The following is a 248,540-nucleotide window of genomic DNA, read 5'->3' on the forward strand; positions in this document are numbered from 1 at the left end:
CTCCGATGACAAAGTGTAGTTTGAGTGTAATATCTTTGCTTTGGGGAAAAATTCCTGGTGATTTTTCTCCAGTCAGCCTTACAAGTAATCGAAATGTTATCTCTATTGTATGGTGTGAATATTAATACTCTTTCGTTAGAAATTTCGTGAAATGAGAGCTACTGTCTGCTTGAAATCTTTCTAAATTATCCAGCGTTATGCCGACGACACGACCTGCCACTCGTCTATTAAAACTGTATCGCAAATCTGACTACCCCTCAGTAACTCGAAATGTCAAAACGAAATTGCTCGAAAATTTGTTAAAACTGGCAACTCGATTTGATAAATTATTGATTTCGAATAACAGATACCTTGGATACTGTTGTTCAAAGGCATGTTTATGTAGATAAACAAAACTAACTCCGAATCGATATACCAGTCGCGCATTTTACCACTGTACCTAAGAACAAGAGTCGGCCCTTAAAAGTTAAGTGAAGCGCTATGTTTTTGCGATACCGATATATATATCATTTTATTTGCACTACCAGTAATTGTATGCACCGGAAATTTGATAGCATAGCAGTTACCAATCAACTACATCGGCATCTCACACCATCTTCATTAGAAACATTCAATAATGTATTGTAACTATTACATAGTTTTCATAATATATTCAAATTATGCGACTAAAACTTTCCTATAAGTAGATCGTATCGTCAGTATTACTATTTTTTCACGCCATTGAGACAAACTTTTGTTTTATGACTTTTGCTAACCCTAGAATAGTTTTAGTATGACATCTGGATAATTCTTGTAAAATTCTCTTGAGAAGACTTGAAACACCTCTTCAATAAAAATTTTCATGAATAACAATTAAGTTTTTTAGCATGATTTAGCAGAGAAATAACATAAATAAATGCATTTTTTCGTTACTGACTCAATGTATAAAGGATCTTTGAAAATAGCTTAAATTTAATAATGGTGTTTCAAATCGACATCACAGAACGCAGGAATTTCATTATCGTTCTTTTTCCATTGATTTAAACTTCTGTGAGGGTTCTTCTAGTGTTACGAAATAATATTTTTGGTCTTAATTGAATGCATAATAGACGAAATAAACATCCTGCTCCACCTTTTTTTTTTCGAGTTCTAGAAACAGTAATTTTACTTGATTATTAGCAAATATACATGATTGAAAATTCAGTTTCGTGTTGTGTTGCAACAGATTTGGAATTACATGACTGCATTTTCGTGGATACTGACAATGGATCGGGATATTTTTCCTATTTGTTTGTTTATTTCTGTAATTGCGGTTTCTTGACAAATAACGCATAGCAACCAGAACAGTGTTGCCTAAAAATATTAATTTTATCATTATCAAGGGGTCGCTATATTTGTGGTAACTGACGGAAAATCACTCACAGACACATTTTATTCCAATTTTTCTTCGGAGTGCCTGGTCGTGTCGTCGGTTATGCTGTCTGCAAACATTTACATGCATGTCCAATTGAAGCCTATGCATATGTTTTTAATATGAAACCCTCTTCTAATTTAAACAACTGAATTTAAATTCATTTGATCTTAACAAAATATCTTTCGGCATATTGTAACGGTTAATTCAAAAAATATTTTCCTGGTTGAATCGTCATTCCTTGGTGGAAAAAAAACCTAATATTACGGCGTTTTCCGATGTCGTGTAATGTCGAGCTCAGAATTTTTGACACTCGATCATCGATATTTCCGCTAATCGATGAATCAGAGCTGTCAGCTGTTTTTGATTGTTGCTTTCCTGCTCATGCGTTGAAAGTTCTGCATTAGCTCTCTGTCATTCTTTGTTCGCGTTCGGTTGATCGACTGTGTTCACAAGCTGCTTCATAATAATTTTATTTTTCTTGCTATCCATTTTGAAAAGCAAAAGTCTCTTACATTTCATTGCTCGTAAAACGACGAAAAAATACCTTCTTCAGGTGAGAATTTTCGGATTGATTTTGGTATCTAGTGTTAGTTTATGTTCCGGGAAGTGTTTTCCGATAGTTGACAAGCAGCAGTGAGTGTTTTAATGAACGGAATTCATGGCGTGAAAAATATATTTTTCCAACTATAATACGGTTTGTGTGGTGCTTCCTGCTTCCTTCGCTGTTTTTGCGTGTTGCCTTCTCACAGCCATTCAGTTGCCGTTTCGTTCATGCTGATGGAAATAACACCAGTAGAGAGAAAACGCCATCTGCGTCTTTCGTTTGCGATTATTATTATTATATTTTGGAATCGAGCTGCAGAATGTGTATGAATGAGTGAACAGATTGTAGCAAAAACGGATAGTTATCGTAGGTTTTATTCATTGATAGTTCAAAATTCATAGTAACTCATTGATCGGAGACGTAGAGAAAAATAACTTGTTTAAGCATCTCACGAACAACCAGTGAAAATTTGTTTATATTATTTTTAACACTCTGGGTTTGGTGTTTTATTATCGTTTGAACTCGAGTGTACTCTGTTGTAATAAGTAATTATTTACACCTAACTTCAGGATTGCAATGACAAACATCAGTATGAACTTTGCCTGATTAGCGCATTGAAAAAATAGGTTGATTTCGGAACTGCGCGATTGCGATTTAATCCCTGCACAAGCGAGTGATAGTAACGAGTCACTGCTGTACGATGTTTACAAATAATTCCGTCTTTGCAAATTTGTCATCACCGGTTGTAGGCTGACAGTGCAATATAATCGTCATCAACCGTGGAACGGTGAAAGAAGTACACTCGAACAAAGGATCGACTGGTCGTAGACGTGATATTGTTAAGTGGCGCAGAAACTGGTGACCGTGTCTCAGTTGGAAAGTAAATAGGATTGTAGTGTGTTCAACGTCGGGCCCAATATACACGACAAACAGCTGTTGACCGTAAGTACTGCAGCCGCGGCGGCGATAATGAGGAGAAGTGATCAATGACGACGAATTCGTTGAATTTATCGCGCATATTTTGTAATTGGAACGTAACGTTTGTGAGAATTCGTTATCATGCGCGGCATGTACAAATACGCAGACGTGTGTGTTGTTCATGTTTAATATTTGAATAACGAGTTATGTCGTATGGATCCGTTTGTGAGTCCCTTCTCCTAGTAGAATGATGCAACATTTTGATCAGCTTTCGCTAGATTCTTACGCTTGTGATTGATAATGCGTTAATGAATTGTATTGACCGTAATTTTACAGTTGATTTGCGAATCAAGCGAAGTTGTTTACTGTATTGAATTTTGAAGGACGCTTACTACTTAGGTATTCATATTCGTCATTACGAAACATAAGTATTGAGACAGACAATGTGCTACCCGAATGTTGGTTGTATTACTGAGAAATGCAGAACACAATTGAGTAGTGTGGGTTTTAGTTGATTTTCCGCGTAAGAGTAAAGAATTATTTGGGATCTGATATCATTCAATTAACGTCACACGGTTCCTGATGTGATTATTTTGAGTAATCGTTAACCTAAATTTACCACACCGTTTTTGAAGACGTAATTCAACAACGTGGTATTGATAGCACAAGTTCTGTTTACTCGATACGTTTTATTCTTTATAACACTGGGACTAAAAAATAGAAACATTATACACTAATACGTTGTTTTACTCACTCTACCTGATATACTAGAGCTAAAACGAAAAAAATCGTCAACATATATCAATTATGGGTATTGCTATGACATGTGGCATCTGCCATCGCAATGCAGCATGGAAAGTCAAACCATAACTGAACTTAAGCTGTTTAAGTTTTATGGTCTATTCAAACCTTTTCCGAACCGGTTCAGTTCCGGTACGGCGCCGTGCACGTGGACACCAAGCCTTTTTCACTCATTTCAAATGAGTATGTTCATACTAGAGTGCCTATTGAGGTTTCTATGCCCGGTGAAAAATTAAAAGCGGCCCTATTGTAAAATGGGTGGCCAACTCGTTTCTTGATGAAAACAAAACAATATGTAAAAGCGATTCACACGCAGCATCAAGCGACTATCACCTGAATGGAACGATTACGGAACAACAACATTAATTCAGCTGTTTTTCAAAGAAGGACGTATCTTACAAAAGTAAACAAATCGAGGTTCTCTCTCCTACCAATAAATGCTTCAAAATCCTACAATTTTATCTAAAAATTCGTATTCTACAAAAATCCCAATCTTAGTAATACAAAGAACTATAAAAGGTGAAACTGTCATTCCATCTGTTTACGCAAGTTTCGCCCTCCGTGTTCCATGCCAACAAACAGGGCGATACTTCAATTGCTAGTAAGGAAGGGCGAAACTATATATTTTCTTTATTTTAGATGGTTACCGAACCTTTTATTACTGGAAATAGTAAGAGACAATAAAACTACTCACATATTTGTCTTAGTAGCGAAAACCAACCAATTTCATGAAAAATGCGCAAGGGCGTATCTTTATAATTCACACAGCAAGTATAAAAGTAAACAAATCGAAAAAGGGCGAAACTCTTTATGATGATTTATTCAGTGGATATAGAAGGAAAGTGGTAACATTTGCGTGCCTTTTGAAGACTAACAATTCATCGACTAATCATAAATTGATCAGAGAATATACGATAATTTCTAAACACGATTTGAAACCAAAGTCGAAACATTCATCGATGATTTTCTCCATTTGCTGTCAATGTTAGATTCGCCGTTCTTTGAAAAACAGCTGAATTGTAAGTAATCCATATGAAAGGACGCTACGTCGAGTTCACGGAACATTTTAACGACGGATACGTGAGCAATAGCCAGAGTGGAATGACAGCTTTGTTCCAATCGAGCAAACTACACGCTTAGAAAAAGTTACTCAGAGTTTGAGTACTAGTTACTCATTTTCGAACTATACATGGAAACGTCAAAAATTGAGTAGTTACCATAAATAATAATGAGTAACTCTTACTCTAAATTTGAGTTTAACGTAAAAACTCGTTTTATGTTACTATTCGCAAGATCAGTCTAAAAGCTGTAATAACCACTTGTAGCAACAAGTTCTATTTTTTGTTAGTGAGATCGCGTATTTCAAGAGTGAGTCGCTTAATACAAACGGTGTTGTTTCTGCAAAACCACAATTTTTAGACTGTCCTCTTGGTTGTGCCATCGACGCAGTTATCGTGTCCAGAAGGGATCCGTACTGTGCTTCAGAATGGAAACAAATATGCTCAAGTGTGTCATTTATGAGGAACAAGTGTCTGATTGGTATCTGAACAGTACTGACATGTATGTTTGACACACTACTCCAAGCGATCGCCACTTGATATGATATCTCGAAGTTAAAAATCGGAATAATAAATAAACACAGTATGATTATTTTATGTATTGCGTGTCAATTAACTAAATATTTTAATACAATACAATTAAAAAAAGAGCAATTTTACGCAAATTTGGTATATGTGGAATAAATTTTCATTCAGAATTTAACTAATTACTCTATTTTTGGCTCATGGGCAAATAAAGCATTACTCAGTAAATGAGTAGATTTTACCCAAAAATCGTTTCCAGTGGAAGAACTCAAATTTGAGTAACTAAGGAGTTACTCTAAATTAGAGTTGTTCCACTTTTTCTATAGATGAGTGGGATCTTACTCATTTTTGAGTAACTATTTTCAAGCGTGTACATGTCGAATACAATCAGAGATGCCATTTATACAGATTTATCTGTATTATACAGATTTTTACATGCGCATACAGATTTAATACAGAGTACAGATTTTATACAGATTTCTCAAATTAAATACAGATTTATACAGATACCACAAAAAGTAAGAAAGAAATAATGAAACTTTTCCGTCTGAGCGTGTTTGATTGCCCATGTTAAAATGAAAATTTTTTCGTGCAGCGTCATGAAACTTTATTGTCAGACTGAACAGTTGTATGACCTGACTTGACGTTGCGTATTGGGCGTTTGAATTCCAAGTCATCATTTTCAAACGAAAAAAGTATATGGATTTACAATTCAATTGTGGTTGATACCAAAAACAATTAAATTTCGTCGTTTAATGTTCTTGTCAGTGCGGCAAGGACTTACGATATAAAGGAATGCTCCTTGCATCTACCATTCTATAACAATAACCTAATGGAATAACATCTTTAAACATCATTTTATTTCCGAAATTTCCTTCCTTTAGTGAATACAGATAAATACAGATTTTTTATACAAAGCAATACAGATTTTCTATGAAAATATCTGGCATCTCTGAATACAATGTAAAGCTGGTGGAACTACCAACATTTCGGATTGAAAGTTTTGAATTGTTGCCAGCATTACGGATGAGATGTCGTTACTCTGGTTATAGGCACTCTAATTCATACTAGTCCGTCGTCGTTTCGTGTCGGTCATGAGCCGAACAAGTGTTTAATGAAAGGCGCGGAACAATATTATCGTCCGTTCACGGTGTCGTGCCACTGAAACTGACGTGGATCGGAAATATTTTAATTTAACTTTTGTAGAGGAGAAAATTGACTAGAACTTAACACGAAATGAGATGGTTTTTCATTTTGCTACCTTGAATATTTCTAATTTCTTGCATTAGTTTGAAGGACTTTTCGAACATTTCCGATCTGGTTCAGTTCAGGCACGGCGCCGTTATAATATTCTTACACTTGGCCGACACAACTACCTATTATAAAATCATCGTATGCTGTTGTGGTCGCGTGGTTGTCACCAGTGTGTAATTACGCTACAATGAGAAAAGAACCATAGTAACCGCAAACTGTTTTTCATTGTCATTTCTACTATACGCTAAAATAGTAGCAAAGAGCATGATATATGACTATTCACCATCAGTATTGTATAAATTACTAGACAACAAAGACTACGACTTGACTAAACTATTTGTATTTATGACTTTTCTGGCATGGTCATACTGACAATGGTAGTCATCTCAAATATAAGAACAAATAGTTAAACTCACAATTTCTAGTAAGGTGAAATTGCTCTTGAGCCTTGATATATGAGAAGCGAAATAGTTATTGCTACCATGTGAATATGTTCACAGTATAATAATGTTACCATAAATAGATACATGGTTTGATAGACGATTATGAAGTTTGAAAACACTATTCATGTAGTCCATATCAACAGAATTTATGTAGTAATCACATTATCGTGTATTTTTTGTTTTTTAACCGACTATGTATTTCATTTGTGCTGACTATACAAATTGTCAATAAATGAATGTTCTATGTTATTGTCACATAAAGTTACAATATAACAGCAAATTTCGTACGTGGGTAACACATCAGTGATTGATATGAAAAAAATATTTTATATGATGACTTTGTGTAATTTGGTAGGTCTTGCAGGTGAGTAAAGTTTGTAGCCTTAATAGTTTCCGTCATTGAAATTCAATTTTTCAACCATTTTTCCGGCAACGGCTACGTTTTCCAGTGAAATCAACGTCTCGTATACGATTTATTATTCATTATCGGTCGCTGTAGCAATAACATCCAACATATCGCAGGTGGGTAACGAGGTTTACATCTGGACTTGGCTATTAATTTCTTTCATGCTGCTCATTCCTGCTTCAGGAAAAAATCCACCGGACATCAGAGCCTTTGACCAACTGCTGCTACCAAACAATGCTCCTCAGTGTCCACGTTGCTATTCAACATTTCACTGGGCATGTCATCATTTAATATGATGTGAAAATAAAATAAAATTCCATGAAACTATTTTGTTGTTCTTGTTCTAGAATTCAAATTCATAAAACTTTTTAACATTAGCTCATGTTCTGCTGATCTTCAGCATTGTTGAATCAACCACTGCCTTTAGTTTCGAAATAACTAGAAGTGAAATGTTAAAAATACCATGGCTCTGGTTATAGCGAAAACTACAATGTAAATAAAGATTCGGTCATGGTTAGCCTAACCATCTCAATCGTATTAGTTATTCATACAATATACTGTTCAATATTACTATTCTAGAGCCGATAACATTTATAGTAAACATGAACTTGACTATTGTTGAAATCATCTGATTTAATAGTCGGCTGAAAACCACTATACTGGCATGGTCAGGTTGACCCTCTATATAGTAACTGTTACCATAATATTTTTCTGAGTGTACGTTCATAGTATTTAAGGCGCGCACTACCTATATGATAAGAAAAATGTTGAAAATAGATACGCCACTGACAGTGACAGCCACTTAACGGAAGTAAGCTACTGAATTAGTTTTTCTGTGGATGTATAAAATCTAATCTCTTTTAACTGTAGTTCCACATCCGAATTCCTGGAATGCATTTCCTACTGGAAGAGAAAGATGCTTCCCGGATGCAGGATAGATTTTGCTAAGGACATTACTGTAGAACTGCCATGGATATTTGATCTACGTAGGTAGTTACTTATGTATTTAACCTTGGCAACACTAAGTGTTGCCCGGTGGATTTGATGTTTCCATAATGAAGTTTGACATTTTTAACCATTACCATCTTCAGAACATTCTGTCATTTAAGCGCTATTTTTTTGTTTACAGTAAGTTGAAAATGTTAACCCAGCAAGAAAATGGAATAGAATCGTGAATATTTTCGCGCAATGATTTATTACGATTTTCGTCATGGATTATTAAGACAAGAGTGCTCCAATCAACTTAGCTCGACTTTTGGCAGTGTAGCACCATCCTATGCGACTGTAAAAATTGGTATAACGAATTCAATCGTGGTCGTAGTTTGCTTGCCGATGAATTCAAAGAATCTCGTCAAAAAACAGTCGTTTTACCAGAAAACATCCATGCTGTGACAACTTTGATAATCGAAGATTGGCATGTGACGAACTGTGCGATGGAGTCAGCCTTGGGCATTGGTGTGAAAAGTTTATATTTTATTTTGCATGAACGTGTGGTTGTGAAAAAATTTGTTCATGTTAGATCCCACATAATTTGACAATCGCTCAAAAAAGACTCGTGTTGATTGGTGCAAAGAAATGTTGGAAAAAAAATTCAATCGGGGTGCTTAAATTTGGTGTATACATCTACACAGGTGACGAAACATGGATTCACTCATATGAGCCCGAAACTAAACAGCAGTTGACTGTATGGATGTTCCAAGAAGAACCAAATCCAGAAAAAGTTGTTCGTGATCGAAACACTTCAAATAAAATTGTGGCTTGTTTTCTCAGTATAAACGGATAAATATTTAAGCATCCAAAACGTCGAATTGATGGGCCACCCGCCGTATAGTCCTGACTTGGCACCTAAGGACTTCTATTTTTTTCCCTTCCTTGAAGAATAAACTGCGTGGAGAGAGATTCAATACTTCGGAAGAAGCTGTTGAAGCGTTCAAAAACTATGTTTTAGGAGTACCTCAAGAATAGCTTAGCTTAGTTGACCGCGCGTGAGTTTCCCGTGATTGATTAGAAACCAGTTGAAATTGCATATTGAACCAAATGCATGATACTTGGGGAGTCGTAGATCATGCTCAACGTGCAACCTTAACTGACTTAGAACATGGACAAATCAATAACGTAGATGGCCACGCCCATACAGGTCAATATGGGAAGGGAAGGAATGTTAGTTCAACAATTGTTGCTACTAATGACCGAGGAATTCTCTGCATCATCACAAGTGTTACAGGAAAGGAGTGGTATAAGTAAGGCGAGGAAATGATCAGAATTTATCTAGGTATATAATGTGATCTACTTATTACTTATAATATTATCATGCGTTTCTTGCTCTGGATAGCCGGCTACCAAGAATACGTTATCGCGTTTTGTATCAATATGTGCTTTCTACTAAAATACGACATTTCTTCCGAAACTCGTAAAACTCCGGACAGCCGACTGTCGGGAGGTTCACTATCAATTCATATATTTATTTCATTGTGTTCTGTTTTGTTGCAATAGACAGCTATAATACTGGCAAGATATCACTCGATCATCATCAATCGAACAACAACGCCTTACACGATACGAAGTAATAATAGGTCTTACAGTTCTACAACCTGTTATTGAAATTCATCCGGTTCCGAAAGTCAGCAGGGTGGAGTGTGCTTAGAATCTCAAACCATCACTTAGAGTAACGATGCAAACAAGGACATTGTTTACAAAATTTGACTCAAAACAGCTTCAATTTGTAGGTTATGTTACTTTCTGGCCATGCGAACCGATTTCGGCTAAACTGGTTCCCAAGTAGAGTCGGAAGTACCGGAATTAGTGGTCAAAAAATCAAAAACAGATTACACTTGATTTCTCTGGAAAAAATCTGCAAAGTTCTTCAAATTTAGCTTGGTTTTTTTTAAATGAAAAATGTTATGCTGGTTTATGCTGAGCTGAGCTGAAGTAGATCGCCCGTAGTTGCACTTCGTGATTGAGCGAATAAGTGGAAATGTACAATGAACCAAGAAAATGAAGCTTGGGAGAAGCAAATTATTTTCACTGTACACACCCACTCGTTCCTTACTTTTTATTAAATGATCAATAACGACGCTGGCTATGACCAAAGGCTGTGCTACTGAGGGAAAGGAAGGAATGTTAGTCCGATACTTGTTTCTAGAGACCGCTGGTACCACTGTATCTCCACGAGCATCACGGGATAGGAGATTTGTTAGTAGGGAGGGAAAGATATCCGGATATGTTTGGATAAACAATATGATCTCAACAAAACATGATTTTCGATACTCAGGAGAAATATAATACGTAAGAAAAGTATAAAATATCTCCAAGGAACGATCTCACCAGTATCCTTTTCGCCCACTCGCTCTGCTGTCAACAACGCGAGATGAAACACGATCACTGAAAGAATAAAATAAAAACAATCGCGAATGGGTCCTTTGCAGAACAAACCCTAGACCTTCAGTTTGAATGACACGATCGACTTGTAAAGTTTCACACGCTCCATAGAAATCCGCCAACACCGAAAATGACATGCAAACGGGGCTTCGATCGGTTAACAGGTTAACATCATTGAATTTTGGGCCGGTAAATTCTCAGTTCTCGCCGCTTGAGCATCTTTAGATTCGCGGATCAATACTATTCAATAAATAGAACTCTCACTACTAAACAAACACTTGCCACATCTGCACTACCACTAAAAATAACTTTTTAAACCAAATATTTAACTATACGTATCAAACAACACATTGAAATTATACTTTTTTGAGAATAGCACTAGGACACCGCATCGCACCCAAATAACCTATTCTAAAATTTAATTAATAGTTTTTTGAAGAACTTCTTAGTATCATCAATTGCTCTACTATGGGGATAAAAACAGGTTTAAAAAAAACAAAAAAATTTGATTGCTAAAAATTTACGATGTATACATTTTTTAAAGTTCATGCACTTGAGACGAGCCTCCTGATAAATTTTATAAATAATTAATTTTATATAGAAAATTTTTACATAATTTACATTTACTCCAAATTCGAACGAAATCGCGTAGACGGGAAGACGATTTTTTTACATCCAATATTGATTCATTTTATTTATAAAAGGCTTCCGTCTACTGATTTTTTTCTGTAGAAAAAAAATCATTTTTATAACGTTTCGTAGAGAGCCCTCTCATGGGCTGAGGACAGTACCGTAAAGTGGTAGGTTTTTTGCTATTTTCCCGTTTCAAATTAAATTTTCTTGAAAACGGTGCAGAATATAGAAAAACCCACCGGACAATGTCTTCGAAATTTAGTTGATTCACGACCGCTAACGTGTTGTATTTCTTTCTGACTGAAGAACTGCTGAAAATTGGAACGCTCGGAAATGCATACCTCTACTTGTTCATCGAATATCTCGGCTTCGAAGGTTTGTATCATAAATCTACCGTGACAAAGTCTAGATAATTTAGTTTAGATGCGATTAGTACATAAAAACATATATGTTACCGCGATAAAAATAGACTTGTATTTTTCTGTGAAACAAAGTCAGTTTCAATGCATCCTCCATTTTTTTTCGTTTTGGTTTCCTGATAGCATTCCGAAAAAGGAGAGAGAAATAAAATTGACTCGACAAGGCTGCCAAACACACATACATTCAATCTTTGTGAAAGTTGAATATTTTTTCATTGTTCATTGGAATCCTGTATTTTTCTGTGAAACCATACGATAGAATAATGTGATAAAACTTCTCATCAAAATAATAAAATGTATGCTGGCAACCCGGTACAGTTTGCTCATATACGAGAGAGTACAAGAGAAATACGATGCGCAAAGGGAATTGAGCGAGCCACGTGGTCGATTTAAAACTCAACACGTGGTCCTCTGTCCTCAGACATTAAGGTCATCATCCAAGTAACAATTTGGAAAATTTGCCAAAACAAAAACATACAGAGCTTTGAAAGACTTTTATTTTCCTGCAGAGCTGAAATGATTGGAGAATTCGGAAAATTTTCCGAATGTTATCTAAATTCGCTATGAAAAATGTAATTATCTTGAAAAAAAATGCGATAGCATAGTATGTTTTCTTTAAATAAACTAATTTTTAGTCTATGGAGAGTTTATTCAGATAAAATTTTCTCAAAAAATTTCCACACACTTTTCAGAAATAATTCAACAATTTTGATACACTTTGCTATACTGATACAATTTGAAAGCTCTTAATGAAACGGAAAGTATAATTACAAAGTTGTAAATTCAATTTACAACTTAAAACACGTTCAATTTTTTTAATAGTTTTCTTAGTTTTTCACTATATACAGTCAGTTTTTCAAGCAAATGAAAATATCCAAGCCGTTGGAAATGTGTGAGGGATGTCGAAAGGCAAGGCAAGTAGTATTCAATTTTTGGATTACTTCGATAGTTGCAGCATTCTAGGCTCTAAAAGTATTGAGTTCAATATAGAACTAAAAATTGTTAGAAGTGAAAAACCAGTACAATCCAAAAGAGTGTTTTTCTAAGAAATTTGTTGTAAAGGGTGATTTTTTAAGAGCTTGAGAACTTTTTTAAACAATAAAACGCATAAAATTTGCAAAATCTCATCGGTTCTTTATTTTAAACGTTAGATTGGTACATGACATTTACTTTTTGAAGATAATTTCATTTAAATGTTGACCGCGGCTGCGTCTTAGGTGGTCCATTCGGAAAGTCCAATTTTGGGCAACTTTTTCGAGCATTTCGGCCGGAATAGCCCGAATTTCTTCGGAAATGTTGTCTTCCAAAGCTGGAATAGTTACTGGCTTATTTCTGTAGACTTTAGACTTGACGTAGCCCCACAAAAAATAGTCTAAAGGCGTCAAATCGCATGATCTTGGTGGCCAACTTACCGGTCCATTTCTTGAGATGAATTGTTCTCCGAAGTTTTCCCTCAAAATGGCCATAGAATCGCGAGCTGTGTGGCATGTAGCGCCATCTTGTTGAAACCACATGTCAACCAAGTTCAGTTCTTCCATTTTTGGCAACAAAAAGTTTGTTAGCATCGAACGATAGCGATCGCCATTCACTGTAACGTTGCGTCCAACAGCATCTTTGAAAAAATACGGTCCAATGATTCCACCAGCGTACAAACCACACCAAACAGTGCATTTTTCGGGATGCATGGGCAGTTCTTGAACGGCTTCTGGTTGCTCTTCACTCCAAATGCGGCAATTTTGCTTATTTACGTAGCCATTCAACCAGAAATGAGCCTCATCGCTGAACAAAATTTGTCGATAAAAAAGCGGATTTTCCGAATGGACCACCTAAGACGCAGCCGCGGTCAACATTTAAATGAAATTATCTTCAAAAAGTGAATGTCATGTACCAATCTAACGTTTAAAATAAAGAACCGATGAGATTTTGCAAATTTTATGCGTTTTATTGTTTAAAAAAGTTCTCAAGCTCTTAAAAAATCACCCTATATATGAGCTGATATACCAGGTTTGAAGCAATAGAATGGTGGCTTGTATTTTAATTGATTATGAAAAGAAACATTTTACTGCTACACTATTCAACTAATCTGGTTTGAACAGTACGTGTTTTTATAGCGTATCTACTTTCAAGTCTTTTTATGCGGTGCAAAAAAAATCGCTTAAAAATACAGCAGAGTTTCGAACATTCGCATTAAAAAACTGCATAACTTGGAAAGTTCGCATAAAAAACCGCATAAATTCAAAAATTTACATAAAATACAGCATAATTTTGGAAATTCGCCCGAAAAATCGCATAACTTCGAAATTTTACTTAAATAACCACATAACTTAGAAAATTCTCATAAAAACAACCCATAACTTTGAAAACTCGCATAAAAAACACATAACTTTGAAAATTCGAATAGAAACCCGTATAATTTTAAAAGTTTTCATAAAAAGAATCGCATAACCTTAAAAATTCGCATAAAAAAACCCATAACTTCAATAATTTTCAAAGAACCGCATAATTTTGAAAATTTGCATAAAAAACACATAATTTTGAAAATTCGCATAAAACTCGCATAACTGATTGAAAAAGTCGCATAACCTTGAAAATTTGCATAGAAAAAAAAGCAGAACTTCAAAAATGTTCATAAAAAACGCATAATTTTGAAAATTTGTATAAAAAACGCATAACTTTGAAAGTTTACATAAACACTTTTATTAATCCACCTAGTAGCGTAATGATGCCTTTCTTATATTACTTATATTTCCAAAAAATATCACTAGAAAATTCTGTCACGAATCTTATTTTTTCAATCTTGAATAAAATAAGAAACTTTCTTTGGGTATGAACTAACATAACCTTTTCAATTTGTAGACAGTTATATCAAGTTGATAAGAATTTTTCTTTATTTTGCATCTTCATACAAAATGATTAGAAACACTTTACCCCATAGATCTGGAACCGGAAGTGGCACCCTGATGAAACATAACAGCAACCTATGGTACTATAGAAACTTTTATTTGAGCCTAAGTTTGTGGAAATCGATCAAATGATGATCACTTAAAAATTTGAGTGAGTCTCGTTGCAGAGTTTTTGACCACTATTGAATTTTTATTCTATGAGTGACATTATTTGTCACACACTCACACACATACACACACTGATATTGCTCAGCTCGATGAACTGTGTCGAATGGTATAGAACATTTAGCCCTCCGGACCAATTTTCACTAGTCAATTTTTCAAGTTTTGCATCGTCATTTTGAAAGGCGATTTATATGTTTTGACACTCATCGCCCTATAATTCTGGAACCGGAAGTCGGATCTGGATGAAATTGCCAAACATATTTTAGGACAATGACAGCTTAAATTTGAATCACACACACATTCAAATAGAAGCGGATTTCTTTCAGTTGACTGGAAAATTCTATTCTGTGAAAAGATTTTGGGGTTTGGCTAAAAGCCGTTTTCGTGCTATGGGCACATCATTGTTTTTAATATTCTTTACGTTTCGTCTTCGACTTGTCAGTGCAGAACAGTTCAAATTAAACAGCTCAATTAGAACCACTAAGCAGGCATAAAGCAAAGACATAATATTAACAAGATATCCAGCTCTCACATTTCACGAACAAATCATTGACAACATCCTTTTTAGCGAGCATGGCACCCTCAAGCGAGTCCGCATCGAACCTCGTACATAGAAGTAGGGGAGAGAAATGTCAAATACGTGCACGCCAAAATAGCAGCACTGCGCGCCCATACAATTTACATCATATGTTGAATGTGATGCCGTGCGATGGCGTTGCTGGACTGAAGATTGATTTCGCTGACAGGGTCCGCATAAAGTTAACGTTTTTGCGAAACACAAATATATTCAAATTGCACTAAGTAGTTCAATTTGAACTGCTCTGCACTGACAAGTCGAAGACGAAACGTAAAGAATAGATAAAAATTAACTTTACGAAACTGTCTTTATTTTGAATAAGTATAGTAGTAAAATAGTTTCTAATTCATTTAGTGCTTTTAAATAGTCAAAAGACAACGAAATCGCTTCTATGAAAATCGTTTAATTTCCATGAAAAGCGGAGAAAACTTTCCCAAAAATGTGTCTGAATGTAATCCTTGTAGCCCAAATATGGTTTATTTGAAAAAGTTTATCATGTCGTCGAATTGTTTTTCGAAATAATTGTGAAAGATAACAAAACTACTCGAAGTTATTTTTGAAAACTTTTGAAAAATCCTCCGAATTTTCCAACCATTTTCGCCATGCAGATAGATAAATGTTTTCCAAATGTATTGGTAAAATTTTCTATTTTTTCATAGAAAATTTCCTGGTACTTGGATGATGGCCTTAACAATAGAGGCTTGTGAAGTACGTCAAACTTTGGGATTCCTTTAACCGAAATAACGGCAAATGTTTATAACGATTTTGGCATCATGTAATATATTGCGATTCTGTTGTTTCTATACTTTATCTTGCCATCAGAACAAACGTAGCGACAATTATTTAGGTCAGCGATAAAACCCTTATCAGTTCAACCATAAATAGATTCTGCTGACCGAATGCCGTCCGTTCAATTATCGCAATGGAATAGATCTGATATTTTTTGCAAGCTATGCGCGTAAAAACATCTACGCATAAGAAGAGAAGGCATCTAATAAAGCCTCTCGGCGGCCCATTTACCACTTTGAACCCTTTGAAATTTTGAAATTTACTCATGTTGCACCATGTTGCACTTTGAAATCTACTCATGTTGCACCATCGGTAATCATTCTGATCGGCCTGTAGCCTGATGCTCCAGCAGGATTGAACAAAGAATAACAAAACCGCCAGTCACAGCGCATTTTGTCTGAGTTATGAGTGAACCTGCGCTGCCTGGTGTCTTGCCGTCCCGCACGTCGCGAGCAAAAACAAAAAAAAAATATATTGCGGCTGTGAAGCATATGATTTTTGTTGTCTGCGATGCGGAATGAAATCATCATCATCATCATCATCATCATCATCAGCGTGGGGCCACAAAGTCCGCGGACAGGTGATTGACGTCTCAGAAGCCCCGCAAACAGCGAGCCGTATGAGCTTACAGGAAATAGCCGCCAACGAGGTCGAACGGAGTGTCTGGCTCGGGAGTTTTGTTTGCGGAACAGAGGAAGTACGTTTATCTAGTGGCACGTAGGCGTGAGGGTGTTGATCGAGCGCCCGTAGCACCGATAAACTTCGAAAATAGGTCTCCTAGGATGCTTTTTCGGATGTAAAATATGATGTAATGTTTTGGTCTATTTGTTGAAAACATTTATTCGCATATGCTATTGATTTCTTGTTTTCGAGCAGGTGAAACATTGCATTTCGAGGGGGTTTTTCAACATTATGCCAGCAGTGAGTAATGCATTTTGTTTTTCTTTTTCAGGTACCACAAAGCACCAATATATGTAGGCGAAAAAGCCTGCAAAAATACTACTACATTCGTGTGCTTCTCAATGGCTGCTTTGTACATATAGTGATAATGTACGTCCTATAGCAGAAAGTGAGAATTAGGAAACCAGTAAGGATTAACATTCACCAAAAAGGAAGAGGAATAGATAGCACTGATTGCACGGTAAACTACGTCGAGCCCCTTTTAAGTTCACTACTTCCATTGTTCACTAGTGCTATTCACCGGATGGAAGATAAGCGTGTTAACCTCAATCTGCATTAGGGTCTCTAGAAGTGGCCCAGTGGCATCCTACCTAGCGAAAACGCCTAGTAAGAATAAATGTACGCAAGTGTATTTTATCTGCGTACGGTGTAACGACAACTTCGACGGTCATCATCTACGAGCGACCGGTGCGTTTCCAACGCCTTCAATGCCTCAATACGCTTAGCGGTAGTTTCTGCTAGTTGAAGGCCTATTGACCGATCTGTGCCACTGTTTTGGGACTGAATCCGGAGTGAACCCAAACCGCTAAAATGTTGTACGTATTCCACGTCGATATCGGGCGCATGCTGACGTTCGAGATGAGCAAAGCTCTAGAGAAGTACGTTGTTAAAAAAAAGTGCGTTTTTTTTCTTCAAAAAACTAACACGGTTTCCTGTTTGTATCTTGTTGCAGTGTACGCTCGCTCAAAGAAACAATTGAACGGCATCATGGCATACCACGTCAAAGTGTTGTACTGCTCGTCAGTGGCGGTGAGATACTGCTGGACGACAACCGAGTGTGCAACTATCCGGCCGGCACGGACACTAACCCGATTTACATGTTTAGTACGGATGCCAAAAATCAACCGCAACCGTGGCCAAGTATAGAGGCTGGTGAGTGTACTGTTGCCAGATTTTTATATCTTAGCTCCATTTGATGTTACGGTTTCTGTTATGGATTCTCGAACAACGCATCGAAGATTTTCGATTTGTATGAAATATATAAATCAATCCTTTAGGTGCTCCATTTATTAATTATTTAGGGATCCACTCACTATCAATGAAACAAAATCTAGTTTATCACGAAACTATTCGTAAGTTAGTGGACGAAATTCGTTTTTAGCTATCCAAGAGGCGCTCCATTTAAATGCAATTTGCAAAGTCAGTTCTCTAAAATCGTACATTTAGTGGTTCTTCATTACGAATTAACTTCTGTGCAAAGCACATATAACATTCATTTTTGTCACATCTCATCTTCGACTCATCAGAGCATTAGCGGTTTTAATTGAACTGACATTGGCAGTTCAGCTCAAACCGCTTAGCAGATACAGTTTTAGACAATTGAGCCACAATTTTGGATTACTAATGTCAGGCTGAATCGAAGACGAAAATGTGAAGGCTGTCAATGGATTTAAATGATTTTTTTGTACAAAACTGTTGCTTTGTTACCGTGGCACTCTAAATGCTCATTTTCTATTGACGACCAGTTCACGTCTGAGACATCAGAAAATCTATTTAGGCAAAGTAAATTTTGGGGTTGTGTTGGACTGCTAGCATGGCAATTAAATTCGAACTGCTAATAAGGACTGTACTCAAAAAAAGCAACAGACAAAAATGATCACAACAATTCATTTTAAGCCGGATATTGTTGAAACATTCAGGAAATAAACACACACATATTAATTAGCTATATTTCTTGCATGGTTGATTGTTTCCTAGGTAAATTCCTAGGGTAAATGGCCGCACTTTTCATCGACTCTTTCTTCAAATTCTTGTCATTTTGAAAAATCTTCCCTGTTTGCTGAAGTTTTAATTTAATAATCACCCAGAACTTTGGCGAATTTGCCTCCATTGGTTTAAGAACATCAACGTTAGCTTGACACCTTCGTGGGACCGAAAGAAGGGCAGCAGGTGCTTCTGGAGGCATTCTTTTTTAAAATTTGGCTCTAGATGGTGCCGAATTTGGGTGTGCGTCATTTGGCCGAAATTTGTTTGGCATAACTTTTGTTAGGCATAAATCTGTTTGGCATAATGTCGGAAGCGGCGGCCCCGCACACAAACAATCCCGGTCTATTTAAAGCTAGGAGCTATCGCTTGGCCTCGCATTAGAAGGACGCAAGGCGGCGAGGCCACCTTTTTACTTTATTTTCTAGTTGTTATACCACAACGAGGTAACGCAGTCCGAGTCGTCCAATCACTAATCGAAAAACCTGCAATTCAAGTGTTTTCGGCCGTTATGCATTTCAGCCTTTTAAAGTACTCTCAGAACAAATCGAATTTGAAAACCGACCTTCTTCTTTCAAAACATCTCCGGGACACCCAGGCGGTCCTTGTCCTTGTCCCCTCCTTCAAGCAGGGTATGTGGTTGGTGCTCACTTTAATGCAGGGTGGTAAGTGACCGAAAATATCGGGAAAACCGGGAAAAAATCGGGAATTTAGTTTCACCGGGAAAATCGGGAGTTTTAGTGAAAACTCGGGAAAAATGTTACTAGCTCAAATATGAGTAACAGCATCATGATTTTTTTTGACGTGAAAACGTATTAATTTTACTATGGGACGCCTTTCCAAAATTAACCCTTTGGAAGAGTGATAAGTTTTTAATCGTCAACATCTTTTGTAGTATCCAACGTATTAGGATAATTTTTGCTGCATGCCAACGGAAATGTGATCAGCAATTTATTATGATTTTCAGTTATATGACACAACCAAAATCAAAGCTTTCTGAAATGTATGGTGTCAAACAGTGTCAGAGGAAAACTTATGAAGTGTGTTTACCTTTCTTTTTTTTTTGAAATAATAAGGAACATTTCGTTTCTGCCTTATATACTGAGTAAGGATAAAAGATTACATTACATTGTGTATATTGGTTTGGTGACTTCAGGATACGCAAGTAGTGTTAGATACTTTCTTAGTGTCAGTAGGATCGTAGTTAAAGCCATGCAATGATTCTGTACGCTATGAACCGGCTGCGAAATCTGTTCAAACAGAAAGGTTAAACTTCACAAAACGGATGTAATGCCAAGACTTTGCTTTTTGTGAGATACTTTTAAATTAGCGTAATTTTTTCATATTCACGTCAATCCGATTATGTCTCTGACTTTACCTACCCGCACTTTTTCATAAAGTGGAACATGTCTCGTCCAATGATTTTTAAGATTTTTAAGGCAGTTTTAAACCAATCAGGAAGCATCAGAGCTTTCAAGTGTCAGATTTCAACCAAAAGTTAAAATTAACCGCGAAATGGTTCACAGCCTTAGTTGTTATCAATAACAGCACAATGAAAGCTCATTTGGAGAAATAAGGATAATTTGGACGCTTCTGTTGGATTTTTATTAAGTTTTAGACAATAGGACTCACAAAATTGGAGAAGTTATCGACTTTGATCTTATCCACCGTTTGCAAGGAGTTTTTGAGTTCCTTTTTTAAGAGCTGAGACTGGTTTCTGAGGACCAGTATTGAATCTTAGGCTGTGAACCATCGTAGCAGCCGAATCGTTTTTTATTAATCTTAGAAATATGTACACCTAAGAGCAAATTCAGCAGCTAGAAGTTCTATATGGAATATCTATAATAGAGCAGAAACTGGAATAAACGTATCCCCAGCAAGCCGTTCTAGTTTATTTATTCGACCAGTTCTTCTGTCAAATTTAAAACTGGTCTACGATGCCGTTCTATTTTTTGTGTATTTGAAACACGAGTAAAACACTGCTGGAGCTGCCAGTTTTGCTTGTTATAAAATCCAGATTTAAATTTTGTAACTGACATAAATTATGCATCTAGAACTAAAACACTCCTGAACATGCCCTAATGATTTTAAAATGAATTTTATTACATGAGAATTCAATTTTTTGGTCTATTAAGACGTAGTTAATAATTAGTTTTATGATTTCCATCACAATAAGACAATTCATCTGAGGTTCACAGCCAGCAAGCGTTCATTGAACAGCAAGCGAATTATCAAAATTTAAACAGCGTATGTCCATATGACAATTTGTTTTACAATGGCCGAAGCCCTGGCATAATTTATGTTTATAACTTTCCCACCGAACTGAGATTTCCACTTTCACTTCCGGAAACAACGAAAATAGCTTATTTTTATCTCGAAAAAAAAAACAGAAAAGAGAAAGTTTCATTTTAACACTGGGTATGCCACCGAGCGCACTTCTTCTCAGTGTCGAATAGACAGCATTTGAATGTGTGATTGTAGTTAAAGAAGCTGGTGTGGCTCTCTTCGCATAAACCGCTCTCACGCGCTCTCGCCTAAATACACCCAAGTGACCACTGCTGCGTGCTAGTGAACGAACACTTCTGTGATTTAATTTTTAAATTTATAGAAGGTAGCGTTGGCCTTGCTGTGACAATCTTTTTCGCAGCAAGGAAAAACTTAAATTTGACGATAAATTATATTTTTTCTGTGCCTTTCGCTTCTCTTATGAGAACCGTAAACCAGAGTGTTCACCGGCATGGACACTTCGGTGAAAATATCTGCATCCACCTCAGAGAGTTTTAGAGCTCTGCTCTAGCGATTTAGTGTGATCCAGTGCTAGAGGTGAAAGAAAATTTTGAGAGGATCTTCTCTCAACAAAAAGTAGATTCTCGGTATCACCTTTTCTCCGATGAATTTGATCAGTTTGTTTTAACGGACTTCGCCGCTGATTCTTTACTTACAAAACCATTGCATGGCTAGTGTGACGATCCTACTGACACTAAGAATCCTTCCAGGTCAGGGTTCTAACATACAACCACTGACTTGTGAAGACCAGTTTCCTATGCAATGGAAATTAGTTATCTTCATTTAGTTATATGTTCAATCAACCGACACAATGTGGTCCTAATAAGTGCGGTAAAACTTCATTTCAATCGAATATTATTAGATGAAAATGAAATTCATGCCCGTCGACTGTCAACAAATTCCTTCTCATTAATTTTACGTTTTTAGCTGAGGCTCTCAGAATTCATCGTCAATTGAATAAACGTACCTAGTCACTTGAAGTTTTGCTTGCTCAGTTTGTAGTGCAAATTAGTCTACCTGTTCCATTGTATTCCTTGTCTTCACTGTGGGTAGTGAGCAAGTGCGAATAAACATCAACTCGATGACACAAAACTCTCTCCGACCATAATGATAAATAGAGGGTGGCGGCGATGTTGCTCGAATATCAAAAATGCAACGAACGCCAATGATCATCGTTCGCTTCCCTTCGCCTTTGTTCGATAATCGCTCTGATATTCGTTCGATGATCACTCCGTATATTCGAGTGCGAACGAAGCCGACGCTGCTTCGTTGCTCGCATGAATATCTATTCTTTGCAGAATGACTTAACGCGAATGTGGAACAAATATTCATGCAGCGATCATCGTTTAAACCTAACTCACGACAAGCAAATTAAGACGTTTTCCTCTGCATTAGTACTCTGTATTAGTCTTATGTGTGTGTTATGAACTATATCCAGCACTCCCCCATTGCTGCTACCTCACGGAATATGATGAATTTATTAGGTCTCTACGATGATTGCTTATTCATTTTGACCTTTCTCTATTTCGTGTAGTGAATAGTTCAACGTTATTCGAGATGGGTGTAAGTAATAAAAGGATATCCGCGCCGAAGGTGGATGACTGAATTAGTTACACGAAGCATATGTGCAACATTGGGTGATGGTTCTCATTTGAGTCTTCAATTATCACCAGTAAGTTGAAATCGATCATTTCGACTGTTTGAAATGTATTGAGATGCGTTTCGAAATATTAAAAATGACAACTGAAAGAGGAAACAACTATTTTTTGTTTAGTTTGTAATTGATATTTCAGTTATCATGACTAGTTTACCTCTCATCCATTATCTTGAACCAATTTGAATGTTTACATGAACCTCACTTGAAGGCCGCTCTCTCATTGAATTGTAAGAGATATTTTGTTACTTGAAGAGATAAACTGACGCTGGTTAAACTGAGTTGCAGTAGAAAGATAAACGAATGAAGGACGGGATGATGTCCCTTCGCTGCGACAGCGAAGATAGTGTGTTAGAACGTAAAGTTTACTGCAGTAGAGTGATCGTCAGTGTGTGTACATTCGATTTCAATTGAATTGAATGAAATTTCACAGCACTGGTCCTGATCATTATTATAATATACACAAAATTAGCGTGTATTCTATTGCGTAACAGATTAAAATCAAAAGCAGATGACAAACGATTAAATGATCTCTGAAGACCAATAGCAGAACTGTTTGCATCGTAAGTCGGACATTGATATGGATTTCCTTGAGCAAAGCGGAGTAGTCAGTCCTATCCCATGCCATATAGTATTCGTCGTATTTGAGGTGTGTCTGGACCAATTAGTAACCCGAGATTTGAAGATTGGCGCGAATCCAATCATACGTTAGTAAACCACGATAAAAGCTTCAAAATACTTTTCGAATTTGTAAATCGTTTTTATTCCTTGCAATCTTAACAGCTCGTTACGATTACAAAGAATAGAAGTGATTTCCAAATTCGAATAGTATTTCGGAGGATTCATCATTAGTACATCGACATAACGTTAACCCGAGATAGCGGTTAAATGCACTGATACTGATCGTACAAGTCAGTACTTGTATGTTTGAACCCGACCTGGAAGGGATGCTTAGTGTCTTAGATGATTAGGATCGGCTGCGAAGTCTGTGAAAACAGAAGGTCAAATTCCACAAAAGGGATGTAATACCAAGGCTAGGTTTTTTACATCGACGTGCGTCAATTATCTCGGAGTTTTCCTAGATGCACAGCTAACATTCAAACACAAAACCAACTGAATTACAGTTAAAGCTTCTCGTTTATTGCAATTTGTTATGACAACGGCTAAGAAGTTAGGCTATTCACTCGTTCAATTTAGAATCCTCTCTACCTTAGTGGCTTTCATAGAATCAAGAAGAAGATTTCGGTTTCCTTCTTGGCCGACAACCTTAGAATTATTCGCATCCACTATTGAGCTATGAAATCCCCAGACTGTCAAACGGCGTACGAGAGTTTAATTGACAATGCTTCGATTCTACCGATACTGAAAATCTTCCCAGTTTGAGGCTTGATCATACGATAACTGGCTTTCGACTCTAGTACCTTAGATTCGGAATCACCAACACCTTGTAAACACCATACCCTAATACTGCAAAAGTCAATCAAGGTCTTAGAAGGCTCGATTTCTAAATGTATGAAATTGTTTACAAAGATTTAAAAGATTGAATATGAGTCTGTTTAGAGGATTGTATATATGTATGATCCATAGTCTATAGTTTATCCATAATCCACCGAAAATATAACACTTTTTTTCCTCTTCCAGACAATGATCTGAAACTGCAGGTGGACAAGTGCCTCGAGCTACCGGCTGCGTACAGTACGGTTGTGAGCCGATCCCAATTAGCCCAGCAAATTTGTGAAATGGCCAAGGAGGAAGCTAAAACCTGCGATACGTTGGTGCACGAACAGCACCTGCAGCAACAAGGTTGGGCAGCTGTGGTTGCCAACATGGAGGATGTGGTGGCCGAATTCCAGGAACGGGTTACCGATTTTTATCGTCGATATGACGAACATCGACAACATTACAAAGAGAATGTGGCAATTTTATCCGAGTAATTTGACTAGCTACATAGCTCTTGTTGAAATTTATTACCTATTATCATCTGCCATTGTAGATTTGACAAGGATCTGAAACAGCTGTCCGAGGTTCCAATTCTTTCGACGCTAATGAAAAATGCTGATTCACGTCCATTCGGTGCTTTCGATGAAGTCTACGCTGACGCTAGCAATGCGATCACAAGCTCATCTACCACCAGCAGTAAAACTGCTAGCAATCATGATCCAACGAGTACTAGTGCTGGGAGCGAAACCAGTGGAGTCCCGGAGAAATCTCCTTTAGTATCACCCGAAGAAAACGTTTCGAAAGAGTTGGAAAATGAGGCGCCTACTGAAGAAACCAAACTATCGGAGAAAGATAAGGCAAAGTGTATTTCGCTACTGGACTGGATCTCCGCTTCTGAAGGACAGCGTACATTAAAACGTATGGCAGATGAATGTCTCCGCGGGATGGAGCAATTCGAGAATGCCACCATGGCGCAACTCAAGGAAAACATCGTTAAGGCGGTAGAATTGTCTCAAAGAGTGAGTATCATATTTCAGTCGGAGTCCAGACTAGATATTTTAGTAACTTGCTTCGCATTTTTTTGCTATGTAGGAAGATATGAAAGAAATCAAAGGCCTAGAGGCACGTCTTTGTGGATTGGAGCGATTGATGTTTGATGCAAAAAAGATCGTGCAGGATCAGAACGAGCTTGCTCAATCATTCCAGCAGAACCAAAACCAAGCAAACAGGCTGGGTGACACGTCAATTTTGCCGGATCTTTGTTTGTATCACCGTAAACAGCTGATGTTGATGCAGGAAAACCACAATCTTTTGCGTGATATACGGCGTCGTTGTGCCAAGGCAAAGGAAGAACTGGGTAGCAACCTCTCTCATCGATTACGGTAAGTTAACCAAGGCTAACAAAAAGGTGTAGCAGAATTTTTCACGTAATATTTTTCGATCAGGTATATCATTCACGTCGAAACAAGAGTGTATGAAATTGACAATAGTCTGCTGTTTTATCACACTGGTTTGAAGCGTCTGCAAAAGCATCTGGGAATAATCGAGCAAATTCACATGGCTCCCTGTATGTACGTAAGTGCCGTGACTGAAGTGGTTCGTCGTAGAATATTCTCAAATTCTTTTCTAAGAGTAAGTTGAATGTTGTGCGTTTCTTTCGCAACCATGTGACATATAATGTTCGTTTTCAGTGGGCTTCCGAATTAGCGTGCCGACTTCTGACAATCCACAACGAGGAAGTCATGCGACGGCACGAGTTTACCTCGCAATTTGAGGGCCACTTTCTTAGCACTCTTTTCCCTGGTATGGACGACATGCCGCCATCGTACGCTATCCAGGCCCCACCTACTTTTGATTCTAGTCTACCGAGGTTGAACAAACAAGGTAAGCTAATTTCATTTTATATACAAACCAATTTGATCGACTATTTTTCTTGTTTTTCCTTTGCTACAGATATTCAGGAGCTTTCATGCTTCTTGCCTGAGCTCACAGAGAAAAATCAACTACCGAATATGGATTCTGTGATAGACTTCTTCTCATCTAAATCGTCTGAGACCAATCAAAGCAAAAACAGTGCTCTGCAGGAGGAAGTCAAAGAAGATGAAGCAGCATCTTCTGGTAATGCTGAACAAGCACAACCGAAAGACGAAGAAAAGTACGCTATTGTATTTGGTAGCTGAAACTCTGACTAATGGTACACTGAATTTCAGGGGATGTGAATCGGAAACCGATACGGAGGAGTTTGAAAAAGTGGGACAAAGTCCGATTGATCGCCGGCATAAAACTAGATCGAAAGTGGAGACTTGCAGCATGGCCACCTCAACCGAACGAGTGCTAAAGACGAGCGCAGAAACACTGACAGAGGTGCGACTAAACAAAAATACTGCCACTACTAATCCTAGCTCTCTTACTGAAACTGCATTCGCTAAGCAGTGTAATTCTATTCAAACTCAATCAACTAACACATTTTTGTACACCAGTCATGATACTAGAGATAGGAATAGTAAAATCGAAAGTGCATCGTGTCCTGGCGGTAACATGGCTTCTCCGAATCCGCCAGGAAAATGTGCTGAACACAACATGACCTGCGGCAGTGGTAGTGTTTTGCCTTCGCTGTCATGTTCTAGCAGTAAAAGCGCCTCCGCTAGTGTTCGTACGACAGGTTCGTCGATAGAGCGATCCAACTCGCAGGGCCGAATGTTAGAGTTCGGCTCTGCCGAGGATGGAGAATTTATCAATTCGGAATTCTACATCGATGAATCGTTGCCTTCAAGCGCCACAAGTTTTAATGAGCAGTATCAGCGACAGCTATTAATGCAGCAGCAAGAAATCAGACAGAATATTGCAGATAGTTTGAACAAATCCCATCCAGGGCACAGTTATGATGAGGGAACCGTCATTCTGCTGCTGCAGGTACATGAGATTCGTTATCAATGGTTTAGTTTAGTTCTTTTTTTTGTGGCGCCATTAGCTAGACCACGTGGTAAAGATCGAGTACATATTTCTATGGCTATAGTAGAGCTACATGTTTAGTCGTGGAACTCGATTTCGTTTGTCTGGCTAGGTTTTGCTTCTATATTTGAGTAACTATATAATGACCGAATCGGTTCTCATATATGGTTTATCTATATATAACTATGCTACACCAAATGAGCACTCACTCGCACTAGCAATCGTACACATATAAAATACAGGTACCACTTAGAAGAATTGAACGCATCTGCAGTGTAATAAATTACACAAAAATACTTCCGTGACGTGAGATGCCATGGATTTTATTTTGACAGAATGTTGTTAACGAACCTATGGCGAATCACAAGCATGGAATAAAGTAACAATATTGAGCAGAATCGTGTAATATCAGACCATTCGCTCAGCGATTTGTTAACAATTCACTTATTTTGCCCAAACGAATCCTTTGCCATAATCTATATCTACATTCGCCATGGCGGACGAAAACATGCACGGGGGTATTTTTTGAGTTCTTTCCTTGTTTTATTAATCAATTCCCCTTCAGTTTCGCGACAAAATTGTTGGAGTAGATGATAGACTTCATGTTAGTCCAGAAATTTTCGATGGGACGCAGCTGGAGGATGTTAGGCGGGTTCGCCGCCTTGGGTACCACATCGATATTCAGCCGTTCCATTTTCTCCAACGATCGCTTCGAGCAGTGGGCCAACGCCTGATTCGGCCAGAACACCACGTCTTCGCCCTTATAGTATTTCTTGATTAACGATGCAACTTATGGCAGACATTTCTTACTAGAAATTTTTCCGTTCACGACCAGTCCGGAGCAAAAGAAGAGCCCTAGTGGCCCCTTTTTGTGGAACTTGGTGTGTGAAATGAACTTCAATTCGGAGCTCATTCCGTCATTGCCATCCAGGGTGAGATAGGTTTAGATGTCCATCATCATCGCCACGTCATCATTCGCCGGGAAAATCGAGTTGATCATCTTCTTCATCCGCTTCAGCTAAGTCATTGCACGCAGCTCCAAAACCAATGGACGCGACTTCCGCTTCCTGACATGTATGTTCATGTTTGCCAGGTACTTTCTCATTGTTTGGGTGGTTGCATCGACCTCCCAGCTAAGCGTACGCAGCGATGTAGCCACTTTTCTCTCGTTCTTCTTCTTTAACTTCATTTGGAGCTTCTCGTCGCTCAGGGTCGTCGGCCGTCCGGAATTGGGCTTTTTTCGGTGCTCTGATTATTGCCTAATAGTGCCAAAATGTTGTAAATGCCAGAACGGACGTATCCGGTGTTCACAAAGTGCCGCACGATGTTCGTTTTCACGTGGCTCTTTGAACGCGCACAATTCTGGATGGAGTTGCTTCATTGTTTTTGCCATCACGGATAGAGTTCGACTGATATAGCTGTAAAATTTTGTCTACTGATTCATGGGTTATTATGATTGATGCTGCATGGGTAGTTTCGTCAGTGCGGGAGAAGGTAAGCCCTTGAAAAATCAGTAATTTTTGACCATTTTTTGAATGCAAACGTTATTTATCCTCTACTCGAATACCCATAATCGTTCATTCCATAATCCAGAAGCCAAAGTTATTGCAGTAATTGAAAATATGATCAATCATTTAGCAAAAATCGATTGTGAAATATATCAAACAGAAGATGGTTCGTGGTTCACAAGCAGTAATATGAAGTAGGGCTATCTCTAATCTTTTACATCTTAAGTGACAAACGCCATGCCAGACGGATTGCAGACGAACGTAATCCAAACGGATTTTTTTTTATTTGGATAATATTAACAATGCTATAACATATGTAAACCAGATGATGGCAGCATTTTCGAGTTGAAAGCAATTCCATAATTATATTGATTTAAACTGTTTACAGCAATAAATGCTGGGAGAACATAACACCCAGATTCGTCGAGATCAGCAAATGCGTGTGTGACAAATAATTTCACTCAACGATGATTCAGCCGTTTTCTACAAACTCAGATTCATACAAAAAGTCGTATGCTCCCAAACAAGGTCCCTGAATTATGTTTGGTTCCGACCTCTGGTTCCGGAACTACAGGATGATATGTGAAACGAAATTAAAATTGTGTAACTCATTTTTCTCGTAGATGGCTGAACCGATCTACGATTCAAATGAAAAGTTTTAAGATTCTATATAACATCTTGCTTTTCAGTCAGATCCAACTTCCGGTTTCGGGGATACAGGGTGATTAGTATAAAAATGTCTATTTCACATAAATTAATCAGGTTTAGAGGGTTAGCAGATTTGGATAGTCGTTAACCAAATAAATTTATTTCAGTTTTAGTGGTATTCAGTTTTCGATTCGGAAGGTATCCAAAAATTTAATTCGCACAACGAACTCGGCTACACCGATTTTAGAATTCCGGTTCCAGTATCGAATCGTTTCTCAAAGCTCAATCATTTTCTCAAAAAGGCCAAATCGAACCTCAAAACCAAAATTCAAATTAAAGGAGGTCCCATACAAAATTGGTGAATTTTATCCGATTCTGGAATTGCAGATGATGAGTTTTCAAAACTCATACCAATATAGAAGATGTAAATTATTTGGCGTATTAATTTATGACCATTCGAATCATTTTGGGTTATGCTGGTTCCTGAATACCAGCTCTGGAAGTACCATAGATAATAAAACTCTAAAGTGATTGTCACACGTTAAGATTGAAATTCGATACGATTTGCAGTTTCGACATTACAGGATAATGAGTGATTGAAATCTCAATTTGCCGTTTAAAACGACGATAATTAAAATAATGTCATGAGAACTAAAACACAGAAGAAAATCCATGCAAAAAACACATGGTGATTGATAAAAAATAGGTATCATCTCACTACTAGGTGGATTAATCACGTTTTTCGTATAAACTTTGATTTGACCGACACGACATTCAAACTGTATATACTTATCGGTCGTATGATGAATAAAACTTACCGAATACTGACAGACAGAATCAAAATTTTTATCATGGATTTAAAAATATTGTTAGTATAAGACGAATTTCGCGCCAACTTGAACAACTGCTGGCCGCACCCTCTCAGATCTCAATGAAACTTTCTGGTCATGTAATCTTTGTCATAAAAAGCCACTTTGCATACTTCTTTTTCAAAAATTGATCTAGACTGCTTATTGTACAAGGCCAAACCAATTTTTACCAATTGTTTTCTAATGGAAAAACCTTTCTGAAAAAGCTCATCTTGCAATATTTGGACGGTCGGACGGTTACCTTTATCGGGACAAAATTTCATTCAAAGCAAATAACGCACACTTCTGAACGGAGTTGCTTCACTGTTTTTGCCATCACGGTTAGAGTTCGACTGATAGAGCTGTCAAATTTTGTCTACTGATGACTCATGGGTTAATATGATGGATGCTGCATAGTGAAGGTGTAAACTCATGGAAAATGGGCTATTTTTGTCCATTTTTTTAATGCAAACATTATGACGGTCTTTTTCAAAACACAGTCTAGATCAATTTAAAAAAATAGTGTACAAAGTTTCTTTTTGTGACACAACCTACATGCCCAGAAAGTTTTAATAAAATCTTCGAGAAAGCTGCGTACTTCGAATCCGATTTGGCTCGAAACTCGTCATTTTTAGATACAACTTGGTGCGATGTAAAAGCTAAAAATAAAGAATACTACTATCTGCTCCTTATCAGATATCAATTGTTCTGATTATTGAAAACATCAAACTTTTTCCAGGAAAATCTTGGCACCACACGGTTGGAGGTGGAAAAGTTGAAATCCCTTCTGCGAAACGTGTACCAGCTGTCGCAGTCATCGATATCCTTCCTGCGTGGACAGTTGGTCGACATGAAGACGGAGAATTCCACGAATCGGGCTGAATTCCGTAGCCAACTGGAGGCAATTCATCGATCTTGGGTCGCTATTCAGGATGCGGCACGCAACCGGGAACGTGAAACCATTCAACAGTTGACGGTTGACCACGAGCTAGAGATGAACGATCTACGGAAAAGCGTACACCAGAAGGATGATGAAATTCAGTCGCTTCGGTCGGATAACTCGATCATGAAGGGCAGTCACATTGAGACGGTTTCCAAGTATGAAAGTGAGAAGAAAGAACTGAATGAAAGGATTGCCGAAATGAAAGAGGTTGTTAGTAAATTGGAAAGGCAGCTAGCGGATGTAGACATCGACAAAAAGAAAGCTATTCAAGAAGCTGTGGATCAACTAGAACATAAGCACAAAACCGAGATCGAATCGTTGCGATGTAGATACAAATTGATGACCAGTATGGATCGGTCCCCGTCGGATACTAGTTTGGAAAAGATCGAAAGGCCAGACATGATAGACATCGTCAGTCATGAGCAGTTGCTTGCGCAGGCAAGGGAAGATTTTAATCGCGAGAAGGAACAGGCAATTAAAATTGCTGTCGAGGAAGAACGGCTCCGATGGGAAGGCACTCAATCTGCGAAGACACAGCCACCCGTTCAATCGCAGCGTTCCATGGGTAGTTCGCCGGGAACACCTCTCGGAAGTCAAGATGTATATAAGAGAATTTTAGAAGAAAAAGAACGTCAGCTTGATGAGTTGCGAGAGAAGGAAACACATTTGTTAAAGGAAAATCGGCAATACATCGAAACCATCCAATCGCTGACGGATCCGGAGTTGTGCACTAATCAAATCAACTTCAAGGAACGAGTCGAAACATTGGAACTCGAAAAGCAGCAAATTACGAAAGAGCTGGATAAGCAACGAAGCCGACTCATCGGAACAGTTTCTATTGAATCGTGTTCTAAAGGAGACACTGTGATGATTATTTACAACGCAACCTACGATCAGTACACAATTTATCAGGTAGCTAAGGGTGTGGTTTTAAACTCAACATATATATTTGCTAACGATTCGATCGTATTTCAGAATGCTTCGGTGTTGTACTTTTTGCATGCGGATAGCTACGCGGCTTTCAACTTGTCGCAGCTAGTGGCCGGGCATGCGCCGAAAATTATCTGCTGTGTTGGTACAGTTATAGATAAGGACTACTGCCATGCTCGAAAGGACGAGAATAGATACAAGGTATCACGTGGTACTCGTTTTTACCGTGTTAAGGTAAAACCTTTGCCAAGCAGCGGCAGTAGCGGTAGCAGTACATTGAAAAGTGTTGATCCAGACAAGCACTCGCATAAAAAGGAGAAAAGTAAGTTTTGGTAGAGATACTATTTTATTTTCATAGACAAAGTTCTGTATGTATTGAATGAACGGACTTTTCTAATGAAGTATATCTTGTATTGAAGGCAAAATGGCGGAATTGAGCCGTTCGTCATCGACTATTACGGATCAAAGTATAACAGCTGGTACGCCCGGATTACTGATCGACTCGTTCGCACAAACCGAACAAATTACCTCACAGTTGATGGAAGATTCGGCAATCATCAAAACCAGTACCAGCCGGGATATGATTGACTCAGGTGTGGTGGAACAACAGAAAAGCACCTACAAGGAGCGCAATATCAGTGTGACGGATGATGAGGATGTGGCATACGGCGCTATTGCCGGTGTCGGTATTGATGACAGTGAACCGGACCGGCTGCGCTATCAGAGTGTTTGCGAAGAGGAGCAGGATGAGCTGACCGAGGATGTTCAGCCGGAAAGCATCAGTAGTAATACTACGGTAAATTTTTATTTGTGAAAAGTACAACTAGTATTCACAATTTTTGCACACATAAGAATCACTTACACGGTCACTCATTTGCATCTACGGTAGAGCCATTAGGGATAGGATGCTTTTGCTGGGATAGAATTCATACAAAGTTTGCATTGGTTTGCTTTCATTAGACCTGAAAAGAATATCAATGTGATCATTGATGGACTTGATTTAATCATTCTCAGTCATTCTATTCATTCTCGCGTCATCATACATCAATGAGCTTATGCGCATTTATCAACCAATTTCACATTTTAACTAAGCTTTCTACAAGGGTAGCAGGTTGTGACAATATTACAAAATATTTTCTTTTGTATTTTCGTTGTATCCATCTTTCAAAGCGTAGCTTGAAAGCCTTTTACGATATCACTATTTGAAGTTTGCTTGTTGGCTTCATAGTATTTTCCTTTTTTTTTCTTCGTTCTTTTTGGCGCTCGTCTTACTCGATGCAACCTACGAAAACGTTAAAAACCATACGCAAACAAAACTAAACGATTTCGGCAGCTGATGCTGTTGAGAGCTTTTCTTCTACTCAACGATGACGAGTGAAAGATGCCGAGAAAGAGAGCAAAGTTGGCGAATATGCTGCTTATTTTGCTTGTGCTTCTTTTTTTAAAATTATCAATCCGGCAAGGTATATGATAGATAGAGCAGCAGCTGAAAAAAAAAAACGTAGTGAGACATGATTAATTAAGGGAAAGGACTTACATTTTTTATGTTATATTTAGACAAAATTCATAAGAAAAATAACGAAACGTGAAACAAACGAAAAATGCAAATAAAGTTTTGACTGTTTAGAAAACAAATTTCATGGCTATATTATTCATTACTTACAAGTCCTTTTGCTTAATGCTGCCCATTGCCCATTCGCTGCATGGCTTTCATTTTCTCTCTGTTCAATAGTCGTCCACATGGCCTTGTTAAACATTGTGTTGCGTCTTGGTTTGTCTAGTCGATTGCATGTTTTGTTACTATCATCACAGATAACAGATGTCCAATCCGAGTTTTTGATACGTGTCCTTCAGTAGAAATAACAATCGCTATACGATATTATCAATCGATACACATTTCATCTTTCTCTCGTGGAGACTAGTGTATGGAACTGCACCACCCTTGATTGGCAACGCACATGAAAGTTTTACACGGTTTGTTTGTGGAAAATGGTTTTCAAGGAGTCTGCACTATTTCACTACACGAATAGAAATGTACGAACTGTGAATGTAACTAATGGCAACAACAAAATTATTCAATTTAATCCAAAAAATTAAATTAAAAACCTGAGTGCTTCAAATTCATTAGATTTAAACAAGAGTCAACAACAACGTTAACAAAAATGTTGTTCGTGCGTTGTAGTAGTAATGTGTATAAGTTAACATGTCATTTTACAATTCAGATTGCGAGAAAAAAAAACACAAAATCAATTGAAATCAATCGTACTAATTTGTTTTTTAATTGAAAACACATAATTTTGGCAGAGATGAAGCTCGAAATGTCAACTATTATGATTTTGGTTAATTAAATACTACGTTCTTTGATTTTTTTAGAAGAGGGTACATGTGTGAGTACGAAAAAAAATAATGGTTGCATAGCATTCCTTCTTTACATTCGTATTCGAACTCTTGTACTGAAAAAAAAAGTCAACGGTCGCACTTTGAGTGATTTCTTTTCTCTCTTGGTGGAGGATGCCGGAATTCATAAAAGTCAACGTTTATCTACGAGGGGGGGGCTTTGTTTAAAGTCTAAGTAGTCATACTTTTTTTAATTACTGCGAGAATCAGTCAGTTCAGTCAAAAAAAAATTTTTATCAGCTTAGCTCTTTACCAAAGAAAGACAGATTCAAAAAAAGGTAAATGTCATGCATTGCGGAAGTACAAATTTGCGAAAAATTCACCTCAGAGGCTAAATTCCAGCATGCAAAGAGATAGTAAACTAGTCTAGTAAACTTGTTCATTTGATCCGCTTTACGAAGAAAATCCATTTTATTTTCCATCATTCTCCCGATAAAGACGTTTAGAATCATTGCCACTTGCGGCTCAGCGGTTTATGTTGAACCGTTAAATGGCGTTAGCAGTTCAACATAAACTGCTGACGCACTGATGAGCTGAATGCGAAACGTAAAAAATAAAAACTAGTCATGTGCACTTTAGCACAAACGGTACACATGAGGGACCAACGTATTTAATAGATTTTGATAACTTCTAGAGAAGCTTTAGAAATTTTTGGTGAATTTAGTAAAAATGCAAGAATAACTCAAAATTTGGGTGATAATTATTAGGTCATTAATTGTATATTGTTGTATTATAAAATGTACAAACTTAATAAAAATAAGTATTATTAGTATAAGTATTATGATCGATTCAATTCCTTTCTCTATCATGAGGTGTATCCAGCAGTCCAAACACAGAAAACAGATATACAGGCTCAGTCGGTGTTGAACAGTCGTTCGCACCGCACGCGTATAGCTCTTGGCTCCTGGAATTTTTTTCTGGCTACCTAGAGTTTCATTGATTCAAGGCTTCAGTCTTTTTCAAGGCTACCTGAATCACTAACTAAGTGATTAAGTGATACAAAGAGTGATATTAGAGTGACTAAGTGATATTAGAGTGACTAAGAAATTAATCAGCCTTTTTTAAGGCTAGCTAGGAGTCTAATCGAAGACTAATTTAGCCTAGTTAATTTAATTTAAAATTTCATTAATTTCAAAAATGCCTGCGTCCAACCGGAAAGGCAACAAGCCTAAGGCTAAAAATAATTCAATACGGAATAAATCACAATCCGTTATTCAACATTTTTCTAATAACATTCACGATCTTATAGAATCTGAATGTAAAAATAAAAGACAACGGACGGATTTCCCTTCCGTTGATCCTATGCCGTCTAACAATATTTACGAGATTCTTCCTGAATCCGATTGTAGTGACATAGAAGAAAATTCTTCAAAAATTCCCAAAATGGACGCTTGTCGTTCTGGGAAGAAACATCAATCTATGCCACCAGTGACGGTGATGATTTCCGACTTCAAAGCATTCCGTACTGAGCTTTCTACTTTTCTCCCGGAAGTAAAAGTCTCATTTCAAATCGGACGAAGAGGAGAATGTCGAGTCTTGGTGGATGGATTGGAAGATTACGAACGTCTTATTCGATATTTGTCCGAAAAACTTCATAAATTTTATTCATATGATATAAAATCAGACAGACCCTTCAAGGCTGTCTTGAAAGGATTATCAAATGATCAAAGTATTGATGAAATTAAAAACGAACTAAAAGAATTGCTTGGTTTTGCCCCTTCCCAAGTAATACTTATGAAAAAAAGAGCGAATGGTACTTCTAAACCACGCTCTGGAATTTCCCATGAACTTTACCTAATACACTTCAATCGAAGTGATGTAAACAATTTGAAAACTTTAGAAAAAGTACGTTTCATTTCCCACATTAAAATTCATTGGGAACATTATAAACGGCATAATCGTATTGCTAACTTAACGCAATGTCGTCGTTGCCAAGGCTTCGGTCATGGAACCAAAAATTGTCATATGGATATACGGTGTTTGAATTGTGGTGAATCGCATTCGAAAGACGTTTGTCCAATGAATGAAACCACTGATAAATTTTCATGTTCAAATTGCAATGGAAATCATAAATCCAATTATTTGAAATGTCCTGTCAGGGAAAAAATTTTAAACGCTCGTTCGCTTAGACAACAAGTCAAATCAACGACCTTAAATTTACAGAATATACCTGAAAATTCTTCTAAGGCACCTGCCAATTCGTCTTCTAACGAAAACAATTTATTGACAGGTAGATCGACCTCGTCATCATCTTCTTCTAATGTCAGTTATGCTGGTATATTAGGTAGAAATCTATCTCCTATTTCTTCTAATGTAAATAATCAAAACACAGGACCGCCTTGCAGTTCTTCTTCTAACGAAAACAATTTATTAATAGGTAGACCGGCCAAATCATCTTCTTCTAATGGCAGTCTACCTACAAATATTCCTTCAATGCCATTCGCTTCTTTAAATGAAGTCGATTTAGGCGATATAACTGAAAATAAAATGATCTACCTACAAGATCAACTTTTTCAAATGATCATCCAAATGAATTCGACTTCATCACTTTTTGAAGCATTTCAAATCGGATGGAAATTTGCAAATAATATTATAATGAATTTAAAATTTAACAGTGATGTTAAATAATTATTTGAATATTTTAAATTGGAATGCTCGATCTTTGAAATCGAGTGAAGATGAATTTTATAATTTTCTCAAAGTTCACAAAATTCATATTGCCATTGTGACAGAAACTTTTCTTAAACCAAATGTAAAATTGAAAAGTAATCCACATTATGTGGTTCATCGATTTGACAGGTTTACTGGAATTGGTGGTGGAGTTGCCATTTTTGTCCAACGGCAAATTAAACATCGAATTTTACCTTCTTTCAATACTAAAGTTATTGAAAGCTTGGGAATCGAAGTTGAAACCATTCATGGAATTTATTTCATCGCTGGAGCATATTTGCCATTCCAATGCACCGGCGAACAATTAAATTTCTTTAAAGGCGATTTGCAAAAACTTACAAGATATCGATCGAAATTTTTCGTAATAGGGGACTTAAATGCTAAGCATGTCCAGTGGAATTGTAGGCAAAATAACAGTAATGGTAAAATACTTCATAATCAACTCTCAGCTGGTTACTTTACAGTTCTTCATCCCAGTAATCCTACTTGTTTCTCTTCCGTGAAAAACCCGTCTACAATTGATCTGGTTCTAACAGATCAAAGTCACATTTGTAGTGAACCGATTACTCATGCTGATTTTGACTCAGATCATCTTCCTGTAACATTCAGACTTTCCAACGAAGCTATAATTAATCCAATTAGTTCTATTTTCAACTATCATAGAGCTAATTGGTTGGATTACAGATCTCACATTGAAAATCACGTGGATCATGAAACTATTTTAGAAAATTCTGCGGACATCGACACAGCAATTGATAATTTGAATCATTATATTATCGAAGCTAGAAATCTTTCAGTTCCCAAAGCTCAAACTAAATTAAATTCTCCTATCATCGATGACAATCTTCAACTGCTCATTCGGTTGAAGAATGTTCGTCGACGACAATATCAACGTTCTCGTGATCCTGCTATGAAAAACATAGTTAAGGATTTACAAAAAGAAATTAAACATAGATTTACTCTTTTGCGAAATGAAAATTTCGCTAAAGAAGTTGAACAAATTAAACCATATTCTAAACCTTTCTGGAAACTTTCTAAGGTTCTTAAGAAACCTCAGAAACCAATTCCTGCTCTCAAGGAAGGAAATCAAATACTTCTTACAAATGGTGAAAAAGCACAAAAACTAGCTCAGCAGTTCGAGAGTGTCCACAATTTTAATTTAAACGTTGTGAGTCCTATTGAAAATGAAGTCTCACTGAAGTATGATCATATTTCAACCCAAGTGTTATCACACGATGACATTATTGAGACGAATTTTGATGAAATTAAATCAATTATTAGGAAACTCAAAAACATGAAGGCTCCTGGTAATGATGGAATTTTTAATATTCTTATTAAAAATCTTCCCGATGTTGCCTTGAGACTCCTGGTTAAAATTTTCAACAAGTGTTTTTCATTAGCTTACTTCCCAAAAAGATGGAAAAACGCTAAAGTAATTCCTATCCTAAAACCTGATAAAAACCCAGCAGAAACATCAAGTTATCGCCCAATTAGCTTACTTTCTTCTATCAGTAAACTTTTTGAAAAAACTATCTTGTTAAGAATGATGACTCATATTAATGAGAATTCAATTTTTTTACCAGAGCAGTTTGGATTTCGTCATGAACATTCAACTACTCATCAACTTGTCAGAGTAACGAACATGATAAAATCAAATAAATCTTCTGGGTTATCCACTGGAGTTGCTCTTCTAGACATAGAAAAAGCATTCGACAGTGTTTGGCACAAAGGTTTAATAGCAAAAATGTCTGATTTCCAGTTTCCTATTTATTTGATCAAAATGATTCAAAATTATTTAACTGATCGTACTCTTCAGGTTAGCTATCAGAATTGTAAATCTGAATTGCTACCCGTACGAGCCGGTGTTCCGCAGGGTTCGAGTGTAGCTCCAATCTTGTATAATATTTTCACTTCTGATCTTCCAAATCTACCCGTTGGTTGTCAGAAATCGCTATTCTGTGACGACACAAGTCTGTTAGCCACAGGTAGAAATCTAAGAGTGATCTGCAGTCGCCTACAAAGAAGTTTAAATATTTTCAGTGATTATCTGTCAAAATGGAAAATTAAACCAAATGCAGCAAAAACGCAATTAATTATCTTTCCTCACAAGCCAAGAGCTTCTTTTCTAAAACCAAACAATAATCACATTCTCAAATTGAATGGCTTGGAATTGACATGGTCTGATCAAGCTAAATACTTAGGTTTAACGTATGACAAAAAACTCACTTTCAAGGATCACATTGAAGGAATCCAGGCAAAGTGTAATAAATATATTAAATGTTTATATCCTCTTATAAACAGAAATTCTAAGCTCTGTCTAAAAAACAAATTGTTAATTTATAAACAAATTTTCAGACCAGCCATGCTTTATGCGGTACCAATTTGGTCAAGCTGTTGTTCCACCAGGAAGAAAACGCTTCAAAGGATTCAGAATAAAATTCTGAAAATGATTCTGAAGCGTCCTCCCTGGTTTAGTACAAATGAGTTACACAGACTCACAAATATAGAACCATTAGATGTAATGTCACATAATATTATAAGCAAATTCCGACAAAAATCGATGCAATCTTCAATTGAATCGATTCGCTCTCTGTATTAGTTAGTAAGTTAGTATATAAGTTCCTTTTCCCCATTACACAATACAAGTAGGTTTAGAATTTTCCCTACACAAAAATCTCAGAATTGCGGAAGCAAATGATGTCTTCATGGTAATAACCAAATCATATATATATATATATAACAGGGCTGAAAAGTCACCACTTGTGGCTGAACACCCAATTTAAATCTTAATAATTTAATTTTAACTCATATTCCAATAAATAGTTATTTTTAAAAAAAAAAAAAAAAAAAAAAGATATACAGGCTCGCATATGAACTGTGTGCGAAATTCGCTCACTCAGCGTGGCGGACAATTGGTGAATGGCGGTAAGGAGCTCCTTATTTTCAACGTATAAAAAAATTTGACATTTACACAGGATTTTGAAAAATTTTGTTCTATCCTGTATATCTGTTATTTGTGGATGAAATTATTTGTAGATCAAATCCAAACAATAAGATTACGCCTGCAACAATATAAAAGTAATTGAAAATTTTTGTTTTCGAATGAAATGATAATATATTATAATTGCGTTAACATTTGGAAAGATTGATCGGTTGTTGGAGAGGTTGGGGTTCTGTGTGAAAATTTGCTGCTTGTGCTTTAAGATTTTGCCCGATATTTTCGTGGTTGTCGACTAGCGTTCTCCGAACATTTTTATTACGTTGGTGACTGTTGAATCGACAACCTTCAAAATTTTGTCAACTTCTCGTGCGAGTAGTTCGAATTTTCACGGCGTGCGAACAACTTTTTGACGCGTTGCTTTGAAGTACAAATCTGGAAGTCAAATAGTGGGCTTTATGCTACATACACATCTTTGAAATGACGGGTATACAGGTTTTTTTTCAGTCCACAATGAAAATAGTGCGTTAAGTTTCGGGTTGAATTTTTGACTGTAATACCCTTTCGTTGTTATTTTAAACATAAAATTTCTCATAATCGGCTCTGTAATAGTAATCACCTTCATTCTTGTTTGAATTCGAACGCTACTCGTTTGCCACGAAATATTCAAATATCAGTAAACTTCTTCAAATAAATGCTAAGCCATGATGAAATCACTCAAATTCGGTTGATTAACCATATACCAAACGCTAGAATGTACACCGGTTTACTTTCGAACGATACGTGTATTTTAATATCATTCGTACGAATGAAAATGCGTTGGTTTGGATTCGTCAGTTTAATGTTGCGAACAATAGTTCGAATACATTGAAAACAGTTCAAACAATTACCAACAAATCCCTTATCAAATGTGAAGGTGATAAATTTGTATTTTGAATAAAACATTAAGAAAATCATAGAGCCTTCGAACATGTAATAAATATGTACATGGCAAAATTGCAAGTAAAATGCAACATATTTTTTTTATTTTGCACGAAGTTTAATTTCAAAATTTTATTTACCGACATGAATTAAATTGATCTTGAGTACAATATTTATTTATTATGTAGCATTCGTCACTTTTTTGATGCTTGGAATCTTGCTAATAACTACCTGCGATGCCGATCCTTCTTTTGCATAGGAATCGCGTTCGTACACATTCGAGTGAAAACAAGAATTAGGGTGGCAAGTGACCAGAAAATTCGGAGCAACAATCGGGAATTCGGTTTCGTCGGAAAAAAGTCGGGAATTTTAGGGCAAATCCGGGAAATAATTCACTAGTAACGATTTTCAGTATCATGATTTTCCTGATCCAACAAGTAAAGGATATTTTGGAAGCTTCTGCTGAATTTCAGAATAAGCATGCATAATATGATTGCAAAAGTAATCTCAGGTAACATGTTTAATCAAATTATTAAAAATTCTTAAAAGTCTTCGTCTTTTAAGAGGGCTAATGATTGTTGGATACGAATAAAATTAGTGGCGAAGTAAAGATGACATTGAGCTGGGTGGTGCTGTCGGTTCAGAAGATGAACGTTTGAACAAATTGTGGATGAGATTTTCAAACGTAGTTCCAAGGATTATTGATATCTTATATCTTCTATCAAACAAATCCTCTGGAACAAAAACGTATTGAAAGTATTGTATTGGTAATAATGCTATGTTGAATGCTGGGAGCGTAATTACCAAAACAGCACTCAATATCACTTTAATTTCGCTGTAAACAATTCACAAGTGTTAGATATTCAAATTTTATTCGATATACTGATAATATTAGACTACAACAACAGAACATTATTCTCAACATTTGCTACTTAGCCATTGTAGACTAGCTGGCGCACCTTCTTGCGAACGTTCCTCAATAAATTCCGTACAGACTTCTTGGCGACAAGTTTTGACACTTTTTTCCAATCTTTTTCGAACTGTTGAATGGTGTCGGCTGCCGAGACATGTTTTCTAAGATGTGCCTTCGTTAATGCTCAAAATTCCTCAATTGGTCGAAGTTGCGGGCAATTTGGTGGATTCATGTTTTATAGGACGAAAGTGACATTTTTTGTAGTATACCATTCTACCGTTGATTTCGAGTAGGGGCAAGAAGCAAGATCTGGCCAGAAGACAACAGGATCCTTGTGGCTTCGAATCATGGGAAGAAGTCGTTTTTGTAAACATTCCTTGATGTATATTTCGCTGTTCATTGAAGCAGTGGTGATGAAGGGTTTCGAAATCTTACCGCAACTACAAATTGCTTGTCAGACCATAGCTTTCTTACCAAATTTTTCGACTTCAATCGATGTCTCGGACTGGTTTAACACTTACTCTTTTCGCACCGTATAATGTTGTGGACCCGGCAAGGTTTTGTAATCGAGTTTCACGTAGGTTTCCTCGTCCATGATTATGCAGTTCAAATTTCCAGCAAGAATCGTATTGTACAGCTTTTGAACCCTCGGCCTGATCGATGCTTCTTGTTACGGACTACGTGTTGGTTGTTTCTGCTTCTTATAGATTCAAAGATTCAAACGTTCTTTAGCACGAAGAACATTTGACTTCGAAGTGCCCACTTTTTGGCCACATCCCGAACTGAAACCTCCTTCTTTTGCTCGAACGCCTTCAGTATACGTTTATCCACCTGAGGGTTAGCAGGACCTTTTTTCGACCCGTTTTTGGTTTATCCTCAAAGTTGTTATCCTCACCGAACTTCCTGATTGCATTTCGCACGGCTTTTTCACTTGCTCCTTCCATTTTTGCTATTTTTCTCAGTGACAGTCCGCGTTCTGTGTACCATTTGTACACAATTTTTCGACGTTGTTCTGCTGAAAGTCCACGCATTTCGAAACAAACTAATGAAAATGAATAAACAACTGCACAAGTGGTTAGAGAAGAGTGTAAACAACAGGACGTAGCCATAAAAATTGACAGATTCTGAACCATTGCGAAATGGCAGCGGTTTTTGGTTGCGTCCATACTTTCTGGGACAGTCTTTATCTGAGAAAATTTAGTGCTCAAAAATGTTATATACATACATACACACATACAGACATTTTCTGATCTCGATAAACTGATTCGAATGGTATATGACGCCCTCCGGACCTTGGAGGTAAAATCGGTTTTCACTGTGATTGCATAACCTCTTTATATGACGGATTTTTTGCCAGTGTTATTTGCATTTGTCATAATGAATATTTCCTATTTCTATATTGAGATACCGGAAAAATACTTCATATCTCAACTCTCGATGATCTTTTGGACATGGGACTTCTCCTTGAAGCTTGAATGTGAGAAATATATAAAAATACTGAACATAGACGATTTGAGACTGTTCCAAAAATCGGGAATATTTATCTCACACATCGGAAAAACCGGGAAAAAATCGGGAAATTGACATCGCAATCCACTTGTCACCCTGAAGAATGACTTGTTAGCATTTGTTCGATAGTATGTGTTTGTCGAACAGTCGATACGGACGTAAACTATTTGGGAGTATATACTGATATTTTAATCTATCTCATCGTCAAATCCAGTTTATACTATAGACAAATATTGATTATTGTTTTAAATTACTGTTGAACCGAGCAATCATATCATTACATTTATTTAGAAAATCTAATCAGATGACATCTCGTGATAACATCTATAATAAATCAGAACATATCCAGACTAATCTAGGAGGGTGATTAAAATAGCGACGGTAATTGTTAGCATTTTCTCAGTTTAAATATAGAGCTTTTTTACTGCATGACTATATTCTATTGATAGTAAATATGACTTATTTCGAAGTCGATCATTTTTAATACGGAAAATGAAATTAAATTGTGAAAAAAATATTCTAAAATAATTATTTATCAGTTTTATCGGTAAATTGTAACGAATATAATTATGCTTGCTTCACAAATTACTCCTCACTTACACGTTTCATAAGTCTAATGTTGGAATAAAGGCATATTACAATTGTCATCGTTTGTACTAACCCATTGTAGTAGAAGCACAGACAGTCAGCATTAACATAACGCCCTTCGACAGGCTCCACTGCCAAGCACGGCTCTCACCCGTCATACAGACCAACGGGTTTCATCGATCCAGGAACCGATTGGAGCAGTTGACGTTGTTGATGGTGCTTTGTCCACCGCTACACTGTCCACCAGTACCGGTAGCAGTATAGTCGATTCCACTGTTGCACTGGAATCCGGAGTAATACCGGCTGTTGTTGTGGTTGGATGTGGTGATAGCGTGGTGGAACTGATGGCTTCAGCAACAGGTGATTCCCTGGGCGCGGATGACGTCAGCGACTCGGCTGAATCGGAGTATCGCTCTTTCGAGACCAAGGATGATGATAGCGATATACTGAACGATTGTATCGAATAATAGGGAGACATTGCGATTGACTGATTTTATTTTTCCTTATTCATCAGTTATGGTGTTATAACTTTAATATGCAGTGTACTCTTTCAAAACATGAATTTGGATTAGTTTAAAATACGTCAGCCTAGGATGTTTTTCATTATCATATCACTGTGAATATACTTCTACTAAATTATTCAATAGACAATTATTTAAAAAATTCGTATGGTTTTTATCTTACTCTAATCTTTATTTCGACATGCACATTTTCTAAGTTTAAAAATGAGAAAAAAACTTACGAGTAAGGATGTGTTATACTATAGTTTGGTATAGGAACCAAAAATTTCTAATTCCAGTACGCACGTGGTATTCTTGTAGTACACTTCAATCACTCTTTTTGATTATTTTTCACTCGCACAGGGTGTGATTTTATTACTCGCAGAAGAAGGCAAATAACTTTTTTGAGTAATTGAGAAGCGAAAACGGAACGGCTACATTGTTGGGCCATGTAACAGTTCACAATCAGTGTTAAATCAGAACGTAGAACTTCTCAAAAAAATCGAAATAGAAACGGTCCAGTATTCTGAGATGCTCTACGAAGAATTTTCTTGCTAATAATGTTACTAATTTCATGCTTTGAACTAATATCATTCCTAACGGAAGGGAATTTTTCAAATTCTCAAATGATTCTTTAACAAATTGCCGCAAGTATCACCCGCTCATCAAAAATAGGAATCGTGAAAGGCTTTGCATCCAACTTCAAACAAAAAAAAATGGTTTCAAAACGCTCATACAAACGATACATTTTATTGGATTTAATTTTTGAACAGAATTATACTTCGCTAGTTGCGCTCTTCTCATTTGGAATTTTAATCAATTGGTTACGACAATAAATCAAAAACGAGTAATAGTTCTCTAAACTACTATTCAAGTGTTTTAGTCCTCGATTGTATGGTTACTAAACTAGCGAAATATGACTGTATAGCAGTATTTTTGCGACTATTGGCACAATTTTGATTCACATTTTCACTCGTAGGTGTCGACATTGTCTTTTGGAGCGCTACTGCTGCATTACTTGATGCTTCCAAAATGTAAGTGATTGGTGCTTTTGGAAATGATCCGCAATGCAATTATGATGTGTTGATTGAAGTTTTTGCTAATATTGGAGTGTTGTTGTTTATTTAAAGAGTGAATTTAATGCAAAGTACTATACACTTGATTACCAAACAAAAAACTAACAAATTGTGAAAAAAACATGAATGAAATGCAAAACAATTACAATGTTATGAATCGTGGATAAAAAAAGGAAGATTTCTGGCTACTTCTCATCACCTTGAAAACCTTTACACAACGCAAAAATGTTTGCTACTTAACACATAACACATTTGTGAAATGCTTGCTTGCTTTCACACGGAACCACCCGCGATCCCATTTCAACCAGAATATTAGTTGATTTTCTGAATTCGAATGGTTAAAATTTGGTACAACTAATCGATTGTTGTTTTAACTAAACTGTCATTTTTGTTTTTCGATTAGCAGAAACGATGGTTGAAACAACTAATTTAACTGTTTGAAAAAAAATGCTGTCAATTAGTGAGGACACATACCGTTCAATTTCAACAACTATTTTAGTTGAAATAACTGGTGTTGTTATTGAAACAAAATTCTGTTAGTTGAAAAATAAATCGGTTTTATTTGTTTGTTTGTTTTGAGATCAGTAAAGATCTAAATTCTAAAAAAAATACTTCTGATTCGATCGGAAATGATCGATGTAGAAAAACGTTTTTAATCAGCAAAAGTGCCCGGAGGGGCGAGTAAATTAGCGAAATTATTAAATTTACCTAAAATGCTGCCTTCAAACGGTTGAACTAAAGTTATGCACTGATAATTTTAGTCAATTTATATGAGCTTGTGTGTATCAACCGCTGGGAATTGGAATTTTGCGACGGCAATTCAAACGCGCCATTCAATCGCAGTGCGTTCTGTGCGTTTGAAACCCTTCGCTCCTGTTACTTTTATAAATTAAATTCATGTCAAAAAGCGTTTTATTGCTAATCGGTAACAAACAGCTGGAAGTAAAACAGTCTGCTGGAAGTAAATCAATGATCGAATTTGAAGCATAAAATTTTTGCGCATACCTGAAAGATTACGAGATGATCATTCATTAACATTTTCTAATTTGTAACCAAATCTTTTTCATCTCAAACGAGGTTAACTTTATCACAACACCGCTGTTAGATAAACACTTGTTATCATAAAATTCTGAAATCGAATGAACACAATTTCACCAAACGCTTTAACCATCGATGTTGTTTTCATTGACATTTTTAAGCGACGCGAACAGATTTCAACTAAAAAAGTTGTTGATTTTGCATTGCAATTATTGTTTTGCTTTCAACTGTCTCCGGCATTTGACAGCATTCAAAACAACATATTTTTCAACTACTTGAATATATGCAAATCAAAAACCATTTTGGTTGAATCAAAAAGAAATTAGTTAAATCAACTATCGCAAAAATCAAAAACTGCGATATCGCAATTTTATGATCGGAGAGTTCTCCGTGCAGAAATCTATTCGGATATTTCCTCGATAAACATTAGAAAAGGTACCAAGTGTAAATGACAGCTTCTCTTTGTTTACTTTCTCTTTCAATTATTACGGTATATTTTTGCATTTTTCAACAATTTCTTAACTACAGATCGAAAGTCGTTATTATATGTAAAAAGTTAGAGAGAGGGATTGCCTATAGGACCGTAACAATCGACAGAGAAAGTAAACAAAGAGAAACTCTCATTTGCCCTTAGGACTTTTTCTCGTGTTTGTCTTTCGTTTTTCAGCGCAAAAATAGGAATAAAAATCAGCAGAAAACGAGCTTGGATTTTTCAGTAAAATATTTGTTGAAAATACCTTCAATACCAGATCCGGACAAAATATAACAACATCATATTGGCTACAAGAAGCAACACCCATATCAGGGAGTTGATTAAATCAGTTTATCTTTGCAAATAAAGACTGTCCCAGAAAGTATGGACGCACTTTGATTTCGTTGTAAATAATTCACAAGTGTTAGATATTCAAATTTTATTCGATATACTGATAATATAAGACTACAACAACAGAATATTATTCTCAACATTTGCTACTTAGCCATAATGATAACTATGAATTTTACAGGTGACATAATTCTACAAAACGATACAATTCACAACCATTAACTTTTCAAATGACGCAATATTTACGCGAGTTCGAGTTCAAGCCATGTAGTTTCCAAATCACACAATTTTACATGTTCTTGAATATAAATTTGTGTGAATGTCATGTGCATCTTATAGGATGTAAAATCACAAGATTTTTTCGAACTGTGTAGGTTTTTTTACTCATTCTTCCAGAATAATGAGTTCCTTTGAGCCGATGGGTGATCTAACGTTGTGTTTCACAGCTAGAGGCGCGTTTATCTGTCAAATACAAGGGAAATCCAATTTAGACTCATTTACAACTTATTTACAACGTCATTTGTTCAAGCGAAAAGTTAATTTTAGTGTGAGGAAAATTATTTTCCATCTCTGTTATTTTTGCAGCACCTAAGATTCTGTTTTAAAAGATGAAAACTTGCAGTTCCAATTTTAGCATGGGAGAAAATGTTATGTTGATCATTTTAAAATGATTCTATTCGTCGCGTACATCATGAAATGTTACTTGAAGGACCGTACAGATGCGCAAACTGAACAAAATATGCGATATTATGATGAGAAATAGTGTTTTTCGCGCATTCAAATTAACCTCAACCGAACCGAAACAAATTCCGGATCTCGATATTTATCTACATATCATCTTAAGAAATCAAAACATGACCGTGTTATCAAAGAATTAATTTTCTTACATTTCCAAATGATCAGCTCTTGTAATAGATCCTAAGGTTCAAATATTGAGGTTTAGATGGTCAGGAAAAAAATAGTTTTGTGTTAGATTGCCAATCACTAACGAATTGCCCATCTCTACTAGAGATTTTGCAAATGCTTTGAATTAAATTTAAGTCAAATGTTGGTTTTCATAACTAGTTTAAAACAAAATAATATCCAAAAATATTAATGATCCAATTATATTTTTTTTGTTAGTTTCCAATTGTTGAAAAAGTAGTGAATTCTTTTTCCAATGTTTATATAGGGTAAAAGTACCCCCTTAAATATCAGTTCTAGTAGTCATCTCATATACGAAAACCATTAGTTAGAGTAAAATCTGCTGTGTCTGATCGATAGATGGACTTTAAGGGTAAGATGGAAATAGGTTCATTCGCTTCAAATTTTCGCGTCACCATAACAGCAATGTTGAACAATTGTTGAACTATTTTTTCTGCGATATTGTTAGAGTTGGAGCCAAAGCTAAGATATTGTATCCAATTTCATCAGATTTTAACAGATTGAAGTCGAATAATCTGGAATATGTAACGTAGTAACTCCACTAATGAGATGACTATTGGTACGACCGCTCAATGTATAAATAGTGCTCAATTGATCAAAGGCACAAATCTCCAAATAACTAGGGGAACGTGTCACTTGAGCCAACTAGTTCTGATTCTGATTTTCTTAATCGATAAATTTGCTGGTTTCACTAATTTAAAGGATTAAGACAGCACACCTAGAAAACTAGAAAAAATCGTGTAAATTTACATCTTCTGAGCCCGACATATGTATATGGGCGTCAAAAATGACTCAATTTTATAGGAAATGTAACTTATATTTAATGCATTCTGGCATATTATTATGTGCTAAAATTCACACGTTTTCTTGGAAGGTGAGGTATGCTTGTTATTCTTGTAAAATTCAGTTGTTTCATGGATTACGTTCTTATGAATTATGTCATATGTGAATTTGCGTCATCTGCAAATTTCATGATTTTTGCTGTGCATGTGCGTAATATTCTTGGCCAACACACACTTTGATTTTATCGGATTTCTACACTCGTGTAAAATTACGTTTTCTGAGACCGACATATACGCGCGTCAAAAATGACTCACTTTTACTGTGGTTCTATCACAATTTAAATGCATTCTGATATATTTTTAAGGGCTGAAACATGTAAATTTTACACGTCTGCTTTAAAGGTGCGGTATGTTTGATACATATTTAAATCATTCTTGTAAAATTCAGTCATTTTACGAATTACGTGCTTATGAATTGTGTCATATGTGAATTTGCGTCTCATATAACTTTCATAAATTTGTGCTGTGTATGAATTCGCTATCCTATTCATTTTGGTTTTTTCAGGTTGAGAGCTGCGGCACCTGTTTGAAGTTGCTAGCCACATAAATAGGGAAAGTAATTTAATTTTAAAATCATAACTGCCCACATTACTGAATTTATAAAAAAACATAATTTGTGCAATGATTTGAGTTTACATAGGTGACTTAAATCTGTGACAAACATACCCAACCTTTCTCGCAGGCACGTGAAATTTCATGTTTCAGCCCATAAAATATATCGAAATGCTCGAATCTTGTGTTAAATCAATCATAAAAATGTGTCAGTTTTGACAGTGGAATATGTCGGAAGACGTAAATTTACACGATTTTTTGCTGTGAAGATGAATAATGGTAATTACGCTGTTACCAGATGTGCCAGTTAATAATGCGAAATGCGTTTTGAATGGAAATGAATGTTGATTGTAAGTAAGAGGTCCAAGATACAATACTGAAAGCTGTTACCTTGAAAGGTTAAGCATTTGTTTTTCATATGTCAACTAACTCACGAATACCACATCGAAGGAACTATTCATCTTTTGAAGTGATCCAATCGTGAATCAATTTTTCCACATCTCCATAACTAGTGAAGTGCTGCTCAGCAAGTGTGTGAGACGTCGATAAAAACATATGATAGTCGGGAGGGTCCAAGCCTGGAGAGCATGGCGCGTGGGGCGAAAATTTGATGTATTAGATGTGAGGAGGCGTTTTCGTTCTGCAAAATTACTTTCTCCAGTCTGGTAATCGTTTTTCGAGCAATGCTTGATTTAATTTCATTATTTTCTTTTGGTTACCATTAGTATTTACTGCCTTCCTTGATTTGAGAAGCTCGTAGAACGTGATATTTTTTCTGATTCTACTTTTTTTCGAAACAATTATGTTTTGCAGTTTCTGTTGATGGACAGGGTCAACCCATGCGATACAGAAACCCCTCACCCTTTTTGCGCGTTCTCTGCTGTCTATCATTTTGCTCATGAGGAATCCATTTTCTTACATTCGGATTTTTTCCCGTGTGTAGATGATGTGTAGATGATCAGAAATAGCATGGCGAGTAACGTTTAATTATTTCGCTACTTATTTTTGAGTTTGGATCTTGCCTTCGTTTAACAATATTGTCAATCTGGATTTTTTTTCCGTTGACCTGTGCTTTTTAAATCACTTGAACCAACGCACAGTCAAAACACGCGTTTTTTTATTTTTGCTTCGGGGGTTAGTTTTAGAGCTTTCATGTCTTCAGAAGAATTTCTGTTTGAAAAATTCCACTTCTTTTAATATAATCAAAGTTGTAATTATCCACCTACTAGGGAGTTAAAAAAATTATTTTGCATACAATATAATATGTCCTCATAAAAATTGTAGATCATGTTCAAACAAGAAAACATGCCGAAGAAATAAACACTTTAAAATGCATTGGTGTAGAGATATCATGCACTGTTTATTAGAGAACCGTAGAATAAGCAGTGCTGTAAAACTTCATTCAATCCAATTGAAACTGAATGTGGAACACATTGACGATTTCTCTAATGCAGTAAACTTCACTCTCTGACACACACAATGTTTGCTGACGGCCCTAACGGGCAGCATTCAATTCATCACTCGTTTCTCTTCAATCGAGGCTCAGTTTAACCACCGTCAGTTGATCTCTTGAAATGACAAAATTTCTCTTTCAATAGTGTGAGAGCGGCCTTCAAATGAGGTTCATGTAAACATTCGAATTGGTTCAAGATAATAGATGAAATACCAACCAGATAGCTGAAATATCAATCACAGAATACACTTAAATTAATTGTTTCCTCCTTTAGTTTTCATTTTTAATACTTTACTCTATTTATAATTCTATTCGTTCGAATTTGCTTACTACCAAGAGCGAAGGCATTGAAGCAGGTAGACTACTTGGCACTCGAAATTGAGCAAGCAAAACTTCAAATGACTAGGTACGATTAATCAACTGACGATGAATTCCGGGAGCTTCACTTGAAAATGGCAGCAAAAGTCAAATGAATTAGTAGGGATATGCTGACTGTCAGCGGCCATAAATTTCATTTTCATCTTATATTATTCAATTGAAAATGAAATTTTACCGCACTGGAATTAAGTATTTCCATCATAACTTTTTTCAATGAATTTTCAAAATTTTTAAATGTTCTTCAATTAGATTTTAATTATCAAAATACATATTTTTGCCAAAGACTGCATATTTTTAAGTTCTCAAACTAAAATGTTTTTGAGCAATTTAGTTATAAAATACTACATAATCAAATATCAATATCTCGAAAATGTGGAAATATGTGGAACCAATTTAACAAAGTTTGAAAGTGTGATCAGAACATTATCAGAAAAATTAGTAGTCACAACTTAAATTCGCTTACGTTTGTATGTAAACACACTTTTAAAAAAAGCATGTCCTAACATTCCCTAATATATATTTAACACCCACACAGTATTCATTAACTCTTCACCTTACATTCAATATTTATCAAAGTAAGCGAGAAAATAAGAGCAATTGAAAACTGCAGACAAAAGCAAAAAGAATTTCCCAAAGTAGACGAAGTTTTCAATGTTTTCTTCAATTAGATATTGTAAATCTGTTTAGCGGTTTGTATTTCATTTTTGATTGTAAGCAATTGTAATTGGAGATCTTTCGTTCTTGTTTATTTTGTTTTTTCTGCTCCTATTTTCTCGCTTACTTTGATCAATATTGAATTTAAGAAGCAAGGTTAATTAATACTGTATGTTAAGGTGCTACATACATATTAGGTAATGTTAGAACATGCTTTTAAAAAGTGTGTTTTCATATAAATTGAAGTGAATTTAAGTTGTGACTACTAATTTTTCTAAAAGTGTTTTGACCATACTTTCAAACTTTGTTGAAATTGGTTCCACATATTTATACATTTTCGAGATATTCATACTTGAATATGTAGTATTTTGTATTTAATTGGTCAAAAACCTTTTAGTTTGTGAACCTAAAAATATGCAGTCTTTGACAAAAATATGTATTTTGGAAACTAAAATATAATTGAAGAACATTTCTGAAAATTCATTGAAAAAAGTTATGATGGAAATACTTAATTTTGGAGTTTTCTAATAAACAGTGCATCATATCTCGACACCAATGCATTTTAAAGTGTTTATATCTTCGGCATGTTTTCTTGTTTGAACATGATCTACAATTTTAATAAAGACATAAATGCTCTATCTGGTATTGTATGCAAAATTATTTTTTTACTCACTTGTAGGTGGATTAATTACAACTTTGATTATTTTAAAAGAAGCGGACCAGTTCAAACAGAAATTCCTCTGAAGACATGAAAGTTCCAAAACTAACCCCAAAACGTGTGCACAAATAAAAAACGTGTGTTTTGACATGATTGGGACCACTGTGCAACGTCGCAATCGATGGAGCATGTCCTCCGTAATCTTCAACAAGACAATAACTAAACTAAACTTCATATGACACAAACTTTTTTGGTTTTTTGGAACAAGATGTTACTCGTACAGTAAAAAACGTGCTTTATTCATCTAGCAGTGAGACGATACCTTTTTTATCGATTCACATGTTTTTTGCATCAGTATTCGTTTGTATCTCAGAAATTGTGCCTAGAAAGTATGATAATCGATTGCTTTATTAAAATAAATAATATATATGAGTGATATGGAAATTTCGTGCTCTCGATGGCTGTAGTTGAAGATAGTTGCAGTCGATTTAGTTATAAAAATGTATTGGTTATAATAAAAGGATAATGCAGAATTTCCAATATAAGGATTAAGGACTATTCACACATATCCGGTCCGGTTCAGTGCCGGCACGACACCGTGCACGGATACTGATATTATTTCATTCGTTTTCTATGCGCGCATTCACACCTATCCGTCACCGTGCCGTTTCAGTGCAGCTCACCGTCAGTGTAGCGTCCATCCGGCAAACTCAAATTCGTCGTCACCGATATTTTTTATTTTCTCTGAAGTCGGTATGTCATTGCATTTGCTGTGCCGGAACGGAAACAGCACGGAAACGGAACGGAAGGGTTCCGATAAAAAAACGACTGACGTCGCACTGAAGGCACTTTAACTGAACCGTCACGGAACTGAAATATGAGAATAGTCCTTTAACATGTTACAGTCGAATAATTTTGTTAATCAAAAATCAACTATGCTGAAAAAACAAATTGAGTCAAAAACTATGCTGAAGAGTCCTGTATTCAATCTTTCAGTCACTCAGAAACGGTTGTATTGAAAATTGTGTCTAATTTTGATTCCAAGCGTCATTTCATCGTGCCTACTATTGGGATATGGCGGAAAAATCGATTACACAAAAATCGGATTCTTACAATCTATCGCTTGTTTAATTGGTATTACGATAAGTTGTCTACATTTGAAACTATATTTAATTTTTAAAGTCAATTTTGAAAGATATAAGTAAAGACTGCAAATTTTGTCATAAAAGTTTGTATAACTCGAAAAGTAATCTAAAAGATCTAAAAACAATAGTGTAGATACTTCCAAAGAGCCACTACTTTGGTTAAAATCGGTTCAACCGTCTCTGAGATCCACGTCTCTTTATATTGCACACACACATACAGAGACATTGGCTCAGTTCGTCGATCTCGGAAATGTTTTCCAAAGTTTGAGCGAATTCTATGCTTATTGTTATATTTATTAAAAAAAAGAAAGGTAAAAATGACACAATAGTTCCGACGGTTCCCTGTTTACAAGGACATCTCTTGACAAAATCTAAATCTATATAGATGAAAATTTTGCACGTTATAAGGCTGTGATTATCGTCTTTTACATTTTATCTTACCAACGGTGCTAGGTTATAGTAACCTGCATTGAAATTCGCTTCGTGAACTAAAGATCGATCCAACCGATCTGATCTATCCGGCACCTGACTTTTTTGTGCTCGGATCGGCCTAGTGCGGATAGACCTTGAATTATCATTTTGATATCACTGATTTAAAGCTGTAAATTTAATGTCTCAAGTGAAATTTAAAATTTCTGTTTTAAAATAACATTTAAAATATCTCGCTTAGTGAATGCTTGTAACATTACTTTCTAACACTTATCAGCACACTTCATTAGTATAGTTGGACACTAGAATTTATGTTAACTAATTTCACATATTTATTTTCTAAGAATAAAACGAATTTCACATTCAATGTACTCACAAATATTTTACAATACGTTACGCTAACCGTAACACTGGAATTATTATACTGAAGTGACTAATCAAACCAATCCTTCTATTTCAGCTCACTGAAAATTACTTTTAGTACCTTATGTGTAAGGCAGGACCTAATTTATTTTGCGAACCTACATGTAATTGTACAAGCGATGAAATTCATTCTTCTTCAGTTGTTTACCTATCGATCCAGTACAGAAACTCAACGCAATGGTGGTCGATTGAATCAACCGTGATACAAAAAGTGTAATTTTTTATTTGTATGTACTTGGTGATAAGGATTTCTAGAAATGAGAATAAGCTTGAACAACGGAAACCGTACTGAACAAACAAATCAACTAAACATTTTTCCTTCTTCAGAAGAAGTCATTTTCTCTTATAAACATAGTCGATATCGTTATAATCGCTTATATTTAGTATGCAGAAATAAGATTGAACGACCGGAACATAACTTCTAAAAAGGATGCGAATGGACTAGAGTGACTATGTACTATGCATTATAAGAGCTGACATGAATGACGTGGTCTGTAATTAATAAAACCAATCAGAGGTGATATTTGTTATTCAATCAATTTTACAGTTTGTTAGAGAGCATGATTGAACGCTTTTGTCGTTGAAAATAGCTAGTAAGATGGAATTACGCGATAGTAGTCAAAACTTTGTCAAACGACTCAATACGTTTATATGAAAAATAAATAACTAAGAAAAAAATAACCCCGGCACTTCGTGGAAGCAACTGAAACAGTGAGTACGGAAAACGATTATAAGCTACTGGCAGACATTAGTAGCAACTAATTGAAAGCAAATAACGTTTAGTGTACATTGGTTTTGTTCGAATTTGACGTCCTTTTACATCTTGTGATCGGATTTTCGAACAAACAAATGTGCCGTATTTTGCCGATTAAAACATTGATAGAACTCTCGACCACTGTAAATCAAATGTAATATAATATTTTGGTATCGAAATGAAAATGTAGATAATAAAGATGCTATTAAACACGGAAAGATGTGTAGTTTTACTTCTAGATTTACTTTATTATTCAGCCTTGCAGGGATTTTTTCCGAGGCATAATATACTACTGTGTCTGAAAAATACCCAGAATGTGATTATAAAATGAAAAATCTTCATTTATTTTTCTAAATCATCAACGTTTTTTTCAGTTCTCGAAACATGTAAAATAGTCCTCCTCCGGTATGACCTTCAGTTTCGGCTCTTATCTCTTTAATCGACTTGAAACGCGTTACCCGCAGAGACATTTTGAGTTTGAAGAGCAGCCGGCAGTTTATTTATTTATTTATTTATTTGTTTTGAATCATCGGACATTGCAGTCTAAATGATTTGAGTGGGAAAAAGCCCATTTGAGTTTACCAACACATCCAATGGCATAGTTCTCAAACAGGCATAAAACCACTATCTTTTCAACTATACTAAAAATAATGACATAATACACATAACACTAATATAATTGTCGTTGATTAAAAGCAGAATACATACAAAAATTAAATAAAATAAAATATATCACAGAAATTGTAGTCTGCGTATGATGGATGCAAATTTTTTTGATGAGTCGCCAAACTCGAAGACACTATCTACTTGTGAAAAAGTGCGTATCATAGAAGTAACTGGCTCGTGATATCCAAAACTTGTGCGATGAAATCTTGTCGATAGTAACGATACATCGCGAGTTCTCCTAGAGGTTCGTAGATCTATACGGGATAGCAGTTCGGGTACATCAATTTCACCATTCAGGATTTTCACTACTGTTACGGCTTGTTGTATACGACGACGACGTTCTAATGATTCAAGGTTTAGTAGCTGACAACGATCTTTGTATGGTGGAAGGTTCTGCGGATCACGCCATGGTAGATTCTTGAGCGCTAATCGTATGAACCTTTTCTGAATTCTTTCAAGTTTCAAGCTCCAAGTTAGCTGATGTGGATTCCAAACTGGCGATGCAAACTCAAGTATTGGCCTGACTAAAGAGCAATAAAGTGATTTCAAACAATATGGGTCAGTAAAGTCGCGGGATATTTTTGAAATGAATCCCAGTTGCCTATACGCTTTTTTAGTTATGTTAGCTATATGAGAGTTAAAATTCAGTTTGTGGTCAAAAATAACGCCGAGATCGCTGATTTCACTGACTCTATGTAGGTTTATACCATCAATACTGTAACTGAAGATGATCGGATTGCTCTTCCTATGAAATGTCATTACGGAACATTTAGCGATGCTAATGATCAGCAGATTGGAGCGACACCACTCCACGAAACTATTTAATACGGTTTGTAATCGATAGCAATCTTCAATCGACTTTACTACTAGATAGAGCTTGAGATCGTCAGCATATATAAGCTTGCATCCAGCACCCAAAACCGTAGCCACATCATTGAAAAAGAGAGTAAACAGCAGGGAACCCAGATTACTACGAGCTTTTAAGTTTTTTGATAGCATTAAGTACCATATCCGGTGACACATAAAAGGTACTCAAATCAGCAACATTATGCGGTACAGTAGCTAAGGCAGAAGTCAACTCAGACTCGGTAGCAGAGCAGGAAGCGAAAACAGAGGCAAAGTGTTTCGCAAACAATTCACAAGCGGTCGCAGTTGAAGATGCAGTCACATCTTCAAAGTAGACATTAGGAGGTATTTTTGATGTTTTCCGTTTAGAGTTAACGTAATTCCAAAAGCCTTTAGGATTATGTCGCAAGCCTGCTTGAACTCGCAGAACATAAGATCTGTAAAGGACAGCGTTAAGGTTCCGATAAGCAGTGCTGGCGGCATGAAAATCATGGGTAGTAACAGTCGAACGTCTACGGCGAAGTTTGCGCTGGCATGCATTTCGTTTTCGGCGCAATGAACGCAAAAGTGGCGTACTCCAAGGCGGGGAGTTCGGTCTACGTGTGACAGGAAGATTAGCTCCAAGCCAGTCTTGTAAAATACTACAAAACATAATTGCCATTGTATCAGCGTTAGATGATCCTAATAATGATTGCCAATCAAGGCTGAATAAATACTCTGCCAACTTTGAATAATCAATTTTGCGGTAGTTCAGCGGCTGGACTTCACTAACTCCAACACTTAATGAGGGTGCTGCAGTAGGTTGTTGGAACGAAATAACCAATGGAGGGTGGTGAGCATCAATGGGTAGAAGTGGAGCAGCTGATTCCTCAATACATAGTTCCTGTTCATCAGAACCGAAAACCAAATCGAGCACACGCCCTAGGTGATTAGTATGTAGATTGAACTGCTTTAGATTTAAGAAATCCATTCCATCTAACAAGGCAGAACTAACAGGCGATAACTGAGATATGTTGTCAGGAAGGATGTTATCATCATCAGATATCCAAATTAACCGTGGTTGATTGTAATCTCCGCAGACCAAAACCATGTCGTCAGTAGAGCCACTGTCGCATAACTCTTGGACTGATGCAATATGAGAGTCAACAGTAGGAACATCTCTACTTTTATCCGGTGGAATATATATTGCACAAAGTAGCAATTTCCGGCTTCCAATACAAACCGAGACACAAACCTGTTCTAAAGTTGACTCATGAGTTACATGTACACGTATACTAGTGAAGCGATCCGATACAGCAATTAGAACTCCACCAAAGCTAGATTTAAGGCTGTTATTTTCGTTCCGGTCACAGCGGAATACGTTAAATGAGCTGCCAAATAGCTGTATAGACTCAATCCGATCGTCAAGTCCAGTTTCCGTCAACACAATGATATCGAAGTTGCTGTCGCATATAGCTACAAAAGCAGCATCAATTTTGGAGCGCAAACCACGAACATTTTGATAATACAGCCAGATACCGTTTAGGTTGTTGTGTGATGCAGGCTGCAACGGTTTAATTCTTTTTAACTTATGTGCAGTATCAAGGCTAGCTTCGGGAAGACATATACGTTATTGGTTTTTACCTGACAAACCAGGGTTGGCACTGGCTTCCTTATTACTCTCAGGAAAATCGACAAATACTCCTGGACGAAGTGAACAGTTTTGATGTAACATCTGTAATTGAGACATCTCTTTCAGCGATGGTGCAGTATCAATCCTAACTTCGGGGGGACATATACGTGCAAGAGTTTTACCTGACAAACCAGGGTTTTCACTGATATACGAACATGAGGAGTCCAGAATATCAACTAATTGCTAAGAATAGTCAATTCTCAGCTTGGCCATTTTTAGGCGCTTCAGGAGAAGCGGGCATTCCATGCTCCATACAGGGTGGCAAGCTACAGTTGCTTCGACGGTAGATTGTGACGATTCGATAGATTTTATACAATTAACACATTTCTCGTAATTAGAGTTGCAATCCTTAACTACGTGGTTTTCGGCACATTTTGGACAACAAATAGGCTTATTGCAGGTGGACGCTTTATGACCATACTCGGAGCAATTGTAACAACGGAAAACATCGACATCTTCATAAATTCGGCAACGATCCCAACCGATGAGCACATATTGCATTTTCAGCAAGCAATTATAGGTGCGGGCGTCAGTTTCAAAAACTACTGCAACAGAATTATTCCGAATATGCTCTCGTTTATAAAATTTAATGATTTTTATAGTACACGATTCAGGCAGACTGTTTTGCTTTTTTATTTTTTCAGTAAATTCATTTTGGTCGAAGTCTTCAGATATTCCGATAATTTTTATCCTAGGCTTCAGTGGTTTTTGAATTTCGATGTCATACTTTTCTGATAACCGATCTCTAGAAGTAGATGCAAGTTTTGAGGCATGGTCACTGGAGATGCACCTTACGGCCACCGCTCCATGATCTTTGGGCTTCACGTTGGTTACAGAAAACGTGGTTGGATCTAAATTACTTCGAATGTCAGTTTTGGTTATGTCAGCAATCTGTGATGTCTTAGGTTTAAAAATAACAGTTTGTTCCAGTTCTTTCACCACTTTTGATTTTGAACTGGATGTTTTCACAGTGAAATCGGAGCAATTGGAATCAAATTCAGGGTCGTCTGCAACATCTCGATCAATTCTACGGCGTTTTCCAGATCTTAATAGACCACCTTCAATAATTGTCGGAAAACCATTATTGCTGTGCTTTGTTAAGTTGCCAGCTACTGTTTTCGTACTACTTCGCTTCGGTTTAGAGCAAGATAAATCAGTTTCACCAGATACTACGTTAGCATACGAATTATTTGTCTTGGAGATATCTGTTTTGGTGGCACTCACTTCACTTTTTACTGCTTTCTTGATAGCGGATTTCACATGCGTGAGCAGAGATCGTTCAGCCTCTGAAATACCAGCTTTTACAACATTGTGAAGCTTATCTTCGAAGCCACCAACAGCATCACCAAGAACTTTGATCATCTCAGTTAGTTCAGCACACTTTATCAGAACATCATTCAGACTGAGTTGTTGTTTACGACACTCGAAACACATGAATTTTAGAGCAACGTTACGAATTTAGTTACACGGAGCCAAAATAAACCGAATACGTTGATTATGGAACGATATTTGTTATTTTTACAGAAAAAATCTACTACCGAGGTTTGAACAGCTAAGAGATCGTTTTCGCTTGATGCCAAACCTAACCCAGTTTTCACAATAACTGCTGTCAAACCGTTTGTTTGAAGCCATTTTCGAACCTTGTTATTTTATCGATTCCGGGTATTTTTCGGACACAGCAGAACGTGAAAAATCCCGGTAATGTGCAATTAGATCCGAGCCTGTCTCAATTTTCTATCCTTACTAAACTTACTACCTGTAACTTATAGTTTTTTTCAGCTTTCTTCACGTTTCGCCTTCGGCTCAACAGTGCTTAAAGCAGTTCAAATTGAACTGCCATCTGCGCCTAACAGTTCAATTTGAACCGCTAAGCAGACGCAAAGTTTACACTATTTGTGTAACGACTTTTTGGATATTGCACCGAGATTCAATATCCTATAGTTTTTAACTTCTTCTATATTATAATTTTTAACTTTTTCTATATCAAATGCAAATCTAACAAACTCAATTCAATTTGTTCTATGGCGTGTAAGAGTGGATCCAGGTTTCCAAATCAGCAACCAATCGACGCTAAAAATACACATGATCCCGTTTCAGCATGGCCGAACAAGCTTTCGAAGTGAGCTCGCATTCGTGTTTTTGCTCCGGAGTCAGAATGCGCGGTTCCCGTTGACCTTGGTACTAATCCTTTCGACGTCAGCTACCTAGACCATCTTCATTTTCCTGTCGGCCAACACACCATTCCATGTATTTTCATGCATTGTCTTGCGTAACCACATCGAAGGGCCTGTCGCTGCGGACACAATCGGCAGTGAAGTTTCGGCCATTGCGGTACTTTCGAAATCAACATGTCACGGTTTAGTCTGAAGGAACACTACTTCCATAATATTTAACTAACTTTTCATCGTTTTTTTGTTTCGATTATAGAGGTTTCAACCTTAAGGTCATTCGTCTCTACGGGCCAGAAAATGTTCTGGCCCTTTGTGCGGGTTTGAGAATCGAACCCAGGTGAACTGCGTGAAGGGCATCGACTTACCCATCACGCCATACAGCTTTTGAATATAATATCTGGATTCGGGACTGAATTTTGGATTAATTTCTGGAACTGAATTCTGGAACTAAATTTCAGGTGTAGAATTTAGTTTCTAATTTCTAAATCAGTATCAGAATTTACTTCCAGAATGCAGAGCCTGCATGCCGTAGCTGAATTCAGTTTCGGAATTCAAATTCAGAATTCAGTTCTAGAACTAAATCGCAAATGAATCTTAAGCCTGCTTAGTTGTTGAACTCAAGTCCAATTCCTGAATTCTATAAATTGGTTCTTTTTAAAACTAATAATAAAGACTGTCCCAGAAAGTATGGACGCAACCAAAAACCGCTGCCATTTCCCAATGGATCAGAATCTGTCAATTTTTATGGCTGCATCCTTTTGTTTACACTCTTCTCTAACCACTTGTGCAGTTGTTTATTTTCATTAGTTTGTTTCGAAATGCGTGGACTTTCAGCAGAACAATAAGATACAGAAACAACGAATACGTAGTCAGAAACAAGAAGCATCGATCAGGCCGAGGGCTCGAAAGCTGTACAATACGATTCTTGCTGGAAATTTGAACTGCATAATCATGGACGACGAAACCTACGTGAAACTCGATTACAATTCCTTGCCGGGACCACAATATTATACGGTGCGAGAAGGGCAAGTGTTAAACTAGTCCGAGACATCGATTGAAGTCGAAAAATTTGGTAAGATAGCTATGGTGTGGCAAGCAATTTGTAGCTGGGGTAAGATTTCGAAACCCTTCATCACCACTGCTTCAACGAACAGCGAAATATACATCAAGGAATGTTTACAAAAATGACTTCTACCCATGATTCGAAGCCACAAGGATCCTGTTGTCTTCTGGCCAGATCTTGCTTCTTGCCATTACTCGAAATCAACGGTAGAATGGTATACTACCAAAAATGTCACTTTCGTTCCAAAAGATATGAATCCACCAAATTGCCCACAACTTCGACCAATTGAGTAATTTTGGGAAATGTTGAGAATAATATTTTGTTGTTGTAGTGTAATATTATCAGGAATAAAATTTGAATATCTAACACTTGCGAATTATTTACAGCGAAATCAAAGTGCGTCCATACTTTCTGGGACAGTCTTTATATTTCTAAAGAACTATGAGATAATTCATACTACATAAGTCTACAATAATAACTATAACTTTGTTGTATTTTTACTGTTTGGACGGCCCTTTTGTCGTGAATACGACTTACTTTACTATGGGGGGCGCCATACTCACCCTGTACAAGAATGGGTAGAACTAAATCATGAATATCTCTTTTGGTTTTTTTTTCTGCATTGAGGTAGTCCTCCAAAAGTATACTATACTGATCCCAAAAAACCGATATCGTGATCTTTCCGTCCCATTGAGACGTCCTTCGAGACACTCGTGCTGACTTCAGTCTATTGTCGGGTAATCATTCTTTTCTCTGGCGTATAATAATGGAATCAGCCGAAAATGTACTCGAAGTGCGCTAACGTTCGTCTTTCTAGCCTTAAATAAGTATGTGCGGGATCCATCAGCAGGATATCTTTCTCATCTGCAGAATCTTGCTTAACTAAGGCAATCTCGCGTAAATAAAAATATTGAAACCGTTGAATCATGCGAAATAACATTTGAATTTACTGAATACTCTCATATCAAGAAAATAACTAATGATTCCTTCATGCTATGAATAGAAAAATTAATTCCATTGTATAATCTTTATGCTCATTTTCCTTTAAAATGAGATAAAAGTTTTCGTTTCGATAAGATATGTCATCGTGTTAATTTTGATCAGTGTATTCCATGTTGTTGTAGAATCATTTCTAATCATTTCATAATTTTGACATTACCAGTAGACTTGCAAATATGTGACTTCTCAATATGTTAAAATTGGGATACCGATACTCTTGTAACGCTTTTTAATACCTATAACTTACAAAAAGGAACGCTTCGTAACAGACAAAACTTACAAAACAGTAACGGATGTAACATCTCGTATCGCTGATACCTTTTGAAAATGGAACACATGTAACGTTTTGTAACACCTTAAACTCACAAAAAAGTTTCGCATGTAACGATTCGTAACGCCTATAACTTACAAAAGAGTAACGCTTGTAATGCTTCGTAACGTCTAAAACTTATTTACAGTAAATTTAACAAACGCTTCGAAACTTCTCTAACTTACAAAAAAGTAACGCATGTAACACTTTATAACTATTGTAATTCACAAAAAAATTACGGACGTAACGCCTACAATTCACAAAAAACTAATGTATATCAGGCGTTGTGTAAATTTATACAGAAAAACACATGTCACGTTTCGTAACACCTGTAACTTACAAAAAGTAACGTTTCGTAACGCCTAAAATCTAATAAAAAGTAACGCATGTAACGCTCCGTAACGCATATAATTTAATCAAAAATTATGATGATTCACATTTAATATGATTCACAAAAAAGTAACGCATGTAACGCTTCGTTATGCCTATTATTTACAAAAAAACGTGTTTAATCCACCTAGCAGTGAGATGATACCTATTTTTATCAATCCGCATGTGTTTTTTGCATGAATATTCTTCGGTGTTTAAGTTTTCATGACATCATTTTAATGACCGTCGTTTTAAGCGACAATTTGAGATTTTAATCACTCATTACTCTGTAATGTCGAAACTGCAAATCGGATCGAATTTGAATCTAGAAGTGTGATAATCTATTAAACATGCCATGATATGTAAGTTCCACTCTAGAGTTTACGGAAATTTAAGGTACTTCCAGAGCCGGTATTCAGGAACCAGCATAACCCAAACCGATTCGTATGGCCATATGACGAATAAATTACAACAGTTTTGAGTCCAACTTTGAAGCTTTTCGGGATTGTCATCTTCTATATCGGTTTGAATTTTAAAAATTCATCATCATGTAATTCGAGAACCGGAAGTCATAATTGGATAAAATTAATTAATTTTTATACTGGAACCGGAATTCTAAAAGCGGTATGGCCGAAGTCAGATAAATTCACCTGAGTAGCTGTACAGTTTACATTTGTTTCAAAATATTTGAAAATCAGTTAAGACATCTTTGAGAGATCATAGCACGAATTAAATTTTTAGGTGCCTTCTGATCGACAACTGAATACCACTAAAACTGAAAAAAGTTAATTTTTTTTATCGACTATCCAAATCTGCTAACCCGATAAACCTGATTAATTTATGTGGAATAGACATTTTTATACTATCCCCGAAACCGGAAGTTGGATCTGACTGAAAAGCAAGATGTTTTATAGAACCTTGAAACTTTTCATTTGAATCTTAGATGATTCTTAGATTTCATTTGAATCTTAGATCGGTTCAGCCATCTACGAGAAAAATGAGTTACACAATTTTGATTTCGTTCGCATATCATCCTGTAGTTCCAGAACCAGAGGTCGGAACCAAACATAATGCAGGAACTTTGTTTGGGAGCATACGACTTTTCGTATGAATCTGAATTTGTAGAAAAGAAATTTTCCGAGAAAATTAAGTGAAATTATTTGTCACACACGCATTTGCTGATCTCGACGAACTGATTCGAATGGTATATGGATGTTATGTTGTTCCAGGATTTATTGCTGTAAGTAGTTTAAAACAAAATAATTAAAAAAAATTCTGCCATCATCTGGTTTATATATGTCATATTCGAACGATTATGTTGCCAAAAACGAGCCGTGCCAAAATCGGTCCGAGGCTAAATGTCATGAAAAAGGATGCTGTACACAATCCTTTTGGTACTTAGAAACAATTGTATGTAACAGTATAAAAAATCGTGTTTTCCGTTGCTCCCAAGCATTTCTTTGTCATACAGCGCTCAAAACTCCTACTGCTGGAATAGGGGGAAAAGTCGCTTACAGAAAAATTTCGATATCTCCGTTAAAAATGGACGGATTTTAACATTCTATGGCTTGTTGGATAGGTATTACCGTGCGGAATCTAAGTCTTAAAACATATTCTGTTTTCAAGGTCAATTGTGACAGATACTGTCAAAAAAAATTTTGACATAAAACTTTGTATAACTCAAAAAGTAAACATCCGATCTCAAAACCATTCAATAGCGTTTTGGGTGACGGGGAGACCTTTCATTTGCGACTAGTTTGATCAAAATCGGTTCAGCCATCTCTGAGATCTCGACCTCTTAGTTGACAACACACATACAGACACACACACATACACACACACGGACATATGCTCAGTTCGTCGAGCTGAATCGATTGGTATATGTCATTCGGCCCTCCGCGCCTCGGAAAATTTTTCGAAAGTTTGAGCGAATTCTATACCTATTTTTTATATATATAAAATAGGTAAAAACGCATATAACGCTTATAACTTAGAAAAAGTAACGCATGTAAAGCTTCGTAACGCCTCTGATTCACAAAAAAAAGTAACGCATGTAACACTTTGTAACTACTGTAATTCACAAACTAGTAACGCATGTAACGCCTACAATTCACAAAACACTAACGCATGTAACACGTTGTGTAAATTTATACAAAAACACATGCCACATAACGTATGCAACGCTTCGTAACGCATATAACTAAAATAAGTAACGCTGCGTAATGCCTATGATTCACAAAATGTAACGCAAGTAACGCTTCATAACGCCTACAATTAACTAAAATGAAACGAACAAAAAAGTAACGTAAGTAACGCTTCGTAACATCTATAATTTACAAAAAAGTAACGCTTGTATCGCTTCGTAGCGCTTATAATTTCGTAACGCCTGTTTTTCACAAAAAAGTAACGCATATAACGCTTCTTAGCACCCATGATCCACAAAATGTAACGCATGTAACTTTTCGTATCACCTGTAACTTACTAAAAATTTTATGTAAATAACGCTTCGAAACGCCTACAACTAACTTAAATGTAATGCATGTAACACTTTGTAACGCCTATAACTTACAAAAAAGTAACGCATGCAACGCTTCGTAACGCCTATCACTAACAAAAATGTAACGCCTCGTAACGCCTGATTTACAAAAACGTAACACATGTAACGCTTCGTAACGGCTATAACTTACTACGAAGTAGCACATGTAACGCTTCGTAACGCCTATAACTAACAAAAAAGTAACGCTTCGTAACGCCTATTATTCACAAAAAAGTAACGCATATAACGCTTCGTAGCACCCATGATCCACAAAAAGTAACGCATGTAACTTTTCGTATCACCTGTAACTTACTAAAAATGTTATATAAATAACGCTTCGAAACGCCTACAACTAACTTAAATGTAATGCATGTAACACTTTGTAACGCCTATAACTTACAAAAAAGTAACGCATGCAACGCTTCGTAACGCCTATCACTAACAAAAATGTAACGCCTCGTAACGCCTGATTTACAAAAACGTAACACATGTAACGCTTCGTAACGGCCATAACTTACTACGAAGTAGCACATGTAACGCTTCGTAACGGCTATGACGTACAAACAAGTAACGCTTCGTAGCGCCCATGATTCACAAAAAAGTAACGCATGTAACTTTTCGTATCACCTGTAACTTACTAAAAATGTTACGTAAATAACGCTTCGAAACGCCTACAACTAACTTAAATGTAATGCATGTAACGCTTCGTAACGTAACTTACAAAAAAGTAAGGCATGTAACGTTTCGTAACGCCTGATTTACAAAAACGTAACACATATAACGCTTCGTAACGGCCATAACTTACTACAAAGTAACACATGTAACGCTTCGTAATGCATATGACTAACAAACAAGTAACGCATGTAACGCCTATAACTAACAAAAGAGTAACGCATGTAACGCTTCGTAACGCATATGATTCACAAAAGGTAACTCTTCGTAACGCCTATAACTTACAAAAAAGAAACGCATGTACAACTTCCAAAAAGTAACACTTCGTAACACCTATAATTTACGAAATAGTAACGCCTGTAACGCTTCGTAACGCCTATAACTAACAAAAAAGTAACGCTTCGTAACGCCAACGATTCACAAAAGGTAACACATGTAACGCTTCGTAACGCTTATAACTATCAAAAAAGTAACGCATGTAACGCTTCGTAACGCCTATAACTAACAAAAAAGTAACGCATGTTACGCTTCGTGACACCTATAATTTACAAAACAGTAACGTTTTTATATAACGACGTATATAACTCTTCGTAATACATATAACTTTCATAAAGCAATTATTGAATAAAAAAACTTTCATAAAGTAATGCATCGTAACTCGGTTAACCGCAACAATTTAACCTTTTATAACGGTTTTTAACATTCTTAATTTCCACAACATAACTCACACAATTTGTAACCTGATGTAATGTGATTTGTTTATATATTCTAGAAATCAATTTTGTCAGTTTTGTCAAGAGTTGTGTAGTTTTACGTCAACAGCTCGAATATTGGGGTTGTCTCTTGTAGTTTAACTGCTGAATGAATCTCAGTGGAATATGGAATGATCACCTATCGAAAATTTGCAGTTCTTTCATAAATGCGAAGATTTTTTACACAATCTACATCAGTTTATCTTCGCCGTAGCATCCACAACATATAGTACTTTAAACTTTATATATTTTCAATATAGGCACAACGATTAGTGTTTAATAAAACATATTACTACTACTTTTCTCAATCATCATATTGATATTTCGCTATTCATTAGTTAACCTACTCAAAAACACTGTTTTTTTTATCAAACATACATGCGCTTCTCGGACAAAATGTACAAATATTTATTAATACCCGCTAGAAGTCCATGTTGGTTGAACTTGTCCGAAAGAACATAGGATTATATAGCTCTACTTCCGGTAGAAGTTCTGACACTAATTTATCGATTTTGTGACGTTCACTTTTTTCATTAAAGAACGAAATATCCTAGCATTCTATTGTCTATCTTATTGGGTTCAACCGTATGTTTCTAAAGATCTATCCGTGATATACTTTACAGTATTTCTTACGATAATCAAATCCTACATACGCAATCTATGAAGACTATTCGCAACGTGCTCTAATACAGTTCGATATCGTAGCAGTTCTCAATCATCTCGAGCTGAGAGACTAATCTTATTTGAAGAGAGGTGAGTGTATCAGCATAATTTGAGAGTGAGTTACTTCTGCATCACATAAACGACACAATCAATTCTGGAAAACACTTCTCTTCAGAGCAGCACTGGATGTCGATCAGGGTGGTAGAGCTTTTCAGAAGTGATTTAGCAGCATTGGCCCATGGACAAACCGCGATCGCCGCCGCAGTGACCGTTGCTGTTGTTATTGGCACAACAGTTCGCTCTCACAGGTTGAAGGGGTCAAGATAAGGTCCTTGCCTCGATCCGGCACCATACCATACCAGTCACATTACGTTTCGTTTGACGGTGGAATACGCCGGGAAGGGAAACAGCGAAAATGGCCAATCGAGATGTATTGATAGAACGTGAGTGAAACAAGTTGAAAAATTTAATGTAAGGCGTGGAAGAGAAATAAAAATTAATTTAAACGAAAGTGTATGTTGCGGGGAAGAAGATATTTAATGTGATGTTGTTTTAGGATAATGTTTCATGAGTATGTACGTACCAAGAAGGAGTAGTATGGCGGAGATTTTTTGAGTCATGTGTTATCTGAATAATGCTGCATCTACTTCAACTAGTATTTTGATTATTCGGTTGTCGTTCTTTAAAAGAAAGATCTCGTAATCACTGGCAATATTGAAACGACTGTATGAAATACACCGTTTCGAAATAACAAAAAATGAGAGATGATTTGCGGTTTAGTCTCACTATCAGAATTTCATAATTATGGTTGAAACAGGAAAGCTGTAGGTTGTTTGGGAGAAGCCGGATTTTCATCATCGAGGGCGTGTTATTTCTCAACTACTATGCTTTATCAAGGATTTCGTTCTTTAGCTTCCAAAACTAAATGCAGAAATTAGCAGAATAATTTCGGCGCTAGCGAAAAATTTTTAGCTGATGTTTCAGATAAGGCAAAACTCTGTGGGCTTTGTTTTAGAAACAGTGGTAACAATGAAAAGGTATAAAATTTTTAAATTTCAATAACTTTACCAGTTAGTAGAAGTAAGTTTGGTTTTGATAGGAATTAACTTGTTTTGCGTCCAAAAGCAAATTATATTTATTGAAAACAATGATTACTGATAAAAATTTAAAAATGACTTGTTTTTGTTGAATTTCCTTGAAACACATTCGGGAAACGAATTAGACGCTGAGACGCTGCACTACACATTTTATTATTTTCTAGTGCTATCAAAACCTTTCTTTCTTGTAATACTAGTTGGGATGGGGAGACTTTCTCGGTCACTAACAGAATCCAATGCACAAGAATTCGGGTAATTGAACACGTGGTCAACTACTAGGTGAGGTGAAAATAGCCGCCAACATGCTCTGCAGTGATAATCGTGAACATGAACTATCAGCCCCTCGCGCAGGAGTCATTTAACACTGCTGTCAAAATCCGCAGTGGCAGAACATCCGATGCGGCGAGTAATGGTAATATGAAATAAACACCATTTGAATCGAAAACGTAATTGACGGAGACATTTGCATAATAAGTGAGAAATTTTAAAACAACTCAATGTTGGTCACATAATGTATGAGAAGATTAAGAATTATGAAGCAATCTTATATTTAATTTTATTCTTGTAATATGTGCAATTTTCGAATATTTGCGTAAATCCCCAAAATATTCTTAATTGTGCAGGGCAATGTCAACAAATACTTGAAATTGAGTTGGTCAGTCGATTCTGTAGAGGATTCTGGAGCCTCAATTAGCCTGCCGTTGGGCTACCACGCATGCTGACTCCGGGGCGAACACTCGAAAGCGAGCGCACTTCGGAAGCGTGTTTGGTCATGCTGATGCGTAATAGGCCGGACTTTCGGTGTCGACTGGTAAATGTTCACGGCTCCTACGTCTAAAGGGCGAGACAGAAAGTCTAGGAACAATTTCGATGGGACTATATTGTTTTTAGATGACGTTTCAACAGCTTTCGATTAGTATGTATTATTGCTGTAAATCTGCCAGTCTCAAATTCCGGTGCATTTTGTTTTCCCCAAAAGAGAAGACTGCGAAAAAGCGCAAGAAGATCGTGAACTATCCCCAACGTTTCACTGAGTGAGTTTGACGACAATAAAATGTTTGAGGATCGGAGTAGTTCTTAATACGATTCGGACATAGGAAAAATGTAAGCGTAAATCTGGCCCTCCGAACCAAAACCTGGATCAAACAATCGTACATGTTTTCATTCGCGGAGAGGGTAACGATGATGTGACCAAACAGCAAGGAACCTCCAAGAGTTGATTGAGTAAAGACACGAAATGATCTGAGAGCTTAAAAAACCAAAAAGAAGTGAAAAACGCATCTGTCGAATACGTGAGATTTGATTATAAGCCCCTTCCGGGTGTGTAGCTCTGCACGGTCCGTGCTGGACAAAGTATTGAGGATGCCGGTGAGTTAATTTTTCACTGGAAAAATTGGTAATAAGGTAACGATTTGTCAAGCAGTTTGTGTGTGTGGCATGCTTTCGGATCCAATTGTGATAGCAGATACGATGACAGCATACGGGAATGCTTACAGCAGCGTCTACTACCCATGATGAAAACATCCTAATCCAATACATTTTCAGTCTGGATTTGACATCAGTGCATTACGTACGTTGTCGTATGTTTGAACCCCTACCTGGAAGGATTTGTAGTGTCAGTAGGATCGTAGCACCAGCCATGCAATGGTTCTGTACACTGTGAATTGGCTGCGAAGTCTGTTGAAACAGAAGGTGAAATTCCAATAAAGCTTTGCTTTGTATTACGTAAATGACACTGTAGTCTTGTACAAAACCAAAAGAGTTGAAATGTACGAGATGAATCAGTTGAAACTGTCTGGGCCCTGATAAAAGCATCTTTGTAGAAACATGTCAGCGGATTCCGTTACAACTGTTTAAAAAGACTGGAAAAAGTATTCAAAATCGTTAGCTAACAGTCTATGCTAAAGATCCTTGGCGTATTATATGGATCTCAGAAATGTCAAGTCGAACGGTAATAGAGTATTTTGAAAAGAGAACAAACAAATTGATTTGCTAAAAACCACATTTCACACCAGAGTACACTGCAATCGACTGAAGCCAGCATTAGTGCTCCGAAGGGGTGGCTCAATGGGTCGATAAGTTATCGGTTTTCTGGAAATGTCATGGCATACTTTTCGTGAACTACCGCGAAAAAAGGTAAAACCATCAACAGCTCGGATTACTTTGCATTTTTGGAACGAATGAAAGCCCAAATTGCTCGAAAAAAGGATTACATAAATTGAAAAATAATGAAATTTTTTCTAATTCATATGTTTCGTGTACGTATGTTTGTGAGTGTTTAGTATATCACGTTAGTTTGTAAGTGCATCATGTATGTAATTATGATTAATTTTTGTATCATTTGGATGTGAATAATTTATTGGTACAAATAATGAGGAGGTTTCATACCTGCTGGAGAGATGATCAACTCCAGTGGGCTCTTCTCTGCTCCAAGTGCATCAATAAATTCATTAATTAAATAATTAATAAACGAAGAAACAAATAAATAAATAAATGTAATAAAAGATGAATAAATAAATAAATAAATTAAAATAAAAACTACAAGGATCAGCCCCATGGGGTTGTTCGAGCCATTGATGTGGAACAAGACAATCAAAATTTCTAATGATCTACAATCAAAAAGTTCAATCAATCCGAACCAACACCGAACATCATTTGTCTTGATTTGCATTTGTTTTATAACCGACGAAATTACACCATTATCCCAAATGCATGCAATTATATCTTTGTACATACTTGCGATTTCGATAATTAAGCTTCTCTTCGCCAAGCTTGTGTTCAAGTTTTTTATGCAAGCAGTTTTTTTAGCGTTAAGTTTCTCTGCCATTCTGCGATTTCGGTTGAAGCGATAAACTATTTCTCATTATCAATCGCGATCATCTAATATAAATTAGAAATTAATCTTTAGCATCCTAAATTTATCCAGGGGTAGTTGTCAATTTCTCATGGGGAAACGACATAACATGGAATTCCGAGCTTGCATGACACAAGATCAGAGCATACCAATTAAGGGCTGAGGCCAGTGTGTTTTAGGCTGTTTTAAAGGGCTATTTTCACGCTTCAAATCTGATTTTCTCAGAAACGGTGACGAATATAAAAAAACCCAACAGACAATCTCTTAGAAATTTAGTTTAGATTATTCTGTGAAAATTTCAGAATTATTGTTTGACTTTAGCGGTCGGGAAAGTCTTTTTTCTGAAGAAAGAATTGCATAACTGAAAACGGCAACTTTCAACTTGTTCATTGAATATCTCGCCTTCAAAAGCATGGATCATAAATCTATAATGACAATGTCTAGATAATTTAGTTTAGATGCGATTAGTGCATAAAAACATATATGTTGTCGCGATAAAAATTAAGTGAATGTTATTTTTGTAATGGTAAGTCCATTTCTATGGCGGCACCATTTTTTCCTGCTCTTGTATCCTGGTAACGTAACGAAACATGAGAGAGAAATAAAATCGGCTCAGCAAGACTGCCAAACAAGCGGTAGCTTTATTGGATTTTATGTGATGTAGTCAAACTTGTAACCGAAAATATCAAAACTTTCTTGGCTACTCGGCCACATCGAGAGTCTTTTTACACATTTACGAGAGAGCAGAGAAATGTAATACGCACAGCGAGCGACACGGTTTTACGCTAACAACTGGCCTCAGCCCTTAAAGCTTCAAATCGTTTTATGGCACGTTTTTATCTTGCTGTCTAGCAACCGCTGCGCAATTCGCTCGGATGAGGGCTTAACAGGCTATCCGCATTATGCAGATCCGACCGATCCGAGCTCTCCCGCGTTGATTTTTTTCTGCTTCGGCTATGGCTGAGCTGCACACGCATTCTTTCATTGCTCGAAACCAATTTTTTCAAATGTGTAAAAAATTTGAACAGTGACGAATATTTTAATAATTTGCGATTTTGCGGAAAATTACGCCTTCGTTATTCAAAACGCCATAAATGGTTTTCATAGGAACAACCCCCAATGTTTTCTATTATAAAATAAACAGCAAAATCGATCATAAAACATTAGTAATTATTTCTGATTGCAAGAAACATAACGCAATAGCTGTGTATGTTTTTCTCGAAGCTCTTAATCAATATTTTTCACAATACTATCCACATATACGCAAGTGCATCTATTTTTCTGACGGCGCTCCTCAGCAATTCAAAAATGTAAAACACTGCGAATATTTTTCATCACGAGCATGATTTTCATCGTTTAGTACAGTGGAATTTTCACGCGACAGCTCATGGAAAAGGGCCATGTGACGGTGCTGGAAGAAATAACAAAAGAAGGACACGTCGCGCAAGTTTACAAATGATCAATGATTGTCAAATTTCGACCGCGAATGAATTGTACGAGTGGGCTAGGAAAGCATCTTCTCTACTCATTATTTCAGTCATATACAAATGTTCGGAAGATTATGTACAAGCACAGAAATTTCTTAAAAATCGTTTCGGAACATGTAAAACTATTTCTAGAACACAATCGTTTCACCGCACGGAGCAAAGCAAAGTCTTGGCATTACATTCCTTTTGTGGAATTTGGCCTTTCTGTTTCAACAGACTTCGCAGCCGATTCTTAGTGTACAGAATCATTGCATGGCTAGTACTACGGATCCTACGGAGACAAGGAATTAAAAAAGAAAGTTTTCTCTTCCCAGGACACGTTTGAAGTATTTTGTTTTTGTAAACCAGTTAAATCAAATCATAGAAAAATTGAAACTGTGCAAAAACTTTATGTCACCATTATTTTATTCCTTACGTAAATCCTTTGTGATAATTTTTCTCGCTTTCTGCCTGAAACGTTGCTGACAATAAACTGACAAATTTAGGATTCGATCTGTGGCGCGACATGTGTCTACACGTTAAGCCCGTATCCGTATCCGCTCCACGCGTGCGGGTCGTAATTGAAAAACTCACTGTTCCTAAAGTATCGATCTTTCCACTCTGAAACTTTGCCAAGATCGAGTTAAACCCCTAAGGCTTCTTTTTTCAACAAATAAAAAAAAATTTTATACCCAAGTTTGATTTTTTTTTGTTTATTAATTATTAACTTCTTTCATTATATTAACTTTAAAGGTTGTTTTATGGAATCTCTTATTTGAAAGCTAAGGAAAAGGTGCACATTTCATGTCTTGGACGAATTTTTGTATCTTTATTAGATTTTACAGTATAGACTGTTGAATAAAGGCTCTTTTTTGAAAACGCGAAATTTCAAAAAATCATATCTCGAAAATTCCACGTATCATATTGAAATAAAAAAACACGTGTTTCGTCGGATACGTCTTAATCAGTGGCCTAACAATAGCTTCGAAACGTGGCTAGGCTTTTTAAAATCGGTTTTGCCATCTCCGAGAAACATGCGCGGTAGAAGAACAACGCGTTTTGTCGGTTACGTCATTTATCTCCGGAACCAAAAGTCACCGCGATTTGATCTTCGAACTTGATCAATGGACTGACAGGAGCTTTTGAACGAAGTTTAATTTTGTTGGAATCGGTTCAGCCATCTCTGAGAAAATTGAGCTGTAAAAATATCTTGGAAAAGTGCACACACACATACATACAAACACACACACATACACACTATGGGTCTTCGAAGCTCCGTTTGAAAGTCGGGTTTTCTAGCAATTCTAATACCTTTCTATAGAGAAAGGCAAAAACACAACTTTCAAAGGGACACATTTTGTAGCACATTGAACGCGACAAACGATAACAACCAAACGTAAAAAGTATTTTAATTCCTAAACAAAAATTCCAAAAACATAGATCACAGAAAAAGAATGAATGTGAAAAATAATTATCAAACTACATTCGTTTTCGTTGGAACGCTGATGTAATAAGGTTAATGAGCTTGTCTTGCATGAGCTAATTGCAGACTGACGTCTCAGTAAGCGCAGTCTGAGCAGCTAACTGCTATGTTAGTATGGACGGTGCACTCAGAAATGCTCGTGCTGGCTTGTTGTACAGAGTTTAGTCTGAGTATCTATTAATTCATTAGCTATAATAATACAAAGTGTTTCACTCCATTCTTCCTGGTGTTTTTCATTATGTGCGAATCAACTTCACCCACTGATGATTGATAATGATGCCTGCACCTTTTCTTCCATCATCGGTCACGGAAGAAATTGCATCTTAGTGCCAACCGGGAAGAGTACGAACTGCACTTTGTGGCCAGCCATGCATGGTTTCGCTTCTCTTGCGTTGCGTCCGAGGTTGGGTGTTAATGATGGGGTTATTTTCTTTCTTTTCCCGCCGCTGCTGCTAAGTTGCTTCATCGGTTGTTGATGCTGGGCTGCATGCCATCCTATTAATCATGAGGAAATTGATTCGCTACACGCGTGCTTGCGTACTTCGAGTAAAGATTCGAGCAATAAACATTAGGTAACGTTTAGGGTCGTATGCATGTGTTTCGGTTGCAAATACGTAAGAATACAAAAATCTTGAGCATATCGGTTATCACTGCACAATGCGACTCGTAAACCGAAATCATTGACTTAGATATTTGCATATTTGAATTCTTACACTTCCCAAAGTGCTCCTGTTTATGATCCAGGGCCGGCTTGATTCTAGGCAGTGCCCGTGGTAAGAGCACTTCAAGTTTATAACAGATCTGTATAAAAAGTATGATCCATATTTTTTCAAATTCTGATTTCAGTCTCGTCTTAGTGATACCATTCCGCACGCAAGCACTAATCAAGCATATTCACTTATCTAATCTCTCTTCTAGTCTACCGATTGGAATGTGAAATAATGTTGCGAAATGCACTGTTTCATTCCATCCTAATATTTTTCGCAATTTTAATTTCATCAGTCATTTTATAGTCTATCTTTTTGTTGGGTACTGATAAACAGCTATATTCAGAAGTTTCTTCTTTACGTGTTCTCTTTCAACTGAAATGAAAAGGAAATCTTTGGCGATTACTACTTCCATCAACAATCAAAAAACCTGTGTTCATCCACCTAGTGTTATGATGACGTCTTTCTCATTTTATTCATATTCTCGTATGTAAGACAGCGGAATTCTTCACACTATTTTTCTTGACCATCAACTTATAATATCTTCAAATTGAAACAGTTTTGAGTCTAATTTAGAAGAGGTTTTGTGTCGTCACCTTGAATAACGGATTGAAATTTCGAACACTTATAAACCTATAATTCCGGAACTGGAAGTAGGATCTGGATAAGGGATAATAAGATCTTCTATTTCCAACTTTATATTGAATTATATTACAAATATTGAAGCAGCCAAATGAATGAGAAACTCACAGCAAAGATTATACCCTCAAATGCTGGACTCGAACCTGCGTTCTTATGCAATCCGTGCATACGCGTTTTACCATTTCCGCCGCCCTGAGCTGTGGTAGACACAGTTATACAGCTGCACCGTGTTGGTAAGCGTACATCGAACAATGATCTAAATCCTAGCCGCCTCACGACCGCTACTCTATCTCCAAACATCTTCTCTGTTCATCAGACAACAAACACTAGTCTTCTCGGTCAATAGGGGAGACCGGGGCTAGTTGGCCGAGTTTCGCTTTCGGAGTTTCTGTACGCTTTCTGGTTAGACATTTTGATAAACGCTTTGCTCTGTCATAAAGATACCTTCTGAGCGCATGTGTAATTTTTTTCATTCCTGTATGAAAATCAGGAAAATAGTTATTAAAAATCAAATGCGGAGAAAAAATCGGTCAACCAACTTCAGAGCCGGGGTAGGTTGGCCGAGTTTTAAAAATATGTGAAACACATCAATTGTATCAATAAACGTTTTCATTAGTTAAAAAAGTGTGTATGCATCATTTTTATTATGTAAGTACGTGAAAAAACTTCCCCATTTTGGTTTTTGAGTCTTTTCAACTAATCTGGAATTAGTTTCGACCGCATCAGTGAACCTTTTCAGTTTCCTTTCTACCTTTTTCTCCACGAGCGTTCGCGCTTACGCTTGGGTTCATTTTTTACTCCCCAATGCTGCTTTATTAGAGAATTGTTAAAATTTTGGAATAATTCGGGATTCACGACTTCCACGTTCCTCCGAATCAGCCTTGGGAAGAGGTCTGTTATTTTTCAGGATTGCTTACATCTGCAGTAGATTCTATACTGATGGACGAGTTTTGTTCGGTGTTGGGTCAATATGCGAGAAATCCTGTCAGGAACTTTAAATGCTAAAAGTTTTGATGGCATTTGATGCATAAAACATTGGAATCATATTTTCTATCGACAATTTCCAACTTTTAATGATTCTAATCTCTTATTTATATTTGTCAATGATTTTAATTTATTTTCATTACCTATTTCTCATGTATATTTTTCCTTATGATCATCAATATAAACATACAATCCAATTCCGTCCAAAAAAAGGATAACATTTCATCATCTGTTTTAATACCCCTAGGGGTACATAGATATATTATTTGTTTAGCTAAGGAATAATATTTCCTTAGTGTAGCATACAGCGCTGAGAAAATAAAGTTCAAAACCTCATCAAATCGAGATCATTGCCTAAGAAGATCGCTTGTGATCTTTCCCAATAAAGATAACCTCCGATCAGTGATCAGTGATCTTTAAATCACATCGATCAAAATCGGTACGGATCTTCCGTCACACAAAATCGATAGTGATTTTGAACTAAAATGATTCTTGATTCATGTCAGTTCAATCATTGGATGATCCGATCAGCTTTGATTTGAAAATCACATATGATCAAGATAAGACATGACATGATCCACGTCTGAAATCGTTGATCCCCCGCTGAGGAGTGTGAAAATTAGTAATAACAGCAATCCTCCAGAAATTTATAACTAAGGATTACGCGTGTCAATGAGACTTTTCCAAAATCATGGAACATTGTCAATTTTTTAGTTTTGGGAAATGCTCTTCTAACACTCCTTATCAACAGAGTTGGGGAAAATACCGGTTTCGTTACGGCACGGGTTAAGTAGTTTCAACATATATTCTCGTTGGATGCATCCCATGTTCGATTTCACAACCGTTGTTTCATTCGCAATAAAATGAATACTAGATTAATACCGTTTTCGTTTTTGAACCTAGACGCGGGCTACTCTGACTCCGAGTAAAACGAACACGTGGTACGTACCCTAAACAACAACTCATGAAAAAAAGAAAAAATAAACAAACTCAGCTGTATGCGTGGTGCGACCCGAGAAAATATTCAGAGCGAAACTAAGCGATTGGAGTCCGATCTAGAGCGACCTCAGGTTGCTAAAACAAACATATCAAACGTTGTTTGGGCGACTCTGGGTCAGCTTTCGGGGTGCTCTAATCAATAAACGAAAACGGTATAAGAGAAATAAATGCTAGATGAAAGTTTCATGAAAATAATAAGTTTGGATCGACGACACGACCTGCCACTCGCTTTTAAAACTGTATCGTAAATCGAGCTACCCCTCAGTAACTGGTAATGTCAAAATGGAATCGCTTGAAAAAATGTTGGAACTGGCAACACAAGTTGGTAAATTATTGATTTTGAATAACAGTTACCAGTAGCCTTGGTAACCACAAAATAAATGTAAACAAAAACAAGAGATTCTCACTTAAAACGAAACCACTGAGTGTAGTTGGCCCGCTGGCAGGTATTAAATTTATTCTTTCAGAGATCTGCCATAGCTGCATAATCTGCAGCTTGGCAGCTGCATAATCATCAGCTTTGCAGCTGGCGCGTTGTATTCTCGACACTTTTCTAGTACTTGTCTCATAACGAATATGTAATTCGTAGTGGCGTACCGTACCGGCAACGCAAATTATTCACTACTAAAAATTTGATTTTGGTTGTTTAAGGCAATAAAAAACTTCTCGTGTGTTATCTTCAGGGGGAATATATTCATTTAACTAAGCAAAAAAACTAAAACTAGTTCACCAAGCCGAATGAATGTAGATTTTTTGATAACTCGCTTCAGGCGACTTGTAACTTCACTACTAATGATACTAACCGAATAATCATAATCCATCATAATTTCTTGGTGTGAGGGCAGTTTTGAACGCCGTTAATAAGGCGTGGACTTGCACTATAAGGCATTGTATAAATGTTTCCCCAGCTTCATACGATGCCAACTCTTCCTCAGCGAGGTTGTGATTGTGATTGATAAATTGGTCAACCCACGGATGCAAACGAGGTTTAAAAAAATTTTGCACGTGCCTGTTCAACGTCACTAGTTTGTAATCGCCCTTGCTAAATTGAACTTTGAAGTGCCGATTGGGCTAGACCTACACACTTAAATTTTTTAGCTGAGTCTCGGCAAAAAAATGCCGAGATTCGCACAGCCGAGTAATCAGCAATCATCTCGGCAAAAATAAAATTACTGAGCGTCTCGGCATCCTAAAATTTGACAAACGTCAAATATTGCCGAAATCGTCAGCATAAGATTTACTGTTTGCTCAGTGAAACGTTCACTGAATATTCGGCAATCCAATAAAACGAAAAAATGAAAAAAATAAATTACCGAATCATCAGTAATTAAAAATCTAGTCAATTAATTTTGTTTGTATTTTCTCAACATTATAAACACGCCATTCAGGATAAAAAATTCATTTTATTACAACTTAAAGGAGGCTTACAAATTTGTTGCCAGTAGTGCTTAAAGCCTACCTGAAAACATGTAGCATAAATAAAAAGCGGCGTTTCCAGATGCGGCCACCTCGAGTCGAGCTGGAAATATGAAAATAAAAATATATATTGATTTTTGGCTTACAAAAATGTTCAATATTTAATGATGCATATACGGTATTGTTCAAAAAATAAACTTACTTTGATCTATTGAATTATTCCATGCATTGGGTTATTTTTTCGCATACCCTTCAAAGTTTTGTCTCGAGAACGCTTTGAGCCCCGTGTTGGGTGTTTTTCCCTTATAATCGCGAGTGCTCTGATAAAGTCGCTTTTTATAAAGCGAAACATGTCACTATATTTATTCAATATTTTTACTTGCAAGTGGTTCTACGCTTCTTCGAAGATTATCCATTTTTTCACTCGAGAATTTTCTTAGAAAATAATCGCACAATGCGAAGCGAAAATGTAACGCGGCAATAAATGACAGCTGTCGTGCTGAATCTCGGAAACAGCTAGCGCATATTCCGAAATCTCGGCAAACGTCTCTGCTGATGTCGGCATATCTGTTGTTTACTGATAAATTCAGCAAGCAATTATGCCAAATTTCAGCAAAGTGAAGCATTTTACCGAAATATCAGTGAATGCATTTAACGAAGCTCAGAAACATGCGTATTGATTACTGAGCAATCAGCAAATTTACGTGTTGCTGATCAGTTTCGGCATTTTATTATGCCGAGCTCAAGAAATGGTTTTAAGTGTGTATGTAACCGGTAGGGTAATCAGATTTCAGAGGTGATTTCAAAGCATTTATGAAGTCTAGTTCCAAGCAACTAGCAGCGTTATTAACAAGAGCACACACTCCGTCTAGCGATTGCGTTCCACGTTCCACGTTCCACGTCGAATGCACTTCCGAATAATGAAAAATACATCATCCAACATGCTGGAGCATTGCTGCCCCGTTTCAATGCTGTACAAAATTATCGCTTTCAGGACGCTTTCTTCCATGAAATAACGCTCTAAAAGTAAATATGTCCCAAGTATTTTCTGCATTTGCGTACTCAATCGGGACTTTTCAATCTCATTTAAAGTTTTTAGCTTTGCTTCCTAAGTATTTGGTTCCAGAGAACTTTTTTCGAGGTCGAACTAAAAACACAAAGCGATTAGAAATTCATTTATACGAATTAGAATATCATTTACACTCACCAAGCATCGGCGTTTGACAAACTTCATATACAATTCAGCCCTCGAATGAATTATTGTTATTTTTAGCAGTTTTTTGCAAGATTTTTAACAACCATGAAATGTGGAATTATTCCACAACTCTGCATAAAATGTTCAAAGCGACGTATGTGACATTTCAGCTGAACCGAGAAAAGCGATGTTGAAAAATAATCGCACAATTTTAAATCCTATTTAAAAATGAGTAATTGAAACAACTTCATCTCTTCACTAAATCGTCCAATTTGTATGCGTGCAACGTATCATAGTGACTAATTCACAATTTTCAACTACAAAGATAACTTTTAGGCAAAAACGACACTTACGTCGTTTTGTAATTTGATCATGTACATTGGACAGTATGATAGGTCGTTTTATCCTTGTTGACTTGACACATAAGTCGTTTTGCTTCTGTTAGTTACGTCGTTTTGCGAAAGTCATAGTGTTCATTCGTCGTTTTGTTACTCGCACTTGTGTGAGAGCCAGTTTTGCTCGAAAACAAGAGCTAGTTTTGCATATCAAGTGGAAAAAAATGACAGTCGACTCGTTTTTAGTGTGTTTTGATAATTTACGCTTTTGTTTGAAGAAGGATTCATAACGGTTTCTACGATTGGAAACAAATCAGTTTCTTTCCAAATTAATCAGCGTATTTTTCAACAAGCTTAATAGCAACACGATCCCAATAAATATCTCCAACTCTACAGCAAGTCTCACTTTCATAATATCACACTAGATCTGCTTTTTCGTGAAAAACTATTTTGTCGTAAGTCCGCGCATACACTTTTGTTGATGCTTCGGTAGATTGGTCAAAACATTGCCAATTGACGAATGTAGCATTAATGATTATTTTTTATTGATTTCGACATACGTCAAATGTGTTGACAGATTTTTTAGTGAATCTATAGTGAATCGAGAAACGGTGTTCGGGTAGTGCGTGTATTAGGACATTCCTAACAAAATGCAATAAAAATCTCGGTTTGTTTACTTTTGTTTCTTAGGTCGTAATGAACATTTTATACAGAACTGTTTCAAACTGTTTGTTTATTTATCCTGGTGCTCCTTGGTAACTAGCTCATAGCAACTTAAACAGTGTTGCTCGAATAGTTAGTTTTTGTCATTTTCAAGGGGTCGCTATATTTATGGTAACTGGTGGTAAATCGCTCACGAACACTTTTTATTCCGATTTTTCTTCGGAGTGTCTGGTCGTGTCGTCGTTTGGATCGTAATCACATTGATATTGTTAATTTGACAGCATTCTCTACTCAATAGCAATGCTCCATGCAAAATTAGTTTAAAAAAATATTTCACACCACATAGTGATTAGAGCGACAAAAGACTTTGCTTTACTTCCAGCTGGTTGATGCTGATGATGATGCACTATTTTAATTAAACTCAATAAAACGCTTTTTGACATGAATTTAATTTATGGAAGTAACAGGAACACAGGGTTTGAGTACACAGCAGGCGTTGCGTTTGAATTGCCCTTGCAAAACTTGCACTCCTCCCGAGTAGATGTGAATAGTAAACGAAAATCAAAATAGTAACAAATATTACCATCATATCTTGTCTTAATGTTCCTGTGCTGTCAAAGCAATACTTCATATTTTCTTGATATTTAATCGAAGGAATGTTCTTGATAGATTAGACAAAATCGTCTTCTATAAATGTTTTGCTCTTGCTTTGAAGTTACAATGGTAGAATTTTATATTTTGTTGTTCTTTTCTCATGTAGACTTTGCAATGATTATTGGTATTTTAACCCTTATTTCAAACTAAATAATGTTATTTTCAAGCATTGAGATGTTTGGTTTTAATAATTGGTTTGCAAATCACTTCTACCCGGGCTGTTACTTCTGTGTATGATATTCAAGCTAAATAGGGTAAGTTAATCAGCTGCATGAAATGCTTTATGATTGAACATGTTTTTCTTATCATTATAATTATTGATAATCACAACATATCAGGTGTACAACTTTGCTTCCGCCGTTTTCCGATAGGTGGCTGTACCGGCTGATTCTGGTCATAGATGATAATGCCTTTAAAATGAGTGTGTATAGTGCCTAACGAATTGTCATCGCCGTTTCAGTGACAGTTGTTCTTGTTTTCATATTATTCACGCTCGAAAATGTCTGTTTATGTGCCAATTCTCGCCATTTGCGGGAAGTTTTACTTTTCTGTTACAATTCGAAAAAAAATGCAACTGAAGCGCATCGAATGCTTTCAGAAACTTTCGGTGATGCTGCTCTGAGTAAAAGATCGTGTCGGGAGTGGTTTCAACGTTTTTTTTTTTTTCATAAATACGTTTATTTCTTAAGGCAGTTTACATAAGTTTTTCTTCGCCGTAGCATCACTTTTACATAATATTCTTATCCTAATTTAATTCTAACATAGTCACAACGTTTTGAATTTATTAAAACATATTCTCTTATAGCTTAAATATCATCTTAGGTAACTCGTCATTAATTATGAAATCTACTCGGAAATATTATTTGAACCAAACGATTAACTTATATAAATTATAAAATAAGCTGTTATTTTCAGACATTTTGTTGATAATTTCATAAACTGTTTCGAGTTTGTTTGTATCATTACATAATTTTTATTCTAATTTAGCTATTGGTTGAACTCATGGACGCAGCTGGGATCAGAACTAAGTCTTAAAAGGGGCCTTTATTAAATTGAAACTCCAATTTTCTTTATGAAATGATAAATAAGTTTCATGTATGAAAGGTCACGACAAGCAAGAATGTCTCGAACTGGGATATTGGATAGTTTACCTTGGGTACGCAAAGAATTTATTAGTTGAGATCTGACATCACGATACTCCACGCATGTCCAAACGACATGATCAATATCCCGGGTTTCAACGTTTTAAAAATGGTGCTTTCGATGTCGAAGACAAACATGATGGTGGAAGAGAAAAAACCTTCAAAGATGAATAACAATTTACTAAGAGCCGGGTGAAACCATCACAGGAGATCGCTACCGAACGCAACTGATGCGCCTTATTCGCGCGCTAAAAGAAAAGCGGCCACAGTATCAAGAGCGACATGGCAAAGTCATCCTCCAACACGACAATGCTCGGCCTCACGTCGCAAAAGTGGTCAAAAAGTACCTGGAAACGCTGAAATGGGAAGTCTTGCCTCACCCGCCGTATTCCCCAGATGTCGCCCCTTCTGACTTCCACCTATTCCGTTCGATGGCACACGGCCTGGCAGATCAACATTTTCAATCCTTCGAAGAGTTGGAAAAATGGATTGCTTCATAGATAGCGTCAAAAAAGGACTCCTTTTTTCGAGCCGGGATCCGAAAATTTCCGGAAAGATGGGAGAAAGTTGTCGCTAGCGACGGACAATACTTTGAATAATACATCTGTAAGCACTTTTTCGCAATAAAGCTGTAAATTTTGAAAAATAAAAACGGCGGAAGCAATGTTGTACACCTAATATATGTTAATGATATTTACTGGTTTAATTGATATTACTCCGCCAACATGGTATTGCTGAATGAATTTTAAATACATCAAGAAGCATGAAATTTCGATGCGACCGACCAAACAAACTTTTTGAAATTCTTTCATTCTTTGTGTGGTTTATATTCCACATCTGCTTACTACCTATCCAAGCGATTGGTGCACCCAAATTCTTATATATTGACTAAAATTGTCACTGTATAACTTAAGTTAAACCGTTTGAAGATATCTTTTTTTTTACTCATATAAGGTAAAATTGATTAATTTCGCTAATTCACTCACCCCTCCGTGTACTTTTGCTGATCACAACAGAAATGATTTCCTGCATCATTCATTTACGAATTTACAAGAAGAAGCTTTTACATCAACAAATACACGTTTTCCTATAGAATGTAAACGTTTATTGTGGAGAATTTTTCTGGAAATAGGGCAAAGCAATAAAATAATTAGGTGCTTCAAAAATGCGCTCATTGAAAATATTTAACGTCACATTCCAGCAACCCTCCCTCCTTCCCCTTGTCACAAAAGGTCACGTTTTGTGAAACACCCCCCTACCCCTTGCGGCGTGACGTCTTTTATGGACAGGCCCTGATGGAAAACAATCTGTCAAATAACAGCGGTAAAGTTGAAGTTAAAGTAAAAGTTGGTATCTTTAAAAGTGAGTTGAATTGTTTTAATTATGTTGATATCTTAAAGCGTATAGTACGTAGGATATTGAAAATTTAAAATTCGTAAGTACAGAAAATGAAATGTAGAATTGCAATATAATATCTAAAACTACCACCACAGGTACTCATCACAGCTAGATTTCACTTAATTCAGTATCACAGACAAGTCGTATTTATCGAAGAATTAGTTTGCAATCAAATACTGTAAAATTGAACTCTCAAATCTGAGTTCCAGATTTCAGGAGGTTGCAAGAAGGACACCAATTAAGGTAAGAAAACACATAAAATTGAATTTTAACGTTCAAATAATAACATATTTGCAGCTTTGATCTGCTATCAGCTAATCCAAAGAGTGATACTTCACGTTACGAACAGTGCTATATGAATACATTGAATATATGAATGTAGTGCTACGTAATATATTCTGTACATGAAATTGAAAACAGAAAATATTAAATATGCATACTATACAGAAGTGTTAAAACCCTTAACTTCTGAAATATCTACCAAAGCTTTCATTAGCGCGGATTGCAAATTGTCTGAAGACGGTCCTGACAATATACGAACCGATCAGCCGTATTGTAGTGACGGAACTTTTCAATTAATCTCTGTTGCAGACAACTACTCATTGCAAATCGTTAATGCAAATTTAACATCTTGTTCGCCGCAAGGATAATGATTTATAACTTGCTAACATGTACCGTTCGCGTATTTGGGGTGTAGAACCTACCGGGGAAAAGAAGAAGCGGTACGGTTTAGTGCCGGTTTTAATCAATCGTTCCGTATTCGTTTAAATTTATGATCTGTTGCTCGAAAGCCGCAGTGTTTCGTGGCGCTTCACCTGCGCACGCACAGCAGTTGACCAGAGCAGCCGCAACACGTGATTATCAAGAGCATGTTGAGTTTGACGACTCCATCAGACCTTCACCGTATAATGTACAAAATAAGGTTATTTCAAAAACTTCCAATAAAGGTAAAACGATTTTGTTGATATAATTGTGCGCATATTAATAAAATTTGAATAAATTTAACTAATATCGAAATTTTGTCTCGAAGTATTAGAACGCTACATTTTTTGAATTTATTTATATCGTTTACAATATAAATAACAGCTTGAATCTATTTTGAACAAACGACGGGTTTCATGCGGGTCACTCACCAGGCTTTCAAGACCCGGGGTGTTTCCCGAGGACCCACACGGACAGAAGGATGCGGCTACTATCGATATGTGCCAGCATCATCGAGATAAATTCCAATCCATCAACCATTGCCGACCTCCATCTGGAGGCAGGATTCCCCAGAGTAGATCACTGTTACCCCAATGCGACATCACCACAACAGTTGAAATTATACTAGTTTTAAGTAAATAGTTATTTAAAATTAGAAAATGCCCTCGGCGTCTTAGAGCCTAAACTTATGTTATTAAATTAAAAAATTGAGACGGGTTCGGTTGACGACACTGTGGTATTGGAAGGATATTTGCACAAAATATGTAAGAAACGAAATATCAGGAATGAAGTTCCGCCATTCAGTTTTTTTTTGTATTCACGAGGAAAAATTGAACAAGAACACACAAACCTTAATCGTGCTCTAATGCTTCTACATTAGATTTAACACTATTCAAAAGGGATCGAATCATTTCACCGAAAGTTGTTACGCTGAAAGGATCATTTCACCCGAAGAGTAATTTCAAATACATCACATTATTGATTCACAAACTCTGGCTGCTCATCAAAAATATGTATATCTTTTTATGTCTCCTGGATAATTTATGTGACGCAACCACACAACCGAAGCCAAGATGACTCGGTGGCACCAGCTCAGTTGGTCGCCGATCCTCCGTCGGAAGCGGCGGTCTCCCGCATACAAACCTGTAGCCACCTCGTTTACAAGGCCCACTCAAACTCTTTTATTTGTCTTTATTTCAAATTAATTCTAGTTACGAAATTAATACAATAGAAGAATTCGGCGAAACGGCTTTTAAGGAAATGGCCTTCGGCGATATGTCTTTCGTCGAAATGCCTTTTGGCGAAATGGCGTTCGGCGAAATGACCCGTCCAACAATCAACCGTTTAACTTCCAAAAGTAAACCAAAAGCTAAAAACAAATGTGAAATGGCTTAGAGACAGTATGTTCGATAATAGACTTATCCGTAATTTCAGTTGTTTAAATGCTGTTTCTGTTCTCTAAGATTTAAAATTGTTGTGACAGTATTCTTACATGTTTTCGAGAACGGAGAACGATTATTTGGAAGTGCTCAATCACAATAAGCGTCTTAGTGAGACTTGCGATCGACAGTTGCATTGGAAAGTACAATTTGAGCGAACCTAGAACTCTCAAATGATGTTACTAGAATTTTACTTTTTGCGGATTGGTATAGCTTGATGGGTAAGTTGATGCCTATCACGTAGCCATCTGGGTTTGATTCCCAGCCCCGCAAATAGGATCAGAAAGTTTTTCTAGCCCGAAGAGGTGAATAATCTTAAGGTTGAATCTTCCTAATTGAAAATAAAAAAGAATTTACTAAGCCGTTTATTTCCCTTTTATATACTGGCTTATGCAAACATACTCTTGAAGTTGGAACATTTATCTCTTATAATCCTTTAATTCAGGAACAGGAAGTTCGATTCGGATACAAACAAACAAAGCCTTAGACCATAGGAACTTATATTTGACTCGAGTGTACATTCGTTTCATGCGAAGGTATATCGTTGTATCGTATAATCTAACCTTGCGTCTTAGTGAATTTGCACATGAAATCTTAGAACAAATCGCTTTGATTATATATTGAAATGAAGAAGCATATTAACATGAAGTGCTGTTTACAAATGAATCGATCGTGCAAATTTTTATCAGTGTAGGCTCGGGGGGACTCCTCCAACAGATATACATTTGTTTCTACTGATAAGTTCCTCTGACAATTTCAGATTTAACTAGCTATTTGTAACTGCAAACAAAAAACTCAGTATTCGTTATAAATGAGTGTATGAACTCGAAGCTTAACCAGAAAAAGTGTCTGAAAAAACTCATTCAATAAAACACATAACGGCTCTAGTAAAGCGTTGGATAGATTTAGTTAGCTACCACTACAGTGACCCAGTTGCTTTTAATTTTGCATGATCGACGAATATTGGACGATCGTTAAGCTGCTGCTGAATAAGACTAGAAAAGTGGTTCGAGATGCTCGAGAGATGAAAAAACAGTAAAATGAAGTGGCCTCTTAAAATGTCGAGCACAGTGTCCATTAGGGTGCCAATATTTTGGGTTCATCTCTAATTTTGCAATTCAATGCAACACCTATCTTAAACATGTATGGCACTGTCGTTTCAGTATTTCAATAGCACACCATTGAAAAATGGTTTTGAATCGATCATTTTTTTCACAAATCATTCGCAGCATACCGTAATGATATCATCCATCAAATTTTTCTATCACGGCGGACGGTTTCGATCGTTGCTTTACAACTTGCATTTTATTCAGTAGCAGCTGTGCTTCGATCAGTAGGATTTACGTAATGCATGAAAAAAGTATTACTCCGTTCTTCACAGTATAAACCTTCGCACAAAACGCTAAATATATGCTTTGTCCAAATTTCCAGTTCCGTCGGTGGCTGCCTGCGAACGAAACAGGGAGCATGTCTAGTGAGAGGGTGACAAAATTGAAAATTACATGAATTGAATCTCGGTGATCTGTCGATGGAAACTTGATTCGAAAGCTACTTCAATGGTGTACACGTAAAAATGAATTTATGAGTCCATATTTCCGATCAAAACTTGTCTTTTGATTGACAATTTATTCTAAAACAAAAATCACAATATCTCGGAAATAAGTTATTAATGGTCATAACTAAATCAAGTAAATAATAGAATAGAAAAGTCGTTACATTGGTAGAGTTAGGGTGGTTCTTCTGATTTTCATTTTATTCAAATTTTTCAAAAACCTCTTTAGCAAAACAATAAATCAGGAATATTTTAGGAAATATGGGAAACCTTTCTTATTTTTTCTGAATTTTTTCAATATATTTCATGTGTTAAAAAACGTTGAAGGCTTTCATGTTTTTTTCATTTGCACTTACAATTTTGGTACCACTCTAGATTTTACATCAAAAATAAACCATTTATGAGTACGTTACGCTTTTTAAAAGTTTTTTTTCAGATTTTTAAAAAATGCGGACGAGTATAATATCAGACAAATTATCATCATCGGTTGGAGACGCATAGTATTTAGTTCTAAAATCATGTGCACATGCCCTTAGAACTAAATACCATGCGTTTCCATCTACAACTTGAGTTCAGGGCTTAAGAATTGCATTTCTAAAATTATTTACAGACACCCGTATGTCTGTCTCGATTTATTTTTTTTTTTTCATAAATACGTTTATTTCATAGGCAATATACATAAGTTTTTCTTCGCCGTGGCATCCACAATACATAGTAGTTTAAACCTAATACATTTCGAATATCATATTAGTATGTTGGTACTCATTAGTTAATCTAAACACTGTTTTTATCAAGCGAGTTGCTATTTTAATTACATTAAATAAAATACATTTATTTTGTACATGATCTTATAACTATTTCAGGATTGTTTGTATCAGTTCACCACTTATATTCAATATCCTATAGTTGGCTATTGGTTGAACTCATGGAAGAGAAAACAGTTTAACATAAAATAAAATTTAAATTGGAACTCCAATGGATTTAATGAAATGATAAAGAAGTTTCATGTATGGAAGGTCACGACAAGCAAGAATGTCGCGAACTGGGACATTGGATAGTCTACCTTGGGTACGCAAGGAATTTATTAGTTGAGATCTGACATCACGAAACTCCACGCATGTCCAAACAACATGGTCAATATCGCGGTAACCTTCGCCGCAAGCACAATGATTAGTCTCGGAAAGTCCAATTCGAAGGAGATGTGCATCTAACGTGTAGTGATTGGACATGAGTCTGGACATCACACGAATGAAATCTCTACTCACATCCAGTCCCCTGAACCATGCCTTTGTCGATATTTTAGGAATAATTGAGTGCATCCACCGACCCAGATCATCTTTATCCCAAGAAGCTTGCCAGCTGGCAAGTGTTCTTTGGCGAGACGCGCTATAGAATTCGTTGAAAGCAATCGGTCTCTCATAAATTTCACCCTCAATAGCACCACGTTTGGCTAAAATATCGGCTCTTTCATTGCCTGGAATGGAGCAATGAGCCGGAACCCAAACTATTGTGATTAGATAATTATTATTCAATATGTCGTTCAGACACTGTTTTATTTTACCCAAGAAAAACGGTTCATTTTTGCCAGCAGCGTTTGAGCGAATGGCTTCAATTGCACTCAGACTATCTGTGAAGAGGAAATAATGGTTTGGAGATAATGTGACGATTACATTCAAGCTATAATGAACTGCTGCTAACTCTGCTATATAAACAGATGCAGGTTCTTGAAGCTTGAATGAGGCCGAAACATTATTGTTGAACATACCAAACCCTGTCGCTTCTTCCATTCGCGATCCGTCCGTGTAAAACATTTTCTCAGAGTTAATATGCCTGAACTTACTTGAAAATATTTTTGGGATTTCCATAGAGCGTAGGTGGTCCGGGATTCCACGCACTTCGCGCTGCATGGATGTGTCGAAAAATAAAGTTGAGTCAGGTACATTTAGGAGGCTGACACGGATAGGAATATATCTTGAAGGGTTGATTTCCTGTGACATATGGTTAAAATATACTGTCATGAATTTTGTTTGAGATCGAAGCTCGACTAGTCGTTCGAAATTATTAATTACCATGGGATTCAGCACATCACATCTTATTAGCAGGCGTGATGAAAGCTCCCAAAATCGATCTTTTAATGGAAGAACTCCCGCCAGAACTTCAAGACTCATTGTATGTGTCGAATGCATGCAGCCTAAAGCAATTCGCAAACAACGGTACTGAATTCGCTCAAGTTTGATAATATGAGAATTTGCAGCGGAACGAAAACAAACGCATCCATATTCCATCACTGAAAGTATCGTTGTCTGATACAATTTTATTAGATCTTGCGGATGAGCACCCCACCAAGACCCTGTTATTGTTCGAAGAAAATTTACTCTTTGTTGGCATTTCGTTATCAGATACCTAATGTGTCCTCCCCACGTGCATTTGGAATCAAACCACACCCCGAGGTATTTGAAAGTCAAAACCTGTTCGATTATTCTTCCCATCATATGAAGCTGAAGTTGCGCGGGATCATGCTTTTTTGAAAAGACGACCAGCTCTGTTTTCTCCGCAGAGAATTCGATACCAAGATGAACAGCCCAAACGGACAATTTATCTAAGGTATCTTGCAATGGTTTTTGCAGATCAATAGCTTTGGATCCAGTAACTGAAACCACGCCATCATCTGCCAATTGTCTTAGTGTACATGGGGTTACTAGACAGCTGTCAATGTCATTCACGTAAAAATTATAGAGGAGCGGACTGAGGCATGAGCCTTGCGGGAGACCCATGTAGCTAATTCTGATTGTTGCCAAATCGCCATGTGAAAAATGCATGCGTTTCTCTGACAAAAGGTTGTGCAAATAATTATTTATAACCGCTGGGAGTCCATGTTGGTGGAGCTTGTCTGAAAGAACATCAATGGAAACTGAATCAAATGCTCCTTTAATGTCTAAAAATACAGATGCCATTTGTTGCTTTTGAGCGAAGGCAATTTGGATGTCAGACGAAAGTAATGCAAGGCAATCATTCGTCCCTTTATTTCTACGGAAGCCAAACTGAGTATCTGACAACAAACCGTTCGTCTCGACCCAAGTGTCGAGACGTCGTAGAATAATTTTTTCGAACAATTTTCTGATGCAGGACAACATCGCAATGGGTCTATATGAGTTGTGATTGGAAGCTGGTTTCCCCGGCTTTTGAATGGCGATAACTTTCACTTGTCTCCAGTCAGGTGGAACAATATTTTGCTCAAGAAACTTGTTGAACAATTCCAACAAACGTCTTTTTGCGAGGTCGGGCAGATTCTTCACCAAGTTGAATTTAATTCTGTCCAATCCAGGAGCGTTATTGTTACAAGACATGAGTGCTATGGAAAATTCCATCATTGAAAAGGGGCTATCAATGGAATCATCATTTGAAGAAGACTCCCTAACAATGCTATGCGTAGGAACGGAATCTGGACAAACTTTCCTCGCAAAATCAAATATCCATCGATTCGAGTACTCCTCACTCTCATTTCCTACGTTACGATTCCTCATTCGTCTGGCCGTATTCCAAAGAGTGCTCATTGAGGTTTCTCTTGACAAACCTTCCACAAAATGTCTCCAATAGCTGCATTTCTTAACCCGAAGTATGTTCTTGTACTTGGTTTCTAAAACCAAGAATTTTTCAAAATTCTGAGGAGTTCCTCCTCCTCGTTTTAAAAACGTCTTGAAAGCATTTTGTTTCGCGTGTTTAGCATCTGAGCACTCTTTGTCCCACCAAGGATTTGGAGGTCTTCTGTTAGACGATGGACCAAGAAATCGTTTGGTTTGGGCTTGTTCTGCGGCCTCCAGAATCGAACAAACGAGGAAGTCATATTCTTCAAGTGGGGGAAGCTCTTCCATTGAAGTTAAGACACTTGAAATATTACTTTGGTATTTAATCCAGTCAATATTTTTTGTCAAATCATATGGAATATTAACTGAATTAGCAATGCCTTTGTTACTGCTAATTGAGATGATGATTGGTAAATGATCGCTACCATGTAAATCAGGAAATACTTTCCAGGTGCAATCTAGTCGAATTGAAGTCGAACAAAGAGATAAATCTAATGCACTTGGACGTGCAGGAGGTCTTGGGATCCGTGTCATGCTACCCATATTTAGTACCGTCATGCTAAAATTGTCGCAAATATTATATATTAGAGATGATCTGCTATCATTGTAAACGGAACCCCACATCATTCCGTGCGAATTGAAATCTCCTAAAATCAAACGTGGAGCAGGAAGGGCTTCGACAATTTCATTAAGCTGTCGTTGTCCAACTTGAGCTCTTGGAGGAATATATACCGAAGCAATGCAAATGTCCTTTCCTTTAATGTTTATTTGACAAGCAACAACTTCTATACTAGAAGTCGAAGGAATGTTTAATCTATAAAAGGAATAACATTTCTTAATTCCTAAAAGCACTCCACCATACGGGGAGTCTCTGTCGAGACGTATAATGTTAAAGTCATTAAAATTTAAGGCTATGTTTGATGTAAGCCATGTTTCGCACAAAGCAAATACATCACATTTTTGACTATGCAACAAAACTTTAAATGAATCAAGTTTTGGCATGATGCTTCGACAATTCCACTGCAGGACAGTGATTGAATCATTTGCGGCGGATGATAAATTATCCATCAAATGATACAAAACCTGAAAGAGCTGGCCATTGAGCTGATAACTGTTTCAAAAAAGTTCTAGCTATTGGAAGGAATGCTGTTATGATGGTCTTTAGAGGTTCAGAAATATTGAATGCAGCGAAAATCCATTCTACAATTTCCGAAAATTTCAGTAATCCTGTTGGTGAATGTGAAATGGAGCCCACTGGATTATTGTCTTTTCTTGAGCTAGTTCCTGGATTGGTTTGTGAATTTGACAAACCAGGAGGCACAGTTTTTGGTTTTAAATTTGGCTTTTTAGCTTTAACACGGGGATCTTTTTTTGAAGGTATAATTTTAGGTGTCTTTTTTGGTATTTTGTGGTTTGTTAATCTCCTCTTAACAGACCCTTGAGGAGTGACAAACGAGGTATCTTCACTATTTCCGTCAGAGTCAGATTCCTCTGGCTCCGCAAGATTTGAAAAACCGTTTTCGGTTTCCAAAGGGGAGACATGTATGACCGTTTTGAGCATTTCTGCATATGTGCGCTTAGACCGTGCTTTTAAAGAAAGCTTCATTTTGTCTTTACGCAGCTTAAATGCAGCGCACACTGAAAGATCATCATGAGGGCTTTCCCCACAATAAACACATTTTTCAACATCTTTATCGCAAAGATTATCCTTATGAGGCCCTTGACATTTGATACATTTGGACTTATTACTACAGTAAGTAGCTGTATGTCCGAATTTTTTACAGTTCGTGCAATTCATAACATGCGGTACGAAAAGCCGAACAGGAAGACGAATTTTATCGATATAGACATGGCTAGGCAATGCAGATCCGGCAAATGTTACGCGAAACGAATCTGAGGGACGATAAGACTTTTTTCCATCGACAATAGATGCTGAGTACAATTGTTTGCACTCGAGTATCTTAACTCCCTCAAGCATGGAGTTTTTAAAACGGCCAACTCCATTTTTAAGTAAATCATCTGCTGTCAGACTTGCTTCAGTCACAACACCGTCAATTTCTACCTCCTTCGATGGAATGTAAACTCGATATTCAATAGCAAATAATTTACAGGTTACAATATCGTTTGCCTGTTTCAAGTCGTTAACTACAACTCGAATTTTATCTCTATTAACCTTACAGATTTCTTTAACTTCAGAGAAATGTGATGTCAAATCCTTTGTAATTTGCATCAAGTTTAAAATCTTTTCTTTTTTTCGAAGATAGACTATCCATGGCCCAGTGGTACCCTGTGGATAATGTTTAGCCCTCGGAGTATTTAAACTTTTACTAGTATCCGGAATCGGATTCGGATGATCTTCCATGAGATCATCCATTACATTAAATTTTTTTTGTAAATTAATAATACCAAAATAAAAACTTATGTTTAGTAAAATTTCAGATATAAGAAATAAAAAATAAATTAAATTAAATCTACCTTGTAGCTGATGTCTCTGTTCCTTTATCGTGAAGAACGACGTGAAGCTCTTCCAACGATTTCCAATTGGCAGTCTTTTGCTGTTTCCAATTGGCAGTCTTCTGTCGTTTACTGCTATCTCAGTTGCTCTGCCGTCGTTGTGAACACCACTGCACTTGCTGTACCTGACCCCAGGTACAGTGCTTTTGCTCTTGGTGGCGATCAAATGCGATGCTTGCAGTGTAGCACCTCGCGATATATGCCGTCTCTTTTGATCCTACGCAGCGTACAAATTCTGGTACCTGGTAGATCAGCACTGGGTTGCTTTAGCACCTCTGTGCCTTTGCACCCCTTCGTCTTCGCACCTTTATGCGATGGCACCTCTGTGACTCGTCACTTCTATGCTCTCGCACCTCTGTGTCTCTACACCTCTGTGCGTATGAACGGGATGGCCTTCGTTGCTAGCTTTCCAGTCGGGAAACGCCCCGAATATTGCGTTTGCTATGGGCAGTTTAACTACCTGAAGCTTAGAATTGTCTCGGTAGCAGCCGTTAACTCACGAGCCAGTACAATCGAAACACAACCTCTTCGCTTGAATGGTTTTTACTGAATGACTGTCTCGATTTAGTTAGTGATGATGTAAGGAAACAGTTCGTTTGAACGCATTAGTGAACATGTTGCCAGCGGACGGTTGTATTTCATAAGGAAGGACCAGAGAAAGAAACATAAAACAGAACTAAGGAATTGACAAATATTTAGGTTTTAATATACGGTTTAAAGTTTTTATTTATGAACTGATAAGTAATTTTACATTTATTTTACATTTATTGTATTCCAATCAAATAAATCAACAAATACACTGTTGTCATTTTTAATCTCACATTTTTGCTATATTTAGTTCTTTTGCAGAAACAAGTATTTCCAGATACCAAGCGCAAAATAAAAAAATTCGAAACCAAGCGAAATCTAAAAAACTATCAGTTTCAGGGTAAACTGTTCATCGACGTTCTGTATCACATGGTATGAATAGCCAAGTTGTCTTAAACTGTTCAACAAGACAGTTGAAGTCAAACGGCTTAAGCTAATACAGTCGGATAATTGAAACTGGGATCGGACTGACAGTAAATCCGAAACAAAATATATGAGAGAAGAAGGCTTTAAAATATAACACCTTCCTACTCGAATAATGGTGCGTGGCGACGATATCGTGGTGGTTGATGAATTCGTGTTTACTTATGACCGCAGATGCGGATACAAGAGAAGTAATACGTCACCACAAGAAATTAACTAAAGGTGTATAAACCATAGTTTTCAACAGCTACTTGGAGATCTACCTATCATACGTCCAGCTGAAATTGGACAGCTACGATCGGCAGAGCATGTCATCAGGCAAACATTTGAAAATGGTTCTTGAATGTGATTCGGAAGGCTCAAGAAAAAGAGAAGCATAGCGATCAAGGTGGATCGATCAGATGGAGGCAAAGAGTGGTCATAGTCTGAGCTGTAAGGAGACGACTTCTAGACACAGAATAGACGGGCTTGAGCTGATACATGGGAAAAATACCCAATAAAACACCTGAAAAAGACCACTAAGTGCAAGCAAATGCGATAAACTATATTTTTATACATAGCTTAGTTTCTCATTCATTCTTAGTTAATAAATATTTCGATTAAAGTAAGCGCTTCGACATTTCTATCTGCTTATAGTATTTTTAGGACTGCTAATAGCTAACCTCGAAACCTCCAGACTATTCTGCAAGATGTTGAAGTTAGGAACGAATTACAACCGTCCGCTGGCACCCATGTTCACTAATGCATTCCCTACATCATTATTATTTACGTCAACACTCAAGCCCTGAACTCAAGTTATAGATAGAAACACATGGTATTTAGTTCTAAGAGCATGCGATATAAGATTTTAGAACTTAATACCATGTGTCTTCATCGGAAAATGACAATTTGATGGAGACGCATGGTTTTTGGAATGATTTATCCACATTTTTTTTAAATCTGAAAGCAATACAGCATAATGTACTCATAAATGATTTATTTTTGATGTAAAACCTAGAGTGGTACCAAAACTGTAAGTGCAAATGAAAATAAATCGAAAATTTTGAAAATTTTTTATCACATGAAATACATTTAGAAAAATTAGAAAGGTTTCCAATAATTCCTAAAATATTCCTGATTTTTTTCAATTTTTTTGCTAAAGAGGGTTTTGAAAAATTTTCATAAAATGAAAATCAGAAGAACCAAACTAAATCCACCAATATGGCTGTTAAAGGGTTAAAATTTCGGGAAAATCATCTCCAATATAAACTCTTTCAAACAGAGTATATCAATTTTTTGCCTTTCTCATATAGAAAGGCTATGCAACTGTGAAAACCAACCTTTTAACCGAGGCCCGGAGGGTCGAATGTCATATACCATTCGACTTAGTTCGAGCAAATCTCTCTCTCTCTCTCTGTGTATGTAAAAAAATATGCACTCGCTTTTCTCGGAGATGGCTTAACCGATTTTCACAAACTAAGATTCAAATGAAAGGTCTCATGATCCCATAGCCTGCTATTGAATTTCATTTGTATCTGACTTCCGATTCCGGAGTTGCATGCTAATATGCGAAAATTAGAGAAAAAAAGTGCATTCAATTTACTCTGAAACAGCTCAACCAATTGTCACCAACCAAGATTCAAATTAGAGGTCTTATAGTTTTCTAAAAACTTCTACAAGATTTTATCCAGATCCGACTTCCGGTTCCGGAACTAAATCGTGATAAGTAGAAAACTACCAATTTCATTAGTATTTTTTCACAAAGGATGGCCAATAACAGGCACAAATCCCATAAAACTGTCTGATAAATTCTTCTTGTTTGCAGAGCTTGTTAGTTTGTGGGCATAAAAGCTTAATTCGGCACTACTGGTCCCTCCTTTTCCTGTTCCGGAAGCACCGAAAGTGGTGCAGAGAAACATAAAAAATTCAACTCACTTCGATTTCTCTGCGATGCTGGAACCGATTTTCCAATATCTTGATTTGAATTAAAGTTCATATTGTCTTTAAAGCTACTGCGAAATTTCATTAGGATCTGACCTACGGTTCCGCAGTTACAGGGCGATGAGTGTGAAAGTGTACATATCGCCATACAATGACAATATGTACCACACCGAAAGAAAAAGAAAACACAAATCGAACGATGCGTGCTTTGTTCTATTTCGTACACGCTATAAAGACATCGAAATGGTTAGGGATGTCTGCTACTAGTATGTAATATTGGTGAAAGACGATGCTGCGATTGATAAAAATTATAGCTATTTTATGGTCAGTATGACTGAATGAATAAACGAATAAATGAATTAAAATTTATTTGAAAAAATATGAAATTTTCACAGCCGGTAGTGCAGTAATACCGTGCCGGTGGTGTAATGATGTGAATAATAATAATAATAATAAAAGTAATAATCCTACCACATGTTTCATGCTGCTGATTCATGCTGTTTAGCTTGACTTACATATGCAAAAGTAACAGAAACGCAGGTTCGCTTCGTTTGTTAGATTTCGTTTAATTGATTTAATCAAAATGAGCATGAGGTAGTAGGTCTAGGTTTAACTAGGTTCAAAATTGTTCCAATTTTTAGGTCATATTTGTTGCTACAAACAAACCAACTTCGGCTATACCGGCCATCTGAATCCGGTTTCGGAAGAATTGGAAATGGTGATTAAAAAAGGCGGGTGGGTAATGTCAGAGACATAACTGGATGTCGTGAATACGAAAACAACTGACATGTTCCCTCACACTTCCGAATATCAATTAGTTGATCAATTGTATGAATTATGCAAGCATTCCCCTTTCCACATTTTTCGCAAAAACAAAGATTGCTGTGAATTTCACACAACGAAAAGTGCACAAATCTAACCAAACTGTTCTAGATTTGCACTAAACTGAGGATATTTACCTTCGATTTGCGAGCAAGAAATAGTAATAGTTCTTTAGAAAACTTTTAGAGCCATTAGAAGGGCTGATTTTGTGTAATGCTCTCCACCGTTGTTTTTTCACCAATGCAAATGACTGGCAGCTGTGACGTAATCGCTCTTGCCGAAAGCGAAACTAGCTTTGCAAACGACACAAAATACATCTGCTCGCAGTGGCGATAGAATCCAAACCGATCCAATTTTTGTTGATAGATTTCTTTTTACGTGATTTCGTTTGTAGCTTTTTCTCTAATGGGCGGTCCTAACAACTATAAAAATAGCAGCATATAGAATTTTAATTTCGATTATTTCATTTCGGATTTGCATTTCATTGAAAGAAACTATCCGGATGCTGTACGGGATTCATTCCTGCCTTTCAGAAGGACCAAATTGTGGAACTCACTACGATATTAAACACTGTTCGGATCATTTTCTCGAACGATTTGTTGTACAGCAGCAGATATTTTGTTCTCTTCCTCAGAACACGTTCTGATTGGCTGGTGTGTACATGGGTCGAAGGGGACAGGTTTTTCAATAGTGTACTATTGAAATACTTAAATGCTTTTTCTATACACGCTTAAGTTGAAAAATTTCGATTCTATTGGTAGTTAGATCATATAAATCCTTTCACAGATCACTAAGCTATGAGCTTTAAAAATACGAGAAAGGCAAACGCGCCTTATGAATGATCCTCTTTGATACTCGTTTATACCAAACATTTCAGAAAAGTTTAATTTTGAATTATTTGAGATTAAGTCACACAACTGAATATTTTATCATGAAATTGTGATCATATTTCCGATGGCATGTAGCAAAAATTATGTTGATTCGTTAGATACAACAAGAGATATTCACGATCGAAAACTTATCACTCTCTCAGAGGGTAAATTTTGAAAAGGCACCCCATAGTAAAGTAAGTCGTATTCACGACAAAATTCGAAATGGTCTCACTCACTTTCCTTCAATATGGCCAAATCGATTTTCACAAACTTATAGGTTCAAAGGAAAAGTCTTACAATTTCATACGGAATTCTTAAATTTGTTGTGAACACTACTTCCGGTTCTGGGACTACAGGGTAAACAGGATTTGTGGAGTTTGTTAGATTAAATCCGAACAAGCTTTCCTATTTCTAATCAATGAACAATTGTTTTTGCAAATTCCACAGTAGTATTTTTGATGTTAAAGGTAATATGAGAAGGGCATCATTACACCACTAGATGGATTAAAATAGGTTTTTCTGTTTGGGGGCAGGTTCTATATGCAAACCCGGCTTCACCCTTTTCAACTTACGAATAGGTTTATCAGATTTGGATTTTTCACAGAAACTAATGAGTCGTGGCTATGGTTTTATTTGCACGAAAAAATAAAAATTATCGAGAAAAACATGTCCCGGTTAACCGGAATTATGAACGCCTTCCAGACTCTGCACAATTCGTCGAGTCCATTAGAAATTACCTTCTAACGATATGTGTTGTCAACAAGTGGACAAGTGATATGAAATTATTTTCTGCATATAAGTAAACACTGACAGTTAATTTTCACGACGATTGGAAAATAATTTTATTGGAAAATAATTTTATTGGAAAATAATTTTGCCATACTGACGGTATGATTTTTACCGTATTCGGCGACCATTTAAATTTACTGCATGAATTTAATATATATTTGCAGAATTCTGTAATGAAAACTTGCCGAAGACTGATCTTCCGGTAAAAAATTGCATAACTTTTATGCAATTAAATTCATCGTCCGAAGTATTTATGTTATTTCTATTTATTTCCGAATGCTTTCGTAAAAAAAAAAATTACCGAACAACGGAATCAAATCTCAGAAAGTATCAGTATCAGTTGTCATTCAGTAGATAAAAACAGCTCGTTTGCGGTTTGTTCATGAATATAACAGACAATCAGTTCCACCTTCGTTCTAACTCAGATTCAGTTTTTTTTTATGAATTCACCTGCTGCAGCAGTTTCACCAAAACTCGGTAAATTGGAAGCTTCAACAATATATTTAAATAACCAGAGAAAAAGTGCCTGATCTGGATTCCCATGCGAATAAACCCAAAAGGTAGCTGCTTTTTATAGCCTTCTTCCAATGTTACGTTTGGATTTGGATCAGTTCCAACCAGCGATGCCAACCCTACGGATTTATCCGTAGATCTACGGATTTCTGTCTTTTTTACGGATCTGCTGATAGACCACTCAAAATCTACGGATTTAACATAATTTCTTCAAAAAATTATTGACCATTAATTTTTTATTGTTTCTCTAGATAACAAAAAAAAAATTATTGAATATTGTCACCTAGTTGTTAGAGATATGTTTTCCTCATGTCTAATTATCAAACATCTATCGTCACCGATTACTTATTTTTTAAGTCTGCCTTTATCGCTTGGAATTCAAAACTATTAATTTTACGCACTTTTTGATTTTTTTTGTATTTGGTACTTACTAATTTTCATTCTAAACATGTAGACGCATTTAGTGAGTTGTTTTGTCAGTCGAAAGAGTTCTGCACGGAAAGCTCGTCTCAATGGAGCATATACGAGCATAAGTAGACTTGAAGCAAAATCTACGGATTTAACTTCAGGGAAAAGTGGCATCACTGGTTCCAACCTGAACCCGTTGCGGGTAAGAAGTAGCGGTGTAAGAGGGATTTGCTTTCTGGTAAGCTCTTTGAAGCGGTCTCCCTACGTACTCGGTGTGACGACGAGAGGTGTCATGCAGCAGAACGGTTTGCGATTATCGGTGCGATCTACATGAAAAATACATACATTTTAAATATATTGTCATTATGCGGTCTGCTGTGACGGTGGCAATCCACGGACAGCAAGCCACTTTTTGCTATGCAGTTTCGTTTTTCATTTGTAAATTCTCGAATCGGTAAATATGAAGTGAGAAAGACATGGCTTTACAAACACCTGTTGCCATCAATTGGTTCGTTGGGTCCCTTCAAAGTAACCTATCAACAGAGAATTCAGAAGTAGAAACGGTGAAATTAGATGTAAAAAAGTGTGAAGAAAATGTACTCGTCTAGGTTGAACGATTGACGATAGATAAGGTTTAGGAAAGAAGTGTTTCCGTGGGATATGATATAATATTCGATTGTCGATTGTCGATTGTCAAAAAGTTTTTTTTCTGATTTCAGTATTTTAGATATCTAAGTTTCTAAGTGTTCTATGGACTGTCTATACTAGCTTCTACACTGAAAATCTACAAAATCTGTGTCATCTCCAATGAACATCACTGGTGTTCTCAAGAATTAAAACAAAACCATTCATTATTTGGTTCATACTATGACGGATATATTCATAGACCAAGAACGATGTCAATCTTAATCATCGTTCAGTAAAATGCTACAGAGTCAAAAAAAAACAAAGATATCTTAATCACTCACCGCCAGTGTACCTTGATGAGTACTTCAATGGGAAAAACAACATCGTCCTCCCCGCCACAAATCCAATGTTAATAGAGTTGTTTCTTAGCCATTATTTCATTCAACCGAGTAAGGCTGTCAAACTAATTCAGTCAGTAGCACACTGATTACGATAATTGTGCCGGTAAAACCTGATCCACTTTCCTTTTTCATCGCCGCCCAGGGAGTGTACCTCTGTCGTGGTTGTCGCAGCGTGGTCCATTAGCGACGGGAATCTTGTAGTTCCCTAGTTTTATGACTTGCCGTTAAACATTGTTGTTATGTGAAATAAATTCATCCCATTTTTCACCCGACTTCAGTTTGGGCATGAAATCGTTTGGACTTTAGAAAACATTGCACACTGCGCAGTTCGGCAGGAAACATCAAAGTACATAATTGATGGGAAAAAGTTGGGCTATAAATTTTTAGCCCAATGGTCACGCAGACGATTAATGTAATTATCAGTCCACAATCTTGGTTCAGCGTCACGGGTTTAGTTTTGAATGCCCTGACCGCTTAATCCGTGCCGGACGCTTTCGTCTATTATGGATTACGCGTCGCTTCACGGTTGGAGTACCGCGGGTGGCATTAGTTATGAATCTAGGAATCTAAAACGGAAGTTAGGTGTTTATTTCAACCGAAATCATGCAAGCTTTAGTTCAACACCTTATCTAATTGTTGGTGAAAGCCATGAGATTGACTGGAACGAGAATTGTCAATCAAAGTTCTTCACATCACTTCGTTACTGACTGGTTTACTGAAATGCAAATTTAGACTAGAGATACATTTGTTTAAATATCTTAGTCTCAAAAACAACACCTTCAATTAAGCATTGAAGCAATTCGTATCGTAAGTGTTGACAACACGCTTACTGCAGCTCTTTCTCAAACAATCAACAAAAATAGCGGAAAAATGTTCCCATAGTCCGAATGACCAAACGAGCTGTCCTGAACTGGAACTAAAGCAACAAGAAATGAATTGAATTTGATAAAAACTTGAATGGCTTCCAGTACGCGATTATCGTAAGTCGTTCTGGTGGGCAACGGTTCAGCACACCTTTGCAGGCGCAGAGATGAGCGACCGAAGACGCGAAAAAGATTGAATGAACCGAGGAAAGGAAAATATTTGTAAAGAATATGCACTATCACGGGAAATAATTTATTACCGAATTACGCATCTTATTATTGCCATAATTTATAACTTTCAGCCGAACAATCTGCCGAACAAAAGAGACACTGGCGAGAGCTTTCGACGCATTACCGCACCAAATTGGACCGCAATGGGAATGGACATAGCGGCAACTTTTTGATGAGTTCTACCGGGCTCCATGAACATAAACGTTGATATAGCTTTGGTCCAATTAAGTGGAGTTCTTCGATTGTCTATTGTATATGTTCTAACTAGCATTGCCATTAAAAAAAACTCTTCTTAATCCACCTAGTGAAGTGATTATGCCTTTCTCTTTCTTCAAAACAGCCTCATTAATTTTTATTTTATATTCTTATTAAATAATTTTTGACACTAATTTGGGGCCATTTTTGACACCGAATAATTCAGATTGATTCACAAAAGTTCACAAACGCATGCTTCAGTGTTTATGTCACATACTCGGCAATATTTCTCAAACCAAGCGCTTGACATTTGCGTTGCCTATTTGTATGAGAAGAATAATGCTAATCTAAAAAACCTTTTTTAATCCACCTAGTGGTGTGATGATGCATTTCTCATATAACTTATATTTTCAAAAATATCAATAGAATAAAATAACTTGAATAAAATAAGAAACTTTCGTTGGGTATAAACTAACATAACATTTTCAATTTGTAAACAGTTATGTCAAGTTAACAAGAATTTTTCTTTATTTTGCATCGTTGCACTAAATGATTAAACACACTTTACCCTATAGCTCTGCAACCGGAAATCGGACCCGGATGAAATTAAATAGCAACCTATGGGACTATAGGAACCTTTATTTGAGCCTGTTTGTGGAAATTGATCAAATCACCTCTGAGAACATTAAGTGATTCTCATTTTAAACTTTTTGACCACTATTTCTGGTACTTCGGAAACTTAGAACTAGTATAGCCAAAGTCGGTTCGTTAAGTAAGTAACTAATATAGTCTAAAATTTGAATCAGTTTTAAACCAAATCTAGAAGAATTTTTCCCTTCGTCGCTCTAAATGACGGTGTGAAATTCAATTGCAACCTATCTGATGCGACTAAGTCCAAACTATGTTGCAACAAAATCACGAATATGTTTGTTATGTTATACTGGTTAAAACAAAGTGACAGCAATGTTTTTTCATAACATAACACATGGATCAATAAGTCCCGAGCCTAACAATGGAAACAACATTTTTTTTGCGAAATTTTTTTTTAATCATTAACATAATCACCTTTTAGGGTGATACAATGGTTCCAACGTTTTTCCAATTTTTCAATACCATGTTTATAAAATCTATCTTTCGCTTCAAAATAAGCTTCAGTTTCAGCGATGACCTCCTCATTTGAGCCAAATCTTTTTCCCTGGAGCATTTTTTTACGATCAGCAAAGAGCCAGTAGTCACTGGGGGCTAAATCTGGCGAGTATGGGGGGTGGGGAAGCAGATCAAAGCCCAATTCGTTCAATTTCGCCATTGTTTTCATCGACTTGTGGCAGGGTGCATTGTCTTGATGAAAAAGGATTTTTTTCTCTGCATGTGCGGTCGTTTTTTTGCGATTTCCTCCTTCAAACGCACCAGTAAGTCAATATAATAATCACTGTTGATCGATTTACCTTTTTCGAGGTAGTCAATGAAAATCACACCATGCGTATCCCAAAAAACTGACGCCATGACGTTGCCAGCTGACTGCTGCGTTTTCGGACGCTTTGGACGGCTTTTGCCAGCTGTGCGCCACTCAGATGACTGCCGCTTCGACTCTGGAGTGTAGTGATGTATCCATGTTTCGTCCATGGTCACGTAACGACGCAAGAAATCTTTTTTGTTGCGAGTAAATAGCGATAAACTGCTTTCTGAATCATCGACTTGTTGCTGTTTTTGTTCCATCGAAAGCAATCGCGGCACCCACTTGAAAAAAACCTTTTTCATGCTCAATTTTTCATGAAGGATAGTAAATACACTTCCATATGATATATGTGTCATCTCAGCAATCTCACGGAGCTTCACTTTATGATCTTTCATTATAATTTTTGTCACTTCACTCACATTTTCCGGTGTAACGGCTTCCACAGGTCTACCCGAGCGTTCCGCGTCATTTGTGTCGGTACGACCACGTTTAAACTCGGCGAACCACCGACAAATCGTTGCTTTTGATGGACAAGAGTCCGGATAACAGTTTTCAATCGCTGTTTCGCTTGCACGGTGTTTTTACCCATTAAAAAACAATGTTTTATCAAAACACGAAACTCGTTTTTTCCATTTTTTAAACAAACTACAAAACGACTTTACTCCAACATCGATAACTCAGCTGTTTCTGGTCGGATCGACTTAAAATTTTGACCCGTTTCAAGCAAAGGTTAGTACTCTAGAAAAACGTGGTTACTGGTTTACTACGAGCGCCATCTCTGCTTTAGTCTCAGGGCTTATTGATCCATGTGTTATTGTCTTGAAAAATGCTGTACAATTTCATCCAGATTCGACTTTCGGTTCCTAAATTATATGGCGATGAGTGTCAAAACTATCAAACTGTCAAACAAAATGATGCAAAACCGGTACGCATCGGTTCGTGCTGGTACGGAAGAGGAAAACACCACCGGCTAGCACACAGCGTGCTTTGTTCAATTTTGTATAGCATGCAGGGTTGTCACATTTAAATTTTTGTTAACTTGACATAACCGTTTACAAATTGAAAGGCTTATGGTAGTTTATACCTACAGAAGGTTTTTGATCTTGAGAGAATCTTCTGATGATGTTTTTGAAAATATAAGTTGTATGAAAAAGGCATTATTACACCACTAGGTGGATTAAAAAAAGGTATGATTTTAACTAACAAAAGCGTATATTGAAATACTATTCATTTTAAGGTTATATCTTATCATTCATTTCAACTGCTAAGTTTATAAATTCAAAACACCTTCATCTAAAGTAAATTTATTTTAAACTGATTCTGCAAGTTTAATTCACTATGAACTTGTTTGTCAAGAAATTGATTAAAACGCACGAGTAAAATTTTTAATATTTTTTTAAACAAACCAATTCGCTGTGACAAATTAGATATCTAGTTTTGTAGTTTCAAGTAACAATATTTGCTATATTAAACTATTTTTTTTGCTGTCACTATTTCAGACCAAAATTAAGCTGCTTTCATAATATTTTTCTCTGTGTGATAAGCAATTTCGTCTTTAGAAAATGATATTTGAAACTCATGCATTATACCGTTTTCGTATTTGAACCTAGACGCGGGCGACTCCGACTCCGAGTAAAACGAACACGTGGTACGCGCCCTAAACAACAACTCATGAAAAAAAGAACAAATAAACAAACTTGCATGGATGCGTGGCGCAACCCGAGAAAATTTTCAGAGCGAAACTACGCGATTGGAGTCCGATCTAGAACGACCTCGTTGCTAAAACAAACATATCAAACGTTGTTTGGGCGACTCTGGGTCAGCTTTCGGGCTGCTCTGATCAATAAACGAAAACGGTATTAGAGATCACGACAAACCAGAATGTCTGAAGTTGAATTAAATATACACTTAGAAAAAATCAATTGTTAGTGATATAATCTCTAACTATCTATTCGGGCATAGGTGTTCAGTAAATTACATCTCACAAGTGCAGACATTGCACAACGGATATATAAAAGAAGAAATGAACGGAGTAATCGTTAATTTGTGTCTCCCAAATACCTACTATGCTACACTGCCCATACTCGCATATCAGTCCCATGTCGATTTTCGCCAATTTTGAGTTAGCTTGAGGAATGAAATCTATCCTCAATATACTTTCAGAAATTGCAATAAAAGTTGAGGGTTTGTTCAGTAAAATGTGAAAAAAATATCAACTCATGTCTGTCCCAGTGCAAATTTCAATAATTTCATTTGTTGCAATATTGGAATAGTAAAGATGTATTACCGATATTTCAAGTAATAATACCATGATTTAACATTATGGGACTGATATGCAAGTATGGGCAGTACAGTAGCTGTTGAATGTTATGTAGATACTGAAGACTAATCGTAGAAATTATTTTTTCGACAATTTCGTTTGTCACATTTACCAAAAATTGAATCCGCACAGCATGTTCTTGAGCTCCAAGTACTGACACAACTTCCCCAACACATGAAACTATCACGTGCCAGTGACTTATCGGAGTTTGATCGTTGTTTTCATACGAAAGAAAATAAATACAGCAAACAGCTAAAAAAATACTCTCAGATCAATGTGCTGATTCCACTGAGCATAAAAGAGTGAGACGTACAAAAAGACGAGAATGAGTGACGGAACCAAAAACGACTGAGCAAGAGAACCAGTCAGAAAAAGAATATCACGAAAGAAAATTTTTGATACGCTTTTCTTTAGATAGTCGCAAGACGTTGGTCAACGCGGACGGTTTTATTATTGTTGAAGGTTGTTTCATTTCGCTGATCGTGCCCTGCGTCGAGTGATCGCGTTATTTTGTTGTTGTAGGAAACTGCTAAAAAGGAAACAGATTGTGAGTGTATGTGCTGTTTCTGGTTGTTTCGGAAGCCGACGGTCTTCAAGCTTGTGGGGAACCATACGGATTGGAAAACTGTTGATGAAATACGGGGAAATACTTGTTTGGTGTTGAGAAAAAGTTAAGATTTATGAGTGTGAAGCGAAGTAAGAAAAATTGTGCACCGGATCAAAGGTAGAAAAAATAAGACGAAGAAAATGTTCCAATAAGAGTGTATCGGAAGAAATAAAAAAGTGTTTAAGATTAAGCTGGATTAAAGTGCGATACTTTTAAAAAAAGAAGGCTATTTAAAAACAAGAAGTACAGGAATGCAAGTTGAGAGCGACACGAGGAAAAAAGGGTTTCTCGACGGATTTCATCAGTGTCTACGGCTGCGTGAGAGGTCACGCCGTGAACGAGATTGGTGCCGGTTGGAAGTGAGCCGCGCAAGTGCATCATAATCAGTTTCGAGAAATTGCAACAAAGTGCATGATGAAAGACTAAGGCACGGCTCGAAAGAAATTAAAAGTTGTTTTAGCGACGTGTTGGTAACGCTTTTGGAAATAATGACTAGTCTCAGAACCAGCCCATAGGGTTAGTATACAGTTTAAGTAATCAGGATCGTATCTCTACTATCGCCTTGAATTTGGTTTTTATACTTTACTAAATACTATATACGCACAGTAGATTGTAATTATGAGATTCAAACTGGTCCACTAAAAGTGTGATTGGCGCATAATCGATCAGAAAGTAATAACAAGTTATCGGTAAAAAGTCCTTTTCAGGTTACATTAGCTAAAACAATCAAAAGATGTAAAAAATATGAGCGAAAAACACATTATTGTTACTATACTATTAATCACAAATAACTTGTCTGTTGCAACTTCACATATAGAGTAAGAAAGGAAAGCCGTAAGAGCCGAAAGGATCATATTTTCAAAATAATAAAGAATAATAGTTTTAGCTAGGTTGATTTTTTTCACTTTGAACAATGACTACAGTTGTATTCTGTGTTTTCGATCTATTTTTGCTAGAATTATATTTAAACGATCCATGCGTAAATATTATGGTAAAAAGACATACAATGGTCAAATCTATGTTTCGCCACAAGGTCTTGTGGTCACAAACAAAATTCCTGAAATGCATTATGCCATGACTTCCGGTTCCAGAATTTCAGGTAGGTGTGTACCAAAAAAATTATTTTTTTCTTCGGGTTATCTTAACCGATGTTTACAAGCTAAGATTTATAGAAAAAGTCCCATTTTTCCACAGAATGCCAATGAATTTTTTCCACTTCTGCTTTTCGGTTTCGGAATCATAGGGTGATATTGACAAAATTTTGCAGAAATTACGAACTAAATTTTAAATTTTTAAATGAAAGATCTTGCAATCCCAGAAACCTGTGTTAATCATTCTAGTGGTGTAATGATACCTTCCTCATATTATTCATATATTCATAAATATTACTGAGAGATTATTTAAACAACTTACCATTGACTGTACCTATATTTAAAAAAAGCTTAGAACTGTATAGTAACTTTCCATTCAATTGCCTGCTCCAAATATGTGCATACAAATTGATGTAAATTCACAAAATATTTTTATCTGTGTAGCTTATTAAATGCGGCTCAGCCATAGACTTTTTTCGGTACCACCAGAAACGGAAACTGAGGTTCACACACCGGGAACCGGGAATAGTTTTTAGCACTGACCCGAAGATTGCTTTTTCTTGTTTTACATTTCTCAATAGAAAGGTAATAGAATTTCTGGATAACCCGACTGTCGATCGGAGCCTTGGGCACCTCTAGTATTAGATACCATTCGACTTAGCTCGACGAGGTCGACAAATGTCTCTGTGTATGTTTCTTTTTGAATATGTGAACCTTTCAAAGATTGATTCTATACGCTCAATTTTTGCGGAGATGGCTGAACCGATTTTACCAAGCTTAGGAGGAAAGCTACTATTGAATTGTGCATCAAGCTCAAAGATCAAGTCGCTGACACGTTCAGTTCCGGAGATATGATTGTATAAGTGACGTAACCGACAAACCGTGCTTTTTATCTTTTTCAACAAGCTTAGGCGAAAGATGTAAACCGAGTATGAAGATCAATTGGTTATCAATTCCTGTTCCGGAGATATAATGGAATAAATGATATAACCAACAAAACGCATATTTTTATCTCCGCTCAATATGGCTTAATCGATTTTAACAAGCTTTAGTACATTTGAAAACAGCTATAGGATTGTGAAGCAAGCAAGATCAATGGGGTGTCACTTCCTGTTCTGGAGAAATAATGGAGACGTAACCGATAGAACGTGGTAATTTGATGGGGAAAAAGCTTGTTTTTACCCCCACATTTATGCTAGGTGCACATAACCATTTTCTTAAGTTTACGTTTCGTCTTCGACTCATCAGTGCGTCAGCAGATTATGCTGACGCAAATCCCCGGATCAACATAATCCGCTGAGCATACGTAAAGTTAATGCTATTTGCAAGACACTTTTTCATTACACAAAGGAGTGTAACGTCTAAACTGACGTCTCGAACGAAACAAGTTTCGGCTTACTGGCCGTACAGATTGTGGTAATTTGATGGGGAAAAAGCTTGGTTTTACCCCCACATTTATGCTAGGTGCACATAACCATTTTCTTAAGTTTACGTTTCGTCTTCGACTCATCAGTGCGTCAGCAGATTATGCTGACGCAAACCCCCGGATCAACATAATCCGCTGAGCAGACGTAAAGTTAATGCTATTTGCAAGACACTTTTTCATTACACAAAGGAGTGTAACGTCTAAACTGACGTCTCGAACGAAACAAGTTTCGGCTTACTGGTCGTACAGATTGTGGTAATTTGATGGGGAAAATGTGGGGGTAAAAACAAGCTTTTTCCCCATCAAATTACCACAATCTGTACGGCCAGTAAGCCGAAACTTGTTTCGTTCGAGACGTCAGTTTAGACGTTACACTCCTTTGTGTAATAAAAAAGTGTCTTGCAAATAGCATTAACTTTACGTCTGCTCAGCGGATTATGTTGATCCGGGGGTTTGCGTCAGCATAATCTGCTGACGCACTGATGAGTCGAAGACGAAACGTAAACTTAAGAAAAACTGTTTATCCACCGCTGAGAAAATTGAGTGCAAAAACATTCTACATACCATACATACATACACACATACACACAAAGATACTGACATTTGCTGATTTCGACGAACTGAATCGAATGGTATATGAAACGTGGTTTCAAAATCGGTTTTCACAGGTTGTATAACAGCAATTGGAAATTATTTCGATTGGGTACCATATCAATATTCAGCACATGGATACCACATCGATTACATAGTGTCGCACGACGTTTTCGACGCGATGGGTTTCCGTTCATTGAATGCGCACACTTCTGAACGGAGTTGCTTCACTGTGTTTGCGATCACGATTAGTGTTCGACTGATAGAGCTGTCAAATTTTGTCTGCTGACTCATGGGTTACTATGATTGATGCTGCATGGGTTGTTCCGTCAGTGCGGGTGAAAGTAAACCTATAAAAAATCAGAAACTTTTGTCAATTTTTTTAAAGTTCAAATGATACGTTAGACTATTTTGACCAACTTTGCTGCACTGAGCAAGTAGCGAGTATAGAACTAATTTCGATTTGGTGATAATTTTCTGACTTAACATGAATTTTCTGATTTGATTTTATTTTTAGTTTTTCATATTTTTCTCTCGTGAACCGAATAATAACATACAAAAAATATGTAGAAATTTGGTAAAACCCTCGATCTTTAATGTCTCTATAAGACTTTCCGTAGGAGGTAAGATTGAAAAAAAAATGAAATATCGAATTCGAATAAATGTGGGAAATTTTTTGTTGTTATGGTGGGATTTAGATATTTATTGATAAATAATTATTGTAATTCATTTTATCCGTCAATTTGCACATGCCATTGCTTGAATAATTAATTTTCGTCATATTTGCAAGGTTTTACCATCTGCAGTCTTTCTAACTCAAGTAAATTGAAAAATTCGTCAATATATTTACAAAATGCATGGGTTATTTTAAAAGCATCTCCATGTATATAAAAATTTGTGTGATTCAATTTAATGTCACGTAAAATAATAAGCACTGTGGAAACAGTTTGGAGTCTCAAAGTCATTTTCTAGAATTAGCTTACGGAACGTCAATGGACTACTGTGGGCAAAAAATTTTAAGACTTTGTTCATAATTTCAAAATTCTTTATTTATTCTTCCAAAACTATTTCGTCCCCCCCCCCCCCCCCCAAAGTAATCCTCCCCAGCCCTAATGCATTTGTACCGACGTTTTTTTCCAATCCTTGGAACAGTTGTTAAAGCCAATTTACGGATGTCTTCAATTGACTCAAAACATTTTCCCCGGAGCGGTCGTTTGAGTTTTCCAAATAGTCAGAAGTCACACGGAGCTAAATCAGGCGAATACGGTGATTGCGGAACGATATTGGTTGGCCGGTCGAAAGGATTTCGGAGTGCACCGCACCTCGTGTGGTCCTCGACGTGATTCGTCGCCAACGCGTTGAACAACTTGTATCAATCAAATACACTTGCTTGCGACATACAATAATCACCGAGAGGCTTTTGCAACATTCTGAACGTTTCGGCACCAGAAATGATTCCGCACACAAAATTTAATGGAACTTTATTGTTGAATAATTTCACTCATTGTAAAAATCACCAATTGCATTTTTAATGCTTCAGAAAGACAGACGTACACTAAACGCTAATGAAAAATTTGACGTGACACTTGGCACAGATGTCACTGACAGTCATACCAAACTAAGAAAAATATTTCGACGAATAAGGTTTCCGCGCGAAATATAATTCAAAAGTCATTACCTTCTGCCCACGGTAGTATAAAAAGTATTCAAATTACTAAAACTTTTCATTATAAGGTTCTGTTTTTATTTTCTATTCCGGCATCCAAAGAAGCTAACAAAAACATTTTTAATTGAAAATGGTTACTACAGAAGAAACGAGTAAATATGATTCCTGCAAATCATGTTATCGAGTGACGAGAAATAACTTAAAGTCAGAGAAGGAATTTTGCAAGATCAACCAATAGATAAGAAGGAATACTTTCGAAACATTAAGAATAAATAATTAAACAAAAAAAAAGTAATTTGGACAAAGTGATAGTGTAGTAAGTCTCCAGATTTGAAATATTGAAGGCATCTAATAATCAAAAGCAGGAAAAGCGGAACTCTTTCAGTTGTCGCCTTTTAAGCAGTGGATCTATTCTTGATTATTTTTCCGCCGGATTTCACACGGCCTCGAAACTTGTCCTTGATTTTTGTTTTTCCAGTTTTGGCATCCAAAAGAAGAAAGAAAAAGGCGACACCAGCAGATTTCTTCATTTTCATTTGATGCATAAATAGCGGTATCACAGAAATCAATTTTCAAACGAATCAAGTATGGCGTGACTTTTAGACCGAAACATTATGCGAATCTGCCTATTCAGTTATGTCACCGCAGCTCAATGTGAGTAACAGCTGTGACCTCGCCTAACCAAGGTTGAGGTGTAAGGTTACGCTCAGGTGAATTTGGCCAATAACTTGGCAAAACGGAGCACCTCGAAAGTGTGATTCACTGCAGCCGGCTCGAATAGCAACCTTTCGCTGGCATACGAATGCAATGGCAGATCTTCACGGTCGCAAGATTTATTACCCATTGCATGGATCCGTTCGCTCGCTCATAATCTGGCTTTTACCCGATCTGAATGCCGCTGCTTCCTGTGCAGTAGAGGGTGGTGGTCGGCGCGCAAGTAATTTCATTTATTATTTTCCCATCATAAATCTTCCACTTGGCTGGTTGGGATGAATCTGCCCCCAACAATCCAGCGGAAGGTTTTAGTCATTGCGACTGGCAGTTCACATCGTCATTACACGTTTGCTGATGATCCTGCTCGTACCTACTCGTACATGAAAGAGATCTCGTACTCCTCGTCCGGCAGCAACGGGTTGCAGTTACTGCAATCCATATACTATCGTGTCGTATTTCAGATACTCATAAATCACCATGCACGGTATGTGCTTCCCTTGAAGAGATCGGTCGTTTTTTGTTTTGTTTTGTACACATCACGAATCAACAGAAAATAACATGTTTTGGAAAAGCTTTCCGATGTTGCTTATGTCTATCAGCTAAGTAACAAAAAGATGGATTGAAATTATAGGTTGCGCAAACAATAAATAATAACAAGACGCATAAACCGCGTCGGGATCAGTTAAACTAAATTGCTTCCCGAGTGTTTTGTGGCCAATGCAAGTGTTTTTACACAAGTAAGTCATCTCGTTTCGAAAGAACCATTGATCATAACAATGTTGAACTTAGTGCCGTAGTATCGGTTGCTCCAGTATTTATGTATTATATTGCCAGCAAAATGTAATCAATTCGAGTAGTCTTTTGAACGGCATGACTTCTTCAACGAAACGGGCTTCGGTGAAACGTAAGTCAAAACACCCCGTCCATGTTCTATCATCATTCTTTATCTTCTCTCTTATGCGGATCACTGTCGATTCGTCAGTGTACCAATTCTGGAAAACAGATGTGGAGTACTTCAAGATTTGATTTAATAATTAACAGCATTGAGTTGTTTTGCAGAACATGTTGATCAATTTCCATTAGTCGTTTGTTAAAAAGTATCCATTTCACATCTTGGAAATCGAAAAAAAAAACGTCCATTACAACCAGGTTTTCACCCAAGTTATTTATACCGCTGTGTAGCTTCAACCTTCAGCTACAATTCCCAATTTGTGATTTGAAAAAATACGCATTATTTTTCGTATCAAGTGGCGCTGGAGTGACCAACCCAAAATCCAATATTTCTGGAACTGCGGGGTAAAGCGTACTATAAAGTTTTACACAAAAATAAAGAACGAAAACAGAGTTCTTATTGAAGGCTTAATTAAAATGCTTAAAATTTTAATAAATATAGTTTTAATAAGTAATACAAAATACCTTCAGAGGTATGTTTTAAGAATCTATTAAGAATTTTAAGTCGAAAATCATGTGTCCGGATGAGTCTCATTTTTTGTCCGGTTTAGCCCCACACAGACAATTCATTTTCTAAGTGCAATAATAATTTCATTTTTCATGCATCAGACATCACTTAATAATCACTGAAATCAGCTAGAAATAAACTTTTAAAAATACTAACCAGACTGTCCTTACAATGCACAGATATTAAATATACAAAAAAAAAACAGAAAATCAGAAGAAAAAATCTCTGTAAAAAACGTACAAGTTTTGATATGAAATCGTTTGACTCAAAACTAGTCTACAACCCCTTCTGTATACGAGCCTGGTTGATGGCCGTATGAATCGACTTCGACCGTTTTCTTAGAGAACTGAGTTAACTGATTTGTGAATTGTTGTAATATGTAGGTTATACCACATAATAATTTAAACATAATTTCTTTCAGAAATTTCATTTCGAACTTATTTTTTTTTATATTTTTTGTCATGTTTTGTATTTAGTGTATTCGAAATTGCAAAGGTCTTTCTTATATCATTCAGTGTTATATATCAATGAACCTCTTGTTTAAAAAGACGACGAAGATTGAGACTGCTAACATCGGTTATCATATCTTTATGAAACAGATTTGAGATCTACAAACTTCCAGCAAATTGTAAGCCCTTTCTTTAAAACCTTTTTTAATACACCTAGTGGTGTTATGATGCCTTTCTCATACAACTCATGTTTTCATTAGTATTACTACGGCATTCTTTTTTTTAATATTGGATAAAAACAAAAAAGTTTGTTTGGGCATATACTAGCAGAACTTTTTAAGTTTTTAAAAGTTTTGACCCAAGTTGCTAGGATTTCTTCGTTTGCACTAAATGATTAAACACATCTCACCCTGTTGTTCCGGAACCGGAAGTGATGTCCGAACAAAAGTCAAAAGCAGGCCATTTTTATAGACTTAGACCCTTTTAGTTGAGTATAAGTTTGTGAAAATCGATTCAGCTGTCTTTAGAAAATTTAAGAGAGTTTCGTTTTTGAGTTTTGACTACTATTTCCTAGGCCGAGATGTCCATCTTCTCTGTGTGACGAAGAGCAAGAAAAATTTCTCCCCTCGCACTGACGACTTCAACGCGAGCTCTTCTCTTTCACATATATACACCACTGTTGTATAAAGTGTGCACGCATCATGAGTGCGTTTGTTTATTTCTTTTTACCTCCTCCACTGAATCGCTCCAAAGTGCTAGAGCATTAGCTAATAAATTCTCTGAGGTGGATGCAGATACTTTAACAGATGTATACACGCCGGTGAGCACTCTGGTGTATGGTTTGCGTAGAAAAAGCGTGGGCACGCAAAATCAGCAAAATAAAACAATTTATCTGTAAATTTTTGGTTTTCATTGCAAATTTTTCATAGCAAGGCCAGATCTACTCACTATTAATTGAAGTTCACAGAAGTGTTCGCTCACCATCACGCGCCAGTGATCACTTGGGTGTTTTTAGGCGAGAGCACGTGAGAGCGGTTTGTGCGAAGAGAATGTTATTCTTCTTTCAACACAAGAACGCACTCAAAGTCTGTCTGTCTGGACACTGAGAAGTGCGCTTTCCGCTTTGTGTGGAGCGGAGCAAATGTATCCGCAGTGTATAATTGAAACCTACGCCCTGGTGTATCACTCTAGTGAAATGCCATCTCTGTTCCTAGGGATGTCCGATACTGAAAATCGATACTTCAAGGTATCGATATTTTCTTTCAAGAATCGGTTATTTTTATTATCGATATCACATCAAAGCGATACTGTTAGTATCGACTATTTTGGTCTCGATACTTACAGTATCACAACAGATTGAAGTCAATTCCCATTACGACGGAACATTTTTTTTAAACTCAACTATAGAGGCTATAACCTTAAGGTCAATCGGGCCAGAAAAACTTTCTAACTCTATGTGCGAGGTTGGGAATCGAATCGACCGCACATGCAGAGAAAAAAATCATTTTTCATCAAGACAATGCACCCTGCAACAAATCGATGAAAACAATGGCGAAATTGAACGAATTGGGCTTTGATCTGCTTCACCACCCCCCATACTCGCCAGATTTAGCCCCCAGTGACTACTGGCTCTTTGCTGATCTTAAAAAAATGCTCCAGGGAAAAAGATTTGGCTCAAATGAGGATGTCATCGCTGAAACTGAAGCTTATTTTGAAGCAAAAGATAAATTTTTTTATAAACATGGTATTGAAAAGTTGGAAAAACGTTGGAACCATTGTATCACCCTAAAAGGTGATTATGTTGATGAATAAAAAAAATTTTTGCAAAAAAATGTTGTTCCCATTGTTAGTCTCGGGACTTATTGATCCATGTGTTAATAGCAATAGGAATTGGCTTTTAGTGTCATAGCACAAAGGTTATGACATGAAAATTTTTGAGCAAATAAGTGAAATGTTAAATCATCATGGCTCCAACACCAAAAGTTGCGAAAGGCGAAGTTTCTATGCCCGGTGAAAAATGAACGGCGACCCTAGTGAAAAATCGGTGACCAAAATATTTCCTGATGAGGGATGTAAGAGCGATTCACACGTGGCATCAGGGGACTATCACCGGCATGGAACGGTTACGGAACATTAATTCTAAGCAATTCATATAAAGGGACACAACGTCAAGTTCATGGAACATTTTGACGTCGGGTACGTAAATAATAAAGACTGTCCCAGAAAGTATGGACGCACTTTGATTTCACTGTAAATAATTCACAAGTGTTAGTTATTCAAATTTTATTCGATATACTGATAATATTAGACTACAACAACAGAATATCATTCTCAACATTTGCTACTTAGACATTGTAGACTAGCTGGCGCACCTTCTTGCGAACGTTCCTCATTAGATTCCGTACAGACTTCTTGGCGACAAGTTTTGACACTTTTTTCCAATCTTTTTCGAAACGTTGAATGGTTTCGGCTGCCGAGACATGTTTCCTAAGATGTGCCTTCGTTAATGCCCAAAATTCCTCAATTGGTCGAAGTTGTGGGCAATTTGGTGGATTCATGTCTTTTGGGACGAAAGTGACATTTTTGGTAGTATACCATTCTACCGTTGATTTCGAGTAGTGGCAAGAAGCAAGATATGGCCAGAAGACAACAGGATCATTGTGGCTTCGAATCATAGATAGAAGTCGGTTTTGTAAACATTCCTTGATGTATATTTCGCTGTTCATTGAAGCAGTGGTGATGAAGGGTTTCGAAATCTTACCGCAGCTACAAATTGCTTGCCAAACTATAGCTTTCTTACCAAATTTTTCGACTTCAATCGATGTCTCGGACTGGTTTAACACTTGCCCTTCTCGCACCGTATAATATTGTGGTCCCGGCAAGGATTTGTAATCGAGTTTCACGTAGGTTTCGTCGTTCATGATTATGCAGTTCAAATTTCCAGCAAGAATTGTATTGTACAGCTTTCGCACCCTCAGCCTGATCGATGCTTCTTGTTTCGGATTACGTTTTGGTTGTTTCATCTTATGATAGGTTCGAAGATTCAAACGTTCTTTAGCACGAAGAACATTTGACTTCGAAGTGCCCACTTTTTTGGCCACATCCCGAACTGAAACCTCCTTCTTTTGCTCGAACGCCTTCAGTATACGTTTATCCAACTGAGGGTTAGCAGGACCTTTTTTTCGACCCGTTTTCGGTTTATCCTCAAAGGTGTTATCCTCACCGAACTTCCTGATTGCATTTCGCACGGCTTTTTCACTTACTCCTTCCATTTTTGCTATCTTTCTCAGTGACAGTCCGCGTTCTGTGCACCATTTGTACACAATTTTTCGATGTTGTTCTGCTGAAAGTCTACGCATTTCGAAACAAACGAATGGAAACGACTGCACAAGTGGTTAGAAAAGAGTGTAAACAACAGGACGCAGCCATAAAAATTGACAGATTCAGATCCATTGCGAAATGGCAGCGGTTTTTGGTTGCGCCCATACTTTCTGGGACAGTCTTTATTCGGATAAAAATTATTAAACTAATCTTGACATCGACCGAAATTGATTGATCGTCTGAGTCGGGTTTAATACAGCCGTTTCCTGATGAAAACAAACGAAGCCGGAAGCTGAGAACCGGTGTAGCTGAAATCGATTTGTTTGGCCAGTAACTAGCATAACCTACAAATTGAATCAATTCTGAGTCAAATTTAAAAGAATTTTTACATTTTTACATTATAACTCTATATGACAGATTGCGATTTCATACACACTACCCTATATTTCCGGAACTGAAGGCCGGATTTAGATAAGAAATTGAAGTTATTCCCGGTTATGAGCACACGAGCACTTTTCCGGTACTTTCGGAACCACGAACGATGATCCGGTAAATCCAAAATCAACGCATTTCATCATTATCTAACCAAACCAATGTAATCGCTGTTTGAAGGCATTTCTCTCGATTTTTCTGTGTCATATATAAAAACACGCTGCTGAAAATTAAAATTTTATACTCATCAGCCTGTAATTACGGAACCGGGAGTCGTATCCGAATATCAGGTAGAGCTAAATTATATCGTAAGGCCTTTCATTTGAATCTAAGCTTGTTAAGATTGGATAAGCGGTCTCAGAGAAAATCGGATGCACTTTTTTAGTTCATTTTGCCCATTTTACCCCGTAACGCTGGAACCGGAAGTTGGATTCATATGAAATTCAACAGGAGGCTGTAGGTTCTTTATTTATTAGGTGGTCTCTGAGAAAATCGACTGCCTTTTTTTTAAACATTTTACCTCGTTACTCCCAAACTGGAAAGCCGATCCGGATAAAATTCAATAGCAGGCTATAGGTCCAAGAGACCTTTCATTCGAATCTAATGGTGTTTTCGTTTTTAATTTGCACTACACCGGTGCAGTGCTACACTGAGGCATGAACAAACGAACAAAAATGACGAAAACATAAACAGTAACCATTGACTACAATTAACGATTCCATTGCACAGAGCTACACCAAACTTTTGATGAGTGCTACACACGTGGTATCGGTGCAGAAAAAGTGTAGCACTGGTGTAGTGCAATTGGTAAAAACGAACGGTTTAGGTGCAGCTTTCGCTACACCGGTGTAGTGCAATTTAAAAACGAAAACGACATAACGACATTTTCATAGTGATTGCATAGCTTTTCTATATGAGAAAGACAAAAATGATTATTTACAAAACATCAGACCTTAGTGCTAATCTGATCGTAAGAGATCTTCGTTCAGGAAGATTGAGTTTTTGATTTATTCCATAATTTTGTGACGCACCTGGCTTATTCTTACGAGACTTATTCCAAACACAAAGTAAAGCAGAAGCTCGGAGCCCGAATTTATCAAAGAACAATAACCTGCACAAATTTTAACTGCTCAACTTCAGGCGACAAGAATTCCTCGAAATCCCCTTCTTCTTTTCATCAGTCATCATTCATAATCCGACATCATGCCTCGATTTCGATACACGGCGGATATGTTTACTGTCAGGTCTTATTAAATCGTATGACAGATTTGATGATTGTGTCTGCCGTCTGATCCATCACGACCTGTTCGTTTGGCATTGCGTCGGTATCAATGGATACGACCGTCGATCCAGGTAGAAATATACTCCAACGCATACTATCGCATGGAATGCCATACGTAGACTGGGTTGAAGATGTAGAAAAGTGGTAGACGCCACCGCTCCAAGAAAACGGAGCCAGGAAAAATAAAATAGGCTTACGTCGGTCAGTTGCGAACGTTGAATTGCGTTGACAAACCTTATCGGTGAATTAGTTGAGGTGGATTGACATTAAATATTTTCTCCTGTCCGATGGAATTGTGCGTGAAAGGAGAAACGTTTAGTTGGGTTTTTATCGCCAGCGAACTCTTAGAGAATTGGGTCAATAAACTTTTAGCGTGTTTTATTTCCATCGGTATTGAATTTCAGAAAAGAGAGTGAAAAATACACTGACTTTTGATGACAGGTTCTGTTGTTATTTTCAACTATAGATAAGTTTGTTGGAGAAAGACCGATCGAAAGTTGAACCAGTTTCACAGGAAATCGGCCACAGCACAAAAGTTGATTGATGGTCTCCGAATAACGACACGTACATTTATGATTGAAGGTCCCAGATTCAGTTCCACGGTGCATACGTCAAATCCGACACGATGGAAGGTGATACATCAACACACTTGACATTTTTGTCACAATTTATCTGATTCTATCCAAACACGACAACTTTCGAATAACAGTTTGCTTTGGTTGTGGTGAAAATAAGAGCTACGGTTGCTCTAATGTAAAGGTTCCCCGAAACATTCTGGTCGCGTGATGTCACTGTTGAATACTGTTACTGAAATTGAATGAATAGCATCAGTAAATTAATATGTATCTGTTGGCACTAGCATTAGTGTTAGTGATAATGAGGTGTGTACCTTAATATTCCGATTACAAGGTATTAGGCTCAACCAGACCCACGTAATAAAGTTGATGCAAATTTGTGATATTTTTATTGCTAAATTAAGTTTTTTAATGTTGTCCATTAGAAATCATTAGCATTTCATTTTACATGCATAATAGTGGAAGTCCATATGAATCATGAGTTTAATCTTACGATTTTTGATGATTAACTAACACAATGAAAAATCATGTTAACCGATTGAAAGATGAAATTGAATTGATCTATTCTGCTCCCTAATCGATCTCAGCACTTCAATACACCAATGCAGTAACCTCTGTGCGTCCACTTGTGCGGTACGCACTGAAGTGTTGAAAAATGATTATAATTAAATGCGAATAGTAATTGAGCGATAAAAGTGCTGGGCAAAACTCATTAGCACAAATCCTTTCACAAGCCAGGTCGCGCGCAAACATAATCAATTTGGAGTTTCTGAGAGAGTCCGAGCGTTTGTCCGTACAGGCAACCTACATGGTGTCCGATCCGGATTAAATTAATTCATTCGTTCGACCAATTGCTCGATCAACCAGTTTTTTTTTCATACCGGCTGGCTCAACTGATCGACCAATGAATCTTACGGGCAACGTTGTCGTTTCGCAGTTCCGAATCTTTCCCGTGACAGTTCCATAGCAATCAAATACTCTGGTAATTCTGTAAGTAGGATAGTGGACAGGTTTGTTTACCTGTTCGTCTGATGGGTGGAGTTTTCAGACATCAGTGACAGATTAGCGGATCACTTGGTGACATATCGTAACCATGTGAGAAACGAATTGAATCAAGTCGAATAGAGAGACTTGATCTGTGATCGATGTTGGTAACTCTCTTATTCGATGGGTGATGATGTGGATTGTCGACGCCTCTCACATGTTCGTTTTGGGATTATAAATACACCCACGACGGGCACCTTTTACCAGGAACTCGAAAAATAAGCTGTCGATTTTGATTATTGTTCATAGGAGTAATTGAGGTAAAGCGTGAAATGTTACTTTCCGGGTAAAGTATCAAAGTATATTCGCTACTAACATATAGTTATAACTAAATCTTTATGATATTCCGACTTGCGAAGAAAAATGTTTGTCAAAGTTTTTTAGTGATGTTGAAAAGTCATTTGAAAAATTTTCTACATCGAGTATTACTGTGTTTGGGCAGTGTTGGTGATTGCCGATAGCTTGACAGAAGCTGCTCGATATTTTCCTATATTGTATACAACATTTTCAATCCGCTAGAACATGCTACAAGAACTCGTGTCTCTCAATGCATGAACCGTGAGAGATTTTTTTTACATTTCTTCGCTCCCCTCTGAGTATTTCACGGCCCTTAAAAAATTGCAGTCTGATAATGATCGGTGCTGTGTGGAATTTACCAATAGAGAATCGAGAAGTTGACAATTATCGCAGAAAATCGAATCGATGATTCGACTTGATGATTCTCATACTAAGTTGCAATATTTCAAAACCCTTGTGTGGAGCATTCACATATATTTTCATAGACCAAACATATACAAAGGTTATATGCACATAGTTAGAATAATCAGCAATTATAAAATAATTCCATCGTATTTATCAACTGCTCGTATAGAATCGGATCGCGCGAAACGAGAATAAGCGGCAATTTGTTACTTCAGAGAGAATCTCCACATCAGCGTGCTAACTCGTGATGCTCAGACGGGTCATTGAGAGAAATTCGCTCTCGCACTGGTATCTATTCTATGTTAAATGTTGCTGCGATGGTATCCGTCTCTCTTTGATGACACTGATTGAATCGTATGAAGAGTTGCTGGAGAGCGTTTTTTGATACGATAAAAGCTTGTGTACAGAATATTGTTTTATGTATCAGGTGTACACTTTTCTTCCGCCGTTTTCCGATAGGTGGCTGTACCGGCTGAGGCTGGTCAAAATGCATAGATGATAATGCCTTTAAAGTTAGTGTATACAGTGCCTAACAAACGCTCGAAAATGTCTGTTTATTTGCCCAATTCTCGCCATTTGCGGGAAGTTTTACTTTTCTGCCGTACGAGTTGAAACCGAGGGACATCGAGCGCCGTCCATTTGTATGTGAGCAACTGCTTCAAAGACAAAATCGTAAGGGGTTTTTACATCGAATCGTAACCGGTGATGAAAAGTGGGTTTGATACGATAATTCTAAACGCAGAAAATCATGGGGAAAGCCCGGGCATGCTACTTCGTCGAAGGCAAAACCGAATATTCACGGCGCCAAGGTTATGATTTGTATTTGGTGGGATCAGCTCGGTATGATTTACTACGAGCTCTTAAATCCGGGTGAAACCATCACAGGAAATCGCTACCGAACGCAACTGATGCGCCTTAGTCGCGCGCTAAAAGAAAAGCGGCCACATTATCAAGAGCGACATGACAAAGTCATCCTCCAACACGACAATTCTCGGCCTCACGTCGCAAAAGTGGTCAAAAAGTACCTGGAAACGCTGAAATGTGAAGTCTTGTCCCACCCGCCGTATTCCCCACATGTCGCCCCTTCTGACTTCCACCTATTCCGTTCGATGGCACTCGACCTGGCAGATCAACATTTTCAATTTTTCGAAGAGTTGGAAAAATGAATTGCTTCACGGATAGCGTCAAAAGAGGACTCCTTCTTTCGAGCCGGGATCCGAGAATTGCCGGAAAGATGGAAGAAAGTTGTCGCTAGCGACGGACAATACTTTGAATAATACATCTGTAAGCACTTTTTCGTAATAAAGCTTTTAATTTTGGAAAAAATAGGCGGAATGAAAGTTGTACACCTGATAAGTACACTAAAATATTATTTGAAGCCATACATTGGATTATAAATCCATCGTAATTAATGGATTTCTAAACAAATGATAATAAAGTTTTTGCAAAATGTGGTGCCGTGGTCAAGTGTGGTAAAGTGGGAAATGTCTAACACTTATATGCAGGTGTAAAAAGACTTGTATACAGCCCGGATACTTGTATACAGGGAGGTTGTCAATACATTCTTCATGATCTAAGTAAGTGTAGCGAATTTATCGACCAAGGTCTTGACCATGTTCTTACTGTTATGGCTGAAAACATTCCGTTTGGTTTGTTCAAAGAAGTCTCCATCACTTCAGAATCCGATAATGTCAATTTGAACTTAGCTGGTCCATTGGTTGGCCAAGCGAAGATCTGCATAGTTGATTATGTAACACACTTATGGGTATTGTCCATTTTGATGGCTTGGACGAAAGTGTTAAATGAATTGTGTAACCTTTGCCTCTCCTTAGTGGTTTAAATTAAACTGCTAGGCGCAATGGCAGTTTAATTTAAACTGCTTCAAGTCTGAACTGATGAGCCGAAGATAAAAGCAAGTAAAATTTATAAAATTACCATTTCGAGTATGGTCGATCGAAGCTGCGTAACTCAAGAGAAAAGCAATGTTTTCGGTTTGTTTCTTCGGCAATAGCCTATTCCATTTGGTATAGTAAACCAAACCATGAAATTAGTTTTCGTTTGAGTTCCGAAAAAGAAATCCTTCTCTACCCCAGTTACCCCTAGTTATATCAATAATCTTCGTTGTTTGTCAACCATGAATTGCAACAATACCAGCTACTTAAAACTATGCGAAAAGAGCCTTAACTCGTATTAACTCTTCAGACTTTCGATGCCATTTACAAATATTTCATTCCTGCCAAAAATATGAGATGGATGGGATTATTTTCAATGATGTACTCTGTCGTCCGCTACGCTGATAGCAGATTGCATAATGTCTTTTTCGCTTGATGCCAAACCTAACCCAGTTACCACCTTAACTACTGTCAAATCGATTGTTTGAAGCTAGTTGAACCTAGTTTCAACGTTGTTAAACTGAAAATCGAGCCAGTTTCGAATCTTGGTTTTATATCAGGTTTGATAAAATCCCCGTTGCTAAATGCGAAACTAACACAGTTGCGTGAAAAGTGTTTGTTATAACACGGGAAGTCGGTATCGTATTTATAGTTGCCAATATAGAAAAGACAACCGCGACTGCAAAATTCTTTTCGGTAGTAGTTGTTCATCTAGTGGCTGATAGTAATTACAGTGTTCACGTTTTTTTCGGTGACAGTACTTCATATAGCTGCATATTGCAGAAGCTAATTTTGGTTGTTATAATCAAATAAAAAATTTGACAGTCGTCAACTGTTTTAATGTAGCTACTTCATCATTCATCGAAAAAGATGGAATCTATTATGAACGTACAGTTGGTTGGTCCTAATTCGACTTCCCATCGTACACTCCTCTGAAAACGTGGAACAAAAATTTGGAATTTTGTTGTTATGTAAGATTTGAGTATTACTCATGAATGAATAACATATACTACTGAAAACTATTACAATTCTAAAATCTGAAATGCCTCAGATTTTGTCTTCAAATTAATCTGATAGGTAGGAAAAATCAAACCTATTTTATCTGATTTCATTGGAGTTATAAATTATATTTATCAGATGATTTAGTCTTATTTTGTAAAATCAAAATAATTTCTATCGATTTATTCACCTATTTTGTTTGTTGACATTTGTTTAATTCTACTATTCATTTATCGATGTAATCTAATTCCGTAGGGAAGGATGTCGATAAATTGATTTTCTGCATCGGATTCAACAGAAGACTTTCTGCAATGTTATTTAACTACTAACTGTTAGTTTCCGTCTCTAACATTGATTGATTGAGTTAGAAATTTCTATAATCGTAGAATCTGAAGACGGATGATTCAGCCGACTTAAATCGCTTTAGTAGCTGAAAAAATCATTTTTTCAATTTTGATGAGATAGTTTTGCTTATGTGAACTTTGTCAAATGTACAGCATGTACCCGAGTTTCATTTATTCAAAAATAGAAAAAAAAGTAATTTCTACATCAAAACAAGTGAAAAAGATGTGTCCTGGTCATCGAGTGTAATTTATAATTTGATTATTTTATAAATAAGAGATTATAAATTGATGACCGCATCAATTATCGTTTATGGCATCCGAGAAGATTGTTATATCATTCTATCGTCTTCTATACTAGCTGTATATATCAATCTATTTTATGTAGCTACTTTTCACAAATTGATATATAATATAATAATGTAGTACCTTATTTGTTTGGTAATTCATTATGAATACCAGTATGGATGATGTAAAAAACTGCCAATCCAATTAACATAAAGATAATACATTTCCGTCCTCTGTGTTTGCTTTCAACAATTTAAACAACAACCAAATGAAATTCTCTTATATAATATATGGGATTGGATCAGTGCATTAATGACCGTGAAAATTAGCGAGTGCGCTACTCCATCATTCATAGTGAGCTCTATCGTTCCTCAGGGAAGCCATTCAGAACCGTTCATATTTTTACTATATCTAAATGATATGTATTTCTCATTGCAATGAATGAATCTATTTATTTCGGCGGTTTCAAGCTGTTACATCTTATCAAAGATCCGAAAGACTCAAATTTCTTGCGGTTACAGTTGAATGTATTTTCTAACTTGTGCAACATTAACAGAATAGTACTGAAAGCCTCTAAATGCTCCGTTATCTCTTTCTCTCATAAACGAACCACGATCACGTATGATTACACTATTTTGCAAGTGGTACTAAAACGGGAGACACCAAGGATCTAGGAGTGTTATTGGATTCAAAACTTAGTTTCAAAGATCACAAAGAATATACCTTCTCTAAAACCGTTATATTGCGCTCTAGTTCGCTCTACACTGGAGTATGCTGTTGTTGTTTGGGCACCATATTTTCAAACTGATATGCTGTGCATTGAAACTGTTCAACGCAAAGTCATTCAGTTTGCTTTGCGTCGCCTACCCTGGACAATCTTTTAATTGTCGCGTATTCAATATTTGCTCTGATGAATTTGATAACAATTTATCTCGTAACACCAATCACGTACCCAGAGGAGGGGGGCCTGGCCCCTCCCAAAATCAAAAACAGATATATAATTATTTAGAAGATCTCAGACATGTGTTACAGAAATAACAAGACAGTAAACGTATAGAAATGTAAAAAAATAACAGCTTCAGTGGGAAAGTTTGAAGAGTCCTTTAAAACCACCCGTAAAAGGTACACCGAAAATTAGGTACATAAGCAATCTTCAGTAACATTATTTTTTATTTGGGCCCTTCCCGAAACGAAATCTTGGGTCTTCTCCGAAACTTATCCCACTTGTTTTATTAAGATAATTAGTCGATATGAATTAGTAGTTAGTTAGCTTTGTAGTTGAAATAAGGGTAATTTAAGATTGGGTTTTGTATAATTTGGACAAATGTAATCTGTTGATACAAATGATGAGAAAGTTTTATGCCTGCTGGAGAAGGAGAACAAAAATCTCAGCTCAAGCGGGCTTTTTCCATGCTCCTAAATAAATGAATTAATAAATAAATTAAAACATGAGTGTTTTGTAAGTCAGAGACATATACTGAAAAATATCGTCAGCCCTATTAGAAATTTCAGTTGGATTCTAATATCAGTTGAAATAAAGCAAAATTATACGAATTATTGAAAATGGTGGTTAAGGTCAATAGTTCGATTTATCTAAAATCAGTGAAACTATTACTAAACCGCAGAATGATGATTGCTAAAATCTACAAAAGTTCAAATAAAAACAACATAACAGTTAAGTTACATTGAGTTTTTTTTAACAAAATGTAATCATTAAAACTAATGCCAAAATCAAAGATTATTTTAAAAATCTACTGATCGTTTCAATCGAAATCAACAAAAATATTATTGCATTCATAAACACTTTCTGTTGAACTAAACTATTCATGCTAATTTTATTTTGCTAGTTCAATTAAAAAAATAGTTGAATGGAAATGGATTGTGTCTTAGCTAAGAAATGACAGCAAGTTTATTTGGTGAATTCAACTAAAAAGCTAGCCATTACCTCTAATATCATATATCATTATCAAGGAAATGAGAGTTAAAAAACCTGTTTTAATCCACCTAGTGGTGTAATGATGTCCCGGGTTGGCGGCTCAATGCATAGGGCGCTGGTCTTACAAACCAGTTGTCGTATGTTCGAGCCCCGACCTGGAAAGATACGTAGTGTCAGTAGAATCGTAGCACCCCAGCCATGCACTGGTTCTTTACACTCTTAATCGACTGCGAAGTCTGTTGAAACAGAAGGTCAAATTCCACTACAGGAATGTAATACCGAGGCGCTTAGGTGTAATGATGCCTTTCTCATATCAATCATACTATCATATATAATACTGTGATATTCTTCAAAATAATTTTCTTCGATTCTTGGAAAAATAGCCGAAATCGGTTTGTTTGACCGTTTTACCCCATAACTCCGGACTCGACAGTCCGATTTTAACGGAATTCAGGAATTTAGTATGAGACCTAAGGAGCTTTCATTTGAATCTATGTTTGAGAAAATCGGTTCAGCCATCTCTGAAAAAAGTTGGTGCACTTATTTTAACAATTTTTTGCACATTTTACTCCATAATTCCGGAACCGGAAGTCGGATCCAGATAATATTCAGGAATTTTGTATGGGACTACAAGACCTTTCATTTGAGTCTAAGTTTGTAAAAATCGGTTCAGCCATCTCTGAGAAAAGTAAGTGCAGAATAATGTTACATACACACAAACGCATATACACACACATACACACACACACACATACACACACACACACACACACACAAACACACATTTCGCGTACTCGACGGATCGAGTCGAATGGTGTATGAAACTCGGGCCTCGGTTCAAAAGTCGGTTTTCACAGTGATTGCATAACCTTTGTATATGAGAAAGGCAAAAATCTTAGTTAGCAAGAGTAAGATTTTATTAGTTGTCCCCTTGAATAACTAACTCAAATTAGAAAATCAATTATTTTTTTCGCAAAAATGTTGATTTCGGTCTTTCTGTCTGGTTTAAATGGTATGAGAACGTATTGTGCTAGAGCAAATAATAAGTGTAAAGGGAAAACTTAGAAAACATGAAATCTGAACGATAACAAAAAGCAGTTTTGAACTCAATTTAAGGGGTTACACCACTGTAGAAAAAAAAGAAGGACTTTTTTGGGGAATTATTTTGCGATTCAAAAAATTTAGTAATCCGAATTTTGTATAAAGCTGTCTTTAATATGTATATTTAAGTACAAAAATATGATCAGTTTTAAAAATTGAAAAACAAAATGGCGGCTTGGCGGCATTTCCGCGAAAAGTGATGTATTTTTGACAGCCCGAAACATAAGTCCGGTAAATCTTGACCACTCGATTCAATCTTGACCACTCGATACCTCTGTGGAGATAACTATCGAGAATATTATGTAAAATTTTTGAATCGATTGGTCAAGATTTACTTGACTTATGCTTCTGACCGTCAAAAACGCAGCACTTTCGCGGAAATGCCGCCAAGCCGCCATTTTGTTTTTCCACTTTTAAATTTGATCATTTTTTGTACTTAAATATACATATTAAAAAGTGCTTTATACGAAATTCGGATTACTCCATTTTTTGGACCACAAAATAATTTCCCAAAAAAGACCTTCCCTTTTTTTCTACAGTGGTACCCCTTAATTCTGATCGTAGCAGACCCGAATTATTTTCATCTTTTCTCCCCGTCTGTTGTTCGATTGTAGTGTATAAAATTGAGTTCAAGACTGCTTTATGTCGAAACATAAACCCCAACCTAGTTTAAAAAAGATGTTTTCACGTGCTTGTTCATACATGCCAAAAGTTTAACGTGTATAACGATTTGTGTTGTATTCTTTGAGGATGTGATAGAAGAAAATATACGATGGATCTCGCTCTTACCTTCCATGAATAATGCAAGAGTTGTTACAGACGGTTCTTATCACAAAAGGATCACTCGAACGTGAATTGTCGAGGTATATTTCAACTAACTTCAAGGGAAAGTGATAGCTCAAAACTAATAGAGGTTTATTCTCAATAGGAAGCAAAATTTAAACAGTATCAAATACAAATTCAGAAATTAGCTATACACTCTATTATTCAAATCAAACCATTCCATTCGCATCCTCTCATTCTGATACTACCGCAGAAGGCGATAGAACCCAGTCGTCGCAGACCTATTGACCAAATGTCATAACAGATAAACGGAGAAGTATGAAAAAGGGACTGGTGAGCACTTAGTTCTCTCGCCCTTCGATGATCAGCATTTCGAAGAAAAAATTCTTACGACAAAACCCTAAATATAATGAATGTTCAATTTTCTAATACTCTATCAGGTTTAGTCTTGTATCAGTGTGAATGCACATAACTTATATTCTAAAATGTCAAAATGTCGTTATAGATCACCGTACAATTATAAATAAATGATTTCGCGGAATCATTGTTATATGCCATACTCAAAACGATTGATAATTTTGCCAAATTAACTTCACGATCTCCCATCATTAGGCAAAAAAGACCGCCAACAATACCAGAAAAGTACTTGCAAACGTGCAAAAGTAATTTTCTTGTTTTTCCTCATGTACTGATCTCCGGGTTATCTTTCTCTTCTTCGGTTCTGGCTGTTCGTCGTTGGACGCTGCATCGTGAGATGTAATACCGGCAAAGTATACGTTTCATGCAAATTATTTAACCACACTCTATTAATGCACCCCCAAGTAGTTCACACGCTGTACGAGAGAACGAATTGAATGTAGCTTACATGACTTCTGCTCCGATTTACCACATGGTGCAATGCGTGGGGAGTACCGGAGTGTTAAGAACCAACGCGAAAAATCGAAGTACCATGTGCTAGGATGATCGCGAAATCGCGCGTAATATTGAACTATACAACTTAATAAATGTGAAACTACGCGCATGATTATACGCATACACTACACACACACTCCATAACCAACGAGAAGTATATCCCTATTACAGTGATTTATGTTAATTTCAGGTTCCTACTAGCATCGGTTTTGTACCAGGCGCACATTACTCGTCACACGGACGTCCAACCGATTTGAAGACGATTTTTTTGAAAGGATTGGCCGTGGCTGAGATGCGGTCTGGCGGAAAGTTGTTTGTGTTGTGTGTTTTCAATGAGCCGAGTTCGGAAATAGGTGCCTATTAGTGGCTTCGTTTGAAACCGGAAAGTGAAACAGTGAATTCAAAGTGCGATTAAACGGAATTTGAGGAAGACGCAATAAATTTTGCAGCTGCTTGATTTAGCTCTTCGGCATTAGTGATACATTAGTGAAGTGATAATTGCATTCGGATTGTGTTTGTACTGAATGTTACTGGACGAATTGCAGTTTCTTTGGCTCTCTTGAATATCGTGATAGTATCGTGAGAAAACATTAAATTGGCTGTTTTTAAATGTTAAGGTACGTGTTAGTTTATCATTTCTTATGGGAATATGCTTAATAGAAGTATATTTAAAACTCAATTTAAATCTTGATATTAGTTTTTACTAATTTTTATTCAAGAAAGATTATACAATCACTGTCGAAAAGAACTTTCCACCTAAGACTATATATCATCCGAATCAATTTATAGAGATCGTAAAATGGTTAGGTGTTTGCATAAATGTTCTAGAAATACATGAAGCTATAAAAATCTATTGGTATCATGATTTTTAATCATAAAATCTTGAACCATATGGCTTCTCATGGAATTTCATGAGCAAATTGATTGATATCATTTTCATGATAAATGTGTTATTGTTCATGATATCAATCGCTTCGATCATGAAATCATGATCATGATAGTCATGATTCATGATTTTATGATTTTTAATCATAGTCCCAGGAATAGATTTTTTTCCATGTAGGATTTTTTTGAATCTGAATTTCACCAATTTTCAACCTTAGACGGGATGTCTTTCCCACGGTGTCTTATTTACACAATTCAAAAGAGCCACATTAGGCACTTCGTAACTTTATATTACTTGATTTAAACTTTCTAAAAAGTATATGTATGAGCCTTTTGGTATGTGACCCTGCTTCCTAGAAGTAGTTAAAGTTAATGTATATGAAAGTTAAAATGTTAAGTAACTTTTTAAAGAAACGGCCAAACAGTTTTCAACAAAAATGTGTAATTTTACGTTTTTAGTAATTGTTTCGAACATAGTAGATATTGAAAATAATTGCGAAAAATGTTATGTACAAAAAAAATGTTTGTGTTTTTTTACGAAAATGCCTCATATATCCAAAACTTTTGGCGTTAGACCTAAGCTTCTTCGGTGAAGTTTTTTTCTCGTTAGAAGTTCTAATTGTAGAAGACATCGTTTTTCCATTACTTAAGGGAACAAAGTTGTTAAAATAAATTTTTATCATAGGGTAACGGCTCCCTATTTCATCTGAGCTCTTATTTCCATCTCATCCCGTCACCTCATTACTTTGAACATGAATAATATTTTACAACCTACCTGAACCAAACTGTGAAATGTTTTATAATGATTATAAAAGCTATTGTCACACTTTTCCATTGAAAGATATGGTTTTAAATTCTTCAGTGATCGTTTTTTTCATTTAAAATAAACTCACTTTTCAATTTAGGACACATTTTCGTCGTAAGATTTACAGTTCGTCATGTTTCTGAATATCTACTAATCGATTCGTCTCAAAACATGATCACTATTTCGCACAATTACACTACCATTGAATGCTGGATGACTTCATAATTAGTAATGTTCACTAGCCACTTGTTTAGTTAACGATTAAAAACTTCAAAAATTACCCGACAAGCAATAAAAGTCTTCAAAAATATGAGATGAAAGTTTTTCACTTAGTTCACTTGATTGCGCTTTGGTTTCATCTCATTTGGTTTCGCAAAGTTGCCAGGTTTTATCATAATGTTATAAAACAAAATTGTTTATTTTCTTCTAATTATCATCAACAAGTCTAGTAGCACTGGTTTCTTTCCGCTATATATCAACATAACGCTGTTAAATGTATGTGTTTCATCGGCTGTGCACAGAGATGCCAGATATTTTCATAGAAAATATGTATTACTTTGCATAGAAAGTCTATATCTGCTCTAAATATTTGTAAATATGAAAAAAGTACATAGAAAAACTGTATAAAATCTGTAATCTGATTTAAATCAGTATGCGAACGCAAAAATCTATACAATACAGATATATCTGTATAAATGGCATCTCTGGCTCTGCGCTTTGTTTTAAGAAGGGCTAATGCCTAAATAGTAACAATTACTTTTTTGTTTTTATTTAAAGTTCACCAAATAAACTGTTTAAACTATTTAAGCAGTATTTTATATTGACATGTAATATCATTAGGGCTGGGAAAACCACCGATCTTAACCAAGGAATAAATTGTCATTACGAAATCAGAACTGATCTGATCACTAAGTGATTTTGATTTTTGTATGATCATGATCATATCAAGTCGAGATCAGTAAAGATCTAAATTCTAAAAAAATATTTCTGATTCGATCGGAAATGATTGATGTAGAAAAACGTTTTTAATCAGCAAAAGTGCCCGGAGGGGCGAGTAAATTAGCGAAATTATTAAATTTACCTAAAATGAGTATTGAAATATGATGCCTTCAAACGGTTGAACTAAAGTAATGCACTGATAATTTTAGTCAATCTATATGAGCTTGGGTGCATCAACCGCTGGGAATTGGAATTTTGCGACGGCTATTCGATCGTAGCGCGTTCTGTGTGTTTGAAACCCTTCGCTCCTGTTACTTTTGTAAATTAAATTCATGTCAAAAAGCATTTTATTGCTAATGCATGAACATCATCATCGGTATCAAACAGCTAGAAGTAAAACAGTCTGCTGGAAGTAAATCAATGATCGAATTTGAAGCATAAAATTTTTGCGCATACCTGAAAGATTACGAGATGATCATTCATTAACATTTTCTAATTTGTCACGAAATCTTTTTCATCTTAAACAAGGTTAACTTTATCACAACACCGCTGTTAGATAAACACTTGTTATCATAAATTTCTCAAATCGAATGAACACAATTTCACCAAACGCTTTAACCATCGATGTTTTTTTTCATTGACATTTTGAAGCGACGCGAACTGATTTCAACTTAAAAAGTAGTTGATTTTGCATTGCGATTATTGTTTTGCTTTCAACTGTCTCCGGCATTTGACAGCATTCAAAACAACATATTTTTCAACTACTTGAATATATGCAAATCAAAAACCATATTGGTTGAATCAAAAAGAAATTAGTTAAATCGCAAAAATCAAAAACTGCGATATCGCAATTTTATTATCGAAGGGTTCTCCGTGTGGTTCTTAAAATGTCGTATGTTGTCTCATAGTTGTCATTAGGCCTTAGAATTCTAACATTTTGAACCTGAATTCCTGAATTAGGTTAGAATTCTAACATTTTGAACCTGAAAGTGTAACAGTGGAATATTTTGTTTTGATTGCTGTCGCCATTGCTAATTTATAGGATGAATAAAGGACCAACGATAGGATGGATAAAAATCCATTGAGATGAAATTATGAGCAGAGTAGTGAACACATCATAAGTGTTTTTAGCTGTTTTATGAATATTGGTTAAATTTTCAAGAAATGTGAATCAATTCTCAACGTGGAGCAATGCGAATGAAGTAGTAATATGAAAAAGTTATAGTGATTTTAGTGTCTAAATCGGGGTTTTGAGGCGACGTTCTTACAAATGAGATGAAATAGGGAGCCCTTACCCTAGCAGGCTTTGCACATTTTTTATTGTGATCAAATCACGAGGTATATTGTTGTGAATGAGTTCTCCAAAAAAATACGTATATCGGATCAACGATTTAGCAACTAGAGAATTAATTTCACGTTTTTGTCGATTCAAACCACTGTACATTGCTTAACATTTTCTTTGAATCATTGCAGTAGGTTCATCAATTAACTAGAAGATACTCTGGATGATTTTCAGCACTTGAAAATATTTTTACACACAAAAATGTAATTCCGACGTAAACACCTTTTGGCTCGCTTTTTCTGCTGTGTATGAAATTCATAAATATTTTTTCGTCAGTGTAAAATTGAACCCCGCAATATCCGTATACACTGCATCTATGTGCGTCGTCTATATTTGTGTGATGAAAAATTAAATAAATTAAATGATACCATCGAGCAGAAACGGCCAGAACGCCGGATAGAAAAGATGTCGTATTCCATCACAACAATGCCACATCCCACATTAGTTTGGTCACTCGCCAGAAACTGTCACAACTTAGATGGGATGTGCCACCGCATCCATCATATTCTCCCAATCTTGCACCATCGGATTGTTGTTTGTTTCGGTAGTTACAAAATCCATTAAATGGAGTAAACTTCTATCTAAATGAGAGAGAGAGAGAGAGAGAGTTAAGAATCGTTTGCTTCAGTTTTATGCTAACGGGACTAGACAGGGGCTACTATAAGCGTGGAATTTTAAAATCACTAGCATGATGGCGAAAGATAGTGAAATAAAATTTTATCGAAATTTGAAAAAATCGTTTATCTTAAAAAAAAAAAAAAGAAACTTTTTACTTCCCGAATCACCCAATGAAACAAATGCAAACAATTTGGTGGTACTTTACGTGAAAGTAAGAAATTAGAACATATTTTATTTTATTTTTTCTAATATAAAGTTCGTAAAATACCATCTGACGATGATGATGATGCACTGTATCTTCTAATAACCTCACTGCATACCTCAATTATCACCATTCATGGAGTAACGATTTAAATTGCCGGTGACACTGGTCGAAGCTGCGGTAGTTCAATTGCACTTGATCTACTTCACGATGACAGCGCACTCGTGGGATCTACAACAAAACAGGTTGAACGAACTGCTACCAAACGGATTGGAACGATTATTACTAACTGTTCAGTACCAGTGTGTGGCGGTTTTGTGTGAAATCTGATCTTGTCTTGCATACCACCTAGCATAGATCAAATTATAGAAGCTGTTTGATCAGTATTCAGTCCATATACAAACTGATTTTACCGATACGGACGTATGCTGACCGACACCGAAGGGGAGCTGGGTGAGTTTTCCATTTCATTGAACACAAGACTGCGACTGTGTGTCGAAAGGGAATCCGGTCAGGTGACTAATCATGGCATCACCGGCAGACGTGCGGACGGACGGACGGACGAACGACTGGAAACCGTGTTACACGTACTGTGTCGGCGTGAGTATTGACGTCGAGGTGATGGTCAGCTTGGTTTCTTTCTCGTATGTAATTTTGTCGGGACACTCAAACAGGTGACAGTTTTCCCCCTTTACAGCATAGCATGCGGTTGGTTACTGATAACAAGCCACTTTGTGGACGCGCAGATAATCGAAAGTAGAAATGTCTTATTTGAAAACTGACATTTTGATATCCCGCTGACAATGATTTCCGCTAGACGATCAGTTGGTTCCTTCAACGGATGTGCATGTGCAGGGAAGACCATCGACGGCCGAGTGTATCCATTAGGGTGGGACAAGGTTGTATGGAAAAAAATGGATAGATTTATTTTCTCACTCCACAAAACTTTTCGTGTTCTTTGCAAACCGTTAAGTCGATCGGTGAAACTATATTTTCGCGTCCGAAGTTTAAAGTTTGTGGTTTAAAATGTGTATGGGATTTAGTATGTGTCTTTACAGTAAGTATTGCAACATGGTTTGTCACCTAAAAAGAATCTTCATACTAAGCTGAGTAATTATCCTGAAGACATCAAACAACTCAGATCAACCGTTATAGCATAATAAAAGAAAGTCAAATCATATTATGGCCACTAGCAGCAGTGGTGCTAGATAAATTAAGTAATGAGCCATTGCTCGGACCTTGTATTGGTTTTCTTTCAATAACTTTTTCTATATGTCAATAATCGTTCTAATATGGTATACCCATATATTAAAAAGATGGCCGTCTTTTCGAATTCAAAACATATATAAAATTCCATATATATATATATATATATATATATATATATATATATATATATATATATATATATATATATATATATATATATATATATATATATATATATATATATATATATATATATATATATATATATATATATATATATATATATATATATATATATTGAGTTAAACTGCTTTCAGTAATAATTACTGAAAGAACATAATTTATTATACCTATTTGGGAAAATCATGGTCAGAAAAAGTTCATTTAACTACCATTCGTGAAAAAATTAATTCGAGAGGATTTCTAAAAAATCTTAGTGACTGAAAAAATCACTTTCGACATTTTTATTCATGAAACCAGCATCCACAAAACTCTGATCCTCGAGGATCACAAGTGATTTTTTGTGTCAGCGAAATTTGATGACGAATTTTCATCCAAAGAAATATCGCTAAGAAGATAATCGAAAGGGAGAAGAATCTCCGATGATACTTCGATGCTAAGTCTCTACTACGCTTTAGTTCGCCACCGAAGTGATTCGTGTAAGATTTAATTATTATAGTATAAAAATCTCTACTGAATAAGTTCGCAAATAATGACTGCAATATTTTCGATGCACGTAGGGTGGTTAATATGAACCAGGGCCGCTTTTACATAGGGCTAGTGGGGGTTAGTGCCCCTGGGCCCATTAATACGTAAAAGCGGCGCTGATATGAACAACATATTTTACCACATTCCAGATAGTCATTATAGCGACGAAAGACTGTTTTGATTCCAGCTAGCTGATTACACTGTACTATTTAGATTAAACCAAATAAAACGCTATTTAGCATGAAATTGAGCGGAGAATTGTCAGCAAGTCACGAACACACAGTAGGCGCAATGTTTGAACGGCTCATTTGAATTGACAGAGCGGTAGTCTGCTTTCTTGTGACTTCTGCGTACGTTTTTGAATCTAAATGGCATGGAATGGTAAATATTTTTTTATCACCTGCATAAAAAGCTTTGTGATTGTTTTTATTAAGGTTTTTTTTATCATTACAAATATTATTTATCATAGCACTTTTTGCTTTTACTAATGATATAGTGCCGAAAAAATTTCAAATACACCAGCACTATTGATCCGATTGATTACATTTTTTGAACATTTTCAGAATGGTTCAGTTTTTGTTCATCTACGAATTTATTCATCATGTATTCTGCAAAGGGCTGAGATACAACGGCTATGAAAATTCATTTCCAAAAATCTTCTGTTCAAGAATCATATACGATATATTCAATGTGCGAACTTTTTTCTTGAATATCATCGAGTAGAATGTTTGCTAGTGAAATTTTTCAACTGATTTTTTACCATGCGAAATCATTTTTAGGGAGAATCGCGTTGTAAAAAAATCAGTACTGAACTTTTCTGCAGTGAGTTTTTTGATCGGTGATTTTTTGTCTAAAAAACTTTCAGTCGCGATTTTCGAAATTGTGATTTTTTCCAACACTGCCTTTCGAACCAGGTAGTCGAAATCAGCAAATGTGTGTGTGATCAATAATTTCACTCAATTTTTTCGGAGATGGCATGACCGTACTATGCTCCCATACTAGCTTACTATTTTTTTTGATCCGGCTTTTGGTTCCGGAACTACTGAATGATGTGTAACAAAAATAAAATAATGACAATCATTTTGCTCGTAGATGGCTGAACAAATTTCCTCCATCTATACATAATTCAAATGAATAGTCTCAAGATCCCATTAAAAAAGTCGTGATTTTTAATCAGATCCGACTTCCGGTTCAGGAGATACAGGATGATTAAAGCAAAAATTTCAAGTTCTCATAAATTAATCGGGCTAATCGGGTTTGATAATTTGGAAGTCGATGACAAAATAAGATTATTTCAGTTTTACTGATTTTCGGAAGATATCCAAAAAAAATTATTTGGAATGCACTACGATTTCTCAAAGACGGCTACACTGATTTTCAAATATTTTGAACCAAATGAGATGGTTTTCAATACTTTAGGTGAATTTTACTGACTTCACCTATACTGATTTCCGAATACGGGTTCCGAAAGTGTAGGGAATACAGGAGCTCAATCGTTTTCTCAAAGAATGCCAAATCGAATTTCATAAATGAAAATTCATATTAAAATACTTATGGCCCCATACAAAATAGATGAATTATATTCGATTCCGACTTCCGATTATGGAATTACAGTATGATGAGTTTTTAAAATTCGAACCGAGATGACGATAAAAAAAAGTCATCTAAGTTGGGCTCAAAACTATTCAAATTTATTAACCATACAAACCGTTTTGTGTTATACCGGTACCTGGGTTCCGGTTCTGGAAGTACCATAAATAATGACGAAAAACTCTAAAGTGGAACTCACTTCGACATCTCATGGAATGCTCAATCGATTGTCACACGTTTAGATTCAATGGTATGATTTCATGGTTTCATGTCGGATCATGCAGTTCCGAAATTACATTGTAATGAGTGATTGAAATTCCAGACTGTCATTTAAAACGATGGTCAATAAAGTAACGCCAAGAAAACTAAAGCCACCGAAGAATATTCATGTAAAAAACACATGCGGAGTGATGAAAAAAAGGTATCATCTCACTGTTAGGTGAATTAGGCATGTTTTTTTTTGTAAAACATAAGTTTTTCTAGACTGAAACCTCTACAAAAAATATAGTTTCACTGATCGAGCTAAAATTCTTCATAGTTCTTATGGGACCTAAAAGGAACACGAGAAGTTTTGTGGAGCTGAAATCTGAATTTTGTCCCACCCTAGTCTCCATCCAAGGAATTTTAATGCAGCCCACTTCAAATTTTTTCACCGATAACGTATGATTGTCGCTACCTGAATCGCCGTAAGCTCATTGTAATCATTGACCAAAGGCAATGTTTAAAACAACCTTCGTGGCTCTTTGAAAAAACATTTTATTACTATCAGAACAATTTCAAGCATTCTCTGAGCTTGACCAAATGTTTTGTTATGTGAACGTTCTCTCGTTCGTTGCCATGGATTCAGTTCTGGGAAGATTTTCTGCTAACCGTTGGTTGATAATACTGTGTTCCTTGTACATGATCCTGTTCGTTTTACCTCGTCAGTTGTTCCTTCCACCGATCATGATCCACTTGTATTCCTGACATTTATCTGACTCGGAGAGTCTCGCCTATCGCTTGTTCCACGGGCGCTTTGAAGCGGACACCACCAATCGGATCCAGAAAATTGCAATCATCCCATTATGTTGCGGTTTACTGGCGGGCGTTGCAACAACTGCAAAAATAAAAATAAAAAGAAAAATAAAAAGGAAACCAAAAGCTAAACACTGTCCGCGGAAAGCCTGCGAGGGCGAAAATAATGATATTATTGAGATGCGATCTGATGTGTAGTTTGGCCGCAGTGCTAGCGAATAGTGACGGGAAGGCTTTCTTTCCGCGCGTCACGGTTTTTCGTGGACCGATTACCGCTGCCAAGCATGTGCATTTATTGTGCAGGGCTGTGTCGGTCAGCGAGTTGGGTGGAACAATTGATGATCGAACTGGTTTGATGGGATATTAACAATAGCCGCCGGATATTCGTGAGATCTTGGTTGATGTGGGGGTCATTTCTTGCAAGGGCCGGCGATGCTCGCTCGTCTAGTCCGTGCAGCAAATATGCTCGACAGATTATGCACCGCTACAGATTTCCTGCAATAAGATTGATGAATTTAATGGTAGTGTTTCGGAATATATTTTCCAGCCATGTTCGGGAGCAAAAACCAGCATTTTGTTGTTTTTATTATGTCGTAGAGAGGCATTCCTAAAAAAACTGAAACAGTTTTTCCTTGAATGTCCTAAGGAATAAATTCCATGGGTTAATTGGTTATTGGATGATTGGATTGGATTGATTTGTACAAGCAAGTTCGACGTGTAATGCAATAATACCTTTGGAATATGATCAAAAGAAGTTCCGTTCATTACCGAAGCTCACTGAAATTAAGCCATATTGCTGGAATACGTCTTCGGTTAGAGGGCTTATATTATACGACTTGGTTATATAAATCTCTTCATAGAGTAAATTTAAATTAACAACGTAAATTGATGCGGACGGTAGTGAGATAGATGGTTCAATAATTTAGCCTGAAGGTAAAGTTGCATTAGCTCGTCTCATCATTAAACTACATTGTAATAACTGTATCAATCGATTTGATTTTTATAGTTGCAAGGCGTTAAAATTTCGAAAATAGTACAGATAATTGTACTGTGAATGGAGCAGTTAGTCGATGATTTAACAAGTAAACATGTTTAACTCAATATTTTTTACAAATGTCATTAAATACAACAATCGATTTAGAACAGTCCACAGTAGTTCGAAATGGACCAAATATATCAAAAAATAGATATCTCAATTAAATATTATTTTTGGTGGTTTCTGTCTTCCGTTTTGCGGTAAAAGGGTTTGGGGAAAGTATTATAAAGAGCTCCAGTTCGCCAAATCGCCACCCCGTCCCCCCACCCATTTTTGAGCATTCCAGACTTTTCTACACAAATGATTTATCACTAACACTATCTTTTCGTAGAATCTTTCTGCTATGCCAGTTTGGCAGTGTCGTTTGCCGGAAAATATGAATAAAACTGAAAATATCACTAGGCAGCTTTTCGATGTAGATTTTTGCTTCTACTAAATAAGCATTTTATCCGCATAAAACGTCTAATGGTCGGTAGCTACTTAGTAACTAACTTTTAGCAGTGCTAGTGTCTCTATTTACGGTACCAGTCACTATACGCCTAATTATTGTTTTAAAGATTACTAACAATTTTTAAAACAAAATATAGCGTTGGAAGAATTGAAAATGTTGCAATGTTGCCCGATTAATTTGTTGCAAACAGGTGGAGCAGACCACATGGCTTGCTTGGGTTGGTGATCAAAACATTTGCAGCGCCCTCACAAAAGTCTTTCATTGAATCTCATTGAACTTGCAGCACTGCAAGAATAGCAACCCCTCCAATCCTCGACGCACGCCGCTCGAACTGCGCGGCAATATAGGCTATTCGGGAATATAGGCTATGCACATTGTAAATAGTTCGGTATGACAGCATATATGTAAAATAGACATGCTTCGATTCAATGCCACCGGTGTGAATAAAGCAAGCACGTGGCTTTTAATTTCACTTGGCTTGCTGATGCAAAGCTAATTTCACTAACACAAAAGAGTTATGTTTGCCTCACCTGTTTCTACCTCAATGGATGGCCACGTTCATGTAGTATTATAGCGAAAAAAGTGGTGTTAGTTGGAAGAGGAAATGATCAGGATTTATCTTAGCGGATAATATGATCTAATTATTTGAAAAATAAATTATATATATTATTTGTTATTACACCGATTAAAGACGACGTCTAGCTCCGCGATATTTTAATGCTGTAATATATCTATTTAGAAAGGACATAAGTCAGGTACAGCTCAAATTCGGTAGTCAATAAGTTTAGAACCAACCGAGTCCCCAATCGTACTTCGAAAAGCAATATCAAGGACAATTATTTTATAAGAATAATCTACAAAAATGGAAATAACAACTTTTTCGAAAAAACGTATGGTTTATAATAACCAAAATGCATTGCTAAGGCTTGAAACATATATTCACCTTTAAACATATAGTATAGCTGTTGCCGAGAGAGAAATAAGCAAATAAGACGATAGTTAGCTTATTTGAAATTAATTTGGATTATTTTTGCATTTTATTATGCTCTGTAGCTACACTTATCCTGCCAAGGCAAAATTTGAACTTGTCTTGTACTGATCTTCTATCTCATATCTGGCTATCGCCATAGATAGCTAGACAGTTTCAATTAAATTCAATTAAAAACATCTAAGACGTCTGAGCTAAGAAAAATTTAGACTTGGCCATTCGAAGGACCCGAGTCCCACTCAGATTATATAATTCGTATTTCCCCCGGACAGAATCATACAAACACTAAACAAAGCATCATATTTAGTAAGAAGATATGTGTGCTAGATAAATAAAATTATGCATATTGTTCTAGTGGAACAGTTCTACTGCTAACGAATCGCCATATTCGAAAAGAGACAAAAAAACGCGTGTTCTGGCATCACTGTACCAATTCAGCGTCTGATGCAGTTGACAGTTTGTGTGACTGACAGTGCGGTAACATTTCAGTTTCAATCGAATAATATCAGAAGAAAATGAAACCGTCTGCATATCGACACACATTTGTTTGACATTTGCTGCCATTTTCAAGTGAAACTCTCAGATTTCATCGTCAGTTGAAAAATCGTTCCTAGTCATTTGAAGTTTTGCTTGCTCAAGTTCAAGTGCCAAGTAGTCTAGCTGCTTCGATGTCTCTTTGCTGTTGGTAGTGAGCTATTTCGAATAAATAGAATTACAAATGGAGTAAAGTATTAAAAATGAAAACTGAAGGAGGAAACTATCAATTTATTTATATTCTGTTATTGATATTTCAGCTATATGGTTTGTCTTTCATCATTTATCTTGAACCAATTCGAATGTTTACATGAATCTCATTTGAAGGCCGCTCTCACACTATTGAAAGAGATATAGATTTTGTTACTTCAAGGGATCAACTGATGGTGGTTAAACTGAGCTTTGTTTCGAAGAGAATTGAATGAAGAACTGAATGCTGCACGTTCGGTACGTCAGCGAACGTTGTGTGTGCGTCAGAGTGTGAAGTTTACTGCAGTAGAGAGATCGTCAGTGTGTTTCACATTCGGTTTCAATTGAATTGAATGAAGTTTTACTGCACGGGTGACTGTTCGAGATCCGAATAAAGTTGACGGGAGTTATTGGATCGGAGTGGTGGTTGTTTATTCTTATTCTGCAAGTAATGTTGTAAAGTCATTTTTATATTTTTTTTTTAAATTATTTCTATTTATTGAAATATTTCTATTAATTTTTTAAGAAGTCGAAATAAGTTTTATTTTTGGAGTTTCGGTGCTTCCAGAACACTACTTTCGTCGTCTTCCGTGGAGAGACCCATTAAACATTCCGAGCTACGAAGATCTTTGCTAGCTGATTGACCTAGATTTACTCTCTGTTCGACGTGACGTCTGTAAGGTCATCTTCGTCGCTGATTTACTACAAGCTCGTATAGACAATCGTTACACTTAGATATTCATCGCCGTACTCTTCGTTTTCACCCATTTCTTAGAATACTCTCATCTAGAACTAACTACGGTTACTACGAACCTATGACTAGTATGTGCCGCTTATATAATAATTGCTCAAATGTATTTGACCTTCATCATTCTCGTAATGTTCTAAAAAAGCTGTTTCTCAGTCACCTGTCTCGATCTGTTCTAGTAACTAAAATAGTATATTTAGCATTAGTTTTCTCTCATCATTGTATAATTTCCAAGTTTTAGTTTCAAGTTATTATGTATTATGTATCATTTGGATCATTGTAATCTGTTGATGCAAAAGATGAGAAGCATTATACCTCCTCCTGTTGGAGAAAAAGTTTTAACTAAATAAGCTCCACTGGGCTTTTCCCTGCTGCACAATAAATAATAAAGTTGAAGTTTTATGAGATTTGTACATGTTTTTGACCATCGTTCGGGAAATTTTTTTTATGAAATTGGGAAATTTTTTCTCTTATTCTCTCTCCAAAACCGAAAGTTATATCCAAATGAAATTCAATAGCCATAGAATATGAGTCTAAGTTTGTGAAAAATCACCGGGAACAGTGAGTACACACACACACACACACACACACACACACACATGGCCTTTTACGACATGAAAGCAAGAACCCAGTGGATCTACTCTTGGCTAGAATGAAAATTCGATCGAATGAAGTACTAAATGTATTTGAAAGTATGAAATTCTTTTTATTTTCTCTAGGTAGCCTACTTTTTTAAATTGAACAACTTTATTATATTGAACATGAAACATTTCGTTAGAAATATACCAATATAGCTCGAGTATAGCAAATCAGACACCTGTTATAAATAGGTTGTCTTATCTTTTTGACGTAGGACTATGTCTTTCAGAACTGTGCTCGTCTGGGTGCATTTAGACAATTTCACAACACGAACACTTTTTCTCTGTTTGAGTATTTTCTCTAATTCTTTCACGAAACGAATTGAAGAAGGTGTGAGATTGTTGTTAAAATCACGGTTATTACGTAAACATTGTTTAAATAGTAAAAAAATAGGTTCAAACTAGAAACATCAAAATCAACCGAATCTCTAAATTGACCCTGTTGGGCGTTTGCTAGCTTCAGTCTATGATAATCTATGAAAGGAGACTCATAGAGTGCGCAGGACTCCGTCTAAAGACTGTCCCAGAAAGTATGGACGCACTTTGATTTCGCTGTGAATAATTCACAAGTGTTAGATATTCAAATTTTATTCGATATACTGATAATATTAGACTACAACAACAGAATATTATTCTCAACATTTGCTACTTAGCCATTACAGACTAGCTGGCGCATCTTCTTGCGAACGTTCCGCATTAAATTCCGTAGAGACTTCTTGGCGACAAGTTTCGACACTTTTTTCCAATCTTTTTCGAACTGTTGAATGGTTTCGGCTGCCGAGACATGTTTCCTAAGATGTGCCTTCGTTAATGCCCAAAATTCCTTAATTGGTCGAAGTTGTGGGCTATTTGGTGGATTCATGTCTTTTGGGACGAAAGTGACATTTTTGGTAGTATACCATTCTACCGTTGATTTCGAGTAGGGGCAAGAAGCAAGATCTGGCCAGAAGACAACAGTATCCTTGTGGCTTCGAATCATGGGTAGAAGTCGTGTTTGTAAACATTCCTTTATGTATATTTCGATGTTCATTGAATCAGTGGTGATGAAGGGTTTTGAAATCTTACCACAGCTACAAATTGCTTGCCAGACCATAGCTTTCTTACCTAATTTTTCGACTTCAATCGATGTCTCGGCCTGGTTTAACACTTGCCCTTCTCGCGCCGTATAATATTATGGTTCCGGCAAGGATTTGTAATCGAGTTTCACGTAGGTTTCGTCGTCCATGATTATGCAGTTCAAATTTCCAGCAAGAATCGTATTGTACAGCTTTCGAACCCTCGGCCTGATCGATGCTTTTTGTTTCGGACTACGTTTTGCTGGTTTCTGCTTCTTATAGGTTCGAAGATTCAAACGTTCTTTAGCACGAAGAACATTTGACTTCGAAGTGCCCACTTTTTTGGCCATATCCCGAACTGAAACCTCCTTCTTTTGCTCGAACGCCTTCTGTATACGTTTATCCAACTGAGGGTTAGCAGGACCTTTTTTTCGACCCGTTTTCGGTTTATCCTCAAAGGTGTTATCCTCACCGAACTTCCTGATAGCATTTCGCATGGCTTTTTCACTTACTCCTTCCATTTTTGCTATCTTTCTCAGTGACAGTCCGCGTTCTGTGCACCATTTGTACACAATTTTTCGACGTTGTTCTGCTGAAAGTCCACGCATTTCGAAACAAACTAATGAAAACGAATGAACAACTGCACAAGTGGTTAGAGAAGAGTGTTAACAACAAGACGCAGCCATAAAAATTGACAGATTCTGAACCATTGCGAAATGGCAGCGGTTTTTGGTTGCGTCCATACTTTCTGGGACAGTCTTTATGTGAAGACACCCGGCATTATTCAACTGGTGCTTCAGTCAATGGCGAATATGTGGTTCCGTCCCTCAAACCTAACAACTAGATCTTCTGTAAGCACATCTGCTGTTGGACATTCGCAGTTTGTTTTTCTCTTTAAGCAAGAGCGATTGCGTCATCCAGCTGCTGGTTGTTAGTATTGGAGAAAAAGAAAACGAAAAGTGGACAACGATGGGTAACATTATACAAAATCAACTAGTCTAATGGCTCTAAATGCTATCTGAAGAACTATTAAGAATACACCTTTGCAAATCGGAGGTAGAAATCATTAGTTTAGTGCAAGTCTAGAATAATTTGATTAGCTTTGTGCACTGTTTGCAGTGTGAAATTCGCACCAAACGAGCGTAAATAAAGTAAGCATTTGTCTGCATCCCGTTCTAGAAAAAATGTTCCGAAAAGTTTTTAATATCGTAGAGAATTGTGGAATTTGGCCCTTCTGAATGCCAGAAATGAATCCCGTACAGCATTTCGATAGCTTCTTTCACTAGAATAGTGAGACATATGAAAGGTTGAGCGATTGTACGACTTGTGATACGATTATATTTATGTAATGATTTATTCTTCCAGGTCAAGGCTCAAACTTATAAATGACGTCCTTCTTCCTCTAACATAAACATAATAATAAGTAACAGAATAATTCTGTTTAGGACTCCAAAGCCACTAACGGCCCTTTTCAGGATCCGAAAAGTAATGTAACACATGGATCAATAAGTCACGAGACTAAAGCAGAGATGGCGCTCGTAGTAAACCAGTAACCACGTCTTTCTAGAGTACTAACCTTTGCTTGAAACAAGTCAAAATTTTAAGTCGATCCGACCAGAAACAGCTGAGTTATCGAGGTTGGAGTAAAGTCGTTTTGTAGTTTGTTTAAAAAATGGAAAAAACTGAGTTTCGTGTTTTGATAAAACATTGTTTTTTAATGGGTAGAAACACAGTGCAAGCGAAACAATGGATTGAAAAATGTTATCCGGACTCTTGTCCATCAAAAGCAACGATTTGTCGGTGGTTCGCCGAGTTTAAACGTGGTCGTACCGACACAAATGACGCGGAACGCTCGGGTAGACCTGTGGAAGCCGTTACACCGGAAAATGTGAATGAAGTGACAAAAATTATAATAAAAGATCGTAAAGTGAAGCTCCGTGAGTTTGCTGAGATGACACAGATATCATATGGAGGTGTATTTACTATCCTTCATGAAAAAGTGAGCATGAAAAAGGTTTTTTCCAGGGTTGCTGAAATTCGCCTCACGCAACTCATTAACGTTCATCGCCTGCGAACGATTCAAGAACGGAGACAGCAAAGCATGTAATGCCGGACGAGGCAAAAGCTATGCTCAATATGTGACTGCCTGAGCGACTCGCAAGAGAGAAGAGATCTTGCTTTTCATGCTTGTTGCTATTCCGCCGTGAGCCATTCTCTACCATTTCAAGAGCAGGTATCATCAGGCACGAGTAGCGCTTACATTGAGTCAATTTTTGACTCACTGCGAGTCAAAATGCCAGCAATCATGAATGCAAGTGTACGAAAAAAATTGAAGACAAAAATTAGCGATGCGATGGAAGCAATTTTTTATTTTGCTTAGTTTAATTGTCTCGTAGATATTTCCCTGATAAAAAGTGTGCGCTGAACATCACAAATTAGCTTGGAAAACTTTAAACGTAATATCATTACTTATTATTGGAAGATGGCGAAACGATTGGGTTGGATAAAAATTAAACTGATAAATAAAACTGATAGTCTACTTCAAAACGTCGTTTAAAATCGTATACTAATGTACATATAATGTACTTCCTACTGCAATAAAACTAATGAAACAGTTTATTCAGATTTCACCGAATACTATTCTCACGTTCGTACTCCGTGCTTTTGAAATTTTGCGGCAAGTAATGGCAGATAGATTTTAAAAAAGCTGGAGTTGAATCACCTGAGGGCAATCACTTTTGTAAAGTGAAAATTTTGCAGTTTATATGGCTTATATAAGAAATAAAATAAAAGGAATTATTTTCCACATATAACTGTAGCAACACTTTTGATTCTCTTTCGGGTTGGTTTGATATTTATTTTATTTATGATTTTGAAAATGGACTGAAATATCTACAGTGATATTTTTTAAAATCACATATGATTATGAATGATCAAGTCCAATACGCAATATCAATATGCAATGCAAATAGAGTGACAAAAATATATTCTGAATATTGATTATAGAGGCAAGTCTAATCTTTTAATTTCAGGGATGATTTATTTTCTCATGTTTTTATTATATTAAACACAATTTAACACTTCTTCGCATAGATTTGATTTATAGAAGTAATAGGAGTGCAGGGTTTTCCACAACGTTTGAACCTACTGAGACGCCATGTAATAGCTTGCTCTGCAAAAATCAAAGCAATTAAGAAGAATGGCTAACAAAGAAATAGTCATTACTAACTAAATACTCATTCAGCATCTTTTACCATACATCTACGCAAATTATCGATTAGAATAACTGTACTACGATCAGGAAATTAAGACTTTTAAATTGAGAATCACGGTTGTGGTTCCGGCCAACTGCCACAGGATGTCGAAGCATTTTGTAAAACGCAACATAAAATTGGAGGAATAGATGTTCCATTGAAATTTACTTTTGCATTTTTGTATCGCCTTATTAACTTAGTCCTATTTTAATGCATTCATTAAATTTTTGCATTTAATATTATCATTTTTGGAGTTTCACAAAACTATTGCCTCGTAAGTTTTGCTTCCAAAAGCAAACAGCAAAATAATAACGTAATGTGATATCAGTTGAGAAATTGATGAGCTGAAATCAAATTAAGATTACAATCTGATATTGCTGTCAAAAATGTATTGAAAATAAAATGTTCTACAATTGACTCCCGAAGTGATCGGTTTAGCTTTTTTTTAAAAAAGAACATCCGCTAGAAGAAATTGTAAATTCAATTTCATAACATTTTACAATATTCATATTACAGAGGAAACGATTTCAATTTGAAAAATAACACAATCCGCGTGGTTTATCGATTTGTCAGATAGTGCGATTTAGAATTTTTGTTACTCATATCACACATTCAGTTTTGAAACTACTCATTGTATTATTTACCTTAAAACTGTGTTGATCAAAAAAATTTTTACGTGAATACTTCAAGGATCACATACAAAGAGTCCAAATGAAATATAATTCTGTTATCACATAATCAGGAGATAGTAAGAGAATATAGGATCAAGAAAAAAATATGCATTTAATTCCACTTTATTTAACGTCACTAATGTCACGAGACAGATAATTTTGTTGTGTTTGATTGTATGATACTTGATTTTTAGATATTTATTTCGTTATTGGAAACTGCGGAAGGTCTTCATTGCACGATTATCCATGGCACAGTTTCCAACAAGTAACTGTAGAGAGTTTGTTTGTTTTTGATAATAATAGAAATATCATTCTTCAGTAAAATCTTATGTTGGCCTCCAAATTAGTGCCTTATACAAAATTATAGAAGTTCTATTTCGGTTTTAGTTTCTATTATATTGTAGCTCTAACGCCCTGTATATTGAATGTGACGGAATTATTTGGTGTTTATGGTTCTTCTAGTATTTGTACGAACTGATAGTGTTTATCATCAAAGTTGGTCTCAACTTTTTTGGTAGTTGACTTGGTTCGACACAACTTGTCTCGAAGTTAATACAAATACTATTAGTTTATTATGAATGATTAACATGAAATTAAAAGCAATCATCACATATGTTTATAATTATTAAGGAAACGATCGTCGAATGGCTTTGTAATCGGTATATAAATAGTGTCACGATCATGAGAAACAATAATAATTGACAAAAACTTGGGACTATTACTTCTCAGGCATAATAAACAACCCTACATTCGACCGAATGAAAAATACCAATTTGGCATTTCGAATGAGGTATAATTTGTTTGGAAAAGTCGAACTCGATCGAAACACAAAATGAATTTATTATAGAACTACGGAATAGGAGTGAAAGTTACATATTTACGACACACAAAAACGCTCCATTAATAACCCTTTACAGTTTGATGTTTAATCAATAACATATTCTGGTAGGTATCAAAGTTGTCCCTAACGCTACAAATCACGATTAAAGTATAGCAAACACCGAAGAAATGTGCAGTGAAGACAATTCAAAAAGATTCGACATCTTTCTTATAAGCTTTATACAGGAATAAAATTTCATCCTGGGCGGTCATTCAGTTGTACCGCCATACGTCGTAGAGAACGAATCACCGTGAGTAGAAAATTCGACTCAACGCGAGTCATCATCACCACCGAATAGCTTTCTACCTAAATGCTTCGAAACGAACTCACTGTGAGTCAACAGAGTGCATATAAGATGCTTGCTTGCTTTGCCAAGCGGTTCAATTCTCTGAGTGGAAGGAAAGAATGAATAAAGCAGACACGGAATATATACAAACTGCTCGCCGCACGGGTAGCATCGCCGGTGAAGAGAATAGTTCACGAGTAATGTTTCATTGATAGGATCAGCAACCTTGGTTTTTTCCAAGTGGGTGCCGCGATTGCTTTCGATGGAACAAAATGCACCCTGCCACAAGTCGATGAAACCAATGGCGAAATTGAACGAATTGGGCTTTGATCTGCTTCCCCACAACCCATACTCGCCAGATTTAGCCTCCAGTGACTACTGGCTCTTTGCTGATCTTAAAAAAAATGCTCCAGGGAAAACGATTTGGCTCAAATGAGGAAGTCATCGCTGAAACTGAAGCTTATTTTGAAGCGAAAGATGTTTTTTTTTATAAACATGGTATTGAAAAATTGGAAAAACGTTGGAACCATTGTATCACCCTAAAAGGTGATTATGTTGATGAATAAAAAAAAAATTTCAAAAAAAAAGTTGTTTCCATTGTTAGTCTCGGGACTTATTGATCCATGTGTTGAAGAACATATTTAGAAAACTGTCTTAATCTGCCGCTCTAATTCCTAGAACACAAAGGCAATCTTTAAACGGTCAAACGGTATCAAATCAGTTAATATCTATACACAGCTCGAATGCAGTCCTATGTCAATCTTGCGGCTATGTCTCTGATATTACCTACGCCAAGTTTTTGTTTAATTAAAGGGTGATTTTTTAAGAGCTTGAGAACTTTTTTAAACAATAAAACGCATAAAATTTGCAAAATCTCATCGGTTCTTTATTTTAAACGTTAGATTGGTACATGACATTTACTTTTTGAAGATAATTTCATTTAAATGTTGACCGCGGCTGCGTCTTAGGTGGTCCATTCGGAAAATCCGCTTTTTTATCGACAAATTTTGTTCAGCGATGAGGCTCATTTCTGGTTGAATGGCTACGTAAATAAGCAAAATTGCCGCATTTGGAGTGAAGAGCAACCAGAAGCCGTTCAAGAACTGCCCATGCATCCCGAAAAATGCACTGTTTGGTGTGGTTTGTACGCTGGTGGAATCATTGGACCGTATTTTTTTAAGATGCTGTTGGACGCAACGTTACAGTGAATGACGATCGCTATCGTTCGATGCTAACAAACTTTTTGTTGCCAAAAATGGAAGAACTGAACTTGGTTGACATGTGGTTTCAACAAGATGGCGCTACATGCCACACAGCTCGCGATTCTATGGCCATTTTGAGGGAAAACTTCGGAGAACAATTCATCTCAAGGAATGGACCGGTAAGTTGGCCACCAAGATCATGCGATTTGACGCCTTTAGACTATTTTTTGTGGGGCTACGTCAAGTCTAAAGTCTACAGAAATAAGCCAGTAACTATTCCAGCTTTGGAAGACAACATTTCCGAAGAAATTCGGGCTATTCCGGCCGAAATGCTCGAAAAAGTTGCCCAAAATTGGACTTTCCGAATGGACCACCTAAGACGCAGCCGCGGTCAACATTTAAATGAAATTATCTTCAAAAAGTAAATGTCATGTACCAATCTAACGTTTAAAATAAAGAACCGATGAGATTTTGCAAATTTTATGCGTTTTATTGTTTAAAAAAGTTCTCAAGCTCTTAAAAAATCACCCTTTATATTCGTATTAATTCTCTTGCCTTACTAAGATCAGTCCTTTCATGTTTCATTTGTGATGGTGCAAAGAACCGGTGATCGATGGAACGTTGAAAAATAAAATATATCTTTACTGAATGGCCTGAAATGGTTTTCCGTAAAAGGCAATACTGGAAAAAACCGCGATTTCAAATATATATATTCCAGCTTGATTTTATTTACGTTTACCACGTTTAAAGCTTCTACCGCCGTTGAAGTTCATTGTTCGCGATCTGAAAATCTTCTCGATCTGAAATCCTGTCCGGCATAAGCACCGAAAAGACAGATTCGGCGTGGAAGATCAGATTAGAAGCAACGCGAGAAGAGAAAAAGAATCAATTTCTATCTTGTTGGCGTTAATAGCTTCCGGTGAGCGTTGGTGTGTTTGTGTGCATTATCCATGTATCTTTCGGGTGCGGTTTGCTCTAGGGCGAAGACCTGCTGGTCGCTGGAATTCTAGCGGCCTGTCTGAGCTACAATTATCTTCTTAATGGAAAGGTTTCCAATCCGCAATGGTTTGGCTATAACCGGATGATAGGGCACGGTCTTACATAAAAAGAAACATGCACACTCCGGTGGAATTAGTTCTACCGGATTAAGAAAGAAAGCAAGTAAAAATTTATTACTTGAATTCCGTTGTTGAGACTTTTGTTTCCCATTCGGGAGACGGGATGCAGTTCCATACTTGCTATTGTTATCATTTCTTCGTGATCAGTAAATGACCAGTATGGCGTTAAATGGACACACCGAATCGTTTATTTTAAAAAAAAACGTCAATGCTAGACCTTACTTCCAATAAATTGGCTGTAAAAATTTGATTCAATTTAAGCTTATAAAATGAAAAGGGGATTCGATTTCATATCTCAACTATGGGTTAACCGTATCCGTAACAGTTGACTCTATAATATTGAATCAATTGAAAGGAAACACGAGTGCGATGCCAGCCGGTTTCGTATTGCCGTCCGAGTTTGTTGAGGGTCAACGAGGCTCCAATCTGATCGCTCCACGAACGTGTCAATCGTGGAGCGTGTCCAAAGTGCATTAGTCTTGAAAATTGATCCAGTCATTTTTTGTGCATTCGTAGACGTCCTACTTGGGAGAGAGTTGTGATCGACCTGTACGAATGCGCGTATGGAGCGACAGTGCAAAAAAAAGGCTACTAAATGTCAATCATGTCACTTTGCAAACTGCACTCGTCAGTCGTGGCCTTGCTGGCGATGGATTCCATGCAAGTTTACCCCCGGACTAGCACAGTGATCGGTTTGGAGACGGTAAAGGATTCACATTGGTAACGGAGAAAAATTCACTTTCTGTGCACTCTTTTCCTCTAGTGACTTGTATGCCCCCTCGTGAGAGCGGCGGAAGCGACGAACCCTTTTATGGAAGATTTTATTTTTACAATTCAACCGATAAAAAGTAATAAGGAAAAGTCAGACCGTCAGCATGGGGCAACGTCGGCCGTCTGCAGTTTGTATGGACGATAAGTGAAAACTTCAGAGCCGTAACTAAATGCGTCATAATGTAAACACTTGTAAAAGTAAAATGCATAATAACGGTTTCGACGTGGATTGCAAGTTTTTGTGCATTTCGATCTGCACGTTTTTTGAGTTTCCTTTGCGGTACATTTTTTTTATTGCGAAAAGCTGAGAATACGGATATAACGAAATTGTTCTTTCCGCCACTAACGTTGATGTGAGTGTTAATAAAACGAATTATTTGTTTTATGAGTCCGTTTACGTTTGGCGCTCAATGCAGGTAGATTCTGCGATGATATTTTTCTTTATCATCACCAGGAAATGAGCAACGAGACATCAAAAAATCAATTAGGGTCACATAACCATACACAGCAACCGTTCCCGTGTTCATATGTTCACAGGATTAGTAGCTTCGAAACGAGAAGCGTAACACGTTTTATGACCACCATCTAAATTCAAAATTATGTTTTTATACTAATTATTTCAATTTGAACCGGCAATAAATTTTAGGTGGAGAAATACTTTGCCTTGCCGGGCATTCTAGAGGTTAGCTCTCTGGACTACCTGGGATTGTGAATGGTACAGCAAGCTTCTCGTTTCGATGGTTACGCACATAATGTGTTAATTTTTATCGAGACTGATAGTTCGCTTCCGGTCCTGAAACAGTTCTCGCCCTCGATTCCACCGAAAAAAAACGTTCTTCGGGTTTCATCGTTAGCTCTGGCATGGCTGTCAAGATTTGTGAGTCTCGGGCGTACGACCGACGGTGTTAAATGTTCAGCTTCGTTAATGAGCGGAACCCGTTGACTGACGACGTAAGTATTTCTTGCAATAATGGTGCTCCCCGGTGAGAATATATTACGAAATGGGTTGGAAAGTGCTTGATGCTCGGATTTCAGTTGTAATAGACTGCGTTATTGATTAAGGTTGACTGCCATATAATAGAGAAATTACTGTTTTGATTGTGCTGGTACTGGAGCTCAGGTTGAGATTTTATCTATAAAGTTTACTCAACGAAAAATTTACACATACTTAATATGTTATTCGGAACTACAGAGAATGATTACTGAACAAGTTAATCACTTAAATAACATTTCCCTCAACCCTTGATCATCTACTTCGGGAACCTAGAGTTGATTCCAGAAGAAAATCTACAGCAGCACATGGGACCATCGTTTTTTGTTTTTAACTTGAACCAACTTTTGTGGACTTTAATTTGGAATGTTTGACTTGTAAAACCGGAGTTTGTAAGGCACAAATTGAAAACAGTTCCCGAGCACGATATTTTTTTCATCGCATGATTACTTCAAGTGACGGTATAACATTTTCAAAACTTATCATCTTGTATCATTTTCCAAACTTATCATCTTGTATCATTTTCAAAACTTATCATCTTGTATAAGTCAGATTTGAATAAAATTTTGGAGTTGCAAGACTCATAAGGGCGGTTAATGAATTAATTTTTGCTCTTCTCTGTAAAAAGGTAATATAATTGCTGGAGAAAAAAAACATTTGATCGGAGCTTCAAAGACACCTAGTGTTGTATACCATTCGAATCAGCTCGATGAGATCGGAAAATGTCTGTGTGTACGAGGTCTGTTCAAAAAATTCCCGGAAATTTTTAATTGCGCGCGTCTGGGAGTCCGGTGGTCAAAAATTTTTTTTATTGTGTTGGTACATATGTCCCTAATGTATGGTGAAATTTTCAGCTGTATTCATTGTTTACATTCTGTCTTGTAGCGGCTGGTGTAAACGTGTTTTTTTGAGCTCGGCGATTTTTGTTAATTCAAACAATGGAAGAATTGAAGAATTTGTATTAAATTTTGCGTGAAAAATGAAATAAAGTGTAACCAAGTGTGCTAAATGTTACAGAGAGCCTACGGTGAGTCTGCTATGAAAAAACAAGTATTTACGAGTGGTATAAGCGTTTCCAAGATGGCCGCGAAGACGTTGAAGACGACGAACGCTCCTGTCGACCCAGAACGTCAATAATCGATGAAAATGTGGGAAAAGTGGAAAAAATGATTATGGATGATCGTCGAATCACTATTAGAGAAGTTGCTGATGAAGTTGACATATCAGTTGGCTCATGCCGTCATATTTTTTCAAATGTTTTGGGCATGAAACGAGTGGCTGCAAAATTCGTTTCAAAACTGCTGAATTTTGATCAAAAAACAAACGCATTACCATCGCTAAGGAGCTGTTAAACGACGTCAACGACGATCCAAATTTACTTGAAAGGGTTATAACTGGTGATGAAACATGGGTGTATGGTTATGATGTCGAAACAAAAGCACAATCGTCCACGTGGAAGCACCCAACGTCACCAAGACAAAAATCCCCGAGCTCAAAAAAACACGTCTACACTAGCCGCTACAAGACAGAATGTAAACAATGAATACAACTGAAAATTTCACCATACATTAGGGACATATGTACCAACACAATAAAAAAAAATTTTGACCGCCGGACTCCCAGACGCGCGCAATTAAAAAATTCCGGGAACTTTTTGAACAGACCTCGTAAGTGTGTGAGTGCATCTTCCAAATACGTTCCGCTCAATTATATCGGAGCTAGCTGAACCGACTTTAACAACCTTAGGCTCGTCATTGACCAAGTCCAAAGATCAAATGGCTTCATCTTCTGGTTCTAGAGACACAATGGCAGGCCCGTGCGCAGGAATCATCCATGGGGGGGGGGGGGGGGTTTCAAGGGGAGAGGGGGGTGTCCAAAAATGTAAAACGAATTCTGACAGGATCGTGCGTGGGGGGGAGGGGGGTTTTCAAATTATGTCAGTTTATAAATTGATAAAAAATATGAATTGTCAAGTTATTTACACTTTAATATAATAAGTACTCCATTGTTCATGAAACTTAATTTAAAAAAAAATCTTCATGGGGGGGGTTAAAACCCCCAAAACCCCCCCTGCGCACGGGCCTGCACAATGGTATAAGTGACGTAAACGACGAAACCCACTTTCTTTTCGTATTGCTTGATTTTCTTGGAGATGGTTGAACCATTTTTGGATTGATACTTATATTGGATTATGGATAGAGTTCAAGATCAAATGGTTGTCTCTTTTGGTTCCAAACATATTATCGTACAAGTGATGTAACCGACAAATCATTTTTTTACATCCGCTCAATTATTTCAGAAAGTTACCTAAGATCAAGTTAAAATATATTAGTGCTGCTACATTTGGATTGGGGAATCTAACCGAATATGTGACGTTAGCAATGAAGCATACTTTTGGGAACTATCCGAATCAATCTGAATTAATTTGTATCAAGAATTAATTTGTATTAAGAATGAGTTTATTACACGGAAAGACCGAAATTACTTTTGCTAATTTAGATTTTCTAATTCTAATTCCCTTAATAATAATAATAAAATATTTGTTGAAATGGCTATTTTTTTAGTGGAATTCACCAATTTAACGTGCTGTCATTTCTTAGCTAAGGCACACTTCATTTCTATTCAACTAATTTTTTAGTTGAATTAGAGAAATAAAACGTTGTTTCCAACCTATATGAATGGTTGAAATGGCTTCTACAATTTGCAGCTACATGGCGCTCTGTCATCGAGAAAATGTTAACACCTTAATGACTACTACTGGATTGTTTTGCTTTGACACTTCTCATGAGTTTTTGGCTAATAAACTTGTTAATTAAACCCATTTCATTTTTGTTTTCTTTGTGCTGTCCTTTAGTGATGATGGTGATAGATAAAAAAAACAAATTTTCTGATTTTAATAACAAAATTAGTTGTCAAAAAGAATTTCGTGTTGGATTGAAATATTGCTGGTTTGTGTCCAGGATATTCGCCAACTAAACACATTCTCTAAAAATAAGAGTTTTTTTCAGCAAAGTAAATTCTCAATTTCAACTAATTTTATAGTTATTTTGGAAATTTTGTTGCTAAAATCAACTAATTCAAAAACAGTAATACGAATTAGGCGCAGAGCTAATTTCGGTCGTTCCGTGTAAACAAGGAAAAAATATTTTTATGAGACTGTGTCAATGACAAGAGAAAGACATTATCACACCACTAGGTTACTTAAAAATAATATGATCAGTATCTCAAGGGGAAAACAGATGGAAAAATTGATATATGAACACAATGATGTAATGAAAACAGCGAAAATGTTACCACAGAGACGGGACTCGAACCCGTAGCTAACTCCTAACCGCGGTTTTCATTACATCATTGTGTTCATATGTCAATTTTCCAATCTGTTTTCCCCGTTAGATACTGATCATATTAGAAGTAGCTCAAGACGGCTCTACATCTTAACAAAGACTAAAAACAATTCGTACTTAAGAATAGTTCTTATTTTATTTTATTTATTTTTTTCATTGAATGAATAATAGAGGAATGTAGTATAAAGCGTCTCAATTGGCTAAATCCCTTTTTTCCATTCTAAAATATTTAGGACTTTTCCAAATAAAAGTCTTATCACTAACATTATTTTTTGTAAGATCTCTCTGCTATTCAAGTTTGCCAATTGTCGTCTGCTGCAAAATATGAATAAACTGAAAATATCATTAGGCAGCTTTTTGATATAAGATTTTTCGTCATTTTATCCGCATAAAATGTCCAATTGTCGGTTGCTATTTAGTAACTAAACGGTTTCAACGACGACACGACCAGGCACTTCGAAGAAAAATCGCAATAAAAAGGGTTCATGCGCGATCACTATCAGTTACCGAAGTATTGAAAGACCCCTAGGTAATAATAAAAATATATTTTACAAGCATCACTGCTGTGGTTGCTACGAAATAGTAACTATGCACAGCATAATAAACAAACAGGTAATACTTTAAAAGATGTATTATAAGTAAAACAGTTTATTTCAAGTTAGGCTTATTATATTGATTGCAGGAATAAACCAGTTTTCATGGCGCTAACAATAAAGCTATGTAATGATGATCGAGCTAAATGGAACATATCCGTATATATTCTCCACTGAATTTTTCGTTTGCAATTTACGTATCTATCAAAAATATTTGAATGACAACAGGAATGATAATGTCGTTTCGGGATTTTGGTTTTTTTGCTTAATGTTCAGAATCGCGATTTTGCATTTCATTCTAATAATCAAAATACCCTGTCAAGTCGTTCTCATGGATTGTCTCGTCTTCTACTGGCGTTTAAAAAGAATTTCAGGTCCTAATAACCGTTCTCACTTCCACTTTCACTGTCACTTCACACTTATATCACTTCACTTGATTTTCCCTGTTACCAGTATCACACACACTGAAATAGTCACGTAGTGAAAAAAATCATTTTTCCAAAAAAATGATGTGATGTTCGTAATAACCACAAGCTCATAAAAGTAATTAATTTTTCCTCCGAAGCAACTTTCGTGATAAATATCTACATTCACTTCACTTGATTTTCACCGTGAAGTGATACCGGTAATAAGGGCCTCATTATATGAATTCTATATGAGGGAAGAATTAAAAAGATACACTCCGTTTCCGCATTTTAGCGTAGGCCACTCGACCTACGGTTTCGTCCACTTCTTTTGGTTCTTTCACACAACGGCATGTAGCTACGTACATATATCATTAAATGCAATCCATGTCAGCGAAGCGCAGATCACAGTTGATTGAAATTGTTATCAAAGCATATTTCACCGGTAACTAAACATTTATTTTTTGTAGGACTTTTATATAATTGAAATATTGGTGAAAAAGTCATATAAAATTTGTGAATGCTGTACGTACATTTCAAAGAATATAAATAATTGCAATCACGATCGAAATGATCTAACAAGTAGCAACATCATCAAAATTGCAGCATAACACCAACATTAGCGGTCATACTGTTCATCTGAGTACTACAATGCAATGGTTTGAAGATCATTCTGGTCTCACGGTGAGATTTTCTTCACCCTCTAAGCATCACGCCGTAGATAAACGCAAAAGCGGTTAGTTTCGGGTCTTTACGCACTTTGAAGAGAGGCTACAAGAATACATATTATAAGTGAACAGAATATATAATTAAATACAAAATTAGCAAGCCATAAAAACTCTCAATTCCGATTTAGATCTGCAGTCGACGATGAGAATTTTTGAGATGCTCTAGATTGGGCATGTGCAATAATGAAACCGAGAACGATTACCTTGAAAATATAAACAATGGTAACTAGGGTTACTGTAACTGTTATTTCGAAAACAACAATTTCTCTGACCGCGTTCCCAATTTTAAACTTTTTTCATAAGATATCATTTTGACATTACCAGTTACTGAGGGGTAGCTCGATTTGCGATACAGTTTTAAAAGCGAGTGGCAGGTCGTGTCGTCGGTTTCAATTAACTCAAGTTAGTTTTGAAGCTACTTTTGGGCAGGGCTTGCAAATTGAAGCAACGAATATTAACAAAAGAGTTTCACCCTCTGTGCTATTTACACACACATTGTCAGGTAAAATACACAGCGCAACCCAAGCAAGGAGAGCTGCTTTTGTCTTGGTATTCTAACATTATTTTCAAAAATGATTTCTGTAAGCCTACACTGTTAAAACACCGTAAACAATGACTATATGACTTTACTTCGCGTCTTGTAGCACGCCGTGAAGTGAGACCTTCTTTCTCGTACAATACCTACGAGAGCGAACCCTTCATTTCATCACATTGCCATGGATTGCTTAGTTCATGTGTTAACTGAGCTCTCAGCACAGACAATTTACTAGGCAAGGAAATTGGTCTGCTCAGTAGCATATACTCTCACGTATCCAGTTTCTCTCTAATATAGGTCTCTCATTCAGCTATGTCAAGCAAAGTGTTCACAGCAGATGTTTTTTTTTGTTGCTTCGTTCGTTTGAGGATTCACAATACAAGCCCTGCTTTTGGGCCATTGTTTTTTTTACTGCTCAATTTTCTCAGAGATGGCTGAACCGATTTCAACAACGCTAGGCTTGTTTGGTCATTTTGTCGTGAATACGACTTACTTTACTATGGGGCGCCTTTTCAAAATTTACCCTCTGAGAGCGTGATAAGTTTTTGATCGTGAATATCTCCTGTTATATCTAACGAATCAACATAATTCTTGCTACATGCCATCGGAAATATGATCACAATTTTATGATAAAACTTTCAGTTGTGTGACATATTCTTAAATAGTTCACAATTAAACTTTTCTGAAATGTTTGGTATAAAGAGGATAATTCATATAGCGCGTTTGCCTTTCTCGTATTTTGAAAGCTCATAGCTCAGTGATCTGTAGAAGGATTTATATAATCTAACTACCAATAGAATCGAAAATCTTCAACTTGAACGTGTATTACAACAATATTGAAGTTTTTCAATAGTACACTATTGAAAAACCTGTTTGATTTAACCCATGACAGCACCAGCCAATCAGAACGCGAGATGTCTGTATCTATACAAGAGCATCCATATAAAAGTTGAATGGTTTACTTTTCCTATCATTTGATGAGCAACTCTTCCCGAAACAAGACACACGACAGCAACATCGAGGACCTGTCGTCTCATTGTTTCCCGATATGAATGCACGAGACACCGTCAGCACAATGACACCGAAAAAGGCAGCCAAAAAGTCCAGCAAGGCTCATTGCCGAAACAAGACACACACGAGAACCATCTCAGATCTCAATATTTCCTACCAAAAGATTCATCAAGATGGGAGTTAAAATAATTTGCACCGTCACTAACACATTCAATTACGAACGGCAATGCGAAAGCGAAAGTGATGATTTTGAACACATCTTTATACTAGTTTACAAATATGCCGTGCGAAACAGAGTTGCCACAGATCAATATGTATTTTTGTCGCGAGTACTTTAGTATGCGGCCGAAAACAAAAATTGTTAGAACAAATGTTTCCACTTGATTTGCGCATTCTACTTTCCAGGCGTATCAGAACTGGCTAAACTTAAAGCAATTCTAAATATTTCTTTATCACAGTGATGTGGTCATCCTGAAAAGGACGGGGTTTTCAAGAGGATGGCCAGCTGCAGATGGCGAGGGATGATTTTCGTTTTCGTTGTCATGGGCAGCGTTACCGGTCAACTCCAACACTTCGGCAACCAAGTACTCCATCACTGCCGCCAGATAGACCGATGCACCAGCACTGACACGCTCGGCGTAGTTCCCCTTCCGAGGCAAACGATGGATTCTGCCGCCAACTGGGCACTTCAGACCAGCACGGTTTGAGCGGGACTTTACCTTGCCCTTAATTGTTCCTCCATAATATGCTGTTAACAGCTCGACGACCCATTCAGTATTACTGGCTGCTAGAGATGGGCAATTCGCTCCTGAGCTGTTCCAGTGAATCGAATCATTGAAGTGAGCTGACAGCTCACAACTCTTTTCAAAAGAACCGCAGCTCATCAGCTCACTCATTTGCTACCCAGTTCACTGCATTATGACGAAAGGAACACGCTACGAGCTGATCGGATCTTCGGCTCTTTAAGAGATTCAATTTAGTCGACATCAATTAAAGATAAATTAATTCGCATTGCATTCATTGCATCATTGCGAATCAATGAGTCAATTTCGATCATGCATATGAAAGAAAACCGGTGCATAAGAAAAACGGCGCACAAAATGAAATTTAAGTTCAAACTAAAAGAGCTGATGAGCTGATACATCGAATCGATTCACTTTGGTGAGCTGATCGGTTCGGAGCTGTTCACTAAAATGAGCTGTTTTGCACGCCTCTACTGGCTGCCGCTCTGCTAACTCTCTCTTTTATATCGTTTCACTGTTTCCCGTTCTGCGTATAGGAAAGGAATTCTAACAAAGGGGACGTCCTACCGTGCTACCACTAGCACGTATAAAAGGAAATGTGATGTGAGAAATAGCGTCATTTAAGTTAAAGCAGCTACTCTGTACGTACGAGACACCGTCAGAACGATGGCTCCGAAAACAGGTAGAAAAGCAGATTTGTACCGTCACTAACACATTCAATTACGAACGGCAATGCGAAAGCGAAAGTGATGATGTTGAACACATCTTTATACTAGTATGGGGTCGTGTGAAAATATGCCATGCGAAACAGGGTTGCCATATATACAGGTTAATCTGTATTATTATTATTACTATCATTATTATTATTAGAATCACTCTTGCATACCGAAGATCGTAGATACATTTCAGACCAGGCCATTGCAATTGTCTCGTACTGAAATTTCGAGAAGAATCAGATATCTTCGAACTTCATAGCTTCAATAAAAATAAACTACAAATTTGTCGTACCTAGCTTCCTATATTAGCAAATTAAAAAGGAATTGTTTCAAGTTTGGAATATATAGTTGTAAAATAGTAGCTGTTTAATGTAACTAATCTGTACTTTAATGTAGGTGTATCGCTTCAAATTCTATTAGTGAAAAAGAGGAAAGCTTGCACAATTCATACAATCAATTAACTAACTGATATTCGGAAAAGTGATGGGAGCGTGTCAGTTTTTTCGTATTCACGACATCCAGTTATGTCTCTGACATTACTCACCCGCCTTTTTTTACACGGTTTTTTCGCATGGTTTTTTTTAAACACGGCTTCTTTTTATACGGATTCCGGAAATAACACGGATTTCTGATAAAAGTTTGAAAACCACTCTTACATTATTTTTAAAAAATTTTAAAAAATGGAACAGGTTGTCTATAGGGAAACGATTATGAGAGCTAGTTTTATAAAAAGGTTTAAGGTTCACAAATATCATTCCATAAAATGATGATTCAGTCTTCAGCTCTGCAATCCCTGTCGTAAATCCCACGACAACGACTCCTTCGCTCAGTTGTGGTGTATGATATATTGTCAGTATCATCAGTTTCGTTGACGTCATCGAGATTGTCACAAAGTTGAAGAACTAGCCTATGGAGCCGTTGGATTTACTAATTTCTATAACTCCTCATCATATCGAACAGTACAGTAATTTATTCCACTTTGAATGATATAGCTCTAGCTTGCTTCAGCATGACACGTAGCAATACCGTTTCTAATTGCACCGATCTTCACCCAATACCCATGTCTCCCCACTCAGTTAAGTAGAACATGACTATTAAGATCATTGCCGTTTACTTACTACACATCGCACTTTCGGAATTGAAAAGAACTTTTTCTCAAGCTTTATTTATAGTGAAAGTGCTTATGTGTGGTGTTAATTCGCATATCACTGTAGCCGAGGTCAGTTATATTCACATGAAGAATTGTAAACTATTCCATTTAATTCGAAATTTTCAAAAATAATTGTAACCATCTTTGAGAAATCGTAGTGCGTTCCAATTAAATTTATTGGGTACTTTCCGGGATTGAAAGTCGAATAACAATATAACTGAAACAGAGCTGATATCCGTCACTATCAACTAGCTACAATGTACGATAAAGATTGGATAGCTTATGTCACTAGATAGCTACCAACCAGGCTCTTCAAATCACCATGTATTGAATGTCAGAGAGCCGGTATGTCAACCCTACAGTTCTCTCGATATTTCACTCGTCAGGACGCTCATTGATAGTCGATGCAATTGATATTATCTTCATTTCTCCTGTCACAGTTTGATTGCGATGTAACTAAACAATAATGTCTTTGACTGAGTACACTTCTACTTGGTCATAGAACTATCGAGTATTTCATTTGACAGTCGCCTCTACGGTACAGATTACAATTGACGATGATTTTAGTCAGTCTGTCAATGTCATTCGACGTGACTGACAAATTCGACGTCAACATTTCAAAAGGGCCTAAAAACAATTGACAGATTCTCTTTGTTGACTTTCTCTTTCGACTATATCTGCGTTATTAAACAAACGTTCGTTACATATTAAGTACTGTTGGAAACATGGGGATATTGTCTTTCATTCTACACGAATACTTTGTAGGTACACGTGAAAATTAAGGAAATATTCACAAAAGAGAAAGTAAACAAAGAGAAACTCTCATTGGTTTATGTGCCCTTATGAAATGTTGACATCGAATTGCAACTTCAAATTGAAAAAAATTTATTTGGTTATCGTCTTTCAAAATAAATTGATATTTTCGCACTAATTACCCTGTATCTCCTGAACCGGAAGTCGGATCTGATTGAAAAACAAGAAGAACAAAATCAATATAAATAACACATGGATCAATAAGTCCCGAGACTAACAATGGAAATAACATTTTTTTTGCAAATTTTTTTTTATTCATCAACATAATCACCATTTAGGATGATACAATGGTTCCAACGTTTTTCCAATTTTTCAATACCATGTTTATAAAAAAATTATCTTTCGCTCCAAAATAAGCTTCAGTTTCAGCGATGACCTCCTCATTTGAGCCAAATCTTTTTCCCTGGAGCATGTTTTTAAGATCAGCAAAGAGCCAGTATTCACTGGGGGCTAAATCTGGCGAGTATGGGGGGTGAGGAAGCAGATCAAAGCCCAATTCGTTCAATTTCGCCATTGTTTTCATCGAATTGTGGCAGGGTGCATTTTGTTCCATCGAAAGCAATCGCGGCACCCACTTGGAAAAAACCTCTTTCATGCTCAATTTTTCATGAAGGATGGTAAATACACTTCCATATGATATCTGTGTCATCTCAGCAATCTCACGGAGCTTCACTTTACGATCTTTCATTATAATTTTTGTCACTTCACTCACATTTTCCGGTGTAACGGCTTCCACAGGTCTACCCGAGCGTTCCGCGTCATTTGTGTCGGTACGACCACGCTTAAACTCGGCGAACTACCGACAAATCGTTGATTTTGATGGACAAGAGTGCGGATAACATTTTTCAATCCATTGTTTCGCTTGCACGGTGTTTTTACCCATTAAAAACAATGTTTTATCAAAACACGAATCTCGGTTTTTCCATTTTTTAAACAAACTACAAAACGACTTTACTCCAACCTCGATAACTCAGCTGTTTCTGGTCGGATCGACTTAAAATTTTGACCCGTTTCAAGCAAAGGTTAGTACTCTAGAAAGACGTGGTTACTGGTTTACTACGAGCGCCATCTCTGCTTTAGTCTCGGGGCTTATTAAACCATGTGTTATATTATACTTCATATAGCTCGAAAAGCAAACTGATCCGATCTCAAAAGCATTCAATTGAGCTCAAACCGCCAAGGAGACCGTAAATTTGCGACTAGTTAAATCAAAATCGGTTCAGTCATCTCTAAGATCTCAACCTCTTTGTTAACAACTCTAATTCTAAACCAATTTTTTTGTGTTCATAAATGATCAAACACAAAAAATGCAAAAAAGTAAACTCAGAAAGAATTTTTAAAATGAGTTTTTTTTTGCATTTTTTATGAATTTTCATTTTCAATAGCAAGATATACCTTCATTTGAATCTAATCGGTTAAGTGGTCTCTGAGAAGTTTGATGCAGTTGAAATTCAATAGCTGTCTATAGGACCAAGAGATCTTTCATTTAAATCTACTCAGGTAACCAGTAAGCACTAATAATAACATTAAAATAGCCTTTTATGAGCACCGGAAATGCTTTTAGCTCTATATCAGAACTTATCTTTAAGAATGCACACTTGCCATAAATAAACATTATCTATAAACAGCCGTATATTTTGCCAAAGCCTGACTTAATTCAGTCGCAAGTGCGATTAAAATGCCAATTAGTGATTATTTGCTGTCATAATGCGGCATTAGTATGTGCTTATTGGTTACCGGGGTAAGTTAGTGAAAATTCGTTCGATCAACTTCGAGAAAAGCGACTTCATATTATTGTAACATACACGCATACATAACATACATACACACACCTACAAACTGATTCCAATAGTATATGACGAGAGATTCGAATGTTGATCTTTATAGTAATTTCATAACCTGCACTGAAAGAACGAAATCAGCATTTTGCCGAAAAAATTAGTTATTTTCTGATTCTAATTAGTTATTTTTTCAGACAACTAAAAAAATCATACTTTTGCTAATTTAGATTTTTTAGTTCTCATTCCCTTAATCAGGCCCGTGCGCAGGGGGGGGGGGGGGGTTTGGGGGTTTTAACCCCCCCCCCCCCCCCATGAAGATTTTTTTAAAATTAAGTTTCATGAACAATGGAGTACTTATTATATTAAAGTGCAAATAACTTGACAATTCATACTACGTTTTCAGAATTTTTTTTACAGTTTCAATATTGTGGATGACGCAACTTTCTTTTTCAAATTTTGGCGCCTTTCCCACTTTCTGTCAAGTGTTACTGGAAATGCAGTCATCGATGTTACGCATTTGTATAGTGCGTGCCCAAAGTACCGACTAACACCGCTCTCAATAACGCGCATCTTTTCTCTAGAGTAAAGCCCAATACTCACATGCAGGGGTTGACCCCCCCCCCCCCTTTAATGATTTCTGCGCACGAGCCTGTAAGAATTCGTTTTACATTGTCAATATAGTGGATGAGGCGCCTTTTCGCCTTTTGGACACCCACCTCTCCCCTTGAAACTCCCCCCCCCCCATGGATGATTCCTGCGCACGGGCCTGCCCTTAATAATAATAATAAAATATTACTTAAAATGGCTATTGTTTTAGTTGACTTCACCAATTAAACGTGCTGTCATTTCTTAGTTAAGGCGCACTCCATTCCCATTCAACTACTTTTTAATTGAATTAGAAAAATAAAATGTTGTTTGAATTGGCTTCTGCAATCTGCAGCTCTATGGCGCCCTGTCACTGAAAACACGGTAACACCGTAATGACTACTAGCCACTAGATGGCACACTACTACCGAAACGAAATTTTTCAGTCGCAGTTGTCTTTTCTATATTGGCCAGTATAAATACGATGTTGTATTGGAGGAAAAGACATAAACGAAACATAAACTTCTTTTTACAAATTTTTCTTCTAAATAGCTGTTTTCTTCATTCGAATTCGCGAAATCGACTCTCTCACTGAAAACTTTGAGCCCTCGGAAAACATAAACCGAATACTAGTAGTACAGCAGACGGCGTAGTCCGGAAGGTTGGAAGATACAAAAATCATCATTTGACATATACAATTAGAGTGCAACATTAGAAACTCACTTTACTGTTCCACGTAAAAACATTATTACGCACAATCGCTTCAAAGGCGCACAAATTCTGAATAAAAGCACTTTCCGCTAAGAGTTTACGGAATTTTTAAATGTGGGTTTAGAAATTAAGGTATGGACATATCGTAACAAATGCGAAAAACATCAAAACAATTTGCAAGCAGTTTCGACAAGACTATCCGTTGTAGCTTTTTAATGGATTGCTTTGCTTTTCCACTTCTCATGAGTTTTTGGATAAGAAACTTGTTAATAAAACCAATTTCATTTTTGTTTTCTTTGTGCTGTCTTTCAGTAATGATGGTGATAGATAAAGAGTGTCATATTTTCTGATTTTAATCACAAAATGAGAACTAAACAAAAATTTTTTTCAGCAAAGTAAGTTCTAAGTTTCAACTAATTTAATAGTTATTTTGAAAATTTTGTTGTTAAAATCAACTGATTCAAAAACAGTAGTACGAATTAGACGCAGAGCTAATTTCGGTCGTTCCGTGAGCCAAGGAAGCCATTTTATAATCTTCAATTGGTCTTAATCAATAACGGTATAAGTATATAGATATTGGTTGCTGTTACTGATAAGAATCGGAATAGAACAGTTTGAGCATTCCGGCCAATGTTTGGTCACGCCCCGTTTTACTGCATCAGTATGCGATGGTAGGAGCGAGTTTCTTGTCCAGTCGATTTATTCCATAAGAGGACACGCTCTCAAACAATATTAATTACTTATCATTAAGGTTCATATTGCCTCAATGAGATAATACAAGCTAGGATTTCTACACGGGAAAGAGCACAAGATAGGAAGAAAAATTGAAATATATTTTTTTACTCTTTCTTGATTATGCCGGAGATTGCTTGCATGGACGTATTCCCGACTGCCGCACGGTGCGTGCAAGCTAGGCGCGACGATCACCTCAAATCGAATTAATAAAAATCTAATTAGATAGCCAACCGCAGTACAACGTGTGTCGCGTGCAGTCCAGGAATTTCTTAACTACGGCTTAAAGCTTTAAAAAACAGGAGCCGTTACCGCAGCTCCGTTGGATGTAGGTTATGGGACCAGTGGTTGCCTGCGGTACCCAGCAATTTGTCTTCGGTTCCCATGGGGAATTAATTGTGTGACATGTGATAGATTGCTTACGCCTGATTCAATGTTGGGTTAATCAAGATGAAACTGGATGACGACTAGCTTCTGCTTCTGGATGGGGCAAGAAGAATATCTCTGAATTGAGTTGCAGAATGATTGATTGGGGGGTGTTATAAATTATGTTCACAACGATAATAGCGAATTTCTCGTAGCTTAGTGGTGTAACCAGAAAATTGATCGAAGATTTCACTGGCTTCAAATATTTCTGGTTTTAGAAATAACCGTGTTATTCTACTAGACCTCACATGTCGTCAGTGGAAATGATCATATTGCGCAACGTGATTACTTGGTCATTTATATACGAAGTTTGTTAAAAAAGTATCGCTAATTTTGAATTTTCACGGGCTTTTGATCTTTTGGTAACGTTATGTTGGTACTGATGACTCCCACTTATGTTGACAATTCCAGTTGTTTTCAGTGCTTGTGCGTGTTTTAGCTTGTATTCGATTGTCGTCTGTCCCAAAAAACGGATCAAAGAAGGCGAAACGTAAAAAGTGAAACTAGTTGTGTGCACTTAGCACAAAACTGGTATCCATGCGGTACCAAAATCCAAATAACTACGATCTATTGACGGCCAGAACGTCGTCACTTAGTTTCCTTTTTGTGTCGGCACGTTAGTAAAGACAATGCACTTCGGTGCAATAAGTATTTTGCCAATAACTTTATGTTTGTTCAGTGGTTTATGTTGAACCGTTAGGTGGCATTGGCAGCTCAATATAAACTGCTGATGCTCTGATGAGCCGATGGCGAAACGTAAGAAGTGAAATATCAAATATTGTTCAACTTTGTCATAACCAATAATCTTGCTAAGATTCCTCCGATAAAGATCAAAATCATTGACCGAAACGTTGGACTGTATGAAACAACCAGTCTTTTTCAAGAGAACAGTAGAGCCAAATACGCCACGCTTATTACCTTTACAACTATTTCATCATAAGTATTACAATAACCACTATGAAAAAGAATAGCAGTTCCAGAAAATATCAGCAAGTCATTAGACTTAATTTGGATGGAAGTTGTGACATGTTTTCAGTATGGCTTTTGTATTTTCTTCAGATTTATGTAACTCTGAAACTGTTGATTGTACGAAATATTATATATAAGCTTTAGGGAATCGATGAACCCAGGATTTGTATTTATTTCAATCTGTAATGCTCGTATTGTTCAGGTAACAATCAAGAGCGTTTAAAATGAAGGTACTGCCTACTGTCCCTGTCACCGACTCATCAGATCGTGATCGGTTGAATTTTTCACACCTACCCTCGGCACATTCATTGTACGGAACGACGCAGGCAATCAAAATATTCTCGACCGGAACGTGAGCAGCAAAAGCGGTAGCCGAGTATAATGTGGCGAGCTATGTAATCAAGCATTTCTACGCTATCATCAATTTTCCTTGGAAGGTGGTCGTGGCCAGATCGGAGCGCGGGTATAGAAACTTTGTGCAACCGCCATGCCAGACCAGACCTGTCCAGGAAAAAAAAGCCGACGAAGGATGATTCGGCGGTGCGTTCAGTTCGCTGTGACCATTATAATAAAAAGTGTGTGTGCTTTAAGATCGGACACGGTCCATCGGTTCTACGGGAAACGGGTTGCCACATGAGCCAGTGATGGCGGAGGGACGGCACGGCTATTTGTCCGCTAATGCATGTTGCTCAAGAAGCTACACCTCGGCTGCTGCCGTGTAAATTGTAGGTTCTCTAATTATTTACAGTTACTGTTCGTTTTTCTGTACGATCGCCTACTGTAGCATTACTTTCGGACCATTAACTCATCATTTATTGTGAATTGGAAAAGTACTTCATCAACAAGCGGTAAAATGATAAGTTAAGCAGCAGGGTTCGCTCATGATGTGAGGAGCTAAGATCGATATTGGAAACTACTCTAGGAGGTGAAAGTTGATGTTTATTGAAGCTGGTGTCTGAAAGTGGGGTTCTTCGAAATGTTTCAAGTATTTTTAGTCATTCAAAGAATTTTAACGAAGTAATTAGTCATGTGCTTCTCCTTTTAAATGTTCAAATATGAGTTTTGTTGGTATCCTATAACATGTGATCGTTGTTTTGCTACCTTGAATGCATATTTCATTGAATCCACCCTGTTGTTAAATTATTAAACAATTAAATTTCTTAAATTATGAAATTTCGTTAACAACCAGCAAATCTCAAAGCAATTCATATTTACTATTCATATAAACCAAGGAAATAATATAGTATGATCTCTATAATATTATCGATTATAAAGTACAACTGATTACAAACTGGAAACAAAATGAAATTTATTTAATACAATTTTTCTAAAAGTGATTTTTAATCCGGGGTAAAACAAAATATGTTCATTCGTTATCCGTTTCCCCTCGTGAAACTTGAGTTCAGGGGGGAGGTCAATGGTTTGCTATTCCCGATTTCGTCCTTTGATTAGGCGTCGTGTCGAAAACCTCGTTGTGGGGGTTTCCATTCTTGTTGTTGTTTTTTTTCAGGCGTTGGATCAATTGCTAACCGAAGCAGACGTACCTAGTTGGTTGCAAATGATATTCCTGTTGATATGAGTGGTTCATTTTTGTTAAGTTAAGTTAAGTCTTATAAGCACTGAGGTTGGTTGGGGACGCGGTAATAGAAGCACCGTTGTCCTTGGGTGTAGATGATTTCTTGTCCAGTTTCCCATATAACCCACCGTAGCGACATGTTGCAGTTGCTTGTTGAATTGATGCTGGAAGCGTTTTTGAGGAAGAAGTACTTGGTTCACTAGTTACCGTTGCTGAACGGTTGTCCTTGGTTTTGGCTGATTTTCATAGGTAATCAGCGTTTTACACGGATGTATCGCACCTTGACCACAAATGATGTAAGATGGAATTGCCTTACGCAGTTGCATACGTACCACTCGCACGCCATTCCGGATACCGGGGAAAAAATCGTCATTCTTCCCGTTCGATGGAAAGAATTTCACCGTACTACAATATATTTTCCCGAACTAACTTAGGTCATGCACGCGTACTCCTATGGCATTGTCCATCATGTACACAGGGATTTTGTATTGAATGTTGTCCCACTCACCGCTGTGCACTTCGTTGTTAACTGAAGCAAATGCAATTGCATATCTCTCACATTTAAACATAATGTACACACAACTAGATGCCTTGGTGAATTGAATCTCAGTTACATTATTAGCGTCTAGATGCATTCGTCCTTTAAGTAAGATATCAATTTCATTAATTGCTGGACTAACTTTGCAGCGGTTGAAATCAATACAAATTGAATTAGGTCTTGTAGGCCAAGTTTCAGACGTTGTTAAATCGTGTTTTCCTATTTCATACACTCTATTGCTCACTACATACTGTATTGTCTTTGTTACTGTCGTCTCGACCGTAAGAAATTTTCGACTGTGTCGGATGAGATGCGAGCACGAACTGTGATTGTTGTCAAACTTATCACTCTGTAATTCTCGAGCTGGAAATTGGATACAAATAAAATTCAATAGTATATCACGGGAAAATACAACCTTTCGTATAAATCTAAGTTTGTGAAAATCTCTACTGCCAATTCTAAGAACATCAAATCCAATTCTAACAATCCAATTGTCACGCACACATTCACACACAAACATTTTGCGATTTCCACGAACTGATCTGCATGTTTCATGGCACTCGACCCAGTGATTGCATATCCTTTCTAGGGCTATTGTACCAAGAGGCATATCATTAGTAGATTCTTCATGTTATTTTGCCGATTACTCGACTGTGATAAAATCGAAAACAATAATTTTGCTTCGGCCCTAAGAAGCAATACCGTAGAAAAAATAGTTCGAAAATTGTGAAATGATATAGCGTCGCGAAAACTAATGGAGCTGAAATGAATAAGGGTACTATTACCCTATATGAGGAAGGCAAAATTTGGCTATATAAAGAGTTTTTTTTTCTTTTCTCTATACAAATATTGACCCTAAACACAATTTAGATTTGAACAGTGCAAAGATTCTAGACCAAGATAATAGAATCAACGCACTTCAAATTTAAGAAATGTGCCACCTTTTCACAGATGGTTCCAATATTAACTGTAGAACCGATACACCAAATTTGAACGCAGCACATTCTGGTTTGTTGTGCTTTCTCTCTCATTAACAACCAGTAGCTTTATTTTTCTAGTTATGCATCTCCTCATTTTGCTGTCTATTACCGCTCATCTATCTCTTTCTAATTTTTGCTCTATTAACAGCCATGACTGAAACATTTCAATATTAAATCGGGTTTGATGTGCGAGGGAAGTGACTGTATAAGTTAGAATCAGCATACAAATTTAAATCATAGTTTGTTGAAAATTAATGTTTTTTACACCGTTTGTGCTTTTACTGTAGAGTAGCCGTTCCTGTTTTCGACATTATCAACTTTTCAATCCTCTTGATGAAAAATATGTGTGCTCTTTGAGAGTAAACAATTTATATGCAATTGTATAGAGTTAAAATTTTAACCATTTTATGTATAAAAATGTTATTATAGTTGCCCTAAAGATGAAGGGAAATCTTTAACACAAAAAAAAATATTTTGTAAAGTAACACTTGACCAAAAAGTCATCTGTCAATAAATCTATACTAAAACAATAGATTGGTTGGAAACACCGTCTTTTGAAAAGAGCCTCGCAGTCCCATAGTGTTTAATAACATTTGACTCAGTTCGACGGAATCGGAAAATGTCTGTGCGGCCGACTCGATTTTAACAAGCATAGGCTCGTTTGAAAGTCACTATTGAATCATTCATCAAGATCGAAGATCAAATTACTGCCACTTCCGGTTCCGGAGACAGTGGTATAAGTGACGTAACCCACAGAAGGCGCTTCATTTCTTACCGCTTAATTTTCTCGGAGATAGCTGAGCCGATTTCAACAATATTAGGCTCGTTTAAAATCGATTATATGATCTTTGGTCAAGTTTGAAGATAAAATTCATCGATACTTTAAATTTCGGAGATATGATCGTATAAATAACGTAATCGACAAATTCCGTTTATTTTTTTCTATAAAGACTGTCCCAGAAAGTATGGACGCACTTTGATTTCGCTGTAAATAATTCACAAGTGTTAAATATTCAAATTTTATTCGATATACTGATAATATTAGACTACAACAACAGAATATTATTCCCAACATTTGCTACTTAGCCATTGTAGACTAGCTGGCGCACCTTCTTGCGAACGTTCCTCATTAAATTCCGTACAGACTTCTTGGCGACAAGTTTTGACACTTTTTTCCAATCTTTTTCGAACTGTTGAATGGTCTCGGCTGCCGAGACATGTTTCCTAAGATGTACCTTCGTTAATGCCCAAAATTCCTCAATTGGTCGAAGTTGTGGGCAGTTTGGTGGATTCATGTCTTTTGGGACGAAAGTGACATTTTTGGTAGTATACCATTCTATCGTTGATTTCGAGTAGTGACAAGAAGCAAGATCTAGCCAGAAGACAACAGGATCCTTGTGGCTCCGAATCATGGGTAGAAGTCGTTTTTGTAAACATTCCTTGATGTATATTTCGCTGTTCATTGAAGCAGTGGCGATGAAGGGTTTCGAAATCTTACCCCAGCTACAAATTGCTTGCCACAACGTAGCTTTCTTACCAAACTTTTCGACTTCTATCGATGTCTGGGACTGGTTTAACACTTGCCCTTCTCGCACCGTATAATATTGTGGTCCCGGCCAGAATTTGTAATCGAGTTTCACGTAGGTTTCGTCGTCCATGATTATGCAGTTTAAATTTCCAGCAAGAATAGTATTGTACAGCTTTCGAACCCTCGGCCTGATCGTTGCTTCTTGTTTCGGACTACGTTTTGGTTGTTTCTGCTTATTATAGTTTCGAAGATTCAAACGTTCTTTAGCACGAAGAACATTTGACTTCGAAGTGCCCACTTTTTTGGCCACATCCCGAACTGAAACCTTCTTCTTTTGTTCGAACGCCTTCAGTATACGTTTATCCAACTGAGGGTTAGCAGGACCTTTTTTTCGACCCGTTTTCGGTTTATCCTCAAATGTGTTATCCTCACCGAACTTCCTGATTGCATTTCGCACGGCTTTTTCACTTAATCCTCCCATTTTTGCTATCGTTCTCAGTGACAGTCCGCATTCTGTGCACCATTTGTACACAATTTTTCGACGTTGTTCTGCTGAAAGTCCATACAAACCTGTAACCGTTTGCCCGGTCTACTCAATGCTTGGTTTCTTTGCTTTAGTTAGGTCCGAACGAGCGGTAGCGAGGTCGGACAGCACATGAACCAAAACGATGTGGCGTAGGTGCATTAGATATTTTTGCATTTTCACTTAACAAACCTAAAATACCACCTACATTTGTCTGGTAAATACACCTATGCCATTGCTTTGATGCTTAGTAGCTAATAGTCAACAAGTTTTCTTGGGAACTAAAATGGTATGACCTACGAATCCTGAAAACGTCTTGAAATCGTAATTATAATTGATTTAAATTAAAGACAAACGAAAGATGATAGCGTTAACGCCCGTTTTGTTGACCACAAGACGGGCGTTAACGCTATCATCTTTCGTTTGTCTTTAATTTAAATCAATTCTTATTACGATTTCAAGACGTTTTCAGGATTCGGCGAAATGACACTTTCGGCGAAATGGCTTTCGGCGAAATGGCATTCGGTGAAATGGGATTCGGCGAAGTGACCCATTCGGCGAAATGTCATTCGGCGAAATAACCCTTTCGGCGAAATGGCCCTGATCCTTCAGAAAGAGATCAATGATCAAGTTTAATGTATTATTACTGATACTTTTCGAATACATAAGGAATCTTTAGAAAATTTTTGGAGTCGATGTACAGAATATTTTTGGAGATTAACAGAAACAGAACATAAATAATAGGTTCTCGACTGCTGCCATGATTCCGGCTGTTCTTATTATCCGAGTTCAAAAACTAAAATAAAATACCTATTTTAATTCATCTAATTGTGAAATAATGCCTTTCTCATATTACTCATACCTTCATACATATAACTGTGAAATTCTAAAAAAAATTGATTTAATCCACCTTTTTTGTCTTTCAAACCGTTTCATGAAAACATAGACGAATTTCGCGCTAACTCGAATAAATGTTGGCAGCTCCCTCTCAGATTTTAATAAAACTTGCTGTACATGAAGACATTGTCACAAAAAAAAACCTTGCATACTCTTTATTTTTCAAAAATGATCTAGACTATCTTTTGAATCGAGCCAAACTTTTTTTACCAATTTTTTTCAAATGGCTGTAGTCAAAAACTAACAAAACCTACAAAAAAGTGTTGTATGAGTGATTTCTACATAATTACTGAAGTTTTTTAATAAAAATACGGAAAAAAATCCTAGTTGATTTGCAAAACAAATCAATTTTGATTTGGATAATATGTTGTTACAAGATAGGTAATTAGGTTTCTACCTACAGTCAAAAATATTTAATATTTATAAGATGTTTGTTCAAAAACTTGACTGATTATGTTAAAGCAACTTATACAACACTTTTTTGTAGGATCTATCCTTTTTCGACTACAGCATTTAAAAAAATGGTAAGAAAAGTCCCTTTTAAAAGAAAGTCTAGATCATATTTATTTATTTATTTATTTATTTATTTATTTATTTATTTATTTATTTATTTATTTATTTATTTATTTATTTATTTATTTATTTATTTATTTGTTTAATTTATTTATTTATTTATTTATAAAACAAAATCCATCTGATTAATGTCTAAATGGACTAACAGAGTGGGAAAAAGCCCATCTGGGTTGAAACAAATTTATGTCTATCTCAGACAAGCATAAAAACCACTATCTTTTAAAAATAATCACAAAAAATCAATGATAACTACACAACAACTTAAAAGCTAGTACAAACAACTTATAACAAATTAAATTATATCAAATTGTCTGTAGTCAAATTTTTGCAGATCGCTTGATTTTTTCAACGAAGCGACTGGAATGCTCTCCAAACCCAAACAACTCTTCTACTGCAGTAAATATAAATTTTTGAAAAAAAACAAAGTATGCAAAGTGTTTTTCTGATGACAAAGTCTTCATTTACAGCCAGTTTAATTAAAATTTATAAGGGTGTTGCCAACTCTGAATACAATTTAGCGCGAAATTCTTCCATATATAATGATAAATTAGGACAATTTCTGACACGACGTTGGGCTGATAATCTCTGGCACATTCAGATTGATTTGGTTGGCTCACAAAATCGGGCATCAACGCTTACGTCATCTAGAATCTTGTCTTGGAAACGATGTAAGTGCTGAATCCCGGTTTTGAGAACCATCCGAATTAAGATGAATGAGTTTGTTCCAGATACTATCGGCCATAATTGTTGTTAGAAATTACTCTAATAAAAAACAAAAAGTTATAATCAAACTGTTTGAATGACAAGAGAACGGTATTTTCACACTACCAGGTGGGTTAAAACTGTTTTAAAATAAGAGAATTTCTTCATTAAAATTTAGTTATGAGAATTATGAGAAAGGCCACTAGGGGAATTAAAACAACGGGGACTGTTTACAATCAATTATAGTTTCAACGTACCTCAAACGTTATTCGTCCAACACCACCAGGGGAATTAAAACAGGTATTTTATTTTAATTCCAGATAGAGACTTAAAACAGCAGTGTATAATCTCTTCTATTTGATCTGTTTCTGTTGATTGATGCAGTTCCGAAAATATTATGTTTAATGCTAATGACTTCAACAAGTTTCTTAAGATTCTTTGAATGTGTTCAAAAAATATATGAAATATAACAATTAATTTGTTCAAAATAAAAAATTCGAAAAACTCTCCAGAATATGCTTGAAAACGGCCGTCTTACAAGCTGATCCCCTTCATATGAATGATATCGGTATATTTTGAAGAGCCACAAAAAAACTTTATTTTCGAATACTCCTGGTAAGCCAAAATTGTCCAAAGGCGGTCCAAAACGTCAAACCATTGATTCAATTAAAATTTTCATCAATCATCCAACGAGAGGTAAACTCGAAACTTAGTCATTTTTAAAACAGAATAATCGATCCGCGATAAATTTCTAACAACTTGATTTGTTTAATGAATTCAACAAACTGTGATCCATTTTCGAACCATTTTAAATATATGGCAACGGACTGAGTGATGTTAGCAAAAGGCAAAAAAAAGAAAACAAAAACTTATTCGTAATATTTTTTCAAAAAACCAAGAATATTTTTAAAATGAACTCTACATACTTTTCTAGGTTTTTGGTTTGTACAAAAAAGAAGTATTTGATTTCAGCTTTCTTCACGTTTCACCTTAGGCTCAGTGCTTAAAGCAGTTCAAATTAAACTGCCTTATCCGCCTAACAGTTCAATTTGAACCACTTTGGATATTGCACATACAACATCCTTTCTGATGGCAAGAACGGAAACGGGTTATTTCCATTCGTTGGTTTTCAGTTAGAATCATAATATTCGTTTAGTTACATTATTAATAACACGACAGTTTTACAAATTTCCATGCTGAAAAGCGTTAAATACTTATCTAAAATATGGACAAATTGATACAGTCATCAATTCATCAACCTCTTACTATCGTTCTCGGGTCTCCTTGTTTGTTATTCGTATTTGTAGCGATGCGAAAAAGATAAGCTCGAATCTTAATTATAATGCACCTGATGACCACAAGAGCTCGAGTCAAATCAACCATCTCCGAGCTACGACAGACTGTTCCATAATGCATTATCATTTTCATTGAACGGGGATAAACAGTGACAATCAATTATAGTTTTAACGTAGCTGAAAAGTTGTTCGTCCAACACCGATTTTATAATTGTTTTAATCCATTCGACTCGAATGACTGAAACTATAAAAATAATAGTCTGAATTTATCGTCCAACTTGGGTGGTCCGCTTCAGACCAGCTAAAGACGAAGCCAATTTGTTTTTCCACATTTTACAAGTATTCCTAGCCTGGCGTGCGGTGGTGCGTACTACCGCTGCCGTTGTGTGCTGATCAGTGCCCACACATCGCCGATCGGTGCGAACGTAAAATTATGAAAAATAAAACTTTTAATTTACCATAAAACCAATGAGTAATAAAGTATCGATACTGAAACTGGTATTTAAATGTTTATATGTGACTTGGATCCTTGGATCGATTGGTATTATGAATGTTTTGCGTTTATACGTGCATATATCGGTTTCACTTGCTTTGTCGTGTAAGCTGAGTTTAGGATTGAAAATGGTTCATATAGAAAAAACTGAATTTACCAACGATTTACCAGAATGAACATTCATCATTCTTGAAGGCATTCGTCTCCAGTGTTACAAGTGAGTAGTAAAAGACACATGCTGAGCTTACCAAGAATTTATTCGACGTAGATACTGTAAGATCGCCAATGTAATATTAGACTTTAGCGATCGGATTGGTGTCTAGCATGGCAACTTGTTGAGATGGAGACGGACTCCGACGAGTGCTCTCTGACACGATCATGAAAATTATGAAAATATCATCGGATCATATTCATCGACCGCTGGTAGGGCCCACAGAAATTCAAGCTTGATACCATCTCGAACCACAGTCGCAATCTTATTGCTTTCTTACAAAGATGAAACTCGTTCTCCTCGGAGTCTCCCGCGATTCCAATTTCGATGAGTATCGCTTACCACCATGGGATAGACATGCACGAATCGAAGAAGACAGTTCGTTCGTGCGACCGAAATGGTCATTTGATTTCCATGAATTCTCAATTCGGATGATAATTTATTACGATTATCGTTCGTGGCCGATTCGGAAACTGAAAACAAATCCTAACATATGGCTACAATCGCTTGTTACGCTTGAAAGAAGAAAGTCGGTATTATTTTTATTTGATTGATTTTAGAGGTAAAAGTGTGTGTCTTAGTGACATTATTAGAATAGTCGCAATCTTGATATGTTCAATGCATTTCGTTAGGATTGGCATATCTTTCTACCAATGAATTACTAAAGTTTGCGAAATTTGAAACTTTATTGACAAAGAGTATTCAATATTCAAAGTATTCTCCATCGGAAGCCATCACTTTTTCACATCTTTCTGGAAATTCACGGAAACCTTTCTCAAAAACTCGACGGATTTCGCCGCCACCCACAAATCGCTCCAATCTTTTGACTTCATCCTAATTGGAGAAGTGCTGGTCAACCAGTCCAACCTGTATTGACCAGAAAAAATAGTAATCGAAAGCTGCAATGTTTGGGCTACGCAGCGAATGGAATAGGAGTTCACATTTGATTGTTTCTAATGTCGTTTTTCATTTAAAACACTCGTGGAGTGTTTTGCTAGATTCATGCCCTTTTAGTGCAGAAAAACTTCAATTGTCATTGGTATACCGACTTCTCATCCCCAGTAACAATTAGAAGGAAGAAACCTTTTCTTTTGTGCCGTTGAAGCAGTTGTACGCACGTAAATAAACGAAGTTCGACGTCTCTTGGTTTCAATTCATACGGCACCCAATTGCCTACCTTTCAGGTCATTCCGACTACTACTATGGCCAGATAATACCGGCCGATTCAGGTATGGTCATTTAGGTCCCGTTCCCATAAATGACCATACCTGAATCGGCCAGTATTAACCGAAAATAACGTTTTCGTTCGGCACGTCAGCAAAGACATGGCACTTCGGTGTAAATTAAGAAGTGTTTTGCAAATAACATTAACTTCACGGCTGCTTAGCGGTTCAAGTTGAACTGTTTAAGTTTGCACAAAGCAGTTTAATTTGAACTGCCCTGCATTTAGCTTTTGTTATTGCACAGTTCACACCAAATCGAACTGCACAGTATGAAAGTGTGCTGGATCATAAGTGTGATCATAACTGCATCTGCTCTGTACTGACAGAACTCTGACATCTATAACTACAACACAATCATATGGTTGTGTTTTTTTTTTCTTTGTTTCGTTTTTGCTCGTTGTCAAATTTGTAAGCAGGGTTACCAGTTTTGCAGATATTGAAGAAAGCTCCATAGAAAAATTATCTATTTCGTTGATTTTCTCAAGTTTTTTTGGGCAACCATGATTGAGCAAAAAAGATTGTGGTTAAGAAACTGTGTCAAAAGTTCAGCAATGAAAGCAATCAGCAATGTATTGTGTATATTTCTTAAAATGTCCTTCCAATTTCCTACAACTTTTTCTTGGATTCCGTTATTATCAGAATTATCAGATTCCTAGTCACAAAGATTTTAGGAACGCACATGGAAAATATATTTGCGTTGTAGCGGTCTTCTCCTTCGTGTATAACAAATGGTTTACCACTCTGAAGTTGCATACAAAGTTTCGTCGTATTAGCCATGCAATGATTTTGAACGCTACACAGATAAAAATATTTTGTGATTTTACATTTATTTTCATGCACATATTTGGAGCAGGCAATTGAATGGAAATTTACATTACAAAACGAAGCGGTTGGTAAATATACAGTCTTGTTCAATGAAAAACTAAATGAATTTTAATGTAATTTTACATCAATCATGGTTTTAAATCAGATTTTCATTTCAACTGATGTCTATTTCATAGTATTATCGGTTTACATGTCGTGTAAGTTTCATCTTTTCTTTCTGTGTAAGACTCGGTTACGAAGTCTGTTGAAACAGAAGGTCAAATTCCACAAAAGGACCGTTATACTAAGGCTTGGCTTTGGCTGGCGACGAGCAGCCATGGACCGAGTTATGTGGAGACGTATGCTTGATACAGCAAAGGACACCCCAAGCCTATAGCTGTTAGGTAAGGTAAGTAAGGGAACTTTTAAAACGGTTTAGTTTTATTCCACTTAAGAAAAATCGATAATCCTCTCGTTGGTTTTATTGTAGCACGAGTTCGTGATCTAATTCCAAGCAATGTATCGAAATAACCCTTCCGAAGCAAAGTCTTGGCATTACATTCCTTTTGTGGAATTTGTCTTGTTCCGGAATTGTGGCATTTGTCCTGTTCCGACGAATCGTATATATGTAGTTTAGAGTAATTTAATATTGATGTTGATAGCGTAAAGGGATCTCATTAAATAATCACGTCGCTAAGCATTTACCCACAAATAGGCGGGGTAACACATGCAAATAAATCAATTATCAATAAAACAACGGAATGTCTCAATTCATGGTTTTTCTATTGGTTTGAAAAAATTTAGATATTATTAAATAATAAAAATTATCTCCTTTATTTTATTAAAATATAAATCAAAATTCTTCAAGGAAATAAAAAAATTATAAATCGACAGAAAAATTTAGGTTTTATTTTCAAACCGTTGATTCTCGAGAACGCACCTTTAGCACTTTTTATATTTAAAATATGGCGAGAAAATACACAGTTTTTTTAAATCCGAACATTTTTAGATGACTATAACTTTTTATTCATCACTGCTCCATCTTGTTTTAGAGTGCAATTGATTGGTTAAAACTGCGCACGGGCCTGATCTCGAATGAAAACTAGAAAGTTTTCTCGAACACGGACTATTTAACTACTTTTTCAATTTGTAATAAGTTTTGGGCCAAATATAGAATATTTTTTTTCCTCGCTCTAAATGGCTCTAAATTTTAAAAGCAATTCACCTTGTAGTTCCGAAACCGCAAATCGGATCCGAATAAAAATTCAGTCTACTTTTGATTTGAGGCTAAGTTTTCGAAAATCGGTTTAGGCGTTTGTGAGAAAATGAAGTGAGCTCCATTTTTGAAGTTTTAACCACTCTTTTCGGTACTTTTAGTACCGGGAACTGGGAATCGACATTGCCGGAATCGTTTGGCCACCAACTATAATAAACTATACTTTAAGACAGTTTTGAGCTGAACCTAATTCAGAAGAACTTTTTCGTTTTTCGCATCGCCGCTCTAAACGACGGGTATGAGATTATAAACACATTTAACCCTGTAATTCCGCAATTGGCAGCCAACTCTGGATGAATATGTAGACAAATTCATAAGACATTTCATTCGAGCCTAAGTTTACGGAAATCGGTTTAGGCGTCTCTGAGAAAGGATTTTTGACTTTCGGAACCGGAAACTGGAAGCCGATATATCCAAAATCGGTGTTTTTTTTCGTAATAATAAGAATAATATGATTATTTCAAAGGACTTTATTCGTTTTTACGTCGCCATGTGTAAAAACATGCTCTAAAAAAATGAATTTTTTGTACTTATTACCCATTTCATTTATTTGTAAGATTATTCACGGAATCTAAGTTTATTACAATCGATTCAGTCTTCTGCGAGGAAATCAAGTGCATATTTTCTGAACATTTGCAATCTTAACGAATTGATTCGAATGGTCTTGGGGTTGAATCAAGACAGAAATTCGAGCTTTGAATTTTTTTTTAGGTTAGATTTTTTAGATTTGCGAAACATAATAAGAATACAACAGTTTTTTACAATGTGTACTTTCTCGCTATATTTCACCTTATAACACATGGAGAATCTGGTGGAGGACATGTCGAAGCACTTCCAGCAGGTTCCGAAGGAACCAAAGTTAAGTGGGCGCTTTTGTTGAAATAAGTTTGCATCCTCCTTCAGTTTTGGCAATTGTAATTGTAAAGTTTCGAGCTTTTAACCAATGTGATATTGCTTAACCGGAACGGTTTACTAAAATGAAAATCCTACCATTACAAAACCAGAAAGCTTTAAAACATTAACCACGAATTTCTTTTATTTTTTCCTCAGGTGACAACACGGTGATATCTCCGACACAGCATCAAAGAAATGCTGATGCGCCAAATATAAAGGCTAGATTTACAATCCATTAATAGCATCATTAGGCGCGTCGTAAAACGGTAAGCTGAATGATTTTAACGTTGATTTACGACTAAATAATCGCTTCTCCAGTCGGTCGCTTGGTCGTGCTGCAGGTTTCGGTCAAAGAAACTCTGTGAGTTGTGACCCGTGTTAAAATGCTTAACCCCACAAAGTGAGGATGGGATTGACATTCGAGCTGGGAATGTCGGTTTTCATAGATTTGAGCACTATAACGCGAGTTATAAAAATTTGAAGTAATACTAAAATTAGTAACTCGTATTGCTAGTGGGTCATAGATAAAATTAACATTTCGTCGCATAAACAGTTCTCCTGTTTATTTTCAAGTTTTCTGATATTTGTTGTTCCCTAACGTAATTTCTCGAAAAACGAATGCATGGGAAATTATGATTACTTCATTCTTCTCTTTCGCAATCATTGATTCATTCACTTCACTGGTCATATCCAGAACCGCGGGTTCAAATACGTTTTTTTTCGTCATTTGTTGTCATTAGTCGCTGGAAGCTATTCCAGTCGACTAAAGAAATGGAACGATATTTTTCGATATTTTGTTTTGGTCTAATTTCTTCTACACATCGCATTTTAAGAGCACGGTGGCATTTTTTACTGCCATGAAGCGGCTAGTGAATCGAATCCGTTTATGGCATTCACCATCAGATCGCTTCGTTTGATCGTTACGTTCGGAAAAGGTAACATTTTAATCGTCGTAAATTATGTAAATGTGGATAGAGATCAGTATAATTAATTAAATCAATATTTTCGCTTTTCATAAAAGCAGAGGTTCATTTACAGCCGAAAAGTGATAGGTTGAATGTGACTTTTGTATTATCTTGGAGAAAATGTACCGCCTATGAAGTAATCGTTGGCAGAGTGTGAGATTTCGAAAACGTATGTTCCCTGTCCATAAACCGGAATAAGGAATTATCTAATCTGTAATTGTGAATTGGGCATAGAACTACAGGGTGCGACAAAGTTGTATGGAAAAAAGGTATATTTTCTTGCTCCACCAAACTTTTTATGTTTCTTTAGAGTCTCATAAGAACTATACAAAGTTTCGGTTCAATAGGTGAAACTATATTTTCGCGCCCGGGGTTTAAAGTTTGAATGGGATTCACTTTTCACAAAATCTAGATCACTCTAGAAACTAGAATCTAAAAAATATTCGGCTAAGAATCTCTTTATATCATGTAGTTTTAAAGTGAGTTATGGAACATGGTTAGTCACTTAAAAATAATAGTCTTGCTATGCTTTACTTCTGCAACCGATAGTCAGACCCGAATGAAATTAAACAGCAACCTATGAGACTATAGGAACTTCTATTTTAGCCTAAGTTGATGAAAATCGATCAAATCATCTCATCCGGTAGTTCTGGAACCTGGAACTGGGAACCAGTATAGCCTACAAATTAAATCAGTTGAGTCTACAAATTTAATTAGTTTTGAGTCAAATCTAGAAGAATTTTACCCTCTTTTGGTTCGTCGCTCTAAATGACGGTGTGCAATTTTAAAAACACTTTACTTTATGAAAGCACGATGAAATTCAATAGCAACTTATTGGACTATGAGATTTTTTATTTTTATGAGTAACATTACCTACACACACAGACATCCGCAACTCGATGAACTGTGTCGAATGATGTAGAACACTTATTTTCACTAGTCAATTATTCAATTGATTGTAAGGGGCTGGGGTCCACTAGGAGATTTATAGTACCTATTAGCTCTCTCCGGATTGTACCAGCCTAGATGCCGTGTGGAATCCGGCGGAAAAAAATGAACCAAGAATAGATCCACTGGGTTCCTGCTTCCATGTCATAAAAGGCGACAATTGCAGGAGTTTCTTTTTCCTTTCAGTTATCAGATATTTTCAATGTTTTACTTCTGATTACTCTATTTTACTTAATTATCTCTTTATTCAACCTATCAATTTCCGTCTAGCTTCGGAGAAAAGTTTTATTAGGAATGATTTCTTCTTCCATGTTATTGATTGTCTTTCAGGATTATAAAATGAATGATAAAAATCAACCATTGCGCAAATCCGTTTATATTACAAAGTTAATAACAGAGATAACATATATCGGTATATTGAATACATAGTAAAAAACACTTGATATTAATATTTCAAACAGTAAATTAATATTTTTCTCGGTAGCCGGCTGCCCAGATCAACTAATGTAACCAATTAATAATTTTAATAAGTAATTAAACTAATAAAGCGGAAATAATAAAGAATCAAGACGCGTGTGAAATCTGTTGACCTTTGTTTGGTGATTTAAACTGATTTTATAATAACTGTTTAGAATATTTCAATGCAATGAATCAACTTTTTTGCCTAAATCCTATTCGCTCGTTTATTTTGTATCACGTAGTTTAATTTATAAAAACGTGCTTAATCCACCTAGCAGTGAGATGATACCTTTTTTTTATCAATCCGCATGTGTTTTTTTTTGCATGACTAAAAAAACGCGAAAGGTAGATGCATAAACGAGTGAATGCATACTCGACAGCCGGCTGTCCGGAGTTTTGCCAATTTCGGAGATTGACTGTTTCGTGCATTATATTGCCAGCACAAAGTAACACATAAAACCATAATAGTTTACAACATTCTTGGTAGCCGGCTACCCAGAGTAATAAACACATGATAACATTATTAAAACATTTACTAACAAAGTATCCTCTCCTGTGATGCATGTGGGAATGCAGAGGATTCCTCGGTTCCTAGTAGTAGCAACATGCATCGAACTAACAATCCTTTCCCTCCCAAGTAGATTTGCATTCGGACGTGGCCGGCGTCGGTATTGATCAGCATGCATGGTTCAATACAGTTCGCACAGTGTGAAACAATGTGTTATTCCCAAACATGTTACTTCAAAAAATCATTTTGCAATCTCAATTGGTCCAGATCAATAACGGAGTAGCAACACACGGGCGGTCTCTAATGCTAATGCTAATGCTAGTCAATTATTCAATTGATTGTACAAAATTTCTATAGATATAAATATGGCAACCTTGCACGCTATACAAAATTGAACAAAGCAGGCTGCGAACGGAGCAAAGCCGGAGCACGTATCGACGCGTACCAGTTTTGCATCGTCATTTTGAATGACGATTTGAATGTTTTGAAACTCATCGCCCTATAATTTCAGAACCGGAAGTCGGATCTGGATGAAATTGCACAGAATTTTCTAAGACCATGAGAGATTTAATTTGAATTATGATTCGTGAAAATCGGTTTATTCGTTGCTGAAAAATCACTTTTCTTCACTATTATAGATGCTTTCTGGGACCGGGGACTAGTAGTCCCAAAGTAATCAGGCCCGTACCCAGAATTTCGTTTCGGGAGGGGCCAGTTGACTTCACCAGTTTCAGAAGTAACAGAAAAAGCAATCAAAAACGTCGAAATGGCACTCACATCGATTTTTCAGACATATTTAACAAACTTATATTCAAATGACAGGTGTTATTGTCCTGTTAGGTCCCGGTTTTAATCTACATTTTAAGTAGTTTTATTTATTTATTTATTTATTATTAGGACAATGCTCATCTGACAACAAGTCTTAATTAACTAGACTATAAACTAATTAAACTAATTAAAAATGGTAATAATTAAACTAATTAAAAATGGTAATAAATAAATAATTAAACAACCGACGATGAAACTGTAAAGAGGTCATATTGAAGTCAAACACATCGCTGAATTCGTTGAAACGGCGAGTCATTGCCAAAATCGGGCTGTTGCTAGCATAGTTGGTATTGCGCAGATCAGTGTGCAGTAATGATCGAGGCCGAAGAACACGTGCTGGAGCATACAGGTTAATCTGTGATAGAAGATCCGGAACATCATATTCAGCCAGTAGTAGCTTAGATACAAAAGTGGCTTGTGAAGCACGTCGACGATCAGCTAAAGCTTTAATCCCCAATAGTTGACAACGATCTTCATACGGTGGAAGGCTCAACGGGCTACTCCATGGTAGTTCCCGTGAAGCATAACGCACGAATTTACGTTGCACAGCTTCTATCCTTTGAATCTATAAAGCGTTGTATGGACACCAAACAACATTCGCAAATTCCAGCTGTGAACGAACCAATGAGCAATATAGCGATTTTAAACAAAGTGGGTCACGAAATTCACTCGAGATTTTAAATATGAATCCAAGTAAACGATTTGCTTTGTCAATCGTTGCTGAAAGATGGCGAGTGTACGTTAGTTTTTCATCCAGAATAACACCTAGATCTTTGACGTGATCAACGCGTTGCAGTTGAGTGCCAGCGACGGTGTAATTAAAATTAAACATGCTTCTCGTACGATGATAGCTTATGACGGAACATTTAGAAACACAGAGATCCATTTTGTTTCTTACACACCATTCGTAAAACATATTAACTTTGATGTTGCAACTCACGGCAATCAGCTTCTTTGCGAATAACGAGAAATATTTTCAAATCGTCAGCAAAAAATAATTTGCCACCATGTCTTAAGACAAATACAGCATCGTTCACAAACAACGAAAAAAGAAGTGGTCCTAGAGTACTTCCCTGAGGAACTCCTGAGATACTTGCAAATGGTTAAGACACAGTATTTCCAATTTGTACGACAACTTTACGGTTAACGAGATATGTTCGGAGCCATTGACAAAATCTGGTCGTACATCCTAGTTTGCTCAGCTTGGTTAACAAAATTTCGTGATTCACAGAGTCAAAAGCAGCTTTAAGGTCAGTGTAGACCGTGTCTGTCTGGAATTTGTTGGACATTAGCTCGGTGCAAAACGATGTGAAACAAACAAGATTTGTCTCAACCGACCGACCAGGGAAGAATCCATGTTGGCAACTACTAATATAATGGCGACAAGCTGATAATAGAGTAGTATTGATGATTGATTCGAAGATCTTAGATTCAACACCCAGCGACGTGATTCCTCGGTAATTAACGACGTTACACTTGTCACCTTTTTTATAAACCGGGAACATTATCGACCGTTTCCAATCCGTTGGAAATGATTGCTGCTGGAGCGACAAATTGAAGATATGCGCTAGTGGCACTGCTAAAATGTCCGAACATTTTTTCAAAATAGCGGATGGCATGGCGCTGATACCTGGAGCATACAACGACTTGATTTTCTTAACGGCTGAAATAACCATTTGCTCGGAGATATGAAAAATGTCCATATCAATTACACCCAAACCTCCGTTTACGTAAACTTTTTTTACGTTACCTCTTTTTACGTTACTCTTATTACGACAAAAATCCCAAATAACGTAATCTTTTTTTACGTTGAAAATATTTCGTAAAAAGAGGTTTTCGCATACAATGAAAATCATTTCCGCCTCATTTATATTCCATGGAAATTAGTACAATATGGGTATTTTCGGAACGGGATTGATGAGTAGATGTCGGAAAACGATGTTTGAGGTGGTTCTGAATCCCAAGATGGCGACTTCCGGTTTATTAATATTCCTTGAAAACTCTTACAATATGGGTATTTTCGGAACGGGATTGATGAGTAGATGTCGGAAAACGATGTTTGAGGTGGTTCTGAATTCCAAGATGGCGACTTCCGGTTTATTGATAGTCCTTGAAAACCTTTACAATATGGGTATTTTCGGAACGGGATTGATGAGTAGATGTCGGGAAACGATGTTTGAGGTGGTTCTGAATTCCAAGATGGCGACTTCCGGTTCATTGATATTCCTTGAAAACCCTTACTATATGGGTATTTTCGGAACGGGTTTGATGAGTAGATGTCGGAAAATGATGTTTAAGGTGGTTTTGAATTCCAAGATGGCGACTTCCGGTTTATTGATATTCCTTGAAAACCATTACAATATGGATATTTTCGGGACGGGTTTGATGAGTAGATGTCGGAAAACGATGTTTAAGGTGGCTCTGAATTCCAAGATGGCGACTTCCGGTTTATTGATATTCCTTGAAACCCCTTACAATATGGGTATTTTCGGAGCTGGTTTAGTGCATATTGCGTAGAAAATAATGTTTGAATATTAGTGGATTGCTGATCGTATCCTATATTGTATTATTATTTTCGAAATGGAAAGAGTCGCTTTAAACAAATTATGTTGTGCCTCTAAAAATCACATGATATACTGTGAGTCCAAGTGTTTCACTCTGTACTCCAGTACCTTCATACTTGATGAATAAAAAATTTATCGTAATCCGTCCAATGTTTTATGTAATGCAAAAGTATATTGGCTATATTTTACAAATATTATTTAATTTAATTCTCAATTTATTGAGTAACTAAGGTTTTCATTGTTTAAGTCATAGTCCTCCATTGATACCTTCCACTATCTATATATGTAACACATGGTGACTGGTAATAGGTGTTACACCCGAAAGGAGGTGATAGTAAACCTTTTATATAGCCAAAATTTGTACAGGAAGGTAGATCCGAAAATCATCCTCAATGAGTTTTTGCCAAAATCAATTTGATTATTGTGTTTACTCTCTAATACGGTCGTCGACGTTTCAAACATATACTGAACGCTTTTGGATGGAGAACTGTGGTTATTTAAAAATAGAACTAAAATGTCGAGCTTTAAACAAATTTTTATTTTCATTCAAATCTATATTCTTTCTATAGAGAAATGCAAACATAATGGAATTTACACGACTCAACACTATTAAATCCGTAAAAATACCCATATTATGAGGGTTTTCAAGGAATATCAATGAACCGGAAGTCGCCATCTTGGAATTCAGAATCACCTTAAACATCATTTTCTGACATCTACTCATCAAACCCGTTCCGAAAATACCCATATTGTAAGGGTTTTCAAGGACTATCAATAAACCGGAAGTCGCCATCTTGGAATTCAGAACCAACTCAAACATCGTTTTCCTACATCTTCTCATCCATCTCGTTCCGAAAATACCCATATAGTAAGGGTTCTCAAGGAATATCAATGAACCGGAAGTCGCCATCTTGGAATTCAGAACCACCTCAAACATCGTTTTCCGACATCTACTCATCAATCCCGTTCCGAAAATACCCATATTGTAAAGGTTTTCAAGGAATATTAATAAACCGGAAGTCGCCATCTTGGAATTCAGAACCACCTCAAACATCGTTTTCCGACATCTACTCATCAATCCCGTTCCGAAAATACCCATATTGTAAGGGTTTTCAAGGAATATTAATAAACCGGAAGTCGCCATCTTGGAATTCAGAACCACCTCAAACATCGTTTTCCGACATCTACTCATCAATCCAGTTCCGAAAATACCCATATTGTAAGGGTTTTTAAGGAATATCAATAAACCGGAAGTCGCCATTTTGGAATTCAGAACCACCTCAAACATCGTTTTCTGACATCTACTCATCAATCCCGTTCCGAAAATACCCATATTGTAGAGGTTTTCAAGGAATATCAATAAACCGGAAGTCGCCATCTTGAAATTCAGAACCACCTCAAACATCGTTTTCCGACATCTACTCATCAATCCCGTTCCGAAAATACCCATATTGTAAGGGTTTTCAAGGAATATTAATAAACCGGAAGTCGCCATCTTGGAATTCAGAACCACCTCAAACATCGTTTTCCGACATCTACTCATCAATCCCGTTCCGAAAATACCCATATTGTAAGGGTTTTCAAGGAATATCAATGAACCGGAAGTCGCCATCTTGGAATTCAGAACCACCTCAAACATCGTTTTCCGACATCTACTCATCAATCCCGTTCCGAAAATACCCATATTGTAAAGGTTTTCAAGGAATATTAATAAACCGCAAGTCGCCATCTTGGAATTCAGAACCACCTCAAACATCGTTTTCCGACATCTACTCATCAATCCCGTTCCGAAAATACCCATATTGTAAGGGTTTTCAAGGAATATTAATAAACCGGAAGTCGCCATCTTGGAATTCAGAACCACCTCAAACATCGTTTTCCGACAGCTACTCATCAATCCAGTTCCGAAAATACCCATATTGTAAGGGCTTTTAAGGAATATCAATAAACCGGAAGTCGCCATTTTGGAATTCAGAACCACCTCAAACATCGTTTTCTGACATCTACTCATCAATCCCGTTCCGAAAATACCCATATTGTAGAGGTTTTCAAGGAATATCAATAAACCGGAAGTCGCCATCTTGAAATTCAGAACCACCTCAAACATCGTTTTCCGACATCTACTCATCAATCCCGTTCCGAAAATACCCATATTGTAAGGGTTTTCAAGGAATATTAATAAACCGGAAGTCGCCATCTTGGAATTCAGAACCACCTCAAACATCGTTTTCCGACATCTACTCATCAATCCCGTTCCGAAAATACCCATATTGTAAGGGTTTTCAAGGAATATCAATGAACCGGAAGTCGCCATCTTGGAATTCAGAACCACCTCAAACATCGTTTTCCGACATCTACTCATCAATCCCGTTCCGAAAATACCCATATTGTAAAGGTTTTCAAGGAATATTAATAAACCGCAAGTCGCCATCTTGGAATTCAGAACCACCTCAAACATCGTTTTCCGACATCTACTCATCAATCCCGTTCCGAAAATACCCATATTGTAAGGGTTTTCAAGGAATAATAATAAACCGGAAGTCGCCATCTTGGAATTCAGAACCACCTCAAACATCGTTTTCCGACATCTACTCATCAATCCCGTTCCGAAAATACCCATATTGTAAGGGTTTTTAAGTAATATCAATAAACCGGAAGTCGCCATCTTGGAATTCAGAACCACCTCAAACATCGTTTCCTGACATCGTTTTCTGACATCTACTCATCAATCCCGTTCCGAAAATACCCATATTGTAGAGGTTTTCAAGGAATATCAATGAACCGGAAGTCGCCATCTTGGAATTCAGAACCACCTCAAACATCGTTTTCCGACATCTACTCATCAATCCCGTTCCGAAAATACCCATATTGTAAGGGTTTCAAGGAATATTAATGAACCGGAAGTCGCCATCTTGGAATTCAGAACCACCTCAAACATCGTTTTCTGACATCTACTCATCAATCCCGTTCCGAAAATACCCATATTGTAGAGGTTTTCAAGGAATATCAATAAATCGGAAGTCGCCATCTTGGAATTCAGAACCACCTCAAACATCGTTTTCCGACATCTACTCATCAATCCCGTTCCGAAAATACCCATATTGTAAGAGTTTTCAAGGAATATCAATAAACCGGAAGTCGCCATCTTGGAAATTGATGCTGCTTAGAACATCCTTTTCCTACTCATTTTTTTCGTTCCATAACTATCCAATATATGATACATATCTAATAATGCATATACATAAGTTAAACTTTTTTTACGTCGAAAATTCCAAATAACGTAAACTTTTTTTACGTTATAATTCGATTTACGTAGTCCCGATTATTACGTAAATGGAGGTTCGGGTGTACATCAGCGGGAACATCACGAGCAGCGTTTTCAAGTTCGATGGCAGTAGGTGAGTCAGTCGAAAAGACACTTGCAAAGTATCTAGCAAATAGTGAACACTTGTCAATAGCTGTTGTAGCTTCATTATCGTGATACATCATCTTAGATGGAAGTCCAACTTCTTTTCTCTTCGTATTGACAAATGACCAGAAGCTTTAAGGGTTGTGCCTTAGGTTATTTTGGATACGATTCGCGTAGCGATTGTATAGAAATTTATTATAGATACGATATTCGTTACTGGCTGTAGTGAAGCGATGCTTAGATATAGGACAACGTCTATTTGTATATATACGCAAAGCTTTGGCACGAATACGTTTCAGATTCCGTAAGGTGACGTTAGACCAAGGTGGTTTTCTAGGAGGTTTACATTTAGGTACACAGTTCTCAACACAATTATGCAATTGACGATTATAGTGGGTAACGGCAGCATCAATATCAACATAACTGTATAGCGTACTCCAATCAATTTGCAACAATAAGTGACGCAATGTTGTCAAATTTGTTTTACGAAAGTTGAAGCGATCAAACGGAATCAATTCTTCGTATTGCAACGAACGGCTGCTGGCAGAAATTACTACTTCTAACGCCGGGTGAAAATCATCAAGTGGAACCATAACGCTAGGAGCTTCTGTTACAGTGCATTCAGATAGACCAGCCTCATTGATAAATACGAGGTCAAGAAAACGCGATTGGTGATTGGAAATCGTGCTAACTTGTCTTAGACCATGGAATGTTAGCCCATCTAGGAGTACTTGGTTAGCATAAGTCGTTGTTGTGGTCGTTGGGTCAGGATAAGCATAACCGTACTCGGATGAGGTCCATATGAGACCAGGTTGATTGAAGTCACCAATAATTATGATGACGTCATTATCCTTAGCCTGAGAAGATACTCGTTCTACAGCATCGAGAAGTATTTGCATAATGCTACCATCATGTCGCTTTTCGGTGGAATGTACACTGCTCCAATGTAATAATTCTTCATTGGAGCTGAAATCTTAGCCCAAACAGACTCAGTTGCAGAACAATCCAGGATGACCTCGCTTGAAGTAAGTGTGACTGAAACAGCGATCAATACTCCACCACCACGACTGCGTAAGCTATTATTAAAGTTGCGATCCATTCGATATACGAAGAAAGCGGCACCGAAAAGTTGTATCGAATTTATTCTCGAGTCAAGCCAAGTCTCTGTGAGAACATATACATCGTAGTCACCATCTACAGCAGCCAAATATACGTCGTCGATTTTTGTATTTAATCCTCTAACATTTTGGTAGTACATCCTCAAATTGTAAATATCAGGTACTGAATTGGGACGACAACGCTGGAAATGTGAGGAAGTAGTATTGGGATTAACAGTGCCGCACAAGCTGTACTCGCCTGTGACGGGGGCAATGATGCCCTCGCCAAAATTGTGAGAATGCATTTTGTGGTAAATAACTACTTCTTCGTCCAGGTCAGATGTTAATGTTTCACCTGGAAAGGCGCAAACAGCTAAGCTTGGTACATCATCTGGCTGGTAGAACGTGCGGACGGCTTCATTTCCAACAGAGGTAATAAGCTGGAACACAGGACGATGGATTGTTGAGTTTGTCAAAGTAGTTGAGAGGTACTCGCCTGTGATGGGAACCAGATGGTTCCCACCGTCCGACAAAGAGCGCATTGATTCTAAGTCAGGATCAGCATTGGTGTTCCTTGAGATGATGCTATTTTCGGAGTAAGATTTGGAAATTTTCCGGCCGAATAATCTTCAAATTCACGGAACATAATTCCTTCAGGCCAAGTTGAAGGATCTAATGCAGTTGATTTTAATGCTGGATCTAGCCCGACTTTAAATGAGATGTAGCTCATGTTGCTAGTGTCAGCACCCTTAGCAACCAACTTAACAACGTCCGGATCCTGAACCATGGAGAGATTAGCACGAACCATCGAAGAAAATTCGTCATTAGACACATCAGGGCGAATCCTCGAAAGATAGAGCCAAAATTTGCTAGTCGGTTTAACACTAGGAACCGAAACAACGTTTGCTTCCACTTGTTTTGAGCCAGACTGACACTCTATTGTTTGCTTATCTAAATCGGGTCCACGGGGACGTTTAGCAGCACGGCGAGGAACAATTTTAGGCCAGCGCGTAGAAAGTGTAGTATCTGGTTTCGCTAACTGTTTCAGTTCAGTTTGCAGATTATTTATAGCAGCCGTTAGCAATGTTAGGGGTGACTTTTCATCGGCAATTTGAGTTATAGAACGGAGATGCGAGTTCTCAAATATTCCAGCACAGTTATCACACATCCAAAACAAGTTTCTACGGTGCGATGTAAAATAACCCATAAGTGCGCGCGAAACACCAGAGCATGCCATATGGAATAAATATCCACAGTATCCTCGACAAACAACAGAATCAATACCGGTGATTACTTGGCTGCATTTGGAACAATTCTTCTCCATGTTGTTCTTCACCACAGACTGACAAGTAGCAGAGAGCAAGATGATTGCTAGAGATGATTGTTATTGTTTAGATGTTTGCACACAATGAGCACTTCAATGTCGGCAGACAAACGCCACAGAATAATCAAAATCACGATGAAATCCGTAACTGAATGGTTGTGAATGTTTTGAATAGATGAAGAGACGATAGTTAGGTAATGAGTGCACTACGATTTTGAATCGATTCAACAATATAACAGACTAAAATTCGTTAAAAACTGGAGCTTTAAAAATAACTAGCCAAAACTCAGCAGTGCTGGCTGAAAACCATTTTGACACTGTCAGTGATAGAGGAGTTTCTTAAATCACTAAACTCTTAAAACCACTATCTCACGGTGTAATCTGTAGGATCATCAGTCATACTATTCATCAAACATTTTTTTGTTTCCATTTCTGATTTCGGGAGGGCCTCTTGGTACGTGCCTGTTGTATTACATATTCACTAACTAACAGGATCTGCCAACTATATGAACTTAGTAGTTAGTTTTATGAACATGTGCACCTGGGTTTGCCATCGCTTGTGAGAAAATACTCATTAAATTGAAAATTTTCAATAATCGCACTGTAAAACCGGAACCAAAAGTCGTATCTGGATCAACTTTTCGGGGACATTTAAAAAAAATTTCAAGACCGTTCATTTACTTCATAGTATGTGGCAAACTGGTTAAGACAATTCCGAGAAAACTGTGTGCACATTTTTTCATAAATTTGCACATATTTCCTTGTAATAATTCCGGAACCGGAAGTCGGATCCAAATGAAATTCAGGAAAATTATATGAAGTGATAAGACTTTTCATTTGAATCTAAATTTGTGAAAATCAAATCAGCCATCTCTTAGAAAATTTAGTAATATTATTTGTCATACACACACATACATTTTGTGATCGCGATGAACTGAGTCGAATGGTATATAACACTCGGCCCTCCGGGCCCCGGTTGTAAAGTCAATTTTCACAGCGATTTCATAGCCTTTCTATATGAGAATGGAAAAACTCAGATCTACCATTATAGCACAATAAAAGAAAGAATATAGACCACTAGCAGCAGTGGTGCTGGAATAATAAGGAATGAGCCATCATTCGGACCCTGTTTCGGTTTTCCGTTCATAACTTTTTCCATACGTCAGAAAAAGTGCACTCGATTTTATTAAGAATCGCTCTGCCGATTTTCTTCAACTTGGATTCAAATTAAAGACCTTATAGTCCAATAAGTTGAATATCATCTAGATCCGATCCGGTTCCGGAATTACGGGGTAAAATGTGCAAAATGAACAAGAAGCGCAATCGATTTTCTTAGAGACCGCTTATCCAATTTTCACGGACTTAGGTTCAAATGAAAGGTTTCACAATCCCATATAACCCTACCGAATTTCATCCGGATACGACTGGCTCTGGAATTACAGGTTGAAAAGAATATAAATGTAATTTCCTTAGCGTGTTTTTTTTTTACACAACACGGCAAAATCAAGCAAAATATCTTAAGTTAGTCGTACAATCATTCAATTTTTGGGTTTTTGTTGATGGCCAATTACACAAACTTTGGGTATACCGAATCTTCGTTCCAAACTCCAGAAGTACCAAAATAAGTGACCGTGTACTCCAAGCCGGAAACCACATTAATTTCTCACAAACGACGGGACTGATTTTCATAAACTTCGATGCAAATGAAAGGTATTATGTTCCCATATGTAAATGCAAAATTTTGTCCGTATCTGACTTCTAGTCAGTCGAAATTATAGGGTCATGTGTGTATGAAATTGCAACCCGTCTTTGTGAGCGATAGTGCACAAAATGGAAAAAAAATTTAAATTTGGCTCAAAATTGTTTCAATTTATAGGTTGTGCTAGATGTTAGTTGTTAGTTGTCAAACAAACCAAATTCAGCTATGTCAGTTAGCAGTTCCCGGTTCCGGAAGTACCGGAAATAGATGTCAAAAACACACAAAAAAAACGGATCAATTTCGCAGAGACGGCTGGCGAGGTTTTATGATCTCATAGACTGCTAATGACTTTTGTTCGGATGTGACTTTAGGCTCCGGAACAGCAGGGTAAAGTGTGCTTAAAATTTCTTAACGTCACGTAGAGCAAAAATGCAACAAAAAACGAAGTATTCCTATAAACCAGACTTAAAACTTACTGTAAATTTGAAAGGTTATGCTTATGTATGCTCAAACGATTTTTTTTTGTACTTGTTCAAGACTCAAATAAAGGTTTTGTGAAGAATCCCTTAGTAATATTTATTAACTGTCGGAAAACAGGCAAAACGACTGTCTTAGTCTTATAATACAAATACAGGTCCACACAGTAAACAACATTCGTTTGTATTACAAGACTGAGACAGCCGTTTTTCCTGATTTCCCACAATTATCACTCCAGTCGAGATCAAGCATAACCTCAAAATATTTATTGAAACATGAGTTATATGAGAAAGATATCATTACACCAAGAGCTGTATTAAAATAGGTTTTTGTAAACAATCAGTTTCCCCCTCCTAATTTCCATGTAAACTTTAAACCTCGAGCGCGAAACAATAGTTTCATTTATCGAGCTAAAAATTGGCATAGCTCTAACGGAACCCAAGAGGAACACGAAAAGTTTGGTGTAGTTTAAATCTATAATTTGTCTCACCCTATTGGTCAACCTGTCATGTAAAGTCACATGGCATAAACCTTAAAACAACTTTTAAACTAGTTAACTTTAGAACTGGTATCGCTGAAAGTGATGATCAAAAACTTAAAAATTAAGCTCACATAGCTTTTTTCAGACACACCGATTTCGAATGAAAAATATAAAGACTGCTAATATGTTTTGTTTTTAGCTAGCTATCAGTTCTGAAATCACTTTCAGATGGCAAACGAAGACAGCTCAAAATATAAAATCGTTGAATAAAATGACGATGAATAATATGTAGAAAATCTTCAGTCCATTGCACAAAACTATTTCAATTCGAAGATGATGCAAAGAATTCAATAAAAAAAATGCTTTAATTCGATGCGGAACTTGACCTTTTGTTACGAAAGCGGAATTTGCATATTATGATATGTTTACTAAGCTACAAATAACGCCATTAAGCTACTAGTGCCAAAAAACTGAGATAATTACAGGTTTTTTAATGCTGAGAAATCTTCAGGTTTTATCCTAGGCTTGATCACACCAGATTTACCATCAATTTGAATTTGTCAACCCGGCACATGGCGAATGTACAACAAACTACCCTTATGTACTTATCTTGGTCACAAATGATTAAAACTCTATCATGAAAGCAGTGCACGAGTGTCTCATCTTAGATCTTAACGATCGCGTTGTGAGACTACAAATATCTACCAGCAACATGTTTGTAACTCGAAGCATCTTCCAAACACTTGTTTTACTATCAGTCAGACACATCTGTACGGAGGAAACGGACTCGTAAAATTGTCACTCAAACTGAGGTCGGCTTTCGGTGGTACACAAGGCTACCGCTGAAGAAAGTGTTGATACTTGCGGTTGATGAATTTCTCGGTAGATGGTGTGTTGCTCTTTGCATTGCCTGAATAAATCTCGTACGATCTGACAGGTACGATAAGGAAACAAGTTTCATTATCAAAAATGGCTTTTATAATATATCACCACGTCCGTTCAGGACCCGGAGCCAATCGGACCGGTAACAACAACACCATAAAAGATGCTGAGTTTCACAATACTTATGGCAGGAGCTCCAAAAACTGTGCGAGGGTTTCTGTATCATTATTGCGTCAGTTGGAATCACGGTATCAGGTTCATGGAGAACTAATTCAGTTAAACTAATTAAACGTGCTAGATTTGATGTTATGAAAGAAATGATCAATGGAAGTCCAGTGAATAATTCTAATGATTTGGATTTTATTTTTCCACAAGTCGGTAAATGGCTATCGACGAAAAATATTAACACGACACAAATTGTATCAAAAAATCTATTAAGGAGAGCTTGTCCTTAACTTCGAGAGTAGAATTAAAAAAATGGTGAAATGAAATTTTATGTTAAAATACAGAGTCATTCTTCCTTATTGGTTATGGTCACGATAACAAAAGAACAGCTTGACATATTTCAATTTTTTGTAGGATTAAACAGTAATAAATTTTGAATAGTCACGTCAATAAAAACATGAAAAACTGTTCTCACCCATCCGATGGTGTAATAATGCCTTTCTCTTGTCATCGACACAGTCTCATTGAAAAATTTTTTTGTCGTTTTTTATTAAGATAACATTTGACACTAGTTTGGGATCATTTATGATACCAATTCATTCTGATTGATTGGGGGAATTCAAAAAGCAGCGCGTAAGTCACATATTGGGTAACATTTCTCAGACCAAATGTATCAGCAATAACACAATTGAACGTGATCATAGGTCACACTCTGAAAGAATCCGCATAGATAAAAAATTGTCGGATACGTCACTTGCACGATTATAAAGGGTGATTTTTTTGCTGGTATCTTTTTGGCAACACCGTTTTTGACAGATCACTTGAATCGTGTCTTGTGTCGTTGTCAAATTTGTTCATAATATTATATAATTTAATTATGAATCGTCGTTTGGTCTATAATTTAATAATGAAAAGGCGCTGCAAAGTTGAAGGAAGATCCAATTTTTTATCGGAAAATTGTGTTCAGAGAAAAAGCTTATCAATCAGAATTGCCGCATCTAGAGTGAAGACCAGCATGAACTACCAATGCATTCTAAAAAATCATTGTTTTATGTGGATTATGGGCCGTTAAACCCAAAGGATAAAGATTTCGACGACTTCGAAATTAAATTCTACGCAGAAAATTCAACAAGGTTTTCTACATGTCATCCCTACACAAAAGAAATGTAACATCAAGACATTGACTTTGACCTAAATCTAGTCTAAATCTTTCTGCTAACATGCATAGCTAAATAAATATCGGCATTGTTTTGCCCATTATCCGTTCATTATTTTTCTCAGAATTTCATCAACTTCATCGAGCTGGTCCATTATACGAAACTAGACTTCAGTGAACAACCCAATGCAAGGAATCTTGAAATATGTGTAAAATTAAGCCAACTAACCAGCCAATCTAAATTCCATTCCACATGACTGAAAATACGTTGGTCTGTGGGAGTCCCCAACCATTCCTGATGGAAGTCCCCCAGACAATTCACTGGTAGCAGTCTGGAAGTAATAAGTGAAAGAAGCCCCGATCCAACTTGTTTGAATAATTGTAACAAACTCGGAGAAACAATTTTCCTGTCACGATTTCCATGTCGGGCAAGATTTAACGTTATATACATATGTGTTCTGCTGTCTCTCTCTCACTCTCTTTCTCATCCACTTCCGTACCTTACATCAGTTTCGAATTCTGCCTCTTTGTGGTAGCTTAATTCACTCTCGCGTTCGTCCAGCATCAGTGAAAAATCGAAATTCCACACTCAATACGAGTTCGAGGTGAACGAAAATGCACCAAATATGTTCAGGTATGTTCGCTGGTCCGGCGGAAACTTTGCTGTTTTAGTTTTGTTCTTGTTGCCAACTCTCGCAACAACTGCTCCACTTAGACTTCTATGTTTCGCGTAATTGCACCACAATGTCTATCGTGAACTTGAGGCACCTTTTCAGTCGGGCAATGACAGCCTTCGAGCTGGAGAATGGGCTGGCATTTCTTCATTATGTACAGTTCCATTCTGAACGGCTGTGTCAATGCCAACGTAGTTGATGTTAAACGTTCGCTGATAGAATGATCACCGAGTTCAATTAAGCCGAGTGTCAATGTATCTGTAACAGGATTGTGCCAACCTCAACCTGATAGCCTAAGTGACAGTTCACAATCTGAGCGTAAACATTTGGCTTCACTGAAAGTTAGCATATATTTGACAAAAACCGCTTGTTGCCTTACCAAGACCTTTTTTCATTCCATTGTTTATAAACATCCGTTCATTCTCACAAAGAATAACTGAATTAAATGTATGTATTCTAGGATAGTAGGCTAGTATATCAGTGTTTCCAACCGATTTATTCATCATTCAATTGAAAAAGAGTAAAAATGTATAAAATTACAAATAAACCGTACAACACATTAAGTTTACATTACCATTTTTCAATATACATGAAATTTGATGAATGGATCACAATTTCCTTGAAAAAATCTTAAAATGTCTCTTTTAAAAAAATATGTTTTCTACTCAACGAATTCAGCATCAGAGTCTTTTTCAGAATATTTCTTGAATGTAATAAACATTTCAAGGAGATTTGTCCCATTTTTGCCTTTCCCTATAGCAAGATATTAAAATTGCTAGAAAAATCGACTATCGAACGAAGCCTCGGAGACCCGTAGTGTTATATACCAAACGACTCAGCTCGACGAGATCGGAAAATTACTGTCTGTGTGTGTTTGTGCACCTTATAACGAATTTTTTCACAGCACCAGCACACCTCGAAAACAGTCCCCATGCAAAACTTGAGCTAAATCGGGTATGGGTAAGGGGTGCTGCCCAGCGGTTGAGGTTTGAAAATTTACGATCTTAAAAAATCGCCATAGAGGGGAGTACATGAGATTTCCGAAAGAATTGCACGTAACGTCGAGATTTAGTGCCATCTCAAAAAAATTTTTTCGAAAAAGTCTACTTTCTGGAAGTAAGTCCCACAAAGTGGTGTGTATGGTGGAAGTTCCGACGGATTACGTCATGGCAGAGATCTAAGAGCAAATCGTAGGAATCGTGATTGTACTGCTTTAATTCTATTGTTCCAAACACTGGCGTAAGGGCACCAAATATGCACTGAGGCTTCAAGGGTAGACCGTACTAACGCGTAATATAACGCTCGCAAGCAGTATGGATCAGTAAACTAATTGGCGTTCCTCATAATAAAACCTAGGTTTCTATTTACCTGTGCTATTATAAGGAGTGTATCGGAAAGTAATTAGCGACATTGATTATTGAATAAAAATGCGAAATAAAAAACATATTTTGACATCAGTTTTTGATATATTGTAGAAAAATTACAATTTTATGCATTTCACTGATTATATTGAAGAAAATCCTAATTTCTGTGAAACGCTCGCATTTTGGACTTGACATTCTTCATTAAATTATGCACAGTTACTTTTGTGACTTTCCTGCTGGCAGCTGTCCAGTTTTTTTAACTCCTGCATGTTTTAGGACACTGTACCTTCCTTCCGAAAGTTCCGCTTGACAATTGCCCAATACCTTTCAATTGGCCGAAGATCCGGGTAGTTCGGTGGGTTGATGTCCTTTTCCACGAATTGTGCATTATTTTTTGACAACCACTGTAGAACGGAGTTGGCGTAGTGGGCTGAAGCCAAATTCGGCCAGAAGAGAGGAGGAGCCTTATGCTTTCTGTACAGTGGCAGCATTCTCTTCTTCAAACATTCTTCCTCGTACACCTTGGCGTTAATTGTGCCCTTCGTGAAGAAAATCGACGACCGCAAACCACAGGTACAAATTGCTTGCCAGACCAACACCTTCTGCTCAAACTTTTCCATCGCCACCGTGGTGTCAGCGTCGTCCAGGTCCTGGTACACCGATTTCGCAGAATATTGCGGTCCGGGCAGCGCTCGAGAGTCTTCTTTGGCGTAGGTTTCGTCGTCTTGTTTTGGCCTGAACTTGCTGTACCAGGGACTTTTTCGGCACCTTCTGTTTTTCGTACGTTTTCAGGGAGTTCCGAACTTTGATCTGTTGAATCATCCCGATTCTGATGTTGAACTGCTTGGACAAATCCAGCGTCAACGCCGATGGGTTTTTTCAGATGTACTCAACCACTTTTAAGTCCCGGCCGGGCTGACTGGACCCGTTTTCCTACCGGACCGGACTGGCCAAATCCTGCTTGGCCAAATCCCGCGTCAACGCCGATGGGTTTTTCCTGATGTACTCAACCACTTTTAAGTCCCGGCCGGGCTGACTGGACCCGTTTTCCTACCGGATCGAGGCAAATCCTTCATGGAAAGGGTCTTACCGAACTTCTCGATAATATTTTTGACACTGGTGTGGTGCACTTTCACCCGTTTTGCAATTTCATTGTACGTGATACCACTTTCTGAGCACCAAGTGTGCAAAATTTTCTTTCGCGTTTCCGGATCAATTCAACTCATCATTAAAACGATAAATCATACCGAAACCAATCGATTGCACAGCTGTTATTGACATGTAAACAAACATGTCACCGCAAAACACGCTGCAAATAATTAAGCCATTTCAGAGTAATAACTGTTTGAATGTTGCTAGCTACTTATCGATACACTCCTTATGCGAGTAATGATGTCTGAAGGAGAGCTGACAACCAAGAAGCACACCAAGATCTTTGAAAACAATTATTCTTTCAAGTGTTTCCCCAGAAATGGTGTAGTACCAGACTATCTGGCTTTTCTCACGTGTGAAAGAAATCACAGAGCATTTGGACACACGTGTAGTTAAGAGGTTGATATTCCACCATTCACTAAAATTTTTTAGGTGCTGCTGATGTTACATGCAATCACCTGTCGATCGCACAACAAAAAACAGTTTCAAATCGTCTGCTTACATAAGTCTGCATCCTGGTGGAATGACAAAAGAAATGTCATTAAAAAATAATAAGAACAGCAATGGTCCGAGATTGCTTCCTTGAGGAACACCTGATTCATTAACGAAGTTGTGTGACGCGACATTTCCTAGCTTCACTGAAAAAACATGGCCTACGAGATATGACTTAAGCCGCTGAGAGAAACTAGACGATGCACCTAGGCGCTCAAGTTTCGCAAGCAAGAGCGTATGATCTAGACAGTCCAACGCAGCTTTCAGGTCCGTATATATTGTTTCTATTTGTGATCCAGTTTCAATGTGACTGCGACAATGATTGATTGAATATTATTCTGAGGGGTGCACACAATGCTCTTCAATACTATAGACGGGATTCCATCTGGCCCAGCTGATGTAGAGGACTTCAACTTACTTATTGCCGCCATAATATTCTCATCAAAAAAATGAATGTTTGCAGTATTTATCACATTATCTGAGTTGAATTTACCGAATTGAATTTGTTGAATTTGTCGAAAAGTGTTGTGCGAATAAGTTGCAGGTGCCTCTTAGAGTTTCGATGTTTCATTTTCAAGGAACATGCTGGAAGGAAATCCGTTTTCTTTGTGTTTGCCATTAACAAAAGACCAAAATTTCTTCGGATTTCGTTTCAGGTTGGATTAGGTTTTTTGTACGTGCTTAGAGTTTTTTTTTACCGCGCAAGATTCTTGGAAATAGCTGAACCGATTTTAAGAAGCTTAAGCTCGTTTGAAAGCTTTTGTTGGGTCATTGATCAAGTTCGAAAATCAAATGGCTGTGACTTTTGGTTCCGGAGATATGATGGTATAAGTGACGTAACCGACAAAACACGTTGTTTTTTACCGCTGTAATATATATAAGGGGGCCAATATTTTGGGATCACCTCTAAACGCTCTTTTGGGATCCCTTCTAAAACGTTAGTGCTCAACAGCTTAAGCACCTCGAAAAAAGTCCCCATGCAAAATTTGAACTAAATCGGTTATGGGTAAAGGGTGCTGCCCTGTGGTTGAGTTTTGAACATTTTCGATCCTCAAAATCACCATAGGGAGAGTACATGAGATTTCCGAAATCGATTTTCTTAATGTCGAACGTCTTTGAATTGCATGAAACGTCGAGACTATGTGTCATCTCAAAAAATTGTCATCATAAAAAATTTTCGATTTCGGAAATTTCATACAACACCGGCACATATTGGTATACTGTCTTTAGTACTGAAGAAATTCTCAAGAAGTCATAATGCTCAATATTTCTCTTAAGCGCAGAGTTTTGCCGGCTTCATGGACTAATTCTTACGTTTTCCTCGTATATAAAAAAACTGATAAAACTATTATTTCAATCTACCCAGGAATTGCTTCCTTATGTGCTGTATCGAAACTATTTGAAATAATAGTACTGGACACTCATCACTGCACACAACATGATTTCATACCTAAACAAATCTTGTGCCGTTCACATCAGACACCATTCGATCTATACAATCACATCATCAAGTCGACGCCATTTACACTGATTTATATGCTGATTTTGAAAAGATTATTCGCCAGACTTGTTTGAAGAGTATGGTACTGAACACCTCAAAATGTTCCGTATTCTACTACTCTCGCAAACGAAACACGGTCACGTATAACAGCAGTCCTGAAATGGGTTCCATCAATCAAAAAGTGTTATTAGATTCTAGGCTCAACATTATATTGGATATACCATATCTAAAGCTTCTAAGATAATAGGATTCATGTTCCGCATTTCAAAAAAATTCAACAACATAACAGTTCGGCTGAAAAGTTCGTATCGTTTAATAGAAACACACATTTTTTTGCCAAAATTCGTTTTTAATTTTTCAACATAATTGCCATCAGAGGCGATACAGCGATTATAGCGATCTTCCAACTTTTCGATACCATTTTTGTAGTACGATTTGTCCTTTGCCTCAAAATAGGCCTCAGTTTCAGCGATTACCTCTTCATTGCTTCTAAATTTTTTACCAGCGAGCATTCTCTTGAGGTCTGAGAACAGGAAAAAGTCACTGGGGCCAAATCTGGAGAATACGGTGGATGAGGGAGCAATTCGAAGCCCAATTCGTTCAATTTCAGCATGGTTTTCATCGACTTGTGACATGGTGCATTGTCTTGATGAAACAAAACTTTTTTCTTCTACAAATGAGGCCGTTTTTTTTTTTTAAAATTTCGTCCTTCAAACGCTCTAATAACGCTATATAATAGTCACTGTTGATGGTTTTTCCCTTTTCAAGGTAGTCGATGAAAATTATACCATGCGAATCTCAAAATACAGACGCCATAACCTTACCGGCCGATTGTTGAGTCTTTCCACGCTTTGGGTTCGGTTCATCGCGTGCAGTCCACTCAACTGACTGTCGATTGGACTCCGGAGTGAAGTGATGGAGCCATGTTTCGTCCATTGTTATATATCGACGAAAAAAATCGGTTTTATTTCGATATAACAGCTCCAAACACTGCTCAGAATCATCAATTCGTTGTTGTTTTTTATCGATTGTGAGCTCACGCGGCACCCATTTTGCACAAAGCTTTCTCATATCCAAATATTCATGAATAATATGTCCAACACGTTCCTTTGATATCTTTAGGGTGTCCGCTATCTCGATCAACTTCCGATCAACTGACCGTAAACATTGAGAATCATTTTGTGGATTTTTTTCACGTTTTCATCGGTAACAGCCTCTTTTGGACGTCCACTGCGTTCATCGTCTTCGGTGCTCATATGACCAGTACGAAATTTTGCAAACCACTTACGAATTGTTGCTTCGCCCGGTGCAGAGTCTGGATAATACTCATCAAGCCATTTTTTGGTATCGGCGGCACTTTTTTTCATCAAAAAGTAGTGTTTCATCAACACACGAAATTCATTTTTTTTTCATTTTTTTCACAATAACAAAAGTAGCTTCACTCAAAATGCAATATCTCACAAACTAATAATCAGACAGCTGTCAAATTTATACACGTATCATTTGAAGGTTGGTACTAACTGAAAATGGTATAGATTTAATTCTAGTGGCCCCCTCTCATAGAAACGATACGAACTTTTCAGCCGATCTGTTATATTGCCTGAAATCGCTTTATTGTCGTTTTGTCTGCTCAACCCTTTAGTACGCTGTCGTTGTTTGGGCACCATATTATCAAACTAATAAGCAGTGAATTAAAGCTGTTCAGCGAAAATTCATTCGTTTTGCTTTGGGGCTGTCCATAAAAGACGTCACGCCGCAAGGGGGGTGTTTCATAAAACGAGACCTTTTGAGACAGGGGGAAGGGGGGAGGTTTTTGGAATGTGACGTCCAATATTTTCAATGAGCGCATTTTTGAAATACCTAATTATATTTCTGCTTTGCCCTATTTCCTGAAAAAATCTCCACAATAAACGTTTACATTCTATAGGAAAACGTGTATTTGTTGATGTAAAAGCTTCTTCTTGTAAATTCGGAAATGAATGATGCAGGGAATCATTTCTGTTGTAATCAGCAAAAGTGCACGGAGGAGCGGGTAAATCAGCGAAATTAGTAAATTTTGCCTAATATGAGTAAAAAAGAAAAAGATGCCTTCAAACGGTTTAACTTAAGTTATGCACTGACATTTTTTCAGTAATTTGATTTTCTAGCATTGATAATCGTATATCATAAGAATTTCTCTTATCTGATTCTTATGCAGTTTATTAAATTGTACTCCATTTGAAAAAGGGCGGCAGATCAACGATTTCAGACGTAGAACATGTCATGTCTTATCTTGATCATATGTGATTTTCCTCCACCAACATCAAAGCTTATCGAATCATCCAATGCATTGAACTTACATAAATCAAGAATCATTTTAGCTCAAAATCAAATCGTTTTGATGAGGTTTTGGTGTTTATTTTCTCAGCCCTGTATGCTACACTAAGGAAATATTATTCTTTACCTAAAACAAGGAGGAGGAGGAGGAATGAAACAGATGATTTAAATGTTTCATCAATTCCAACCAAATGCTTTTGTTAATTTGTATAATTGATATTAATAAAATAATTCCGATGATTTTGTAGTTTTAGGGATATTTTTTAATCTAATGACAGCATGTAATAAATCGATTTTTCCCTCATTTTTGTATGGTTTGTCATACATATTGAGATGAATTTTATTTATTTCGAATTCGTGACATGTGACATTGGGGGGGTGGAGGGTCTTTGCTTCTGTGACAATTTGTGACAAAGGAAGGAGGGGGAGTCAAAAATCGTCAAAAAAAAGCGTGACGTCTTTTATGGACAGCCCCTTTGCACTGATGCATCCAACCTTCCAAGCTACGAAAATCAGTTCGCCGAGATACTTTCATAGCCATTTTTATTGCCAATTCAATGTATTATTTGGATAAATAAATTCGGTTGGTACAAAAAACGAGAAGGTTTTATGCCAGTTGGAGAAGGAGAAATAAATTCTCATCTCCACTAGACTTGTTCCTTATTCCTAAATAAATAGATAGTACTACACAAATAATGCGTCCACTGCTCCTACGAGATATTTTTCAATAGTTTAGCTGCATAAGAAAATAGGAGAAATCTCTTTGCAATTCTCTTTTTTTTCAAGAAATTTTGTGACCGGAATTCGGCAATGCGATAAACAGAATGAACTTTCCGGGATCTAAATTATCCTACCAGTAGGTTGTCAAATTAGGCAATTATAAGATTTATATAAACATTACCATGAGACAAACAAAAATATGGGTACCGAAAATTATTATTTAATTTCGATTCACTAGAAACTTTCATTCTCTTAAGCGTGTTCGCCTTGATTTGGATAGTCCTGCACCTTGTACGTTTCCAATACGGACCATTTTTCGACCCTCAGGATATTTCAAACTTCGACTTTGATAGTTTAAATATTTATGATGCAATCGTCTTTCTGATGGCTCGGAAATAAACGAGTGATGCCGAAAAATGTGAACATTCAGGGGTTATTTTTACTATGGTGATGTTGCAATCCCCAACTAGTTCTGATACGACTAAGTCCAAACTATATTGCAACAAGAGCACGAACATGTTTTTTATGTTACAACGGTTGAAACAAGGTGACAGTGACAGTGTTCCCAAGTAGCAATTAAAACTTGTTATAATTGGCATGTTTCACAATTGCTTCAGATCAGTTAATTTTGTTAGATATGTTAGACAATTGATTCAAAACGTTTTAGTAAGGGTTGTAAAATTCATTCATATTACTGCTTGTGAAACAAACTCAAAAACCTGAATGGATTAAGTTCTACATCCGGTTTTTCAACTGACTGTACGACAAGATCATTTGAGCAGTTTCAACTCCGGTTTCCAATTAGCAAATATTAATTCCTTTTTCCATAAATACGATTATTTCATAGGCAATATACATAGTACTTTACACAATACATAGTACTTTAAACATAGTGATTGGACATGAGTCTGGACACCACACGAATGAAATCCCTACTCACATCCAGTCCTCTGAACCATGCCTTTGTCGATATTTTAGGAATAATTGAGTGCATCCACCGACCCAGATCATCTTTATCCCAAGAATCTTGCCAGCTGGCAAGTGTCCTTTGCCGAGACACGCTATAGAATTCGTTGAAAGCAATTGGTCTCTCATAAATTTCACCCTCAATAACACCACGTTTGGCTAAAATATCGGCTCTTTCATTGCTGGAATGGAGTAATGAGCCGGGACCCAAACTATTGTGATTTGATAATTATTATTCAAAATGTCGTTCAGGCACTGTTTTATTTTGTCCAAGAAAAACTGTTCATTCTTGACAGCAGCGTTTGAGTGAATGGCTTCAATTGCACTCAGACTATCTGTGAAGAGAAAATAATGATTTGGAGATAATGTGACGATTACACTCAAACTATAATGAACTGCTGCTAACTCTGCTATATAAACAGATGCAGGTTCTTGAAGCCTAAATGAAGCCGAAACATTATTGTTGAATATGCCAAACCCAGTAGCCTTTTCAATTCGTGATCCGTCTGTGCAAATATAACTGTTGTGAAACATATGAAACAAGAAACTTGTTGCACATCATACAAGAAAAGTGCGCTTTTCTAATCGCATAATCGTTGCGAGAAGAGTTAATAAATTCAGTACAAGAACAATGTTTGCTACTAGGGTTTCTTCATAGCATAATTAGTTACCAAAGAGTTATCTGAGTTACCAATCACCATTTTTTTGTCATATTGAACTAATAATCATTTAAAAGTTATGGTAACTTAATAAATAAGGTTATAATAAGTAAGTAATAAGTTGCATTGATATTACAAAATAATGCATACAATCTTTGCATAATTCAGATAGATGTCGGTTGGTTTTCGAAACATAATGATAACAAAATATTGTTGATGTTAGCAGAAAATGTATGTGCTATTTTTTGTGTATATTGGTATTTTCTGGAATTCCATGGTCGACATCGTGCACATTATTATTTTCAGTTGCAAAACTTCCAGAAAAGTATTGCTACTTGAACTGTTTAACCCCTTCTTCAATTACTATTAAATCGATGTTTTTCTACTGAATGTTAAAGAAAACTTATTTCCAAGGCGACAAATGTGTTTCTGAACAAAAAAGTAAAAATAACTATCAATCATTATTGCACTAAAAAATTTTGTGCAAAATGACGTATAGAAAATAGAACACATAATAAATGTGTTATGTGCAAGGTTCACAAGTACATGAAATCGTTTCGTAGAATGCCGTAACTAACTATTTATTCTACCATTCTGACAATTAAAGCAAATAAAGCAAAAAATAAATTACGATATAATAAACCCAACTCTTCTTTTATTTATTTCTAAGAATCATAGGGAAAATTTGTGCCATGAAATTATAGGAAACTTATGCACCCTGTTATGTTTTTCTGGTGATATTCTCTTAATTTACACCCCCAATAGCTAAAATATTGTCTTGTACTGACATATTTCGTCCTGCACATCTTATGGTCGTGAAAGGGTTGAAAGCCGGATTGCCAGATTTGTTCAATACACTGCGAATTTCGTTAAAAAGAGGTACATTCGCCAATCTACATCTTTGTTCATTCTAAATCGAGATAAAGTCTCCCGTTTGTGCCCGTGTGAAATTATATTCGATAACCTGTGATTCCATAAATGGAATAGGTATCAAATTCAATTTAACCAATGCCAATGCCGATACTCCATCAGCTTCAATAACAACAGAAAGTATTTGTTTCCCTCGTGCTACATTAGATCTTCCAGATTATAAAAATTATAACTCTGTGTTTCTTTTTTGTAAGCCCTTTTCTGTTATCAATCATATAAAACAAGAAATCGACCGTTAGGAAATTGATATTCAATACTAGCTAAGCAAAGCAAAGCTTTGGTATTACATTTCTTTTGTTGAAATTGATCGTCTGTTTCGCCAAACTTTGCAATCGATTTATAGCGTACAGAACCATTGCATGGCTAGTACTAAGATCCAACTGACACTAGCTTAAGCTTATTTTCACCCACCCAAAGTTCTAGTGCGTCCCGATATAAGGGGGCCCGTATATGCCTATTAGTATAGTACGGCATTAAAACCGTTTCACGGCAAGCTTCTCTGCTCTACAGTAAAGGTCATCAAAATTCTAATAAATATAATGATAAACGAAATTTTAACTAACTGTTATACGCATAATGTAGATTTGGATTTGCCGAATTTTGTGCATGGAATAAAAATCGGGATAATTTTATGAATATTTTATACGAACTTAGATACACTTGTATTCATGGTGTATTCAATTAAAACTAGGAATTTTTTAGCCGTCCGATCACAATGAAATGGTAGCGCCTCGATTCAATATTCATGCCTTTAATTTTACTAATAAGCAATTCCGTTGTAAATCCTCTAAATTTTCGGTCCGAACAAAACATATCGTATTTCGTAGAGTAACTTTCAACTCAACAATAATTAAATTCAATAGAAGACAAGCTAAATATCTCATTGACCAGTTTTTCTTGTTTTCACAAGCGCTTCTCAACTGCTTCGTCTAGTCGCAACAGAATAGAATCATCACATTAATGGGGAATGATCCTACTCGTTTCACCTCATTCATCCCGAAGACAGAAGTCGAGTGGCTGTTATTTCGTATGTATTTATTCGCGTTTGTCAATAGGCCGGCGTTGTTGTTGTTGTAACATTTTATGCTCGCTCCCACATCGGAACTGTCTTCAATTAGTTCACGTTGAAAGGTACACGGCAGAGATTATTTTCACCGTGAAGCAGCACAAAGTCAGGCGGCATAGATCATCAGCTACCTGACGACGGTTGCCGCAAACGTGCTGAACACATCTTTTACTATTTCTTGCGGGACACCGGGTGTCTTCACCAATGCAACTTGGCTCTGGTCAGATTTCCCACTGCGGAAGCCTAGCTTAACCGAACTGGACCGACTTGCCGGCCGGTCGAACCCGGCTCCTCCCGACTGCTGAGCGGAAGCGAAGACCTACATAACTATTTGACGACCCTCAGAGCACTTCGAATAGAAGCACATAGGATTCACACCACATCGCAACCGGTAGCCGCAAATGCGATACTGAAAGGAATAAAATTATTAGGTGGATTTTATGGAGTGCCTCGCGTTGCAAATGTTTACCATATTTATAAGTCTCTAGCCGTGGCATAAATAGGAGCAAGATGGATTAATGGAGATCCCCTTTGTTTTCCGCTCTGCGAATAACTCACGCTCGTTCGGATAGGTAGTTGAATCAGGCTCACGTTACCCATCCATTCGATCTTCGGTTGCGGTAATGAGAACGGCTCTATTTTATGGAGTGCAATCACGTCGAGATTTGTGCTTCGAAGTCAGTTTCAGTAACATAATTTCACTTACTTTTATAGACATTTAAATTGTGAAAACACTTAAAGGTGAACATTGAATCCAGAAAAAAATGGTAAACATTTAAAAATACAAATATATTTGAGAATAATTATTCACAACATAAATATGACAAATTTAAACCTATGTAAACCCCACACAGATATTTAAATGTAACTCTTGAAATTTGAGCTATGCTCGAACGAAATATGATCACACCACTAGGTGGATTTAGAAGGAATTTTACCTTTTTCATATAGAAAGGTTATGCAATGACTGTGAAAACCAACTTTTCAACCGAGGCCCGGAGGGTTGAATGTCAAATACTATTCGATTCAGCTAGACGAACTGAGCAAATGTCTGTGTGTGTACCTTATGATAAAAAAAAGAACCGGAATTTTCATTTTAAAATTCCCGCGCTTGTCCAATCGGTAAAATTTTATTCTCTCAACGTTGGCAACACTTTTATACACATTCTGTCAAATTTTGACGCATATCGTACGATTAGTTTTTGTTTGGTGTCTATACAAATAAGTTGAAAAATTTTCGTGTGGCGATTTTTATAATGGATGAAAATTTAGAACAACGGCTCGCCTTCGAAGCGCCATTCGGTCGATTTATGTGCGGTTTCGACGTCATATTCATAGATCCACACCTCATCACCAGTTATGATGCATTCGATGAATGTGGGGTCACTTTCTGCGTTGGAAATGATCTCTTTGGCCACATCAACACGACGCTGTTTTTGAATGAAATTCAGCTTTTTTGGCACCAGCCGAGAAGCGACGCGTTTCAAACCCAAAACATCAGTTAAAATGTGTTCGGCTGATCCATAAGAGATGCCCAACAACACAGCAATCTCTCTAATCGGTACAGAACGATTTTGCAACACGATTTGCTTCGTCGATTCAATTCTTCTGTAACAGATGTTGTTGGGCGGCCTGGGATCTCATCATGATCCAAGCTTGTACGACCACCTTTGAAGCGTATGCCTGTCTTTTTCCTAGACACGATTCACCAAAGGCCTTTTCTAACATTTTCAACGTTTCGGAACACTTAAGTCCATTTGCAACACAAAATTTGATGCACGCACGTTGTTCTAAATTTTTAAAAGTTTACCGATTGGACAAGCGTTTACCGATTGGACAAGCGCGGGAATTTTTAAATGAAAAAACATGGAAAAAATATGCACTCGCTTTTTTTAGAGATGGCTGAACCGATTTCTACAAACAGGTCTTATGATCCTATAGCTTGCTATTGAATCTCTTTTGGATCCTACTTTCAGTTCCGGAGTCACAGGGTAATATGTGAAAATTTAGGAAAAATGTGCACTCAACTTTCTCGTAAATAGCTAAACCGATTCTCACAAACTAAGATTCAAATGAAAGATCTTAGTTTTTTGAAAATCGCTGAAATAATTTATCTCGATCCGACTTCCGGTTTCGAAACTAAAGCGTGATAAGTGGAAAATTTTCAATTTCAGTAGCATTTTTCTACAAACGATGGTTAATACAGGTACAAATCCCCTAAAACTGACTGATATTTTCTTCTAACTTGCAAGACTTGTTAATTTGTGGGTACAGAAATTTAATTCGGTACTACTGGTCTCCCATTTCCTGTTCCGGAAACATCAAAAGTAGTGAAGAGAAACTCCAAGAGTAGAGCTCGCTTCGATTTCTCCACGATGCTTAAACCGATTTTAACAAATCTTGATTTAAATTTTAGCTCATATTGTCTCTAAAGCTGCGGAGAAAATTTTATTCGGGTCCGAATTCCAATTACAGAGCGATGAGTGTCACAGCTTTCTCACCGCCCTAAAAAACGATGATGCAAAACCGGAACGCAATGGTATGTGCTAGTATGGAAGAAGAAAACACAACACACCTTTAAAGAAAACGAATGTCTGCTACTGGTATGTAAAAAGCAGTCTAAACTAGGTTGTATTTGCTTAACGGTTGCATAACATTTCTACAGAACTTGATAGAGTGTAAAGTAACTTTTAAACATACTATTTGTTGGAATATACAGTTCGAAAAAAAATGCACATAAATGGAGCGTCGTGTTTCACACAAATTTATATTCCAGAACATGCAAAATTGTGTGATTTGAAGATTACATGGCTTGAAATCAAATGAAATAAAAAACAAATGATCGATAGCAACAGCGCGACTTGAACCGAGAGACATTTGATCACCAATCAACCCAGTTAGTCGACTGAGCCACAGAAGCACATATCTGTTTAAAGAATAAATGATACATATGATTCCATACAGCGGCACTAGGTTGCCGAGTGGAAATTACACTTGGAGCCTGTAAAATTCTGTTCGATTGGAATATTGCATCATTTGGCAAGCTAAGCTGTTATGAATTGTATCGTTTGTACATTTATATCATCTGTAAAATTCATAATTTTTTTCTGTGTAGGGAAAATTGTGAGCTTACTTGTCATAAGGGATAAGGGAGTGGAATTTTTAAACGACTCCATTGAATCCATGTACTGTAACATGTACTAGTGAGTTCCAATTTTCGCATGAAGTTCCGTTTTCACGAATGATTTTTCAAATTCGATAACAATAATTTAATAAAATTTGATGTATTTTTGTTGTTCTAGTTTAGAAACATTTTGAATGCTTTTAAAGTGATCACTGAATGCACAATTTTTTGGGATCGAAAACTGAGTCATTTTTTCCCGTTACTAGCTGTATCAATAAGAATGCTACCATAATACCCCTAAAACTAATTAAATTTTGTACCATATCTAGAAGCTTGACTATTGTTATTGGAATTTTTATGATCTTGTGATTATTTCCGGGCCTCCATTAGAAATTCAATAAAAATATGTTATTACCTTATGAGTACCTTATAAGTGCTCTTCTAAATCCAATATGAAAAATAATTATAGTTCTTAAACAGCATATCTTTCGGTCAATCAAAACAAATTATTTTCTCACTTCGGCTTATGTTTGTCCACACCTTAGCCTTCGGTTTCCTGCAGCACTTCGAGTTAATGTAGAATAAATAAGTGCTGACGTGACGATAAAAAAGCTGTAACGATGGAATTCCCAGCACTGACATTCGATTGAGCGGTGGTCCAACAATATCAGGCCAATGTGCATTAGCAGCAGCAGTAGAAGAAGGGAGGAGATACGTGCGCGGCTGCAACCGATCAAACATAGTTCCTAGAGTCAGTGTTAAGCTGTGGAGGATGATCGTTGACCACCGTCTGGTTCGACAAGTAGTAGGTAAGCAACATGCTTTGACCACCACTAGAGAGAACTACCTACTCCACTTGACAACAAACTACGGATGACAGGCCAAGAATCGTCGTTCGCTACATAAGAGAGTCGATGTAACAATCATGAAGAAGCAAATAAACATAAATACTAGAGTGCTGGCTCGATGGCCCTCGAACGCGGTCCACTTAGATCTGTTCATTGTTCGATGCGCGGATGGAGTGGGTAATTTGCGGAAAACACTGAAACAGTCTCTTAGATGGACAAGGCAGTGAGTTTGATTGAGAAATTATTTGATTTCCTTGCTAAAACAATTCCACGGTGGGAAAGATTGAGTAGTTGATTGAATTCTTGTTTGCTGTCTCAATTTATTCCGACAGTAGGAACCGATTTCGAGAACAAATGCATGAGAATAGCTTAGATCCGATCAGCAATCAGAGTTTTCCGCCCATAGACAGTATAGTTTGTAACATAATGAAGACATTCAAATGTCTTTTTCCAGTGACCATAACTATCCCACCGCTGGACTCAGATCGTGTGTGAAAATATTCTCAACAATTAAAAATGACAAGGTTAATTATGAACTCATTTTCAACCTAATTGGGTTATCGATTGGATTCCTGTTCAAGTCGTAGTGAGCCAGATTGGTTGCGGCCTTGTTTGACTAAAAAAGGTTCAGTTTCTAGCTCCACTTTTTATCCGAACTGCTGGAGATTACCCTCCGTTAAATTAGATTATAATGTTGGGCCTATTAATATTATTTATTTCTATTTTCAACCAGCCAGTCTGTTTCATTCTTATGAAAATTAACGTCACAGTTTCTCGGTGGCATAATTAATTGTGAACATTTTGGCGGCATTTGGAAAACAAGCGGTGCTCTAACGGCTCTACACCTTATCCACTGAGCTGTGCAGTCCGCAATTCTAATGATGCTCAAAGGAAACGCTGCATGTGGGATTCTGTTACCATGTTCGGGCTAGAAATACGACGATAAGTTTCAAGCGATGGTTTCATTTATTGATTGTTATTGGACAAAATTTGTTCTCGGAGAGGTTGGATCACATCTTCATCTCCGGAAATATAATGAACTAATGAGTACTGTGGCAGAACGACCGTGGAAAAAGTGTTAATGAGTGGTTAATTAGGTTACGGAACGATGTTTCACAACATTTTCGAAGCGCCGTATGCAAAACACGAATGAAATCAAGTTCATCCTTGCTTTATGGTACTCCGGATAGGAAACATTTATTAGAAACCGTACCATCAAATGAACTAAAAAGCTGCAGAAAGTTAAACTCCGTTTTATATTACTCTTTCTTTTAATACGATGCTATATTATTTTTGGCATACTCTGTAAACATAAAAGCTGACTTAAATATATATTTCTGCGTACAAAAAGACCTGTGACCTGTAATTTATTCAAACTTCTAACTTACAACATTAGATGATTACTTTGCTCCAATTCGAACGAAATCCCTAACATTTCTCTTGATAGAGCCCGCACAGTTAAACAAGAGCATTTCTTCCATTTTGCCTACATTTACTGGATGTCTTTGATTGTTCCGTCGCTTCGTTGAAGTCGCTGCTTCAAAATTGCCCGGTATTTTTCGATTGATCGAAATTCGGCACGTTTAGGAGGATTCATTCTTCGATATAAACTTGGGTTATTATCGTGGAGGATGTGACGAATGGATTCGTTTTTAGGCCGCAGCTGCAAATCGCTTGCCAAATAATGGTCTTCTTTGCGAACTTGTTGGCTGACTTTAACTTGAATCTTCCCGGCACATTTTCATGATGTAAATCTGCTGACCGGGAAGCTGCTTAAAATCGAGTTTGCGAATGTTTGCTCTTGTGTTTCGTCAAAACACGGTCGTCGAGTGTCTTGCACGATTTTGGCCACAAAATTCTGCTTCGTGTAGGTTCGAATGTTTACTGGCTTCACACGATTTGAAACCTTCCCTGGCATTCACTTTTAGTCCGCCTTTACAACGGCAATCCAAAAAGATTCGCTTGATATTTTCATATTAAAAATTTGCTATTATATTAAAAATTCATTGTCTAGTGTTATGTATATTATAAAATAAGGCTTGTTCGCGTTCAAATCTAGACATACCTTATGATCGAAAAAGAACCGGAATTTTCATTTTAAAATTCCCGCGTTTGTCCAATCGGTAAACTTTTATTCTCTCAACGTTGGCAACACTTTTATACACATTCTGTCAAATTTTGACGCATATCGTACAATCGACCGAATGGCGTTTCGAAGGCGAGCCGTTGTTCTAAATTTTCATCCATTATAAAAATCGCCACACGAAAATTTTTCAACTTCTTTGTATAGACGCCAAACAAAAACTAATTGTACGATATGCGTCAAAATTTGACAGAATGTGTATAAAAGTGTTGCCAACGTTGAGGGAATAAAAGTTTACCGATTGGACAAGCGCGGGAACTTTAAAATGAAAATTCCGATTTATTTTTGATCATAAGGTATTAAACTTGGAATAAAACAAATTCTCTGTAGGTTCAATCTAAGATGCTTTTTGCCTTTCTCTATATAAAAAAAATTAAATATACTTGAAAACCGACTTTCGAACGGGGCTTCGAAGGCCCATAGTGTTACACAGCATTCGACGCAGCTCGACTAGATCGGAAAATTCAAAGGTTTTCCGAATTTCATTTAATTTTAGTGTAAATAACATGAACAATCCTACTACGGCCGATGCCTAAGGACCTCCTGAGTATATTCTGAGACTATGGAAATTAGCTTAAGAAATGTTCCAAGATCCAAGAACTACTTGGAATATTGTCCTTAAGGACTACACTGTGTCACAGCAAGAACTACAACGGCTAACGCCTTTTTTTGTTTGTGGTTCGTGCTTTTAGAGTTATAAACTGCTTACTTGTCTATTTATAGCTGTTTCAGGTAGGTTCTCAGTCGTTCAAGAACTTGAGCGAAAACAGGTCTTAAGATCTACACGAATATTCAGAGGTTTAAAAATACTTTTTCAATGCTGTTCATAGTCGTTGAGCTACGACTCCAGGTAGTTTTTGGATGGCCTAGAGCAATCACAATTGTAGTAAGGTCGTTATTGCACTTTATTACACTGCTAGATCTTAAGACCTGAACTTCAGGTAGTTTTTGGACGGATCATCGTTGGTAGACCATAAGGCCTTTTCGGATGAGCAAGTTCTTCTATAGATCTTATCACAGTATCTCAATTTTCTGTAAATAGTACTACGAATACATACCGCACTCAATATTCGTATAAGAGTGATTATATACAATATTTGTTTTCCAGGCAATTCTTGGATGCTCACAATCTTATTTAGATTCTTTGAAACTAAACAATTCATTGATGTACACTAAAAAAAAATTGCGTTATTTCAAATAAAATGCGTAAGAAAAGTCGCGTAAATTGAGGTTTTAGTGTATTATTATTTAAATTTGTTCAGATTTTTGAATTCCGAGCCAAAGTAAAATGTTCGTATTCTGAGTTCAAGCAAGGTTCTAACTAAGTTTTGATTTTACTTTTCGCCGTCCTACTGACAATAAGAATCCTTCCTGGTCGGAACTCGAACATGCGACAACTGGCTTGTAAGACCAGCTTCCTATGCATTGAACCACCAACCTGGATATATAAGGCGAGTGTAGTAAAACGTGCATCAAAGGTTCCATACATAACATAAAGTTCACATGGAATCCACGTGTACAAAACTAGTTTTTTATCGGGAAAATGTTGACACAGGTAACCTTTGTCAAAACTGAACTATCTGTATATGCTCGTTCCACGTAGATGGCAATTGTTGTTTGATGTAGTTTGAAGCGTTTACTCGAAATAGGTTTTTAGGTTAGGTTTCATTTTCTGGAAAATGTCCAATTTTAGATTTGGTTTGACAAAACTCAAAGTTTGCGGGCTCGAGAAATAAAACATTTATTTCAAAATAAAAAAAATATAAGATTAATCAAAGTATTTATTTCATCTCGAGAAAATGTCTCGTCCGTAGAGGTGATCCAAGTTTGAAGCCAATTTTCGATTTCTGCGAAAGAAATAAGCCGAGTTCCTATCAGATCGTGGTGCCCGTTATAGTATCACCTGATTGTAGCAGCCCATAGTACACAACACCCTTTTAGTCCCACCAGATGCATAATATGATGTTCGAACCACGAATAAAGACTGTCCCAGAAAGTATGGACGCACTTTGATTTCGCTGTAAATAATTCACAAGTGTTCAAATTTTATTCGATATACTGATAATATTAGACTACAACAACAGAATATTATTCTCAACATTTGCTACTTAGCCATTGTAGACTAGCTGGCGCACCTTCTTGCGAACGTTCCTCATTAAATTCCGTACATACTTCTTGGCGACAAGTTTTGACACTTTTTTCCAATCTTTTTCGAACTGTTGAATGGTTTCGGCTGCCGAGACATGTTTCCTAAGATGTGCCTTCGTTAATGCCCAAAATTCTTCAATTGGTCGAAGTTGTGGGCAATTTTGTGGATTCATGTATTTTGGGACGAAAGAGACATTTTTGGTAGTATACCATTCTACCGTTGATTTCGAGTAGTGGCAAGAAGCAAGATCTCGCCAGAACACAACAGCATCCTTGTGGCTTCGAACCATGGGTAGAAGTCCTTGATGTATATTTCGCTGTTCATTGAAGCAGTGGTGATGAAGGGTTTCGAAATCTTACCACAGCTACAAATTGCCTGCCAGGCCATAGCTTTCTTACCAAATTTTATGCATTATGCAATTTAAATTTCCAGCAAGAATCGTATTGTACAGCTTTCGAACCCTCGGCCTGATCGATGCTTCTTGTTTTGGATTACGTTTTGGTTGTTTCTGCTTCTTATAGGTTCGTAGATTCAAACTTTTTTTAGCACGAAGAACATTTGACCCGAACTGGAACCTCCTTCTTTTGCTCGAACGTCTTAAGTATACGTTTATCCAACTGAGGGTTAGCAGGACCTTTTTTTCGACCCGTTTTCGGTTTATCCTCAAAGGTGTTATCCTCACCGAACTTCCTGATTGCATTTCGCACGACTTTTTCACTTACTCCTTTCATTTTTGCTATCTTTCTCAGTGACAGTCCGCGTTCTGTGTACCATTTGTACACAATTTTTCGACGTTGTTCTGCTGAAAGTCCACGCATTTCGAAACAAACTAATGAAAACGAATAAACAACTGCACAAGTGGTTAGAGAAGAGTGTAAACAACAGGACGCAGCCATAAAAATTTACAGATTCTGAACCATTGCGAAATGGCAGCGGTTTTTGATTGCGTCCATACTTTCTGGGACAGTCTTTATTCGGCTTTGGTGTTAATTTTGAGGTCGATGGCAACAATTGACCAGGCATAGTGTAGTATTTAATCTTAGTGGAGTTAGCATAAAATATTGATGTTTTCATCCCAAAAATGAATCTATGTAAAAAACCCTTTCATTGTTGCTTTTAAAGCGGTTTCAGTTCATAAGGCATCCAATTGCCTTGCTTTTGAATCATTCCCATGCAGTGATGCACCGTCGGGAAAAAAAACCTTCCAACCCAGTTTCTATTTTTTGGGTTTTAATCGGGATTTTTCCCCAAGAGCTTGAAAAAAAAACAAAATCTGTTTTTTTTTGTTTTTTCGTTCCAAATTATAAACTTCTATAATTTTATATTAAAATCTCACTTCTCTACATATTTTATACTGTTCAAATTTCATCACATGAAGTTAGTTTACATGAGAAACAATGACAACGTCGTTTTGCATTGATTCTCTATACTGATAAAAACCGACAATTTGGACTTAAGAGTTTTACACTAAAATTTACCGCTTTCGATTCGACACATCAATGGCAAGTGTAAATCACTTTAAACCTTTTCCAAATGAATTCACAATATATTCTATGGATAATTCACTTTCCATACGCTCCGAGAACCGGATTATCTCAAGTTAGTATTCGAATTCTTTCATCACCAAAAACATCAACAGCGACAGAGAAATCCTTTGGATACATAATAAGAGGCGCAATCGCCCAAACACCGAACGAACGGAAAAGTTAATTTTTCTTTCTTATAATTACAAATTGTGCAAAGAAATGTGAAAATTGAAGCGATTATGACTCAACAGATTTTTCAGATTCTATAGAAAATCAATAAAACCTTTTTTAATAAATATGTAATTCCAGAAATATGATTTATTTGTGTTTTACTTAGAAAAATGAAAAAAACCCAATCTTACCATGAAAAAACCCTATTGACCGGGTTTTTTTTTTCACGGAATTATTCCCGAAAATAAAAAAATCGATTTGGTATATCGCTGTTCCCATGGATTTTAATCGTACAGAAACTGCTTGTTGAGTCACTTTCAATTATTCTGCAAGCTCCTCTTGCATTTGGGTCGGATCTTCATCGAGTAATGCATTTAACTGTCTGTCTTCGTATATTTTTTATTGTCAAGATCGAGGCCTGTCTTCAACGCTGAAATCTCCATTCTTGAACCGTCGAAACCATTCCTTGCATGATTTATCATTGGAAGCACCTTAAACATCCACAAGCATTTGATGCGCTTCAGGTGCTCTTTTCTTCCAATTAAAAAAGAGAACTAAAGCTCCCCGCAAATGCTGCTTAGTTAATACAAAAATGCTCTCAATGCATGAACCGCGAGAGAATTGTTCTACATTTCTTCGCTCCACTTCATACTCTGAATCAGTGCAGTAAAACTTAATTCAATTCAATTAAAACTGGATATGGAACACATTGACGATCTCTCCACTGCAGTAAACTTTACTCTTTGACACACACAATGCTTGCTGACGGCCCGAACGAGCAGCATTCAGTTCATTACTCGTTTCTCTTCAATCGAGGCTCAGTTTAATTACCGTCAGTTGATCTCTTGAAGTAACAAAATATCTCTTTCAATAATTTGAGAGCGGCCTTCAAATGAGGTTCATGTAAACATTCGAATTGGTTCAAGATAATATATGAAAGACTAATCAGATAGCTGAAATATCAATCACAGAATACACATAAATTAATTGTTTCCTCCTTCAGTTTTCATTTTTAATACTTTACTCCATTTATAATTCTATTCGTTCGAAACTGCTTACTACCAAGAGCGAAGACAATGAAGCAGCTATACTACTTGGCACTTGAAACTGAACAAGCAAAACATCAAATGGCTAGGTACGATTATTTAACTGACGATGAATTCTAGGAGCTTCACTTGAAAATGGCAGCAAAAGTCAACTGAATTAGTAGAGATACGCTGACGGTCAGCGGACATAAATTTCATTTTCATCCTATATTATTCGATTGAAAATGAAATTTTACCGCACTGCTCTGAATATTTCACGGCCCTTAAAAAAATTACAGTCTGATAATGATTGGTGCTGTGTGGAATTTACCAAGAGAGAATCGCAAGTTTACAATCATCGCAGAAAATCGAATTGATGATTCGACTTGATCATTCTCATACTAGGTTGCAATATTTCAAAACCCTTGTGTGGAGCATTCACATACATTTTCATAGACACAGCTTATACAAAGGTTATATGCACATAGTTAGAATAAGCGGCAATAGTAAAATGATTCTATCGCAATTGTCCACCCATACCGAATCGGATCGTGAAACGAGAATAAGCGACCGTTTGTTGCTTTAGAGAGAATCCCCACAGCAGCGAGCTAACCTTTGATTCTCAGACAGGTCATCGAGAGAAATTCGCTCTCGCACTGGTGTCTATTCTATGTTAAATGAACCATGCCGGATTTTTGTTCCTGCGATGATATCCGTCTCTCTTTTATGGCACTGAATGAATCGTGCGAAGAGTTGCTACTGAGCGTTCTTTGATACGATAAAAGCCATCCTTGGTTCTAAGTAGTTTTTACTTTCTTATTATAAGAATCACTTAATATCAAACCCAATTGTTCAATATCGTTCATACTGTAACTCGATATTGTTTTACAGAACTCGTAATATGCAGCAATATCGACATCAGCCGTAACTGCTCAATATTTATAACAACCAGAACCATCTTTTGAAAACGGACTAAACTAATTTTCACTCCCAATTTGTTGTAACTGACAATACATGGAATTAATTCCCCTTTCGGTCAAAGTGTGAATAAAATCTCGTGAATTTTAATATTTTGCAAATTCAGCTAGCGACTGAAATTTGCGTACATTCCTACAATTGAGTCGACAATCATTTCAAAAAAATAAACAGTAATTCTCAAAAAAAACTTATTTCCAAAAAACTATAAATTTATTGTCCGTAATTTCTCCATCTTGATCTAGAGCGCAATAAGCTTTTTCTATTATCCATTTTTAAGTTAAATTTCCAAAATAAAATAAAAATTCAACAGTTTTTTTATATTGAACATTCTTTCTATATAGTCCCAAAAATTACCTAGAACATTGGCCGCTTTGAGATACATGTATTTGAAAATTTTCAAAGAATTCTTTAAAATTTAGACTAGAGTCAAAATTGTGAACTAATGTTGCCAATTGTCCTTTGTCCTTTGTTGAGTCAAATAAAAATTGCAAAAAACGACCTTCGAATACAAATGGAATCGCTCTAATTGTATATGGATGTCATCTACATGGATCTGAAAGTTTTATTTCCCATGAATAAATTTATTTCTTAAGACAATTTACATAAGATATTCTTCGCCCTAGCATCAATTTTACATAGAATTCTTATTCTAATATAATACTAATATAGTCACAACGATTTGAGTTTATTAAAACATATTGCTCTTATTTTTTAAATATCATATTATTTGAAACAAACGATTAACTGCTGTAAATTATGAAATAAGCTGAAATTTTTATGCATTTTGTTGTTTATTTCATAACCTCCAGTTTGTTTTTATCAGCACATCATTTTTATTTAAATTTTGCTATTGGATAAACTAATGGACGCAGTAGGAGTCAGAACTAAGTCTCAAAAGGGTCGATTTTTTTTTTTTATATCGTTTATTTATACCCGGCTTTAACCAAGTTGCGGTCGTTCGCCGGTTCAAAAGGGGGGGGTCGATTATTATATTGAAACTCCAATTGTCTTTATGAAATGATAAAGATGTTTCATGTAAAAAAGGTCACGACAAGCAAGAATGTCTCGAACTGGGACATTGGATGGTCTACCTTGGGTACGCAAACGCAATTTATTAGTTGAGATCTGAAATAACGATACTCCACGCATGTCCAAACGACATGATCAATATCGCAATGGCAAGTCGCGCTATAGAATTCGTTGAAAGCAATCGGTCACTCATAAATTTCACCCTCAATAGCACAACATTTGGCTAAGATCTGAAAGTTGCATTCGATAAAATTGATGACAAATTACTTATGTGTAAATTATTTTGTTTTAGTTTCTCTCCACAGTTTGTGTATTGGTTAAACTCGTACCTTTCTAGTAGAGTTTTACGAATGAAGCTGGATACTAGAACATCAATCGCAATTCATGAACAATTCAGGAGTTTCACATGGTAGTAACTTGGGACCCTTGCTTTTCATATTTTTTTATGATGTTTCATTTGCTCTGAGAAATGGTTTGATACTAATTTATGCGGACGACTTGAAATTGTATTTAGTGATTCAAACTGTTAAGAACTGTCACCGACAGATGCGTGATCTAGGAGTACAGCTGATTGAAAAATTATCGTTTGATCGCTGAGGATTTCAAAGACCATCATTGTCTGAAGGCTTTTTTAAAAACGTTTTTTTCGTTTTGCGTTGCGAAACGTACCATGGCGAGACCCTGCAAACCTGCCGCCAAATCCGGAAAGATGTCAACTCTTAGTAATTGATACGTTGCAACGCCGACAAAAAAAATTCAACAGGAATCAACCATCGGAAAATTGATTAACGGGGAGATTTCCGCTACGTTCCTAAGTCAATTTTCGGATTCCGAACAGACCACTGCGAAATTCAACCCTGCTTCAAAACAGATTTCACAGAATTCTATTTGGATATAGCGATAGCTGCATGTATTCGTTTATTTCAGATTTGAGAACATGTAGATGTTTTCAAATTATACATTTATTGTGGTACGGGAACAATTTGAACATTTATGTTCCCACGAATCAGACAGGTTACCCGGGAAAAAATCTGATAACATAGATGCAACAGTATGATCGACTACAACTTTGTTTCTAGGGTAGCATGACACATAGACGGATGCTCTCCGCTATAGCATCAGAAAGCCAGGCTCAGTTATTAATCGAATCGTTCACAAAAGGCAGTGTACCCTCTGGAGGATTAACGCATTTCTCACGTAAATATCATACATCATCCACTGGTAATGTACAAACAATCCCTGCGGGCAGCCGCCTTGTCGGCAGGCAGATATACAAGAAAATGCACAATGTAGGCAAAGGATCTACAGCATAACTGAACACTTTCTTGTCGGGTTGAAAATACGTACGTATCTTCGATTGAGCGTTCTCTTGCTAAGTGATGAAGTATCCCGGAGAAAAAAAAGAGAAGTTGCTTGCATTACACCTTTTACTTATCTACATGCATCTACACTGCGAATCATTTTACCAGCCCAAGTCGTACGCATATTCCTCCGAGATATATATAACAATGTTCGTACTATGTATTTTGAAAAGGTGGGATATTAACGGAAAAACGCTCTGCACGATTCGTATCGTGACTGACCTCCGGGTCAGATGAAGTACAGACTAGTGAACGAAAAACGAATTTAAATATCTAAATTGAATTATCTGGCATACCTTATTCGATTATGAAAATTACTGTGTACAGGTCGTGAGTGAAATTAACGCCATGATTTTTTGACATCAAGATATAAATATGTTATCATGCTCTTCCAACCGAACTACCTTCTCGTGCTGACCCCGAAGCATTTGTGAGAATCGAACAATCCTTTTGGATCATCCGCTCTGGTTCTCCAGAAGGATGCTAATATGCAGTGTTGCTACTTTTCATGCAGTGAGCTGATTCACAAAAGATGCTAAAGTATGGACGGAGATTTTTGATAATAGTTTTATATAGACAATTATATAAACCGATTTATTAAAAATTCAAGAAGGTAAATCTTCTATTGCTTAAGTTTAAAATTATAGGTGGTTTCTTCAGGATCAGGATCATGTCGCCGAAAGCCATTTCACCGAAAGCCGTTTTGCCGAAAGTCATTTCGCCGAAAGGGTCATTTCGCCGAATGGGCCACTTCGCCGAATGTCATTTCGCCGAAAGCCATTACGCCGAAAGGGTCATTTCGCCGATTCCTGCAATTGTTTTAAAATCGTAATGGAAATCGATTAAAAATAAAGACAAATTAAAGATGACAACGTTAACGCCCGTTTTGTTGACCTACAATTGTACTTCTTGAATAAAGATTGATTCATGAACCTCAGAACGGAGTTCCCAAAGAAACTTTTTGACTACTAATCATCAAAGAAATTCCATTGGTATCTACCAAGCAAATGTATGTGGTATTTTCCGTTTACTAAATAAAAAAATATCTAATGCGGCTTCGCCACATCGATTTGATTCGTGTGCTGTTCGACCTCGCTACTGCTCGTTCGGACCTAACTAAAGCAAAGAAACCTAGCTTTGAGTAGACCGGGCAAACGAGGCGGTTACAGGTTTGTATGCAAGAGGCCGCCGCTTCCGACGGCGGGTCGGCGAAACGACTTTCGGCGAAATGGCATTTGGCGAAACGACTTTCGGCGAAATAGCTTTCGACGCAATGACCCGCTCCCGGTTTCTTCATCTGTTTAATTTTAAAGTTATTTTTCAACATATTTTGAAGATTTCGGATTAATGAAAGCGGATAAAATACTTTGTGAATACGAATATCTTTCATATAACACAGCTAATTTCTTTACTCACAATACTATAAAAAGTATTGTATTGGCGCCACATTCCGTTATGGATTTTTTGTTAATTTCATGATTAGTGTTCCGTTCCTACTGACATTGTAAGCAAATGCGTATTCACCTGGTGACGCTAATTGAATTAACATAACTTCGTACTGAACAAATTGTAATTGTTTTTATTTAGTGTTTATGTGATTAACTAGGAACTGGTCCTGTAGAGAGTTAAATATGCAGGGAAAAACGTTTCATTTAGTCTGAATGGATCCAAACATGATAGTTTGCAATGAATTCTCTTCGGTATAGATGCAAAGCTTGTTTGTTTAGTGTGCTTGCTTTTCCAATTGCAGGTGAGATACACTGAAGTTTTTTATATGCAATGGACCTATTACTTCACAGATTCACATGCCGGGCACAGGATTGGAAACAGCGTAAACGAACAATCCCACTCAAAGTAGAATTAGAATACCTTGATTTTTAAATGAATTATACAACATATTTTAATTCACGCTTAGTTTTGCTTTTGAAGTATATTAAAGAAAAGATCTGAAGAGTAACTTTATATTCAATTTCCTGCTCCAAATATGTGCATGAAAATAGATGCAAATATTTTTTATCTGTGTATGTAGAATCAGCTGAAACAAAGAGCATCCATCACATATAAAAGAGATCTGCATGCGATTGGAAAATTACATTACATTATTTGAAATTCAATAAAAAAAAGAGCAACCATCGATAGAGAGTGAAATTTCTACCGGGTGTCCTTAGATATTAAACTGCCTCAATTTATTGATTGAGCTACAGAAGCACATATCTACTTGACAGGAAAATAGTATATGTACAGGGTGCTCCATCTTTTATGTCGGTATGGAAACGCTGAACAACTTTCACATTTACCAACCGAGCGATTGCATCAGATATGTTTTGGAAACATAAATTCAGTACAATTTTTGTCATGGATCGCTTCACAGCAAAACAACGAGTTGAAATAGTGACACTTTACATCGAAAACAGTCGTTCCATTGTGCTGCATCACTTATAGAAATTGGTTGTTTTTTCCTCAAAGTTATTCAATGTTTACATACCGACATAAAAGATGGAGCACCCTGTAGGTTTCGGCAGTCGCGCTGAGTGCTAGACAAGTGGAAATTACGTGAGAAACAAGTAAAATTCAATCAGCCATGCCGTAAAACACAGTCGGTAAAAAGAACAATACGCTCAATTCATTTTCAAGTTTATGCTGCATTGAAAACTATTTAAAATCAAACAAAATATTGAAATTTATATTAGAGTGAATGGAACATTATGTACAATACAGACTTCTGCCTTTACTAATTGAATCAGCTTAGATTCAAATATTTTAATTGTGTAGTTCAATTAATAGGAGGAAGCTACGGGTTTGGTAACTTTTTCGCAATTAAACATTCAAGTCTTTTTATGAGGGGGAAAACCACATACCTTTGGAAATCCGCATAACTTCGGAAATCCGCATAAAAATCGCATAACTTTGGGAATCCGTATAAAAACTGCATAATCTCGGAGATCCAACCAACAAATCATATAACCTGAGGAATCTGCATAACTCCGGAAATCAGCATAACTCTGGAAATCCGCATAAAAAATTGTATAACTTTGGAAATCCGCGTAAAATCCACATAACGTTGGAAGTCAGTATTAAAAAAACACATAACTTCGGAAGTCTGTTTATCTCTTTAGCTCAAAAATATATCTGAGTACATGAATCTCGTGTAAAATAGGTTAGTTTTGACGATCGAATCTGTTGGACGTAAATTTATAAGCTTTCCTAGAGCCATTGAGCCATTGAAAGAAATTATTTTTATTAGCTCATATAGTTTGTTTAAAGTCTAATTTACTTATTTATAAGGCTATGAATTGACTTATATAAATCACTCGTTCTGCAGTTTCTTGGTGCGATGAATGATTCTACATATTGTTATGGACGTATCATTACGCTCAACAACAACTAAAAATGTACGCCTTATGATTAACTTGTTTGAATTGAATTAAATCGCATCTGTTTTATTGGCTCAATTTGGCTTCTCTTAGCCTGTAAATTGATATCAACTAAAGGAAAAATATTTCATCTAATAACATGAAAATTGAAGGTACTTTTTCGTTATCTGGGCCCCATGAAAAAGATGCCAATCCATATCCTGGAATTAACTCGTTTGCCCGGTCAACTCGAAGCTACACACCAAAAAATTTGAATTTTACAGGTGACCTAATCCCTCATACGATGTAATTCATGAAGACCTAATTTGTCAAATGACGAAAAATCTTATTCGTAATGACTTAATGTTAGATGAGCTTGAATTTTACTGGTTTCGACTGTAACTTGCGTTCTGCTGGCAGGTGCGACTGTCTGAATGTAAATGCACCTTTTACCAGCCAAGCAGATGCATGCTTCTGTGGCTCAGTCGATTAACAGACGTACTTGCAAACCAATGATTCTCGGTTCAAGTCGCGACGGTTGCTCTCAGTATTCTTTTTTTTATTTCAATGAATTTCATGTATGGAGTTTTAGACACAATATTAAATGTTCTTCCACGTAAATTTGCGGGAGCTTCGACGCTCCATTTATGTGCATCTAATAAGATGTAAAATCACAAGGTTTTTTTAATGTGTAGTTTCTATGCCTTTTTTAAGCCGAAATCCCCGTTACGACAATGTTTTCTATTGATATTTACGAAACCACCGAGATGTGGGAGTCCAATTCGTCCAATGACCAGTCGGAAGAGGCGGCTTTTTGTATACAAACGCCTCGTTCAAACAGTTAACCCAAAGCTTGGTATGGTTAGGTATATTTACCTTAGTTATGTACACTTACCATAGGCAGAAACAAGCAGTCACCGCATTAGATTTTTTTTTCTTGCGTCTGGATTACGGAATAGTACCAAATAAATTTTTGTGAAAAATTCGATGACAAATTCAGCTAAATTAGTTATGAAGTTGGAGAAATGCTTCATTTTTACATGTTTGGGGATACAAATCTACACACAAAAAAAAATTGAATTTTACAGATGACTTAATCCCTCATACGATGTAATTCATAAAGACCTTATTTGTCAAATGACGGAAAATTTCATTTGTAATGACTTAATGTTAGATTAGCTTGAATTTTACTGGTTTCGACTGTAACTTCACAGAAAGAAATAATGAAATTTACACGAGATGTAAATCAATAGTAACATGGAATAGACATGGGTTGAGTCGAAATTTTGATAGAAAACCTTCATCGGTGCATAACTAAATTGGATTGTATTGAATTTTCAATCAATATAAATGTATCTTTCAATTACCGCTTATTTTGCGATCAAATTATATTGAAACGTACAGAATTGTAAAGTATTTTTGTGTTTAATTACCTGCTCCAAATATGTGCATGAAAATATATGTAAATTCACAAAATATTTTTACCTAGCCAAGCAGATTGTGTGCTTCTGTAGCTCGGTCGATTAACAACGTGCTTTGCAATCCAATGGTTCTCGATTCAAGTCGCGGCGCTCGCTATCAGTATTCATTTTTTATTTATAAATAAATTTCATGTAATGGAATTTTTGACACAATATTAAATGTTCTTCCACGTAAATTTCCGTGAACGGCGACGCTCCTTTTATGTGCATCTAATGAGATGTAAAATCACAGGTTTTTTTCGAAGTGTGTAAGTTTGTACATATACCGAAACGCAATTTTTCGTAGTAGTTAATAGTGGGTCTTATTAAATATTCTGCTCATGTTCACATTTCAAGTACCAATAAAATCAAGAGTGAGTAATAGAAACTATTTAATTCCTTCCAATATAGTAACGTAACGTCCGAAGTAAACTTTCAAAAGACGTATATTTCTAACTCTCTTATTTTTTTCAATGACGATACAATTTTTAATCTTCTGTATTAGAAAAAATTGGGTGAACTGCGATGCTCTATTTATACGCATCTAATGTGTAGTAAAGTCAAATGATCTTGTAAGTTGTAAGCCTAATGAAGTCACAACTCACAAGTTCACAAAAATGCATGAGTCTTGTATGATTTTACCTTATTTTGTGATTAAATTACACTTATTTCTCTGAGCAGTGCGGTAAAATTTCTTTTTCGAATGAAATTTCTGACCTTTCACTGTCAGTATTTTCCAATGAGATCCACTGAATTCATCGTTAATTGAACAACCATGCCTATTCAGTTGAAGTTTCTATTACTCCGTTTCAATTGCCAATGAATCTACCTGTTTCACGGTATCAGCCGCCGGTAGTGAGCAAGTTCGAATGAAAACACACCAAAAAAATTTAAATTTTACAAGTGACTTAATCCATCATACGATGTAATTCATTATGACATCATTTGTCAGATGACGGAAAATTTCATATGTAATGACTTAATGTTAAATTAGCTTGAATTTTACTGGTTTCGACTGTAACTTGCGTTCTGCTAGCAGGTGCGACTGTATGAATTATAATGCACCTTTCACCAGCCAAGCAGATGCATGCTTCTGTGGCTCAGTCGATTAACAGACGATTCAATCCAATGATTCTTGGCTTAAGTCGTGGGGGTGGTATCAGTTTTTTTATTTTATTGAATTTCATGCCATGTAGTTTCAGACACAACATTAAATGTTCTTCCACGTAAATTACCATGAACTGCGATGCTACATTTATGTGCATCTAATAAAATGTGAAATCACAGAATTTTTTAAGTGTGCAGGCATGAACGTCAGCTCGATGACAGAAAATGACAAGGGGAGGTGGTTCGCATTTTATTTTCCAATTGTTGAGAGCAATCGTGATTAGATAATTCTAATTTTTTTTGGCATTCATTGAGACGTGTCTCTAAGTTTCTTAAAATGAAGGTTGAAAGAGAAAGCCATAAATTCAAGTACATTTTGTGAAACGCATTTCTATCTTGAACCTACTGAAAGTTCACCAGTAGCTCATTTGATAGGCGCTCTCTCAGTCAATTGAAAGAGATGTTTATTATTTAAGCATTAGCATTAGAGAACCACTCGTATGTTACTACTCCGTTATTGATCAGAACCAAGTAAGCTTGCAAAATGTTTTCCTGAAACAACTTGCTTGGGAATAGCACGTAGTTTCACATTGTTTTAACTGCATGGATCCCTGCATGCTCATCAATACCGACGCCGTCCGAATACAGATCTACTTGAAAAGGAAAGTTTGTTAGTTCAATGCATGTTGCTACTAGAAAACCTAGGAATCATCTGCACTTCCACATGCATCACATAAAGGTGTTGTTTGTTATTAAATTTTCCAATAATATCATGTGTTTATTGCTCTGGGTAGCCGGCTTTTGAGAATACGTTGCAATTTTATCGTGCTTTGTATTAATATGTGCTTCCTATTAAATAACGGAATTCCTTCCGAAACTAGTAAAACTCCGGACAGCCGGCTGCCGAGAGGTTCGCTATCAATTCATAAATTTAATTCAGTGTGTTGTTTTTTTTTATAAATAGCCGTAATACTGACAAGATATCACTCGATCATCATCAATCGAACGACAAGGCCTTACGCGATACGAAGTAATGACGATATCTACTCCCTAACCATAATAATAAAATACTAAATGAATACTCCTCGCTGTTATTTCAAGGGAGAAACTGACGACAGTTTTACTGAGTTTCAATTGACGGTGAAACTGATGAAGTGTGCTGTCCATTTAGTGCGCCATTGAACGATGTATGTATTGAGTATGGAGTATAGAGTATTTATGTCGTATGGGTAGTGTCACTTAGCAACTGGTAAGTGAGCAAACCCAATATAAGAACCAGGTTCGAAAATGACTCGAAATTCAGTTTAACGGCGTTGAAACTAGGTTCGAATATCACTAGAGGATTCTGTCATCAAAATTTTATTCAAAACTTGAAAAAAATTCGAAAGTTTCGTTTGGTATCAACTAACATAACCATTACAATGTGTAAACAATTATGTTAGCACAATTAGCACTAAACAGTTCAATTTGAACTGCTCTGCACTGATGAGTCAAAGACGAAATGTAAAAAGTAATAAAAACGGTTATGTGCCCTAGCACAAAATTTGGCTAACCCCTAAATGACCAAACCTGCATCGGCCAGAAATAGTCGAAAACACGAAAACAGCTCCGTTTGGCACGTCAGAAAAGACATTGCACTCCGTTGCAAAACAAAAAGTGTTCTGTAAGTAACAGAAACTTTACGTCTGCTTAGCGGTTCAAATTGAACTGCCGAGTTTAGCACTAAGCAGTTCAATTTGAACTGCTCTGCACTGATGAGTCAAAGACGAAACGTAAAAAGTAATATAAACGGTTATGTGCCCTAGCACAAAATTTGGCTAACCCCTAAATGAATTATGTCAAATTAAGAATCAATTTTCCTTTTTTTGTATCGTCACGGTAAATGACGATTTGAAATTTTTTAACACACTTTACCCTATAATTCTGTAACCGGAAGTCGAATCCGAATAAAATTCATTTGGGACTACAATACCTTTAATTTGAGTCAAAGTTTGTGAGAATCGGTCAAGCCATCTCTGAGAAAATTGAGCGAGTTCCGTATTGGAGTTTTTTACCACTATTTCCGGTACTTCCGGAACCGAAAACTGGGTTCCGGTATTGCCGAAGTCGGTTCGTTTAGTAAGTAGCTAATATAGCCTATACATTTTTACCAATTTTTACTAGTCAATTTAATTTAAGTGTTCGCATATCCTTTCTATATGAGAAAGGTAAACCATTTCCAAATAAACATGTTCTTTTGGTACCATGCATCATTATCGAAGAATGTCATGCTAAATCTATTAATAATTATTTTTTTCCGAATTATGTTTTCAATTTCAGAACCTAACCAACATTTTGTCACAGCAAAACTGTACAGTCCTACGCACACATGTTACATGCATTAGCAGCAGCCGAGAAAATCGACTGCAAAAAATTTGAATTTTCAACCATCAAATAAAAACCGTAAAATCTCGTGACGCACAACAGCGGAAGACGCAGAGAAGTAGCGAGAATAAAAACAAAAGTTTGCGAATACCAAATGACATTTCTTTTCGAAAATTGAATAAACCGCTTAACCGCGCTCCCGGCCACGATCGCAGTCCGCATGATCCAACCGGGTGATTGCCCGGAAGAGCATTCGGCTCCTCAAACCAGTTCCCGGCCGATGCGAAGCTGACATGGTGACATGTTGCTGCCAGACCAAACGTACGAACAGGCCAACAACCATCAGGACTACTTACGATCATATGATGAATTCAACCGAATCATCGATCTGAAAGAAATCGATGTCAAGCGGTTGCACCGCAACATTTTCGACAGCGATAACGCGGACGAGTTTCTGGTGCTGACGAATAATGAGATGAAATTTTGTCAGGCCAGTCGAAGTGGTAGCAGCTTGCCCAGTGCGGCCGGAGTCAGTGCCGCAGGGCCAGCATCGAGCGGTGGCGGAGGAAAAAGCCCTGGGCAGGAGGACACCGACAGTGCTATTTGGAGCACCAGAGAACAATTGAAAAGTCGGAATGACAATGGAAAAAATGCAACGAGTGTCTCTGCTCGCGAAGTCCAGGGCCGTCGGAGGGATAACAGGAGTCCGGAGGGATTGAAGAGCAGAGCGGAACGACGACATCAGAGATCACGTCGAGAGAATGACAGCAGCTGCAGTAGCCTTACCAGTGACATCCAAACGGACGTTGGCAGCGAAGAATATGAAGACGAAAGACGAAACGGATCTTCCCCGTTGCGTGAGCGGAGGGTTGCAGACGAGCAGGAAACCGATTACGACAAGACGTCGGATTTTTTCAACAACATTCCCGAGTTTCAAGGTGAATCGTTGGGTCCCTTCAACCTGAACAACAAAAGTGATATGAACATCAGAACCAACATCGATATCCTGCATGCTTGCGAGTTGTTTCTGATGCGCAACCGTATCCGGCCGGATTTCTTCTGCAAGTACAAAAAGGTTATCAAGTAAGTCCTCCGTTTAGCGCGAATCAGTTGTGAAAGATCTAATTAATCGTTTGCCTGTCGTTTTAGTGCCTCCGTATCAGCACCTCCCTCATTTCCACTTTCGCGAACGAGAACTCCCGTTGACAGCACCGGTCGAAAACCGAAAAGTTTGTCTCCACCGATGCAACGGCCACCGGCATCACGAGGGAATCTTGGAACCCCGCCCAAACCCATCGCCACTGTCGCTGCCGTGAATGCGATCTATAGTGTCCCAAACCGTGCCGCCAAACGGAGACGATTTATCGTCAACTCGAATGCTGGTAAGTAGCTCGATTTTGTTTGGTGAAAGATTTGCCGTAATGTTTAATAAATGGTCAGGTTGATGCGGAAAAGATAGTGACCGTCGCAAGGTGGTGGGTCAAGAAATTGACACGAATTAACTTTTTGCGACGCTTACGCATTCAAGACGGAACCAGAAATCTTGATTATGTTTATTTATGAAATAAAGCAGATAATACGCACTTTCTCACGCTCAACTGATAAAACTATGGAACGTTCTGCTTAGTGTAGTGCTTTCAGTTTTATAACCAACAGGTCTCGTGAATATTTTCCTTCACCAGATCTCTCATGCATTTTAATCGCGCTAACATACTTGTGTTAATCAAAATTGAATTAAAATGATAATATCGCAGCTTTGCTTCAACTTTCCTGGTTCTTCGCTCGGTCCCAGCCAGTCAGCCAGCGGGAAGTGTGCACCGCTTTCAGCAGACACAAGTCACAAGTCCCTTGCAGCAGGTCAACCCGATGACGGGCAAAGATCGCAAGATCATGCTTTAAGCATAACACGAACGCTAATGAGCTACCCAAAATGCCACAACGAAAAACAAAATCGAAAGACAGTAAAACTGAAGGAACTTGGATGGTGTGTATACAATAATATACAGAGGGATAAAGACAGAGGGACAGAGAGATGCCTATAAAACAGACGAAACATACCCCGGCGGCTGAACAGAGCGATTGCCTGCCAAAAAACTGTTAATACTTTTTATTTCTGAATTATAATATTCCGGCGCGGTGCTTCTCAAACTAACACCCTTGCGGTTAACGCTCGCTGCTTGCGAGATTAGGCCTTTGAAATTCCGACAAGTTGGTCGGGACTTTCGTTGCTTCTGGCGTATAATTTGTTAATTTGCATTCAACTAAAAAAGTAGCAAATCATCAACGATTACGACTATAAATATGAGAAATGATTTGTCAAGAATTCGTTGCTTCAGTCTTTGAGTAATCTGATTTGCGATTTGAACATTCATTATCGGCTTAGCGAGATAATCGGTACGGATCATCTGCGGTAGGAAGCAAAAAGCATTTCGATGTAAAACGCGTAATAATTCTTCTAGTTTATTTAAATTGTGCCCCGAATCCAACGGAAAACTGGACTCATCGTTTCACAGAAAATATCATTCTAGATTCCCGATAACAATTTAATGTATAAATAAGATTAACTTAAAACATCAAGAATAATTTTTTTTCATAAATACGTTTATATTTTAAGACAGTTTACATAAGTTTTTCTTATCCTAATATAATTCTAATATAGTCACAACGATCTGAATTCAATGAAACATATTACTCTTATATTTTAAATATAATATTAGGTATTTCGTCATTTATTATTAAATCTACTCAAGAATATTATTTTAACCAAATGATCAACTGCTTTAAATTATAAAATAAGCTATTGTTTTCATACATTTTGTTGATAATTTCATGAACTATTTCGAGTTTGTTTGTATCAGTATATAATTTCTATTCAAACTTAGCTTTGGTTTGGTTGAACTAATGAACGCAGTCAGGCCCGTACCCAGGATTTCGTTTCGGGAGGGGCCCAAAGATGAAAAAATAATGTTACTGAAGACTGATTTTGGTGCTAATTCTCGGTGTGCCATTTACGGGTGTTTTTAACAGACACTTTAAACTTTTCCACTGGAACTGTTATTCAATATTATAGTATAATTTTAAGGCACACTGCTTAAGCTCTAAGATGCCAAGGGTATTTACTAATCTTAATTACGACTAACTTAAAACTAGAAAAGTATCATTATGTAATGTAGCGGTAGCGGATTCTCGAGAAGCTATCGGTAGTGGCCGGTGAATTGAATATCGCATGAGGGTCTTCCATATGCCGTTGGCGAAGATCCATGTTGGCCGCATCCTTCAGTCCGTGTGGGTCCGCGGGAAACACCCCCAGGCTACGAAGGCCCGGCGGGTGGCCCGCATGCTGGTTTTCGACTGGGGCGGCCTTCCGTGGACGATGATGGTGATGTTACGGAAGAGAATGAGAAAAAAAAGTAAATATTGTGGAAACGGGGTAAAAAGGAGATGTGGGAACAAAATGTTTGAAAACGATAAAGATCTAATTAGTTGCCATCGAGATGGTGAAGAGACAGGGAAGGGGTAACGAAAAAGTTAGTGACAAAAAAAGATCTTGTTAGTTCCAATGAAGATGGTGGACAGGGACGGGGATCGAGAGAATCGGGCGGATGTTAGTGTCGAACCTGTAGGTGGAGTTTATACTTTCTGAGCGAGGGATAACACATTACACTTGTATATCAATGTGTTTAAGGTACTGGTATATGAGAAGCATATATAAACTATCCCGACTCGCCAACACATCCCGAACCGGAACCTCAGGCGGTCTACCTCGGGCCCTAAGGGATTCCAGTAGCTTCGACCTGGCGTCACGATACTCTACGCACGACCACACGACATGCTCGATGTCCTGATAACCGTCGCCACAGGTGCAGAGACCGCTCTCCGCAAGCCCAACACGCCGGAGATGTGCGTTGAAGGTGTAGTGATTTGACATGAGCCGCGACATAACACGAATGAAATCGCGACTCACGTTCATCCCCCTGAACCAAGGTTTCGTCGATACCCTAGGGATAATGGAATGTAGCCATCGTCCCAGTTCGCCATTGCTCCATGAAGTTTGCCAACTTTCGAGAGTTTTCTGACGAGAGATACTGAAAAATTCATTGAAGCAGATTGGTCTTTCATAAATATCACCTTCTAATGCGCCCACCTTAGCCAATGAGTCTGCCTTTTCATTGCCTGGAATGGAACAATGCGAAGGGACCCAGACTAACGATATTAAATAAGACCGTTCAGATAAAGTTCGCAAGTGTTCCCGTATTTTCCCCAGGAAATATGGGGGATACTTTCCTGGCTTCATTGCTCGGAGAGCTTCTATTGAGCTTAGACTGTCCGTGACAATGAAGTAATGGTCTTTGGGCAAGGTTTCAATGATCTCAAGGGTGTACTGAATAGCAGCTAATTCTGCGACGTAAACTGAAGCCGGATCACTGAGTTTGTAAGAAGCGGTGATGTTTTGATTGAAGATGCCGAAGCCTGTGGACCTGTTGATGTTTGAACCGTCAGTGTAAAACACCTTTTCACAGTTGACTGTTCTAAATTTATTATAAAAAATATATGGGGCCACTTGAGGGCGCACGTGATCCGGGATTCCACGAATTTCTTCTCTCATGGATGTGTCGAAAAACACAGTAGAATCAGAAGTATCCAAGAAATGAGCACGATTGGAAACAAACGAAGAAGGATTAATATTCTGAGCCATGTAATCAAAATACAAGGACATAAAACGGGTCTGAGAATTGAGCTCGACAAGCCTTTCGAAGTTTTCAATCACCATCGGATTCAAGATGTCGCATCGGATTAGCAATCGATATGAGAGATCCCAGAATCGGTTTTTCAACGGTAAGACGCCCGCGAGCACTTCGAGACTCATCGTATGAGTCGACTGCATGCAACCTAAGGCAATACGCAAACAACGATACTGAATTCTTTCCAGCTTGATGAAATGAGTGTTCGCCGCGGATCGGAAGCAAAAGCATCCGTATTCCATCACGGACAATATCGTTGTTTGGTATAACCTGATCAGGTCTCCTGGGTGGGCACCCCACCATGATCCGGTTATTGTACGAAGAAAATTGATTCTCTGTTGGCATTTTTGTTTCAGATACCTAATGTGACATCCCCAGGTACCTTTGGAGTCGAACCAGACCCCGAGATATTTAAATGTGAAGACCTGAGCTATGGTTTCACCCCCTAGTTGAAGCTGTAATTGTGCTGGTTCTCGCTTCCTTGAAAATACAACCAGCTCAGTTTTCTCCGTAGAGAACTCGATACCCATTTGAAGAGCCCATGTCGACAAGTTGTCGAGGGTATCTTGCAATGGTCCTTGGAGATCGGCAGCTTTGGGTCCTATAATGGACACAACGCTGTCGTCGGCAAGTTGTCTTAGCGTGCAAGATGTGTTGATACATTCATCAATGCTGTTCACGTAAAAGTTGTATAAAAGGGGGCTTAAGCATGAGCCCTGAGGAAGACCCATGTAACTGAATCGTATTGTCGACAAATCACCATGCGCGAAATACATGTATTTCTCGGACAACAGATTATACAAAAAGTTATTCAAATTGGTGAAAGACCATGCTTATGCAACTTCTCAGATAGGATGTTTATGGAAACTGAATCAAAAGCCCCCTTGATGTCTAGGAAAACTGACGCCATTTGTTCTTTACGAGCAAATGCCATTTGAATTTCGGTTGAGAGCAACGCAAGACAATCGTTCGTTCCTTTGCCCCTGCGGAAGCCGAATTGTGTATCTGAAAGTAAGCCATTAGTCTCGACCCAATTGTCTAGACGAAACAGAATCATTTTTTCGAACAATTTCCGGATACAGGAAAGCATAGCAATCGGCCGATACGAATTGTGATCGGAGGCTGGTTTCCCTGGTTTTTGAATGGCGATAACTCTTACTTGTCTCCAGTCATGTGGGACAATATTATCCTCAAGAAGCCTATTGAATAAATTCAATAAGCGCCTTTTGGCAGAGTCAGGCAAATTTTTCAACAAGTTGAATTTGATTTTGTCTAACCCCGGAGATTTATTGTTACACGATAAAAGCGCAAGTGAGAACTCGACCATCGAAAAAGGTGTTTCGTTTCTGTTTGATGAAGCGACGCGCATGATTGTCTGTTCCGGAACAGAGTCAGGACATACTTTTTTAGCGAAATCGAATATCCAGCGGTTAGAATATTCCTCGCTTTCGTTTGTGGTGTTTTTGTTGCGCATTCGTCGGGCTGTGTTCCAAAGAGTGCTCATTGATGTTTCTCTCGATAATCCGTCTACGAATCGACGCCAATAACCGCTTTTCTTCGCTTTAATCAAGCTTTTCATTTTAGCGTCTAATGCCGCGTAGTTTCTGAAATTATCAGGTGTTCCGTTTTTCCTAAACTCGACAAATGATGAAGTTCTCTCCGCGTTTAATTCTGAGCACTCTTTGTCCCACCACGGGTTGGGGGGACGGATGTTAGTTTTCGCGCCGGGTACACGTTTCGTCTGAGCTTGAGTCGCGGTGTCGAGAATCAAGCCAGCCAAAAACGTGTACTCTTCCTCCGGAGGAAGTTCTTGTGTTGTTTCTAGATTCTCAGATATCAAATTTGCGTAGCATTTCCAATCAATGTTTCGTGTGAGGTCATACGAAACATTGATTGTTTCCGATGGTCTTAATCCGGTGGCGATTGAAATTACGATAGGCAGATGATCGCTACCGTGGGGATCAGGGATTACCTTCCACGTGCAACCCAACCGTAGCGATGTCGAGCAAAGGGATAAGTCTAGCGCACTTGGTCTTGCTGGTGGTGCAGGAATTCGTGTCATTTCTCCCGTATTCAAGATTGTCATATTGAAGTTGTCGCAGATATCATGGATCATAGTTGATCTGTTATCGTCGTGAAGACAGCCCCATCCCGTACCGTGTGAGTTAAAGTCTCCTAAAACCAACGTCGGTGCGGGAAGAAGCTCTATGATATCATTGAGCCGCCGATGCCCAACCGAGGCTCTTGGAGGAATGTAGATGGAAGCAATGCAAAGGTCCTTGCCTTTGATTGTAACATGACATGCGACAACTTCAATACCTGGTATCGAGGGGAGGTTAATGCGATAGAAAGAATAGCACTTTTTGATCCCCAAAAGTACTCCTCCATAGGAATCATCTCGATCCAGACGAATAATGTTAAAATCGTGGAAGTTTAATGGTATGTCAGAAGTTAGCCAAGTTTCGCACAATGCAAATGCGTCACATTTCAGATTATTTACTAGAAATTTGAAAGGATCTATTTTTGGGATGATACTTCTACAATTCCACTGTATAACAGTGATTGTATCCGTGACCTCGGTGGGTGTCTTAGCCATCGAAGGATACGATCGCTGAAAGAAGGGGCCATTTTGCAGTCAACTGCTTCAAGAATGTTTTAACTGTAGGAATAAAAGCCATTATCAGGCTTTTAAGAGGTTCAGAAATATTGAAAGTAGACATGATCCAGTCCACAATATCAGAGAATTTAACAAACCCAGTATTTGGTAAATTTTCTGACTGATCTTTAGGGACTTTCGGGGGTTTTGAAGTCCCAGGAAGTGATGGAAATTCTTGCTCGGAATTTAATTTTCCAAGGCCTGGAGCTTTTTTCTCTGGTTTTTTGCCATCACTACCAGTTGTTGTAATTTTTCGGAACCCATCAGAGGACATCTTCGAACCCTTACTAGGGAGCTTTTGAGAAGATTTATTTCTTCTCTTTCTAATTGATGAGCTATGAGGGACAGCCGAAGATGTACCTTCGAGGGGGTCATCATATTCGCTCTCGTCAGTTGACAAGTAAGCGTAAGGATTTTCGGTAGGTGGCGTAGCACATTTCAACATTTCTGCAAAAGAGCGTTTGGAATGTTGCTTGAGTGAACGCTTCATTTTATCCTTACGCAATTTGTACACGGGACAATCAGAGAGGTCATGCGGCCCCTCCTTACAGTAGAGACACTTTTCATTGTCTCCACTGCAGGAGTTATCCGCATGACTCCCTCCACACTTTATACACCGGGATTTATTGCAACAATGGGATGCTGTATGCCCCAATTGTTTGCAATTGGTGCAGTTCATGACCCGCGGCACAAAAAGACGAACAGGTAAACGGACTCGGTCCAGGAGGACGTAATTAGGCAAAGCCGAGCCAGCGAAAGTCACCCGATACGAGTCTGATGGGATATAGGACTTAGTCCCATCCTCAGCGGTCGATACTGAACGCAATTGCTTGCAGTCCAGTATCTTAACGTTCTTGAGTAGGGGGTTTTTAAAACCGCCTGCCCCATGCTTAAGAACGTCCTCGCAAGTCAGACTCGGATCGGTGATCACGCCGTCTATCTCGACTTCGCGAGCTGGTACGTATACGCGATACTCCCGCGTGAAATGCTCACTTCGAACGATCTCATTAGCCTGTTTTGCACTGGCTAACAAGACCCTAAGCTTGTCCGGGCGTACTTTCTCAATTTTTTGTACAGTATTGTATCGCGAGGACAGGTCATTAGAAAGTCTTAGAAGGTTCAATTTTTTACCGTTGGCTTTGGTCCGGATGTAAACCGCATACGGTCCGGCCGGGAGTGCAAGCCCATCGGGATAGCTTCTAATGCGAGATTTATTGCCATCAGAAGCATCCATTTGATCATCTAGGGGAAGGTCAGGCAATTCTGTGCCTTTTGTCATGGCACGGAAATGTGTCTGTGCGGGTAAATATTAGGGGGCAATAAAAATCTAATGGTACTGAACAACAGGGAAAAAGAAAAAAAATACTTAGCTTTAGCTCTCGGAGGGTGATCGGCCGACAAGGCCCGGTCCTAGGCAACCGGTGAATATTCCAGTTCAATAAAGTGCAAAAAACCTCTTTGAGGAAAAAGCACTTTGTTTTTAGTCTCTCACTACACTGTCCAATGAAACCAATCTTTTTATCACTATATATATTTATCACTGTTTCTAATGTACAACGATATATACGCAGCGCCCAGCGCTGGCGCTGGCTAACGGTACCACACGCAGTGCTGCTTTACACAAGCTCACAGTCGGCCTTGAGAACGGATTAATTAGAACTATCACTCGACCGCACTGATGCACACAATAGAATACGGAATGACCTTGATAACGGAATAAAACAATTCACCACGCGATTGGAGAAAGCAGAATTTACGTCCGATCGATCCGATAGTCACGGCACGAATGGAACTGTTATTGTATTACATTATTGTCTGAGACCTTCTAAATAATTATATATCTGTTTTTGATTTCGGGAGGGGCCCGGGCCCCTTGGGCCCCCCCTCTGGGTACGTGACTGAACGCAGTAAAAGGCTGCCCCAGAAAGTATGAACGCACTTTGATTTCGCTGTAAATAATTCACAAGTGTTAGATATTCAAATTTTATTCGATATACTGATAATATTAGACTACAACAAAAGAATATTATTCTCAACATTTGCTACTTAGCCATTGTAGACTAGCTAACGCACCTTCTTGCGAAAGTTCCTCATTAAATTCTGTACAGACTTCTTGGCGACAAGTTTTGACACTTTTTTCAAATCTTTTTCGAATTGTTAAATGGTTTCGGCTGCCGACACATGTTTCCTAAGATGTGCCCAAAATACCTCAATTGGTCAAAGTTGTGGGCAATTTGGTGGATTCATGTCTTTTGGGACGAAAGTGACATTTTTGGTAGTATACCATTTTTCCGTTGATTTCGAGTAGTGGTAAGAAGCAAGATCTAGTCAGAAGACAACAGGATCCTTGCGGTTTCGAATCATGGGTAGAAGTCGTTTTTGTAAACATTTCTTGATGTATATTCCGCTGTTCATTGAAGCAGTGGTGATGAAGGGTTTCGAAATCTTACCGCAGCTACAAATTGTTTGACAGACCACTTGCCCTTCTCACACCGTACAATATCGTGGTCCCGGCAAGGATTTGTAATCGAGTTTCACGTAGGTTTCGTCGTCCATAATTATGCAGTTCAAATTTCCAGCAAGAATCGTATGGTACAGCTTTCGAACCCTCGGCCTGATCGATGCTTCTTGTTTCGGTTTTGGTTGTTTCTGCTTCTTATAGGTTCGAAGGTTCAAACGTTCTTTAGCACGAAGAACATTTGACATCGAAGTACCCACTTTTTTGGCCACATCCCGAACTGAAACCTCCTTCTTTTGCTCGAACGCCTTCAGTATACGATTATCAAACTGAGGGTTAGCAGGACCTTTTTTCGACCCGTTTTCGGTTTATCCTCAAAGGTGTTATCCTCACCGAACTTCCTGATTGCATTTCGCACGGCTTTTTCACGTACTCCTTCTATTTATGCTATCTTTCTCAGTGGCAGTCCGTGTTCTGTGCACCATTTGTACACATTTTTTCGACGTTGTTCTGCTGAAAGTCCACGCATTTCGAAACAAACTAATGAAAACGAATAAACAACTGCACAAGTGGTTAGAGAAGAGTGTAAACAACAGGACGCAGCCATAAAAATTGACAGATTCTGAACCATTGCGAAATGGCAGCGGCTTTTGGTTGCATCCATACTTTCTGAGACAGTCTTTAGAGTCAGAACTAAGCTTAAAAGGGTCAATTATTAAACTGAAACTATGATGGTCTTTCAGGTTTTCAAGTTTCAGGTATGGAAAGTCACAACAAGCAAGAACTGGGACATTGAATAGTCTATCTTGGGTACGCAAGGAATTTATTAGTTAAGATCTGACATCACGATACTCCACGCATGCCCATCCATGTCGCATCGAATCTGCTGAACCTTTGTCAATATTTTAGGAATAATTGAGTGCATCCATCGACCCAGATCATTTATATCCTAAGAAGCTTGCCAGCTGGTAAGTGTTCTTTGGCAAGACGCGCTATAGTATTCTTTGAAGGCAATCGGTCGTTCATAAATTTTACCACCTTTGGCTAAAATATCGGCTCTTTCATTGTCTGGAATGGAGCAATGAGCAGGGACCCAGACTATAATGATTTGATAATTATTATTCAATATGTCGTTAACACACTGTTTTATTTTGCCCAAGAAAAAAGATTCATTCTTGCCAGTCATGTTTGAGCGAATGGCTTCAATTCTATTTAGGCTATCTGAGAAGAGAAAATAATGGTTTACAGATAATTTGACGGTTACACTCATGCTATAATGAACTGATGCTAACTCTGCTGTATAAATAGAAGCAAATTTCTTGAAGTCAAAAAGAAACCGAAACATTACTGTTAAACATACCAAACCCAGTTGTCTCTTGAATTCGTGATCCGTCCGTGTAAAATATTTTCTCAGAGTCAATATGCCTGAACTTACTTGTAAATATTTTTGGGATTTCCATCGAGCGTAGGTGTTCCGGGATTCCACGCACTTCGCGCTGCATGGATGTGTCGAAAAATAAAGTTGAGTCAGGGACATTTAGGAGGCTGTCACGGATAGGAATATATCTTGAAGGGTTGATTTCCTGTGTTATATGGTTGAAATATTCTGTCATGAATCTTGTTTGAGATTAAAGCTCGACTAGCCTTTTGAATTTACTAATAACCAGTGGATTCAGTACCTCACATCTTATTAGAAGTCGTGGTGAAAGCTCCCAAAAACGATCTTTCAATGGAAGAACTCCCGCCAGAACTTCAAAACTCATTGTATGTGTCGAATGCATGCAGCCTAAAGCAATTCGCAAACAACGATACTGAATTCGCTCCAATTTGATAATATGAGCGTTTGCAGCGGAACGAAAGCAAACGCATCCATATTCCATCATTGAAAGTATCGTTGTCTGATACAATTTTATTAGATCTTCCGGATGAGCACCCCACCAAGATCCTGTTATTGTTTGAAGAAAATTTACTCTTTGTTGGCATTTTGTTATCAGATACCTAATGTGTCCTCCCCACGTGCATTTGGAATCAAACCACACCCCGTGGTATTTAAAAGTCAAAACCTGTTGGATCATTCTTCTCATCATATGGAGCTGAAAATGCGCGGGATCATGCTTTGTTGAAAAGACGACCAGCTCTGTTTTCTCCGCAGAGAATTCGATACCCAGATGGACAGCCCAAACAGACAATTTATCTAAGGTATCTTGCAATGGTTTTTGCAATTTCTAAAAATACAGATCCCTTTTGTTGTTTTTGAGCGAAGGCAATTTGGATGTCAGGATTGTTGAACAATTCCAACAAACGCCTTTTAGAAAGGTCAGGCAGATTCTTCATCAAGTTGAATTTAATTCTGTCCAACCCAGGAGCGTTATTGTTACAAAACAAGAGTGCTATAGAATATTCCATAAATGAAAAGGAGCCTAACATTAATTTACCCTTGTTAATCTTATTACATTAATTATATGTTTGTTACTATACTGATAGGCAAATAAAAATTGTCCAGCTCAGAATTTGTTGAGGTTTTTTGCCTTTCTGAAGTAAAAAGGTAGTGCAATCACTGTGAAACCTGACTGTGACAGAGTCATTCGACTCTTTTCGTCGAGATCAGACAATGTCTGTGTGTGAGCATGATTCCGAATTTTATCCGAAACAATCTTCCGGTTCGGAGGTAACGGGGTAAAATTTGTAAAAAAAATTGTAAAAAAACGTGCACTCGATTTTCTCAGAGACTGTTTGACCGATTTCTCCGAACTTAGATTGAAATGAAAGGTCTTACGATCCCATGGAAACTTATCGAATTTTATCCGGATGTGGATCCGCTGTACTCGGAGGCCACGGCATTCAATTGTAGTCATATTCAGATATGGCATTTCACCAGAGTGATACACGCTGGCGTCAGATTCTTGTCCACACCGAGGATGCAAAAAACGAAGCATCGCACAAAGAGGAAAGGGCACTTCTTCTCAGTGACGAATAGACAGCATTTGAGTGTGTGCTTGTGGTTAAAGCAGCTGGCGCGAGTGAAACACATTCTCTTCGCATGAATCGCTCTCACGCGCTCTCGTCTAAATACACCCAAGTGACCACTGGCGCGTGATGGTGAGCGAACACTTCTGTG

General features: G+C 37.0%; 2 protein-coding genes across 6 annotated transcripts; both read left to right on the forward strand.

Moving 5' to 3' along the window:
• Positions 1-1,806: 1,806 nt before the first annotated feature.
• Positions 1,807-55,882, forward strand: LOC131427902 (RB1-inducible coiled-coil protein 1). 5 transcript variants are annotated; one of them, XM_058591478.1, is made up of 15 exons: positions 2,355-2,879; positions 17,159-17,765; positions 17,840-18,039; positions 24,452-24,740; positions 24,804-25,269; positions 25,343-25,632; positions 25,696-25,882; positions 25,942-26,134; positions 26,204-26,405; positions 26,461-26,614; positions 30,946-32,061; positions 32,125-32,401; positions 32,499-32,875; positions 45,495-45,549; positions 54,948-55,882. In XM_058591478.1, the coding sequence occupies exons 2-15, from the start codon at positions 17,698-17,700 to the stop codon at positions 54,953-54,955; spliced, it is 3,882 nt and encodes a 1,293-aa protein (XP_058447461.1). In that variant the 5' UTR covers positions 2,355-2,879; positions 17,159-17,697; the 3' UTR covers positions 54,956-55,882. The 5 variants fall into 5 exon arrangements, with proteins under 5 accessions (XP_058447460.1, XP_058447459.1, XP_058447461.1 ...); XM_058591477.1 differs by lacking the exons at positions 2,355-2,879; positions 45,495-45,549; positions 54,948-55,882 and adding exons at positions 1,807-1,946; positions 44,141-44,596; XM_058591476.1 differs by lacking the exons at positions 45,495-45,549; positions 54,948-55,882 and adding an exon at positions 44,141-44,596 and having other exon boundaries at positions 2,352-2,879.
• Positions 55,883-108,069: 52,187 nt separating this feature from the next.
• On the forward strand, positions 108,070-236,956 carry LOC131427904 (uncharacterized). Its single transcript, XM_058591482.1, has 5 exons — positions 108,070-108,760; positions 131,439-131,865; positions 184,283-184,392; positions 235,522-236,649; positions 236,716-236,956. Exons 4-5 carry the CDS (start codon positions 235,868-235,870, stop codon positions 236,954-236,956), a joined length of 1,023 nt encoding a protein of 340 aa, XP_058447465.1. The 5' UTR covers positions 108,070-108,760; positions 131,439-131,865; positions 184,283-184,392; positions 235,522-235,867.
• Positions 236,957-248,540: the final 11,584 nt, after the last annotated feature.

This window comes from Malaya genurostris, chromosome 2 (assembly GCF_030247185.1).
Source record: "Malaya genurostris strain Urasoe2022 chromosome 2, Malgen_1.1, whole genome shotgun sequence".
Lineage (NCBI taxonomy): Eukaryota > Metazoa > Arthropoda > Insecta > Diptera > Culicidae > Malaya > Malaya genurostris.

Coding starts and splice junctions, on each gene's coding strand:
- LOC131427904 (XM_058591482.1), top strand. CDS start 235,868: ATGTTGCTGCCAGACCAAACGTACGAACAGGCCAACAACCATCAGGAC. Junction 236,650..236,715: donor AAGTACAAAAAGGTTATCAA/GTAAGTCCTCCG, acceptor CTGTCGTTTTAG/TGCCTCCGTATCAGCACCTC.
- LOC131427902 (XM_058591477.1), top strand. CDS start 17,698: ATGTTGTACGTATTCCACGTCGATATCGGGCGCATGCTGACGTTCGAG. Junction 25,883..25,941: donor TCTCAAATTCTTTTCTAAGA/GTAAGTTGAATG, acceptor GTTCGTTTTCAG/TGGGCTTCCGAATTAGCGTG. Junction 26,406..26,460: donor CAACCGAAAGACGAAGAAAA/GTACGCTATTGT, acceptor ACTGAATTTCAG/GGGATGTGAATCGGAAACCG.